The sequence below is a fragment of the Eublepharis macularius genome, chromosome 6 (assembly GCF_028583425.1).
Source record: "Eublepharis macularius isolate TG4126 chromosome 6, MPM_Emac_v1.0, whole genome shotgun sequence".
NCBI classification, from domain to species: domain Eukaryota; kingdom Metazoa; phylum Chordata; class Lepidosauria; order Squamata; family Eublepharidae; genus Eublepharis; species Eublepharis macularius.
In genome coordinates, this window is record NC_072795.1 from 109,956,554 (window position 1) to 110,220,875 (window position 264,322).

A 264,322-nucleotide genomic window follows, 5' to 3' on the forward strand; every position below is an offset into this window, starting at 1 on the left:
CTTCTGTTCATGAAAGTGTTCTTTCCCTGAGTGGAAGAGCGCTTTTGGACCCAACCTTTAGCTTTTAAGCCACCATTAAAAGAACTGCATTTAAAGTTGAACTGTTGTAGCTGGGGTGCAACTAATGTTTAATAACTTACGTGTGTTCGGGTGATTGAATGCTTTGACCCAAAATGTACTTGGGTGTTTGCAGAGTAAAGTGCAACCATAACTCTCCTCTGTGTGTACAAAAGGCAGCACACTTCCTCCCTATTTTTAAAAAAAAAATCTGAATTTTTAGGAGACGAGGAATTTTTTTGGATGACTTCAGTGGTAAACAAGTGAAGAAGAGTTTGTGCAAGCAAGTTTTTGAAGTAGGCTTGTCTACTTCCATGGTTTCTGTGTTGTTATTAACAGACAGCCAGTCATAAATACTGGGCATAATATGCAGGAGGGAGGAATCTGTTATATTAAAAGGACCAGTGAAACACTTCGCTGATGGAATATCTAAATAGAACTTCCCCAATGAGACAAGTAGATGCCCCAGGCTGATTTGGCTATGGAAAACAGGATGGGGGAGCAGTGGCCCCTTTCTCTCTGTGTACCGTGGTCTCCATCTTAATTAGGCCCCAGGTGCTTGGAAATTGAATTCCCAGCTGGAACTCACTGCTGCTGATGTATGACTGGCTGAAGGTCAGGTCAGGGAACACAGACATAAGCTATCTTGACCCTGTGAGTAATTCTCTGAATGCATCTCTGAACCCTCAGCAGCTGCCTGCAAGTTTATGCTTTGGAAAGAAATGGGCGGGAAGGCACGACTTACTACTCTTGGGCAAGGGGAGGGGAGGAGGAGTTTTTGCAACCTAAATGCTTTTCTATACATTTCCAAATTGAGGCTCTGTGCAAGCCCAAAACCCACCTATGTGGGTTCACAAGAAAAACAGAAGCAAACTTGGTGGAAGTGATTTTGGGCACACTCCTATATTGGCTTGAAAATAATGGGTATAAATATGTCCAGACTGCAACTTCCATCATGGGAATGGTGGCATCTTTTATATAAGGAAAAAAACAACTGGGAAGCAATCCATAGAAAGCCTCTCTAGTTTGGCCCTTAAATCCTGTTTTAAGTGCTAGAGGTTTTTAAAAGTGTCATTTAGGTAGCCCTATAAGAAACCCAGCTGAAGCAATTTGGCTATATGCTTGTTCCTAGTGGAGTGCTTAGATAAGTATTATTGCGTAAAAGTTAAGGCTTGAGCCTTTGAAGATAGGTTGCAGTGCTATCCTAAGAGAGTTACACCTTTCGCAAGCCATTGACTTCGATGGACTTCGAAGGGTATCATTCCACTCAGTTGGACACTGTTAGAATTGCAACCTAAAATAAAATTTAGATGTTGATATATAGTTCACAAAGTGTATTTTTCTCTGCAGGCAATGGCAGTTTTACAGACAGAGTTTATTTGGAAGTAGACACCTTGCATTGCTGCAAAGACCTATGCTTCTGTGCTAAGCGTTGCCCTCCTGCGTTCAGTGAGTCCTCAACAGGCAGTCCAAACACTGAGATCTTAATATAATATTTAGCTGGCTGGGCATAGTGGTTAGAGTGTTAGATTAGATCCTAGAACAACCATGTTCAAATTTCTGTTCTACCGTGGAATAACAACAACATTTGATTTATATACCACCCTTCAGGACAACTTAAACACCCACTCAGAGTGGTTTACAAACTATGTTATTGTTATCCCCGTAACAATCACCCTATGAGGTGGGTGGGGCTGAGAGAGCTCCTAGAAGCTGTGACTGACCCAAGGTCACTCAGTTGGCTACAAGTGGAAGAGTGGGGAATCAAACTCAGCTCTCCAGATTAGAGTCCCACTGCTCTTACGCACGACACCAAACTGGCTCAATGGGTGGCTTTGGGTGACACTCTTTGGCCCACCCTACTTCACAGGGTTGTTGTGAAGATAAAATGAAGGGGCAAATGAAATGATAAGCCACTTTGGATCCCCACAATGATTGATTGATTTTGATTTGATTGATTGATTTAATTTGTAGTCCACTCTCCCCATGCATAGGCTCAGAGTGGATAACATCAATATTAAAATTTACATTAAAAATAACATTAAAATCATAGTCATTAGACATACAATTCAGTCATAAAATAACTCTGGATGGCAGCCCTAATTTACCCAGCCCATTCATTAAGAACATTCATTAAATTGTAAAGTCTGAAATCCTTAGGGTTCCTGTAATTTTTTTAACAATAAAGGGAAAAGATTTTAGCAGCAAATGGCAAGATATAACTGAACTGTGTATAGCCTTTGGGGCAAGGTTTGTAATATAAGTGAATTCTCACACTCTTTCATGCACAGTGTATTCTTTGGAATTTTTTGTTTTAGTTCCTTTCTTATTATTGTTTGACTTTGTTTTATGGTCAGTTGTAACTCCGTCTGTTGTGACCATCCTGAATTCATCATTATAAAGTTGATTTTTAAAGAATTGCTCAAGCTATGCAAGTTTGTTAAGTGAGTCAAACTATCTTGATATGCTGTGAAAAGAATTAATGCCAGTGGCACTGAATCCTTGGATTGTATTTTCAGTGAAAATAAATAATGGCTATAGTTGGGAGTCTGAAGTCAAGGAGAGGAAAAGTAAAACAATGGTGACCCCCCCCCCATCCCTTCTCATTTGCACTGTGGGCTTTGTTAAGCCTGCTGAATTCCACTACTCTGGCAATGTGAAAACTCTGGCTCACTGTTCCCTGGCTCTATCAATCTGAACCAACCTCATGTAGCCTGATTTCACACTTTACAATTGTACACTTGGGAAATGCAGCTGGTTGCCACACCTGGATCTACGTATTTCATGATGGATGTGTTTCCCATAGTCAAAACAAGAATATTTTTTTTGTTAATTTGGTGTGCACCTAAAAATATGGGAGCACCTTTAAGACTAACCAACTTTATTGTAGCATAAGCTTTCGAGGACCACGGTTCTCTTTGTCAGATACATGAAGGGTATGAAGAAACTGGCCAGAGTTTCTTCATACCCTTTGTGCATCAGATGAAGAGAGCTGTGGTTCTCGAAAGCTTATGCTACAATAAAGTTGGTTAGTCTTAAAGGTGTGACAGGACTCTCTACTATTTTGCAACTACAGACTAACACGGCTGACTCCTCTGGATCTAAAAATATGGGAGAGTTCTTCAAAAACTGAAACTGTCATGAGATTTGTCACGCATCAAAGTTGGATAAATGGGTCAAAGTGTGTTTAGTGTTAGGGTTTAAAAGGTTTTAAATGACAAGGTATTCTTTATGGACAGTCTCAAGAAAACAGCATGGGCATGAGAACTGAGAGTTTGGGAGGTGGAGCCCAAATTAAAGAGAGTGTGTGTGTCCTTCTGTCTGGCTCTTTCCTGTTTTTTGCAACGCCTAGGAATTCCGTTCTCTGACTGGTGCTTCAGGGGCAGGACTGGTTGCAGAAGGCCTGCTACTTATTGAATGGTGGTACCAGTTTTGGCCCTGGTGGTGAAGATTCCCTTCTTATCTGTGAATGGCACTTTTACACAATACAAGAGCTTCAAAATCAGGGCTGCAAGGATTGGTATTTATCCTTTATGCATCTGACAAAGAGAACAGTGGCTCTCAAAAGCTTATGCTACAGTAAAGGTTAGTCTTAAAGTGCTACTGGATTCTTTACTATCTTGCAACTACAGACTAACGCGGCTGACTCCTCTGGATCTATTTATATAGGGATTACATAGTGGATGATTATAAGCAGGAAATTGTTATTCCTTTTTAACTGATTTCTAAATGGACAGAATGGAATGAGGGTTTTAAAAAATCTTTTGCAACACCTGTAGGTACTGAATACCACATCTAGGGCCTTAATTGCGTGCATATAGAGCAAAAAGGTATGCTGTTTGCATGTGCTTAATAATCTACTGAGATGTGCACTTTCTTACAATTGCTTTATTGTATGAGTATCAAATTTGCGGAATTTTGCACTTCTGAAGCAAAGTAAAATGGTTAAAATAGTGACCTTGGGCCAGTCACATATTCTTAAGCTTAATCTACCATGCTCTACACCTAATCTACCTCACAAGGTTGTGAAACTAAAATGAAAGAGAGAAGAACCATTCCCTGTTAGGAAGAAAGGGATGGTATAAATGAAATACAAATAAACACAAAGGAAACTGTTAAATAAATTGTTATGTAGGCCACAGAAACCTAATTAAAGGATTCCATGTTTGAGCTGTTAGCAGAGTCTAATCATGTGGCATAGGAAGTGTGATTATAGGTGGTTGTGAACTGGTTCTGCTGGTTGGTGTGTGTGCAGGAATGAAAATAATAAATCATACACTTGGTTTATATTTAGAAAAGCAATAAGAGTTCTTTATTGTAGGAAAATCAAAAAGTCCAGTAGCACCTTTAAGACTAACCAACTTTATTGTCAGATGCATCTGACAAAGAGAATTGTGATTCTCGAAAGCTTATGCTACAATAAAGTTGGTTAGTCTTAAAGGTGCTACTGGACTCTTTTTAATTCTGCTACTACAGACTAACACAGCTAACTCCTCTGCTTTATTGTAGGGACTCCATACTTTAATAGGAAAGGAGAGACAGATCCTAACTACCTATCTATCCTAAGGATGGACATGGATGGCTGGACAAGGCCTGCATCCATGCTACCAAATGGAGGGAGAAGGAGATAGATGGTGCCTGGAACAATGCCAGGAAGAGAAGAAGTGAGAGGGAGGAAGTCAGGAGGAGGAAATCCTGAGAACAGCAATCTACATATCAAAGGACAGTCAGAGCAGTAAACAGTAAACAGAGTGCCCTGACTTCTCTCTCTTTCTAACTCTTTGGTTTGTCCCCCTCAGAAACCGGAGGAAAGGGACAGCGTTAAATCCTCCTTTTCCAACAAAACTTCGCCTGAAGCAGCCTGACAGGGAGGCTGATCATTGGTCTATCTAGCTCGCTATTTTGAAGCAGCAGCAGCTCTCCAAGGTCTCCGGCAGAGAAAGGCCTTTCACAGCATCTGCAGCTTGAAATCCTTGAACTGGAGATGTCTTGGATGGAGTCCAGGACTTCTCTTGTTCACAAGATGTGCCAGAACCTCTGCACTTGGCTTGGAACTCTAACAAGCGATGTTTTAATTTTATTCTCAAATTGCGTTAATAATTGTCCAAAATATACTGAGTGATAAGAGTTTTATTATAGCAGATTTAAAGTATAAAGTAAGTGGGCAGGAAAGGATTGTTTTGAATTATGCCATGTATTTGACTGCAAGAGGGTTCCTCCTTGCACTGAAAGACGAGGCATTTTGCATCAGTACCTGTCCCGATGCAGACTCGCACAGGCAGCAGGCAAGGGAAAACTCCCAAGTTGTCAGAGCAGGATAAATCACAGTTTCAGATGTGAGGGCGATCTGGCTGCGACATCTGTCAGAACAGAATAAATCAGAGTTCCAAGGCACCAATTAGGCAACACAGCTTCTAGTCCAAAGGGGTATTCCAGAAACAAGTCCACAATGACAGGCCAAGGTCAGAGACAAGAGAATCGGTTCCAAACACAGCAGCAAGGTCAATAATAATCAGACATGCTGCTTCCACACAGCCACTCCTTTCTCTGCTGCTTTTAAGCCTCACACTGCTCAGCCACCTGTGCTGCATCATGCACCTGCCAGCTGTCTCAGTCCTGCTCCTGCAAGCACTCATCACTGTTGATGCTGGGCCGGTGCTGTGCTGCTAGCCTGGCACTGTGCCTTCAGGCTTGGAGGGCTCTCCTAGCCCTCCTCTGATGGCGCACCCGAGGCTCTGGTGATGAAGGGGGAGAGCTGGCCTGCACCTGGCTCTCTGTTGCCAGCCCAGGGCTGGGAAGCTGAGGGACCGATGTGCTGGGACCTGGCTGTGGATCTATGTCTGAGCCTTCATAGCCTGCCTCCTCCTGCAGTGCCTCTGCCGCTGGCTGTGGATCTGGGTCAGGTTTGCCAGCTGCCTCTTCCTCAGAAGAGTCCTCTGAGTCTCTCTGCTCTGCTGGGCTGGGTTGGTCCATGACAATACCTTAGAAATTACAGTCTGATGCTGCATTCAAGGGCATATGAAAGAGATGCTCTTTGCAATTCTACTTGGTGAGCCAGCAGAGGGAAGTGGTGTGCCATGGTTCTCAGTTTCATTAACTGCATTTTTCAGTGGCAGGGGAGCTGTGAACATTTATGTTATGCCACTGAATTCCTAGAAAGTCAATCATCTTGGTTTTAGAGCAGGCGGTATATCTGTATTGTTTTCCTGTTAGAGAATGTAAATACAAGTCTTACTTACTTTTGACTTCTCAAATCAGAAGGAAACAAAGTTTTATGCACATATAGGCTGCTGCTGCTATGATGCATACACTAACAATCCTTGTGTAATAAAAAGCAGCAGCAACGCTATTTGCATTGCTTGTCCTTTACAAAAAGTTTGATACTCTCCTGGAGACTTGGTGAGATTCTTCAGCCCTACAGGCGTTAACTAGCTTAGCATGGTTTCTGTCCTTATCTTCATTTCAACTGAAGCATACGTAATTACATCTTGTCATGTATTTTGTGACCCTCAGACCTTGTGGTTTACAATTCTTTATGACCTCATATATAAATGTGTCCCAAAGTGAGAACTGAGCTTCTGCATCTGATGAAGTACACTGGAGGCCAGGAATAGTATGCTAGAATATATTTTTTTAAATGCTACGGTTGTTTCAACTGGATATATTCATTCCACTGTTTACACCACAGTGTTTTAAAAGCTGCTTAATGCCCAGCTCTATTTATTTACTTGAGAAAAATATGGCTTTGGTTGATCTCCATCTCCCAACAATGGTCTAAGAAGTTAATTTAATAAAATTGTATATACAGAAATGATTTTTTTAATTGTCCAAATCAGCATTCAGCAGCAGCAATGAAATGGATGATGTAATTAGATCAGGGCATAAGAAATATATGTTTGGAAAGGAGTAAAAATCTAATGGAAGCCAATCAATAACAACAAAGAGTTCTGGGTTCTGAAGGGAGGCAAAGCACTATGACTTTGAATTCTATCCTTAGCAGCTGTCTTCCATTGAATGCTGGGAATGGTGTTCACGTAGGCAAAATCCACTTTGTTGCCTAGTTTGACCTAGCCTATGCCAGCTGACCAAAAAATCACACACTCAGTGCATCCAAGATTGACTGAACATCTTGCTTACCACCAGGCCCCGTAATCACCAAAAGAGATGTATGCTGTGCCCCTTGCCAGCACCTTGAGATGCATAGATGGGTAGAGTGGTATACAGGGCTGATAGAGGTCTACACAAAACACTATCCAACTGAGGTCTATCCAAAACACTTAAATAGGGGGAGAGGCCAACAGCCAGTGAGTAATAGCCCACCGTTCCTATGGCTATACGTAGAGGTTGAGTGGGCTGGACAGGATTAGGAGGTACGAAAATACTTCCTAGCCTTTACAGTTCTGTTTTCGAGATCTGGAAAACAGCTCATAACGACAGGCTCATGCTATTATTCCAGCCTACATCCTGTTCTTAAAAAAAAATGCCTTCTTGAATTTTGCGTTTAATCGCTCCTGCATTCATTGTACATTCCAAATGTAGCATTTGTTTGAAAACAAAGAGTTTTTAATTGGAAGCCATTCTGTAGGAATAACCTACTTATTTAACCTCCTTATTAAAAAAATTAAAACAATACTGAATGAATGTATTTTTACTTGAACTGGTGCGTTCAAGTGCTGTGTTCATACCTGGTAAGGGAGCTAGACTTGTTGACCTACTTTACCACTTAGCTATCCCAAAATATTGCTCAGATAACTATTTTTGTAATATGTTTTACACCCCCATCCTATGCAAGTTTGTTTATTGAAGGGTAAGTCTCGCTGAGTTCAAATGGGACTTATTCCTGAGTGATCATTGCATCAGATTGCTGGCAGAGTCCGTTTATATAACCAGATAACTTTGAATATTTATGCACTTCCTGCTCTGTAATTAAGTCAACAACAGGTCAGTTTCATCAGGGGCAACTTCTGTTGCTGCTGGATGAGAATGGCAAACACAGACTTGTCTTCTAGGACTTGCAGTTCATTCACTCTAAGTTTATTGTGCCACGTCTCCAGACTGGAAATTTCTATTTTAGAAATCATGCAGTTAGGAATAGGGTCACAGGGAACGCTGTCCAGAGAAGGAGAGCCGTGTCTATGTAATACTGGAATTCAAGAGAGTTTATTACTTAATTACGCACTGAAGTCCATCTGGGATCAGATACACCTAACTAACTTCAAGATTGTGCCCAGAGTTAATACCTCTGTCTGTCTCCTTCAGGCTAGAAAACGCCTTCATAGTATTGTGAAATGAGTTTTGTTTCCCCATTTCTATGAGGCTGAATTTCTATGGCTAGGAGAAGGAGATAATTGTTTCTTTCTGACATCCAAAATGTCATCCCATGATTTGATCTGGATCCATGCCTTAGATGGCAGTTTCAGTTGGCTGCCCTAGACTAGCCCATTCACTCATTAAGCTAAGCTAGTTAACCCTGGTAATGGGTTGAGGTGTCTCAAGTTTGTTTATGATAGTTAACACTCACAGACTGGGTGTCCACACAGGGATTTTTCCCTGCAGGAAGCTGCTAAATTAAACAGGAGAGTCTACATGATATCATTTTCATTCTGAGGACTTTTCCCTTTAAACCTGATCTGCAAAAAAAATTCCTTTCATCCTGTTCTAAGGGTGGCTGTGGGCAAAGCATCCACTGGATGCTCCAACCTGCACCCACTATGAGTAGTGGGAGGAGTAGGGAGATTGAGCTAAGCCCCTTATGGCCTTTATATCTGCCGATACTGAATCACCTTTCCCAATACCAGGAAAACTGAATCCAGACAGTAAGGCATCACAATAATTGTGAAATTGGAAGGTCTCCAAAACCACTTGAATGTTGGAAATAATCAACGAATTCTCAATGTAGCCAGATCTGTGGATATTTAAATCCATAGACTGGAGCCATGAACAAAGAAGGCATATTTTTCTACAAACTCAAGAAAGCCCCAGGTTTTCAGAAAAATCTGAAATGGGGGGGTGGGGGACACAAATGTTGGGAGGTTAAAAAGAACCCAAAATAATACAAATGTTACCTACTCTTTTAAGAAACAGATGCCTTCTGCAGTGGATGTTACTAGGCAACCACAACAGTATTGCCAGTTGAAGCCTTGGTTTCTGTCAGTAAAAGGCAGGAGGAGGGCGCTTTCCAGGGCTGTTTTGGCCATTGAAGCCTTATCTGGGCCAAGACTGGCAGCAACTGCTGGTCAACTTGATATCATGTAATTTCCAAGACTCACCCCGGCCCAGTTACTTATTACTGTTCAACAGCAGCCACCACATGAAAGCCAATGTGCTGTAGTGGTTAGAGTTTCAGACTAGGATCTGGAAGACCCAGGCTCAAATTCCCACTCTGCCATGAAATCTTGCTGGGGCCACTCACCTGGGCCAGTCACACCCTCCTAGCCCAACCTACCTCACAGGGTTGTTGTGAACAGGACCGGCACGTCCATAGAGGAAGGTCCGGCAGCTGCCTCAAGCACTGAGGCACCAGAGGGGGTGCCAGAGGCGGGGCATGCGCTGCGGAGCTGGCGGCGGCAGCTCTGGAGGGCTGGGAAGCCACCCGTGTGCTGCCCTGGCCACCTACCACACCTGGCCCGCAGCTGCTGCAGCCTCCCAGCCCTCCTGGTCAGCTGCCCCAAGCTGCCGCCGCCGCCACCACCAGCACGCGCTCCTGACTAGAGATGGGCACGAACAGGGAAAAAACCCGAACATGATGTTTGTTGTTTGTCACCACCCACGAACAGGGACTCACGAACAACCACAAACATGGCCCTGTTCACGAACATGTTCATGGTTGGCTGTTTGTAGGGGCAAGCAGGCTCTCCTCCAGCCATCATCCAAGTCTAGATCCCTACTTCACCACTCCCAGAAACCTTACCTGAGCAGGCAGCAGGAAAGGTACCAATAATAAATAATAGCTTGGCCCCAGAGCCTGGCAGCAGCCCTGGAACTTGAAGGGGTAGATCCCTATCCCACCGCACACAAAGAAAATTCAAGCACTCTATCAAAATGCCAACAGCAACTGTCTCTCCACTGTTTGCAAAGTCAGAGCTGGGAGCCCCCCTGCTCTTTGCTCCCTTGTAACAATAACCCTGGGAAGTGCACATTGGAATTCATGAGAGAAGAAAGAAGAACTGGCTCCAGTCTTTTGTTAAGCTGATTTAGGGATCAGAGGATAGGCATGCAAACAAATAAGCAGAGTACATGTGGTGTCTCTTTGGCCAGAGCTTAGCTAGAACTTCCAAGCTTGTCCAGGATAAAGTATTAGTGTAGATCTGTATAAGGATTTTGAAAGTGCTGCAGTTGGCAACCCAGTTCTTTACGCGGGGAGATGATTCAGCTAACATGTACTTCAGATGCTCCTTGAAGGGAAACGGAGGGGACAGCATGGCTCTTGAACCTGATTTCCTTGGTCTCAGCATTTGCTGATAACAGGTCCTCAAAATAACAGCTGGGGGGCAGGAACGCACAGGCACTCCCTTATCGGCTGTGTTCAGGTCAAATGGATATGAAAACTGTTTAAACAGCAATATGTGAATCTTCAGGAGATATGCAGAGGAATTCACAGAACATATGAAAATGACACCTCTGCTTTTATGTTTTTCATGAACAGACCTGAAAGTTGTACCTATTAGAAAACCGCAAGCTCCAGCAAGACTATTAAAAGATACCATCTTAGTCTGATCTGCCTGGGTCCTGCAGAAACAGAGAGTTGCACAGAAGCAGCCAAGCCGGCCTTGCTGTGAGCCAGAGCAAGAACCCTGATTTTTGTGTGCCATTCAAGGGAAGCTGGGGGGGGAAGGTCCTATTTGATTTTCTCCCAAAGGGCTTTCAGGTGGCCCTGGCAACAGCACCGTGGAAACGTCTTCCAGAGTACAAACACGGCTTAGATGCAGAAACGATTTCTGTGCTTTTGCTCTCTCTTGGAACATGTGAAAATAACAGTAAAGTGAAGGTGGCTCTGAGCACGTGCTGAGAGCATTTTGCTCTCTATTGTATAGTCACACTTCATTTGTTTAGGAAATTAATATGCCCTTTCGACAGAGACACGCTTGAATTGGTTCACAAAGTAAAAAAATACAATAAAATCACAAAACAACAACATAAGAATTATCAATAACAAACCATTAAAAGGCCAGGGGCATAAAACAGGATTGCCCTGACCTGGCAATCAGTGGTGGGACATACTGGGCAAGGGCTTGCTAGTGGCATAATGAGGTTACTGGCGAAGTGCCTGGAAGAGCTGTCAGCACATTGCCAGGAAACAATGGAGATGTTCTATCCGTCCCCAAATGCTAGAGTGTCCCATGACAATGTGCTGATGTCACTTCCAGGTACACGGAATGATGTCAGTGTTGGATTTCCCCCACAGTTTCCCACCCATTTCCCCCCACCAACCGAGAGATGGCAGGAAGCACTTTTTTGGTGGCAGGGGATGCCTTGCCCCCCGTGGGAGGATGGCAGCTCTGGCATAAAAACAGCATAAAACAATATTCAGCATCTAAAAATTGTACTCCTAAAACAGTCTGTAAGCTGGGAGAAGACTATAAAAACAACCTGGGTGGCTACCCGAGAAAGGGCCTTCTCAGAGTCTTTCTACACAAGATACCTTACACAGGGATGCTCAAGTGTAGGGAGAAGCAATATTAGTGGGGAAGCGTAGTTTTAAAAGACAGAGCCGGCAGAGATCACTCCTCAGAGGGTTATTACAGTAAAACTGTTCTGTTATTTGAATAAAACATTTGGAATCAATTAACCTCTCAGCACGGGTTCTGCAGTGGGCATTGGTAAGGGAAGAAATGAGAGAGACAACACAACAGAGTTGGGTGAAATATTTTCATGTATTTATCCATTTAAAACATTTTATGCCACCTTTCCACTCTACTTAGGGTCTGCAAGGTGGTGAACAATAACAAACTTAAAATAAAGACATTTATATAAAATGATTAAAAATATTTTAAAAACATAAAAACACATACACAGAAAGGAGGGTCAGAGAATAAACACAAAACAAGAAAAGTATTCTCCCGCTGACAGAAGACAATTTTGTATTATGTATTATGTATGTATATGTTTGTTTATAGTTCATCTTCCTCAATGAAACTCAAGGTGGATTACACACAGTGCAAGTCAATATGATATAGGGAGACAGATGACTCTCCATGGGGAAGAATTTCCATAATTGTGGTGCCACAACTGAGAAGGCCCTTTCTCAGGTTTCCACTAGTGTTGCCAACTCTGGTTTGGGAAATTCCTGGAAATTTGGGGGGTGGAACTTGGGGAGGGAGGGTTTAGGGAGGGGAGGGACTTCACTGGGGCATAATGCCATGGAGGCCATTTTCTCCAGGGGAAGCAATCTCTGTAGCCTGGAGAGCAATCTAGGGCTCACCTGCTGGCTGGCAACCGTAATTGCCACCCACTTTGCTTCAGATGGCAAGAGTACCTGAAGTCGAGCTTCTGAGGGTGACTGCAGTGTTTGAGGAGGGTCATATAGGAGTAGATAGTCCTTAAGATATAAGCAGTCACAATTGTATTAATCATGCAGAAGATTTGGCATAGGAGGATAGGGATTTATGCCTTTTCTTGCCCAGCCTGACTTTTGGGAGATAGTTTATACTATCACAGTAAGATTGCCAGGCTGCATGCAGCTGGTAACTACTGGTGAAGGCAAAGACTGGCACACTGACATCATGCTGGCATGCTGACTTTACTTCTGGCAAAAACTGGAAACGACATCATCTAAGATTTGTAAAAAAAAAACAACTCTGTAGTTTTCTCCAGAAGTGATATTGCTCATTGGCACAATGCTGGTGTATGTTTTCCAATTTGCCACCATTTTTCCCCACTGGCCTTTCAGGTACCAGCAGACAAAATTGAGTTTTGTTGGGAGATCTCCTATAGCAGGAGACCTGGCAAGCCTATATCCCAGCCAACATCTGAGAATACCTGAGAGGCATGATCAGAGTTGGCTTTTTTTTTAATGGACCACAGGACACATGGTATCTCCCTAGGGCCTGCCATGACACCCCCCACACACACACACATTGCAGCTACATTAGAGTTACTGGAGCATAAATATCACTGGCTAATCTTAAAAGAGTGTGAAAGGGCTTAGTTCCCTTGGAGAAAACTTTTCCTTTGGAGGGTGAACTCTATAGCCTTACACCCTACTGAGGTACCCCGCCCCCTCAAACCCTGCCTTCTCCAGGTTCCATGCCCCAAATATCCAGGAATTTCCTAAGCCAGAGATAGCAACACTGGTTTCTGATTATTCTTGGAAAGGTGTGACATCACTTCTGGGTTTCCTGGAAGTGATGTCACACCACTGCTGATGGCCACCCCCTCATGTCACCAGACCCCCAGTTTCCCACTCCTATAAGGAGCCCAACAGGTTTATTTACATTTTACAACTTGGTCCTACAGGCTGTAACTGCGAGACCTCTAGCAGTCATTTTAAAAACAACACAGCTTCTTCTTTCCAGACACCACCAGGAGGCAGAGGACCTCTCCTCAAATCAATAACTCTTTCTTAACTAAGTACTACTGATCTCTCCACCTGGAAAAGTCAGGTGGAGAGATGGGACACACAGGCCAGGTTTGGGAATGGAGGAGAATTGTATTTCCCTCAGAGCATCGTTTCGATTAGCCCCGAGCCCTGGTGTTCTACTGCTCTCAGCATCCACCTAGGAGTCATGCTGGCCTGGGAACAAATAAACCACCCTTTCAGATTGGGCAACAATCTCAGCTCTCTGAGTCTGCATGGACCAAAGTGTCTGAACTTTGTCCTCCCTAATGGCGGTGACCTCATCCTGTTACCAAAGCAGTGTGTAAAGTCCAGAGAGGGGTGTAAACATGCCTTGCATTCAAAATAGCTCTGTCCTTATTGTCCTCTCAGTCTCTCTCTGCAGCTCTTCTTACCTTGACATTCTCAAGGCCCGGATTTGTTCGGTCTAATTTCAGGATGAAGTCAATAGCCAGGACATTGTTTCTGTGCTTGGCCTTGACAGTAGCCAAATGCTTTGAAGGGACACCACAAGAAAACACCGTTCATCCAGTGGTCCCGCCAGAGGAAGGCTCTTCTGATTGGGGAATAGGGGCCATCCGGGATGGCTTCGAAGCAGTGAATAGTTATTTCGATTCCTTCTTGGAGCTGCTAGGAGGAAAAAATGGAGTCTGCCAATATCGGTGTAGATACGGTAAGCTCATCTACTTTTCCTTTCAGTCAGGGCCAGCTCATATGATTGAAGCTCCTCAGGTAAACCAAAATGTTACTCCTTCTCTCTTGTGTCTTATGATGTGAGCTTTAAATGAAAATTGATACTATGTGAGGTAGTTATTCTGGACTAAGTACTACTGATCAATAACTAATGTTTTAAATACTCATTTCGATACACAGTGGTTAAATCTACCTTTTGGGCACACCACGTGGGTCCCAAATTCAGTTTGCAAAGCTCAGCTGAGCACCAAAATGGAAATGTTCAACTTTTTTTATTATTAATTTTTATTTCAATGAATAAACTCAAACACATAAGACATAAACTACAATAATACAATAATCTAAACCATACCTCTACAATCATCCACTACTACAGCCATCAATAACCATCAGGGGTCATTTTGTAGAAAAAGAGCTGGAGGAACTCATTAGCATAACTCATTAGCATATGCCAAAGCTCTTGCCATCACCGGAAGTGTGTCATTAGTATAACTGATTTACATATGCCACACATCCTGACACCACTTATTCTGGCTGTTTTGGACCCAATCCTGGCCATTCAGGGCCGAAATTGGGCCCAAAATGGCAAAAGGGGGCTGAAAATGGCTGAAAAAGGGCCCAAAATGGTCAGAATCAGGCCACTAATGAGCGGGAGAGTGATCCACCACCCGTCAGAGGCCCGATCCAGGCCGTTTTGGCCCCAATCCAGGCCAAAATGGGCCCAAAATGGTCAAGAGTCAGGTGGGCAGGGGTCACCTGACATGTGACCTCTTTGGGGAACTGCCAGAACTGTGTTCCTGTGCATTCCCCCTCAAAATGAGCCCTGATAATCATAAAGATTATACATAAAACCTAAAGACATCATCTGGCTCATGTAACAACAACAACAAGGAAACGGTCAACTTAACCCATTGATTAAATAGATAAGGATGGGGCGATACAAAGACACCAGCAGTGCAGGAGCATCATCCAGCCAATGAGCTACCAAATTGTTCCTCCTCCCAAATTGCAAACAAAGGCTCCCCCTCCCCAGCAACACTGATGTCGGCCCTCCTGGAATGTTGGTACTCCGGAAATCTGTCTGGCCTGTCTCTGTGGTTAGGCCATCTCTGCTTCCAATGCACTCTGCAATTTCAGGAGGCCCAGCCTGAATGAAACCAATGGCAGCAATTCGGGGGTTGCACATATAGTTTAACCAAGCAGGAGTCCAATGGAGATTGAAAGTTTATTCTAGCATAAGATATCATTAGTCAAAAGTCACTTTCTCAGAGGCACGATGCACACATCCATTAGATGTATATACATAACAGAAGGGGGGCAGATTTTACAGAGAGAGAGAGGTCCTATCTCTGGATAATGACTCAGGCACACAGTTTTCGATGAACAAAGTTGGTACTATGATCTCTGATTATTTATTTAGGGAAAGAGGGACTGATTCACAGAATTCCCTTCTGAAACCCTCCAGAGATATAACCTGGTCGTGCTGGCCTCTTAATCAGCGGAGCAAAGACATTCAGCAGCTCCCTGGATAAATAACTAAATTGTAGCCATTAACCCTTTCTTGCTGTGTTTACTATTTGACCTGGATGAGACTGTGAAAGAAAGGAAATGCAGCAAATTCTTTAGGCCCCAAATATTTTCTCCATTTTTTTTTCAGACTTATGACTATGCATTTTGTTTTCATGATGCTTCAGACGGTCAATTAATTCCTGAAATTGATACTAATGGATTCCCAAGGAGCCATTAATCAGCTTTTTGCTCATTTTCAGATTGGTTGCTGGTTATTTGCCTTGACTCTCTTTTGCAAGTTCCAACAGCTTTGCAGCTTTCAAACACTCACAAACTTAAATTTTTATTACCACAAATACAAACTATTACATGTCATTCAGAGCTAATTCACGTGTTGACTTTTAAAGCATGTAACAAAAAAAAATCAATGAAGCAAACCTGTGTATGGAAACCATCTCTATTATACATCCGGAGGTGTTGCATCAAAATGAAAAAGAAGCCCAGTTAGTCCTTAAGAACTAACAAAATGTATTCCAGCATGAGCTTTCATGAATCAGAGCTCACTTCACCACATGTAAGGAGATAACATCCCTAGGAGGTATATTTATAGCCAAAGTCACAAATGACAGAAAGATGGATGTGGGGAGTTCATGTTACAAAGGGAGCCCCATTCACTGTGAGCTCTGAGGCACAAAAGCTTATGTTGGAATAAATTTTGTTAGCATCTCAGGTGCCACTGGACTCCTGTTTGAGCTATATTATACAAACACATTCGGCAGAGAGCCAGGATTGTCTATATCTGCTTGTATAATTAGGCACAGGTGAACAGTGTGTAGCTTCTTAGAATAAAGAGCAATCTAAAGGTGATAGGACATTTGCCAGCAGAAGTGTGGGTTATGGGTAAACTTTGTATGGCATGGCCCTTGGTACTGACACAGGGGCCAGGTCACCTTGTTCCTCACATATCCCTGGAATGCTGACAGTGAATGTGGCAACTGGAAGAGCTTCTAACTATACTGCAAGGTCTTCAGCAGTCTCGTAAGCTATTGGACATTAATGTAGCCCCTCCAACCGCCATTCTGCCCCTTGTGCTGGCTAGATCTTCATACACAGTAGAATGAGGTAGTAGACATGATGCAATAGGCTGTTCCACAAGATAACAGCTGGGGGATGTTATTTTTAGATGCTCCCCATGTTTAAAAAGAATCCTTCCTGCACAGAGAAAACTAGCACTTTTATCCCTGCTATGCCAGTTTTCTTCAGGATGGAAGCTATTTTTATGAAGGGATTACTTTAAAATGGTACATTAATCCCCTATTTGAAGTCTATCCAACCACTTTAGGCATTCTGTAGCATCCGTAGATGAAACCTGTAAGGGTCTGAATCAGAGGGTGAATATTAGGGTTGTGCAAAATGAAACAAAAGAGCCAGGAATACATCTAGAATTGACTGTTTTGTTTAGTTAAAAGTGGCAATTTGGGAAACCGAATTATAATGGCACCTTCCCACTGAAAGGTTTGTGTGTTTCATTTTGCTTTTTACTGTGCGGCAGCTGTGGTGGTGGCAGCAGACAGGCAGGTACTGGGTTGGCATCGTCTTGTTTTTTCCCTCAGCAGCATGCACCAATTGGATCCCATGGGAAAGAGCCCTTACATTATTAACTCCATTGAGGCGAAGGGGGAATGTGTGCAGTGTGCAGTGTACCTGACTGCATCATTTTCTGCTGCTACTCGGGCAATCTGTTGACAGGAAGGGAGAGTGTGTGCATGAGTGTGTCTCTTTTGTCAGCACTGCCTGGGCTATGGCATTGTCTCTTTAGTGCTTGCCAATCGGTTCCTAATAGCATGACCTTTCCGCACCCGCTGGCTTCGAACACATTCCTTTAATTTAACTCCATTGGACAGAAGGTGCACCTTGGTGCATTTTTTTAGTTGCTACTAGGGCAACAGCATGGTCTCCATGCCGATCAAGTCTTAGCAGCTCAGCCCCCTCCCCGTCTATCGACTTCAGAGTAGAGGAAAAGAAGAACCTATAAAGGCAATTGACATAGTTGACTCGGCATGATCCCTCCTTGTTCCTGATGAATCTGCAGTTGACAATGTGGTCTGGAGCCCACAAGCTGGAGCCTTCGCTTTCAGGTATGTCTACTCCCCCCACCCCCAGTTACTTTCCCTTTTTATTTCTTTTCTTTTTGGAAAAGGGGAGGGTTTAAGTTAGGGAAAGCTCAGGAGGAGGGAAAGGAATTCCCCCACAACTCTCCTCCCCCAGTTCAAATCAACTGGCCCGTCTGCCACCACAACACTCTCCTCATAGGAGTGAGAGGAGGCTGGAGGGCCACCTGGCCCACTGCTCTCCACTGTGTTGTCTGCCAGATCCCCTGAAGAGCTGGAGCCCAACTCCCCCAATGGGTCGAGCAGATGAGGCCATGCTGCTCCAACACCGGGGAGGGGAGGGTCTGAATTATTCCCAATCCTCACGTGTTTGTAGAATGGAAGAAATCAGATATTGTGCCATTCAAGGGGGTAATGGCAGCATGGCCTAGGCCAAAGTCCATGCTACTCTTCCATCTGATTAACATTTGTACCTGGAGAAGCAATACTGAGTGATCTGTGGGCATGCAAGGGGGAGATTTTATAGTATTGTTGAGTTGCATGCTTGCCATAAGGAGGATGGTTTTGCTGATGGATTTCCTGGTTTAGGAGGAAGAATAAGCATGCAACCACAGTCTAGTGTTATGTGTATGTGTGTGTTTGTGCGTGGGCCTTGGACTAACATCTTATGTTGCCCAGCAGGCCAGACACTGAAAGACAGATTGGGTGCATAGTTTGGGTTTGACCGCCACAGTTGAATCCAATTCCTGTGTTGAGCTGGAGTGCATGGGGGCGGTGGCAGCTTAAGCTTTAGGTCTGAGTAGTTTACAGATAGGTGTGTCTGTCTGTCTTACTTGTAAGAGTGTGCACTGGAGCCCTTTTTCATTGCTTTTCCTGTGAAGTTGTCCTTCGGAGGACTCACTTTGAACCAAACGGGTCTGCTAGGTGGTACTATGGTACCCTAACAACGCAGTTCAGCCCAGGAGAGATCAGATTCCCATAGGGTCCTGTCTACTGACAGTTCAATCCCAAGGGAATCTGCCCCACTTCCTATAGGAGTGGTGGAGCCACTGCTGTCAATGTCACTGTCTGCCTGCAAGGCAGGGCCACTTCTCCCTAAGGAGAGCTACTTGTTCTCATCCTTGTCATCTTGGGGCTCCGGTTGTGCTGGGTGCAAGACAGGGAGGTACACATTAGGAAAAGTGCAACATAAACTTCCAACACAATTTGTTTTCATACAGGCAGTCAGAAAAGCTGTCTGTCTGCCACAAAGGCTCATGTTATTCAGCAAAGGCTCATGGTCTGTGACTTCGGCTGTAGCTTCGGCTTCAATTTCACTTCTTCTCCTTCATTGTTCAGCTCAGAGTTTCTCTACACAAGACATCTTACACAGGGACGCGCAAGTGCAAGGAAATACAATGTCAGCCAGGAAGCGTAGTTTAAAAAGTCAGAGCTGGCGGTGATCGCTCCTGAGAGTTTGTTAATTTCCCTGAAGGCTCTGTCAATTTCACCTCTCTACAAGGGTAGTTTAAAAAGACAGCAGAGATTGCTCCTCAGAGGATTTGTTAATTTCACTTTTGCCTCTGGAAGGCTCTGTCAATTTTACCTCCCCTTCCCTGAGGCAAAGATGAAATTAACTAACCCTCTGAGGAGTGATCTCTGCCGGCTCTGTCTTTTTAAACTACACTTCCCAACTAACATTGCGTCTCCCTACACTTGTGCGTTCCGTGTAAGATGTCTTGTGTAGAGAGACTCTCAGGGTTAATCGTTTTAGTCAGAAAAGAGAGACTTGGGCAACGTGCCCAGTCTCCCACTTTTATTGGTAAAAAATAGAGAAACATCCCATTAAGAAAACCAAAGGAACCCACCCCTGCTCCCCATCTCACTGTTTTAGAAAGGAGAAAGAATCATTGGTGTAGCGGGCAATAAGTGAAAGATAACATTAATTTTGCGTTTGAGTAGAACCTTGTTGGATCAATGGTTTTTTTTATTAGGAGAATGGACTAATGGTTGGTAATGATGCATTTTCGGTTAAGCGCCAATAAAGAGTAATTTCCTTAACCTCCATCCTTGAGAAGAACAGTGTGTGCATGTGCAGCTGCCCAACACTTGCCTTGACGCCTTTCCCCAAGCATTCTTTGGGGTCCATAAACACTGAACCCCATTGTTTTGCATGTGCTCAAACTCGGTGGGTGGATGATTTGGAACGAGGATTGTGTTCCATGTGATTTTGGTGCTGTTAAGTGCAAAAACAGCTGCCCTAAAGAGCCTGCAGGCCCTCATTGCAAAGAATGAGGGTTAACACTCATGTTAACGGAAAAAACAAATGGATTAGATCCAAACTGGCTAAGCGATCTGAGTTATCATATCAAGCTGTGAGGCAAATTCTTTTAGACATCAACACCAGACCAGAAACCCAGGAAAAAGTCTTCTCACCACTTGATAGGACACCATATTTTATTTTACTTCATTTATACTGGCAGCTGTGACGTCACTTTGTGACGTCATCACGCAGGGCGGACATGCCGCCAGCGGAGTGGCGGCAGCACCGGAGGCTGGGAGGCCGCCCGCGCCACTCGCCTGCCTGGCTGAGGGGGCAGCCAGATTGCCGTGCACTCCCTGTCCTGCGGGGCAGGCGAATGGCGCGGGCGGCCTCCCAGCCCTCCATACCATTCGCCTGCCCAGCTGAGAGGGCGGCCAGCTTGCCATGCACTCCCTGTCCTGCTGGTCAGGCGAATGGTGCGAGTGGCCGCTCAGCCGCCCGCACTGCCACCGGCGCACTCCCAGCAGCTGGCAGCTGTGCCCAGCACCCCCTCTTTGGTGGCACCAGGGGCAGACTACCTCCCCCTGCCCCCCTCGATCCGGCCCTGGGTTGGGTTGAGACTGTGACTGGCCCAACGACACCCACCAAGCTTCTGTAGCAGAGTAGGGATTTCAAACTTGGATCTACTGGATCCTACTCTGACATTCCAATCACTACACCACACTGTCTGTCTTGAATGAATACTGATACGAGTTACCACTTGATAAATAATTCCCTGTAGTAACTTCCTGTCTGGGAGAGAACTTGCTTACTGGTTCAGAGGTTTCTTATATCAAAGACCAAACACTCTTTCTGTGTGACTGATTAGCCTTGCCTGTCAAAAAGCTTGTGATCGCAAGAAAAATGGCTGCTCTTTCAGTGGCTAGGAGCCAGCAGAAATGTAGCAGGGGGAGATAAATTCCCTTGTAATAAGAGGAGAGGCTTGTTCTACCAGCAGACAAACGTACTTTTGAAAGATGAGGTGAAAGTGGGCTGGGAGCACAGCCCGTCAGAGTCCGAGGCTGTTAGGAAATTCAGTGAGATATTGAGGGCTACCTTACTGCTGCATTTCCCTGTTCATGTCTTGGGGCTGGTTCTGATGCAAGCATGCACCATATGTGGGTAAGAAGCAGATTGTAGTCACCTGCCTGTTGCAAGTAGTAATCCATTCTTGGCTACCTCACTTGTATTTTTTAAAAAAAGCCCATAGGCTTAAGTCATGCAGTAGATATCAAGATATTATAAAGGATATCCATTGTCAGGTGTTAGTCTATGTGCACTGTAATTTTTGGATGACAGTCCTGTGCGAATGTAATGCTCTTGCACAGGCCTGGGAGATAAACAGCATGAGCTGGGTTCAATTCCACTCTCTCACTCCATGTAGAAGGTAAATTCATCAGAATCAAGCTTTACTTTAAAGAAAATGCTTTGTAATTAAACCAGCACACTAGTGATCCTGGTGTCCACTTGCTTCTTGGGAATAAAATATGAGCAGTTTCGACTGCAACAGAAAAGAATTTCAGGTCCCTACTAGCTGACTAGCTAGCAAAGCCCTGAGCTCACCCCAGGCAGGCATGTCACACATTATGTGCCCTTAACTTGGTTATCGACACAGACTTTGTTATAGTTGCTTAAACATGACAAGGATTTTCCATGTTGTTTTCAGCGGTGTTGCAAATGCAGAAGCATATGCATTAGTGATGGAGCTTCCACACATGACAGTTTTCTACGTACTTTCATCCACCACCCTCAACTTCTCCTTTCTGCATGTGTTCTAAAGCGACTTTGTATTCGTTGTTGGGGGTGTGGTTGCCACGGTTGCTGTGGTGATTCATCGCCCTCTTTTTGTTCTTTTCTTCAAACATGCCCTATAACACTCCCTCTGCATAGCGCTCCCTTTGTGCCTTTCATTTCCTTTACCTCATATACAGAAATATCAGTGCACAGTGGCATTAGAAAATACCGGTTGTATAACATTCAATTTACTGTCTAATTTAGAATCTGTATAACTTTGATATTATGTACTTACTTTACTTTAATTTCTTTGCTTTGATAAAATTTTTAATTTAAAAAAAGAAAAGAAAATACTGGTTGTGCAGTGAATTCCTGCGATGTTTCTTTGCCTCATTGTGCACTTCTGCTACAACTCTATTAAAATCAAAATAGACTGTTATAGCATCATAGTATATAGCATATAGCATCAGTTACCATTTTTTAGAAACAGTCCTCACAAAGCTCTCCAGTAATGAAGAGGTGGGGAAATGTTGGAAAAATGGCACTCATGAAGGGATGATAGCAGGAAAATGGTGCCTTTGTAGGGCAGGAAAGTGTACCCTAGACATGGGCACGGACCAGGAAGAAACCACAGAACTTTTCATGGATCTGCCCCTGTTCGTGGACTGGTTCATTGGTCCGTGGTCCATCACTTCTGGGGGCCCTAGGACCGCTCCCTTCACACTTAAAGATGCCAAACTCACAGCGAGTCTTCAGCAGGCTCTCCTCCAGCCACCCTCCAAGTTTGGCCAGGATTGCATTTCGGAGGTCCGAGCCCTAGCCCAACACCACATAATCAAATAAGAATTGAAATGGGGGGGGGTAATGAAACAGAAGAGTGAGCCCTCAAGGAGACCAATAAGCTTAGTTCCAGAGCCTGACTGCAGCCCTGAGACTGGGTTGGGGAAGAGCCCTAGCCCACAATCAAATAAGAAGAAAAAGGGGGGGGAATGAAACAGAAGAGTGAGCCCTCAAGGAGCCCAATAAGCTTGTAGCCAGAGTCTTACTGCAGCTCTGAGACTGGGTTGGGGAAAGCCCTATGCTAGCCCACCACCCCACAAGCAAATAAGAATTGAAAGGGAAATAAAATTAAACAGAAGAGTGAGCCCTCAGCCAAGGAAACCCAATAAGCTTGCTCCCAGAGCCTTGCTGCAGCACAAGTCCCAAGCCTCCCTCTCACGCAATCCATAAAAACTCCCTCAACAAGCAGTTCCTCCCTCAGTAACTGCTGGCCGGAAAGTGAAACCATGGCTCAGTGATGGGTGTTGTATATACTGCTTGCTCTCGTAGAGAATAATGGGAGCTTTCTGGTTGGCAGCTGGAGCTGCCGATCAAGGTTTTCAGGGCTAAGATTGGTGTGTTCCAAAGGCAGCAGAAGGTCTGCAGGTAACTCCACTATGTTGCCTAGGAAATTGATTGCTCAGCACCAGGATGTCTGGATTTACGGACCAATGGACTGGCCCAAAAGTTGTTGTGAAAAATGCACATCCCATGACCCGCCTGTTCATGAACGCTGAACTGGGCCAGTCCATGTCAAATTTTGGTCTGTTTTTTGGTCCATGCCCACATCTAATGCACACTATTCTTTCCACGTGGCGTATTAACATGCTTGGGCCATATTCTTTTCAAAAAAAGTTGGAGTATAGCATGTCTGGAAAAGAAAACCTGGAAACAGTACATGGTGTGGAAACTCTGCCCCCCCCCCCAAGTGCTCAAGTTTAGAAGCCAAGTGGGAAAATATCTTCAAGTGGCTCTGGGCTTCACCTGCCTCTTTCTTGGGAAACTGAAACCAAACCTCTTTTCTCCAAAGCAAAGAATTTCTCTCCTGTGGCAGCCATCTTGTGATCCTGTCCTCTGCCTTCTCTCAAAATACCAAAGTGCACATGGGCTCAACAAGGTTAGGGAGGCATGAGATAAAATGGTAACCAAAAAAGAGGCTTGGGAAGGGATGGGGGAAATGATCATCTGACACATAAACATGGGGAAGCAGATTCTGGAGGTCTGCAAAGTCAGGTCTCCCCATTTAGATGCTATAAATGTTACCAGCTGTGGCAGTTGCTAGCAAAGGAGTTCCACATGCAAAAGCAGGAGTCTGCCTTCATATCACTTCTTGGTTGAGAACATCTGGATGACAGCAGCAAGAGTATTATACGCAGCAAAATGGAAAACAGATATATGTCCTGATGTGTTAGAGTGGATAGATAAGATTTATGACTATGCATCAATGGCCAAATCAACTTATCTACATAATAGACCAATAGTCGCATTTTTGGAAAAATGGAAGGATTTCTTTTACTTAGGCAGAAATTGACATTAATTAAGGTAACTTAGTATAAAGATAAGAAGCTAAAAATTAGGGAAATGGTTAATCAAAAAAGCTGATAGTATAAATATAAGTAACCGGGGGGAGGGGGGAGAGCCATTATACAACTACATTTAGTTATGACAAATTTTGAATGTATTTTCTATTAGTTCAATGTAATTTTAAAAACACTGCTTGGATAAATCTTAAACTAATTCCAAATGTACTGTTTATATAAGCGTGTATAAGTCTCAATTCAATTTCAAATGAAGTGTTTGTGTGATCTTTTATTATACACAATCTATTTTCATACCTTTTCTTTTAAATAAAATTTCTATAATTTTTTTTAAGTGAAGTTGGAGGGCACTCTAGGATTTGGCAAAATCTCTATGGTATAACCTAGAGCACCCCCCCAGTGTAATGATGCCAAGTCCAGTTTTTGCTGGAAGTGACATTGCACACTGGTATGATTCCAGCACACCTGTCCTTGCTCCCAAGATGTTCTCAGGGGTTCCAGGATGTGGCTTAGTAATTCTAGCAGAATGTCTCCCCTCTTCTATTTTTAACTTTATTCATCTGAAAACGATTTTTTATATTAACGAAAGTGCGCTGAAGTTCTAAGGAGAGTCACATATTGATCCAAGTGCATGCTTCATTGATGAAAGATATGCAAGGAAATGAACTCTGCCTTGAGATGATGTTCTTTGTTTCTTAATAAACATTTTGTCCTGATTGCTAGTCTTTCCTTGGTAGGATTTGAATCTCAACTAGAAAAGACCAGGGCTTTTTTTCTGGGAAAAGAGGTGGTGGAACTCAGTGGGTTGCCGTTGGAGAAAATGGTCACATGGCTGGTGGCCCCGCCCCCTGATCTCCAGACAGAGGGGAGTTTAGATTGCCCTCTGCGTTGCTGTGCGGAGGGCAATCTAAACTCCCCTCTGTCTGGAGATCAGGGGGCGGGGCCACCAGCCATGTGACCGTTTTCAAAAGGTTCCAGAACTCTGTTCCACCACATTCCAACTGAAAAAAAGCCCTGGAAAAGACTATCCAGAATCCATGATAAAGAAACTCCATTTCACAAATAATTGACAAAAGCTTAACCTATTGACACAACCCTATCAAAAATTAGATGACTGATCTCTGAGTTTCAGCGCATATCCTACTAGCTGTATAGTTTCATTTTAAAATGTCTCTGCTTCACAAATAGGGATGAAAGCTAGTTTTATTAACATGAGGCAATTAGCTGTTTTAATCCAAATAATAAAGTCAATTTCTAACAGTCACTGGAATTTCCCCTCTCCTGGCTTTCCATTCATGCAGTACTTCACCAGAGTTCTCAAAAGCTACAGTGGCCAAGCAAAAAATAAAATGTTCTTTGACCTTTTGTTCCCACCAGTGAGTGTAGAATGTCATTTCTTTCTGCAAATATGTTGTATTTTATGGCTTGGATGCTAAGCAAGTTCTCCCCCCGCCTCTCACTGAATCCTTCCATGCCTCATGAAATCATACTCTAGGCCTAAATTGTTTATATGTAAGTAAAACTTGTTGATTTTCTTCACGAGTGGCTGGGCTCAGTTCTTTGAGTTCTCATTATAACATGGTATTTGATATTTGATACATGACTGCTTCTGGAATTTCATATGTAATGTCTGAAAAAAACGTGATCAACAGAGATCTCCTCCTCTGGAGGAAATGAGAGTTTTGGAGGGTGGAATCTACAGCACCACGTGCCCACTAACCTCCCTCCCCTCCCCAAACTCTGTTCTCCAGGCACTGCCCTCGAATCTTCCCAAACTTTTCAAGCAGCAGTTGCCAACCCTCTGAGCTGTGTCCTAGTAGCTCCCCCATCCATCCTGCCTTAACACCTCTAAAGGGCTCAGATTTGAGGGTAGGAGGGTAGGAGACCCGCCTTCAAAATAGGTTTTCAAATTTTAGATCTCAGATTTATGCATTCAAAACATGAATGGTAGATTTAAAATCATGTCTGATTATTTCAGTTCCGAACTTCCCGTCCAGAGTAATAAAGAGGTTTTCTTCACAATGTTATCATATCAGTTTTGGCCTCATACTGGTTTATCCCGTCTTCCACATGTTCTCTTGAACCATCAGTTTTTGCCTTGCTTTTCCTGTTTTTTCTGGGGCCACTTTTACCCCAATTTTTTCCCCTAAAACTCAGGTTTGAGTAGCATTTCTTCACATATGTAATGTTTTCTGCACTTTTATTGGATCCTAACACTTCCCACCCACTTTCCACTGACTGGACCATGGCTGTGGGACATCCGCACCCTGTGCCTTGCCTTGCTAAGGAGGAGTTTTTATACTTTGTGTTGGCATAATTTCAGGTATTATGTTTAAAAAAACACTTTCCTGATAGAGATATAGCTCTATTTTTGCTATAACAAGGGACAGGAGCACCATTGCTCTTCCTCTATGCCTGCAGCAGTTGATGCTGTTTCTTTCTCTGCCCTGAACATTTTTTTGCTGCAGCCATTTGCTTCCTTGCAGTTTCAGAGGGCACCGAAGCACTCATTGTTCTTTCTGGCCACTCAGGCTTCCTCTTTGCCTTTGTGCTTGGATTTCTTGATATGCCCTGACCTCCCCACAGAAAGAAGGATTCCTCCTCTTGCCTTCAAGCAAGTCTTCTGTTTTTATTTTTAAAAAACTGCTTCCCGAAAGTGATACATCTCTATGAGACATGCCTCTGCCTTATATCCAGTGTCTCTCATTTACTTTGTTTCTTTTTCATGAGTCTTTGATATTTTATGGGTTTAGGGGGCAGTATTCATTTTCACTTTCAATTCTGGTGGGTACTGCCACAAAGCAGCCCCGTGGTGGCCTCGCTTTATTGTTCTTAGCCTGCTAGAGACATTTACAAGACTGAACATTGTGTCGTTGGCTTGAAAGCAACTGACTAGATGGGGGAGCAATTGGCTCCTTTCTGTTTGCCTACCGTTGGTCAAAAGACAAACTTTTAAAAATCAGCATGTAGCCCCAAATGTCCAAATATTAGGGGGAGAACCTTTGAGCGGAGGGCATTTTTCTACAGGGACAATATGGTAATTCTCACACATGTGCATGCTTAGCCTTCTTCTAGTGGTATGTCAATGTATTGATATAGCACGTGCATAACAAAAAATAACAGAAAAAGAGGGGGTTGATGCTGTGATGTCACTGATGATGACAGCACCTTCACTGAAAAATCCTGATATTTAAGGCACATCTGTGAGAAAATAAACTGGCATAGCAATTGGTAAAATGTGGAGGGAGGGGAGATGTGCAGAACACCCACGTTCCATGTAATTCTGATGCTAGCGGAGTGACTGCTAAGAAAAGCAGGAGTAAGTCATATGAGCGGGAAACCCCTAAGACAGAGAACAAGGGTGTGATCTTGTGGGCATGGCTTTTATTCATATTTATGAGGACGTCCAGCCAAATTAATCTTTCTTGCTCTTTGGGAAACCACAGTCCAACCAAACAGTGTTCTCACTTGTTTTTCAGCAACTGCTTAAAGGGCTTTGTACAATTTTATTGTCTCCATGTTAAAATATTCACGTTACTTTTTTTCTTCTTTTGCTTGTGTTACAGGAAAGGCACCAATGCCCAGACCTGATTACAAAGCTCCAGAGCCCAATGGTTGCAGTTCCTATTTCCTGGGTCTCAAGGTACCCGAAAGTGTATGTACTGCTAACATCCACTATCCTGATGAAATAATTTACTAACCCAAACAAACCAGTAAGAAATCAGCCCTTGCATTTGTGGCCAGTTGCCAGGTTCTTTTTGTCCTCTGGCTTTTGGAAGGGGAGAGTGGAGCAGTCAATGTCTGCCTTGACAGCCACTCTTGCCATACTATTATGTGCAAGCTGTCTGCATGGATGTGCCAGAGGTGGCAGCTGGCCACGAATGGCAAGTCAAAGGCAATGTATCATCAGAAGGCTGTCCATTTCATTTACTATTTGATTGGCAAGTCACCAGAGCATTCAGCTCCCAACTGTTGGTGGCAATTGCAGCCAACACATAAATCCTCTTGATGAGAATTGCATTCAAGGGATGCAGGATACAAAGTACCAATGAGCTCAGCTGAAAGTGAGCAGTTCTCCTAGGGCTCTTCCACACAACAGTGGATGATTCCCTGCTGTGCACTCATTGCCATGAGTAACTTTACACGAGACATCTGACATGTGAAAAATTGTACTTTCCAACCTCTCTTTGTAATAACAATCCTCTCCTACCATTTGTTCCTTTGGAGGGGGGAGTTTGCATGTGGTTTGTATATGTATCTTAACGGAACTTGTTATGCATCTGATGAAGTGGGCTGTGGCTCACAATAGCTTATGCTCCCATGCATTTCCCTAGCCTTTAAAGTGACACAAGACCTTTTTGTCATTTTGGCTGCAGCTGGCTTATGTGGCCAGTCTCCTCTAGAATTTGGCTAGTTAAGGGATCTGGGAAAGACCCTTGCCTGAATCCTTAGAGATCTACTGCCAGGCTAAGGAGCAATAATTGGCTATTTGACCAACTTCCTATGTTGCAGCCAGCACTTCCAGAATGGAATTTTGTGTGCAGCATTTAGGATACAGAGCTGAAGATGCATGCCTGTTCTGGTCAAAAGTCCATCTTCCCTTTGCTTCCTCTGTACAGCTGGATCTGGGCATCCCAGCCATGACCAAATGCTGCAATCAGCTGGATGTCTGTTACGACACTTGCGGTGCCAATAAATATCGCTGCGATGCCAAGTTCCGCTGGTGTCTGCATGCCATTTGCTCTGACCTCAAGCGCAGCCTTGGCTTCGTCTCCAAAGTGGAAGGTGAGTTTTCCATTCAAGCAGATAATACACAGGTAAATACGTACAGGCGGGTATGGCCAACTTTCTAAGTGTTGGTGGCAGGGATACTCTCTAGGACCAGCTACTTATGGCTCAGTACAGATGTCATGTCTTGAGATCAGCCAAATTATTCTTTTCCAAATCTATTGGCTGATCTTTGTTAGACAGCGCTAACACAGATTATGCATTGGTTTCCAAATATTGTAATCAGAGCAGTGCTCACAGAATGGACTGTTCCCACCTCCCCTTACAGCTCTCTGCATCCCCTACTGAGGGGCCATCCTGCTCTCTTTGTTGGGAAAAATTCCAGTATGGAAGCAGACCAATCCTATATTATTAAATACAGAAAACATATCACAAACTGCGGCTTATTTGTTTTATGTGAACAAAAATGTTATTCACTTTCCAAAAAGTTCTACAGTTTGGGGTAGTTGGGAGCTGCAACTAAGTTGGGTCAAATATTTCTCTCACAGGCTTTCACTAATATAGATCTTCATGAGGAATCCATACATCTTAGTGCTCTTGTTCCCTATAGGAAATTAACCCAAGAAACACTCCTTTGAACTTCCCTCCTTTTAGGAAATGATGCCAACACACTCCTTTTAAAGAAAGCAAACCTGGTGAAGATAAAGGAGCTTGATTTTTTTTAAAAAAAATTCTTTTAAAATATTGTTATTTAAGAAAAAGCTTACTTTAATAGGCATCTCACACACAACATGTTCCTTTGAAATATGCAGCGGGGTTCAGCTTCTTTTGCCTGCATACCACTTAGGTTCAGCCTATGGCAATTAGATGGCTAAGGAGTTGCTAATTTACTTTCCAAGAGTAACAATGAAGATAAATGGAAAAATTCACACTTCAGTGCTGTAGATGCAGACTTTTTTGCAAATTCCCTCAAATGGTGTCTCCCATCATTGGCTTCCTGTCTCATTAGGATGATCAAACATGTGTAGATTTTAGTACTTATAATTGTACACAATCTAGTGGAAAGAGAGAAGACAGACAATAGCAACAGGCCTGGGTGGTTTATACTTTAAAAGCATCTGAATCAAGTTGCTCATCCATTCCCCAAGACCCTTTGTAATGACTACATTTCTGTCTCTGCTTCTTATAACAGGGGAGAAAAGGCTGGTTTCTGCCAAGTTTTGTACTAGGATAGTATCACTGGGGACCAGTTAACTAGCATCAAGGGCTGTCTTCTCAGTGCTCAGTCTACTATTATTTGCAATGGCTATTGTTGCAGAAATTCAGAAGGGCAAGCAAAGATTCGGCCACCTGTAAAGAAGAGGGTTCAGGGCAGTTTATGTAGGCTCTGGTATATGTTAGGAATGATCTTGAGTCTGATTAAGGAGTGAATGAAGAGAGTTTATTCAGGAACTACAAGTACAGCAGAAAGAAGTGAAACAGAATAGATACTAACTACCTCAATAAAAAGGGAGGAGGGATTTCCGGGAAGAACCAGGAAGCAGGAAGTAGTGTAAGAATACCAATTTGGAGACATGCAGGAAGGACTGAAGAGAGGAGGAAAGGATCCCGCTCTGCCATCTATCTAACTGTCAGACCCGCTGTCCCGTGCAGGTATTCTGTCTCTTCTGCCTTCTCTGTACACATTTCCAACAGCAGCAGCTCAAAGTCATTCCCCCCTCACCTTCTTACTGCTTCACTATCCCAGACCTTTGTAAGAATAGCGTGGCTTCATGAACTCTCCTGAGATGACTTACTCTCACTTGAATTTGGCCACCATTTTGGTTGCCTGGGTGACAGAACTCTGGCAAGAAGAAGGACTTCTAGACCGGGCATGTATGGCTTGCCCCACTATTCTTACAGAGGTCTAGGAGAGCAAAGAAGTAAGCAGAATTAGATGTGAGCAGCAGTTGGGCAGGTGGCAAGCAGCCGGGCTAGCTGGCAGGTTAACAGAAAGATGGTCGCAGGCAAGATGGGAAATTGCTGCCCTTCCAAATCTGCTACCTGAGGTGATTGCATCAGGTTGTCTATTGTACAGACGGTCTATTGTACAGCCGGGGGTCAGCATGGCTAACATATGATGGATATGTGAAAAAGTATACCACAGTTAACTGCATTCCACCCCCCGCATTTACCAAGGCTAGCAATATAATAAGGCAAATAAATGTTCACTTTCTCCATATGCTCTGTAGAGCTTTTGATTTGTGCCTTTAAATAGCAGGCACCTGCAACTTTCTCCCTACCAACATATACACAATACACATTATACTGCACATATACACACACTGTTGTATTCCATGTAAGGCTTCTGTTCAAAGAAAAAAAAATCCACAGGGGACAGATTGTGGTATAGTTGTTAGAGTGTCAGACTCAGGGCCAAGCTACAAGTGACGAATGACACTTGAACGGCAAGTGTATTTCTCCCTGTTCACTTGCCCTTCACTTAATCCACTTGCCATTCAAGTGTCATTTGTCACTTGTAGCTTGGCCCTAAGATCTTGGAGACCCATTTTCAAATCCCCGTTCTGCATGGACTTTGGACTGGCTGACTCACTGGCTGACTTTGGACCAGCTACTCCCAGCCTCACAAGGTGGTGATTGTGAGGATAACATGTAAGAGCAGAAATTGATATTGCAAGTTGCTTTGGAGAAACAAAGGGTAGAAATATCTAAATAAACAAATAATTGTTTGGGGGTATGCATAAAGTAACACTCCGGAGTGTGGCCTGTTTAAAGCATAGAGTGTATATTCATGCGGAGGAATATGTTTTTAAAACAAACAAATGTATAGCAGTAAACAAACCTAACAGGCACAGATTTTGCATGAACATCAAGTGAATACCAATGAGGGCCAAGCTACAAGTGACGAATGACACTTGAACGGCAAGTGAACAGACACACATGTATTCCTCCCTGTTCACTTGCGCTCCACTTGATCACTACATGCAAGTGGAGCACAAGTGAACAGGGAGGAATACTCGTGTGTCTGTTCATTTGCCGTTCAAGTGTCATTCGTGGAGCACAAGCGAACAGGGAGGAATACACGTGAGTCTGTTCACTTGCCATTCAAGTGTCATTCATCACTTGTAGCTTGGCCCTGAGAATGTTGCCGTTTCTTCGCTCACACCCACATGTGTTTTTCAGAATGAGAGCCAACAAAGCCTTTGGTGGAACATTTTGAAAGTGTTTGCTAGGAGGTTGACGTCATCACTTTCACACTTTTTGAAAAATAAACCTGCTCACAAATAAATCTTCTGTCCCCACAACTACCTGGGTGGGTGGCGTGGCAATACCTCCCTTTCACCAGTGGAATTATCCCTCCAGCTGCCATGAGCAGAGGTCATGATAATGTTAATTCATGGTAGTTAAATAGCAAATCAGATTCTGAAAATATCCAGTCTGAGATTTTTAAATGTTGTCATCTGGTTTTTAAATCTCTACGATTTAAAACTGCCTCTAGTTTTCCACCCAGTTGTGTGGGTGAAATACTTACACTTATTTTAAACTTAAAAAAAATGAAACCCATCCTTAATTCTCACCCATTTTCCTCTAGATACCCTGTTATATGCCAGCTGGGTGACCTTGGGTCAGTCACAGCTCTCTCAGAGCTCTCTCAGCCCCACGCATCTCACAGGGTAACTGCTGTGAGTATAATAATAACACACTTTGTAAACTGCTCTGAGCGTGGCATTAAGTTGACCTGAAGGGCAGTATATAAATCTGATGTTATTATTATTATTATATTAGGTTGTCTAGCAGATCCCTTTTTGAAAGAAACCCATCAGTGGCGTTTCTCAGGATACATACAGGTATCACCAAAAACGTGTTTTGGTTTAACTGTGGTTTTGCTCAACAAAAATGCATAGATGATGAAATGTTAGTAGCAAATCCAAGTTTGTATGTAAACCCTAGTTTATTGTTTGCCTCTCCAGAAGACAGCTGGAAGTTCCCTTGATTCTGCTAATCTGATAGGTTATTTTATTCATCTAATTGCTCAAAATTTTAATTAGCTGCTTTTGTATGTATTTTTCTAATGCCCGTTGGAATGTTTACATTTGGATGTCACAACTAACCAAAGTTTGATCCAGTTCGGCTCATTATTACATTGCCTGAATGCAGCTTCAGCGTCCCACTTTCCTTCCGTTTAATCTGATTACTTTTTTCGGGGTTGTCTTCTTTAAGTGTTCGCAGGTAGGGAATGGCCTCTCTTCCTCTAAGTGCCATGCAGATTAATGGCACTATATAGTTCATCATCATTTCCTCAACCCCTTTCCCAGATGCCTTCTAATATTCAATAAATGTCCTGATGGTTATAAATATTGGTGGGGAAGTGCAAAAGGAAGGAATAGGAAGGGGGGGCTGCTCTTCATGGATCATTGCAGGCAGGGCTAAAGCACAACGGAGAAAGCTCCCCCCCACCCCCGGCTTTACCAAGGGCAGAAGGTTTAAGGAGATTAGTCACAAGCCCATCATCACTCAGTAGGAGAGGGGAAATTGAGCTGTGCGGTTCCTGGGATAAGACCAATGAGCTGCCATGAAATATTGTACACATGTCCCATGACAACTGAAGTTGCAGCACATTTTTCACACCTGGCTTCCTTTGCCTTAGCAAGGCAAACAGCGATTTAACCTGCAATTCGGGCATCCAGCTTACCTCTTTCCACATTCTTCAGATTGTCTACTTTTTTATTTTTAAAGTGCCTCAGAAATGTTTATTGAATTAAATGTGCCACAACCAATTTGCCACAACCATTTTTTTTTAAAGTGGGGAAACTATGGCTGGGGGAGAGGAGGTGGCACCGCGAGTCTCTGCTTCAAACACACAGAACCAATTTCCCCAAAGCTCAATTCCGGACAGGAGACCAAAGATCTGAGCAAACTGTATCAAGTGCATTTCTGCACTGGTCTCAGCACTCACATTATGTATATTTGCATTTATCTTTAATGCAACAGTAATACTAATATTTAAAATACCCTGTGTCTGAAACTATTGCTGAGTGTATGGCCAAACTTGCATGACTGATGAATGATACTTAACATAAAATGACAATACTTTTAACACAAAGAAACCGTTTCTTTATCATCTGGGTGCATGGGTGGAGGTGCTGACAGAAAGGGCAATCCTCTCCTTGTGTTTCAGGCCATGTGTGACAATGACTCAACTGATCTCTCAGTCCAGCTTCCTGGCTCCGTACCCTGAGTTCCTATTACAATAAATGCTTGTACACTAGCCATGTAACAGTAGCACTCCCCGTTTCAAAAATGGGTATGTCTTTGCTCTGTATCAGTCACATTCCTACAGCTATTATAAGGTAAAGGTAGTCAGTCCCCTGTGCAAGCACCGAGTCATTACTGACCCATGGGGGGGACGTCACATCACAACATTTTCTTGGCAGACTTTTTACGGTGTGGTTTGCTATTGCCTTCCCCAGTCATCTACACTTTACCCCCCAGGAAACTGGGTACTCATTTTACCGACCTCGGAAGGATGGCAGGCTGAGTCGACCTTGAACCAGCTACCTGAACCCAGCTTCCGCAGGGATCGAACTCAGGTCGTGAGCAGAGCTTGGGCTGCAGTATTGCAGCTTACCACTCTGTGCCACGGGGCTCTTTTTTACAGCTATTATAAGGCACCCCAAATACTCGTAACATATAGTTTTTTTTCTTTACCATTTATCCTTGGATGTATCCTAGGAATTCTTTGAAGAGATGAAGCAAGAAATCTTGTTTCTGGGATGTCAAGGCTACATTTGATGTGTGGGGAATAAAAGAATAACCTTTCTCAGCTAATGAGCTGCTTTCTCTCTCGCACACGCATGATGTGCAAACATATGCTTGTCAATTGATATATTTAGAAATTTTCTATGCCACCTCTCCAAAGACATGCTTGAGCCAGCAAACAGTGTTAAAATGATAAAATCCTAAAAACAGTAACATACCCACATAACAATAATAAAAACAAGCCATTGACTTTAAAACACACACAATACAGTAGTGGAAGACTGGGTGGAGCAGGGACATGGGGAGTGGCTGTCAGTAATGATGTGACATCACTTCCAGAAAAACCCAGAAGTGATGTCATTCATCTCTTGGAATCATGAAAATTCTATGGTTGTACCATTTGTGACTGCCACCCATGTCCCTGCCCCACACGATCTCCCACTCGTTGCTAGGTTGGGCCTGGCAACCCTAGGTGCCAGCCATTTGGGGGTTGGCTGCACCACCCTGTGTCAGAATTCCAAAGGTTCCCACAGGATCAAAAAGATTGGGGACAACCTTGTCTCTAGAAAGACAAGCAGAACATAGAAAAAATATGCTAACACTCCTTTTCCTTTTGCTACAGCGTGTGAGTCAGTAGCTGATACAGTATTCAACACTGTCTGGACTCTGGGCTGCCGCCCCTTCATGAACAGCCAGAGAAGTGCCTGCATTTGTAATGAGGAGGAACGAGAAGAATTGTGAAATGAGTCCCCTAAGTTGCCTGGCATTGATGGCACTGGCTTCATGTGTCTCTTGCTCTGAAGAGCCTGAACATGGGCAAATTTGATAAACACATGGTTAGGGATGCAGATCACTGCAGCCAGCAAATGCATTAATTGCATTTTGTAGGGCAGGATTGATTGAGAAAAGGATGCTGAGCTGGATGCTACTGTGGGCTGATAGGTATTTCAGTGCTGTCTGATAACTTCCATCTCCTCCCCAGCGCATATAGACTTCATGGCAGCCCTCTATGAAAAGGGCTCTATGAAAAGGGTAAACATTTCAAATATGAGAATGGATAAAGAGACCACAGTGTGACCAGAGACAATTTCTGTAGCAAATATGTGTGCATCAGACCTCCTACCATCACAAGACAATAATGCCACTACAGCTTTTCAAGAGGTGCCAACCAAACCACTCATGTTTTCCTTACTTCTTCTAACCCTGCACTACAAGAGAAAAATGGTATTATCAGCCCTGGATCACAGATGCTCAGGAGCCCATTGGCTGAGGGAGTTCACCTGGGCAAAAAGAGGGAAAGAACAAAAGTACCATAATCCATGTTGGTTTTCGGAATTGCCATTCACTTTATTCCCATGAAGGTCTTACTCCACTATAAAAGAGACAACAGATATATCAGCTAAGAAAGAGGGAGGAAAAGAAACAAATGGGAAATGGAGGGGAAGAAAAGTTTGTAATGCAGGTGGCCGTAAAAACTACTTTTATTAAATAACATATATAATTCAAAACAACTCCAGAGGTTGCTGGAAACATTTTGGATGCTCTGTTCTAGCTATATAGAGTTACTGTTATTTTACAGCTTGAGGAGTTACACAGGTATATAGATTCTGATAATCCTTCTTCCAAGGTATAACTCTTATACCCCTCCAAATCATTTGTATCAAAAAGTTACTCATCCAGATCTCAAGGTCTGCAGACATTTTGCCTATTATCCTCTTACCTAAAAAATAATGGAATTCCATTCTGAAACAGAACCTGCTGCAAATCTCTGTTACCTGACTACTGATTATCTGAAAATCTTGAGGCTGCTTTTGTATTGCAGTAACATTTTATATGTTCCCAGCCATTTAGATGATAAGTACCTGGGAGTGTTGGACTCGATTCTTTTCTGTGCTCCCATAAGCAAAAGCACGTCTTTCTTTTTCCTTGTGAGTTTGCTAGGTCCCTAGTTGCCCTCTCGTGCTATTGTATTTTTAATCTCTCACAACCATTGTGCGTGATCCCCTTCCAAGGCCACAGCTAAGCAAACTAATGAGCAATAGAACAAAAAGGAGGCCACAAGATTAGCTCTGATCAGCAACATCACAATTCAGAGGACTTACATCAATATACATTTCTCAATCTGAAATACGTAGTTTTCAGCACTGTAACCAATCTCTCAACACCTATTTCCATGGGCTTTTTTCACGCAGGTGATATCAGATTGATGCACATAGCAGATTCCTCAAATCCTGATGCCAACAACTCTCAGAAGCAACTCCTCAGAGTGTGGTCCCCTTAAGTGCTGGATAATCCCAGCCAATACAAGAGGGAGGAAGAGTAAGGAAGCGATGCTAGGGACCACAATGCAAATGGTATTTAAACAGTTCTGGCGCAAGTTCTTTGAGCAGCGTAGATAAAGATAACCAAATTCAACACTGGTGAAATCCATACAATTTACGCAAGGAGAAATAGTGACAGTTAAACTTGAGTTATTTTTCTCAACTTCACTGGAATGGTGGTAAGTCAAATCTTTTGCAGGATGAAGTTAGCACAAGGTGATGTTTGGATTTTTGTGGGTTAATCTGGTGTTGTGAAGACTCACAATGTATGTCAGATTGCAAGTTTCTGTGCCACTAATTCACTTCTAATTTGGGAGATTTTCCAGGACATGATGACTTATGATCTGAACATATGTCTAACAAGTCTGGTTCAATGCCCCTTCATCCACTCCAAGGAAAAGAATAAACCTTACATTGATTTCAGTGCTTTGGAAAGATCAAACGTGCCACTTGGAAATTATTGGGTCAGGGCAGCAGGTATCCCCCTCCCCACTTTTATCCCATGTCAGTATAGCTTTTTGAGGGTAGAACTTGACTGGATTATCCGAATGTTTCAGGTGTCATTTATGTAAACAATTTCTAGCACATCAACACCATTTTGGTCCTGTGCATCAGCTGTGTCTATTAAGGGTGCTACAAAGATTCAATGCTATTTTTCAAGAAGCATTTAGATGCACATTATGGGTCTTTTCACATAGAGGTTCCCTTGTGGTTTGGGTGCCAACTGGTGACATTTTTGTCTCAGAGCTTCCTCATGCTTTTGCTTCCCATTTCCATGTTTTCCACCTAATTTCTTCTGTGCCTTCTCAAAGCACCTCTGATCCAATTTGAGAAAGCATGGAGGAATGACAAAGAAACCACATAAATACAACACATGGAAAACAAGAACATGAGGAAGTTTGGGGTGGGAATGCTGCAGGTCAGCCCCCAAACCACAGGAAAAGCTCCACGTGAAAAGACCCTGTATCTAATTTGGCCTCAGTAAAGCAGGTAATAAGTTGTCAATTAAAAAAAAACCAGTTCTTGCACAATATCTACTACTACTTGTTATCAAAGATACATAGGAGAAAACATCAGTGAGACAGTATGTTCGTAAGGTAGATCTACTCCTCCATGTCAATCCTTATGGGGCCGCCTGTCAGGATACGGTGAGCCACGTGACTGGCTTCGTCCTCTTCTGTCTCAGCCCATCTGCGCATTCGCCGGTGGCAGCCCTGGGCACAACGAGACCCCTCGTCCGTTACTCCGCACACAAGGACACGGCAGTGCAGGAACACTTCCTGAATACAGAAAGAGATGCATATGAAATCTTGCAGTGACCATACCCCTACAGCTGCTGCCCATAAAACCCAGCATGATTTTGTGTTCAGGGGCAGCTGCTTTGGTTTTTTTGCTCACCTTGTTGCCTTTACCCACAAATTTGAAGACTGGAACCTGGAAGTGCTTGGCAAGATGGTCCTTGGATGTGTACTGTTTCACAGAATCATCAGATACACAACTGAAATAAGCAGAGGAAAAAATGTTAATGGTTTTCACAGCTATGGGGGCAACATTCCAACATATTCCCACCAGAAGAGGGCAGGGAGCCTGCCTAATAACAGTATTAGTATCTGCGCCCATAACGCAGCATACTTCAAGGAGTGGGGGAGAGCAGGGGAGGCTAAGGGCATTGCCAGAAACACCAGGCAACCCAAAGAGTTGTCAGAATGCACACAGTCAGGGCTTTTTCCTGGTGGTATGCACCGGTATGCAGTACTGGCACCACATATCAGCACCTCTTTCGGCTGTTGGGCTTGGGCCCCCAAGGTGGGGAACATCCTGAGTCCCTGTGCCTCTTCCTTTGGTTTTTTGTTTTTAAAAAGCACTGCTTAAAGCTCATCTCCTTTTTTCCACCCAGTTCAGTGACTCTGTGGGGTTTGCTGACACAGAATGGCACAGTCAGGGGTATCCTCACATCACCTTTTTGCGCAGCAGACAGACATATGAAGGGCTGACTTAAGCATATACTAATGTCTTTTTTCTAAATATTCTTTGGAATTTTAGAACTGAAGAAACCACTTAGAATGTCACAGAAAAATGTCCCCTCCTGTCTCTTAACTATTCAAATATAATTATTGTGAAATGAAATTTCATTTGTCATTGTTTAGGTTGGAGGGTTCTTTTTTCATATTTCTTAGTTTGAAACATGAAAACTGGGTTGTCTCTTCAGGGTGTCAAAGATGCATTGAAAAAAGTATTGTGGCTTGTGAAGTGTCTGCAATACATCCCATTTTTTCTCTGATAAGCAAGTTTAGCAGGTTTCTGTAAAATTACAAAATCTGACCAGAGACAACAGGCAAAAGGAATACATGTTGTGCATACCACATGAACCAAAACCTCTCTCAAATCACCTTCAACTCACTTGCAAATGATTCAAGTCCCTTTTTTTTATATACCTCTGGGGTTTCTGGGCTTGGAATACCCAGAAAAAAATTATTCATAATTTTGCAGAGTTTTTATTTGGAGATCAACTCAAGCAGAGCCTGTGAGTTGCAAACCGCTTAGTAAAATGATATTGAAGCTACTAGAAGTAATTTGAAGGAACTAGACAGAGGGCTGCAAGCATGTTCCATCTATTAAGTTCAAGAGACTACTAAGGAAGGACACAAACAACAACTGAGGATTTTGTTGGCAAATGCTACAAATGCTTCAGCAATTTATCCTTTTGAAGAGAAAAATGAAGCATCTGTTTTCATGGTGAATTATTAAAAAACAGCACATTTCTTTCCAACTATCTGCTCGCAGGAATTTGGACTTTGAATGTTCTAAAAGATAATAGTACTAGATAGAGGGAAGGGAAAAGTCACAGAACTCAGGCAACTGTTATCTTACACTGGATATGAGTGTCTTGAATTTATGGACAGGGCATAAATAGCAAATTAGGAGTGAGCGTAGGTGTGTTCACTGGGCAGGATGAGAGAGAAAAGCGTACAGCCAGCGGGTCTGAACTTACTCCCCCAATAAATCTACTTCCCCCCCTCAATGTAATTGTTAAACTGTTCTTGGAACCTTATCTGAAAAGAGGGAACAGCGATAGTCTGCTTTACAAGATGGTTACGAAAGAATGGATGAGGTAGGGATCCTAAAGTACTTTGCATAGTTCTAAAATGATACTATTCATAATGAATTTTCAATTTTTTAACGTTCTATAAAATTCAGCTTCCTTAAGGCAAAACTAAGCTCAGTGCAGATAATACAGCGTAGATTCTGTACAACTATATGTGTGCGCTCATCCACAGAACTTTTGTAGAGATGTCCTATTTAAGGACTGTTATGTTAAATCCAGTGAAGAAATCTGAATTAGAGCATTATCAGCCATAGAACGAGTGGCTGGCAAGTTTGTAATTTGTGGCGAAGGGCGGGGGGCTCTTAAGGATAGCTACTCCTGGATCTAGCTGAGAGGCAGCAGATACAAAGATCTCTAGAGGAAAATTTATAAATGTATGAGTAATTCAGTGCCACCTATCTCAGTAGACAAGATAAGCGCCAGATGTGGCTGAATTGTTTATCATCAGGGTCCCCTTGAAGGCATGCCTCTTAATTGATTGCATAGGACGCAATTTAAAGACATTGTCTTTAATTGTTTGCAAGGAAAGTACCTGGTGTTTTAGGCCAATTAAACCAGAAGCCCCAGGGGGCAGTTTAGTTGATATAGTTTTAAGTATGAACCGGTTTCTTCTTTCTTTCCACCACTCCCATGGTATTATTTTCAAAAAGTTCTCTTGCTATAGTTGTCTAGCAATACTATGCCCCCCTGAGGGACGGATGCATAACCAGTAGTTTCAGATGTTCTTTCTGGTCCAGATGGCAGATAGGGATGTTTCTATGCAGCATGTTTCTGTGCTTGTAGAAAAGGTTCATCAAATGGATCTATGAACTCCGAAAACAAGCACAGCAGGAAAAGGCTAGGCTAGAAGGGCAGAGAGGTACAGTGGATAGGATCAAAGAAAGAGGACTTTCCGCTCTTATCCTGGAAGTTTTTCTAGGTAATGCATGTAAGGGCTGCTGCTCATATACAAGGGGGAAGCCTGGCTCCCAACAGCGGAGCAAACAAGTAAGCTGCTGTTTCTCTTCTGATCTTCTGCTCAGCTGTAAAGATCATTCCTAACCACATTTCCTCTGCCTCACAAATTTCAGTGCTGCAGCTAAATGCAGTTTCCTAAATCTCCTAAGCAGCTTGATAGCAGGTTTGTAATTCATTGAGATGAATACATCCTATTTTATTTATTATTTTATTTATTCAATTTTTGTACTGTTCCTCTTCAGTTAAGATTTCAAAGCAGTTAAAAACAGTACAAAAATGTAATATTGATAAAATCACAATAAAACAGCCTAATACAAATAATTAAAAAACACTCGAGTCCCAACCGCAGCCTATAAAACCCTGCGAATAACATAAAAATTGCAGGTAGATTAAAATGCACAGCAATTTGCTCTGCCTCCCAAAAGAATATTAAAGAGCAAAGGCATACTGGAATAGTTCTGTCTTACAGAGTTTCCGAAACATCATCAGGTCCTGCTGAGCACAAGCGCCTCCTGACAGTGCATTCCAAAAGGAGAGTGCCACAATTGTAATGGCCCTCTTTCTGGTGGAAGAAAGTCATGCTACCCCGGGCAGTGGCAAGGGAGATTCATAATGGGAGAGACGTACCCGAAGCTATGAGGATTGTAGACCATGAAGGGCTTTAAAGATGAGGACCAACACCTTGAATTGGATCCGGAGGCTAATTGGTAACCAGTGCAGCTGCTTCAAAATTGGTGTTATATGAGCTGACCATGGTGACTTGGTCAGCAACCTAGCAGCTGCATTCTGCACCAACTAAAATCTCCAGAGCATCTTCAAGGGTGGCCCTATGTAGAGTGTGTTGCAGTAGTCTAAACAAGAGGTGACTGTTGCACAGATCAGTGTAGCAAGGTCGGATTGAGATACTTATGGGGAAAGTTGTTGGCCCTGGTGAACCTGGAAAAATGTCGGTCTATCCACCATGGAAAGCTTAAAATCATGCCAAACCCCCAAATCTCCACGGAGCAAAAAGCTGGGCTCTGTTGAGTAATGGGAGTGACAAATTCCTCACAGTTGAAGTCCTTCCCAGCGACAGGACCTCAGTTTCAAAGGAGTTAACTTCAGCCAGCTACCCTCAAACACTCGACTACGGCATCCAGGCATTGGGCCAAGGAAGAGGTATCTACTTTTGGTGGCATCCAGCACCAAACCTCCTAACAAAATTCACTTGAGGGTGCATATATAAATTAAAAAGCATTGAGGACAAGATCGATTCCTGTGGGACCCCACAGTGTAGTTCCTGTTGGGATGAACCCTCATCTCCAATGACTACCCTCATTATTTTATTATTATTTATTATGTTTATATCCTACCCTCCCTGCAAGTGGGAGCATCCCTGGATCCTGGATATCCCTGGATATCCTGGATAAATTGGGCATCCCTGGAGGAAAGAGGCGAATCATTGTAAGGCAGTAGCTTCTACTTCCAGTGAGGCTAGGCAGTTAATGGGGACCAAAAGGTCAACTGTGTCAAATACTGCTGACAGATATAATAAGATCAGCAGCACAACCACCCTTATCTATCTGAAGCCGGATGTCATCAACCAGAGCTATTAAAGCAGTCTCAGTCCCAGACTGGAATAAGAGATGATATATCATTCAAAAAACCCTGAAGCTGACCAGTCACTGCCCTCTTAATGACCTTAACCAGGAAAGGCACATTCGACACTTTGAGTGGTAATTTTCCAGCTCCCCTTTATCCAAGGAAGGCTTTTTCAACAGAGGTCTCACTACCGCCTCCTTGAGGGAGCTAGGAAATTGTGAGGGAATACTTAATAATTGCTTGCAAGGGGCTTCCCAGCACATCACAGCAGGATTTAATTAGCCAAAAAGGGCAGAGGTCCACAGCTATCAGGGTTCTGTCAACATCTGATGGGGTAAGTCGACTGAGTCTAAGAATGGAATTGATTATCCCTATATATTGTGCCTCACCAGGAGGTCAATCAACAGACAGGTGCCAATTGTTTTCCCCTCCCATTTTTGTTTCATAATGTCATTCATTTTTATTTCATTTGTGATTTCTTCATTTTTTAAAATAATCTTTGTTTTCAGCATCATTAAGAATCATGCTGCTGTTGCCTCTTTTTCCTCAGCTGATCTCTCTCCCTCTTCCTTCCCTGGCCTCACTGAGGCTGTTTGTGCTGGCCAGTGAAAGAACCGGCAGGTAGAAGAATAATGAGGTACCCAGGGCCAGATCTAGGGTTCCCGGCGCCCGGGACAACCCAAGTCTGGCTGCCCTCGCGTGTGCGTGCATGTGCTCCTGGCGCTGCGTGATGACATCATGAAGTGATGTCATCCCGCAGGGCAGGCATGCTGCCAGTGGAGCGGCGGCAGCACCAGCGGCTGGGAGGCCGCCCGCGCCACTTGCCTGCCCGGCTGAGGGGGCAGCCAGCTTGCTGCGCGCTCCCTGCCCTGCTGGGCAAGCGAATGGTGCGGGTGGCTGCTCAGCCGCCCGCGCTGCCGCTGGCGTGCTCCCAGCGGCTGGCAGCTGTGCCCGGCACCCCCTCTTCAACGCCGCTGGGGGCAGACTACTCCTCCTGCCCCACCTTGATCTGGCCCTGCAGGTACCCTGAGGACCATGTTCCACGGGCTGCAACAAAGCTCACCTCAAAAACATCAGAAAAAACATGTTTTACAAAAGATGGTATTAGCAACATCATGAATAAGGTTTTCATAAGTGATAGTAAAGTGTAATTTGTACTGCACATTCAATTAGGATGATTTAGAACAAGACCACTCATTTCCCAGTGTCAGCTGCACCAGATCAAAAATTGGAGATTTGAGTGCCTTGACCCCTCCAAGTCAATCAAAAATCTCCAACAGAATACCAGCACAGCGGATTCAAGAGCTGGGTGGAGAAGGGTCAAGTAGAGAATTAAGGTCTATCTCATGAATAATTTTACAGAGATGAAAAGAAGATGGAGGGAAAGGAAAGTGTTGATTAAGGGCTATATTTCCACTCAAGACAGTTCACATTCTTCCAGACATACACAACTTGTGCTCCACAAAGCCAAATGAAACATGGCCACCTACCATAAATAACCTTGATAAACCAGCTGATTTAGCTGCATCATGGTGGCTAACCCAAGACCTTCTGGTGTCCTTTATGGCCTCTTCTCTGCACTGCAACCCAGGTACCACCCCACCATGACACGGGCGTGTGCAGAGCCGGGCAGGCAAAGAGCCACCACTGCTGCTGCTAGCCAGGCAGTGTGGACCCAGAAACATGCCTGCTGTCCCTTCCTCCAGCACTATCCCCAATCATGTGGCGCACCCACGGGGTGGTGCTGGGGCTGGTGGCACTGCCCTGCCCTGATCCAGCCCTAGTTGGGATCTGCCCTGAGCCTTTTTTAGCACCACCACCCTGCCCCAGTGCCCTAGGAACACCTACATCCAATGGACAGGCCAGGTCTGCTCATGGGAACTCCAGTAAATAAAAACCAGCCTTTAGGAGCTATCAATAGAGATGTATGTTCATTTCCAAACAATGGGACCCCCCCCCCAATCCTATCTTATTTGGACAATGAAAATGAATGTGAAAATCAACAAATGAATGGATGTCATTTGTGCATTTCTTGCTCTGCAGGTTGATGGACTTCCTTCCCTCTTCTGCCCACCCTTCTTTCTCTTTACCTGCCTGCAGTTGCTGTGCTGCAGAGTGGGGTTGCTGCTATCTGTAGCAATAGGCAGGCAGCCAGCCAATGGGTAAATGGGAGAGACTCCCTCTTTGTTCCCCCTGCCTCTGAATTGAAGGAAAAATTAAATTGGCTATAGGGCATAAGGTTATAGATTTTAAGTAACTCACTTCAGTATTATTAAACAGGAAATTGTATTGCCTGGAGTAACGGCTCTCCAAAAAGAATACGGTTAAATCAAAATAGCTAGATTTAAATTGTTCTACAGAATTTGGCCACATTCAGTCTCCTAAAAAGGGTCTTGTTTCTAACTATTAACCACTGGGGAACTTCTGAAATGTTATTTATTATAGATCTGACAGGTTTGGTCACTTTGGTTAACCATACTAATGCTGGCAATATAATATACATTAATGGTTTGAGTCCTGTTGTATCTAAAGTAGATTTTGTAGTGTTTAGATGCCCCCTACAGGACAAAAGCAGCAGAGGGGTTGCTGTACATATGCCCTGTGTGTGTGATGTGCTGTCAATCAATCGATCAATCGATTGATCAATCAATTAATTTTGATACAGAATCGGCTCTGGAGAGTAAAAGAAGGATAGAATAAAAAAAAAAGAACTAAGGATAGGAAGGGCACATACAGTGTGACAAGCACAGAACTGTGGGTACAGGTTGGAGGGGGGACAGAGAGATAATACCTTCCTCTGACAAGGAAGTAAGTTATTGAGGCTCAGTCAACTGCAGGTGGGAGCTTGTAATGATTACAACTTTTACTGCACTATTCCATCTTGTGCCAGAAAGTCTTCATGTCGATGACAATTAGGTACAGAGACAGAGACACATGATGAGGATGAGCTGTTGGGGAGTTGTCAACCCCCAACTACTGGAAAAAGAAGTGTGGGTGACCATTCTTTATTACTAGCCAAATGCCTCGTTATCTAATTAGTGATGTGCATTAATAGATGAACGAGATTCCCACTGTGCTGTCAAGTCACTTCTGACTTATGGCGACCCTATGAATGAATGTCCTATCATTAACAGACTTGCTCAGATCTTGCAAACAAGCCATCTCATTTTGGGTCTTCCCCTTTTCCTACTGCTTTCAGCTTTTCCTAGCATTATTGACTTTTCCAGAGAGTCTTGTCCTCTCATGATGCGACTAAAGTACAATAGCCTCAGTTTTGTCATTTTAGCTTCCAGGGAGAATTCAGGCTTGATTTAACTTAAAATTCACTTATTTGTCTTTTTGGCCATCCATGGTATCCACAAAACTCTCCTCCAGCACCATATATCAAATTAATCAATTTTCTTCCTATCAGTTTTCTTCACTGTCCAACTTTCACACCCTTACATGGTAATGGGGAATACCACAGTTTGGATTAAAGGATCTTTTCTAGGGCCCTCATCGTTGTTCTTCCAAGTCTCAGTCTTCTGATTTCTTGGTTGCACTCTCCCTTTTGGTTGATGATTGAGCCAAGGAATAGAAACATCTTTAACCATTTCAATTTCTTCATTGTCAACTTTAAAATTGTATAATTCCTCAGTATTCATTACTTTTGTCTTCTTGATGTTCAGCTGTAATCCTGCTTTGGCATTTTCTCCTTTAACCTTCAGCAGCAGTAATTTCAAGTCTTCATTATTTTCTGCTGGTAATGTGGTGCCATTTCCAGATCCCAAATTGTTAATATTCCTTCCATCAATTTTCATCCACCTTCTTCTAAACCCCATCCAGCTTTCCTTATGAAATGTTCTGCATGTAGGTTGAACAGACAGGGAGATAATATATATCCTTGTCTGACCCTTTGCCAATTGGAAGCCATTCTGTTTCCACATATTTGGTCCTAACAGTAGCCTCTTGTCCAGAGTTTAGGTTGCACATCAAAACAATCAGATGTTGTGGCATATACATTTTTTAAAAACACTATTCATAGATTTTTATGATCTACACAGTCAAAAGCTTTGCCTTAATCTATAAAACACCGTCCGGCTGATTTTCTTCTGAAATTCCCTGATATGCTCCATTAGCCATCATAGATTTGCAATGTGATTTCTAGCTCCTCTTACTTTTCCGAATCCAGCTTGTACACCTGGCACTGAAAATCTTCAGTATGTGCTCATAAGAAAACTGACTCAGTAAAAAGACTGTCCTAGAACTTCTTGCTAGAGAAGTAGGGAATGGGAAACTATCTATCTATCTATGTATCTTGCACAGGCCCAAACTCTTTCTGCTGCCTTAAACAGCTCAGCAATTTCTGTGGTGCTGATTCCCAAGCATGAAATGGCCTAAAGTAATGAAGAGGATAAAGGTTTGAAAGGAGCTCCCTGCTAAAGAAAATTCAGAGAATAAGGTGAAAGACAACCCATTTTTCAAGTGCAGGGGCGGCGATTTGAATCAGGACTGTAGTGTGTGGGAAGAAGGAATTTCTAAGCCCAATAGGGTCTTGCAGTGTTATTTGCTCCACATTTGCTTCACCTGTAGCCATAGAAGATTGTCTACCAGGGTAATTCAACTACTGAAATATGTAATAGTGCTAATTGGTTAAATGCATTCCAATGGTGGGTCACCAGCTCGCCAACATAGAAGGCCACATGGCTTTTATTATGAAAGCCAAATTAATTATCAACCACCATAAACAGCACGAGAGTAACCCTCCTGAAAATGCTGGTGTAAGTCACTCATTTGCTCACCCAATGGCTCCCCTTGGATCTTTTTTAATGAAGTGGATAGTTTTGCCTGGGTAGCTCTGACAGCTGGTGATTGTTGTGACTGGCAGCCTAGCATTTCCCTGCCTGCCAAAAGCCATTTTGCATTGGGAAGGAGTTGGCATTTCAAGAATCCTCCGTATTTCTGGTGACCCAAACAGCAATGACGACTGGCTTTTAAATATCAGAGAAATGAAGGGAACAGCCATGACACTTACCCATCTTGAATTAAGTAGTATTTCAAGATTTCATCAATCCTGGAAGTAGGGGTTGCAAAGCAGCTCTCCACCAATGTCTCAAGACCATTCACATGCACCAAGGGCTCAATCCCAAAAAACAAAGAATCTCGAAGTTTAAGGCTGGGGAGGGTATCCCTGTAGGGCTCTTCAAACTCTTTGTCTTTGAATATTTCAAGGGTGAACGGGAAGACACCCCGGTTGCGACCCATGATCTCCAGTGGTGAGTTCTTAGCATTGGGGACGTAGCCTTCTGAGATGGTGTACCAGCGAGGGTACTCACAAGTTACAGGGATCAACAGTTTGCCAGTGCGGACGATAATGTCACCATTACTGCCTGGGGTTTGCTTTGGCAACCCAGTTACCATATTGGTGGCAACAATTTTGTCATTTACTACCTGCATTATACAATGAGGAGGAAGAAAAAAGACATTGTGAATAGAGAGGGACAGAGAAAGCAAAAATACACATCAGGAGCTTGCCTGGGTAAAGAATTTTAATATTTTGAAACACAAATCACACAGTCTGGGCTACAACTAAAACCCCTGTGTGTGTGTGCACATGCATGCACTTACGTGTGAAAATGAAAGAGACAGGAGAACACAACTATCATAATGGAAATTGGCGTGTAGGACATAACACCAGAACAATGATCAGTATAACATTATCACTTCTAAAGCCTGGATATATGAAGTGACAAATTCTCACTTATTATGCACCAGTTATTAACTTCTAAGAGCCATTCCTGTATAATATGAATTCTGTTCCCTACCAATTTTATGATATACAGACTTCCATCTGCTTGAGAGTTCAGTTTTCCAACAGCCATCATTTGGAAAATGCAGCATCCTATCAGGACTCTAGCCACTGTCGTTTCCTGACCGCATCCACTTTCCTCTCAATTTCATTGCCCCCTATGCAGAAGGAAGGCTAGCTAAGTATGTTGTTGCTTAAATTGGCTCTTGCTTCAGCTGGTTTGGTCATGCAAATCTAACACTTACATTGGGCACAATGTTCAGCCACATCACCAATGGCATTCCTTCCCTATCTCTTCAGCATGAACAATAATCACACCCTAATCACAGTCATTCAAGTATGAAAACAGTCTTTGAAATGTGGACTGGGATTAACACCTGGCTACCATGCAACTAAAATGAAGCAGGACGAGGACAGTGAGGGGACCTTGCCAAGCAAACTCAAAACAGGCTTGCCTTAGGGGCAGGATCAGCATGGTCTACCCAGCTGGAGCATCTTCCCAATCCAATCCCTCCCCCCCTTGGAAGCCTGTAACTGCATCCTACAAAGGCCTTGATTAAACAAGGCTATTGCCTTCCAAGAAAAGGGAAGGAAGTCCAGTTCTTGAAGCTGCCAGAAGCCCTTATTTGGAACATGGCCCTTGCCCAACACAGCAGCTTCTCAACAGCCTGGTATCATATGATACCCTAGTCCTGCTCATATCTTCCCTTCTCCAGCATCCATCCCTAAGAATAGAAATTCAAACAATTAATGCAGTTATGTAGAGATTTATGGTAGGAGGAGCATTATGTATTCAAATCAGAGATCTAATAGGTTAATTAGTAATTATCTTACTCCAGGGAAACCTGGGAATTGTACTTTGGGAGACATGGGTACATTAGGGATGTCTGGGAGAAAAATTACAGCATTGTCAACATTGTACCACACTTTCTAGGATTCTTCAGATAAAGCCTCGATATAAACCCAGTTTAATTCTATTATATAGAGAGCCAGTTTGGTGTAGTGGTTAAGAGCGTGGGACTCTAATCTGGAGAGCTGAGTTTGATTCCCCACTCCTCCACTTGAAGACAGCTGGGTGACCTTGGGCTAGTCACAGTTCTCTGGAGCCCTCTCAGCCCCACCCACCTCACAGGGTGTTTTCTTGTGGGGATAATAATGACATACTTTGTAAACCACTCTGAGTAGGCATTAAGTTGTCCTGAAGGGCGGTATATAAATCGAATGTTGTTGTTGTTATTATTGTATATGCTATTGAGTGTATTTTTAATACTGCCATCCTAAGCAGAGTTACATCCTTCTAAGATCCTTGAACTTAATAGGCTTAAAAGGGTGTAACTCTGCTTAGGATAGCACTGTAAGCTATGTAAGGAGAGGTGCACATATGAGACATGGGGATGGATGGTGTTCAACAGATAGACATGTTCACAGCTGATAAGAAAAGCGAATGGTACATACATCTATGGTGGTACCACAGGCCTTCAGGGAGAACTTGATGTTGACATGAGTGCCATTGGATACTCCTTTGCAGGAACCATTGATGAGTGAGAGATCCATCCCTCCAACAAGATCCTTAGGGATGTTCACTTCTATGGAGGTAGATTTGCAGAGGACTGGAACTGCAAGAAAAAGAAAGTCTACCAAGTAAGTTGGAAATGTAAATGTAGAGCCTTAAGAGGAATGTCATAGCAGTAAGATGAGTCCTCCTTTGATGTCTGTACTTCTGTAGCTGAAGCTCTCTGTGTCCTATGGGGAACTTTGATCTGCCTGCCTATTAAAGGCTACAGTTATTTTGGTCAAGATTCAGTTCTGTTTATTCCCCAAAGAGCTGCCTGTGCTTACATTCCCACCCCTCAAGATGTGAACATACTCTGCTTTCAGTGTATTTCTGGGATCCAGCAGCTGTTTTAGCATTTTTAAAAAAATGATAATTCATAGTACTGGAGCTTTCTAAACTCCTAAACTGCTGCAAACCAAGGGCTTTTCAGATGGGAGGGCTCCATCCATGGCAGCAATTGTCTATAAAGTTTGCATAATATTGTCAAGAATTACAGGAGTTGTGCCATTTGCCCTTCTCTGCAGCAGAGACAAGCCCATTGCTTCCGTTAGGGGTGGGGGCTTGGATATTCAAAAGGATGGACTTTACAGTAAGTCATATATCACAATGTCATCCAATCCATGACACAGGTCAGGTGATAAGGACACTTTCCTGGGAGTAAGCCCCATTGACCAAAATGGGACTTACTTCTGAGTAGACTTGCTTAGGATTGCTCCCTCAGTCATCTGCCCCCTGCTGGAGGAGGCATAACTGTGCTTTTTGCTGGAACTGGGAAACCTGCTCTCCAGGAATGTGTAGTATTTATAGATGGTGGTGGTGAAGACAGCCACCAAGTCATAGTTGACTTATGGCGACCCCTGCTGGGGTTTTCATGGCAAGAGACTAACAGAGGTGGTTCGTTATTGCCTGCCCTTGCAACCCTGGTCTTCGTTGGAGGTCTCTCATCCAATTACTAACCAAGGCCGAACCTGCTTAGCTTCTAAAATTGACGAGATCAGGCTTGCTTGGGCAATCCAGATCATGGCACATTCTCCCAAATTTACTTTACAGCATGGCAGCACCATCCTGTTTCCCAGCAGTGGTATGTCTAATTTCATCTAAACTAAGCCTCTTAAACATTTGATGTTCAGCTAACCTGAAGTGCTATTTATATGGGGCATATTCTCCATGAGCTCCAATAAAATGCCAGGTCATGGTTTCAAATGGTGTAAAGAAGTCCCCTGGACCCCTATGGCCCCACATCCTCCTCCTTTCACAGACTCACAGAAGTCAATTAGTGACTTCTGATTTAGTGCAATCCATAGCTTGCCATTATAGTTAAACAGGCATGCTCTGGTTGACATTTCTCTTCAAGGCATTTTTGAGGTCACGGGACCCATGCAGAGGAACAGCTGTGTGGGTCAGTTCTCTGGACTAAGGAGGAGCAAGGAGATAAAATCGACCCCTTTCCTTAGCAGAGCTGTGACTGCAGAAGAGGAAGGAAGGATGCCCTTCCTCACTTCAGCCCCCACTCCAATCTGTGGATCTATTTTTTTCTTGAGATCCCACAATCCTGGGAGTAGGGTTGCCAGTCTCTAGGTTGGGGCTGGAGATCTCCTGAATTACAACTAATCTCCAGCCAACAGATATCAGTTCCCCAGGGAAAATGGCTGCTTTGGAAGGTTTGGTGTAGTGGTTAAGAGCAGCAGGACTCTAAACTGGAGAACCAGGTTTGATTCCCCACTCCTCCACTTGTAGCCAGCTGGGTAACCTTGGGTCAGTCACAGCTTCTCAGAGCTCTCACAGCCTCAGCCACCTCACTGTGGGGGTAATAATAACATATATTGTCGAAGGCTTTCACGGCCAGAGAACAATGGTTGTTGTGGATTTTCTGGGCTGTATAGCCGTGGTCTTGGCATTGTAGTTCCTGACTTTTCGCCAGCAGCTGTGACTGGCATCTTCAGAGGTGTAGCACCAAAAGACAGAGATCTCTCAGTGTCACGTGTTGGTGTCACTGAGAGAGATCTCTGTCTTTTGGTGCTACACCTCTGAAGATGCCAGCCACAGCTGCTGGCGAAACGTCAGGAACTACAATGCCAAGACCATGGCTATACAGCCCAGAAAATCCACAACAACCAATAATAACACACTTTGTAAACTGCTCTGAGAGGGTGTTAAGTTGTCCTGAAGGGCAGTGTATAAATTGAATGTTGTTTTTATACCCAGCTGAGCTACCTCCCCTCCCCAAACCCTCCCCTCTCTGGGCTCCACCCCCTATTCTCCAGATATTTCACAAACATGAGCTGGCAACCCTACCTGAGTGTGATCTTTCAGGGGTGGAAGGGGCAGCAGGAACACAGTGGAATGCAAGAAAACTCTGCATTCTCTGCACAGACTGGTAGAATACACATCAGTATGTTTAAACTAAAGTTATGTATTTTATTAACTACATGTTAAATGGTTTAAATTTTGATTTAAAATGGAGCTTTTTCACGTTCCTAGGAATGAATGGCAGGGACTATCCACTGAAGGTTTTCCCTTTATGTTTCACTGCAGAAGATTTCACTGGGGGTGGGGGTGGGGCTACTCTGTATCAGCGCCGGATCTAGGATTCCCAGTGCTCAGGGCAACCCTAGGCTGACCTCCTTGCGTGTGCACGCAGCACGCACGCGCTCCCTGCACTGCATGATGACGTCACTTTGGTGACGTCATCATGCAGGGCGGAACAGCGGAGGCAGCGTGCAGGGCTGGGAAGCCACCCGTGCCGTTCACCTCCTCGCAGGCAAATGGCGCAGGTGGGCTCGCAGCCCCCCGCGCTGCATTCGCCTGCCCCGCAGGACAGGGGGCGGCCGGCTTGCCGCGCCCCCCCCCCTGCCCTGCAGGGCAGGCAAAAGGCAGCACGGCCACACATGCCATTCGCCTGCCCCGCAGGACAGGGGGTGGCCAGCCACTCCCTGCCCTGCAGGGCAGGCAAATGGCGCAGGCGGCCCCACAGCCCCCTGTGCTGCCTTTTGCCTGCTCTGCAGGACAGGGGGTGCGCGGCAAGCTGGCCACCCCCTGTCCTGCGCGGCAGGTGATAGGCAGCATGGGGTATGCGAGGCTGCCCGCGCTGCTGCCTGTGCCCTCTGGCTGCTGGCAGCTGCTCTCGGTGCCCCCTCCCTGGTGGCGCCGGAGGCAGACTACCCCCCTGCCCCCCCTCGATCCAGCCCTGCTCTGCATCCATAGACAAGAACCCCCAATAGCAGTTCTCTATGGAATATCTAAAGTTCAGGATATTCGTGACGCTGATATTTTTCTATTTGTATGAGCAGCTCTGAAAGTTTTTCAGGCCCCTCTTCATCCTGATTCAGCTGCCTTCTAGCTAGAAGTTATTAACCAATTAGGAAGTTTCTTGCTGTCCAGTAAAAAAATCCCTTCCAACCAAGGGATGACGTTGGTTAGAACTTAGGTAAGAGAGCCTTTTGAGTTGTGGCCCTTCAGAATCAGCCACAATCATCTTATATCTAACCTTGTAGACCATGTACAGACAACACAAACCTTTTCTCTAAATTCGCTTTTAAAATGGAGCTGATAAGAGTTCTGCCTGCATAGTTTTGGAGACATTAACAGACAGAGGCCCATATGGGTTGTCATATTCTGAAAATGTTCTTGCTCAAAATAGGGGTCCCTGAGAAATTTCCCAATTCAAAAGTCCATTATAGAGACTGCAGTAGAAAAATTCACCATACAGTCTTTTCATATTTGCCCATTTAAATTCAATTAATGAGATTCTTTGCCACCATGACTATTCAGTGTAGACACATTTCAATGAAAAACAGCAGCATTAAAATCATATTTAGGGAATTTTCTGAAACTCAGTTTTTACTGAGTAACACATAATTTTCAAGCATGAGGGACAGATAGAATATAAACCATTTTTAGTGGAGAAAGGGCTATATTTATGAATAATTTTAACTAGGAAACATTTAACAGAAGTTCATTTCTCAAGATCATTCATAACTATGAAAACAGGTGCTGCCCAAATGAATGAATCAGACTCTGGAATCTGGGGAAAATATGTCCTTTGGTCATAATTTTCTTTTCTCCCCAAAGTACTGTTACTGTTTGAGTTTAAATCCTTTTAAAACCCATCTGTCTACTCTTGGTAATAGTCCTGGAAAGAAAACAACATGGTGGTATAAAATACTCCCCCCCCCCCCCGCCCAGCTTTAATATCCTTGGAATGTGTTTCTCTATTGACTTCACCAAAGGTGCTGTTTTGACAGAAGCAGAAAGTGAAGGCAAAACCCATTTCTTAGTTCCTGCTCTGGTAGATACACAAGAGAGAGAAGGGAATCAATGTCTATCAAATAACAAAGAACTAACCCAGAAAGAAGACAACAGTTCCTAGAGGCAATTGGAAATAATTTCCAGTGATGCAAGGCAGACAGAGAATATTGCATAAATGAATTGATCATCTCACAGCCCTAATTTTGGACATTTATTACATCGCTCAATGAACTCTTTGATGAATGAGGATGTCCAATGCTTTTCTGCTGTTTCGATCCCACCTTTTGGGCCTGTCTCTCATTAATCAAGTGAAGCAAGTGTGGGAAATAATGTCATTCCTCTTAAGTCAAATACAAATTTCAAAGGGGGAAAAATGACCAATACATTGTCCACTGACTTCTTCTCTCATGCATCCCCATACAGCTGAAGGCCAACTAAGCTGAGTATAAGAGGCAAAGAAGGCAGGCAAGTGTGGAGTGCTGACTCCGAGAGAGAGGCGGATTTAGCAGCCTTCACAAACATGCTCCTTTAGTACTTCAACAATGTAATTCTAAGCCCCATCTCTAAAGTGCTTAGAATGGTGACTAAGCCCTATACTCTGAAGATATGCCAGCAGTGAGAGGGAAATATGCCAGGGCTCAGTCCTGCTGCCGCTGCATCACTGTAACTCCAGTGCCAATGTAGAACTGGGGCAGCATCAGAGGTATGTCATGGGCAGAGCAAGGCTTAGTCAGCTCTTCAAGCTTTTCCAGCACATCTCCAGCACCAGGGCAATGTCCCACCTTTGAAAAGTCTGGCATATCTTAACAACAGCACAAGTGAAAAACTCGAGTTCCCTCCCATCTCCCACCCCACCCCCAAGCATCTGTGCAGCTCAGGAAGGATACCAAGTCTGCAGCCAAGCACAGTCCTCCTAAACATAATATAACCTCCAGCTAAGATGCCTCACAGAAGACAGGGCACATGGCATAGGCATATATCTCTTTGTCTCATGTCAGCCACACTGAGAATACACAGGGGGGACTTTGGTGATGACAATGGAAAGGGCTTTTTGCACAACCAGGGGTTGCGGAGCACAAACAGCAAAGGGAAAGAACAAGTATTATTGATACATTTGGCTACTACTGCTCTGCTCAGAATCTTTACAAGTATTCCATCTCAGGACACGGACACCAAAGGAGAGACCCTGGGGTTGTAAAGACAATGAACCCCACACAGGCAAACAAGGGAGGAGGGGTCCTTGCCTCAAAACAGGACTGCTGCTACTGTTTCTCCCTACCCCCCACCCCACCCCCAAGAACCTCCCTTCTGTATTATCTCACCAACCCTGCTGCTCACAACAGTTTCTACCAATAAGTATGTTTCAGATCAGTAGCCATGATGGGCTGCAGTAGTAGAACTGCAAGGTTTGAGTCCAGTAGCACTTTAAAGGCTATCAAGATTTTCAGGATGTAAGTTTTCAAGGGTCAAAACTCCCTTCATCAGATACAAAGAGGGCTTTGACTCTCGAATGTGTATATCCTGAACATTTTGTTGGTCTTTAAGGTGCTACTGGACTTGAATCTTATTGTTCTACCAGTCAAGATGTACAGTGTAGAAAAGGGATGTGGGCTGGCAATATAGTGGGTGTGATTTTATGCTGGTGTAACCTCCTTCCCTGTAAATGGGGGGCACCAGAAGTACCATGGCAGTGCAGAGTAACTACCAGCCATTCCCCTCCCATCTGTTTTACTCTGCTGTACAACCATGATGCCTATTGTAGGATTAGAGGCCCATGAAACAGCTGCAACAGACACTGTTCCACTGCAACTCCCAGCAAGGGGTGGGTAAGTATCACTCAGTGGTTAGGATATGTTCCTCAACAGGGCCAGACCACCATGGGTGAACCCCAGGGTTGCCAACTATGATTTGGGAAATTTATGGAGATTTTAGAGCGGTGATTGGGAAGGAGAAACTGGGGAAGCAGAAGGATCAGCTGCCTAGGGAGGTAGTGAGCTCCCCTTCACGGGCAGTTTTCAAGAAGAGGCTGGATGAATATTGGTCAGGGATGCTTTAGGCTCACCCTGCATTGGGCAGGGGGTTGGACTGGAAGGTCTGTATGGCCCCTTCCAACTCTGTAATTCTGTGAAGGAGCTCAGTGGAGATGTGATGCCATAGAGTCTGCTCTTGGAAGCTGCTTTTTCTCCGGGGAACTGATCTCTGTGTCCTGGAGATCAGTTGTAATTTCAGAGGAAATTCTAGGGCTGCACCTGGAGGCTGGCAACCCTAGAAGCCCTCAAGGTAGAGAGGACTCTGTGGCGCCCTCAAGAGTACCACCTGCAGGCCTTTGGAGCCCACTTATTCTTTGCTGATCCTGAGGAAACTTGCTCATTACTGTCCATATCTCTCTTTCGAGTCTTCACAGGGAGCCACCCAGCCTGGGAGAGGCCAGGAAGGACTTGATTCCCAGCCAGCGACAACTGTGTCTAGGACAAAGCCAAAGGCCTCAGTGACCAGTGCTGCAGGGTTGCCAAGTTTCTTGCGTTTCTGTCACACATTACCCTCTGCAGAGCAGGCACAGAAAACATCCCAGCAACACTGGCACATGGCATCAGTGATGCACCAGCGCTGGGATCCTAGGACTGTGCCACTCTGAACTTCATACATAGTGGAAACAGGCATGTATTTAAAGAGACCTGCCTGCTGCCGTCATGTCTATTTCGATCCCCCCCCCACTCTCTCCCCATTGTTTTAACACAATGGTTTTTTTTTACACCATATAGAGTCATTCCCTGCCCCCCAGCTGTGTTTTTCTTCCCCTACATTTTCCATCTTTGCTTTTCAGGAATTTACTAACTGATATGAACACCTTTGTGCCAGTTTGGCCTCCAACGAGATGGCTGTTATTGCAGAAATGAGCACATCATAAGAGTGTCTTCTAAAATGTAAACCATTCCTAAGAGGAAGCTGATCACTCAGCATGATATCCTGAATACTGCAGAAGAGAGAGAATATATTTACTACTAATTTGCAGAGCAGGAGGATTAACATGATTCATGCAGCCTGCTGGCACTGTTAACATGCATGTAATTAGAATTAATTTTAAAAGCTGTGTTTTGTTTATTCCGTTGGAAGCAGGGAGAGCATTTTATGTCTTCATACCTATACATTTTATTTGCTTTATTAAAAAAAAGAATGGCTGCTTCTTTCAGACGCTGTTCTCCCACAAGAAATCTCCCCATTCCTCTAGATGCTGTTGAAACACTGGCTGATTCCGCACACGTTGGATAATGCACTTTCAATGCACTTTATCAATCGTTTGAGGTGGATTTTTTGTTCCGCACAGAAAAAAATCCGTTCCAAATGATCTGTAAAGAGGATTGGAAGTGCATTATCCAACGTGTGCGGAATCACTCACTTTTGACCGCAGGGTTAATCCACCCGTTGGACAAATGGGATATTTGCCTCACACATCATCCCTGTAAAGGGAACGGCTGAGAATGAACTCACTAAATCCCTCTAACGGATGTGGGGCAGCTTCCTTCACAAGCAGAAGTAGTAAGGGAATGCAGAATTGTATGGTTGCCTTCCAAAATGGTGGGTAGAAGGGCCTTTCCCAGTGATATCATGAAGTAGGAGGAGAGCTGGATGGGGGAAGGGCACTCTGGAAGGGCAGCTAAGAAAACTGGAGAAGGAGAGGTAAGAAGATCTCAGCCAACGCGTGAAAAGGCTTAATCAGTGAATAAAAACCAGACTTTGGTAACCTAACCTTTCAGAAGAGTCTTCCCTAAAGCGTATACCAATTCTTATGAGCAGGGGAAACCAAAGGTGCATTTGCTCCATAGCAATATTATCCTGGACCCGCTGTAACGTACAGTCTGCCCCTACAGATCCTTATTATCCTACCTTGGCAAGTGTGGTTGTCGTCCGACAAAACAAGCCCCCGTGGACATTCACATTGGTAGGTATTCCCCACTGTGATACAAGCATGGCTACAGCCACCGTTATTGTTGTGACATCCGTCAATTTCTAGGACACAAAGTATGATCAGACACACACAAATAGCTTTCTTTCTAGTGAGTGGATCGACTGAGAATGAATCTGAGAAAATATATGCTCAAAAAACATCATATTTAAGGAGTGTTAATCGTGAGAGCCAGAAGGGGGTATTGACTGTTTAGCCATTGCTATGTATAACAAGTGACATCATAGCAATTTGCAAGTACAAATGGTATAAATTTTAAATTATTCTGTAACTTTCATGAGCAAAATTCTGTGCAAGGTTCTTTGGAATGAGTGGAAGAGCATGGTAGTGAATGAGTAAGCACTCTTCTGCTATTCTCTTATGCTCCACCACAGCACCTTTGCTTATCTAAACAGGGCCTTTCGCAGGTGCCACCTTGTAAACAGGCAAAATCAACAGTTGCCCATATATATACATCTGAAATCACTCTACTCACCAAGATATAAAGACAGATGGACTCACATTCTAGCTGTATCTGAAGAAGTGAGCTGTGACTCACGAAAGCTCATACCTTACCACAAATTTTGTTAGTCTTATAAGTGCTACTGGACTCTTGCTCTTTTCTACTGCTACAGACAGACAAACATGGCATTGGCTACCTATCTTGATCATACACTTTCAGTCTTCGTTGTTGCCCCCACCTTATGGAGCAGCTTTCCTGAAGAAGTCCGGAAAGCTTTCACTCTCCTGGTTTTCTGCAAGCTATACAAAACTGAATTAATCAGAAGGTCTTTTCTACACAGGTAATAGAACTAGGCTGTAAGAAAGTGGCTCAGAGAGATGCTCTGGTAAAGGGATAGGGACTGTAGACTATACTGCCATACTGTGTACCATCCGTTGTTGCAAATATGCTGGGTAGTTTCTGCATCATTTAATAGGTCATGTTAAATTGCTTATGTTTTGTTTCAGCACTGTTTCAGCTCTGTATCAGATTTCTGCTCATTTTCAAATGTCTGCAATACTCCATACCTCATTGTATTGTTTACTGAATGTCTCAGTTGTTGATCATACTGACTTACACGGTGTAATCTCAGTGAGAAAGGCAGACTATAAATAATGTGAATAAAATAAAACAATTAAACAGTTCAGAGAGGTTTGAACATGAGATCTTCACATTACAATGAGGAAGAACAAGCACAATGTGAGATATTGAAGTAATTTTTTAAAAAGTTTTCAATTGTAAAATATTGGAAATGTAGGGATGCTTCACAAGTTGTATTTTCAGGTGTACAGTTAAAATAGCATACAGGCACACCAAAATGTCAAGTGTGGATATGACAAATGTATTTCTACATACAGATCTGTTACCAGCTCTTTCACCAAGAGTTTATGGCTGAAACATTTTTTGCATGGGTTTTTTCCATTGGTTCTGGCCCCAATCCCCAGGATGGCAAATAGTGGATCCAAAAGTTGTTTCAGGTTGGGAAAATGACATGGGGGAGGTTGTCCTGTGGTAGTGATCTGAACTGGTTCTGCCCATTTACAATTAAGTTCCTGAGAGTTAAGTTCCAAATGCACATTTAGCCAACAGTCTGCATGTTGGCCATGTGGACTTGGTAAGATAGGATCTGGCCTTCCTTCAAAACATCTCTGTAAGTTTCACAGTGCAATCTTAAGAAGAGTTACTCCAGTCTAACCCAATTGATTTCAATAGTTTAGACTGGAGTGACTCTGTTTAGAATTGCACTGTCAGTTATTGACATACGTCCAGAAACAAGGTCAAGGAGAATGTAGCAGTTGTGATACATTTCTAGTGTTAACACCTCTGTTGTGAGGATAAAATGAAGGAAAGGAGAACGATATGAGCTGCTTTGGATGCCCATTGGGGAGAAAAGGTATGGTATAAATAAATGAAATAAAAAATAAATAACCAGTTCAACTGAAAGTCAATTTGAGGAGCCCTCAGTATATATTGAAAAACTTGATGAATGTCCATGTAAGATTTTCAAAATATCTCACTGTTTTAGATGAATGACCTCTCATTGATGCAAATGAGTTTTAAACTGGTGATCGTGTGCTACGCCTGAAAATTCTACTTTTCTGAGATCATAATGGCTTAATCCCATTACCGTCTCTTAAGATTTTGCAATTGTGCAATGGGTATTGGGGAGGCTCCAAAGTGAATTACTTCCTTCTTGAAGTGCCTCATAAACTCCATGACATATCAATAAATATGGAACCAACCAACCAGATTATATATTGTTTAATAAATTCCCTAGAAAGCATTGCACTCATGAAGAATGTCACCTATTACTTCAGACTTTAAAAAACATCTATATTGCAAACATAACCTTCCCATTTGCCGAAAAAGGAACAATTACTCTTCCTAATAAAACAAAGCAATGTGAATGGGTATCAGCCCTTTCCAAAAACGAAGAAACTGAGAATAAAACATATCAAGTTAATACTAGGTTAAGTAGGAATGAAGGTGCTTCTGATGGATGTGGGTGGGATGGGCATGTACATCTTTTCATATATGAAGAGCTACCTTCCTTCGTTATGGCAGTCCATTGAGAAACGGGTTAAGCATAAATGGAGGAAACACAAGTTAGAGCCTTTTTACACTTCACCAATACTGAATCCGGAAAAAAAAAATCACACAACTGAACTTCTCTAAGTTGTGAAGAGGTTTCTTCACCAAGCCCCTACGGAGAGAAAATGCAGAGGCTTCCTTCCTGTGACTTGTTTGGTAAAATCACTTGTACCCTTGCAATTCAGAGTTCTCAGACTAGGTGCAGTCACTTAGACGAGTTCATGTTAGAAAAATTGTTTGGAAACATGCTATCCACTATATCACTGCTCGACCCTTGACCATCCTGGCTTGTTATATATCCTGCCAAACAGGATTACCCAGGTAGATCCAGAAACTAGTGAATGCTTCATTAAAGGAGGAAGTAATGATAACCACTTTGAAGGGCAAGATTTGACACCAGTAGCACCTTAAAGACCAACAAGATTTCCAGGGTATAAGCTTTCGAGAGTGAAGTTTCCTTCATTGGATACAACTGCCTTGAAGGAAGCAGTTGTGAAATTCTTTCTGAATGTTGCTGTCCAAGGACTGAATGATTTCAATAACTATCTTCTGGAGGCATACAAACACACACACACTCCCATTTGGACAAGATAGATGAGACAGTTTATCTTGCCCCATTTCATTCCAACTTTGTCCAGTCTTGTTTGGGTGTTTAAACTGCTTTGGTCACTGTGATGGATGATCTTCATTGGGGAAAAGACAGGGGAAGTAAAACCCTGTTGGTTCTCTTGGACTTTGTAGCATCTTTCAATAATATTGAGCATAAAATCTTCAGGGACTGGTTGGTTGAAATGGTTGTGAGGGGCACTCTCCTTTCCTAGCTAGCTGAACAGGACCAAAAGGGAGAAGAATTGCTTGATTCCACATCACTTATGCTTGAGAACCCAACAGGGTTCCATCTTGTCTCTCCCCCATATTCTTTAATATCTACCTGGAACAGCTGGGAAAGTATGTGGATGACACCCAATGAAGAATTCTGAAGAGGTTGCAAGTTTGCTCATTGATTTGTGTTATTTTGGTTGGTCCAAATTAAAGGTATTAAATGGCTTTTTTTTAAACTTAGGACCCACCTGCAACCTCTGTGAGTCAGAATAGGCTAAACAGAAAATAACAGATCCAAGATCATCCAATATGCTTTGTGCTGGAATTTGAACCTGGGTCTTTACATCTAAGTCTGACACTCATATTGCAACACTATACTGGCTCTCGGTTGGTTAGCATCAACATGCAAATCAGATGTGTCATTTCATTCAGGTCTCATAAGTTAATTGCTTCCTTGCTCACCCTCACAGGTTTTTCCATCATTCCCCAGAACACGCCCAACTCCACATTCACAACGATAGGAATTTTTCAGGTTTATGCAGAACTCACTGCAGCCTCCATTATTGTGTTCACATTCATCTTCATCTGTAGAGAAACAAAGTCATAATTTATTCACAGACAGCTAATAACTAGGACCTGGTACATGTAAATCAACAGGCAACAGATATTTCTCTTGTGGTGCCCATAGCTATCTGTGACTACTATGAATAATAGAAGAATATCCAGGAGTTTGGCTCCAGTGACACAGGCCTGGTCTCATGGTATAAATCTCACGTACACACGTATAAACATAAACAAAATGAAGACTTATAGGAACCAGATTCCTGGGCCATCTGCAGGTGCATACTGAGATTAAAAGTTTTTGGCATAGCAGCATCTAGGTCATACTGAGTGCCTCTGAGCTCCAACCCTGCTGTTAGCTGAAATTGAACGTTCCATTTTGTTTAGCTGCCCGGATGACAATTTCTGTACTGTAATTATATTGGCCATATCTGTTTATTTCACAAAACACAGGGCAACCCTAAACAACAGACTATCATAACCTCCCAATTGATCCAGTGCTGAAATGGGAATGCAGGAAAGAACAGGGCAAACCAGGCAATAACCATCAAGAACAACTGTAATATACACTGTAAGCTATATAACTGTAATAAAAATACGTAAAAAGAACCATAAAGAAAAAGTTGAACAACAATTACTCTTTCCTGAATTTTGAAGGTAGGAAGGGGCAGGAATTGCCATCTGATAGTGTCTGTCTGATCAGTGTCCCACTGCAGACCCTACCCACTTCATTCCCCCCCCCCCTTCCCAGGGTTCCAGGAAAACTTAATTCCTTACATGTTTCCCAACCTCATTCTAAACTAACAATAGAAAAACATATGAACTAGATACTGTCACGCTCACCCCATTTCTCCAAGCAGTGAGAAGTTCCATGCGAAGGAGAGTGCTGGTGTCTTGTAGTGTCTTTGTAGTACTTTTTGCTTTGCTTATCAATATACAGGTAGAACATAGGTGGAGGTGGAGGAGACACAGAGGAACTCTACAAATAGACCCCACATCAAATCCCCAGAGAATGAGAGAGAGAGAGAGAGAGAGAGAGAGAGAGAGAGAGAGAGAGAGAGATGAAACCCACCCAGTGCTCCGATCCTTAAGCTTATTAGAATATAATTTATTGGAGGGAATAAGGACAAAGGCCTGAGTCATAACTGATGCGGGGAGAAGGCACTTCTGCTAGCAGAAAAGGAAGAGGACTTTTGATGATTCTTCCCTCCCACTGCAGACTCCCGCACCATTGCCCTCACTGTTCCCAAGGATCCAGCAACCACCAGAAGCATGACCGTGGAAGGCATACCAGACTGAATGGGTCGGGAAGGTTAGAAAGTTTATTTTCACAAGTGCTGCTCCACTCATACTAAAGAGGAGTCATACTATTGGATTTACTACCTCTGTTTACAGCTGCTCTATTTTCCTACAATTTTATTTCACCAAGGAACTCAGACTGGGGTAAATGATTCTGTTCTCCATTTTAGCCTCTCAACAGTCTTGTGAGTTAGTCAAAGCTCAGAGAGTGATGGCCCCAGGTCTCCCAATGAACTTAACAGCTGAGTGAGGATGTGAATGCAGGTGCCCCTGGTCATAGATTGGCTGTCAACTCACAATTAAGGAATGAAGCCAGACCTCCGAGAGGTTAAAAAGAAGAGAAGAGATGCTAGGCATTGGAGACTATTCTGATACGTAAGGCAGTACAAATCCTAATCATATAATCCATCATTAAGTTTAAGATTATGCAATAAATTTAGGAGTTTCAGAACCAGGAGTTAAGAATTAGGATTCAGCCAGGAAACTGTAAATTGAATAAAAACTTAATTGGTGTAGTATAGTGGTTAAGAGCACAGGACTCTAATCTGGAGAACCGGATTTGAATCCTCACTCCTCCACTTGAAGCCAGCTGGGTGAACTTGGCTCAGTCACAGCTCTTTCAGAACTCTCTCAGCCCCACCCACCTCACAGGGTGTTTTGTTGTGGGGATAATAATAACATACTTTGTAAACCGTGCTCAGTGGGTGTTAAGTCATCCTGAAGGGCGGTATATAAATCGAATGTTATTATTATTATTATTATTAATCCAGTGATATGACTGGAGAAAGAACTCTCTGATGATGATTCCCATCTTGTCTAGGTTGATGAGTCCCTCAATTAGAAAATAGGGAACCATGAAAGAAAAACTGCCTTTTCTTTTAAAAGGCCCAAATGATTGTACTTGAAAGAAATATGAAGTTATCTATCAGGACCTGTATTTGAAATACTGTAAGAACTGTGTATTTTCCATGGAGCAAATTATGCCCTTGTGGGGTCGTTTAGGTAGAGAAAAAGCACAGGTCAAAGACTGAAACCATATTCTTCCTGTGCTGCATTGAGTCTGAATTGAGGTCCCATACACTATGTAGCTACATAGGTAGCCATGTTGGCTGCAGTAAAACAGCAGGATTTTTGTCCATTGGCACCTTAGAGCCAGATAAGATTTCCAGAGCATAAACCTTTGAGGCCCTGACCTGGATAGCCCAGGTGAGCCTTCTCAGAAGCTAAGCAGGGTCAGCCTTGGTTAGTAATTGTGTGGGAGACCTCCAATGAAGACCAGAGTTGCAAAGGTAGGTACTGGCAAACCACCTCTGTCAGTCTCTGGGCCATGAAAGTCCCACAAGGGATTGCCATAAGTCAAACACCACCACCACCCCAAGCTTTTGAGAGTCAAAGCTCCCTTCAAAATCTTTTTTTCTACCTTGAAGCTCTAAGTAAGGATCATCTACAACAACAACAAAGTTTATTAGCCAGAGGCCATCACATTCTTGAAATCAATTCAAAATTACATGATTGCACATCAGCGAGACACATGCCATTTTAAAATAAATATTTAAAAGGTACATATTTCAACAAACTACCACCTTTAAAAATTTACTTATAAAATTGATCAGTCCTAAAAGCATAATTATTTGGAGGATCATCTATTTATCTGAGCCTTGAGGATAAAAACAGATGAGACCCAAGTTTTTACCTCCATTGTGGCAAGAGGCCCGTGTAACATTGATTCACAAAGAAGGAAATTACCCAGTGGTGCCTCAGTCATATAGATCTATCTTGTTATTAAATGTGGATTACAAATTGTTTCCCTCATCCCCTCCTTTCCAAAGATGCTTCTTTTTTAAAAAAGAAAATATAATGATGTTATAACTTCATAACATTGTTGCTATTGCATCCTGTTGGTTTGCCCCACTGATGCCAGGCTCTGCCTCCCAGCCCTGGGTCAGCCTGGGCAGGGCTCTCTGGTTGGATCATGTGTGTGTGTGTGGGGGTTGTAAATCATACACAAAAATGTCCACTCAGAGCACTGCTTTTGAGTATTGGAGAAATTTTTTTAAAACCGAGCATAATGGCGTTATAACATCATAAGAATAAAATGGCAGGGTTACTTTGTGTTGTGGTTACATGGATCTCTTTTAGGTTTTCAAAGTTTAGCGATCTATGCTTTTGTAGTTAAAAGTTCTGTGTTTGGGGTAACGCTGTGCCAACACTGCACATGTATCATGTTGGGGTTCCTTTTACTTTCATTTCCCCCCCACTGCTAAAGCCTTAATGCTGCATGCCTTTGTTTGTCATAATGTCATAACTTGATAGGGCATACTCAAAAATTTAAAAAGAGGTGGCGTTGCTGTGAGAGCACCAGTGACTCCAACAATGATGTCCACATCTCACCACATAATCCTCTTTATTTCATGGTGTGGACAAAAAAAAGACAGCTGCAGGATTAATCCACTGCTGGATTAAAAATGGCATGTGGAATGGTAGGTGGCCAAAATGAATCTGATCCTTGAGAGCAAACACTCAAAAAGAGAGGAGTAAATGACCTGTGCAGAAAAGACCAGAGATTTGGGAACCCACAGCTAGATTGCATTTCTTCCTTTTTAAGATGAAGAGATGGAATGACTCACAAGGGAAGGATCAGACAAGAGGTTATAAAATCTCTGGACACAGAGAATAAACTCTCTTAAGATCTGTTCCATTATTCCTGTTAAGCTTTGTCCATTTAACAAGAAGGATTAAGCCATAGACTCCATCTTGAGCACATGTTGCTGAACAAAGGGAAAGAATTTCCAACCTTGAAAATCAAAGTAACAGATTATTTCTGAACATTGTAATTACAAGATATGTGCCTGTCCTGAATTTAATTCCTTAAGACTATGTTGGTGGCAGTAGATATTCCCAGAGAGAAGTAAGTGGGAGAAAGGAAAAGTGGAGCCTCACCAACAGGAGACCTGGAATGGCTGTGAAGCTTTCCAAACGCCCAGCAGTACAGAAACATGGCTTGCTTGAGTGGTGTTTTGCCCCACTTACAAAAGCCGTTTGTCCAGATATTGGAACAGGATGAGCAGGCACACTGTAAGCAACAATGGCACTCTCATAGTGCAAACTGTGGGACCCTGAGAGCCAAGCTACAAGTGATGAATGACACTTGAACGGCAAGTGAACAGACTCGCATGTAGTCCTTCCTGTTCACTTGCGCTCCAAGTCTGTTCACTTGCTGTTCAAGTGTCATTCGTCACGTGTAGCATGGCCCTGATATAGTCAAATCTGGCACCTGAGGGTGGTACAGAAAGAAAGGAGGTAAAGGTCTCCAGAGTGAGGACTTAATGCTTCTGCAGTACCTCCTTTTTGCCAGCTATTAAGTCTGGGAGAAAGGCAAAGAGCAGGAAGAGAAGGGTTCAGTGTCACACATGAGGCTGACGGAGGCTGACTAGTGGGATTCCCTGGAAGAGCAAATGGTCCAGCAGGGCAACCAGTTGATCACTGTGTGAAACAGGATGCTGGACCACTGGTGTGATCCATCAGGGCGATTGGGTCCAAAATTCAGAAAACATAGTTTTTAAAGGTATCTTATGGGGTTGGACTAGGAGGTCTAAATGGCCCTAGAAAGGGGCCATGCAAAGGGGGGGGGGGCTGTGTGCCTTCAGTTTGAGAGGTTTATGCATTTCCTTTTGCTGACAGTAGGTGGAGTAAGAATAGCCCTGTTGTAAATCCTCACTATTTCCACAATCAATTAATTAAACTGGAGTACTTGGATTAAAGTCTATTGAGCTGATTAGTGGATTTTTGTCTCAGTAATTAAGTGTGGAGGGAGAAAGGTCACTGGCACTATAAGCTTCTGCCTTGCTTTCATTTTCACTAAAGAGCAACTTACAATTCAACACTGGGCAACATCAGGCTGTGAGAACTTTCAGAATCCATCCCAAGGCACAAGGGATAAAAGCTGCCATCCATGCTATATCATAACATTAGAATGTGAGATTCTGTTTCTCCTGGATCTGACTGTGTGAGGAAAGAGGTACAGGTGTAGCGCTCCCATTTACACACTGGCAGGTTGTACCTGTAGTTCTTAACCAAATTATACTCTCTGGCATCCACCGTGTCTTTCATGCATCGCTGTGTCCGAACCAGCAACTGGGATTCACTTGGAATTCAAGACAGCTATTAAATATACAGTTGCAGGCACTTTATCTATCAGCCCTTTAAAACTAGTTATGTTCAGCCATCCACTGGTTCAGCTCATGTTCTGCTTACCAGTCATGAGCAGAGAGTTTTGGTTGAACAGTGTGTCTATTCAAAGCACCTGAAGCCTAATTGGTGAGTTATATTCCACAGATTCATACAGTATACTACAGCACAATCAGTGGTATTTTATGCATACATGCCCCTCTGCCACGGTTTCCTTACAATCTGGAGATCATAGCCCCTTAAAGAGCTAAAAGGAGAGGAGTGGAATGAGAAGCTTAGATCTACCCTCTTTGCATGGTGGCTACAAGGGAATTGTCTAGATCAATGCTCTACCCTCAGCTAGCACACAGATTTCCCTAATTTCAGAGACAAGTCATGCGCCTATTGGGCATAACATTACTTGGATGCTCCTGTTTACTATGAGGGCTTCCCGCTGGCTATGCAGGGGGAAATCCCTGTGTGGAAGCAGCCAGAGAATCGTTTATTCAAAGATAAACAATCAAACATTTTCTTGTTTAACTGCATTAAACATCCCTGGTGCACAATTATGTTTCACAAATCAATTTACATGGATTTGATGGGACCTTTATGTGTTCTCTGATAACAGTGTTCTTTTTATCATTTCTGTTTTCCTACAGTTTTCTCCCTTCTAAACCCCTCCATCTTTTTTTCATACCTTTATGATCTGTTCCAGCTCTTATCTCTTCTAAAAAGGGCAAGCATATTTGTAGAAAGGTCTGCCAAACTGTGTAAGAACTGATAATGAGCAAGTAAAGAACTGAATTTTGAAATAGCTGGAGGGAAAGGAGAGGAAGAGTCCGCCAATAAATTGCTTGTTCCTTTTCTCCCCTGGCCTCGGTACTTCCCATTCTTCTTGCACTCCCTCAAGGTCCTTACCAAGGCAGGTCTGCCCGTCTGGTCCCAGCAATGTCCCTAAAGAGCACATACAGCCTCCCGGCTCCAAACATGAAGCCCCACAATCGATGCTGTCACAGATGTCATAGAAATCTGCAGAATGATAAAAATTGTTTGTTAAGACATAGCTTATCTATGGCTTCCATATTCTCAAGTTAAGGAACCAAGGGGCAAGATAATTCCTGCCAAAGTGGGAGGTGACTGAAACCATAGCATAGGTTGCTGAGAGAGGGGTTTTGAACCCTCCCCAAACCTGTGTCCCCCCCTCAGATCTACTCATCTAATATTGTTCCGCCCCCCCCCCCAGTTGTGCTCTTATACTGAAATAATCCCTGCTGGGAGACAAAGTGGCTGGGAAGAAACAAGTTTTGGAAGAAAAGTATAGGTGGGAGGCAAATTCATCCCCTCTTTCCTCTCCACCAGTGTTTCACCCTCTGCTTTGCAGGAATTCAGCAGCTGTAACATTCAGCACATCTTTGTAAGTAAATAACACTAAGATTAACAGGATTAGAAGTGGAGCGTTAGACTTTCATTACCTAAGAGCACATTCACACCAGATTATTTAATGCAAAGGCTGTCAACTAATTAAAGTATTTGTAGCTGAGTAATAATCTGTCTTTTAACTGATGCACTGATAGATTACATTTGAATTTAAGCCTCAGTATGTACTTTTTCCCAGACATACTAAAGGAAGGGCAAGATAATTAACAATTTAATAAAGCAGCAATGCCACTCATTAGCTTGGGTCCCACCTAGATATCTGCATGTTCAAGGAGGACAGGTGATGTTTGCTTACTCCCCATCCTATGGGAGACCCCCCCCAGCTATCCCTAATGGTCTCACCAGGAGCAGCAATTGGGGGGGGGTATTTGGTGAAGGAGGGATGAATTGGCAAAAATTGCACCCTCCACACCTATGGAAATTTAGGCAGGAAACATCCAAATATTAGGGAAAAAGTCATCTTCAATATTTTCTTCTGTACTCATTACAGTAAAAAATCCAGAAACAAAATAAGACTAAGCAAAAGACTGCAAGACTGCTTTCAGTTTGTTGTAGTGATTAAGAGTGGCAGGACTCTAACCTGGAGAACTAGGTTTGATTGCCCACTCCTCTGTTTGAAGCCAGTTGGGTGGCCTGGGGTCAGTCACACAGCTCTTTCACAGCTCTCTCAGCCCCACCCACCTCACAGGGTGATTGTTGTTGTGGGGATAATAATAACATACTTTCTAAATCACTCTGAGGGGCATCAAATTGTCCTGAAGGGCGGTATATAAATTGAATATTATTATTGTTGTTGTTATCCTATTCAATTAACAGTGCCAGTTAAAGGTTCTCAACAAGTAGCAGTTGTAAGAAAGACTCAACTCTGCCTGAAACGTTGGAGAGCTTGTGCCAATCAGAATAAACACTAAAGGGCCACACATGCCAACAAATACCTATCAGAACATGGTAGCTACTTACTGCAAGTTTTATTAGGGAGGAGCCATGGCTCAACAGAAGAGTATCTGGTTTGCGCATAGGAAGTCCCAGGTTCAATCTCTGACATCTCCAGTGGAAAGGAAGAGGTAACAGGTGATATAAAAGACCTCTACCTAAGACCTTGGAAAGCAGCTTCAGGTAGAGTAGGTAATAATGACTTTGATGGACCAGTGATCTGACTCACTGTGAGCTGCTTATTATGGTTAAGGTTAGGGGAAATGTAGAATCATAGAAAATTATACAAGCTAACTGAGCTCTGGGTCTAGATGGGAAGCTTCCTTTTGCCTAGTCCTGCAGGGTCAAGCGCTGATAGGGCCATAAAGTTTGCTGTTAGAAAGAAGAATATTAAGGTGGCTCCCCATCGAGACCCCCCCCCCTCTGAATTTGTTGGGCTTTACCTATGAATATTGAAAGGATCTAGTAGATTGCAACTTTTATCAGTTAGAGCAATATTGGAAGGTTAACACACACCCAATTTATCAAATTGACAAATTCAGTTCTTACTGTACTGCCATAACTGTATGTTTCTGTAATGTGGTACAGCTGTGCAATGTTTAATAAGACATTTTTATACCAAGACTTGTTGTATTTAATATTTCTGATGCATTATGATTAATTTCCTCACATTTTCTATCTGGGATGATTTCTCAGTTTCAGGAACAGATGAGCTTTGACAACCACTTGCAAAATGCTCTCCTCTCTGTGGCTATTAAAGATAGGGGTTCCTAATACTGTAAGGTTGGCCATCTCGGTGCTACTTAAACTCTATTGATTTGGTGTACTAGCACAGGCAAGCCCCTAATCTGCGCAACCTTGGTTTGATACAGGTTTTTTTTAGCAAGGAAGGAAAGAAATCAATAAATGTATCTTGCAAGGAAGGGAAAACCATTTCCCAAGGTCAGACATTTATAAAGGTGACATACAATTTGTGTCCGTTTTCTATTTGATAAAACCCTACATAGCTCCTTCTACTAACATAATATGTATTTATTTGCATTAAAAGAATTCAGTTCTCAGCCTCTGAGGCGAGTTATCAAGTTAAAAACATTTAAAACTTTTTTTCTTTTGAATGGTACTGTTGTTACATTTTTATTCTGCCTCTCTTGAAAATGGATCAGGACGCTGTACATGATCTCTTCACTCCCCCCAATTTTATATGCACAAGAACCCTATTAAGTAGGTTAGACTGAGAGATTGATTGGATGGATGGATTGGATTGGATGGCTGAACAGGGATTTGAGTTTGTGTCATCATGTACTATCATCATTATACTCCCACAGTCTTCTAACATGACCTTCACTTTTTAAAAAGTTTTGCCATGGAGCTATGATTACCAACCTCATCGTGGGGCCTGAAATTCTTCTGGATTTACAACTGATCTCCAAACTACATAGATCAGTTCTACTGGAGGAAAGGGCAGCTTTGGAAGGCAGAATGTATCATATATCAGAGAGTCTAGGCAAAATGGAAGTCATAGAGTGGCTAAAGAGGGTGGATACTCTAGGACTTCTGCTTCTCCTATGGTATACCACAGAGACTAGGAGAAACTGATTGACTGTCACAGGCCAGTGGTGATGGGACTGGTGTTGACTGGTGTCCTCCTATGTGTCTTCAGGGTAAATTTTTTTCCTTAATGCTAAGCAAAACTTGATGAAGGGTTTGAAAGGGTTTTTTTAGGTCAAGTAAAATATAACTGGCTGCTAACTAGTTATACTAGCTCAAATATTTAGGACCAAAGGATTAGTATGACATACAGAACACACACATTCAGTGGTGTCAGGTGGGAGGAAAAGGCAGGGGCAAATGATATGAGGCAGGAAATGTAAATTAAATTTGAATTTTGGTTGGTGGAAGTGACCTCATAGTAATGGGAGGCGCTGGAAGAGCTCACCTTTGATCCGGGTGTACCATCACAGGATGTGATATCACATCCCCACTGACGTCTCTCTCTTTCCAAACTCCAGCCTACCCAGGTCCCATCCCCAAATCTCCAGGCATTTGAAAGTAAGGATTTAACCATCTGGTCCTTTGGATCCAGGCCATGAGTTTTACCTAATCCAGCACTTGATGTTTCAGGTTTAGAAAATGTCTATGAGTTCTCTTTCTTTAAAGCTTCCCAAGTAAAGGAATCCTTAAAGTAAATGAAGCTTTAAAGTATGTGAAAAGGTTTAGTTTCTATCCCACCAGCTCAGCACATCTGCTTACAAAATCATAAATTATTTTTCTAAAACAGTCAAACCAGTTTAAAAGAATATGTTACTTTACCAGCTAAAAGAAAGCAGGTATAAGAACAGCCTCAGCAATGAGCCTAGGAGATCCAAAAGCTTTCCTAAAAAAGCACACCTTGGCTGCCATCCAACAACATCTAGAGGAGATTCCAACCCAAGGCTGCTTCCCTTGGCTAGAGGTTCATCCCGTTCCATCTTCCCCTAAGCAAAGGGACAGGGTGGCCAGGTCCCTATCCCCTCCCAATGGGATGGAGAGAGCTGGAGCCAATGTGATGACATCACAAAGTGATGTCATCGTGCCAGCAGTGGATGTGCTCCTGCACTTTGTGTGGGGCTAATTCAGCCCATTGGGGCCCCTACGAAGAGTGGGAACATGCCCGCTACGGGCATGATGACATCATTTGCACAAGTGATATCGTCATGCCCGCTGGGGGAGTGTGCCCACTGCACACTCATGCAGGAAGTTCCTTGCCTCTCAGGCTCATTCCCTATGTCTTTCCCCCCTGCTGGCCAGGTAAACGGTGGCAGGGGGCAGGGGCTGGGAGTGGGGAATCCCCTGCCCCCACTGGGGGATTGGTAGCCCTTCAAAGAGAAGAGATCCTCAAGCAAGGCTTCCCAAGCTGAAAGGAAGGCACTGTTTCCCAAAAGAAAAAAAATGACATTTCTCATTTATAAAGTATAAATACCAATTAGAAGCACAACAGGAAGCTATTAATTAGATTGCCAAGGGATGTGGTGCTGAATAGGGGGGAAGATGATGTGAAATTAATGAAGGCAGATTGAGCCCCCACTCCTGTTCCTAATAGCATGAGAAAATTCCCCACTGAGAGTTCACTTAGGCTTTCTCGTGAACTCAGCAATGGACTGCAGTCCTTTTCCACTCATGATGTCCAAAGCATCTTTCATCTTCTCACATCCAGTGTGTATGTGTGAATATTGATATGGGAAAGAAAATGGAGAAGAGCTGTATAAAAGCTGCATATATATTCTATTCGATTCTCTAGCCAGCTACTAGAGGGCTTTTTAAAAAAATTGGAATTGACATACAGTTATAATATTATACACGCTGGGGACTCACAAGGACTTCTGTGAGGCATCTCATTATCCTCCCCCACTATTTCCTCTGTAACTTCCCTTGCCTCTCCCCTTTTCCTGCCTCCTTCTCTTCTTCCCACTCTCATCTGTCAACCTACCCACCTATCCGCTCTCTGTCTGTAGGTTTCCCTCTTTCCCTCCCCTGGCAGCATCTCCCCAGCCCAGTCTGGCCAAGCTGTTTAGCAGCTGCTGCCACTTGTACTGTACAAGTCCCAGTTGTGTGGTGGCTGTTTCTAGTGCTGGGCTGGCCCTGGCCCTGTTGTATAATGGCTGCCCCCAGGCTGGGCACAGTTTCTTGGTGGCCACTATCAACCCTGGTCTGGGTCCAGTTGTGCAGTGGCTACCACTGAGCTCAATTGCTTGATGACCACCACCACTGGGCCAGACCAAGTGGTATGGGTAGTGAGACTGGTAGTCACTGCAGGGTGCAAGGAATATTACGGGAGGGTCTCTGGTGGTCACTGCTGAGTGCAAGGGACATGACAGGGGAGGAGGAAGGGACTAGGAATCCCAGGACCCTCGGTGGGGGTGGGGGATGCCCCGATCCCACACTCTACCCTCCACTACCACACATGGCCAGAAGGGGAAAAGGCAGGGGAATAGGCCTCCCAGGTACGCTCCCAGGGTGGCAAGATGACATCACTTCCCAAAGTGACATCATCACGCTGCCCTGGGAGCACTCCCATGCTTCACGTGCACACGAAGACAGCCCAAAAGGTGGTTCGCTGGTTCCCCCACTGCCACGAGGAGGGCAAGGGGACCTGGCAACTATAGAAAGGCCTCTTTCTGGGGCTGGTAGGAACATCAAGTTTGGATTGGGAAATTCCTGGATATTTGGGGGCACTGCCTGAGGAGAGTGGAATTTGGCAAGGTGAGAAAACTAAACAGGTATATGATCCCATAAAATTCACCTTCTGAAGCTGCCATTTCCTTCAGGGGAACTGATATCTGTAGTCTGGAAATAAGCTCTAATACCTGGAGAACTCCATGACCCATCTAGAGGTATCCAGGGCTGTTTAGGCTTTTGCTTTACAGAAAAAAATTGCTTTGACAGCTCAGCAATATTGTTGCAGTTGCCTAGCAAAATGATGACCGAGTGCTCAGCGGGTCATTCTGTTTTTAAAGCAACTGATGTTGTTTCAATTATTTTGAGTTTTTAAAACCCCGGTTTTTGTTTTTATTTTGTTTTGAGATTTCAGATTTTTCTGCTAACTTGGAACTTGCTTCAGGTTTGTAGAAAAATCCTCGCTATCTGTTTCAAGCTCCATTTTGCGGATCTATTAAGTGATGCTCTGTGACATGCTTTATACTTTGTAGATATATGATAATATCTCTCTCAAGTTCTCTGAATTCTCAGCTTTAATTTTTAAAACAGTATCCAGCCATTTCATTGCAAAGATATGCATTTCCCCTTATATGTGAATTGCAGCACACAATTTTGTAGGTGTGCGTTTTCATTTTGAAAAAATATGAGCACCAAAACAAGAACACTTCACCTCCTCATGTGCTTTACCCAAAGAAGTAGCAGTAAAATAACATAAGGTTAGATGTTAGCCACTTACGCCCACAGTAAACATGGTAGCAGACGTTGGGCTTTTTAAGTCGGTAGATGTAATAGCCTTCTGGGCATGCTTTGACATCGATTGTGGTGTTCCAGAGGCAGCAGTTTCCATTGAAGGTGGCACATCCTTGTCTTTGGACAATGCCATCTGATTCTTCAGGGTGGCTGCCATTCATCCAGATCGGGGCATGGGTACCACAGTGGTTTTCTGGGATGCAGAAGGTGGGCATAGCATCACCAGCCATCCCAGTAAAGCGATACCATTCCCCATCAACACCACTGTCACACTCAGGTTGGTCATAAGAGCTATTGAACTGATGTTCCGTGTTCCTCCATGGCTCATTCAGAGTGAGGTAGGCAGAGCAAGGGTCAAGAGCTGAAACATAGAAAGGACAGAAAACCAAGAGATAAACCTTGAAACAGAAGAGAAAGACCTGCAAAATGAAGATCAACAGCAAAAGACAATTTTCCAGTGGCTGCAGGCAGTTGTGGTTCATTCATCACAAGGTTTAGAGGCTGAAGCATGTTTTGTTAAGATGGCCTCTCTTCCATGGTCAGGCTCATTAGTAGAACTGATAATCATCTAGAACCAATTATGGAGCACATGCACTCAATCACCAAACATTTATTTACTGTACATAAAACCCATAAAAGGTATAATATATAAATGCACTTCCCTTTCCATAGGATTGAAACTACAGATGAATATTTCCTCATGACATGATCAAAATTTGTTCAGGACTCTAGGGGCTACATAAAATTACCTTCGACACTGGATTTGACCCCGAGCTGTCCATTCGTGGCTGAAGGAATAAAAATTACCTGCAAGTATTCAGAAATAATATGTGAAGTAAGAAAAACTTGGGATGGGTAGATTCAGACAAACATTCTGTTTCTTCGGAGGGTGGTGGTTAGATTATCTCAAAGGACGAGAGCAAAATGGAATCTATGGTTCCAGAAGTGTTTGTTGAAAGCATGAGGGCTACAGAGTTCAAAATGCACTCCAAAATCCATGGAGAGCCTTCTGTATGATGATTGCATTAGTCATTATGCAGGGGTTTAAAATTGTCATTTGAACTGTAGGCCATGATAGCTCAGTGGATGCTTATGTTATTTACATATGAATTTTGAAGTGTGGCATTAATCAACACTTCCAGATTCCCAGGTGATTTTTTGACCTGCTTTTGTTTAGTTCCCTCTCAGATTGCCACAGCTTGGTTCCTTCATTTATATATGTAAGTAGCAAAGTATGAATTAAATCTCAGCCTCTATTGGCTACCCTGCCATTTCATATCTGTTCAACGCTGCTCCAACTCCACTTTGGGGACCAGGGGTTCAGGCCAAAGTCAAGCCTTTCTCTCCTTTCTAGTTTAAACCCTCCGTTCTGATTTGGGAATGTACAGTTTTACTTAGCCTCTCCATCTAGCAGGACTTGCCGGTTCCTGAGATATGCTTAAATGCTGAATGTTAAGGTCTGCTGAAAAAAATCCTCCTACCAAACCAAACTACCAGATAAACCTTGTCTGTCAGCTGGACCAAGGGAAGTATAATCTTATACTAATAGCCAAGGGGCCCTGATCTACGGATACCTATGCCTGACAATCAGGGCCACTTACATATGAGTAACAGTCACTCTAGTTTCGCTGAAAAATCTAAAAATGTTGAAAATGTGTTGGGGGGGTAGTTCAAAAAAATATTCAAGAGCGCTGCACCTGCGCACATTCCTCAGTAGATACAACCCGCCAAAACCTTGTGCTGCAGAAAAAACATGGAGCATCATTCTGAGCCGTGATTAGCAACAGAAAAGCCTCTCTTAGCAGTCAACCCTCGAACAGAGCCACAGATGATGGACACTGAGAGCCAAGGTACAAGTGATGCCTGACACAGGTTGGACACTTGTCAGCTCCCCTCAAGTTTTGATGGGAAATGTAGGCATCCTGGTCTTGCAGCTGTAATGGAGAGCCAAGTTGTAAAACCAGAATGCCTACACTTCCCATCAAAACTTGAGGTAAGCTGACAAGTGTCCAACCTGTGTCAGGCATCACTTGTAGCTTGGCTCTCAGTAGCCTCTCCCCTTGCCCCTCACTCAAAACAGGCAGGAGCCGGCTGGTGAGGAAGCCTCTGGCGCGGCAGCCTTGGAGCAGGGAGCCTCTCTCTTACCCCCACCGACCCACCCTTACAGAGGACGGCCACTTACACTAGAAGAAGTATTTGCTTCAAACTTGGGGAATCCCTCAGATTTGCAGAAAAATCTGAAAAGTTTTTAACAATGGACGAGGAGTTTAAATCCCCTCTCAAACTAGGAGCGTTGTCTTCCATTGCACACACAAGGAACCTCAAGTCCACCTTCCTCACCGCGTGCAGCAGCCGTTGGAGGAGGGGGAGCCGCTGCTTGAGCTGGAAAGGTGGAGGAGGGCAGAAGCCGCCCACTGCCACCACCATCCCCCTCAGAGCAGCAAAGCGGACGTAATACTGAGAGTGGGGAGCAGAATGGGGAGCAAGCACTGCGGGGAGGCAGTTAGACGGAGCGCCGAGGATGGGGTGTGTGGGTGTGAGAGACGGTAGTCATTTTGGGATGCAGCAAGAAATGAGCTGGGTGGGTAAAAGACAGTTGTGTGTATATGATAAAATGGGCATGGGGGAGGGAGAAGGAGGAATATTAAGAGAGAGAAGAGACAAAAGGTGAGGGAAGGGTAAGGGGAAAGAGAGAGGAGGAAACAAAACGAGAGGGAATGGGATGGCCGCTTCCTCAATTTCCTTGCGGGTTCTTACTTGTACGTATATACTTGTCTACAGGGGTTATTTCGTAGAAAAAGAGCTGGAGGAACTCATTAGCATAGCTAATTAGCATAATCATTAGCATATGCCACACCCCCTGACATCACCTATCCTGGCTGTTTTGGACCCAATCCTGGCCATTCAGGGCTGAAAAGGGGCCCAAAATGGCCAGGATCAGGCCACTGCTGAGTGGGAGAGTGATCCACCACCTGTCAGAGGCCTGATCTGGGCTCTTTCGGCCCCAATCCAGGCTGAAATGGGCCCAAAATGGCTGAGAATCAGGTGGGTGGGGCCACCTAACATGTGACCTCTTTGAGGAACTGGTGGAACTGTGTTCCTGCATGTTCCCCCTTGAAATGAGCCCTGCTTGTCTAAGGATATGTTTACCTGTCAATCCTAACTGTATATTCTCACTTCTTGTTTCCCAGTGGATGTAAAATTTAAACTTAGAATTGCCTAGCCTTTTTGTTTGTACATGTTTGCAATTGTTCTCTGAGCCTTCTAGAGATCTTCATGGGTCCAGCCAACATGGCTGAATTTCTTGTTTCCTCTCTGCTGGAAAATGCATGACCTGACTCCATCTTTGAACCATGCCGTGAACAAAGAAAAAGACTGCAATGCATGTAACTGGGTTGGACTTAAAGCTTGCCACAGTCAAAAGTTTTTATTTCTAAACTTTGTTTAGCTTTCTTGCTTATGACCTTTTGGTGCCTCTGGTTTTCCTTCTATAATCCATTTTTATTTAGTATACTTTCACACAGTGCCAATGTTTAGCATTCTTGCCATGCTGTGAGGTTAATACAGGGACTCTTCTGTTTTTAACAGAAGGATCGAACACATGTTGTTGGAAGTCTTTAATATCCAAAGTACAAGGGGGAAACCCACAAGGACTTGCAGGGGGCATCTCGTTTCCTCTCCCCCACTATTTTCTCTTTCCCTTCTCTGAAAACTCCCATCACCTCTCCCCTTTTCCTGCTTCCTTCTTTTCTTCCCGCACGCTAGCCAGCCTCCTTTATCTGTCCCTGTGTCTTCAGCTTTCCCTCCCTGGCAGCTTGTCCCAGGAAAAATCTGGCCAGTTCCATGGGCTGTGTTGTGTGGTGCCAGCCAGGCTGGGCCTGGCTACATGGTGGGGAACTTGTAAGGACTTGCATGAAGCACCCCACGTTCCCTTGTTTTTCCCATCCCCCACCATTTCCTCTTACAGTTACCACCAGTCTCCAAGTAAGTACTGGAAACCTCCTGGAATTACAACTGATCTCCAGATGACAGAGATCAGTCCCCCTGAAGAAAATGACTGCTGTGGAGGGGACACTATTGCATTATACCCTGCTGAGTTCCTTCCTCTCCCAAATCCTATCCTCCCCAGGTTCCATGCCCAACTCACCAAGAATTTCTCAACTTGGAGTTGGCAACTCTACTGGCTGCCCACATATCCTCACCTTTCCTATTCTCTCCTTCCAACTCATCCACCAACATACCTTTAACTATAATTATTATCTATTCTAATATACCTCACCTTCCCAATGGGAAATCAAAGCAGTTTACATTGTTCTCCACTTCTCCATTTTATCCTTACAACAACCTTGTCAGGTAGGTTAGGCTGAGAGGATGTGGCTAGTCCATGGTCACCCAGTGAGCTTCCATGGCATAGTGGGGATTTGTACCTGGGCCTCCTAGAACCTAGTCAGGAGCTCTTATCACTATACCACATTGGATTTTGTATGGCTATTGCTGTTGAACAGTAGCAAGTAGCCAGAACTGGGTAAGTCATGCAAGTCACATGGAAGCCTTGTGGATGCTGGTGGTGCCAATGAGTCTTTCCTCAAAGGCCAAAAGGGCCCTGAAAACGGCCCTGTCATCCCCCCTGCCTTTTAGTCATAGAAACCAAGGTTTGAAGACTAGTAGTACTGTTGTGGTTGCCTAGTAACAACCATTGAAGGCATTCTTATCTTAAAGCTACAAGTGCTGCTTCTATTATTTTGGGGGGGGGGTGTTAATCTGCAATGGATTTTTTTTTTAGATTTCAAATTTTTCAGCTTTTCTCAAGTTTGTAGAAAAATCTGTCTTGGCTGTCTATGGCCCCAGTCTCTGGATTTAAGTATCTACAGATGGAGTCACATTGAGAATTAGATATATTGATTAAATATCTTCAGTCCCCCTAGTTAAAAAAACTAAAGTGGACACATTATCAAGGGTGAGTAGCTGTTTATGGGATTTTTCCAGGTTTGCCAATGGCATGACCCCCTTCCAGTCCAATGGCGAGGAGGTTGCCACTCAGTCTAGCCAACTCCTGCACAAGGAAGATGCTTCACCACTCACTGAGTCACGCATACTGTGGAGAAGGCCCTGCCTGCCCTGGCCATGAAGGCAACACCCCTCCTAGCCCAGCTCAGCTGAGTCATGTGCAGTGAGGCAACACCTGGCCTAGGCAACATGTGAAAAGGTGCTGCCAGCCATGATGGGATGAGGTTGGCCAGTTAGGCAAGGAGATGCCATGGTAACTCCTTTCTTCCAGCTGGCTGTTTCTCCTTCACTCCATTGGGCTGAGGGATGAGGTCCTTTTACAGGGCAGTTTTTTTCTCCTCTGCCCCTCACACATACTATAGTTTTTATAAATTTTGGATCCTTGGTTGTGTAAAGAGATAGGGTAGAAAATACAGGATTTGGGGCTGGAAAAATGAACTTTGCCTATTTCTAGAGGCTTGGTATTTCCAAAGGCTATTGTAACCTGCGACTATTTTGCAGCAAGCCAATTTTCTATATATTTGCTACAGTTGGGACAGTAGAGGCTCAGTTCACTCATTAAAAAAGGCCCCTAGAAATCTGAACCAGCCCTTAGACTCGGCTTTGATTCTAACAAGCTGTTTATGGTTTATCTTCATTCCTTCACTCGATTTCTGGTAGTGCATATTGTTTAGATGATTTCCAGTGGTTTCAAGCCTGGTTATGGGAATGAAATATCCTTGGTCACCCTGGTAGTTTTGTGGTGGTTTTGGCCGTACCTGAAAGGTGGGTTTCAGAAGGTGGTGCTGGGGGACTGCTGCTTGGACCTTGGCCACTAGTCGATGGGATCCTGCAAGACTCCATTTTGTCCTCATATTTTTCAACATCTACATGAAACCACTGGGTGAGATCAACAGGAGATTTGGGCTGGGTCACTAGTATACAGATGACAGCTCTATCTTGTGCCACCAGCAGACCACAAGGAGGCTGTGGAAATTTTAAACAGATGCCTGGAAGCAGTTTTAAACAGAATTTTAAACAGATGCCTGAAGGCCCTGCTTTAGATGTCCTGCCATCTGAGGCTAGATGAGTGGCAACCTGAGAAAGAGCCATCTTGAGCATGGCACCAAAATTATGGAATTATCTCCCAAAGGAGATTTGTCCATCTCACATGATCATTATCTTCCACCAGTGGGTGAAGATTATTCTATTTTGTCTGGCACTTAGTGAGCCTCCTCCTTGTCTGTTTTCAGTTGTCAGTTTTATACATATATGTGCTGTTTGTAAAAGTTGATTTTTAATTTCTTTCAATGTTTGCCATTTTGAGAGCTCTAATTGGGTGGAAAGGCAGCATTAAAAATGTTTCACACACACACCCTTTTCACCTGATGGCTCAATTATTATTTTTATTATAATGAAATGAGTTGTTTTCCCACTAAATTCTCACAGCAGTTCAGGACATAAAAAACTTATTTAAAAAAACAAATACAATATAAACTGATAATGAGAGAAATGCAGCAACACCAATAATTTAGTCACCAGGGAAAACTTGCACATGGCAGTTCTGGAGGGGTAGCCACAGTAGTTTGTGGCAGCACAATTAAACAGGAGTGCAGTAGCACCTTAAAAACCAACAATTTATTTCAGCACAAGTTTTCATATGTCAGAGCTCACTATCAGATGCATGGCATGTACATCCATAGTAGTTCTTAATGTAGGAGACATTGGATAAAATGAGATCTGACTCACAAACTCTTATGCTGAAATATTTTTTTTGTCTTTAAGAGGCCAATGGACTTCTAGTTTATCTTGCATATGGGAATGCTTTCACCAAGCAGTGGAAAGAAAATAAAAAGGTTACTTAATTAAGGATCATTCACGCACAATAGGAACAAAAACAGGTGAGTGCCGGGTTCCCCCCTTCCACTGGGAGGTTATGGAAACCTGGCAACTTTATAGTTAATGGATCTCCCTAGGCAGATAATTCTAGCATGTTGGTGCCACCATAAAAAAGACTCTAGTAAGTACCCTAACATTCAGCCTAATTTAACTCAGAGGGTGGTTATGGAGATAAATGGAGATGGGGAAATGTTGTAAGTCATTTTGGGTCCCCATTGGGAAGGAAACGGGGGTATAAATGAAGTAAACAGTCTGCTATGTGAGAAAAGAAGAAAGATATAACAAGGTGATTTCTTTTGGTATGAGATAGTTGAAAGTACTATGGATTTTTCTGGTGATACAGGAGTCATTTTTAAGGCAATATAGCCAGTAGATTTGTCATAATGCCAAAACTGGCTTGGTCCTTTCTGTGACACTCTCATAAATTCAGGTGTGGACTGGGAAAAGGCCCTGGAAAGAGATCCTGTGATGGACAAGAGGTTTGTCCTGCCCCTGAGAGGTAAAAGAGCAACTCAGGTGTTTCATCCCTAAACCTATGGAAATGCTGCTGTAGCATCCAGTCACCTTTCAGGGTAGGGGGAGTAGGGTGGAAAATTGGAGGGAAAAACAGCAACGGTTGGTTCTGCCTCCATGAGGTAGTTTTTCCTGGTAGTGTGGCAGAGTGGCTTAACTCTACCTCTGGGAGAGGACAGCGTATCCAGCTGCGAGGCCTGTCTCTGGTGATGAGCAGACAGGGCACCCTGTTGTCTGACTCTGGGGGAAGTGCAAGTTGGTGGGGTGGAATCTTGTGCATGTGTGAGGATCCAAAGTGAAGGTTAGGCAGTCAAAGCTTATTTGTACCTGCAAGGATTAAAGATAATTCAAGCCATACTCTGAAGCCATAAGTCACCTAAATTTATGTGGCCTAGCCAGTCTTTTCCTTTGATTGTTGGGAGACCTGTGTTGCTGAACTGTTCTTTAAAACCAACTTGTAAATAAATAAATCATCTCTGTTATTTGCATACAACTCCTACCTCAGTAATCTGGTTTCAAAACAAACCTGGTTCCCCAAATCATAAGTGGCTGTTTGGGTCACCTCGATTGGAAGAAAGGGACAGTTATATGATCCACATCTCAGTCTACCTCAGCCCTGCCACCCCAATGGATGGAAGGGGAAAGAATCAGCTGAAAACAAGGTGGTGTCATGGTTTCCTCCTTGCCTGTCCAGCCACCCCCATTCCGCTATGACTCACCCTTGTAGCACCTGTCACATGGACCAGGCAGTGCCCTCACCACACACAACTGAGCTGGGCAAGGCAGCACCTTCCCCACACTGGGTGCACATGCAACTTGGCCAGGCAGTGCCTCCCCTGCATCATGTGCAATTCAGCCAGTCTGGGCAGCACCCTAGTCACCACTGGGCTGGCCAGGGCTGGGAGTGGGGGCAAGCCATCAGTCCACCTGGAAAAGGCCTGTTTGTCATAATGTCTCATGTACCCCTGAATAAATAGGATGTAGCTAAAATTTATGAGACGGGTCTTCAAAGACAGCTCCCTCCCTTCTCTCTCTCTTTGACCACCTCTCCTCTTGGAACTCTTACACTGAAATTCTCCTAACTAAGGGACAGTGAAAGAATGTTGTGTGACATCTCATTTGTACTATGACCATTTCTTGATCTCTGGTCTCCTGCAGTGAGCATCATGCATATCTGCAAAGGACATCTTAGGGGACCTATCTCTAACAATTTAATAACACACTGAAAGGATTTTAAAAGGGAAACCACCAGAGAAAAAGGAATGTAATAAAAACATTTATTTCACCTTTCATATGGACTGCATGTCATCTTCCTTCAGCAGCTTCTGCAGTGAAAGTTTGCAGCTTAAATCTTTGCATATATTTAATACCTTATTAAGCACCAGTTAACCGTAGCTGGCTGTGCCCACCATTCAAATAGGATTTATGCTAATATTTTTTCTCACTAGGGCAAATTCATTACTTTTCAGTATCATTACAGTAAAATAGCCAATTGTTCTGATTAAGCACATAAAAACTAAGCCAAAAAATACCACCTCTTCCCTTTACAGATCTGATTTCCTTCTAGTTGCATCTGCCACGGGGTGCTATTATTATTTAACTTGAATTTTAGGAAGCGTGTGATGCCTAGACTATTTGAAAATGAAAATGTATTGCAATCTGATGAAAAAATAACCAACTGTGCCTGTTGATTGTTTATTGGTTGCTTCATTTGGCTGTGATTACTGAGGCTTTGTCTGCAATGCATATAACCTGCTGAACAAACTATATATGGCAGATCTGTGACTGATCTTCTGACCTGCTCCCCCCACCCCAAATGTACTTATTGATCTGGAACAACAGAGGTGGGGGAGAGAGGGGGTGATTTATCCCTTTCCTTCTGGCTGTTTTCTCCATTATCAGATTTCCTCAAACTGCTGGAGAAACCAGCCTGCTCAGTCCTCCCCCCTCCAGTGCTTAAAGAATCCTGGAGGGGCAGATTTTAGCAGCAGAATCTCCTAATTGCTCTGCCCCCAGACACAGTTCCTCACATTTCCCATGTTGTAAACAAAGGCATGAAAATGGAAGATTCATAAAATGTTCATAAAATTATGGAATATTAAGGGAAGAGGTTAATCTTGCTGGGGTTTGTCACTTTGAAGACATTGTGGAAGCTTCCATGCTGGGATGGCACAGCGTGTGTGAGAGTGTGTAAGAGAGGGGGAATTATTTAGCTTATATAGTATTAACTGGCACAATTGAACACATCACTGGTTTACTTACAGAAAATATCTGGCAAGTACCTGTGACATTTGCAAAATCTCAGACATCTTGGAAACCACAATAACTATTGGCTGTACTATCTGAGGAAAGAAAGACCATCTTTCCCAGGGGCAAGATACAGTGTAGTGAATGCTGGGAAAATGCAATTCCTTGAGTCTCTCGGCTCCATGGAACAAATAGGCAACAATATTGCATTTACTGTCCTACAAATGAGATTTTACTGCAAAGAAACCAAAGGGGTAGATTAAGTTATTTTCTATTCTGTCCCCCCCCCGCCCCAGCTTTTTCATCTACTTACCCACAGTATTCTCTTGTATAGGCTGTGCCTTGCTGTAGAGGATGACAGGCAAAACCAGGAATGGGAGAATTTCCATTGGCTTTTGCCCCAAGTACCTCAAAGCATCAAAAGAAACCCTTTCAGCGCACACCATGGTCTCAACTGGAGGCTCTCTCAGTTATCCTATCGAATGCTTGAGTTTTGAAGGAAGCTCCTTTAAAAAGTGTCTCTGCTATTGGAGTATTATCAGAGGAAGAGGCTGAAGGGGATACCAGACCCAGTTTAGCCTTGACCTGCCCACAGCAGTTCTGCCTTGGAGAGACCAGTGTCTTCTTTTTAATGCATTCATGCTGTTTTTAAACCTATCTTCCTGTTGTTTTGTTGCACAGTTGCCCTACAGTGACACTTCAGCTATCTTATCTGGAAAGGACCTTTAAAGCAAAGGAGTACATGGACATCCTGAGGAGATGGGGGCAGAAGGAAAAATGGCTCCAGACTATTATCTTTGTGTGTTTTCCTTCTATTTCCCTTTAATGAAGAAAGAACCACCAGAGAACTTAAAGGAAATAGCAGGGTGAGGGATGACAAACCCTCATTCCTAATTGTCCCAAATAGGGAAAATATCCAAATAGTGCATATCTTTGAGGAGAAGTATGTTTTTTTCTTTTTTAAGCTAAAGGGATTTCCGTTGTGCAGTTCTGTGTTTCGACTTCTGTGTTTTAACTGAGCTCTTTTGAAGCTTATGATCCAGTGATTTCACATACAGATTCAACAACTTCAGGTACAAGTATGTAAATGGTGTCAACGGGTTTGAGGAAGCTGCTTTTGTTTTTTTGCTACACACTGCTGCAGACTCATGAATATTAAGCAACCAGCAAAGGGCTGATACGGGCATGACAAGAAAAAACAGACCAATGTCCCCGTATATTGAACCAATAGTGAAAGTTCACAACTTATGCACCATTTATCTGCCTAAGAAATTAGGTGTCAATAATTATATAACAAAAATTATTTCCAAAAAGGAACAAAGGAGCCGAACAAACTAATTGGCTCCTCACAATACACTGGAGCCTACACAAGGATTCCTATTGTGATTGCTAAAGAAGTCCAGACCGGAGCTTTAAAATACACTGTGACTCCTGGTCATGAAAATGAAAAGAGTCCATATGATGATGGTGATATGTTGCCAAAGATGTGAATAGCCAGTAATTTTCCCAACAAGATTCCGGGTATCCTCCTGTTTCAAAGTTTCTTGATCACGGGAATTAACTGCAAAAAATCACATACATGATATGGCAATCTCTATATTCTCATAAACTATTGCATTCTTGCCCCCAAAGATACTCACTCCTTTACAGCTTGACAAAAGTTCCCGACCGCATTCCCTGCTTGGTCAACAGCTGTTAAGAAGTATCCTAATTACAGAGTATTTAAGGATCCTATGCTATGGAGTCTTAAAGCTCCCCAACTCCTCAGTCACAATAACCATATAGTCCTTATCCCATTAGCATGTGCAAACAGTTCAAACAAAGCCCTAGTAACCAATACCTGAATTGAGCCCTAATGGCCCTAAACAATTCAACTCAAAGGTCCAAAAGGCTTCTCTTCTCCTGAGTTCTTTATTTAGATCCTTAGATCTGTCTGTCTTAAGTACCGCCAGGACCAAATATCTAAATTCCCTTTCATTCCTGTGATGCTCAATGAAATGTGGCGTGAGGGGTGCTTCCCTCTGATCATTTCTAATATGAGAAATGTGTTTTTGAATGCGTATTTTGACAGGTCTACTGGTACTGCCAACGTAAATACATGGGCAAGTATATTCAATAATGTAGACCACCCCACTAGTGCTGCATGTGGAAAAATGTCTGAGGGAAATTTCCCTGCCTGAGGAGGTGACCTTGAAAATAGACCCTATAGCCGCCAAGTTGCATACATTGCATCTTCCACACCGGTGATATCCTACTGGTCTCTGAGTATCAGCCTCAATATTAACAAAGTGAGAATGAACCAACCTGTTTCTAAGGTTTGCCGTGAATAAGAGATAAGGACTATATGGTTATTGTGACTGAGGAGTTGGGGAGCTTTAAGACTTCATAGCATAGGATCCTTAAATACTCTGTAATTAGGATACTTGTTAACAGCTGTTGACCAAGCAGGGAATGCGGTCGGGAACTTTTGTCAAGCTGTAAAGGAGTGAGTATCTTTGGGGGCAAGAATGCAATAGTTTATGAGAATATAGAGATTGCCATATCATGTATGTGATTTTTTGCAGTTAATTCCCGTGATCAAGAAACTTTGAAACAGGAAGATACCCGGAATCCTGTTGGGAAAATTACTGGCTATTCACGTCTTTGGCACCATATCACCATCATCATATGGACTCTTTTCATTTTCATGACCAGGAGTCACAGTGTATTTTAAAGCTCCGGTCTGGACTTCTTTAGCAATTACAATAGGAATCATTGTGTAGTCTCCAGTGTATTGTGAGGAGCCAATTAGTTTGTTCGGCTCCTTTGTTCCTTTTTGGAAATATTTTTTGTTATATAATTATTGATGCCTAATTTCTTAGGCAGATAAATGGTGTATAAGTTGTGAACTTTTGCTATTGGTTCAATATATGGGGACATTGGTCTGTTTTTTCTACTCATGAATATTGGCTGTGATCACAACCCGCTGTTTTGCATGTCTCTGAAAATCCTCTCCATGTGAGTTTCTGTCAGGAACTGTGTCTCCAGTGGGGACTCTAGTTCCCTATACCACAAAGATTATTAGGCCTAGGAGGGAACTACAGGTAGTTCCAGCTGTCACATTCACCACATACCATCATATAATCCTCCTGGCCTAGGAAATCAGGCGACACGTGGAGGGCCAACCCAATGCCATTGGCTGATACAAAAGCCCCCAATTTGTTGCCTTCTTTTAGTCTGGTCAGCACAAGAAATGCCACCATTTCTAGGCTGTGCTGCTCCAGGAAGAAAGTATAGTACAAAACAAACTCCATCTTTTTTTTTTAAAGCAAAACTTGGGGCCCAAACAAGCATATATGTTGTGGAAGATTCATGAGTGGGCCTTCTGATACTACAGACTTCTATCTTTTATTTTCTGCCACAGAGCTAATAGTGGCTTTGGTGAGGTGATTTAGATCAGAGTTAAACATCAGTGTTGTTGCTCTGATCCAAGGAAATGTTGGAAATCTGATCCAGATTCCCTACATCACATCTGTTTCATTTCTAAGGAAGGAGGTCTGAAAAAAGACCTGAAGGAGATAGGGGAGTGGAAAGCGATAAATCAGGGTAAATGTATGCTTAGCTAATATACTAAAAAGCAGATTGAAAAGAGCTGGATGGATGACATTTTTTAAAAACGTTGTATACAAGTGGAAGGGAGATCACATAGCTAGTATATGGGGCAATTAAAATGTTGTTTCTTATATGGAGAGGCCAGAAACATTTTTGTCATGGCTCTCAAGTTAAGGTTATTCTCCATCCAGTCAAAGGGAACACAACATAGTAAAGGCTGTGATATGACAGATGAGTTTTTTTTTAAAAAAATGGAATTTTCACTGCTTAGCCATTAGCGACCATCAGCACCCCAGAAGATAAACTACAACCTAAGGAGGGCAACAGTACTACAAGTCATGGTAAGTTATGTGTTTTTCATACCCACTCAGTGGCTGATGTGTTCCTTGGTGTAGGATCAAATAAAAAGTGACAAATTTTGGCTGAATTTCCAGTTTGAAGTACAAACACACGTAATATGTTATTTCTTACCCATTTCCAGTTTCATTGCCTGCTCCAGCTGCTGTTTGCTAGCTGTCGTTATTCATTTTGTCTCTAGTTGCAGCGTTGCAGTTGATCAATGAGAAACCATTCTCTCCTTTGGCCTAGCAAATTGGTGCAACTTGAAAACCAGACAAGAACCTTCTAAATGAACCCAATTTAGTCTTCAGAACATCCTCTTTTCCTTTTAAGATAACAGCAACAAAGTTTGGGCTTTGTCACTGTCTTGAAACAACTTATTCCCCCATCCTTTCATTTTGTTCAACAGAATATCCAGCCTGGTGCAAAGAGGGAGGAGCTCTGGCTCCCTGGTAGGGCATTTGCTTGGCATAGATAGAGAAGGTCCCTGGTCCAGTCTCCAACATGTCAAATCAGAAGGATCAGATAGTTGGTGATTGGAAAGACCTCTGCCCGAGACACTGGAGAGCTATTGCCAGTTCTTGCTGGTCTGATTCAGGATAAGGTAGCTTCAAGAAAGTGACAGCTTGCACGACGTTTTGCAATTTTATTTTTGCTCGTCCTCATAAAAGGCATTATACAACTTTTGAGGGTCTGTGGACTTACTTGCAGCCTTTGTCACTGAGAACAAGAGATCAGTGATTTCTGACCAGTGCCTTGCTATTTTAAAGAATTAAAATGGACCTTGATTCAAACAGCAAGTGGGCATCAGGGAACACATCTGTGGGTGCTCATGGGTTCCATGTTGATGATCGCTGCTATAGAGGATTTGCACACACCACAATTTTACTTCCGGGCTTATGTTGTCATATAATCTTCTGTTTGCTTTCTAATATAAATAAGTCCTTGTGTCCATTTTTCTTCGTTTTAAAGAGAAACTGCTAACTTCAACAAAAGAGAAACTGTAGCTACTAAGGCTGTTGAGCCTGCAGAGATCTTTAAAAATGTATTAGGCACAAGGAATTATTTTTAAACTACGTGCTTTCATTATTTTTAAGAACTGGATCTTCTTAAGATGCAGTCTGATATAGTTGTGTCTTTCTCCAAGTAGAACTGGGGCAGGTGGTATCCTGGATCAAGATATGACAAAAAAAATTGCCCCCCCCCCTCCCATATAATGAAACCATCTTGTAGGAAAGCAGCATAAATACACAGCGCGTTCTAGTTCAATCCTAGGAGGTGACTCTTGGAGACCTGTTTCTGCTTACAGAATCATCCTTAAACAAAAAAGACTGCTTATAAGAACTCCCTCTCCCCCTTAGGTTTTTTTTTTTGCTCACTGCCTCAGAAGGGGTCTGTGTATTTCAGTTAGTGCTGGAGAGACATTTTACAGGCTGCCTAGCCTACCCAGTAAAAGGTAGAATACCCTTTTTTCTCCTTTGCCTCAGCAACTTATTTTTTGCACCCAGAAACCTCTAAACTAGTGGTCCTTGAATGTTTTGGTCTGATGACCATCAAGTCCAAATTTGCTTAGACTGGGAACCCAGTAAAATTTCTCTCTGGTAGAACATCCTCTTGGCATATAGAATCACTTTCACAGGCTTCACAACCCACTTTTAGGTCAGCACCCACAGGCTGGGAAACACGAAACGAATCCAGTTCAGTCTGCAGCACTTCCAGTTCCCCATTTTAAGCCAGCAGCTTCAGATTGGGGGCCATGCCGGGAAGCAACGAATTCTCTCCCCCTCCTCCACTTCTTTGTACTGAACACTGAGGGGAATGAACAACAGAGACCTTGAAGGTCTGCATATTGTTTTGTAATGAACATAGGGATTGGGGGTAGTTTTGGTTATCTGGTTCTAATAAATTGTTGTGCAATTTCTGTTTTATTTTCCAAAGAAAAGGTTGTATAAGCAAGTCCCTATTATATTTTCATATATATTCATCCATATGAAAGGAATTAGGCCACACCACCATTCCCAGTTTTGGAGGGAGGGGGGATTAGTGTTAAAGGCTCTGATGGAGGTATTGCTGTTTTTTTTGTCACCTTTCCGCAGAGCTCTGCATTTTAAAGGAAATGCGAGGTGAGGGTGGGGGTGGACCAGTCATGTTTATGCACAACTTCTCTTTGCATTTTATTTCAGGGACTGAATGTCAGGCCGGCTCAACTCCACACATAATCCTGCAGATAGCTAAGCCTGGGAAAGGGGACTGAGGTACAACAGTTAGATATGCTGTATCCATATAGAGTAAATAATCACAGCTCTAAGACCTTGTAATAGTCTTTCTGCTTGAATGCAAATCCACTGCAGATGCCTTAAAATCGATGAACTATAACAAAATCTCCTGGCACCAGATATCTTGAGATTACAGCCAAGAAACGAATCTTATCTCAAGAAAGCAGCCATGTAGAGAAAAAATTATCAGAGCAGGAATACAGCTATTGGCACCTTAATATATATATAACCTTGCTGTAAATAATCTCACAAGGAGTATTATGTTCACTTAGTTGCTAAAATAGGTTCCAGACTATACCACTTTAGATGACATTTGAGCTTCATATGAATTCTTTTATGCAAAAAAAAAAAAATCAATTAACTAGGGAAATTGTATGTTGGGGGGGGGAGTGGAGAAGTCGTCTCCTCCCCTAATTTTCTAATTTTCAATGGCGAAATAGTTTCAGGTGGGTACCTGTGTCGGTCTGTAGTAGAAGAGCAAGAGTTGGGTCAATTAGCACCTTAAAGACCAGCTAGAGTTCCATGGTATGAGCTTTCGAGAGTCAGAACTCCCTTACTCAGATACGAGGAAGGGGGGGTCCTTATAATAATCAAGGTACAGGGTGGGGGAATATTGTAAATTAAGAGTGTCAGGAAGCTAGTTACAATACATGTTGTAATTATCTTGATAGAACATGAATGCGACGTGCAGAAAATTAGCATTTCCATATTCAACCCAGGGGAATCCATCCTGCATGGCTATTGTCCATTCAGGTTCTATGATCTCCAGTGTATCCTTTTCTACCAGCTGAAAGGCTGGTTGCCAGCCCTCAATTGACAACCCCTGGGAGACTGGGACAGTGAAGACTCAATGGAAAGGGGTCCCATGACATCATTTCAAGCCACAAAATAAAGTGACATCACAGATTGTTCCATGACATGATTTCCCTGACACTTTTATGGTAAAAACCATAGTGTTTCAGGAAATCCTAGAGGTTGCCATGATGTGGTGACATCGCTTAGGCAACCAAAAACAACATTACAGGATGCCAATTCTAGCCCCCACATTTCCCCCCTTCCACTTGCCAGAGAGAGGGTGGGCAGCGGGAGGCAGAAATTACCCCATCACCAGCAGGAAAATAGAAATCTATCCAAACCCATGACTCATGCTCTACAGTAACTAATTTTGCTAGGAGAACTTTTTGAAAATGGATTGTGGTATTGTGGAGAAGTAAGTTCCATTGTTCCTCCCAGCCACTTAGTTTGTGAATTGCAAGGCAAGATACATCTCAGGTGGGGCTGGGGGGGAGGGAGGGGAGATTTGGCACAGGGAGACCAGAGTTTTAAACCTTCCATTTTGGTGCTACACATCACTTAACAATGATGTGACACACCCCTCTAGAACAAGATGAGATGAACAGGGCAGATGAGAGAGAGGTTCAGGAAAGACAGACTGGTAGGGAAGATTAAGGAGTCAGGCAGTAACAAAAGCTTTTGATAAATATATATAAATAAATATATTTGGGGGGCAAAGTGTGTTTGAAGGGGCTACTTCCATCTTACACGTACAAGGTATTAGGAAACTGCATCGTTTGGGGGTGGGGTGAAGTGCTTATCTTGGAGAAGCATTTGCCCCACGAACAATCATTGATAAGGCAAAGCTTGGAGGAACTCAAGTACCTCCTGCTTGGGGGAGAATTGTGAGGCTCCTCAGCTGTTTGTCTCCATGCCAGCTGAGGGGTGGTTCAGATGCATGAAAGGAACACCCGTCTAGAAATACAAGCAGTCAAGCATGTGGTCAGTCATCAGGCCCATATGTTTTGCCTTTCAGGTACATGTACAAGGAGCATAGCTTTATATATGTACAGTATAAAAAGTCACACATTACAACTATTACATGGTTTTCAGTGCAGGATCTTCCATATAGGATTCCTATATTATGGAGTAGCTTGAAGTCCTCTTGATTTGGTCTTGTGTGTAACTGGGGAGGTTCAGCCAGGTTTTACTTCTTCACTGTATATGTGTACACAGTTCCCATGCTGAAGCCTGAGAACTTATTGACCTCATATTTGCTCCCTTTCATCAAGCACAATGCAATTTCAACACACTGGTTCAAAAACTGAATAGTTATTTATTGTTCCAGAAGTACATTGCTCTTTTATACATATTTAATAAATGATACAGGATTGTACACATGTTCAGTATTTTATTTTTAAGGACTTTTCTCCATGCCCCCTCCCTCACCCCAAACACACACAAATGATTCTGCTTACAAGACTGTTCATTTTCTTCCTTTTAAAATGCTGCATACAAAGAGGATTGAACCGATCATTGTTTTTTAAAAAAAAGAACCAAAAGAGAAACAAAATCCAAAACAGAACTGAAAACGGGAGGGAAAAACAAGAGAGGAGGAAAAGTGCGGAGAGAAGAACACCTTGGAACATGCATCCATTCAGTCCGACATGCCATCGAGGGAGAGGCGGCGGCAACAATCCCGTCTTGTGTTTCCACATCTGCAAGGCACCTGGCGTCTGGTTTATATTTATTTTGTACACTTTAAAACATGGTTCTCCAGAAAGTGGGAGCCTCTCGCCTTGACACAGTGAGAAGTAGCAAACTGAAAGGAAACACCCGGCCCTTTCTGCCAATTAAGCTCAGATCCCTTCTCCAACCTCCATCCTGTCCTTGCTGGTGTTTATCAAACAGGATGGTAAGAGGCTGATTCTACTCAGTGCAGGATGCAAAACCCACATGGAACAAAATCAGCCGGTTAGTAAAGGTGGAGGGTGAGGAGAGCCATTTCCTTAATTGTTTAAATAAGAAAGGGGTTTGCTATCTGTCACCCCACAGAAACCCTGACCCTTAAAGCATCTGAGCATTCGTTTAAAGCTACTTAAAGAGGGCTTGAGAATCAGCATGGAATTCTTCATTTGTCTTCTGCTTCAGGCTTGTAACAAAGCCTTCAGGCCAGGCAATCTCACAGACACATAATTCATTCTGCTACACCAACATAAAATTTAATTTATCCTTGTTCTATACTGCTTTATTAGAAAGCCATGATTTTGAGCTAAGTACCCATTTTTTTAAAATTATCCCACACACCCCCTTTAAAAAAAAAACACACCCTTTTAATTTGGTAATCTAGGTTGCTACCAGATTTGGGATGGATAGGGTGGCGGGGTATGTGTGTGAGGACTTTGCTCCCATAAGACTGAGTAAGAAATTGTTTCATGCAACATCACCATTTATATCTAGAAGTAGATCCAGGGCAGTAGGATCTACTGAAGGTATTTAAGAAGAATGCAGTGTCAATTATCAAATGTTCTGAACAAGTTATTTAGTTTGTGGTTCTGATAAAACTGATCAATACTGTAATCATCTAGTAAAAGGAGGAAATCTGGCTGCCAGTATGTGAGCAGGGAGGGGAAACTCCTGATCTTCCTAAAATAAAAAGTGGTTTCACATTAATTTTATAAAAGACATCATAGGTCCAACCTAGAGTGCATGTTGATGAAGCCAATGAGGCCCAATCTGGAGCATACGTTAAATGAAGGCAGAGCTCTAGTTTGGATCACCAGCCACAGTTTCTTAAGATGGCTTGATTTTTTTCATTTTTTTTTTGGTGCACTATTGTTATTGGTGTTTTGAAATAGGTTTTTTTTTTTAAAAAAAGCTGAGCAGGCTGCTGGTGCATCATCAAGAGGCAGACACTGCAAAGCTGGAAATATAGGTCCCTCCTAGCATTCTGTTCATGGTAATGCCCAACTTTTAAATGCATTTTTTCATCCAGAAACAAAAAAACATTTGAATGTGACAATATTCGCCAAGCCCTTTGAAAAGACTTAACATCCCACAGTGCCTGATCTTGAACACAGTGCCCCCTCCCCAGCCAAGACCCTTGTTCTGTTTTTACTGTTTAAAAAGCCCTCTGCCCCCATGTGACCTCCCAGCTTCCACCTGCAAATGCTTTAATTGAAGAGGCGAGAGCTATGAACAGGTTTGCCATTTCTGCCAGGGATCAGAGGATCTCAGCTAGTCAGTCTTTAGCGCTGATTTGTCGAACAGGCAAATGCACCTGCAAGGGGTCTCGAAGCCTCTTAAGATCCAATTCTGCCTGGAAATTAAGAGAAACAGAGCCATGAGAGCCATCTTTCCGCTTCAAAGTTTTGTAATCACTTCACGCTGAAGCCCTAGCCAGTGAGAAATCTAAATCAAATTCCAAATGCAATACATTGGAACCAATGATTTTAAGAATATACACACTCAGGTGTACTCTAGGTACACTCAACTGAAGTAAAGAGTGTAATTAAGTACAGCATGGCGAGGAGGCACGAGCCCCCTCCCACAATCCAAAGTAGTTACTGTGCACCTAGGAATTGATCTGAGTACAGAACCTGTAGCACCTATCAGATGACCAGGACCTGTAATGCGCTGTTAAGCCCTGAGAATGAAAGGAACAGGGAGGATTAAGCCGTATTTCACAGGAAATTCATGCAACCTTTTCAGACATACAGAATTTGCATGAAACTCCATTGCATACCAAATTTCTGCCTGCGATGTGCTAGTCATGAAAAGCTTCTTTCACACATACTAGCAACAGAGGTATAAAGTTTGGTGTGTCACAGAAATCGGGTCAGGAGAAGGGATCCAATATGTGCAGATTTTTTAAAGTGGCTAGCATGAAACCAGACACATTACAACCCTTTTTTGTACATTCAAGAATTTTCAGCTTTAGGTATCCCCAAAGCACAACTGGGGCTGTGTCTTCCATACTAAACTCTCATGAGTGTAAACACCATTTCAACTCTCTGCTGGGATACTATCCAGACACAATGCCTTCAAATAATTCTTATGCTGTGGGAAAGCAAATTCATACTATAATCTTGTTGCTGAAAGTGCAACAATCAGTTACAAGCAGGAGAACATTATTTCCCCTCCCCCTCCCCAGCTGAGGAATAGCTTTTTTTTTTTTTACCTGAGCAATAGCATCCTTGAGCTGATTGTATTTTTCTAGGTCAAAACGTGTCTTTTTGGCTCCTTTATGGAAAAATAGTAAGTACTGCCTGTCTCTTGCATCTGGGTATACATACTCCTGTGGAATGCAAGAATGACTGAAGATAAACGAACAGGAAATGAATTAACAATTATTAAGTAATGCACGGGGGCTGGGAGGGAAAGGGGCCATTAGTTCCTGGCATGGACTAATGTAAGATGGATTACTGCCTCCATCACAGAACATCAAACCTGATCTATAGAGCAGACCTACGCAACAGGCTCTGGTAGTTTGTTGAACAGACCTTCATTTGGTCCATCTCCAGTGAAGTAATCACTGAACAGTAATCACCACTTCATAATCTTTGGTGCAAACTGAGGGGTTGAATTATGACAGCTTATTCACATCACACAAAACTACTTTGCCTCCTCTAAGATACAATGGCAAGCAAGTTTTGACAGCTTAGCCATCTGGAAAAGGGCAATCTTGCAGTGGCTCATTAGAGCCACAGTAGTCAAAAAATGAAACCTTTGGTTATGAAAAAATCTGCTCAGCTCAATTAGTACTCAGTAAGCCTTTGCAGGGGGCAGAGAAATGAAAGGCTTGAAGGCTAAGTCCATTCCATCTCCTACCAGAATTATTGCTTAGCCCACCAATACCAAGTACAGAGATCAAAACCTAATGTACAATGGTAGCTGTCAAAGAAATACAAGTTAACTGTACTGACGAGGTCCCACAACACACAAATGATGTAATGGTATATTGTATCATCACAAGCAATATGATCATGCAGAATCCAAGTTCATCTCACTACAGTATTCAGTACTGTATGGCTGCAATGTGCAGCCTACTTCATTATGGAAGCTAGCACTCCTCCTGCAACGCTCTTACACTAAGAAGTGATTTATAGCCTCTGAGCTGTTAAAAAAAAGGTAAAAGGCAGCGGAAGAAGCAGTGTCCATAGGTACAGAGACCTATGTAAAATTTATCCTCTAACCTGGTGATATAACCATAATCTTAAGACACTGATCCCAGAAAACTATTGAGATATCTTGAAAATGGATAATTTCATCATAACTGTGTGGGAAGCTACAGCTAAAAACTCTGGTTAAGAGAGGTTACGCGCAGGCCTCAAAAGAATAACATTCTGTTGTCTGTTGAAATTTACACTGCAGAAACCTAGACAACAAAGTGCTAAAATAACACACAATCACAGATGTCCCAGACAACCAACGTTTAGCCCTGATAACTCTGCTTTTCCAGGTAGCCGTTGCAGTCCAAAGCAGAAGCATGGAGGAAGTGGAAAGGAAGACACATCAACATAAACAGAAGAACTGATCACCGCTATATTTTAAGGGGATTTGTTTAGAACAGGAAACAGAGCATTGGACTTAACACGAACGTTCTTTTGACTTTAGAAGAGAATATTCTGAAATGTTTGGTGTGACGGACTGCAATTTTTAAAAGCTTAGAAGTGCTGCAAAAACAGCTGAAGGACTGTGAAGGGTTAATGCTTCACAGAAACAGAGAGCCTTGAGTGACAGGCTACTTCAAGGAATCAGATTGGGTAGCATGAGCTGGACAGTGAAAGGCTTCTGAATTGGATGCTGGGGAGAGGAGAGTCTGATTTCCGCCCTGGCTGAGAGGGGTCAAGTACTACTGACAGTTTCAAGATTCAGCCCTGACTGAGAGCAGCTGAACATCGACAGGAGAACTGGGGAAAGTTGGCAAGGAAGTTTGGGGAAGTAGGCAAAGATTCCCACTCAGGCCAAAGAAAGGGGATAGTTCTTCTAGTGAGAGGAGAATTTCCCTACCCAGTCAAACAGGGAGTTAGTTCTGAAGAGTAAGGAGATCACTCGTCTGGTGTGGTTAGAAACTGCCTTTGGAGATCCTAAGAGTAAGTTAAAAACTCAAGATGAGTATTGGTGTTTCAAAAGAAGGGGTTTGGGTACCAAAAGGGGGTACCAGCCTTCTGGAAACCAAAAAGAGTAAGAGAATAGTCAAATAAAATGTTCTAGAGTGTTTGGGAAAACACTGGAACAAAAGCCTCGATATAAAAGATTTAAGAAATTGTGAATTGCTTAAGAAACTCCCATTAGGCTGAAACATTAGACCTTAAGTCTGTGCATGCACTGACTTTGCCTCAGAGTTATCTATATTGAATTATCTCAGAAATTTTCAACCTTGATTTCATCGGAACTTTCCTGTCTAAGTTAAATAAAATATTCTGTTATTTTTGAATTTTAAAACACCTCTAGTACCATTTACGTTGTTTAAGTCAAAAGGCGGGGAAGCATCGTATTTGGGTACTCTCCTATCTACAATCCCTGGAGGTAGGAAGTAGACTGCTTATTTGGTCCCCAGTTTGGAAGGAAGTACTTGCCCATCTTCTGTTTGGAGACTTTTGTGGTGAACCAACTTTACTACTCTGTGTGCCTCTTCTCCCTTAGCTACTAATTAAGACACAAAGATGGCAAATCTCTGATTTACCAGGGAAACTGGTGAATCAACAGAATAAACAGAAACTGTGACACCACAGAATGGATCACAAAATAATATTGGCCAATACAGGAAAACATATTACTAATACCTGAGGGAAAAAAGAATAAAATAAGTGTGTAGATAGGCAAGCATTCAGAAGGTGGCCACAACATCCAACAAGACACCTGGAACAACCCTTCTACTAGAAAGGGTGAGTTCCAGAATGTCCTCCTCTATCTCAAGAGGAAGGAACCTTCATGGTAAGCCTAGTGCTCCATTTTCAATTAAGAAGGTTTTGGTTGTTAACCAACAATATACCCTCCAGAGAGGGACTGTCACCTGCCTGAGACAGCTGCTTGCCTCTGACAATTCATTTAGGAATCCACTACCCAAAAGCTACATCAGCTGAAGCAATAGCCTATGATGTGGTACTGAAAAAATCCTAATTCCGATGCCCACAATACAGCCTTACAGATGTTTGAAATGGAAGAATTATTGCTAAATGCTGTCAAGGAGGCCACATTCCAAACCCAGAGGGTCTTGAAGCCTTCAGGCACTCCTGGAGAAGAACATGCCATGGCTATGCTTTCTTGATCCATTTGAAGAGTTTCCACTTGAAGACCTTTCTCCACTTGACAACTGGGTGGAAGGCCCTGAAGAAGGGATCTGATTTCCTAAAAGATCTCATACTGTAAAAGGTAAAGGCAAATGCCCCTCTAAGGTCTAACACATGCCAGTTCCTTTCCCTTGACGGAAAAGGTTTCAGGAAAACAAATGTGTGGCAATCAGAATGAACCTTAGATGTAAAGGAAAGGTAGGGTCTGAACACCATCTTCTTTGTGAAAAATGCAGAGACCTTTAACAATAGCAGTGGCTTCCAGGATTGACAGTTGTCCGGCAAAAGTCACTGCCACTAAAGACAGGTCTTTTAGCAAGAAGAACTTGAATGATATTGCCCTCAGAGGTTCCAAAGGAGTTTACATTAAGGTCTGTGGTCAGTGCTACTGAAAACTCTCTGCTCTCAAGGAGGCTGAGATTTTTCTCCAGCCCATTACAGCAGACCTTCTACTTCTCTCTGCAGTCTGCTAGACTTTGTGGACACCCCGGCAACTGATATGTGCCTGTCATGGCTTGTCTGAATGCAAATGCTGATATAAAAGATCTTTTCTTGGAAATAAATGAATGTCAGCGGAATGGCCCAGAACTCCAAGAGACCTTCTGAAGCTCTCCAGTGATTCCATGTCCCCTAAACATGGCCCATTGAACTATGGACTCCCGGACAGATAAAGTGGTGGTGTTCGTGATCTGTAAGTCTGTCAATACCTAGACTGGTTTTATCTGAGGAGACAGTCCTCCACCTTTCACCACTTTGTTGAAGGTTCCAGTTCACAGACATTCTGGGGTGATGTCTGAGAGCAATAAATTTCAGGGAAAGCAGACAGGTTCCCTGGAGTTGGAGAGTGTGGGCTGTTGCCAAGGGAACAGTGTCCTGAACTAGATACTGTAAGATCAGCCTACTAGCCACCAAGAGGGATTGTCGGGAGGAGAGTACACAATCGTTTCAGCATATCTTCTTCTCAATTGAAAAGAAATGGTTCTTACATACACACACACATATATCTCTGTCTCTATATATTCAGATGCCAGTCACCAGATACAGAGCATAGATATATACAATCCCCTCTAAACCTGGTGAATGTCACCCAAATGCATGAACTAAAAACTAAAGTGCATTGCATCTGAGGTGAAATTAAAGTTCAGTCTTCATAAAGATCCAAGCACGGAAGTCATTGCTCAATATTGGCATCACCAAGCAATGAACATGCACATGTGAATCAGGTCAAAGGTTCTATGCTATATGGTTTGCAAGTAATAAGGAGGACAAATAATATTTAGGACAATGGTTTTCAGGAAAGGTAGAAAAACCACAAACAACAGTCTTACCTGGCGCGTTACTACGAAGTATGCATACATTGCCATGGCACTACCATATGTGATGAAGTAGGTGACAGGCTCCATAATGTCCCAAGAGTACTCCCACCAGGTAAGTCGGGCCAGAATCCCAAACTGAGTGGCCATGTAAGCCAGCCCACCCCACAGCACCCAGGTGGTCCTCTTTTCCGCTTTTCTGCAGATGTCCATCCTAACCTGAACAATAAAAAATGTCAGTGCTAGCATCGTGTACTGCTTTCATCACATGGTACTGAACGGTTTTTTGTTCTCGATAAAAAGGAAACAGGCTCATTAAGACGGGCGTTTTCAATACTGACATGATGAAACTGTGCTTATAATTTACTGAATGACCAACATTTGAAGTTTATATGCAGCTTCTGTTTTCTCTGTGCAACCATTGTTTTAGTGGCATACCACAGTGGTTACTTATGAGTAAGCTCCCTCACCTGTAATGGAAAACAGAAGGCTGGAATGTAGTTCTTCAGTAGTTCTTTAGCTGAGAATGGGCTCTGGTCTATTGCTAGACAGACTTTCCCCAGCCAAACGATCCATCCTAAGGTGCCATCCATCGCTTCCCTTCTACCTCAGCCACAGAACTGCTGCCTGGGAAGAGGTTCAGGTCTCCTGTTTCAAGCAACAGCCTGGACCAGTCCACAATCCTGCTATCAAAACAATATGCAATGTTCTTCAAACACTGCCAAGTCAGTGGGCCCGTCTCTTAAGGGGCTCACTTTCTAGCAACAACGCCCAGAAACAGAATACGGCAACTCCATCTAGAATGCGGTATATTTGCTGTATTTTGAATGCATTCTCTTGGCAGAGGGATATTATGTTGTATGTTTGAAAATGCAAGGATGATGGACAAGCAGAACTGGATAGCGACTCAGCTGAATTTTTTTCCTCTGCTGCTGCTATTTGATCAAAGAGCTTGGACAACATATGCACCTTGGGGCATTCTAATAGAGATCATCCCCAACACACTGAGTTAGATCATCCTCAAAGGAAACGGGTGCATATGAATACTACTGGGGAGGGAGTAAAGTTATATTACACATTTATCTAGAAATAAGATTAGCCTGGGAAATTCATTTCACACATGACTGTGTATTTCATCCCTTAACACAGCACCATGCGCTGAAAATGAATTTTCACTGACAAGAGTGGTGTATACGTTCGGTTCTAAATCCTACCACTAACAAGGCATTTTTGTAAATTGTATTCATTGTTAGTTTACAATCCAGTTTATGTCCATGCATCTATTTACTCACTTGTCAGAGTAAATCTGAATGTAACTCAATGAAATAGAGGTTCCAACCTTCTCCAGGGGAGCTAGCTGCTGCCTGAGATCTTCTAGCCGTCCAATTAGTTCCTTCTCTTTATTCAGCTGGTGTTCCTCAATACATAGTGTAGTGTACAGCTGTTGAACCAGTGTCTTTACATCATTCAGTGTGGTCGCATCTTCGTGGCTTAAAAGGTCTAAAGAAGCAGAAGGACTTTTTAGAGTTCCATCCCCTGAAGCAGCGCTCCTTCCAACCGCTTATCAGAACTCAAGTGGCAAGCCTGTTCCACACAGTTTACAGCACCAAGGGGGCTGGAGAGCTGCACTTTCACCCCCATTTTAAACTAAGGGATGCCAAAAGGTTCATGGGAGGACTTTTATCAAGTCCCTATGACCATGTTCTCTCAAGTTGCACAGAATTAAACACGGAGGTTAGTAATCTGCTTGTACTTGCATCCTCTGTGATTAAAAAAAAATGCACAAATAGTTTCAGTTCTAAATATTTAAGGAGGGTCAGTTTTCACCAACACCAGTTACAGAGACAGGAAGGCCACGGACAACACTTCTGTCTCCTAATGCCCACATTTCACTATTGGGCCATGCTACTCAGGCTCACGATGATTCTGGGGCCACCTCCCACACAACTCAAGAAGAGAGGGAAATGTAATAGGCCAACATGGGAAGCATTTAAGCTACCAGTGCCCAGTATTTGCTGTTGGTTATTTAAGATCAAGTGTTGTTTGGTTTAAATCAGCTTAGTGTAGCAGTACCTGAACTAATGCAGTTAAATGGAATAAAATGGAATAAAATATCCTAGTACAAAACAGAGGATGTACTTACAAGCCCAGCAAAGGAGTGGAGCTGGCTCTTATCTGATAATACAATAGTACATGCAACTTAATGCAACCCTATTGCTTCAATATTACAAAGTACATACACTTTTAAGTATTAGAAAGTAACAAAAATGTTACAGTTACGAAGATTAATATAAACTCTTTGTTGAGTTACTTCCTTAAAATGAGATTATTATACACATTTTGTCAAGACAACGCAAACTAAAATATATAGAACCTTGCATGCAGTAATTTGCAGCACACAATCTTCAGGCATAGCTTGCCTTTGTAAATTTCAGTGCAATCTACAAAACAAGCCAAGTTTGACAGACATCAGTTTAGCAGTTATACAACACTGGGCAATACTCAAGAGATGGAAACAGCACAACATTTGAGACACACTAATGCCTTCAAGCGCTAACATTCTAATTCACGATTTCAAAATAAACAGGAGTGTTTTGCGTACTTTAAATGAAAATGCTTCTCATTATTCGAGAGTCATTTTGCACTATTTTGAAATATTTAATAATGAAAAATGATGCAACTGGTACATTTGGTAGACAAAATAGTGTGATGTTGAGTTTTCTACTTCAGATCCTCAGCACTGCTGCTGTTCTCACAATACTTACAGTGGAACTCTATGAAATGATACTTCCGTCTAAGCCCACTGAAATCAAGAAGTATTGTAGACTGCAGTATCTCTGAATAGGATCACATTGTTAAAACACCCTTGGAAGAGAGCCAAAAATACCTCTTTGGTTCTTCTATCGGGTTGTCTGTCTACTTAAATATAGCCAATATATAAACCAAATTAAATTAATGGCTTTCATTTGTTCCAAGATAGCTTTAGACCACATCTACATAGATTGACAGGCACCAGTTCTTCAGTATGCATCTCATGCCTAAGGAATACAACTGCACATATCTCATAATCTCATACAGGATAGTGATTACATTTTGGAATTGTGCAAGAGCTGGTTAATTATATACAGCATGGTGTCATGATTTTTCTTAGAGTAAATATCCACCCTCACCTATTACTCAATTCTACTATAAATATCCATCTATTTCAGAAAACTGAGAAAATCACTAAGTTTTGATGGGCAAAGGACTAACAGTTTAATGAGTAAAACACCATTGATCTATTTCCACTTGTGCACTGGCATCTCCCAGGTTTGGAATCCAGAGCCTCTTTGATGCTTATATACTTATATTTTGGCTTTCCAGGCTCATTTCTAGGGCACTAAAAGATGACAGAAACCCTAAAGAACACAATGAGTTGGATCCAATAATCTGTGGGTGCAAGGACTGTGGATCTTTCCTGTGCTCCCCTCTGCCAGAGTCCCTTCTGACCTCAGGAAAGCTTATTCCTAGTGGTCAACTTCCCCAAGGTTAGACTGGACTGCTGGCAGTGGGGAGGGAACAGGGAAAGATCGGCAACCATCAGCACCTTCTGCTGACAGATCATGATCCAACCCAATGATAAATGTCCAGGTTAGTCTCAGAGTATAAAAGAAAGTACTCTCTAAAATAGATCCAAATACTCACAAGTACCACCATTTGCTTGCATATTTTAAGTTAACACAAGTGTTTGACTATCACTATCAATAGCATATATTTGACCAAGTCTAGTTAGATGGGATAATCTTTCCATGGCCAAAAGCTCACAAACCTTATCAACTTTGTCCCTTGCTGAAATGTGTCTATAAAGTGCTGAAACTTAGAAGGCACTCAAGCAGAAGCAGCTTCAGTTGTACAACTCAGACATTATGGAGGTAAGAGTAAAACGCACAGGAGACTGGAAAACTAGTAAAAGTGATCAGCTAAACCTTGACCTGGCCCAATTATCTCAATCGTTCTTCATTAAATCCTCATTTCAGTTATATACAAGGCAAGGTTTGCCTGCCTAGTGAAGTTCAAGACAGCTTAGAACAGTTTCTCTTCCCAAAAGTATTATTTACTTTTGGTTGTTTTAATGATCCCCCTTTCCATCATTTGTGGATAAAGGAGATGTACTGTGTCACTTCCAGGACCTACAATTAACAACTGCATGGGCACATTCCCAAACAGCACAACAGAACATTAAACAGTGTCCACCATTATAATGCTTTAGCTGCCATAGGCTCCAAGGCCAAATCAGGACATTGGATCTTTGGATTATGATAAATGAAATTGTCCATCATTATATTCCCTCTTTTGTTAGGTTTACACATCAGGCAATAGCATGAGCACATGGCTGACAGCACAGCTTCAGTGCTAGTTTCTGTATTTGCTCTATTGATCCAATGTGTGACTAGGGTTGTTTTTTTTTAAAATACAACTAAACTGATCCACATGCACTGGAGCTACCAGCAAGCAACCGAGCTGCCTTATGGTGTCAGCAACTTTTGCAATAAGCAGTCAGTTCATCATGACACCAATAAATCTATCATATACCCAATGATCTTTGTTCACTGCTGTTACTAAGTGGATATCCCCATAAGACATTCTTCTGCCAATATATCATATGTGAGAAGCTAGCAATTTATCACCAGGAATCCCTTCGACCAAACTGCTTACCATTTAGTCAATATGAAGCCTTTCTGACAGTTTTTTAAAAAGTGAAGAATGAGAAGTAGAAGTGAAATAGAGGGCAACAAGGAAGTATATATGGAAAGAGAAACTGTGATTGAAGTCCAGGGTGGGGGGAATGGGGTTATATAACTTTGCAAGGAACAATTCCTCTGCCCTCTGGAGATTCAGACATGCTGGTTGGATATATTCATATTTATTTCCTCATCACAAGAGACAGACAGCATGATCTGTGCAGAAGATGTATCATCAACTTTCCTTTCCATGCTAGATGAAATTATCTTTTTTAAAACTGCTAGATGGAGGGTCTTCCTGATAATGACTTCTGGAAATACATCCCAAGTGGTTACCTCTCTTTGGTGGACGAACATGGTAAGTCAAGTCATTAATTACTAGTTTGAAATCATCAAGGAGTAGAAGATCTATGCCTGTTGAAGAGGCTACTCGTGTGCCATCTGTAAAAAGAAAGTAATTATGTTTTATTAAGAACTGGGAATCTCTTTCTATAATTGACAGTAATGTAGCATTTCCAATGAAAATCAATGCACAGCCATATCTTTAGCTTAGTTTACTTACTTTGCTATTATAATATTAAAAAATCATGGGGCATGAAGTCTCCAGCCAATGCTCTCATATAATGCCCCACCAATTTGGATTTGTTTAGTGCAACATTCATTTTTAGGACAGCATTCAACAACTTGAACAGCTTAAATAAAATCTTCCCAGAATCTGAGCTGTCCATTTTGTACAGAGCATAATGGTTCAAAGTAGAAATCTGAACCAGTTCCACAGGATTTTTTTCCTGCAGATGGCTAGGGAACAGAAGTAAACTCTGCCTGAAGAAAGAGGTGGGGGTAAGGATTTTGTATCAGTATAACTACAGTTTTTTTAAAAAAGTTATTTTTTTCTTTAATTTTATGTTCCAAATTGCATTTTGAGATTAGACCAAAAGATCTGTCCCCCTTTTCTTTCATAAAACCTTTCATACCAACATGAAAATGTAGAATATCCTACATCTGACAATTTAAAAACCTCTTCCTAGCAAGGTATTAAGGATGCTAGAAGGATTGATAACCTCTAACTAAAGTAGACAATGACATCTACCCATCAAACTGGTTCGCAGACACCTAAAATTACCTCTGTGTGTCTTATTTCTTGTGAATGGCTATGTTAACTCTCTCCTTTCAGTCAGCGAGAGAGACAATCTTTTGGATCAGTTCAAACTAAGATTCCCATTGACCTGAATTCATAAGTTGGTTCTGTAGCTCAAAGTAGTGAACTAGTTGTGAGAAGCCAGAGGAGCTATTATTGTGTTCGGAATGGATGTGGTTGGACCATTCTGGCCAGTGTGCCTGAACTACTTCAGGTTGGGGAAGCACACATGGCTGAGACTATCCTGGAAGTTATCCAACTGCCAATGAAACTGCTAAGCACCTAGACTGGATTTATATCTTGCCATACTCACACCAGTGAGATGGATCTAGGACCATCTCTTCCAGTAACATATGGGAAAATTCTCTCTTCTTGGAGACAGCACTACCCTAGTTCCAATCCAATTTGCTCTGATGGAGAATATTTTATAAAAAATATTGAACAGGTGTCTTTGAGAGAAGTCTTAGTGGTCCTCAACCCACTATTCAAAAAGCTAACGTTGTGACAGGTCATGGCTCTCGAAAGGGTTTTGGATCCTTGGCTGGGTCATGACGGACAGCCCACCCAGGAATACAGAAAAATTGGGCTGGAAAGAACTCTACATACTCCCAGCAGTTGGACCCTCCATCACAGGGAGTTATACGCAAAAGGCAGCAGGTGAGGGAAGGCTAAAATTCTTTTCCTGCCTGTTGCACCTCTGTTTTAAAATCACTCCAAGCCACATGAACACATCACAGAAATTTGGTGCAGTCTACATTACTATATATAGTGAAGGTTGCGCCACATAATTAAGGAATTTCCATGCTATGTAGAAAATAATTTAAACAAGAAGACCCCAAAATGATATTAAAAGCCCTGAATGTAATCCATGAGTAAAGAATGTTGAGAGCAGTGAAAATCACTGGGGGCAGGAGGAGAGGAAAGGAAATTAAGCTGCTCAAGTACCTAAGAATTAGAGAATTTTAGAGGAGAAGATTTTGGGAGGTGGAAAAGGATTTCTAATTTGTTCTCTCCGAACAATTTATAACAAGGCCCACTTTGTTTTAACATGCTGCTTTCAAATCCAGTAAACCCCTTCAGTGGCGATCCTACTTGGCAATCACAGTTTGTGGTGAAAAGGTATGTAGAGTTCTTGCATTCTCCAGAAAGCGCAGTCGGTAATGTTACTGCTTAATGCTCTGAATGAATTTCTGTAGGTCTAATTGTAAGCAAACATCTGAAATGTATAGAACTCTTCTGTGGTAGAAGTGAAAGTTAACTATATTTTAGCTGTAGTAAGACTAAAAGCATTTCCTAATGCTTTAAATCAATTCAGGTACAAAGCAGTTCCAGACCAGAAAACATTTACTACTCCCAAAAAATTAACCAGTAAAGTTGTAGTGAAAAAAATCACTATAATCTGAGCTTTATCCTTCTATTCCATCTCCCCATTAGCACTCACTCACAAGATTAGTTCAATACTCTTAACTTGAGTGTACATGTTAAAATGAGAAATGACTTTGGTTTAATTTCATTAACATAAAGAATGGTGTCAGAATAACAATTAACTTTTAACAAATTAACTCTGCACTGAAGGTATTTGATTGTTTCAGCAATATTAAACAGCACCTGGTGAATAGATTGCGACCCGGTCGATTCCCCGGTCCTCTGCTTGTAACTGTCGTAAGAATACTCCAACGGAGTCTGAGATAGGCTTAAGTGTAAACTGGCAACGCTCACGGCGGGATGGAAGATTCACAGATATCACTGGTAACCCGTTTTGATAAACCACTGTTACATCTGGGCAGAAAGAAAGTAGTCAGCCAAGACAGATTCTATTCCATATATGCTGGTATTTAAAACAAATGAATATGAAGCATGAGTTTCTGAATTTATGAAACAGGAAGGATCCTAGCCTGCTTAGACTGTTGATTCCACCACATCCTCAACAGCGCCAAACTGGACTTAAGTACGAAATGTTGGCTTGGTTTCAGCAATATGTGAGAGTAAGCTTTTTTCATGTTATGATGGTTCCCCCTTTACGAGGCAGATTTTCCTGCCAAAATTCAAGTTTGTCTACTTTGGCTGAGGAGCACCAAGTAGTGTGTCTCTATTTGTGGTTTGAAAGTCTGTTTGTCCCACCCTGAGAAGCAGTTATAATTTTGGTTTTTACCCCAGCCCAGAAACTTGATGAGGGGAAAGCAGGAGCCTTCTTCCTCTGTGTTGGAAATGGCATTAGAGACTACATAATGTTCAAAAGAAATAACTTTATTGAACAGGCAGGGATGGAGTAAGTGTAGTCAGGGAATGAAAGTGCTGAGGTAGAATTTGTTTGATTGTATAGATTAACCTATGAGTAAATAGGCAAAATATTTTCCGTGAAGCTTAGTTTCTTACATTCATGGTTCTTAACATTGAGAGGTGTTTTACTTAATTCTTTAGTTACAGCAACAATGTTTCTTCACAGAAACACTGGACAACTCAGGTTCCTGGAGTTAGTTTAAAACTGTTTTCCCTTCCTGGGGTCCTCCTCAGAACCAAACCTCCTTTGGAAACTCGGCAGGAATTAATCTTTTTCGCCTAAGAAGATATAACCCTTCTTCACTTGGCTTGAAAGGGAGTCTCCACTTACTACCCAATCACTTTTGCCAAAAATATACCCTCAGTTCTATGGTGTCTGTGTCAAGCAGGCTTCAGCTTATGCTGACACTTGTACTAAGGATTCTTAACTAGAATTCTTCTTCAGGACAATGATGTTGCAATTAGGGCAAGATATTCCTTTTCCCTCACTCCAGAGGGGAACCTGTCTGACCTTCCCTGTCAGACACTCACACACACACTCTCTCTAAAAACAAAATCCTGTCAGCAACCAACTGTTAGCCTAAAGGCTGGTTCTCACTGGCCAATCAGAGAGGAGGGAGCAGCCTGTCAATCAAGTTGTCATTCCAGGCAATTGTTAACTCTTTCCCTTCCAGCTCTGCTTGCTGCACTTAGGAAACCTTCTTTAAAGTGCATTCTGTCACACATGTTGATATGATTAAGTTGATATAGTCACCAGTTTCAACAAAGTCTTGGGAGTAAGGGAAATTCTCTTCTCTCTGGAATTTGAAGACTGTCCTACCTGACTAGTTCTCAAAGAGAGATTTATTATTAGGCTGAATACTCTCCTATCTTCAGAGAGAAGGAAAAGATTTTTGCTCTCTCTCTCATACACACCCTCTCTAATGTGCGATCCACCACAAAAAACCTCATCCACTTTAACCACAAATGTCCCAAACTGTTGATGAAATGTATATTACTACAGCAAGTACTCCTATCTAGGTTTCCAGCATGTCAAACAGCTTTTTGTCTATATCACTAGTTATGGCAACTTCCTAGTAAATAGTTCTGGGGCTCATTTGGGGAACTAAAAGTTACAGATTGATAATTAAGGTTAGAAGCTGAAAAGCAAAGGCTGCCTTAATACACAAAATCATTAATCTATAAAGCACAAAGCAGGCAAAATAATTAGCATGAAAGATCTGATCTTTCCTTATCAAGAGATTCTTCTGTTTGTATTTTATGTTTTAGAATGACGCTACTTAAAATTCTTACATACCAAGGAAGGTAACTTCACCTTTTTTGTCTTTAGTAGGAAATCTCTTCCTTTTAGTGCCAAAACACATAGTGACTCCTCAGACCAAAAGCCAAGAACATTTCCACCATCTGGCTGAACAGCTGCAGTTTTAAAAAATCTGTGTACTAATCAAAGTATTAAGTTTCTAGAGGATTGTATGGTGACTTTATACTACAAATCTAGTGTGAAAGGACAGTTTGAGCCTCCAGACCATTTAAGCATTTTTGGTAGGATAATGGGCATATTGCATGAGCAAGCAGTGAAAGAGATTTCACATTTACCTTTATTAAATTTCTACTCCACCTTTCAATATCAGTGTTCCAAGGGGAATATAATTCTTAGTGGGCATCACCCTTAAGTCCTTTTATTTAAAATAATCACATTTTGTTGCCCTATGAAGGACCCAAGGCAGCTTAATAAAATATGACAATAAGCATTAACAGCCACATCATTATATCCCACAAAAAGCTGGCTGGCCATTGTGTGGATAATAAAAGCAAGAATGACAGAAGCAGGAATGCTGGGCTACAACCAGTATTTGCTTTGGTGACACTCCAAATACACAGAAAAACACAACTCTGTAGACTAACAGGATATAGACTAACTCTGTAGACCTCCTCCAAGAAAACACCCAATAAAAACTAATTAGACAATGAATGTTGGCAGTAGCTAAATGTCAGTTAAGTAATGTCAGAAAGTAGCATAGGCTTACAGAGAGAGATGTAGGAGAAAACAGTTGCGCCGAGGATGGAACAAAACAAGAACAACAAAATTGGTACTTCCTTTTTTTTTTTTACTGAATAAAACTACACTTCTTACCACTGTACCATTTTTGGTTCTTTTGAAACAGGCCCCATGGGTCCCAGGAGTTCTTACTGCTAAACTGAGCAGCTGATAGGCCTAAATTCTTCAAGCAGTGGTTCAGATAGACATATGGGCCTTGAATCTATTGTGCATATTCCTTTTTATTATGCTTACCTTTTTATCATATCAAATAAATATTTAATTATTTAAAAAGATTTGTAGGATCCAGGTCCATTTCAGTTGAATCCAGAAAAATGAAAACCATTGGGACTGCTGTAGAGCAGGTGTAATATGTTAACAACAGTTTGGTAGTCTGATCACAGCCTCACAGCTGTAGGCTGTGTCTTATATAGGAGGAAGCATTCTATGGCACAATCCAGATCTACACTATTTAAGATTTAAAAAAAAGATAAAGACAGAGGACAGCTTAGAGATATACAGAGTTTCTGCAAGAATGAATCTGACTGACCTTCAAATATAGGGGCTGTCCTTGAAAAGACAGCACTAAATTAGATTGTTAAAGTGAAGGTTTGGAAGTCACCAAAAACAAATAACTGTAAAAGATTCACAGAGAAAGAAAGAAAGAAGCGGGGGGGGGGCAACTGATATAAAAAAATGCAAACCCCACTGCACAAACCCCACTGTACTTCAATGCAGAAAGACCAACTTTTTTTCAACTTTTTGAATCAAGCTTTGTTTCCTTTCCACCTATACCTTAGTCTCATTAGTCTCATTATGGAAAATCTACTAGGTTTTCTCAAATTAAAACACAAAATAAAACTCTTGGAATTAAAAATTTTCATTAATTTCATTTTTGTACTTACCATCAGAGGGCACTACAGTACTGCAATAGACCACATTCATACTTTGCCACGGCAGAAGCCTTTGGTGCGCCTAGAAAGAAAGAAAAAACAGCAAGGCAAGATTTATTAATAAAACAGCAAATGCAGGGATATTTCAGGATACCAATCTAGCCACATCCTACTACCCACTGCAGGGGAGACAGCAAACCAGGAGAACTTTTTAAGAACTGTATCTCTTGCGGCCATCTGTCATTCAATATGGATATTCTTCATGAGCCAAATGTCACGCCTTAGAAATTCTTTCTCACCCAAAGTAAAAGGAAAAAGGAAATAATTTAGAAGTAATAAAATCTTTAAGCAGCACTTTAGGCAAGCAGTACTTTGGCCTAGGATGAAAAATTATCCACAAAGATTAAGTGAGGGGGGCATTAACAGGATGAAAAAGGATTTAGCTGGAAAACATATTTAGGAAAGAAGCACATTAGGATAATGAGCCACCAACACAGAGAAGTGCCGTATTCCTTTAGAATCCCAGCCAGTACAACTAACCGCACTGCTTAATGTGGTATGTTTCAGATAAGCAGTTTGCAGAAATAGAAAATTCCAGTGGGCTGAAAGATTAAGGACCTTAGAGAAAGCATAAAGAGGGGGTGGCTGTTAGAAGTTTTAATTAGTTCAACTTCCAGTTGGTCTCATATCAATTGCACAAATTCATTTCTGCCTTGAGTGGTTTATACTTGCAACCCACTTTTCTCCTAGAGACACCCAAAAGCTGCTAACATCATTTGATCATGGTGAATGAAGTCACAAGAAATTGAGTTTAAAATCCACTATGTTTTTATATCGCTTTCAGTTATCTATCTGGTAATGAATTTTTTAGTTTCATCCTTGGAAGGTACAACAATTACCTAATTGCATCTTTAGATTCCTAGAGAGGGAGCGTTTAGCAATCAAAACATTTAAGTGTCCATCTCCCAGTTCGTACATTCAGATGAAATCCCCTTTATGGTGTGCGTTGCCCATCTTATTGTTGCAGAATGCAAACTTAGCCATTGCTAAACCTTACTGTCAGCAACTAGCACCTAAATCTTCAAGAAAATTTTAAAAACTAACCAAATTGCTAGAAGTTTACAATTGCATGGTGATCTTAAACTCATTTATGTGGTAGTTAAGACTACTGATTTCAAAAAATGGTAATTTCCAAGCACTTTTTACATTTCTAATATTTAAATCCATAAATTGATGGAGCTCTATTGTTTCTTCAGAAACTCGTTAGAAGTATCAAAGATGTCTGCACAATACCAAACACATACTTCCATCTAACTTTTTCACCCTAGGAAGGTAAATCCTTTTCAGAGATTTTTAACCTCTGCTGAAGGAAAACTTAACGGGGAGAAAAGATGGGAAGAGAGAAATGGAGGGCATGGACTGTGAAATCTGCTTTAAGCTAGGCACTGTGCAACAAATATTTGGTCTTGCTTCATAAAGCACAGATTTATTTGGTTTTGGAATTATAGGCAAAAGTGACAATCTCTCATAGTTAACAGTTTCCTACAAGTCATAGTGGTTCCTATGCTTACAAGGCATAAAACACAAACTATCAGTGCTGTCATATCTGTATCCTAGGAACAACTAACAGGCATAAGAAGCATTAGCAGGAGCTATTTTTTCCTCAGTGGATCACCGGAGTTTCAAGCTTTCAGCAGGAAAACATTCAGCTCTAGCCACCATCACACATAAGACTACAGTACCAGTGTAGTGTTGATGTTCCTCCGTCAAATGACCATAGCTGTGAAGCATGAAAGGGTTCAATGTATCACACAGTTACCCTTATTCCTTGTGGATGAGCTACCTGGGCTACTGTCCCCAAACCTAGGCAGGCCTGGATTCTTTGGGTGGAAAAGATTTTAATTTAGAATATTTCTATACTTCCTCTTCAAAGTCCTGCTCAAGGCAACTTAGAATGAAAAACAGAAACATTAATATACAAGCCATTAAAACATTAACAGCATAAAAACTATCCATAAAACAGAAGCAGACTAATAAAATGCTGATAAGCTAAAACCCCTAATTAAAAGCCTTGGCAAAAAGATGGGTTTTAGCTTGGTGTCTAAAAGGAAGTAAAGTAGGCACCAGGCAAGTCTCAATGTGGAGGACCTCCCAAAGGCAAGGGGCCACCACAGAAAAAGCCCTGTCTCTATTTGCCACCCACCTCACCTCTGAAGGCAAGGCCACAGAAAGCAGAGCTTGGGAAGCAGATCTTAATTGGAGGGCTGGACAATATGGGAGGAGACAGTTCTTCAGGTACCCTGGCCCCAAGCTGTTCAGGCCTTAAAGGAAAGAACCAGCACTTTGAATTGTGTGTGGAAACAGATGTGTAACTGGTACAGATCTTTCAGCAGAGGAGTGTCACAACCCCGGTAACCAACCCCTGCATGGCTGCAGCATTTTGAACCAACTGAAGTTTTCAAAGGCAGCCCCATGTAGAGCATATTACAACAAACTCATTAGGAAGTGATCAAACTATGGATCACTGTGGCTAGATCACACTTTTCAAGGAATGGCCATAGCTGGTAAACTAGCAGTTCTTGGGGGGGGGGGGGAGAGACCACGATATCTTCTCTTCCTTTGTGGGTTTTGGTTGGCTAACAGTTGAGGGTGCTTTTCAGTGACGTGGTTTCTCTCTGTGTGTCATCATCATCTCAAAAACATGCCTTTGAAGTAATGTATTTGCAGTGGTGGCATGGGGAAGAAATATGAATACAGAAACCCACAACTATTAAGTTAAAGCCATATTCAAAAACATCTCCGCTGTCTTGATCAGAGCATTCTCAACTATGATTTCGGCCAGCCCAGGAGAACCAAAGTTGCCTATGGAGCTGGGAGAGGCAGACAGGCGCTGCCGAGGCAGATTCTTTAAGGAACAGCTTTTCATGACCTCAGTTGTTGTAAGAAGCTCTCACACACACCTTAAGTGTCTGCCTCTGCAGTGCCTCTCTCCCAGACCTAGCTCAGTAAACAAGCTTGGGCAAGCAGCTATGGAATAGGGCCCAGGCTCTTCCAATCTAGCTTTGACCAGAGGCAGCTTCATTTCCCTCCAACTCCACAGAGCCTATTTCCAGCTAGCCTTATCTAGACTGCAGCAAGCATGAAACATTTTCTTACAGATTTGTTTGCAATACTGATGTGCCCCCCACCCCACTCCATCCTGGAATTATTTTCATCCCCTGAAAAAGAAGTGGAATGGTTTTATGTTCACCTGAAAAGTAGTGGAATGGCATCCCTTAACTAAAAATGGTACTACCGACTCCCCCTTTTCAACTGCTTTGAACAAGTTACAGTTTGTGATCAGCACAAGCCTGTTAGACTAACATATTCTTCTCTGCAAAAGAATAAATTTCACCCACCCACCCACCCCTTGCAACAATTTTTTAAAATTTTGCTTCATCTGAGTAACACGCATTCTAAAACACCCAAATTCAACACTGAGTTATTACTTTATTTTCCTAAGATTTGAGTCCAGTGATACCTCAGAGACCAACAAGTGTTTCAGGGCATAAACTTCTGAGAGTCAAAGCTCCCTTCTTCAGAATGTTGCTGTTTTAAGGCAGATCAACATGGCTGTCCACTGAATTTATATTCCCCGTAACTGTCCTTGCCACACTCGCGCTTAAGACCCCTCCCTTGTCTGTCCCCTCTTGTCTGAAACTGCCTAACTTGACTGCTCTTCCTGCACCCTATAGCTCAGCAGATATTGTCTGACTAGCTCAAAGCTTCAACTCAGCTGCATACGTTTGCCTATAAGACCAGGGAGACAGGATCATTAATTCTCTCTCTGCCCAGCTTCATATATTCTGAAGCTACATTGAGGCTGTGGCACCTGCTTCACATAAAATGTTCATAAGAACAGAAAAAGGTATACTTTATCATGTGGTCAGCACACAGCTGTTGGTAACTAATGTTTGGCCACTTGCTGAATGGTATTTGAAAAGTCCTGGTTTTTAAAACAACAGTACAAGACAGTGTAACCTTGAAGCTGTGGCTGTCACACGTCTTTATTATCAGGTCAGTTCTTGAATTATGTTTTTCTCAATGGATCTGATGTGTACTTTTCTATGATGTAACAAATCTTATGTATCATCAGTAAGGCCAGACACTGGAGCAAGGGAAGTTTCTGCACCACTGTTTTTTAAGAAGCAAGATGGTGCATTATTTTGGCTGTGCTTTACATTCAAAGCACATTATACAGTTCTACTGCTCGGGCTAAGCAAGTAAGATATTCTGAGACCAAAATCCCAAGTGCATTATAAAGAGCGGAGAGTATGAATCAACCGTCTTGCATGGTCAGTTCATTCAGAAACCCAATATAAAGCACATTTAAAACTGCCTGATCTTTATACTTGCATACCAGTAGTGGAAGGGTTGGGGAAAAAATACACATGTGAATTTAGCATAAGCTACTTACGTGGGATATTCCCTGGAAAAAATATGCAAGCCACTCTGACCTATTTTGAGGAGGTGGAGTGTGAAAGATAACTTATTTATTACTGGCTCTATCTCAAAGAGTATTAAAAAAACTTACAAAAATCTAGTTTTCTTTACTAGCAACAAAAGGGGCACCTCCTCCATCCTTGGTATGGCAGAGCTAAACATAAGAGTGTAGGAACTGCTATGTCACATCACACTCAATGGTCCACGCCAGGGCTTTTTTTCTGGGAAAAGAGGTGGTGGAACTCAGTGGGTTACCCTCGGAGAAAATGGTCACATGGCTGGTGGCCCCGCCCCCTGATCTCCAGACAGGGGGGAGTTTAGATTGCCCTCAGCGCTGCTCAGTGGCGCGGAGGGCAATCTGAACTCCCCTCTGTCTGGAGATCAGGGGGCGGGGCCACCAGCCATGTGACCATTTTCAAGAGGTTCCGGAACTCCGTTCCACTGCGTTCCTGCTGAAAAAAAGCCCTGGTCCATGCAATTAGCATGACTCCCATTGTGGCCAAACAGAAGCACAGAAGCAGGGCAGGGAAAGTCTGCTTGCTTATCCTGGCATCTATCAATCATGCTGCTTCTTACTGTAGATGTTCTATTAAGTTGGAGAACAAAGCCAATTCACCACTATAATCATAAGTAAACACACACACACACAAAACCAGGGTCACTACATACTAAGGATGGGAATCTTAACTTGCATACACTTCGAACTGATTCTTTGGCTCTGCCTTAAGAAAGGACTGGGACAAACATGAGTGGCATGAGCTGCTGCTCATGGAAATAGACTGAAGGACAACCACAGCAAGGACACTTTTCTTGAGTCTTCTGGGCTTCTCTCACTCAATGTACTCTTTGGCCTCAAAACAATTACCTGATGCGGCGCAGTTTGATTTGACCGGCACATACTCCAAACTTAATAAAAATGTATTGAGTAACATATATACTTCATCCCTGAGGGTTGTACTAGATGACCTTCAAGTAAATTCCAGTCCTACAGTTTTGTGACCATGGAAGGTTTACAATACTGTTCCAGTGAGCATTTATGTTAAATGAGAGGAATCTTTGAATTCAACCACAGCGTCATATTTGTGAGCCATTGCTAATTGATATCAGATAAAAGAAATTAATAGTGCAGTGACTAAAAAACAGTGAGATAAATGAATTCACAACCCTTGAGTGCTTCTCCTTGCTCTCTCCCCACCCTTCAATGCCACACAAAAGCAGACTCCAGAATATGAAAGCATCAATCCTCTTCAGCCCGAAAGCCGCAGAGTGATTTTACATCCTGATCTAAAATGCTATCCAAGACTGCAGCAGAATAATGAAGTTCGGGACCCCATAAACTTCAGTGTTCATTCCAGATTCCATTGATTATGTTTCACAACCAATCATTCAATGATGTTTCACTAATATCCAGAACGTTCTGGCATTAGTCCAGGAAACAATACAGAATAATTACATCCAGGTTTGAATTGAAGGCATCTATTTACCTTTACAAATACCTAATGATGGAGGAACTGAAAGGAAGCAAAGAGGCCGATGAACAAATCCTGCCCCCAAAGAATAGATGCAAGTTTTGGAGTGTTCATTCTCCTTAACCTTCTAATCTCAGCTTCATGATAATAACAAATGACAAAAGCAACCTGCAGATCATGTTGGTGTCTAACGGCATGTATAGCCAAAGTTTCTCTTACCTGATCTCCCTCTAATCCCTTTACTCTCCCCTTCACAGGCTGAGGAGCACGGTGAAGTTGTACTGTTTACTCCACCACATAGTCAGGACAGGACGAGAAATATAATAGCAGGACATCTCTTATTACTGGATTTGTTACAGATAGGCAAGATCTCCGGACTGCAAACTAAATGGTACAACATTTCAGCTTATGTTCTGCCTTTCTTCATTGGTGCTACAAATTCATTGCTCCTCATCTCCCTCCCAAACATGAAATTTGAAAGTGTCATTGAGTATTTGATACAGGCTACCAATTACCATTGCAAATAGCATTGATTTATTTGCCATAATCTTTCCATATTGATCAAAGTCACACAGAGATCCTATACAGACATAATGGGTTGGCCTGGATACTACCAGAAAGGTATTATAGTATAAATTCCCCTTCCAAGCTCCTCAAAGTTGTGCATCAGGGAATCCCTTCTAAACAAAATGCTATGCGAGACAAAGGGGGCAACAATAAGGGAAAATCAGGCAAAATTCTGCCCTCCTCACTTTTGCATGAGTGTTGCAGGCCTAGGGATCCCATTCCCCCAGTGGGGCCAGGGGATCCCCCACTCCTACTTTTCTCCCCCTCTCCCCACCGCTTACCTGGCTGGCAGGGGGAAAGGCAGAGAATGGGCCTCTCGGGGCTGGTGTGACATCACCGATGTCATTTTGCCATCCTGAGAGTGCTCCTGCACTTTGCAGCAGACCATTTGGGGCAGAAATTGGTCGGCTGTGAAGTGCATGCGCACTCCCCCACTGGCGCAGGAACATGCATGAGAAGCAAACCAGGAGCAAGAAAAAGGTAAGTGCCAGGTCCCCCACCACTCGCCAGGAAGGTAAGGGGACCTGGCAACGCTAAGCCCCATATGTACCCCAGAGGATGCTTCGTTCAACAAATAAACAACTGTTGGTGGTCCCTGGCCCAAGGGAGGCCCACCTGGCCTCGATCAGAGCCAGGGCCTTTTCGGTCCTGGCACTGACCTGGTGGAACTCTCTGTCTGAGGAAACCAGGGCCCGGCGGGATTTGTTATCTTTCCACCGGGCCTGTAAGACAGAGATGTTCCGCCACGTATATGGTGGAGGCTCGGTTGGGCCCCCACTGGCCACACTAAAGATCTGTCCACCACCCTACATATGAGCCAGGGCTTGAAAAGCAGTATTTTATCATCGCCATCTGAAGAGAAGCTATACTGTATAAAGTTGTTTTACTGTCATTTGTATAATGTTTTATCTGTTTTTAACTATTATTTATGTAAATTGAAATGTACTCCACCCTGAGCCCACCTGGTGGGGAGGGCAGACTAAAAATCTAATATAATAAACAAACAAACAAATAAATAAGCAGGCCTCATAGCCAAGATTTGCTATATTCACACAACAGTAAAGGCAACAATTCTGCCCGATTCTCCCAACAATATTGTCCCCCCCATGCTGCACTGCATTCTGTTAATGGGGGTCTCCCAATCCACAGAAGCGTTATTTCAGGACATGCATGGGGAAAGGCTGCTTCACGAGCCTCTATCTGAGACAGTGCGGCAAAAACAATAAAGACAAACAAGAAGGAGGTAAGGAAAGGTTTGCTTCCACAAATGCCTTCTGCATGGATAGTGAGATACAACCCAATGCTTTAGCCGTGATGTGTTTTCCTTAACCACAGTTATGTCTGATACAGGACATCTAAACCGTGGTTAAGGCTAAGCTGCAAATCAGGATGTGAAGTCATGCTTTGGAATGAGGCTGCAAACCCCAGCTGACATTACTACAATTAAGTGTTAAATCTGCAGTGAGCAGACCACAGGTAGGACAGTTTCCCAGCCCCCCTGCAAAAAGGATGTCAAGAAGGTCTTTTTGAAATCTTCCTGAATGCAATGGCCAGGGACAGAGTTTAGGTTAAGAAATTAGATCAATTGTTTTACTGTATGATTGGAAACTTAACCAGGTCGCAGTAACAATGAAAAAGGATATCTGTAACAGGCAAATACATGCTGGCTACTTACAAGTAGGTTAGACTGCTGACCAACATTTATTAAAGACAGAATGGGTAACAGTCAAAGTGGTAGTATATTTTAATTTCTATTTATACACTATAATGGCAAAAAGTTGTATATACTCTTTTCCAAACTAGAATTCTTTTTTAAACTAGACAGATCTCTAGAATTGGATTAATTTCTCAACTTCACAGTAACAGATATTTCATGGGAATACTATATTACAAATCTTTAATTTCTTATTTTAGGTAAAGTCTACAACTTGGGCAGCTCATCAGCCGAATACTGATGATCTGGAGATGCTTGGCTCCTAAAGTTCACATGGGAAAATTCAAAAAGTTTCAATGGAAAATTAAAAAATATTTTGCAGCACAGTACCTGAAGTCCCTAAGAATGAATTCTGTCATGTCTGAGCTGAAGTAGAACCAATTAGCTGTTGATGGTTGAAAAGACAAATCTGGCTTCTGTCTCCACACTTGTGAAGTAAAAAAAATCAATTTTTGGCTCTGGCACATAAATACCTCAAAACCTGTTGGCCACAGTCCCGGTAACATTACAGGATTGCTGCAAGCTTTCCTAAAGCAGTCTCAATACCTCTGAGCAGGGCTTTTTTTCAGCTGGAACACGGTGGAACAGAGTTCCGGCACCTCTTGAAAATGGTCACATGGCCGGTGGCCCCACCCCCTGATATCCAGACAGAGAGGAGTTTAGATTGCCCTCCGTGCTGCTGGCCACCAGCCATGTGACCATTTTTGCCGAGGTTGATTTAAACTTTAAAAAACTCCCCCTTGTTCCAGCTGACCCAAAGTGACATCATTGTGCAGTCCTGAGTTCCACCACTGAGTTCCATCACCTCTTTTCCCAGAAAAAAAGCCCTGCCTCTGAGTGTCGAGCAGAGGGCTAAACTGCATGCCCTCTTTCAGTTAAGGTTCTTTTTCTTCTGCTTCCTCCCATGCCCCCTTTAGAAATCAGATGGTATGGCATCTTTTAACAAATAACGTAGAGGTTTTCAGAGAGGCAAATATGATAAGCAATGACTACTATGCCACATTCACATAAAGCAGCTGAAAAACCTGAAAGATTAACTTCAAGACAGTTTTCTTATACAGATATTCCCATTAAAAACTAGCATGTGATAGTCAACAAATGCCTGCACACGTGCCTTCTCTGTTGTGGACCACATGTTGTGGAATGGCTTGCCTTGTGGAATGGCCTGCCTGATGAAGTTAGGAGGGCTTCCACTCCCCTGGCTTTCCGCAAAAAGGGCGAAATAAAATGTAGACGCATTTTCTTCTTTTAACACTAAGCATATATGAGAGCCTTTGGGATTAATTTCTACCCGGAGTACTAGGACTGCAAATGTTTTAAGTTTTTAAACAATAGGGAGATAAGTTTTTAATTAAATACAGGCTTGAGGGTGAGCAGTAATGGGGCTGTCTGCCCAGTGCCTACTGATTCCATAAGAGCTTTTAACAAGTTCAAGAGCTCTTTAACCCACTAATCCACAAACGTCAACAGAGGATCTGTCAAAGTCTGCTGTTATCAGCTCCTCACTCTGAAGACTTGGGCAAATAGAAACTCAAAGCAGGTATGCACGACAGGAGAACTTTGACAGAACCCCTATTAAAGTTCACTCTTGGAAAATGATGGAGAGCCCTTTGCTCACAACAGACACCCAGAACATTACTATGGCAGCCTGAGGGAGAGAAAAAAGTTCACATGTGGTTCTGACTCAGCCCACAGTAACATTCTGGTCTTCACCCACCCTACACGAAAATCAGCTCCAGTGTATGGGTAATTATGATCCTTGTAGCCCCATTCCCTCGTTAGTGTGGACAGTCTGTATCCAGGGTATACTTAAATCTTCCTTTGTACATGCTTTGAGTAGTTCTTGAGTTATGTTCAATGCATACACAGATGAATGTGTTTTAAGCCCCACATTTTATCCAGGTACTGATCCCAGTTTTATTTTTCAAGAGCATGCATGTTTTTCTTATTAACAGATGTATGTATGTACATAGCATATGTTCACTGTAAGGTGTGAACAGGATCATGATCAAATGCATTATGCGACTCTATGGGAATGTAGACCAAAATTACAGTGGAATTTTTTTTAGCAGGTGCTTCAAAAGTAATCAGTTTAAGTGCCTAAAAGGACAGCTCTGTAGAAATGTATATTACTGCCAACACCAGGAGGTTAGTTGGAAAGCGATTTGCCTCTTCCTTTCCTCATGTGAGAGCTGAAGTATGAGATGGAAACTGGGATATGAAAAATCAGATGGGAAGCCCTGTTTTATTTTAATAGAATATGTAACTCACACAGAGTAAAAATATGAGAATCTTAAAACACAAAACAAATACTAGATCTGCCGTATTAAGTGGTCCTGTCAAAACTCATCCTTTGTGGGAGGGGGGAGGAGTTGCTAGTAAGGGGTTTGCTATCAGTTCCACATTCCTTAAATATAACAGTTTCAGGTTTGCAAGTTATTTCCCTGTCTGAAAAATTCCCCTGTGTTATCAAGAAAAACCAAAAAGAGGTTGCAATGGTCTTCCAGGAAAATCGAAGAACACAGGGGGAGTGGAAACTCCTCAAAAAAAGGGAATGTGCTATTTCTTTTCTTTGTGCTTATTGTTTACACAGTCATTTCATTTTTCTTAAAAAGTTATTCCCCCCCCCCCACTTCGTCTAGATGTACTGCCTGCACAGAGGCAGGCACATAGTATAGTATATCCTCATAGCAAAGTCACTCAGTCACAGAGCCCCTTCTATCCTGGTGGGGGCCTGTACTGTTGCCAATATGAACAGCACAGCATTCTCTTCTGGATTGTCTCAAACTGTATGATTGTTGCTTTACACACAGCAACTTACACAGATGAGAAAACAGACGTGCGACAAGGCCAAGATTGGAACCAGACTGTGAGAGTGACCTTCTCCAAGAGGAATGAACCTTAACTGAGTAGCTTTCATGAAGAATTTTTGAATCTTCGGTTAAAGTAGGGCTTGGAAAGACTTCTAAGGCCTTGGGGAACTACCACCAAGGTAGCCAGCACTAGGCTAGGAAAAACTATGGTCTGACTCATATCAACTTCATAGAACTTCCAAGCAGAGAAACCATCTGCCCCCGTTATTCTCGTGTATCAGCTGCCCTAAAACTGGACATACACATTCCTTTTCAGTTACCTCCAGAACTGAACGTGGCTCAGAGCATTTCCAGTTCCAGCACACCCATAAATCCTGTCTAGTTACTTAAGCAATGAAAAATCGTGGATTTTCTTATTTGTCATGACATCACAGTTTAACAGAATTACAGTTGGGAAGATTTATTGTGCTTGTCTTTTATATCACTTGTTTTCTTGAAAAGGGAAGACACTAATTTCTCTCTCTCAAAAGTAAATTCACTTATTCAGCAGTACAAAAATGGAAGATGATTCTCATTTCAGGTGAGTCAGACAGCTCAGAAAATTCTAGCGAGGGATGCCAAAACCGTAAGATACCTGACCTGAATATTAGGCTAACTATCCTAGTTAGAGGGGCCCCAGACAGGCACTGTTTATTGGATTCTGGGATGTTTAACATTATTTTAGTTTGATTATATTTTAAATGTGATTATTTTGCAACAAAAGGGAAAAAGCATATTGTATGAAATACAATTGATGAAACACACTCAAATATATTAGAAACCAAGCCTCATAATACAATATCAAATGAAGAGCATTTTGTGAGTGCAGTCCTTGGTCTGCAGCAACATTTCTATTATACCACGCAATAAAAGAGTTTTAGATAAAGCACTGGGAGCATTTCTATATTGGTTTCTGAATGTGTGGGTGTGTTTGATTATAAATATTGTACAACTGACCACTGAGGAAGGCCTTAGGGCCGAAATGTGTATGGTGTGTCTTTATGTTGGTCACTAGACTGTATCTGTATAGAAAATGTTTTAGCAATCCTTAGCATATGCATGTAGCCTGCCATTTAGGCCTTATATTTTAAACTGGTTTTTCACTTATATTTTGTGCATATTCATAATAAATACTTCCTTGGAATATATTTTACATTTTAGGTTGTAACTTGACCCCTCTATCTTTCCCCCCCCCCTGCTTGTTTGGGATGAGTTTGTGGGGGCTTCCCCCTTTACTTCTTTGGTGTGGCCTGCAATCCCTGACAGGATGGGCTTGATCTAAAAATGATCCTTTCAAAATATGCCAGTGCTTAGAGATAAGAATGGAGCAGCACCAGAACCACATTGATTTCAAGGCAGATTAGGGATAGTTACTTAAAGGGCATTTTCTGAGGGTCAAGGTGATCATCTTAATTCATCCTGTTAGAAATTTAGAACAAACACCCAGTTCTTTTGGACCATGTTACCTTAGAAAAGTTGAGATTGCTTTATCGTCCTTTGGCAATTATAGATTATAGAAATAAACTCAATTTATGAATATGGCAGAACTCAGCAAATCCCAGGTGTTTATTTTCAATAACAATTTCATTGTAGTTTGTTTTGGCAATTTTCACTGAAGTACAAAGTTAATTTATCATTTCACATCAGAATAATTTAAATGGTATGGCAAAATAAGCATGCACAGATTTCTTATCATTGCTTGTTGATACATAAACATTAATTTACACCATTTAATAGTGGCAGATGGATTAATTTCTTAACCAGTTCCTTTCTGTACTGGCTCCAATATCCAGTTTTTTTAAATCAGCTAAGACTGTAAGAAATTGGGGAGAAGTCAGGCTAAATTTAGAGGCTAGCTTTTTGTGGGGATAATGACAACTTAGGTTATCCTGGCTATTTATATTCTACAAACTTATAATATAGAATTAATAAAATTATAATAACAGTAAAGATACATTAGGATTAGGTTTTGGGGTAGCAGCAATTAGAAAATGAGTCCTGAAGTCTTAAAAGAGAGTCTGGCTCCTAAGTTTTTTGACCAGCTATTAGATGCAAAGAAAATTTGTCAAAGATTGGGCAAGAGTATTATTAATGAATACTACCTTTTAACAAAAGATACTTGTTATGATAAATGATAACATTGACATTGCGGACTTCTTTCTACCTTTGCTCTGTAATTGGTTGCCAGAGCTTCTGGCCAGAGCTCACAATACTACTGCAACAACAGAAATCTAAGAGGAAGATCTCTGAACACTGCAGATGTGCAAATATATTTAAAGCTACCAAAAAGAATCAGAGCCAAGCCAGAGTACAAATAGAACTCTTCAGTACAATCCCGTACTTTAATCCTGTTTGATAGGCATACTTCCTGTTAAATTAAAAATCAATTCAGAATTGTAAGAACAGAAGCTGTATAGAGAGTTGGGTTGAAATTTCAGGATGAATTGGAAGACTTTTCTGTAGTTTTCTAAACACATTTCCTCCCAATAGTATACTCCGTTTCTCTTAGGCCTGCCGATACTCCTCCCCCTCATAATATATATGTCTAGGATAGAAACATAGAATTGATTCTCATTGTACATAAATGATATATGGGGTCACCAGCAACCTAATGCATGACAGAAAGATTAGGAAATTATTTGATTTATACAGCTATATTTTCCGCCCAGAGTTGTTGCATGATAAAAATCAAGTATTATCTTAGAAAAAAAATGAAACTTTCTTTTTGCAGAATGTATTTCATTTTTGCTGCCATAGAAAGATGCTACTGTGCCTTCCAGAAGAGATTATTACTAATTAAAATGTCAAGCTGATAGTTCTAAAAAGCTACAGTGGGGCTTTTGTTATTGTGAGAAGATAAACAGCAGGAACAAGTTGTCAACATGTTGCAATTCATTGACTTGGAGAAAAAGGAATAATGTACTGTTGTTACAAGGTAGTCTTTAAGACACAATGTTGGAACTATTAATCTTGATATTTTGAAACCAAAAAAATCAAAGCAATTGAATTCTTCTATTATAGTCTGCAAGAGGTAATAATAGAGTTTACAGAACCTCGTGATAGATGGCTACTTCAGTGCGCACACACACCATCGCTTGGCTACTTCAACAGTCAGTCTTCAGCGCAATCCTGCTCCTACTTCACAGAGTTGAGCAAATGGGAGAAAAATCAGAACCCTCCCAATATGTGTTTCCCTGTGCCATTAACACTCTTCCCAAATCCATGTGAAATGCCAAAGAAATCCAATCTCGAGATCTTTACAGAATCAAAGAGATCAGATGATCAGACATTCAGACACAGCACAGAAGAGAGGATCCAGACACATTTTAACCATCTGGCTCCCAGTGGGCTGACTCATTGTAGCCACTGATCAGTTAGGGAGGGGCAGGTACAGATGTAGCAGAATGATGAGTTTGTTTGCTTCTGTAGCCCCATGCCTGTAGATAGCACAAGTCTGCGAACTCCTGTTGCTTGAAAACAGGCACCGCTAAAACTCATGCCACACAATTTACCACCAAAAACTATGAAAAACCATGAGCCAAACCCATCCTCAATGGATACTATTGCTACCCTTAACTCAGCACTTGGTCATGAACTAGTGAAAGAAACTGAGGTCTCTAAAGGCAGCTCCACAAATGACTCCACATCACATTTAAAGTGGAATCATCGCTATTTTCTATGAATTTACTCTTTACGTAAATGTTGTTAGCATATACAAAAAATGTATAGCTCTGTGCTCAGTGATCCAAATGGAAGGAGAAATGGGGCCAGTGGCCCAGGAAGTAAGAACAGGAAAACAACGTGTGCCTCGCCTTCCATACCCATTTAAGGTTGGGGTGGCTGGCTGGTGCAGCTGCGGTGTTGATTGATTGGAAGGAATAAATGCTGCTGGCTGCCCAGAAAAAATATCAGAAAAAAACCCTCCAAGTTGCCTTCTGCATGCCCTCCCTGGGGCTTTGATGATCGGCTGAGACAGTTCTGTGCTCTATTATTACATTGGAAGGAATACATGCGGTTGGTTGCTCGGGGGGAGATTTGTAAAAAAATCCCACAATAACCAAGAAGCACCTGTTTGTTGCGCTGAAGCGGCACAGTTGAAAGCACCTGAAGTTGAAAAATATCACGGAATGTTTGGAGGAGGAGTTCCCATGACTACCAAGCAGCCTGGAACAGGGTCTGTGTTCCAGAGAGACAGAAGGAAGGCTTGGAAACAGGTTTTCCCCCATGATTTTTATGGTTAGGGAATTTTATTACACACACTCCTAGTGACCAGAACACAACTCACTCAAGCAACTTGCTATCACACAACTCTTGCAAAGAGACTTCTACCAGAGAGCAGCTGTCATGAGGAAGAAAGGAGGGAAAGCTGGAAGGCAGTGTGGTGTAGCGGTTAGAGTGTTGGATGAGGATCTGGAAGACCCAGGTTCGAATCCCCACTCTGCCATGGAAGCTTGCTAGTTACCTTGGACCAGTCACTCACTCTCAACCTATTTTATATCAGAGGGTCATTGTGAGGATAAAATGGAGGAGAGAAGAATGATATAAGTTACTGGGGAGAAAGGTGGGGTATATATGAAGTAAATAAAGAAAGAAAGAACGACGGGGGGCAGATAAAAGAAAGGATTTTGGTCAATGGAAAGAAGGAAGTAGGGTGATATGGGGGCTGTCAGGAGGAGAAAAGAATGAAATAGTGAGGGGAATGGATACAGGAGAAAATGAAATGAGCCCCCACAAGTTCTTGAAGGTTTCTGCTTATACGGTCATAAAAATCACAGAAGAATCATCAATATTAAAGCAAGCCACAAGAGTGTATCACAACCTGAGTACTGAAAACGGAATATTTTACAAGAATTTAGTCTATTTGTTATCATAGAAAATGATGCCATTAAAAATGTGGGTCTCTGCAATTTTCACATTGGTGGCAATTCTGCTATCACAGCCAGAGGAATAATTAAGTACTGTTCTGCAGATGTTCTCCCTCCCCACTCCGCCCAAACACACTAGGCCTTTCCCTTTATCTCACCTAATTTCTTTTGTTTTTATACCATTCTCCTGAAGTTAAAGAAAAAAGACCTCATTATTGCAGGAAAGCTACAAAGGTCAGACAAGATTGCTCCAAGAGCAGCCACATAAAGCTTAAATGGGCACTGACTCATGTAGTGTGATTGGGCATAATTTTACAACCCGCAAAAGGCTCATACCAGCATACTCCTCCTCTTGCACAGCCTCCCAAAATACGTGGCAGCCTGATCTGAAGAAAAGCCTTCTAACTGTTTCTAACAAGACCAAAATATTTTGAAAACTGGAGTACAGAAAGGCAGGCATAGGAGTCCTTACAAATCCTTACAATGGCTTTTGATGAGGAAGGCATTTCTGGGGCACTCAAAAGCATCTGCCTATCTGCTGAAAGGTAGCTTAAGCTCTCTTTTCCACCTACAGATAGGGAACTGAAGTTGACAGTGACTCGGCCAAAGCCCCCCCACACACACACAGAAAAAAGGGTAAGCAGAACACGCAAGGCAATGCGCAGGAGATTTAAGAGAATCCAGAGGCAATAAAAACCCTCAGTATTTTTAGGGAACTTGCAACGAATCATCTTTACCTCAACTGCACTATCCTGCGATCATTTAGTCAAACTATTATCCATGGGACAAATGAACAGAGAAAAAAGTGCTTTTCTTAGTGGAGAAGAATAAATCAAGAGAGGGCTGAAGTCCTATTATTTCATTACTTCCTCTGTCTTATCATTCATCATCAAGCTCAATTTACTCATTCACACACAGAGAAATATACATCCATGTAATTTTCTCTCTACTTTTCAATGATTTGTTCATTCATTCACTCCTTCGCAACATGGCAAAGGCCATCAGTGAACTCTAAGTGCTGTAGCCTGTCTTACGTATTGATAAAAGTAGTATGAAAGTAAATTAAGGCAGAACTAAATGCATGTCATCCAATAATTTATTTTTCTCACAACTATTCAAAAGCACTTATTGTGTGACCAAGGCCCATAACCTGCCTGCTGCCCCCTAATCTACAACACACTGTTCAAAATCACTTAACAGTGTATAGTTTGCCCATTAATCCTTTAAACACCGTCATACTCACAATCATAGTAAAAAAAAAAAAAGGTTTTAAAAACACCATGATTTAAGGCATTTTACAAAGCCAATATCAGTTTTGCAAACCTTTTCTCTCCATGATTTTCAACATGCCATGCATTTGAACTGAAATATCATTTGGAAGAAGGTACTGTTTGTACTACCTATCAGAAGCCGAGTAAAAGATTGCTTGCAAGAACTGTTATACCTCTTGTTAGCTTTTTGATAAACAAAAGTTATTGGATACAAAAAATAATTCTCAAATACAAAGCAAAACATTCACCCTCACTAGATTTGTACTTGCTCTAGTAGTGACCAACAACTCAGAACATATGCAGAACAAATCGAGTTGCAAAATCAAGAAATTGTACAAAACAGGAATTTTAAAAAGTTTAATTAAAAGAACACTAGTTTCAGCAGTTGGCTACTTAAAAGTAAATCTGGGGTTTGCAGATATTCTGAGCAACAGCTATTCAAATAAGATAGGTTTTTTACATTTTACAGAGTTTCCCCTACTAATGAGCAATTTGCAGCTTGTTTCATAAAAACACACATCCATCTCAGTGTCTTGAAAAGCAAGGCAGCTAAACATTTGTCTACCATAAAATATTTACATAGCTGCACTGAAGCAGAAGCCAGAAAAGGAAAATTGGGGGGAGCTGCTTAATGAGGATTCCAGCCTAACCCAGTGCTGATGAAAAGCAAGAGAGAAAGGGGGACTTGGTGTGCTGTAGTAGCAAATGTGCATGAACGTTCCTTGTTCTTGGCTGCATGCCAGTTTAAAACTGAGAAGCTGCTTTTCAGCTGAAAAAGATGCTCTACCCAGGTAGAATCAAGTATTGCAATGACCAATGAGTCTTATCAAAGATGGAACAGCATTTATCCAATTGGCATGTCTGAGCCTGTATGTTTATAAGCACTGTCAATCACTTTCATAACTTAGCACATAACTGGAATGTGAGTGCACAAGCAGTACCATTTTGAGCAGTAAATGCCAATTGCTTCACTAGTAGTCTACAACTCTGCACAAAAGCTGTATGAACAATATTCTCAGCACAGTTCTGATTTCTCTGAAATGTCTGGCATCATATAATATAGAAACAGGACAATGGAAAAACAACAAAGTAGGATTTTCTCTTTTTAACAAAAGAAAAACCAGATTAGTACGAATTCATAAGGCTGCTGCTATTTTAGCCAAAGTGTATTTGTGATGAGTAGTCCTGGTGATACCACAGCAACACCAAGACCAGTGGTAAACTGATTTTGGAAAGGGGATTCGGAGATAGGAGTTACTAAGTTCAAAAAACAAATACTAAGACCACATTAGTTCATTCGTTTTGCTGTTGAACAGCTGTGCAAAAATAATTTGCAAAATAGTTCTTGCAACCTGTTTTCCCCAATGAATTCCATATTGAGCAGAAAACAGTAATCACCCATTTCAATGATTGTGGAACAAACCATAAACGGAACGCTGGACTTACCATGAAGGCTCTTTCTGCTCAAGGATGAGGACAACATCCTGATGTCTGAGTAGTCCCTTTGCCTACGTCACATCATGTAGGATAGGTGACAAGTAAAACAGGGTTGCAACTACCTGTAACTGTTGGATCATCAAGTATTCTTCTGTGCAGGCACACATGGGAACTGCAAAGAAGACATGACGATAAAGAGGCCCGGTTTGTGAGATCCGCTGACTGCAGCCTCTTCCTGCCTTGGGTGTGTGCAGATGCACGGCACAAGAAGGACTTATGAAGGAACAGACGGGTTCGACAGATAGTGGACCATTGCTTGTAAACTACTTCTTAACATAAAATACTACCTATTTTGGGTAGACATATGGAACATGGTGTCAGTGACTACATTCCCTAGTCTACCATCTCCATCTCTGGCTTTTTTGAGATCTTCCTCTGACGCTACAGATTACACTATAATCTTAACTGTTCATGGTCTTCACTGGGCCTGCTGGCAGCTTATTCTCAAGTGCTGCATTTTAACTCAAGTCACTACACCACTAGTCAAATCTTGCTTGTTTTATTACTAACACATTTGGCTTCAGTCTTTGTATTTCTGCCAAAAGAACTGTGGAGCCTGAGAAAATCCATGATCTCATTAAATCTCTCTACAAGCATTTTTCTGCCTGAAATGAACCTTGTGAGATTTGAAAGCTTGCATTTTTGCAAAGCTTGAATTTAGTTAATCTGACATAGAATTAAAAAAACTGGAAAGTTTCAAGTTTCCTCCCCTCTCCATCCATGTCTAGGTTTGTCTCCCCCCACCACAGTATAACGATATGAAAGATTTGTCAAATATTATTTTTATTTTAGGAAAAGATCCCAGCTTGCCAGATTTTTTTTCTCAAGTCTGAGACCTGTACACCAAGTCTATCAGCTTTTGCATAACAGCACCTCAGTTTTTATTTGTCCATTGTGCAAAGGTATGTGCTCAAACGTATTCATAAGACTGTTAGTACTAAAAAAAGACACTTTTTCCTATCTACTACTTAACAGTATCAAAACAAGCCAGAATATGTTAACAGGACATGTAAAAACATTTTTCCCTCACTCTTTCTAGCCCATCCCATTGCCTTTCTTGCAAGAACACTGAATTTATATGTTTTGCTGTAAAATTTTCTACTTAATTTCTCTTAGAAGAGTCAGAGTAGTGTAAGGGTTAAAATACTGAGCCATTCAATTCTTGCCTCTACACTCATCTTAAGCAGGCACTCTTTTAGCTACAGTCCATATTTATTTATTTGTTTGATTGACTAATTTATAGCACGCCCTCCCTGCGAATGGGCTCAGGGTGGGTTACAATAAAACAATACAATAATTTGGAATATGAGGATAATTAAACTGACCTGCCTTACTGTGATGTTGGAAGGACAACAAGGTCATGTTTGTGGAGCACTCTGAATAAAGGAAAGCACTACACAAATGCTGTTTATTAATGGGGCCCTTCTAGAACCTTCTATTTGCCCACGCCCTTCTCTTAGTTACTCATATACATTGGGTTCCTCCTCCTTTCAGAATCTGCAAACACACATTTCAGTTACTGTCTTATTCATTTCTATTTTGCCCACTGTTTTCTACTAAGAAAAAAATTCTGTACGTTTGCTTCTGATACACATTCATAACTTCTGGTAAAGTTTGGATGAAATAGTCTGATATTTATATAGACAATTCAGTGATGGACTAGGACCTGAGAGACCTGGGTTCAAACCCCTACCTTTGCTATAAAGCTCACCTGGTGACTTTGGAACAGTCATATTCTCTCAGGTGGTATGAGGATAAAATCAGAGAACCACACGGCTAAGTCCCCTGGAAGACAGATTAGATAACAATAGACAGCTGCATTTGTCTATTCAAATGTTCTTAAATTATCTTTGTCCTAAACAGTAACAGAAGCCACCTGGTTTTCAAAGTAGGTCCCATCCCTCCCAATGTCATGAACATGGGAAGAATTAACTCCATCACTGGACTTGGAGCACTAAAGAATCTATCTCAATTGATATAGCTAAATAAAATTGTGACATCATGATCACTGCCTTCCACTGAACAGAAACCAGAAAGTGTTATATTGGAAGCTATCCTTTATCAGTGTTTCCAGACATAAAGGAAAAGAAAGACACCCCTGGGATCTTCTCAAAGACTTGACCTCTATGAAAAGTAAAAGAACAACCTCTTTCAGGAACACAATCCTTTCTACTCAAGAAGCACTGCAGACTGTTAGAATTTTAATGTGTTCACATTAACGTGATGGCTCCTGACCAGCTAGTAATCTGTACTAACTTTCCAGGAAGTAAGATAGTTTACTTAACCTCACTATCACTCCAAACACAAGTAAGTATTTGAGAGAGCAACAAAAACCCTCTCACAGACCTGTGTTCTATAACAGGAACCTAAATAATAAGGTATTTTACAAAGATGTGCAGGCTCTGGTATGTTTATCAGGACAAACTCAGCCTTAAAATATCAGAGTGAAACATAGCTGAGTTATGCGGCTTGCTGTGCATCACACTTGCAGCTGTTTAGTCAGGTGTCACTAATGAGCCACTAAATATCTTTTATGCATGGAAGGAGACAATGCCCTTGCTATATTTGCTACAGTTCCCTCAACCCCACCTACAGAAGTCCTCTAATAAGGTAACATCCATGCAATATTGACAAGCTCTCTCTTGATGACAAGCCCTTTCTGGATAGCAGGAAAAAGACACTCTCCTTCTACCCAACCGGTGCTAGCTTCAGTGTGGAATTCATAGTGCAATGCCTTACCTAACATAGCAGATTGAGAGGGGGCAAGAAGGGGAACAGTAAGGCTTGTAGAATGATAGGATAACAAACGACACCTTGTTTAATATTTTGATCATGAATAGTACTTGGCCAGCTCTTCCTCTCTCAGTGTTTACAGCAATTAAGATTTCCTCTTAATCAAATCAATCTAAATTTGGGCAGTTCTGTGTCCCAATCTAGAGACTAATAGTGAAATCCATCCTAAGCAGAGTTACTCCAGTCTAAGCTAATTGTTTTCACTGGAGTAGACTGGAATAATTTTTCTTAGGATTTCACTGTAAAGCTTCAAGTGGATAGCCATGTTGGTCTGTAATAAAAGAGCAAGATTTGGGTCCAGCAGCACCTTAGAGACCAACTAGATTTCCAGGGTGTGAGCTTTTGAGAGTCAGAGCTCCCTTTGTCAGATATCCAAGGAAGCTTTGACTCTTGAAAGTTCATACCCTGGAAATCTAGTCAGACCCAAATCTTGCTCTGCTACTTAAGCTTCTAATTGTACAGAAGATCAATACACTAAGATGAAGAAAATTTGTTACATTGTGAGCCCTGCACAGTATGTTTTCTCAGTTTCTGAAACTGTCTTTCAGAATAGACTTGTTTAATTCTTCAATCCACATATGAGTTTAAAGGTTTTTCAGGAAGCTGAAGGAAAGTTCTAATAGCCTCTGGCCTGAGTCATAAACTATTAACACACTAGTTATTAAATGAAACTGCAGAAAAAGGCTAAACAGAGTGCTTTGGAGTATATACTGAAGCAGAGGTACTGGGGGTTGATATTTTCTGAGTCCTGATCATGAAACAGTCCTGATCTGGCCCCAACACTCACCTCCTCCAGCACAAATATATACTTAAATGACCTCAACCCCGCAGCCCACCTGTAAAAGATACACATGTGGATTTTTATATTCCTTCTCAGGCAAATCTCCTGAGATTGACTAGCAAAAGGCCTTTCACGTAAGGCTAGAGTCAATATTAAAAAGTAGCTTTGGAAGTCACCACTGAGAATTTCTGAGCTGAATAGCCTCATTATGTATAAACTCTCTCATACACATTATTGGCTCTTCTGGATTGCCCATACTCTGTGTTTGGTCATGTAGTAGTACAGTGCTCTTAAGTACTGTTAAGAAGTTAATCTCTGGGTAGTCAAAAGGATTCACTCAATTTTCTATACCTCTGAAATGTCAATGCATATTTGGAAACTTCCCCGTGGACAAGCCTATATTTTGCATCATCAGTAAAGTGCACGTGAAACTAAACTACTTCCGCTTCTTTGGAAACATCTTTCCTTTATAACTAATCGTCTTTCCTTTATAGCTAATCATTACCTTGCAAAAAAGTTATGTCTAGTCCTCTTGTGCTGCTCTGGTCTAGCAGCTTATTAAAGAGCCAGTGTGATGCACTGATTAGGAAATAGGAGATACAGGTTTGAATTCCCAATCTGCCACAGAACGTTGCTTGGTGATCTTGGACCAGTGGTATGTGCTCATCCTACCCTACCTCACAATGTTGTTGTGAGTACAAAATGGAGAAGAGGAGAATGATGTCAACTGCTTGGGGTGCCCATTGGGGAGAAAGGCAAGGTATAAATGATGTAATTAATAGGGACGATTGACCTCACCTGCCCTCAAGAGCATACCCAGACTGTGCACTCAGATGCCAACTTCTTCTCTGCATGATTCCTGAGTGGGTGGGATCATGCATATGACTAATTCAGGGAGAAGATATTGAAGGGAGAGAAGGTGGCACCAAAGCTTTAGAAGCCTAGGAAGCAAAAGTGCAAAGCAGTATTTTTTTAAATGCTCAGTGTTCACACACAAAATATCCAATTGTACTAAAACTGTTATTCTCCCTTCTTAAAACTATAAGCATGTTCAGCCCCACTGTACTTGCCAGTATGTTTTGAAATTTACATGTATTTTGGTACTTACGCAGGAAGTTTTTTCCAGCAGTGAACTTCAAAGACAACTGATGCCCAACTTCTCAGATTTAGAGTAAGGCCAGGAAAATTGAGAAGCTAGGAAAATGTACATCAGTATAGACAGCAACAGGCGGTATTTACAAGCTGTTCTTTAAACAAAGGTTGCATCCTTGACTTGGCCAGCAGGCCTGTACTTTCATTTGATCTCTCAGTTTGTGTCACATTTAGCACTATGATATGCCACAGAAAACCACATTAATAAACTGTCAGACCAGAAATAAAAAGATGGCACTGGCTTGAAAGTCACTACATTCAGCCTGGACTGATGCCAAAAAGCATCACACTTGACTGAAGAACCTGCTGTCCAGTGATAAAAGGTCTATTTGAGTTACAGAAGACTGCACTATCGCACCATGTATCATTTGGGTTTCTCTTTCCAAAACATACACAGCTATCGAACGGACACCATTCTCAGTAACATGGATCTCTTGAGGGTGGCTTGATAGCAGAGTGCAATTCCAGCTTTGAAGTATCAACATTTATAAATAAATAAATAAAATGTTTTTGCTTTTAAAAAACAGCAATTTTCAAAGTACATACAACTTGATGTACAAAGGAATAATTATAACTACATATTGCAAATGAAATGAAAAAGTGTCCTTTAAAAGGATTTGAAAGTTACATATTGCCAATTATGGCAATGTCCTCATTAATGTACAAATGGGTTCCAAGGCAGCACAGCAGGGGAAAAATTTAACTACAGTGAAAAAGAAATAAATCTTTAGTTGTTGGCACATGTGTCTAGTATTAACATGGGGTTACAAAAATATAGATAAGATTTCAGTTTTATTGTTAACAGTGTTAGGAATAACATTATTTCTAATATGACATCTGCTTATATTAAACAGTTGCCTAAGAAACCATCAGAAAGTAAATATGAGTTGGATGTATAAATCCAGCTCTCAGCTCATGTATGGATAACAGGTCTGCTTATATAATGATTATTCTAGGCCAGAAGCTTTTCAATAAAAATTCTAAGAGTGGAACTACAAGTGACAAAAGGCACAGGTTGGACACTTGTCAGCTTCCCTCAAGTTTTGATGGGAAATGTAGGCATCCTGGTCTTGCAGCTTGGCTCTCTGACTGCTGTCCAATGGACTTTTCAACTGTCACTTGTCCAACATTCCGTGAAGCTGCCTACATTTCCCATCAAAACTTGAGGGAAGCTGACAAGTGTCCAATCTGTGCCTTTTGTCACTTGTAGTTCCGCTCTAAGATCCTTATTTGAAGTACCTCGGTGTGTACCTAATGCTCTGCTCAGACTAGAGGCAGACCTGATAACACTAGAATCACAGGTTTGGTTGCAAACTATATGTTTCTGGTTGAAGTTAAACTTTCCTCCCTTTAGATTAACCTCATTAATCTTTACGGATAGCTTTCGCTCAAAGTGGTGGGTAGCAATAGAAGACAAACCCCAACGTTCAGGTTTCTCTAGTACAGCACTCCTACATCTGGGCTATCAAGAAGCCAATACAATAATCAAACAGACGCTGTGGGATATTTCCCTCCAATTGGATAGATCTTGAGTTCACCTTGTCCCAGTGGGGTGAGGGGGGGACTACAACCAAAATTTTGCTCTGCCCTCATATCTCCATACATTGGAATTCCCCAAACATCGTAGAGCCTTTACCCTTGCTCAACTTAATGTTCCCCCATCTGCCCTTCTGGAAGGAAGATATGCACACATTCCATATGAGAAACATCTCTGCCCATGCCATGTTGGCATGGTAGAAGCTACTGAGCATGTCCTCTTATATTGTCAGTTTTACCAGAACATTTGGAATGTATATATTACCCCACTTCTGTACAATTACCCTGGTAGATCAAATCAATTTTATATTTCACTCTTGCTTGGTGATTGTTATAATGAAATATCTTTTAAAGTAGCTAGATTTTGTGCGCTGGCATGCTTAATTAGGAAGAAGAATATGGTTTTATCTCAGCAATTTTAATTAAGAATCATATTTTATGTACAGTATATTTTTATATCTATGTCCTGAAGTTAATGTATATGTCTCGATGACTTTGATTTTGACTTCTGATCTTGGATCGTAACAATAAACTGATTCTGATTCTAAATCCAGCTGTCTGCCACAAGCAGTAGTACTGTGTGTAGTATTGTGTCCCAATACAGCTCACACTGACTAAGTGACTCTGGTACTGTTACCTTCCTTTTAGCAAAAATAGCTGGCGGAACACAGTTTAGGGTTATGCAGCAAGGGGCTTCCTGCCTGACACTAAAAAGAGCAGTTCCCCTTAAGGATTTCTGGGATCAAGGTATAGGACACCCAACTCTAACACTAGGGTTTTAGCACAACCCAAGGGGTTGGTAACAAGAAGGAACACTGGCCTCCACCACATCTTTCCTTAAAACTAATTCCTTTGCCTTAGTTATCACCATCAGGTGTGCGAGTGAGGGAGCGGGTACTCCCAGCAGCTGGGCTCTCAGAAGCACCCATGGGTCCTTATACGTGCTGTGTGAAGCCAAACAGTGGTTAAATTGTCAAACTAGGTTCTGGGAGACACAGGTTTGAATCCCTGCTCTGCCACTGAAGTTTGTGGGGTAAACCCTGGACCAGTCACACTCTTCCAACCTAAGCTGCCTCACAGGGATGTTAAGTGAATAAAAAGAAGGAGAGGAGAATGATGTAAGCCACTCTGAGTTCCCACTGGGGAGAATGGTAGGGTATAAATGAATAACTGAAAACTATCTAAAGCGATTATTTGTTTAATTTATCGCTTGAATATATGATGGAGAGCTAGGTCCTGATCATGCTCACTACAGTAAGATGTGAATCAGATATACATTAAATATAGTTGATACACAATCCTTCCTTTTTTGTTAGGGAGATGGGATAGATGGATGATTACAAGGTTTACCTATGCAACTTGTGCAGTGGGCAACTTATACTCTTTAGGTACAGTGTTACTACATAAAATGGATGTGCAAATCAATACTTCACACGCAATCACAGACAGAACCTAAGAGAACTTGTGCCATTAAGAAAGCAACAGAGAAGTAAACCTCCAGTAAGTTAAATCCAGGGCTTTCTCTCAATGGGTAAGAGATATCATTTTATCCATTTAAAAAACTGGGAGGATATGCTGGTTAAACATACAGCCTTCACCCAAAGATTAAAACTATAGGGTTAAATTTTAGGTAACAGGTGCAAGGCCTCTGAAACCAGCCGGTTCTCTAAATTTAGATTACAACTGCTAAGTATGATTTCTACTCACTGCTGCCCATATGCAACTGGATAGCTTAATTTACAAAAAGCACAAAAAAATGGGCATCTCTGGGGTTAAACCCCATCTTTCAAAAGTCAGTCAATATTTGGATTTATCCTAATAAACATCCCATCTGTAAATGGGCAGGTAGAAATTTTACATCTTAAAAGAAACCCAGCACCTAACCAGTGCAGTATAAACACAGCAGTGTGTTGTGAACTACAATTTACCCTTTTGTTTTAAAATGGCTAATGTTACCAATTGACAAATACATGACTGCAAATAAGACACCAGAAACAAGGAATAAACTAGCACCTACTACATACTAAGAAGTTTAGTATATCTTTAGCCAGCCGGCTGTTTTTTCTAGGGGAAAAAGCAGAAAGTACAACAGGAGACCAAGAAATATACTTACATTTATGCTAGCACTGAGCGGTGAATAACTTGGTAGTAACTCCACCAGATTAATCACTGGAGGGATAAAATGAATAATATAATAGTTTTAGAGTACCTTACGATGAAGATACATAGAATGAATGGGTTAAAGGTTAGTGAACAAGAGGAGAATTGGTTTAGAAGGATAGTGAGGTATTTAGAATCGTTTCAACAATTTGGGATGATTAGTCGGTTAATAGGAAATTGAGAAGTATATTTGATTGTAAGGTTATGTGGAATGATGTATAGGGCAATAGAGTTGTATTGGGAGTAACTGTGAATATGATACAATGTGGTATGGAATAATATTTATGTAGCTACCGCCTGGCTGTCCCTACACGGGTGTTGTGGTGACGGGTTTTTTTTCTTGGAATATAACAATAAAGAGTTTACAAAAAAAAAAAAAAGTAACTCCACCAGATTTTTTTCTCCTGCTCATGAATGGATGCTTTTGAAAAGGCAAAAGCGGTCAGCAACATATGCACCAGTTAATGTATCTCTTGAATAGCTATAATTTTAACTCTATATAAATTGCTGTGGAAAGTTAAGTAATCAAATTAAGGCCAAATTCAATGCCTCACATGGATGCAAATCACACTATTTACAAATCATAAACGGAATTTTAAAAACACTAAGCAAGCAGTACTTATTACTGGACTAACACCTGCTGCTGAAAGTATGCAAGCCTTTCAACTATACAGGAAATCAGGCAGAACAGAATTTCATTTCATTTCAAGCTGTACACACAGCAAAGTTATAACCGATGAAAGCACTGTATATCCTTTAAGACAGAGCAGATTTCACCTAACACCTCCACAGCACAGAGCACAAGCGCTCTGCAACCCCTAGACCAACAGACCTGTTAGTCTGTAGCACCAAAATCCAGCAGCACTTCAAAAAGTAAACCCTTCATTTCAGCACAGGCTTCCATGAGTCTGAGTTCACTTCATCAGATGCATGTTATATATTTCCAGAAGGCTGATGAATTTATATTGAATGCAACAACAGAAGGGGGGGGATTGCAAAGTGGACATCTTAAAACTAGATCCAATCAAACAGAATAATCTGTCTATTGAGAGTGGGTGAGCACTACTTCCAGCTGTTGATAAAGAAAGTAAGATTAATTAAATCTGATCTTGGAACATGAAGAAACTAACTGAATTAATTAACATCCATAAGGGGTGGGGTATGCAAGATATCAGCATCTATATTAAGTGAGAAATCCAAAAATTGGGGAGAGGGGAAGATCATAGTCAACTTCTTGATTAATTCATTTTCAATTTTCCCTTTGAAGTTCTACTGTAGGAGAATAGTGATGTTTGTAGCTTGTTGTAACATTTGAAAACAGCCTTAGAACTTAACACCCTTTCCCTGGCACCATGGGCTTGATCTGACTCTCCAGCCTCCTCGCTACCAGAAAATATTCTGCTTTTTAAAGGATGAATTACACACACTTAAGAAGACCATCACAGATTCTTAGCATAACATGTGACTTTGCTCTAAGTCACTCTTGAAAAAAAGTTCACGTGATTTGAAACAAACATTTTAAGTAAGCAAGAGAACATTTTCAAAGGACAGAACAACCAATGCTGATAAATAAAAGGCTTAGGGCATGATCTAAAGTTAAGCATTTTCAGTTCCACTGATTTCAGTTGGAGACTTAAGCACACGCTCTCTAACTGAAAGCAGTGGGACTTAATATTTCTAGCTTTTGTTTGCGCTCCTTCTACAGTACAGCACTACTTTGGTAACCTCAGGGGCTTTCTGTGGATAGAACAATATAGCATCAGTTCTTCAAGAATGCTGATTGCTTTAACAACGTAACCGAACAAGCCAACATTAACACTTAAAACCAAACTGGTTCTTCTGCATCAGAAAACAAAAGAATAAACAGCTTGCAGTGCTAGAGAAGGCCAGTTTACTGATATGTCATCTGAACAGGATCTCTTGCAGGTGCCAGCCTGCACATGGGCGAAATCAACAGCAGCCCACACACAGGCTTTCTCTGTGGTGGCCCCTACCCTGTGGAATGGCCTGCCTGAGGAGGTCAGGAGAGCCCCCACTCTCCTGGCTTTCCACAAACAATGCAAAACCGAATTATTCAAAAAGGCTTGTTATTCAGATAGGAGGGAAGTATTGTAGGGAGGGGGTCTCAGATGCTTTGCTAATGAGTTAGGGACCACAGACTTCACCTCTATGTTTCCTTGCATATTTTTATCAGTTGTTTTGAATATGTACTCCTATATACTACCTGTGCTTCATATTATCTAATGTCAGTCTTAGAACTGATTATGTTCTGTTTCAGCAATTCTTCAGCTCTGTATTGGATCCTTGCTAATGCTATGACTTTGTAAAATCTATTAACCAACAAAAGGGAACAACTTCCCAACACGTTCCAAATCAAAACCAAAGAGCGCGCAGGCTCAAGGAAGTTACAACAACATGCGTTTTATGCTGTACAGAATCACAAATTATATCGTACAGTCCCAAATTTACAATATGATAAAGCCCAAACAGTGAACTGTTGTACTACCAATCAAACATTCAATATAAAGTTTCCATTCAGTATAAGTTCTGCTGTTATGGGGTGAATTCACTATTAGCTATATACATGGCATGATCCTAAGCAAAGTGTCCAAGTTTAATATTATTAGCAGCCGAAAAGAATGTCCACGGCAAGGTTATAATCACGGCAGTTTGACAGTGTTAGCAGCCGGAAAGAATGTCCACGGCAAGAGTTATAATCACGGCGACGAGCTGCACCGGTATTTCTCACTTTTACTCGTTTCAACAAATTGTTCTTCTTCAGGCCGTTAGTTCTACAACAGATCATAATAAAATAAACAACCACAAAATACATTGCCAGCCGCAACTGTCAATTACAGATATGTATGGAAATTATATACTCACATCACCATCTATTAGCCACAAATCCATCTATTAACAACGGAAAATAATGTCATGTATCAAGTGCTCATGCGTACTCAACGCCAGCTGTTATACTATTCCCCTCAATTATCCAATCAGCTCTGTATTGGATCCTTGCTAATGCTATGACTTTGTAAAATCTATGACATTGTTTATGGAAATGTCCTTGACACTGTATGGAAATGTCCTTGATACTGATTGTACTAATCTCTCAAAATGTAATCCGCCTTGAGTATCTGTGAGAAAGGTGGACAATAAATAAATAAATAAATAGAGTACATTAAAATATTCTAATAATGCTACCTATTCATTCAGCCTCTAACTGATGCTAACAATGAGGGGGGAAGTGCTTCTGGGTTTTGGATAGGTTAAATGGCTATTCAAGTCACAGGAAATGTGGACTGAATAGAGACTATGAATGGTTATCTCGTTACCAAAAGTAACTGCCTTCAGGTATTCTACTCAGATTCTGCCGTGACATGCCCCCGCGCCCCACAACAGGCCTGTTTCGGGCCCACGGGAGGCGATTCAGCCCTTCGGCAAGCGCAGGATCGCACGCCAGGCCACTCTTTGACCCAGGTGATGACATCACTTCTCGGAAGTGACATCGTCACACACGCTGGGAGCATGCGCGAGAGAGAGGGGACACCAGACACTGTGGAGGGTGAGTGCCGGCTTCCCAGTCCCCCACCAGGGGACTATAGGGACCTGGCAACCCTAGGGTTACGCAAAGCGTGTTAAAAAGTCAGTTTCAAGGACATTTCAATAAACAGTGTAATAGGGTCTATAAATGCAAATTTGCAAAGATTTAACACCAGAACTCCAATTCATTGTTGAAGAAATGCTGAAACAGAATATAAGCAGTGAATACTATATCCCACACCATGTTTTTATGCAAACCCCTGCAGGAGCCCTGGCCTATGCTTTGGCCACTACTGTTTGCAACAAGGGCCTCATGATAACATTGCTACTTCTAGTCTTTTTTTTAACTATTAAACAACAGGCCTTGGATAGAGATCTATAAATAAATAAGCTGCAGGGAATCCCATTAATGTTTAGAACAGCATGATTTTCATCTTCAAAGTAATACCAATTCAGTGGGAGGTTTATATTTCAATCCAATGCCTACAACCACTTCCGCTACCACTGTAAGAAAATAAGCTACTCAAACATAGGGTGAGTGGGCTTGCATTCCGATTTCTGGTGAAGTCTCTTTCCAGGCATGACTCATTTCTCCTAGTTCATTCATACAGTTTTTGTTTTCACCAGAAAGCAGCGTACTCCTTCAGAAGGCTCTAAGTAATAATGGGTGAATACAGAAATTGTGTATTGCAGCGCAACTATAGGGGGAAAAATACAATGCTTTTTTAAGTGAGGGAGAATGATGGAAAATCTACTTGCAGAAGAGGAGCTGGTTTTTCCACTGTGTTGATTAGGAGGCACATTTCAGTGGGATTTAAATATACTGTTTACAGAAATGGCAAACACTGGCAATAATTGTACCCATAGAAAATATGTGCTTGGTGACAACAAGGAGGTGGAATACTCCCCTCTGAACACAGATTTCCCTGAGGTGGCACAGACTTAAGTAGTGTACAAGTCAGAAGATTTTTAAATACTAGTCTATATAAACCAGACTTAAAAGTACCAAACAAAAAGCACTGTTAAGGCTATAAAACTGCAGCAAGCCTAAACCTGTGCACCTTGGACCCTTCTCACAAAAATATAAAGAGGAAAGTAGGACAGAATTTCAGGTAACTGCATATCAGGAGAAATGGTACATAGCCAAACTCATCTGGACCTTGAATCATTGTCTTCACCATTTAAAGTTAGACTTCTAAGGAATAAAAACTGCCATTCAATATTGCATTTTGGCTCATTCCTACCTTCTCCCTGATGGCGTTGAGATTTGAAAAGACAGCAGTTATTGATTACTATGAGAGAAGGAAATGCAGTGACAATTTAAGTAATCGAATCTTATCATGCCCCCATTGACATCGGATTATGCAATTTTAGAACCTGAAATCCAAAGTCAAACTCATAAAGCAAGTGCACTAATCTAACCGCTTATATTCTGTGAACTTTACATACAGCATATGCCAGGCCTACTGAACAGTACTGAAAGTTTGTGCTATAGTGTGTTATACTGTAGATGTTTCAACACATCAAGAACACACAGAAGGCAACAGCCAGAGTGAATTTTTGAAGACAAAAACCAGGTAAGGAAAATAGTTAAGCACCTGCCCCTCTGCTGCTGTTTCATAAACATGCACATTATTAAGTATTGTGATTTCAGCTGGTGAGGATTTCAGCTCATAACATCTTTATTGAAGACCAGAAGCAGACAGCCAGCCAGGCTTAACAGGAGCAAATATATACACATAAACCACACCCCAGTGTCAACCAACAACCAATAGGCACATGAAACTAGAATCCTTGTTTTGTATTAACTTTATACAAAGTAATTTATTTACAGTGCTGTGATTTGACTTTATTGTACACTGCGGATTGGATGCAACCAGCAGGAAGACAGCCACTAGCAATGGGGACTTCAGGAGCCTTGGCTCAGACAGAAGCTAAGCCAGTACATAACAACAACAACAACATTCAACTGCCCTTCAGGACAACTTAATGCCCACTAAGAGCGGTTTACAAAGTATGTCATTATCCCTGCAACAAAACACCCTGTGAGGTGGGTGGGGTTGAGAGCTCCAGAGACCTGTGACTAGCCCAAGGTCACCCAGCTGGCTTCCAAGTGGAGGAGTGGGGAATCAAACCCGGCTCTCCAGATTAGAGTCCTGCGCTCTTAACTACTACACCAAACTAGCTCTCATAACACACATCATGATCCTAGGCCTGAGACTAGGGAGTAAAATAGCCCGTAAGGCCTCTAGATAGCCTTTCCCTTACACACAGGCCTTGTTGCCCAGTTTTCCTGGCATGCTCTAGGCCTCAAAACAAAGCCTGGTGAAAATGGAGGGAAAACAGGCACCAATCATTGTCAAACAGGCAGAGCTGTACTAGAAAGCATATAAGGCTGGGAAGATGTTCACTCCCTGAAACTGAGCAGTAGCAAGTCTGCTTTGGGAGGCAGGTGGTCTCTGGCCCCAAGGAGAGGCTGAGTCTGGCCTACTAGGATCAGGTATTGAGACAGGAATAGAAGCCAAGGAAGGCAGGTGAATAAGGGAGCTTTATAGTTTTCCAACAGCTTCTTTTCTGTGTGAATTCTGCCCAGTATTAATTCTGCCCATTTCTATTTATGTTATTTATAATCTGCCTTTGTCACTGAGACTCAAAGTGGATTACATAGTGTGAGTCAGTAGTACAGTCAATTACAAAGACATTTCAATAAACATGTAATAGGGCATACACATGCAAATTTGCAAAGATTTAAAACCAGCAGAAATCCAGTACAGAGCTGAAAATGCTGAAACAGAGCATAAGCAATTCTAGGATTGACATATTAAACAACATAGGAACAAGGCAGTAAGATCATGCTTACAGCAATAGTAGCAGGGTGGATTTGATTTAAATCAAACTGATTTAAATCACGATTTAAATCATGATTTAAATCACTAGTCATTAAGGCTTGATTTAAATCATAGTTTTCTACATAAAGACTAATTCTTGCTGGTATAACTTTAATATGCAAGTAGATGCCTGCCATACCGATAGGTAAAGGAACTTCATTAAAGTATTCCCAAACTGGGTCTCTTTTACGGCCTGCTGCCATTATAGTTTTTTTCCTCCAAGGAAAGAATGTGATAAACCTCAGGTCATACACACAAAAGATCCAAAGACTTGTGCAGTATTGTGCTCAAAAAGTTTCACTTTCATTTTGTACTGCTTGCCCCTCCCTCCTCACACTTAGTTTTTTCTTGTGCAGATCTATTCCACTCCAAACAATCAGAAAAATATTGTTTCTATTCACTGAACTTCTTGAAACTTAGCACTGGAGGGGTTGATTCTGTCTTCATAGGTTTGTAGAACAACAGGATTAAGGTCTTTTTCTCAACTCTGTTCATGTTATAACATTTTTGCTGTGAAGAAGAGGCATGTGATCTCTGCTGAGCTGACACAAATTCAGTTTTGAGAACTGCAAAGCCAAGCATCTGTGATAATATCTTGTAGGCAGAGAAACTGCCCAATAATGTTACAAAAACTTCTGGAAGAGCATGACATTGTGAATGGATTAATGGAATTTATTTACCAAAAAAATTAAACATATACAGCCTTATTCTACATAATTAAAAACTAATCTTTATTTCATGATGGAATAACCTTTGGATGGTAATATATTTTCCTCAAAAAGCATTTTATTTAAAAAAAATCCGATTTAAATCAAAAAAATCCGATTTTTAAAATTTTTTTAAAAAAATCATTGATTTTTATCCACCCTGAATAGTAGTAAAGTCTATAATAGTTACTCCTATCCTTTTACTGATGCATCTCTTTATCCTTTTACTGATGCATCTCTTTGAGACACCGTCTTATTTGAGTAAGAAGCCCTCTTGGATAATTCAGTTTTGCATAGTCTGCAGAAAGCCAGCCGAGTGGGAGTTTACCTAACCCCTTCAGGTAGGCCATTCCATAAAGAGGGGGAGCACCGCAGAGAATGGTCGCATATGGGCCACTGTTGATTTTACCCATGTGCAAGGTGGTACTTAGAGAAGTCCATGTTCAGATGAGCGAAGCTGCCCTGATGGAACATAGGGAGGGGACAGTCCCATAGATATGGTGGACCAAGACCGTGAAGATCTTTGTATACAATAGTTAATACCTTGGATTGAGCCTGGTAACTGATAGGTAGCCTATGAAGTGAGTGCAGAATGGGGGTAATATTCATGTTCCTCCTAGTCTCCGATAATTGCCAAGCTGCAGATTCTGCACCAACTGGAGTCTCTGAGTCTTAGACAGGAGGCCTATATATAGTGCATTACAGCAGTCAAGTCTCGATGTTACCATGTCATGGATCCAAGTGGCCAGATCAGTCATGCAGAGGTAGGGGGCCATCTTGCAGGCTAGAAAGCATTTTGTGGAAAGCATTCTTTGCAGCTGCCTTAACTTGCTTTTCTAGCAGTAGCACTGGACCCAGCATCCAGTCTGCGAGGATCAAACTCCATCAGCAGTGTGGAGTACATTGTTGTTTGAGATGTCTGCCTTCCTAATGAGCATTGCTTCCCTAACTGATCTCTTATTTCCTTCAGTGTTGTAATATTTATTCAATAAACTGTACAATAACTTTCTCATTCACTCTGCCTGGGTCTTTCACTCCTCATATCTGGCCATATATCAGGGCACATCATGACTAAAAAGGGAGTTACTGGTGCGGGGGCATAGAGAAGGTACTCTGAGAAGGTACTCAAATGAACCTTTGCATTCTCCCAGTCCATCAGTTGAGAAGCTGCTCCATTTGCACAAGGCACAAATTATTACACGTAATACTTTCCATGGTCAAAGATCCAGAGGAGTTAGCCGTGTTAGTCTGTAGTAGCAAAATGAAAAAGAATCCAGTAGCACCTTTAAGACTAACCAATTTTATTGTAGCATAAGCTTTCGAGAATCAAGTTCTCTTCGTCAGGTGCATGGTACATAAACTGGTACATGGTTTATGTACCATGCATCTGACGAAGAGAACTTGATTCTCGAAAGCTTATGCTACAATAAAATTGGTTAGTCTTAAAGGTGCTACTGGACTCTTTTTCATTTTACATGTAATACAAAACTGGCCTAAAGCAACGTCATACGTTTCATGAAGCACCCAGGACGACTGTGCCATATTTACAGATTACTGTAGCACATTTTAAATGGGGCTTCTCTTGAAAATAATCAGCTGATACAAATTCAGCACCCCATCTATTATCAGGGATCAGCTACCTAGACCCTAGTACTCCAATTCTACTTTCACTGGCTGCTTGTGTGTGTTTACCATTAACACCCTTCATGAACTGCGATCCCCATAAATAAAGTGCTCCTCCTGGTATCTTCCTGTGTGACAGCTTTGCTCTTCCCAGGGAGGTCTGTATCCCTTTTGTTTATGGTGCTCTCTGCAATGGCCCAGGCTTGGGTTTTCAGCAGTTGCCACATGCTTATCTAACAGATTCCCAGAATGCATCCCAGAGCTCCAAGACTCTAAAATGGAACTATTCTGGAGAGCTTTGGGGCCAGCATTTGTGTAGGCAAAGGGGAATGTTTCCCTGGCTGTAAGCAACATTTTTAAGAATGGTAATTTTGATGTATTTTAATGTGTTTTAGTGTTTAATGTTTTTAAATTTGTGAACAATTTTAATGTATTTTACATGTTGTTATCCACCTTGGGTCCTGAGCTGTCAACAGAAAGGTGGGCATAAGTATTTTAAATAAATACACTATTTAAACATGCGTAGGCTGTTGTTTCTAGAATTCAAAGCTGTATGGCATAAAATATATCAAAATATCACACTAATAAACACAGAGAGAAAACCAGAAACAAATTTAAACAATTTAGACCATCAGCAGACTTACTTGCCAAATTCCTGGTAGAACAAAAAAGTCCTGTTTACAGAAAAGTCTTTGGTCTTGCTTGCTATTGTTTTTCTCTGGCAACCAATCAGGAACATCAAAAACCCTGCTATTCTGCCCATAGATGGTGAATGGGGAAAGACTTTTTCAGGAATCTTAGCCATGAATCAAGAAGTAAACAAACAACAAAATTGGCATAACACAGACTATGTATGTACACACTGGCACACTGCTCAAACCCAATCAAGTGGGTACTCTGTACAAAGAGAAGTTTCTGTATTCCCTTCAAGGGCATTCCATGTACAATGAACTGTAGTAAGTCATGCCGAGGCATTATAGAAATGTGCATTAGGAAAGTCAGACCTGTCCAGACAGATGAAGCTCATGAATCAAATGGAGATACAAAAGCACTGTTTAGCAATGCCTACCTGTAAACAATACCATGTACTTTATCTGATCAGATAAAGAAAGCTTTGGCAATTATAGGTAAACCAGCCCCTTCTAAAACAATGGTATTCTTAACTAGCAGCATCTAGGTCTTCTGGATTTTATTCCAGTTTGTTCACCCTCATCAACTTGACCACAGAATCTAGGCAAGAAACTACAATGGTCTGCTCCATATATGGCATGCCAGGCTTTAAATAGGATAGATGCCAATACTTGAGTTTTATTAATAGCAAAAGTTATCCTCTAAGGGGAAAAAAACTTCTGTAATGAAAACAGAACAAAAGGACAAAGTAGGGGTTGGGGATATGAATTTCCATGTGCCGTCAATTTAAAGGCTAGTAAAAATGACAACTTTCAGATGTTCTGTATCTTAGGTACCTGTAACATACTTCCATTTAGCAGTAACACTCAAAGGGTATGCCAAAGAAACTTCCAGTTAGCCATTACTGCCTGATTTTCATCATATGTGCAATGATATCACAGAACAATGAATATGCACAAATTTGGTCACCAGATGACCGCTGGAGACAGCCCTCTCTTAGTGATAAATGTGATCCTGGTTGCCCAGCATAAAATTTTCCTCCCAAGTTGCCGAGAACTTGGGAGTAGAAGCAACGTCCCTCATTTTTTGCTGGGTTTTTTAGAAGGCAGATGCAATGGGACTTGTACTTCAGCCTTCAAGGGCCCAAGTTCAAGCACAGCCAATCTGCTTACCGCGACATATGCAGAGGACTTTGGGGCAGGAGCTTTTTACTATCCCTTTGGGCAGGTGGGGAAAAGCAGTGAAAGCCCCTCTTGATATTTCCTCAGTGCCTAGTGCAAAACGCTAAAAGATCAAATGAGCTCAATATGCGTGCCAAAGTATTCCTGGGGCTGGAGGAGACCATACATGGTGGCATAGAGGAAATAGGTTTTTGACCCCTATGTACTTTCTTCAGCTAGTCTCCCTACCCTACCTTCAGTTCATTGGATAACAAGACAGACTAGGAAACAGTAACGATCTACAAGGACCACACAGGCCTGCAAGTCATCTGTTTTGAAGTGCCCCTCAAAAGCAGGAAGGTCCACACATACTATGTACCACAAAAATATTTCATATACTAGCAGTGTGATCGTGGATAGTGTTCAAATATGCATTTATATCACTGCTAATGTTCTGCATAGTCTTGAGCGTTTTGAAAGGACAGACCACAGCCTTTCCCGCTGAACCATTCATCCAAAAGGGAAGTCCAAGGCTTCCAACACTTCATCTACTTGCTGGGGTAGCAATTTAAAGATGAAAATGTTGGCAGTACAGCATCATCACTCTTGCAATGTTTTTTCCAGTGGCTATATGCCAACGTATTTGCTGTGTTGACTGTAACACCATCCATCATACACACTGCTGTATAGTGAGAAGGTATCCCACAAAATGCTGAGAACTACCATCCATAGGGGTTTTCAAGAAAGAGAACGAGGACTGTGTGGTGGTGGTAAGCCATGCACTTCAAGTCCTCCAAAGCTTTCAAATCCAACTTAATAGGGTTCTATTGTTCTTCAGCAATTTAAAATGCACATACTTTTGTTCAGCTTGCACAGTTGTTTTACTTTGATGCATTAGTGAACATGTCACAAGTATATTCTGAATTCATGCCCTGTAACTACACTACCACAGAAGCATATCCTAGTGTGCTAGGGTTGCCAGTCCCCTGCTAGGGGTGGGGGATCCCCCGCTCCCACCCTCCACCCCCACCCATTTACCTGGCCGACAGGGGGAAAAGGTGGGGGAACGCGCCTTCCAGGGTGCACTCCCAGGTTCTGCAGTGCGCTCTCACACTCCACAGTGGGCTGATTTGGGCCCCAAACAGGCTGAATTGGGCCTGTTTGGGGCTGAAATTAGCCTGCTGCAAAGTGGGAACACTCTCAGGGGTGGCACGCAGCCCTGCGCAATGACATCACTTCCTGGAAGTGATATCATCATGCAGCCTGGGAACATGTCTACACAGGTGAATGCCAAGTCTCCCACCTCCCGCCTAGAGGGAGAGGGGACCTGGTAACCTAGAGTGTGCATACCAGGCAAAGTTTCAAACTCCAGTTCATAAACCACAGTACAGCCCTTTGGAAGTCTCTCGTCATATGATGGAAAGGAGGAAGCAGAAAGTAGCCAGGGGTAAGGTACTTCAATAGCAGTAGTGGTAAACCTTGTGTGACCAACGCCTGGTGAGATCTTCAAAGTTAGATGGGTATACAATAAGGTATCTAGCTCATCAAGGGACAGAAACTCAGCACTTTGCACTAGCCCTTGAACTTCACCCAAGACTATCAAGATTAACACACACACACCGCAAACAAAGTCCTGATAGAGTTGGCATTTAGACAATTAAATGGGCTCTACAAAACAAAGATTATTCCTAACTGGCAGTGTAAACGTGTCACAGTTTACATCCAATAATTTAGGTGTTGCTATCGCCAAGGTCACTCCAGATGATTATTATTTAATTGAAAGACACTGACCTTATCTCACATTCTTAGATTAGCCAACTTGTTGCAGCTTATTTCTTCTTAGTGTTTGCAATATTGCAAGTTCACGGTACTAGTTATTGTTCTGATCCATACTCGATCTAGTCCTAATAGAAATCATATTCCAAGCTACATGCAAAGATACCTGCTCCTTACCTTCATTGAAATCTCCTTTCTACAACTGAGGAAGGGGGTGTCAGGGAGGATTTGTAACTGCCCCATATCTTGATACTTATGCATAATTTATGAAATCAATTATGCCTGCTAATCACACGTGCAGTAGTATGCTAACATACCAACTTCCAGAATAAAACTATAGAACACCAAGTTTTCCACATCTAAGCAATTCACAAATGGTTCAGCAACTTTAAACATGTACACTTCTGGTTTAACTTAGGTAACAAAACTTGTTCACTATGGTAACCTATTACTGACTGAATTGTATACACACATCTCATTAAAGGAAATTTACTTACAGCATCAAAGGGGAAAAGAAGCATAACACAACACACACTTACTCTCAATCCCACAACAAAGAAATAACTTCATTACTATGGATTAAATAGTGAAAGTGAGGCTGCTGGCTGTGTACTTCTTACTGAAATTTCAGAAGGCTGCTGCATATATATTGTTTGGGAAGGGGGGAAATGCTTTATTCTTCAGAGACAATTCAGTCAAGAACATATAGGGATATGCACCGGTTTTGTACAAATGCCTTGCTTCTCATCTTACACAGTCATAATCCATTTGAACACCTCCTCAATCCAGAGCTGGACACCCACCCGCTTCCACAGTACGGCAGATTGTTACACCCAGGGTTTCTTATCATAGCACTAACAGTTTGTGATGTTTTTCTCCAAATAAAGCTTGTTTATGACAATTGCAGATAAAAGCAGCTGCTGATTAAAAGCTCCGTGCTTCAGCAGCCTTCTATCCTACCAAAACAAAAGCAGCTTTCAAAAGAGCACCAGTTACTTACATCCCACCCAACACACCTAAATTCTTGCTTGCAAAGACTGACTCAGGTTTAACAGTTAGTATGTAAACTTAATGTGTTGTATGAATTATACTGTTTTCGTTGTGCTGTTTTTAAATTCTGTAATCCAATTTAAGTATCAACAAGAAAGGTAGACTATAAATCAAGTAAAACATCAGAGAAATTTTCATTTGTGACCTAAATAACCTCAAGTTTATATGTAGATCTTCATATGCAGAATCTCACAGCAAGAAACTAGAAATAAACTTAATTACAGTATATATACAATAGTATAGAATGTGTGATAATCATCTATAAACTGAACATCAAATCCTGAAGTGAATTCTTCAAGTTTTAAAAGATGCATCTGATGACATCACATTAATTCAAATTCTGTATCACATCTGAAAGTCATGGGATGGAAACATAACTAGCCAGAAACTTGATGTGATGGACTGCAATTTTTAAAAGTTTAAGTGTTGTACAAAGAGCTGAAGGACTGTGAAGAGTTAATGCTTCACAGAAACAGAGAGCCTTGAGTGACAGGCCACTCCAAAGAATCTGATTGAGTAGCATTAGCTGAACAGAGAAAGACTTCTGAACTGGATGCAGGGGGAAAGGAGGGTCTGATTTCAGCCCTAGCTGAGAGGGGTCGAGTACTGACAGTTTCAAGATTCAGCCCTGACTGAGAGCACTTTAACACAGACAGGACAACTGGAAGAAAGTTGGCAAGGAAGTCTGGGACATAGGCGCGGACTCCCATTTGGGTCAAAGAAAGGGGATAAATCTTCTAGTGAGAGGAGAATTTCTCTACCCAGTCAAACAGGGAGTTAGCTCTGAAGAGTGAAGAGACCATTGAAACTGCCCTTGGAGATCTTAAAAGTCCATTAAAAACTCAAGATGAGTTTCAAGAGAAGGGATTTGGGTGCTGGAAGGAGAGTATCAGTGTTCTGAAAACCAAGAAGAGTAGGAGGATATTCAAAGGAAGTGTACTGGAGTGTTTGGGAAAACACTGGAACAAAAGCCTCTCAACATAAAGATTAAAATAACTGTGAGGAGCTTAAGAAACTCTCACTAGTCGGATTCGGTTTCATTTTCCCGGCCATGTCGGACGCTCCTCTCCACAGGTCCAGGAGGAAGTGCCCGAGCAGCCTGACCGGGTGGTTGACCTGCGAGGGTTAACCCCCAGGACTCCCAGTGAGGGGGCCAGGGTCCGGAGCACTGCGGGAAGAGCCCCCTGAAGTCGATGCAGGGGGTAAATTGCCCGTTTGCTCCAACGGAGGCTGGCAGACTTGCGCAGCACATCGCGTGCTGCCGGACCATGGAGAACGGCAACAAGCAGATTTAAGGTGAAAACCTGTAAGTAAGCGAATCTCTTCTGTTATTTCAAGCATATGTGAAGGATTGGTGGGAGTTGAAGCTAAGAAGGCTCGGATATCTTCCCCTTCATTGAGTTTTGAAACTTAGTTGGCGGACTCCCCCCCGCCTAAGATGGCGACGAAAAAGCAGAGCCCGGCTGTGAGCAAATCTGTCTCAGCTGCATTGCAGGGGAAAGGAGAGTCTCTTGAAGAGGTGGTTAAATGGTCGATCATTGAAGCTATGAAGCCCTTTGTTGATAAGCTAAATGAAATCGGTCAAAGGGTTGACACAATTGAGAAAGAAGTGAAAACCATTAAAGACGTAGCGTCTGGGACAGAGCAGTCTGCTTGGGAAAATGCAGCACTCATGAAAACTACAGACAAAGAAGTAAAGCTTTTGGAGAATTAACTGATAGGGCTACAAGTGAAGCGTGCTCAGACGGTATTGCGTCTTCAGAATGTAAAAGAGGAGGAAAATGAAAATTTAAAGGATTTGGTGTCGGAACTTTTGGCGTCATCCACAAAGGCAACTAAAGAAGAGTTAAAAAGCGATATTTTGGAAGTCCGCCGGACATCTTCAAAATATGCAACGAAGCGTCAGCTGCCTTGTGAGATTATTATTGACTTTTCATCTAAGAAGACTCAGGACACCATCTTATATAATTCGTATAATGTGGACTTGGACTTTCTGGGTAACAAGGTTAAGATATTGAAGGACGTTCCATTTCTAGCTCGGAAAAGAAGATTCAAATACAAAAGGTTTGCAGCTCTTCAGAGGAAGCGTGAAATAAAATACAAATGGTTATTTCCGGAAGGCATCTGTTTCAGTTATAAAGATCAAGCCTACAAGATAACATCAGACGCACAACTGAGGGACTTTGTATTTAATCATCAAGAGTTTCAGCAAGGAGAAAATCCAGAATCTGAAGCGGGGAGGGGGGAGGAGGCAGTGAGCGCAGCTACTATAGCTGTTCAGAGAGAGCTGCAACCGAGACGCGGGGGAGGGGGGGAGACCTGATCCTGACTGTAGTTTGTATTTTATAAGGTCTACCCATCTAATGGCATATTAGAAAGTTTAACTTTAAATAACTGTATTATGAAGGGAATGCAAGACTTGTAGTTGTAGTGTGTGTTTTTATATGTTGTTCCTTTCCTTTCCCCTTGTTCTCCCTTTTTCCCTTTTGTAGAAAATTTTTTTAAAAAAAACTCTCACTAGTCTGAAACATTAGACCTTAAGTCCACGCAAGTACTGATTTTACCTCATAGTTATCTATATTGAGTTTCCTCAGAAATTTTCAATCTGATTTCACCTGACCTTTCCACTCTATGTTAAATAAAATATTTGTTATATTTGAATTTAAAAATGCCTCTAATGCTAAGGGGGATGGGGTGAGCAACATAGTTGTCAAAACTCATTCATCATGTAGGACTGTGTTTGGAGTTGCCAGCTGGGTTTCTAATAGAAACTTTCAGGAAACAGGACTTGGTTATCCAAGAAAGAACTCATCAACTCTAAAGTTAGTTCCATCAGGAAAAGATTATCATCTTACAGAGGTAAGACATATCCAGAGGCTGGTCTCTTCCCCCATACTCACAACCAGAAATATGTTCAACAATTGGAGGCAAATGAAAATGAGATCCCTCTTACATGGTCAATAGGTGTGTGTTTGTGTGTGTTACGTGCCATCAAGTCACTTCCAACTAATAGCAACCCCATGAATGAAAGACCTCCAAAATGTCCTATCATTAACAGCCTTGCTTAGATATGCCAAACTGTCTTCAACTTTTCCTAGCCTTATTGACTTTTCCAGAAAGTCTTGTCTTCTCATAAGGTGACCAAAGTTATCATAGAATCACAGAGTTGGAAGAGGCCTCACAGACCATCTAGTCCAAACCTCTGCCCAATGCATTAACAGCCTAAGGCATCCCCAAGAAGTATTCATCCAGCCACTCCTTGAAGACTGCCAATGAGGGGGAACCCACCACAGCTATCAATAGACAGCCGATTCCACTGCTGAATTACTCTTAATGTGAAGTTTTTCCTAATCTCCAGCCAGGACCTTTCCTCCTGTAGTTTAAACCCATTGTTTTGAGAGTTATCCTTTGTTGCCAACAGGAACAGCTCCCTTCCTCCTCTAAGTGACAGCCTTTAAATACTTAAAGAGAGCCATCATGTCTCCTATCAACCTCCTCCAACTGAACATTCCCAGGTGCCTCAGTCTCTCCTCACAGGGCTTTGTCTCCAGGCCCCTAATCATCTTGGTTGCTGACCTCTGCACCTGTTCCAATTTGTCCACATCCTTTTTTAAATGAGGCCTCCAGCACTGCATAAAACACTCCAGGTGGGGCCTGACCAATGAGGTATATAGAGGGACAATGACATCCTGTGATTTGGATGTTATGCCTTTGTTGATACACCCCAAGACTGTGTTTGCCTTTTTTGCTGCTGCATCATCCTGACTGCTCATATTTAGCTTCCCATCCACCCGAATCTCAAGGTCTTGTTCCCACACACTGGTTCCCAGAAGTGTATCCATCATCCAGTATGCATACTTTGCATTTTTGTTACCCAGGTGGAGAACTTGACACTTATGCATGTTAAATTGTATCTTATTCAAATCAGCCCACTTTCCCAGTGTATTCAGATCTTGCTGAATTCTGCAAATTTAATGAGAAATCCCTTCACCATCCTCATCCAGATTATTTTTAAAAATATTGAAAAGCACTGTGCTCAGAACTGAGCCCTCTGGCACTCCACTGGACACCTCCCTCCAATCAGACATGATGCCTTTGACAACTACTCTTTGGATGCAGTCACGATCCTGTAAACCTGTCAGTTGATCACAGAAGGAGATGAGGTTGGTCTGGCAAGACCTGCTGGGGACAAATCCATGCTGACTTCCCCACATTACTATGTTGTCCATCAGATGTTTGCAGTCTGATGTCTTTTGTATCTGTTCCAGTATCTTCCCTGGGACAGAGGTCAGGCTGACTGGCCTGTTGTTCCCATAATCATCTTTATTCCCCTTCTTGAAGACAGGGAGGACATTTGCCCTCCTTCCAATCTTCTGGCACATCACCTGTCCTCCAAGAGGCCTGAAAGATGATCGACAAAGGGTCGGCAAGTTCTTTTGAAAGTTCTTTTAACCACTCTTGGGTGTGCCCCATCTGGCCCAGGGGATCTGTACACATCCAGTGCAGCTAGGTGCTTCTCCACAACTCTCCTGCCCATGTCAACCAGTCATACGTTGCCTACTAACATTTCTAGATGGGCCTGATCTCTCCTTCAGGGAGAAAACTGAGGCAAAGTAGACATTGAGCCTTTCTACCGTCTGTCAGAATTTCTCCCTTTTCACTCAGCAATGGGGTATCACCTTCTTCACTTTCTGTTTGCTCCTCACATATCTGAAGAACATCTTTTTGCTGTGGCGAGCCCCCCTGACCAGTCTCAGCTCATTCTAGCGTTGGCCTCTCTGACAGCTGCCCTACAGCGCCTAGCTACCCCTAGATACTCTTCTTTGGATGCATTTCCTTTCCTCTATTACTTTATCATCTTCTTCTTCCTCCTTAGCTCATCATAGAGCTCTCTGTTCATCCACATTGGCTTCTTAGATCCTCTACTATATTTCAGCCTTGCTGGGATGGTAATAGCTTGAGCCTGCAACAGCTCTTATTTTGGGAGAGCCCACCTTTCATTTGCTCCTTTCCCTTCCAGCATTCTTTTCCATGGAATAACTCTCATCTCTCTAAATTTATTATAGTTTGCCCTACTAAAATCTAACCTGCACATTTGGCTACAAAGTCTCTTGGTACCCCACAGCAAAAGGAATTCTAGGAAGACATGATTACTTTTCTCTAAGGTTTCCACCACCTTTACCCATCAATAGACTCTTTCTTGCTGGTTAACATCAAGTCCAGTATGGCTGAGCCCCTCATCACTTCCTCCACCATCTGAGAAAGGAAGTTGTCGGCCAGGCAGGTCAGGAAGTTGTGTGACCCTGGGAACATAGTAAAGTTCGTCCCCCGGCACACATCAGGGAAGTTAAAAGTCTCCCTAAGTACAAGGTCATGTTTCTAGGGATACCCCATTAAGCTGCTCACAGAGGGCAAAATCTACCTCATCTCCTTGGGCAGGTGGATCTGTAGCAAACCCTCCCTTCACCCAGATACTTTCCACTTGGTTGTCACTCTCCTCCTCCAGCATTTCCTGACAATCAAGCCCTTTCCTCATATACAGCACCACTCCCCCTCCACTACGACACTTCCTGTTCTTGTTGAATAATGCATACTACTGTATTCCAGTCATGGGAATCATCTCACCAAGTTTCTGTAATGCCTACTAAGTCATATTTTCCCCTCTGCATTAGTAGATCAAGTTCCTCCTTCTTTGGGCATTCGTATATAGGTACTGGAAGCCTTGCAACATTCCCCCTCTTTGATCTGGCCTTCCCAGGTCGGTCTCTGCTATTTGTTTTCCTTCTTCCCTAAAATTCCTATGCCGGTTGTCTTTGTTCCCCTGCAATGTCAATTTAAAGCCCTCCCAAGGAAACTCCCCAGGTCCTTTCCAAATACATTCTTCCCTTTCCTTGACAGGAGGAGTCTATTGCATGCAAGCAGGTCATCTTCAAGAAAATGTAGGCCATGGTCCCAGAATCCAAATCACTCCCTCTGGCACCATGAAAGCAGCCAGTGGTTCACCTCCATAATCTTCTGTTCCCATTGCATTCCTCTTCCTCAAACCAACAGGATTGAAAAGAATATCACCTGTGCCCACATTCCTTTCAGTTGCCTCCTGAGGACTTCATAATCAGCCCTAACAGGTTCAGTGGTGTTCATGGCTATATCATTTGTTCCTAAAAGGACCATCACAAATGGGTAATTGTCTGTTGGTTTGACTAGCTTGGCCATCCAGTCTGTGAGATCCTTGATCTTCACTCCTGGCAAACAACACACCACTTGGGACATGGGGGTCAGGCCTAGATACATGATGCTCCATACCCTCAGCAGAGAGTCACCAATCACCAAGCCTTTATTTTTCCTTCTAATGTTGTTTGTTTACAGCTCCATGGTGCCCCTATGTGTTCCTTCTAGTCCTTGTTGTTGTGCCAGTGAATCTGTCACGACAGGAAGAACCTGGCATCAATTTCTCAGCTCCAGTGGCACTGAGTGCAGTCTTGCTCTGCGCCTTCTGGCTTGTGCTGTCAATCTCTGAGGAGGTTCATTAGGAAAATGTTCTGATTTATTGTCCCTCCACCGCTCTACCCATCCCTTTGCAGGGCCTGAAGACTTTTGTAGATGAAATCTCCTTCTGTGATCTCTTGAAGGGTATCAATCTGCTCCCTCCAGGCTCTTCACTTTTTCTTCCAGTAACACTTGCACTTACGACAAATGAAGTCCTAATAACAATATTACAACCATTTAAATTTTATATTCTTGTACAAGTATCAAACTATCAGCAGTAAGATCCTCAAAATCTTCTTGCAAGGGGCTAGAACCCACTGCCCGAAGTCTAGGGTAAATCAAATTGGTCCTTCAGATTCTAAGAAAAACCTTCAGTTTTGTCACTGAGTCTTCCCAAATATGAGCTAGCATTTCATATAATTAGTATACTGACAATACAACTAATTACAAATGAGATCTAACCAATGAAGTCTAAAAGTATCCAATTAGTTGCCAATCATCTACACGTATTTACTTGCACTACTACCGGCACAGTCAGAAGGAAGGAACTCAGGCCCTCACAAGAAGAGAGAAACCTGCCTTACATCAAGTCAGACCATTGGTCTACTGAAGTCAAGATTGTCTATTCTGATTGGCAGCAACTTTCTACAGTCCCAGTAGAGGTCTTTCCTATCACCTACTACTTGGCCTTTTTAAATGGAGATGACGGGGAAGTGAACCCTAAACAATCTTCATGCCAAGCAGACCCTCTACCACTGAGCCACAGCCTATCCCCTCTGCAGAACAAATGTAGGAAAAGTTGTATAGGGCTGAATGCAATCCCTGAGCTTTATGTTACTTACCCCCAGTACAAAATCATTAATGCTAGGCAACACCCCTAGGAGGGGAGGGGAAAAGAGCTGTTGTAAGAGAGAGGCATTAATGATTTTATGCAAAGTCAGGCAAAATAACATATAAAAGCAATCATGAGCATTACAATAAAAAAATACTAGGTTATTTTAATTGAATAGGAAATACTCAGCTTTTCATTCAACTGCAGCAAGAAGTGTCACAAGAAAAATGCTAGCAAAAAGCTTGGGCGATCTTACATTCCAGACTCCATATAAATTTCTGAGTATTCAGTTAACACACTTGTTTCTGTAATTATCTGAAAGCAGAAAGCATCCCTGAACTGTGTTGTATGATTTTAAAAAAAAGAAAGTAAGCAGGAGCGGTAAGTCTATATTTATTTATTTAAAATATCCATATCCCCACCTTTCTCCCAGGCATGCAGGGACCTGAGGTTCTGGATCTGATCTCAGGTTGTGCCTGTCTACCAACTCATTTCTCCACTTTTTGTTCCTCCTTACAAAGGCTGGCGAGTCTTAAGCAAAATCAAGAAGTGTTCGGAGACAATCTGCGAATGGAAATAAAGTTGTAGCTTTCAGTCAGTACAGCCAGTCACCTTGCAGCAGCACCATGAAGGTTATTAGCAAAGCTCGAGCATTTGCACTGCCAGGATTCTCTGCATCCACTGCTGCTTGCTTTGCTGAGCGCATGGTGCATGAGAGACAGGGAGACACTCCAGCTGGATGGTGAAACCCTCTCTGCATGCTAACCAGGGAAGGGGCATTAGAAGGGTCGGAATCCCCGCTCCCTTGGCGCTAACGTAATTCCTTCCTCAATGCACACTGCAGTCATGCTGATGGATTTACAATACACGCAACCTATTTATTTTTTTAAAAAATGTTTCTTTCATCTTTCCTTAGGATGTCTGGGAATTACCTTTTGGTGCAGGGGACTCCCATGCTATAACGCAGAAACATAGGCAGTTAGGCAATCCTTTTTTGGTAAAACAGGTTTGGAACACGTCCAGTTTAGAATTATGCACATCTCTTCAAGTTTGAAATGACAGAATCTGTCCACCAATTTGAATGTTTGGCATTACCATTAATATTCACACTAGCTACACCTGGGTACTGGTTTTTTTTCCCCCGATATACAAAGATTATTTTGGAGAATGAGCCTTTGTATTTAAATGTTTTCTATGGCTGTTTCTAGACGTGCTATAAAATATGTGCATTTATATTTCAGCCTTTCAGCCGTACATACAGGAAGGCAAATTGGTTGTGTTTTTTGTTAGAAAAAAGGGTAATTGTATTATGATAATTTTTACACTCCCGACAGATATTCGAGGCATCCTGGGGCCTGTCTCTCTCAACTGCCTCCTTGGGGCTGCATGGGCAACCCATGTTTCAAAACACCCAACCAGCCAATCAGCACGGAGCTGGCCAGGTATATGCATGGGGAAAGGAGGCTTTGGCAGCCAGTGGACCTGAGGGATGCAGCCCCCCCACCCCAGCACTTGGCTTTTACCCAGCAATGAGGAGGAAGCTGGTGGAGAAGTGGAGAAATGAGAGATGAGCGGACATGGAAGAACCTGAGCCTAGGTGAGACCTTGCTGGAGTGGAGCACAGCTCCCATTCTCACGGGGAAAGGGGCAAGCAGCTGTCTCAGGAGAGGGTGCTGGTGAGCTGTCATTTTGAGCTTCACTGGCTCACGTGACTATCAGCTAAAAGTAACCAATAATCGAAAAGGAAAGTTGGCTTGGGCTGCTTTTGCCCCTCCCCCATTGTTACAAGTTTGTCTTGGAGCTCCCGCCCCCCCTTCAGATTCTGCATTAGGGGAGGAGGAAGGCAAGGTGTAGAAACAAGCAGGGCATGGTTGCAACCCCCGCCCCCCCCCATGGTCTGCAGGGAACACTCTCCTTTAAAAGGAAGGGCTGAGTGGCCATGCCTCTGCGGTAACTCTGCAGTTGAGGGCTTTTGATCAGGGATAGGTCCACACAAGCAACAGATATCTGCTGCCCACCCCTCTGGTTGTGTGCTTTGCTGTTCAACTTGGTCTAGCTCTCCCTTCTTTTCACCCTATCTTCTCTGTTTAAGATGCTTCCTGTTTGTGAGTAGTTTCCTGCCAACAAGGAGGCTGTGAATAAAATTTGATATGCAAAATGGGACTGACATCACACAGGGCAGGAAAGCCATGCAAAAAAAGTAAAGAAAGGGGGGAGGGAAGGAGAAGAGTGAGTGAGTGAGAGAGAGAGAGAGAGAGAGAGAGAGAGAGAGAGAGAGAGAGAGGATGAGAGAGAGACAAGGAATAAGTCAAAGGGGGAAGAACATCTTCCCAACTCACATTTAAACTGATAAAAACAGCTGATAAAAATGTGCTGAACTGAATGTTGCTGGCCTTTGGCAGTGCTGCTGGGCTTCCCTTTAATCTGCATGAGTTCATTTGGTGGCAGGCTTGATTCCTGGCCTTAATCGCCATTGGACTAGTTAACATGTCCTGGGTGTGTCTTCTCAATCGCTCGTGATGGCAGATTACCACTATTAAATTGCATATGGAAACATGCATGGGCAAAATTGTGCTAAGGTTCCCCTTATAATAAATAAACATGGCAAGGAGTAACTGGTTCAATTGTCTTTTGTTATGTGCCCTGCTTCTTCCTGCTTATATTCTTATGGTTAGCTATGGCTTTTCCCTTAATGATGCCTCTTATCTCCTATGTTTCCATTAGCACATTTTCAGGAGTAGCTGTGGCTCAGTAATAGTGTCTGCTTGGCATGCAGAGGATTGCAAGTTCAATCCCCAGCATCTCCAGATTTCTGATAAAGGGAGCTTTCTCCACTGAATACATTGCTCTACACATGGCAGAAACAGTTTCTGTTTTGCTAAGATGCAATGTATTCCCTGGTTTGTTCTATGATTTAATAGCTTCTCATCATTTGGGGGTGGGGGTTGTTGTTGTTGTTTGCTGGCTGCCTCTGTGATAGATACATACTAGTTGTCCTCAGAGGTTTGGGAGATTTTTCTCTAAAACACAGTAATCTGTTCTTTTGACTTTATGCGCATGTACTGCTCCCTCACTACAGAAGAAGCACCAGTGAAAAGACAGGTGAAAATGACTCACTATAAGTGCAGCTGGAGGGGTGGGTTCTCATCCTTTAAAGCTGGTGCTAGAATAAAAGCTAGCCAGTCTTTAAGGTTCCATAAGCCTCCTGGATATTTTGGAACACAGGAGGAGGAAATGCTCTGTAATCCTCTCCACCCATGCTTGGGTCATTTGTGAAGGACTGGAAGTGAAGGGAATTGACTTTGCAGGTGCTTGTGGAGCTACACCAAACTCTGTCAGATCACTGGCCCAGCTGGCCTCTAGGGTTACTGACAGCAGCAATTCACAATTGTTCTCTTATCTCTACGTAAATAGAGCTTCTGTAGCACAGCGGTTAGGTGGCTGGACTGCAAAACAGCACTCTGCCAGTTTGACCCTCTACTGCCATGGGTAAGCCATTCCTCTCAGCCCCAGCTCCCCAGCTGTATTATGGGATAATAATAACACTTTGTTCACCTCTCTGAGTATGGCACTAATCTGTCCAGAAGGGGGCATATAACCACACTGTTGTAGTTGTTGTTATTATAATACACTTTGAAGTGCAATGGCAGGTGTGGGCTGCAAGACCAATGATTCTGGTTGTACTTGTTGGTGCATTTTAGATGCTTCAGCTACCAATTGCTAAGCACACTCAGTCAGAAAATAGATGAGTTGAAAAATCAAAGCATTGTCTTAAAACATTCGGTTTAATCAACCCAACCTGTACACAAAATGGGTATGTTCAGTGTTTACCTTGGTATATCCTAGGGCAAAGCCTTATTTTTGGACCAGAAAAATGGTTATGAGGCCTTGGCATCATAGAAGCAATGCATGAGCCTGCATGTTTTTATTGAGGTCAAACTGAAACCTGGTAGTCCAGACCCCCCCCCCTTTGTGAATGATTGTAGTTTTAGATCTTCCTCCCCCTATGGGAAAGTGGTTGATCTGAAGCAAACCTGTACTGAATGGGAGACAAAATAATATAATGCAGGTGTACCAATTGTAGCCTACAAAATATAATAGTTACATTAAGCTTGGGATGTGAGGCTAAAAAGTTTAAGGAATTGATAAACTGTTGCAAGTTTTAAATACATTTGAAACCCTTCATCTTGAATGTGGGACTCAATGTATCTACTTAATCAAATTTTCTGTAATGGCTTGGCAATCCTCATGCTTAGTCTGGGTCATGCAGTTGGCATGCAAGTTTGTGCTGGTCTGTTTTCCCACTAACATCTCGTTCTCAGCCTGGTATGTAGCCCCCAAGACGATGGACTGTCATCGAGCAATGGAAGGCTGGTAAAGGATGGCTCCATCTACATGGACCCCTCCAAGTCCATAGTAGAGCCTGTACTCTCTAGAATCCTACAGCTCCTGGTGCCTACAGGCCCAGCTATTTGGGACAATTTTCACATTGGCATTTTATGGTGCCTTCTGTACAGAGAGCTGGTCAACAAGAACCCACAAGCCCTAAGTGCAAAAACCGTGATACAAAACAGATATATTTCTTTGTCACACTAGTTAACCTAATCCGGCTGTATTCAGGAGTCAGTGTAGAAAGGAACGTTTCAAGTTCAGTGCAAATAATGGTGAAAATGGTACACTTAGCAATGCCACGAAAATAACGGATTTGTAATATTTCTTTCCCCTGCTCATTTTTATTACTCTGTTTGTAATAAACAGTGAGATATATGTAATAAACAATGGGATATATGTCAATTGCCAAACATACAGCTTTTACACCAGCATGTTTGGCATTTTCATCTAGATTTACTACTGCATTATATTCCTCCTCCATCCCCATGAGAGGCTCCAGGCTGGTAAATATGGAGCATGAGGCAAAGTGTTGCATAGCATTATAGAGTGCATGGAAGAAAAGAGAAGCCTAAACATGATATATTCCCCCTACACTACAAATTCTTAAACCACAGTTTACACAAACCCCCTGAAATCCAGTTTCTGAATTCTCACAGTGAGCACTTTTTGTCAGTGCTCACAAATATCACTTGTAATTGGCAACATAAATATTATTCAAGCTGAATGAGTTTAACTACAAGTAGTTAATGCATTCCAGACACTGTTTATTCTATGACAACTGTGCCAAGACTACTATGCGATGAAAGTTTTAGGACAGAAAGATTCATTGAGCAGAAGCTAAATTTGAACATCCAGTGCCTGGGTTCAGATCCCAACTCCATCCTCAGGTGCCTCGTGCAAGTCACTTGCTCTCTCAGCCTTGGTTCCCCATCTGTGAAATCAATATGCACACTGAACACACCTCTCTGGATCTATTAAGAGAGGGCAAATAAAGAAAACTGTACAGCGACAGCTTGACTCCATGGAGAACTCTCTCACATCTTTTAAGATGCCACATTATTATTGTTTATTTATTGTTTATTTCAAGTCACAAATTTATCAGAAAATATTTTACAGAAGTCTGCTTGAATTGTGAAGTATGAATTCTATTCAGCTGCATCAGTATCATATTGTTTTTTCATTTTCAATGTGAAAAGTCTACCAAACAGTTCATCCGCTTCCTCCCCAAAAGGTATTTTATTCTTGTAGAAAGACTATCCATCCTCCCAAGGTTTTACAAATATCTTATCTGAAGTTTGTCAGCTTCTTTTGCTTAAGACGCTGATAATGCCAGATCAGCAGGTAAAAAGTAACTTATGAATGAGAAAACAGTAAAATAGCTTCAGTTATTTTACAGTGATTAACATTTTTTTTACTGTTCAAGCTAAAGGCAATGACATGGTCTATAAAACAGCCTGTTTCAAGATGTAAAGTGGTTATCTGCTGCAGTCTGTGAAGTGACCCAATCCTGTCTTCTATTCAGTACTGTGCCCCTAACCTGTTTAGTTATCGCTATTCTGGGAGGAAAAGGTTTTTTTATGGTTTATGTATTAATACCCACAGAACACCAATTTAGTCCTCTGTCACAGAGCCCAGACCGTTTATCTTTTCTCTGAAAATAGCCAAGTACCCATCATGATGGGAAGAAGGCGGTCTTGCAAATTACGGTGAATCTGGTTCTCCACAGAAACAGACCAGTGACCCTTAAATGCAGAAGGGCTTTTTTTCAGCTAGAACACAGCGGAATTGCATTCTGGCACCTCTTAAAAATACCCACGTGACTGGTGGGAATTTGGCCAATTCGGTCATTTTGGGCCCGTTTTGGCCTGAAATGGCCAAAATGGGCCCGAAGTTGCCCGGATCGGGCTGCTACCGGGCAGGGAATGGTTTCCCTGCCCAGCAGTGGCCCATTCCAGGGTAATTTAGGGCCAATCTGGGCCATTTGGAGCCCATTTCAGCCTGAAATGGCCAGGATCGGGCCACTGCCAGGTAGGGAAGGGTTCCCCTGCCTGGCAGCAGCCCGTTCCAATCTGATTCAGGCCCGAACAACCAGGATCAGGCTGCTGCGGGGTGAGGGAGGGTCCCCCCCATACGGCAGGAGGGTCCCCCCCCATACAGCAGCAGGCCGATCAGGGCCTGTTTTAGCCATTTTGGGCCCATTTTGGCCCAATTTGGGTCCCAAACAGCCAGGATTTGGCCACTGCCAGGTGAGGGAGGGTTCTCCCGTGCAGCAGTAGCCTGATCCAGGCCATTTGAGGCATGTTTTGGCCATTTTGATCCCAATTCAGAACCAAAACAGCAAGGATTATGTCGCCGCCACCAAGTGGAAGAGGGTTCCCCTGCCTGTCAGCAGCCCGATCTGGGCCAAAACAGGCCCGAAAAGGCCAGGATTGGGCCGCTGCCAGCCAGGGGAGGGTTCCCCCATGTGGCAGCGGTGCTTTCCAGGCTGATTTGGGCCCAAATCAGGCCCCCTGTGGAGTGCTTCCGGGGTGGCCATGGCCTATGTGATGATGTCACTTTCTGGAAGTGACTTCATCACACAGTCCCAGGAGCGCACACACGCACGCCCATGGTACCCAGTAAGTTCCACCACCTCTTTTCCCATAAAAAAAGTCCTGCAGAAAATGATCTCCAAAGCAACTGCCCAAGTGCTGAGTTGACTCCTCTCCACCCAGTAGTAATGAACTGTAGTCATTCACTTGTACAACAACACAGGAAATGCACTGGGGTGGGGGCTCAACTTGTCCACCATACAAGATGAGGGCTACTTCTGACCATCCAAGGGAACTAACATGAGTGTAATGCAGACCCTGTCAAGAGCAAGATGGAATGATGAGTCAGGCGCCATCCGCCTTGCCAGGCCCTGGTTACTCTTTCTTTGTGCAGCACCCACCTTTAAAACGTTCACTGCTCTTATCCTGAGCAAGCACGTGTGGGCTTTGTCTACTTTTACTTTTTTCAAAGAGATGAGAGAACAGATGAAGACTGGTGAGGCATGCTTGTTCGAGATGAGAGAGCAGCGTGTGGGCAAGGCCAGATCAAGCCAGGCTGGCTGAGAATGGGCAGCAGCTGCCTTAAAATGTCTCATTCCTTTCCCTTTCCTCTGAAGAGATGAGAGCCCCAACCAGTCCAGCTTGATCTGACCTTGCCCACACGTTACCCTCCCCCCCTAAGCAAGCATGCCTTGCCAGCCCCAGACTGTCCCATCACCTTTGTGAGAAAAGGAATAATGAATTGACGTCTGCACATGTGTGCCTGCTCAGCATGGCTTTTTAAAGGCTGGTGCCACACAAAGAGAGGAGAGCTGCATTTGGGGGCTGGCTTTGGCTGTAAAGCAAGAGGCAAGAAAGAAGGCCTAATCTGCAGATTTAAGCAGCCACAGATCGGGGCCACTTGGCTATTAGAATATACAAGTGGGGATCCGCAAGGACTTAAAGGGGGCACCTTATTTCCCCCTTCCCCACCATATCCTCTTTCCCTTCCCTGCACCCCATAGCATCTCCCCCCCCTTTTCTGCTTCCTTTTCTTTTTCTCACTCACCTTTGTCTGCCCCCATCTTTACCTCCCCCAGGGGCCTCTCTCTCTCTCATGGCCCAGTCGCAGGGTGGGCTGAACCAAACCCAGCTGTATGGTGGAGAACCTGCAAGGACTTGAGGGGGGGGTGCTTCACTTCCCTTGTATCCCCTTCTTCACACAGTTTCCCCTTTCCTTCCTCCTGCCAGCCTCCATGTGCTCACCTTTCCCTGTGTCCTCCTCTCCTTCAAACCTATCTTTTATCTGCCCTCATCTTCACCTATATTTCTTAATTTACTTCATTAATATCCCACCTTTCTCCACAATGGAGACCCAAAACAGTTTACATCATTCTCCTTGTCTCCATATTATCTTCGCAACAGCCTGCAGAGGTAGGTTGGGCTGAGTGTGTGTGACTGCATCAAAGTTGCCCAGTGAGCTTCCACAGTAAAGTTGTGGTTGGAGCCTGAGTTTCCCAGATCCTATGATGAAACTCTAACCACTAGACTGCACTGGCTTTTGGGGAGCAGGGGCTGCTGTTGAACAGTATCAAGCTGCTAGGTTTGGGTGAGTCATGCAAGTCATATGGTATCAAGTTGCCTGGTTGTTGATTCTGAGTCAGGTCCCATTAATATTCTCTCAAAGGCCCAAACCGCCCTGGAAAGGGCCTTGCTACCTTCCCCTGCCTTTTACTGACAGAAACCAAGCCTGAAATACTGACTTAAATGTCAGTTGCCTAGCAACAGCCACTGAGATTATGTGATTAAAGCTACAGGCACTTTTTTATCATTTTGGCTTTTAAAAAAAATCCCTCCAATGTATTTTTGGGTTTTTTTAGATTTTTCTGCAAATCTGAGGCATTTTTCAGGTGTGTAGGAAGATCTGCCATCCATTCATGTCTCCAGTCTGTGGATTTAATTATCCTCAGAGGAAGGCCACTGGTCTATTAGTGTATAAGATGATTCCAGACTGTAAACCACTGCAATTGGAAAAATTCAAGGGGGGAAATCCCCTGCCTTTTCTATCATGATATATCATCCAGGTTTATTTTAAGTATTTGCACAGATCTAAACATGAAGTAGCAGGCAACAGGAATTTGTAAGCTAACTAGTGAAGGCAAAGCTATAACAAATGGTTTTCAGGTCCACTGTTAAGGTCTTTAAAGGTTTCAATAGCTTTGCACTTTCCCTACTCAAGGGAAATAATGAATGAATTCACACCAGAAAAATAACAAAATGGTAATAGTGTAGTGATAGGTGAATTATGGTTTCTTGTAGCAGCTGCCATTAGTGAATTATGTCTCCTCCAAATACCCAGGTATTATATAATTTTAGAAACTGGAAGGTAGGTATTTGGCTGGTACTCTTAAAAAGAGCAGCTTTCAAGATGACCAAGTATAATAAAGCACAGTTAATTATGTTAAATCTTACCTCAGTTCCAAGCCACATTTTTTTTCCATTTCTGAAGAATTGCTATCAAGTCATTTTTGCCATATTTCAAAGGAAACAAGCATTACATGTTTGTTTATTATGTAAATTACCTTTCCAATTCAACTGCTGCAGTCAGATTTCACAAACCTGCACGACAAACACATGGCTTATATTTTAATGTTTATTTCAACCACAGCTTGTGTTATAATGAACGTCAAGTTTTTAAACACCCATGGAATTAAGCTACAATACATAGAAAGACAAGCTACAGAAGTAGATACTCCTCTTCTATACGTCATGGGGTTTTGGATGACACAGAAACAAATGACAAAGGCGCTAGCTTTCAGATGGAAATTGCTTGAGCAGTTTGAAAGTTGTATGCTAGAGCTCACAGTGGCACAGAAATTGATAAACAGAACTGCACAGAAGCACAGATGATATGGAGAGCAGAGAGAAAGATTATGCAATTTTGCAAGAAACCTTGATACTCTAAATATGCCTGGTAAACTACCATATGAAGTCTACTCCACATAAGGTTGCCAAGCTCCAGGTAAGGTCTGGGGGTCTCCTGGAATTACAACTGATCTCAAGAGATCAGTTGCTCTGGAAGGCATCACATCAGCACAGCACCCAAAAGAGAGAGAATAAGCATTTTTAAACAAAAGGGTTTTACTGAATTAACAAGAAGAAGCCAAATTGAATAACTGTTATGAGAGATTTTAAAACAGAAAACTGAAAGACCTTTCCCTAACAGCTATTTGTCCACAGGGAAAAACAAAAAGGAGAGAACCAAAGATATACAAGCCTGATCTCGAGGAGGGATTCCTTGGTGGTGGCAAAGCAGCATTGGATCTTGGAAACTGACCCGTGGGGAAAGGAAGTGCAGCAAAGCAAGCCTGAGTTGGGGTAACTGGAGGCATTCCAAACCAGTTACAAAAATTGGGGCTGATGGATAAATTTTTATACTTTTTAAACAGAAATGAGGAGGGGTAAGAGTGTTGACATTGGAATGATTTTTTTTTTTAAAAAAATCAATCTTCCCTGAGATGGGCAAGTTTGAAAAGGAAGTTCTGTGAATATTGTAAAGGGGAGTTTTCCTGGTTTGCATAGAAGTATCAAAAATGTTCCCTTGAGGAGATCTGAGGGGGGAAAAGAACTATGGCTGGTGACTGACATGGTTAGGAAAGGGCAGAAACCTTCCTGTTCAATCGTTAAAATATGACGGTAAGGGGAAACTGGCTTGTTCATTGCTTATTGTTTTGGAAATCTAGGTTGTTCATTAGGATCATATTATTCAGGGAGGAGATTCCAAGGTCCTTGGGTAAATGACCCTCAGTTGAATCCCTCTTGGGATGGGCCCTGCATGATTGATGAAGGATCTACCCTGTATTCCATTAAGCCATTTGATACTGGTTTAATGCAGATTCAATTTTTTATTTATAGGTCTGTGCTGAGACAAAATGGTGATCAAAATAGGGGTCCCCGTTAGGTGAGGATTTCAGGGTCATCAATGTACGCAAATTTAATTGCCCTGTGAAAAGAATCAAATACATGAGCCTTATCCTCTATCAATAATACAGTACATCTTTAGAAACAGATAAACACAGCATACTTCACCTTTACTTATTAGTTTTTAAGGGCAACAGAGACTTCAAAGTAACATTCTGAGAAGAGAACAGATCACCTTCCAAATCGAGGTAAAGCTGCATAATGCTATCAGAAGTCAGCACTCTAAAAAGGACCAAAATGCATTACTGAGCAATAAAAATGTGTAACTGTAAGTAGTTGGCTCTTCTAAGAATTGCCTTATTTTTATTCTGTTTTTTAAATGCAAGTTAGGAACAAAGATGACAAGGTTACTATATCATATAGTTAAATAACCAACAATCTGAAACAATTTACACAAGTATTGTCGAAGGCTTTCACGGCCGGAGAACTATGGTTGTTGTGGGTTTTCCGGGCTGTATTGCCGTGGTCTTGGCATTGTAGTTCCTGACGTTTCGCCAGCAGCTGTGGCTGGCATCTTCAGAGGTGTAGCACCAAAAGACAGAGATCTCTCAGTGTCACAGTGTCTCAGTGTCACACTGTGACACAGAGATCTCTGTCTTTTGGTGCTACACCTCTGAAGATGCCAGCCACAGCTGCTGGCGAAACGTCAGGAACTACAATGCCAAGACCATGGCAACACAGCCCGGAAAACCCACAACAACCACAATTTACACAAGGCACTACAAAGTTTATTTCTGCATGAATGAGACTTTCGAGTGCAATTTTGTGCTGACTATGCATACTAATAAGACACAGACTTTGTACAGTTTTCAATCCAAGTTAGACAAGACATTCTAGTAGGGGGTCTCTACTATAACAAAACTTTATTGGATAAACTCTTTTTCTTAAGTATTAGCTGCTTCCTGGCAAGCATGTGATTAGAAACAGATGAACTTTTACCCAAATCAATACTGCCTACAGAAACCTATACAAAACAGATTTCGTAACCAAATACTTGTTTTACTTACCTACACATGCTTCTTCTAAAATAATAGCAGGGTTAAGATTAATGGTTCAAATTAAGGAAGTAATTAAGCCTATAGAATCAAAACATGATTTATGTGAAACTTCTTGCAAGTATTATAGCAGTAACTCTACAATTCTCCCAACCACAAATGATACGAGTATTGGTTAAAGAACCGTAACTTATTACTGTGGTTTTATTGCAAAATTTGAAGAGCCAGTTCTCAGAGCCACTTAGCAGAAGGAAAGGGAAAAAAAGAAACTGGGTTGCGAACAGTAATATTCTGTAGCACATACATTTCTTGAACTACCTGTCTCACTGCACATTGTAACATATGATGGGGCTTAGCACATAAGGTATAGGATATGGATTTAGGGCAAAAATTTTGACTGTATTATCTTTCAGTTCTTCATGGCCACCCAACTAGATTGCAGCCCTGACCTGCAAGGCCCAGGCTAGCCTGATCTCATCAGATCTCAGAAGTTAAGCAGGGTCAGCCCTAGTTAGTACTCAGATGGGAGACCACCAAGGAAATCCAAGGTTGCTACAAAGAGGCAGGCGTTGGCAAGCCACCTCTGAACATTTCTTGCATTGAGAACTCTACATAGTCATTATAAGTCAGCTGCAGCTTAACAGCACTTTCTACCACTATATTGCAAAAATTGCTGATCGTACCAAATATTTTTATAATCTCAAGATCTATGTCCTTATGAAAGTTGTGGTTATTTTTTTACCTTTACTAGATGGAAAGAGAATTTGGATGACTTGTCCTTTTATACATGACACCTGTCCAAGTTCAAAAAAGTCCTCCTACTGCAATGGCAAAAGGTCCTGGTAACCTATAATTTCCCCAGCTCATTATAGATGAGATCCCAATGAAATATGAAACCGCTCTGTGTGTGTGTGTGTGTGTGTGTGTGTGTGTGTGTGTGTGTGTGTGTGTGTCTAAGTTTCCTCACATCTGACATAGAAATCTCCAAAAAAAAATTTGTAGCACTTCCCAATGCTACTTAAGCAGAAATAGAGAACCCTCATTTTATATTTAATTGTTTAAGGACAATGACTGTCTTTTGGTCAGGTACTTTAATAGGTCTGAACCTCATAATATTTATTTTAAAAACATTTGTATCCTTTCTGGCCAATTAGATCCTCCATATGGAAAAAAGGCTAAAGAGACAGTAAAATCAACTTAAAAGCAGTATATAAACAACAACTGAAAACAAAGTGTCAATAAGTAAATAAAATCTACCTGAATAGGCATTTCAAAAGTTCTTAAGATTGTCTGGTGGCCTCAAATCCACAACCTTTAGATAAAGGTACAGCTTACACGTTGATAGTACCTAGGATATACCTATCTATGGTGCTAGCACATCAACTTTGCATATAATGATGAGCAGACTTAAGATTTTGAAACCTAGTTTTGAGGTAAGTGGGGAGAAGTGAATTTTTTAAAAATACTAGTCATGTGAAACATGCCTAGATTCTGAATGGCTCCAGTCTAGCAAGTTATGTTTTATGTCAGGTGATGATAAAGAGGCTCATTTATCTTGGTTCTGGTAACAGACTCTTAACAAAACAAAGAGGCTTCTTAAAGAGAGAGTGACTGTTATGAAGGTCCCTAACACAAGCCCTCTCTATATCCAGTATAACTGAATAAACTTGTATGGCTTTTTGTACTTAATAAACTATTTAATATATAAAGTGCTCTGTGCTCTTACTACATTCTACATAAACAAACTTGCTCTCTACAGACTCTTCAAAAGGAGGCCATCTTCAGTTATCAACATGAAAATCATTTGGAATCCCTGATTATACTCAGGATATTTATCTCATGGCATATTTTCCAATTGATTATACACCCATAAAGTTTATAGGCAAGACTCTGCACAAAAAACTGCATTGTAAACTATGAATGGGATAAAATTGGTAGAGCTCTCAGATGAAGAAGTTTCTGTCTCTTGTTAAGCACAGCAATAGAAGAAAACCCCAAGGGATGCTATCACCACAACCTAGTTGTTGATGGGGGATTTAGGAGACACTTGGCTGAGTTTTGTTTCAAATAAAGCCCAAAGATGTTCTGTCTTCCGCTTTTGAAGCTATATATGATTGGTGCACAAACTAGTGTATTTTGCAAAAAAAAGTCAGTCTGTTGAGAACGATAGAACCACAACACTTGTACATTCCCCTATAGCACCTGAAAACTACTGGTTAAAAACTTCACTTCTTTTTGGTAAACAGAAGGCACGATGCACAGAGGGAAAATGTAGATACTAAGCAATTTTAAGGGCTGGACAGCAGAACAGCAACCCAATATGCCCGTCGTTAAGCAGCAAAAAACTAAGCGACTAGACTAGCTGAACAAACTTACAAAGGGGGATAAGATTAGAATTCAAATCTTCGGTGGATCTTGAATTAGTGACCTGAAGGATATCAAGCGGGGAATCAGCCTCTGTACCACCCTCTCTCTCGTGCAAAAGAAGAACTACAGTAAGACCAGAACAGCTAGCTTTCTAGCACCAGGAGGTTACAACAGCTCAGAGGATACTCCTCTGACCTCCTATTAAAAGCTTTTGAGTCAGGCTTGCTCACTTGCTGACTTGAGGAGCCTGCCTATAGGAAGTCAGCATCTTTTTCTTCATGTATTTTGCCTTTCCTGACTCAGCTACTCAGGAACTGGGTTTGCAGGAATGCCAAAGAGGCAGCAGTGTATTTCAACAACAAAACCATGCAATTTTAGACTTCTTCCAATTACATAAAGTTTATCAAAGCATGTGACCTCCCAAAAGCAAAATATAGCCAACTAGCCAAGTATTTTAGCCTGCAAGGTGCACATATATAAACTTTTCCAAGTGCCAGGCAGGCAGCAAAGGAACAGGAGTTGTATTTAACCCTGTAAACTGGCATATATGGGTTGTGGGCAGTGTTTGGCTAAATGACTTTTGAAGTCATACAGAAGTACTGCACCATTCAAGAAGTTTCTTTGGTATATAAAACCAGAAGAAAAATGCTATCATTGCTTACTAACATGTCCTAACGCATTCCTATAACATTAAACATTCATTGCCATATTCACAACCAGAGTTTTTTTTCTGGGAAAAGAGGTGGTAGAACTCAGTGGGTTGCCCTCAGAGAAAATGGTCACATGGCTGGTGGCCCCGCCCCCTGATCTCCAGACAGAGGGGAGTTTAGATTGCCCTTCATGCTGCTGAGCGGCGTGGGGGCCACCAGCCATGTGACCATTTTCAAGAGGTTCCGGAACTCTGTTCCCCCGCATTCCCCCTGAAAAAAAGCCCTGTTCACAACTAATCAAAGAATAGCTGGTGTTTGTCAATTCAGCCACAAAATACCTTTTTAATTCTATAAAACTGCAAAGAAACTAGGAAGTGAACTGGAAACCTCTCTCATTCAGAACTTACTCATGTTAAGTACCTATTTAAAAAGTTTGCATGCTCTTATCAGTAGTTTTGCTCACTCTGCTACTTTGCTCATTATAGGATAAAAGCAACAACTCTTGAATAAGCAACATCAGTGCTTAATTACAAATACCAGAAGTTAATCAGCAACATATTATGTTTGTACAGTAGGGCAAATACCTCCCCCTGAGAAATAAATGGGGGAAGATCTAAGCTTCCTCTCTCCATGCACCAATCTGAATTAGGCCAGTGCACAACTTCAGAACACACCTCCACCCAACCCAGGGATGTCTCTGGGGAAAACCTAACTTGCAGTCAAACCCTTTGGCTTGACAGTAATGGTAATTCTCATAATTTTGAATTCTCTCACAATAGTCTATTACTTGTTTATTCAGTTAAATAATTAAATGTAGGTTTAGCAGTTGGTTAAAAGGTTAACTGTAATAAGTATACCAGTTCTGTTCTCCAAGATAGTAATTTTAGCTGGAACAGATGAGCACTTACATATTAAGTCAGTATTTTCTAAACATAAGGGACAGATTCCTCACTCCTCCACTTGAAGCCAGCTGGGTGACCCTGGGTCAGTCACAGCTCTTCCAGAGTTCTCTCAGCCCCACCTACCCCACAGGGTGTTTGTTGTGAGGATAATAATAACATACTATGTAAACCGCTCTGAGTAGGTGTTAAGTTGCCCTGAAGGGCAGTACATAAATCGAATGATGTTGTTGTTGTTGTTATTCAGAAACACAACAGTGCTTCTGACTTTTAATCTAACCTTACAGTGAGTGGAGCCCACTTGCAGATGTGGGCCATTCAGATAAATATTAAAATTTTATTCATGTTAAGATCCCATCAGCATAGAACAAGCTACTGGAGTATGTTCAAGACACAGAAAAAGCAGAAGTATCCTAAAAGCAAAGCAGCCAAAAAAAAAAAGTTTGCATCCTTTATACCATCCATCCACAAACACTACTCTTAGGAACAATTTGATGCAAACAAGCAAGGTGAATTTGCTTCCTCATATCTAAACGAAACACACTGACAGTGTTTTATTGATAGGATTGAAGCCACTGCACCTGTATTTGTTTTAAAAGCTACATTAATATCAAAGACAAGATGGGAAGAGAAGTCATTGCTTGCCATTTGCAACCATTCTACTTCTACTATATTTTCTCCTAGAAATACATCACTCACAGAGTGCAATCCTAAGAGTTACTCCGGTCTAAACCCAATGAAATCAATGTGCTTAAACTGGAGTAACTCTTCTTAGGATTGCACAGACAGATCTGTTATGATCTCCAATGAGAAATTGGAAAAACAGAGAGATTTTGAGATCTCAGGCATTAGAAATTTTCATGCATATATTCTCCATAATCAATAATAAAGAAACAAACTAAAAATACAGGTTGCTAAGGCTGTTAGACATACGTAAATTTTAAGGGTATTGTCATTTGAACAGCTTTGGACAGGAGACAACAGAAGAAATTTACAGCTGAATGCCAGAGCTAATTCCTGTGAAGATTATGCAGAATATTTATGTGAATGCACCACAGTATGAGTAAGCAAAAATAGTAAATGTAAAACAGATTTTTTTGACTTCAGTTGTTATAGAATATACACTTCTTAGAGACAGATTTATCAATGCTTAAGAAATTAAGATGAAGCATATTAAATTCTCGAAACCAAGGCAATTTTACATATCTAATGCCAGCAAAGACACAAAACCAGAACAAAATTCAGTGAAACCACACTGCCCCCTCCTAATCCAAAGGGAGTTCTGGTGCTAAAGTTTCCCTTAAAAAGTTATTTTAAGGTCAAATGTGCCTAAGTTTAAATAGATGTTCTCCTTCTGATTACACTAGTTACACAACACAGCAAAACGGGCTAGCGGTGCAGTATGTTTCTTTTGAGTCACAAAACTCAATGGAATCCAGAAGCAAGGAGAGGGCAGAAGATTCTAAGCCTAATGTAACCACATAATGAGAAGCTACATTATTTAAATGTAAACATGGAACTAATTATGACATAACGTGAAAGTGAATTTCTCCAAGACAGAAAAGTATCAAATAGCTCTGCAGGTACTTCTGACAACCAAAATACATCCATTCTTTATTGTTGACTCATATGCAACATGAAGTTTTATTTACACCCTGTTTTTCCTTCCATTGGGAACCCAAAGCAGGTCACAACTAGAGGTGGGCACAATAAAAAAAAAAATTACCAACCAAGCTGATCGGGGATAGGCGCTGGCAACGACCCCAAATCACCGATCCACACCGATCATCTCCCGTTTCCGATCCGTGGATCGGATCGGGGAGGCCAAAGCGGAGGGGCGCCCTGCTGTTCCCAGCTATGTGGGAAGGTGGGTGGTGGCGGTGACTGCTGGGCCCAGCGGGCACGGGGAGGCGGCGACAAGCTGCCTCCCCTCAGGGAGGGGACGTTCACACACACACACACACACACACACACACACACACTTAGAGCAGAGAGGGGGAGTTTTTAACCCGGCGACAAGCCGCCTCCCCTCAGGGAGGGGACGTTCACACACACACACACAGAGCAAGGGGGGGATTTTTTAACCCATCCCTGCCTCTCCAAATAGAGAGAGACACCCCGTCAACATGTTTCAGCCAGCTTTTTAAAAAAAGCAGGGACAGAATCCTCCATTCCTCCCCACCCGATTTTAAAAGCGAGCAGCCAGTCTTCCAAAAGCATATTTTAAACACACACACACAGCCATGAATGAGGTTTTTCCACAAAATACAGTGTTTTAAAAACAGGTTAAAAACAGAGTGACAGATAGAAAAACAGCCATTCCTCCTACAAAGCCCCGTTTTTTTAAAAAGCAAGAAACGTTTGGAGTGCCCATGGCTACAGAACACCCCCTTCCCCCTCCCTCCCCTGGGTCTCTTCTCCCAACTGGTGAGTGCGTTGCTGCTCCATGGTTGGAAGGAAGCCCTGCTAATCAAGGAAAGCTGGGCTTCCATTTGGGTTTCCAGGGCGACAGAAGGAGGGCAAACACAGCTCAGGCATTCCCCTGGCTCTGTTGCCCCGGGAATAGATTACTGGCGCCTGATTGTCTGCATCCCCGATCAGATCCTGATGGCCCAAATCAAGCCCCGATGAAGCCCCCCCCCCCTGAACGCTGGATCGGTCACCGTGGACGGCACCGATCCCCCAGGTCCCGATCACACGAACGCCATTATCGTGGGTATTTTTCTATTGTAATGCCGTTCGTGCCCATCTCTAGTCACAACATTGTTCTCCCCTGCTCTCTTTTATCCACCAACAACCTTGTGAGGCAGGTTGGGCTGAGAGAGATTGACTAGCCCTAAGATCATCAGCAAGCTTCATGGCAAAGCAGCAATTTGAACCTGGATCTCCCCAGATCCTAGTCTAACCACACAAGCATTACACTGTAACCATAATTTATCAGCATATGAAAGCTGTTTCTTACAGTGCACACCTTTGTGTCTGTCTACTGAGTGCAATTTAAAAATAAAAACAAATGCCACATGCAGGTTCCCTCTCTCAGTCACTGAGATCTCACATTCAAATAAATGTAACATCTTCCAGTGTTAGTCCACTTACGCATATTTAAAGCCACGGGACATATAGCCACAATTACTCAGTGAAATGGCTTGCTGTAAGAAATTAAACACAATTATTTCTCAATTTCTACAATTCCAGGTAAAGTCAGTAACTTTTACTGACAAGTAAAAGGAATAGAGAAGAATTGGGAGAGGAAGCATTGTGATCCCAATACTCTCCACAGATTGAAACCAAGGTGAAATTCAGGGAACTGGGACCAAGAGAACAGGCCTTCTGTTAGTGCTAGGAACTATTATTGTAGAATGCCCCTCTGAACTTTGCTTCTATAAAGTTCACAATTACTTACATTCTTTGGGAAACTATTTTTTGTTTGACCTTCTGTATGTTCTCTCTCTAGCTATTTTAATTTTGCAGCTTTTCTGGCCATAGCTCACTTTTTCCATGAAGTCCAGGAAAACAAGAAGTAATAATGCCTTTTGCCAGCTTCTACTAGCAATTGAAGAAGAGAAGTTGAGATTAACCAAAAGCATTTCTCAGCACTTAGTGGTAACACAACATAAATTGTACATCCTCTATAGCTGTAATAATCGCTCATCACTGTATGATGAAGTTTTACTGGATTCAAAGACTGGACGAATTCTGCATCAGAATAAGCTAGCAATAACAGCACATATTTTAAGATTCATCATTCTGTGAATTTATTAGTAAGAGAAAAAAACAACAATTTTGTAAATGTTTATTATACAATGAATAGGCCAAACACATAACATAAGAGAAACAGGCCCCTATGTGATGGGCATTAATTCCCATGGGCAGCAAGAGAAAGTACTACAGACCACAAGCCGAAGTGCATTACATAACATCAACACTGCATCAACAACTGGTTAGAAACTTAAACAAACATACTTAACCTCACTTTTTAAAGTTTATGGCCTTATACTGGCATTCTTTCTATATTAATAAATAAAAATTCTGCATTGCACATTCCATGATCTCTTTGCTCATGGTATCTTGCTAGTGTCTTTGGTTGAATTATTGTTTGGCAACAGCAAGGGGTGTAGTAGAAGTTTTCCTGGTCAAGTCTGAGCACTCACATCATTGCAGACCTGAATGCAGAAAAAGTACCACAAAGCACTCCCTTTTTCAGTTTTTATAAGCTGAGCCCCAAAGAGGGAAGGGGAAAAAAGTCTTGCATTCAGTCACAAGGCTGACTTACGGTCAGCTCCTCCCAACAGGGATAAACCAGCATTGTTGGAATTAGAAGGAAGACCCTTGGATCAACTTTTCCTTTGTGCATTCTGCTATCTCAATAAATACAGTTCAATAGCATCTTCGGATTTTTTTTGTTTGTGTTTGGTTCTAATTCTGATTCCTAGAAACACACATCTCTTAACAAGTAAAACCAAATAGATTCCAATCTGGCTAATTTCCTCAGATCTTGGGAAAGATATTCCCTAAATACTATAAATTTCATATTAAAGCCTGATTCCCACCCCTAGCTTTCCACTGGAGATATATTAAAAAACCCTTATCTGCACAAATACATCAGGTTATCAGCAAGAACCATCTGAGTGTATTTCTCACCCAGTACCCTTGACAAGATAACAGCAATGAAACAATATATTGGCATCTGTTGATAGCCAGATTAAACCTTCAGTCAAGCTTTAAATTTCATGCTGAAACTCTACAGAGCCCAAGAAAAATAAGGCATGACTGACCCAACTTTGTTTCCTTGTGTATAATTCCAGACAGAAAGTGAAACTAAGGCAGCCATCCTGGATTCATCCGCATGATACTTTAGCTTGCTCAACTTTTTTAGGGACTGGATACGTTGAATGCGCACATGTACCCCATCTGTTTCCAAAACGTTAAAGAAGCTATGAGCTCTAACACATATCTCTGTTTCACATGGGGCTACAGGTAAGACAGACATAAACTAAAATAATATTACCTACAGATATTTATAAGCCTTGCTTATATATGGGGAAAATTGTCAAAAAGGTATTTCTTCAGATGTACTTATTCCCAACTCTGCCTCTTGTCAGAACGGCAAATGGTTCAACAGATTTAAGTTTTATCCCAGATGACATAGGCTCGTTTCAGATGCAACACTAAATTTTACTGTAGCATGGATGAAGAATTCATGCACACTCAACTCACTTCACATCTTCCTTCACTTTCTGGCTGTCAGCAAACCATAATTTTTTTGCATCAACTAGCATACCATGGTTTGCTGCCAGCTACGAAAAATGGACAGGCGTAAGGGGCGGAAGAAGCATGCAGCCTTAAGAGTTCTTCACGTTAACTATCACAAAATGTGTGAAACAGCAGTTGACAATCCTAGAAAATGCAGACACTTAAGCTAGAACCCCAATACCTTTCTATAAGCATTTTCAAGTAAAAAGATCCTTTACCACTCACCACAGGACCAAAGCCCAAATATATTATCCGTAAGGATAATAGACACTAATGTCTGTTTGTTAATGTCTATTAACAAACAAAATCTACCAACAGCTCACTATAATTGGCAGGAGAAGATGTCAAACACTATAAATGAAATATCATATACACCCAACATATACAAATATTATGTAAATGTCACAAGTATCAAGTAATCCTCCTGTTTTACTACAAAAGCTTTTTCAGATCTCTCTTCCATAACCAGTAGATTTTTTTTGATAACGCTGGAATTATCCTGACTTTCAACCAGTGAGATCACTGCAATTGTTAAAATTTGGAACTATTATACAAATACAGTTCCAACCAAACTGTTGGAGATGCACATGAGTAACTGCTTGGCTTGGTCCCAAATTCTTTCATGTGCGTGCGTGCGTGCATGCATATGTGTAAACTCCCCGTGTCTGACATCTCTAGGCAACTGTCAATACCTGCTGTCAGATATAAATTATCTGGTTTCATATATAAAAAGATGGTTACGCATATGTATCAAGCCATGCAGTTGAAAAGACTTAAGGGCACTCAAGAAGTTTTTCCCTATGAAACTGGACAAATTAACATATTAAAAAACCAGTTTCCTGAGGTGCCAGTTTCCTGACGTAACACTAATGATTTAAGATACTGAGGTACTAGTTTCCTGACGTAACACTAATGATTTAAGATACCGAGGTACTAGTTTCCTGACGTGACACTAATGATTTAAGATTTTCCATTTATTAGCAACTTAGGGCTACAAAACAAGTAACCTTGAGAGAAAAAGTGCTGGGCTGCCATAGCAGAAAATCACAACATAGTCTGTAAAGTATTTTATAAAGATTTAGGGTCCCCTTTAAGAAAAAAAGCTTACACATGCTCATTTCCCTTAGAATGTTACTGGCAGCGCAAGTGTAATAAAACGAGGCTCATAAATCCAACCATTCAATTAGTAAAATGTCAGTTTACTGGCAAATCGGTTGACCAAAAATATAGAAATGTCTATGTGCAGACAAATTAAGCTATTAATTTTCAGCTCTGAGTTCTTAAGAAGAAAGGTGGAATACTATTTTTAATTATTATAAAGGCAACTTCCTTACATTATCCCTGTGTAGAAATCCACATTTTTAAGTATAGAAAACCCAGAAAAATACAAAGCTAAATCATTTATTAAGAGTTAAGATATGACATTTACATAAACTACATTTATAAACCAATTTCTTATCCCGTGCTTTAAACAGAAACAGAGAAAGAAAAAGAAGCAGCAAGGTGGACTATTACAGAAATGTATGTGTATTATTGTAGGAGGAATTTCTTCTATGGCTCCCAAGTTATTGCTTGTGGGGTCCAGAGCCAGAAAAATTGGTCCAGCTGATATATTAAGTGGCAAATTTGTCATACTTTAAACACCACAGTCAATGTGTGATATGGGTTTTAACATGGAAAATTTTCCTGTTCAAATTTAAATAATTTATGTATTTAGGGTTAGAAAAAGAAGGCAGATATGCTATGTACAATCCTGGACCCTGTACAAGCACAGAGGTTTCTCCAAGTTTTGCGTCCCACATCTAGCCAATCTAACAAGATTAATTTGTAACTCAACAACCCTAATTACTAAGAGACTATATTTACCAATGTGGGGTGGAAATTTTTTCATAGAAACATATATCAGAAAATTTTCTTCCCCACATTACTGACCAAAATTAATACAGCCATTTTTGTCAGCTGATGCCACCATCCCTTCTTCAGCTTCATATAGGGAATGAAGCAAAACAACTGGGGAAAGATCTTTGCACTGCAACTTGCTGACAGAGTCCTGCATGTATGAAAACTGATAAAGCTAAATTTAAAAGAATTTAAGCTGATTAAAGTGACAAACAAGGCAACACTCGACTAGCTACAAGTTCAGCTCTACCCATAATTCCCAGTTCTAAGTTATCAGGAAAACAAGGTTGCACTGACCTGTGACTGTTGTTTATTGAGATCTTCTCCTTGGCCAGTAGTACGGAGCTAGCAGGATGATATCTGCCTTCTCCTGGTCAGAACTCTGCTGAAAACTGGAAGCAGGGGAAAGAGTAAAATAGGCCCTTGGGCCCCATATGGTTTCCTTCTGCCTCCTTCTCATCAAACTTGGACAGGAACCTCGGAAACGTCTTGTTTTTGGTTGATGCAAACAACCCATCACTGGCATCCCGAAATACTTGGTGATGTCTTGGAACACTTGGTTGATCAGAGTCCACTCCACTTGGCCCACATTAGCTTAACTAGTCGGCCTGAGTGTTTGCCTGAAGCCTCAGACAGGGAAGTTTTGTTCTTCTTCCCCGTAGACTCAGGACTCTGGATCTTTGAGGGGGAGGATATTTTCCATTGCTGCTCTGGACTGGCAAATAAGGAATTCTCCAAGGAAAATCCTTCTTTCGTGTTCTTTATCTTTGAATAGGTAGAGCTAGACTCTAGTGGCCCCCTGGATCACCATAACTATTCAAACTGGAGGGATCTATTTGGTCTGTTCCTGGAAGGTATACACAAATTTGCATAGAACTGCCTGGAGTGAGAGGAGGCATGACCTAACCAGTTTTGTTGCCTTCCCCCACTGAAAGAGAATGATGCTTACTTCTATCTGCAGAGTCCCATCTTGAATTCTATTTCATTATTATGATGGAATGTTCGCAGCCAGTTAGATTAATTAAAGGCCCAAGGTCATGACAGAGGATCCTGCTCCAGAGACACTTCCAAACGCAGCAAAGATGCAATACTAAGGGTATATGTAATCTATGAAAGCTGTCATTCACATTACTCTACATTTATAACATATATGCAAATAGGTGCTCCAAAAGCCAGTGCAAGCCAGGATGGGCTATTGCAATGCAAAGGAATACAGTAGGCTAAGAAGAACCTTCAGTAATATAATGGAAAGGGCAGGGGGTGGTTTTGTTCAGGGAGTAGGCTTTGGTAGAAGTATACAGCAGGTTAACCACCCAAGAGGATCCCTTTTTTATCTTTGAAATGTTGGAGGGAATGTATTGCCAGCAGCATTTAACAAAACAATGCCATCACCCAGCTCAAAGCATTTAATAAACTGCTATCAATAATATGGGTTTTCTGGGAAAGTTTGAATTGTAAAGTTTTCTGGAAAAATTTCCTATTCAAAGTTAAATAGTTTTTTTAAATGTTCACAAAAGGAGATGAATAAACCATGTACAAGCACTGGATTTGTCCATGCTTCATATCTCATACTTGACCTATCTAACATGACTGATCTGTAGCCAACAACTCTGACAACTATAAACAGGCTATATTTACTTAGGTAGGGTGGAAATTTTTCCACATAAAAAATGCAGCATCATAAAATTTTCTGGTTCGTGTTCTGCCCCACATCACTGATTGCTCTATATTTTAAGTAGGGCCTTTGACATATTTACACAGTGTAAGAAATGAGGCTAAAACTTTTTTGAAAAAAAACGGTAAGGGTTTCTCCCCCCTCCTCACCTTTATCGGAAATACTTCCCCAAGCATTTAAATCAATGCAGTTATCTAGAGAATCAGACTGCAGAACCAAGTCCTCTTTTACATCGTTTGAGTGTGTAGACAACATGTACTATTTATTACCTTTCAGAAACTTGGATTACTGTTTTTTTCATTTAAATGTTCCTATAAAATGGCTGCCTTATAATACCGTTAGGCTGCTTCGGCAAAGTGTTCACTTTTTTGAGTTTATGTAACATCTCTTAATGGCTGACTCCACTGAACCCTTTCCAATAATTATCAAAACTGAAAGTAAACAGTCCCTGGAGCAGAGGCGGCCCAAACATAGTTACACTGTAATGTCTGGACTGTCACTAAAAAAAAACCCGTTAATGTTAATTTCTAGCAAAAACTGCTGTTTTCATTGGTTTTATAGTCTTTTCCTATACAATATAATACAGAGAGACAGGTCCAACAACAAATAGGACAAATCAAGTTTTAAAATGAAAAGTAAAAGTGCAAATAACATCAATGTTATACATTTTATGAAGCCATAAATCTAATCTTGTAAATACAATAAAATACAGTTTCCGCAATACATTATCAGTTTCTCCTAGATGAGCATTGATAGTTTCCATTTTTAAAAGTGAATTGGTTTGGTTTAGACAGAATGCAAAACAATCACTCTAAACATAGTTTAATTAAACTAAACTATGTTCAGAGTGATTGTCTGAATGCAGATCACTCCTCTAATTATGGTTAGTTTGAGTCTGTTCAATCAGGACCTGAAGCAGCTGAAGTTGCTTTCTTAACCATAGTTAATCTAAACTATGACTTTGCATGATGTATGAACATGGACAACTTGGCTTAATACTAATTTGTTCCCTGGAGTTACCTTTGAACATTTGCTGGCTACAGAGACATCTGGGTAGAACAGAGGCGCTGAAATAGCCTAGGAAAACCAGCATTTGATTAACTGTCTGCAAGTCAAATTCTAATCTCAAACAAACCACAGTTAAAGCACACTGCAGCTCTACACTGTTTGAACCAAGCAACTGAAACATGGGCACAGCTCAGGTATAACATGAAATCATGGTTAATTAAACTAATCATCACTAACTGAATATCCTAACATGGGCAGCTATACTAATAGCTAGTTAGTGTCCATGAAACCAGGAAATGAAGGCAGGATCTAAATTTGGTCTATCGCCACAGTTACTCTTAAGTTTGTTTTCCCCTGCTGCACCACTTCTGCCCCAGGCAAGAGTGGCTTAATGGCTCTGCTTTAATTTCTTGTTTAATCTTTACAGCATTGCCTGTATGTAAGTCTGAAATTATTATGGTGCAAGATTTTGTTTCAGTAATCAAACTAACATTGGGGTCTCAGTCTACAATTTTATTTACAGTTAATATCTACAAACTTTTATGAATTGAAAGAAAACTGGTTTCTCTTGGGTGAAATGTTTGATAAGATCTGGAAAAATTTTAACAGACTTTAAAGAGATATTTTAGAGATTTAATAAGACATAAGAAGAAAGTGTAGGAATTGGGTATGCCTAATTCAAGCCGTAAAATCTAATGATAATACGACATTCTGGGCTATTCCTTATACGGTATGAGAGACTATGACAATATTCCCTTTTGAATTCACTCAGAAATTTGGGAGTCATATTTTAAGGGACTGTTTGCTAGAGGGTCTTCTATTTATGAGTCAGCTGAACTACATGGCATTTTCCCAGCTTGGCCAGAGATGACTCCTTCTCAAGCTGAAGGTTTGATCTATTGCTTCCATTCTCAGAAGGCCACTGGTGTAGATCTTATCCCAACTGAATTATTTAAATTAAATCCATCTTGGTGGGCAAAGATGCTTACCCTAATGTTTTCACAGATAAATGTGTCTGGGGTCATCCCAAAATCCTGGAGGCTTACTATAATAGTCTTAACGTTTAAAAAGGGTCAAAGCTTGGATCCAAGCTGCAATCAACCGATTAGCCTGCTATTGTGTTTAGACAAATTATATTCCTCATGTTTGTTGGGAATTTTAATTGATTGGCTTGAACAAGGTGAAATATTGGGTTATGAACAGATAGAGTTTAGGAGAAATCAGCTTTGGATCATTGTTTAGCGCTATATCATCTGATAGAAAAGCATTCATTTTTCAAATGGTTTCCTCTATGCAAGTTTTATTGATTTGAAAGGGAATTTTGATACCATTACTAGGAATAGACTCTGGGAAAAACTGTGGCATACCTTGATTGACCAAAGGCCGCTGTGGCTTATGCAGCAACTCTATGCAGATCTCACAGCATAGGTTCACTGTTGTTATGACAGTGAGTTGACTCAATCCTTTAACCTTTAATGGGTTTAAGCAAGGATGCCTGTCAAGGGTCAGAGCCTCCTTCCTTGCTCTCACCATCTTGAAGAAATGGCTCGGTCCAGCAAAGTGGGGGATAGCCAGAACAAACAAGGTGGAGAGTCAAGTGGAAAGCAGCCCGGAGGCAGAGGCAAGAGTGGAAGGGTTGACACCACCCCCTTCAGTTCATTTCCCCATCCTGCACCCTGACAGGGCAGGGCCAGGTGGGGAGGAGGCAGCTGCCTGAGAGGGACAGATCCTAGAGGAGGCGGGCATGGTGGCGACCACACCAGCTGCAACACAGAGCCAGAATGACGAAGCAGCACTCACGGTGGGGGGCTGATAGCATTCCGGAAGCAGGGGAAACCAGAAAGGGAGTAGGGTCCCCATTGGCTACCCTGAGGAGGGCCTTCATCCTGAGGAGGGACAGTTAAGACAGTACAGGGTGGGGTCACCCAAGAAGGATCTGCCTTTAAGTGGCCAGGGAGTGTTGGTCCAGGGAGGAAGAGGAAGAGCAAAGCCACAAGGGAGAACCAAAAAGGGAAGGCAGAGGGAGAAACTGGGTGAGCTCAACCTCCCTTTCTGCCCCATTCTGAGGCCTGCTAGACCCTCCCAGGCTGGAAAACGTACCCCAAGAAGAAGACACCATCCTGAACTCTGACCCTGTGGGAGCAGCGGTGAACAATGCCGTTTGGTCCTGGTTTTGTTTAATCTATACAGAATGATCGTTGGACATTTTTAAATTAGTCTTGTCATCAATGTTGCCTGTGCAATAGGAAGGGCGATACTGTGTGGTAACCAGAATGCACACAAAAAACCCACCCCACAGTAATGAGGTCTACAGACCCATACAATAATTATACAGTCACACAAATGTAACAAAATAAGCCAAACACTTTATATATATATATATATATATCCAAGTTCAGGCTGCTGTTCACAGCTGTTAAGTAAGCACTATAGAGAATGCACAAACCGAAAGTCGTCCCCTGACAGGGTGTAAACATCCCAAAAGCAACTTTTAAATGTTGTGGAAGGAATTCCTTTCTTCTTGTCTGCAGTGGTCTATGATAAAAACGTTCCTGAGACCAATTCCCCACCGGGAGAAACCGCAGCTGAGACGTCCAACCCTCAGGGAAGACCACAGACCACCCTGCGCTCAACAGGGCACAAGCTGAACTCCTGTTTCGTAATCTCTTTCTCAAGAGCGCAGTGCGATTGGTGGTTGTGCAGTTCTGCAAAGTTACATTCACTCCTCCAATTCCATATGGATCCCAATATTCTGGTTTTGCTCTATGCTGTCAATACTAGCCTTATGATCTCGGATGCAAGTTGGTCTTCAGAGAACCTTTAAAAAGTTTTCAGAATACTGCACTAAGGAAGGTCTGAGAATAAATTATCAGAAATCCAAAGTGGTTATTTTTTTTAAAAAAAAAATCCTATAGTGCAATTTTAGACACTGAATGGTGAAGGAATTCACCAAGGAAAGGAATTTTCATATTTGGGTATTCTATTTTCATCTAATTTGAAATGGAGACTAAATCAATCATTGATAAGAAATAAAGCATTAATTTGTGTTAGCAGCATATTAAACTGTTCAAGTTTTTAACCTAAAAGTTACTCCCGTTATCCTTTTAAGGAGTAGTCATAAGAATTGTGTTGGTTAATGAAAATACTGACTATATATGCTGTTCTCTTTTTTATAGAAATTGTTAAATATTTCCTGCTATGTAACTGATGTGGCATTCTGTTCTGAGGCAAGGGATTGGTTCCAACGTTTATTAGGTTACATTTAAGTAGTAGGGCTATTTGATGCTCTTCTTATAGGTCTGTTTGATTTAAGACTATGAGAAACTTCTGTCTGTTAACGTTTCTCTCAGTATTATTCAGTCATTAGATTTTCATGCCTCATTTGCTTTGGGGAGAAATCGTGTAAAATTAATTGACTAAAGTTCTGCTTTTAGAGCACGTCATGTCTATTCATCTCAGCTTTCTGGCATTCTTCCTCCTCCTTATATCTATTTGCTGACCTCTTCAGTCCTTCTAAGAGCTTTTTGCCTTGGCTAGACTTAATGCTCATTCTTTAGTAGTCATGAGGGGCAGGCTTTTGCATTTATCTTATTCAGAACAAATTTGTACTTGTTCCTTAGGTAAGATCGATACTATTGCAAATATTCTTTTGGGATGTCCTTTGTATGTTAATCTTAGGAGACGTTGTATTTCACCATGCTGGTCAGCTTGTTCTAATTCATATCCTTATGAGATACTTACATCTTTACTGGCTGATAAGAATCCAAAAAAGACCCTAGCAGTCACATTTTTAACTCCTGTCTATTGGGTAATAAATGATTACGAACAACTCTATCCTGCTCAAGATCATTGTATCATAGAGCTTTTATTGGATGAAAGGAAACCGGTTCTGCTTTTATCGTCTCTTACAATCAATTCTCCCTGCCCCTCCCATCTCTTCCTACTATTAAAGGAGCAGAAATGCTGACATGCTTCATCCTCACATGCAGCCATCAAAGGCAGCCTTGCATTTAACTACCCCAAGCAAAACAATGTCAGGGCAAGTCTAGAGTCAACTTCCCTCCAGAGTTGTATTGCTGCTGCCCCTGGGGTGCAAATGTGACTCTCCCAGCTTGCAGTAGGGCCAGTGACTCCCCCAGCCTGCAGTAAGGCCAGTCCTCCCTATCACATACCCCTGTGCTGCTGTGATACCCTGTGCTGAGCATCCAAAGGTTGCAGAGGCATTGATCCTAAAGTCTGGCAAGGACAGGATGGTAGGAGGATGCATGGGGCAGCAAAATGCCTTCAGCCATTCATGACAGGGTTGCTATCTGCCTAGAGAAAAACATATCCTGTTCCTTTAACTAAGATATAATGGGATCTTATTTACCTTAATGCCATGAAAAGCTTTAGCTGCCCATTTCAACACATTAAGCCTCTGTTAAAGGAACTGGCTCTTCTTTGCAAACCGCACCACCATCTTCCTACCTGGATATAATGGCTGATGGATCTTCATTCTATTTGTGTCCGACAAAGTGAGCTTTGACTCATAAAAGCTTATACCTTGGAATAATTCGCTGATACTTGGATAAGAACCTGTAGAGTGAGAAAGCTCTGAAAGTAGAATTTGTCAAGGCAAGCTAGGATTGAATAAGTCCATGAGATATATTCGTGTTTCATAGAATAACCACAGTTAAATTAAAACATGGTTACACATTATGTATGGTGTGATAGAAGAAGGCTTCCAAATTAACATTAACAATAATAACAACATTCAATTTATATATCGCCCTTCAGGAAGACTTAACACCCACTCAGAGTGGTTTACAAAGTGTCATTATTATCCCCACAACAAAACACCCTGTGAGGTGGGTGGGGTTGAGAGCTCCAGAGAACTGTGACTGACCCAAGATCACCCAGCTGGCTTCAAGTGGAGGAGTGGGGAATCAAACCCGGCTCTCCAGATTAGAGTCCCGCACTCTTAACCACAACACCAAACTGGCTTAATTGTAGTGGCTTAATTGTAAATACACTGGCTATCTTTACTAGCACTAAAAGCAGCAGTGTTGATGTCTGACCTTCAAAGTAGATTTCATTAGCTCCTCTGTCCATGGAGGAAGTGAGGAAAAATAGAGGCCACAAAGCAAAAGCAAAAACTAAGAGGGAGAAGAGCAAGCAACAGGAGAGCAGGCTTTATCTATCTAGCTGGAGTAGAGGTGAAATGACTTTTTAAAAGTAACATCAGAAGATCTCTAAATATATAAGGTTCTCCCCAGGAGATGGCAGGAAAAGATTGAAGATTTGATCTAGGCAACAACTGAGAAGACAAATCAGATGAAGGAAATATAGATTCACTGTTCACAAGATGCATCCCATTAACAGGTTCAAATTGTTTGTACTCAAATGCCCTCTCTTGTACTTCCATTCCCTAAAATAAAATTACATTATTTTTTCTTTTCAGCAAGCTAAAACTGCACTTCAGAACGAATACTTCTCAATAATTACAGCTTGCAAAGGTGATGCAGATGCCAATTTGAAAAAAATTAATGTGCCAAGGACTAATTATTGCTACTCAAAACCAGTGCAGCAAGCTAATACAACACAAAAATGAAGCCCCCCCAACATATAACCCTCTACTTGAATTCTTAAAAATTCAGCAGGGATTCTTCAGTAGCCTTTTATCTCAAAGTACCATTATTTGTTCACTCAGTTAGCAACACTGCAATGTTTTCCATGTAACATTTTTGTCTCTTTCTAGATCTGACTTGCAGCAATTTTTTCTCTCTCTCTATATATATAAAGACAAATGTCCTGACTGACTCATCAACACCCAGCCCAAACCCCTGGACCTAGAAACCTGAAATTTGAAGAGGATGTTCCTTTTGTGGTGTAGGGGTCACTAAGAAGGGATTTTAAGAAATTCGCCCCCTAAGGGGGTAAAAAGGGGTAAAATGTGTTTTCCCATAGGGATACAGCTTCCCTGTGTGGCTGGGAGGCTGCTCATCCCCCCCCCCCCCGGCCAACTGCCAACTCAGCCACTCTGCCCTGAGGTCATTTGCATATGTGGCCTTGATTGGTCATCATCCCAACATTCTAAACAGCAGGGAGGACACATGCAGTACTCATTGAACGTGTCCTGAGGTAAAAAATACACCTCCCCTCTAGGGTTGCAAATCTCCCTGTGGGGCATGGCTTTCCTGTGTGGCTGGTAGGCTGATGAGTCAGCTGTGGAACTCTGTTCTGAAGTGAAAATTAGGGATTTTAAATAAAACTCAGTATGGCAGGTGAGTTTTTTAATGTTCAAGGGGAGATGGTGCACGGCCTTTCTAGGGGTCATTTCAATGCGAACCTCTCACAAGAACCTGCCGAAGGGCCCACCACACCACCCCTCCCTCAGGCCAACTCCACCTCACTCTTCTTGCAGCCATCACCTCTTACTGCCCCCAAGAAGCCTCCTGGCAGACATTGTGCAAGACATAGCGATGCTAAAAGTAGGAAGCAACTTAGAGATGCGGCAAAGAAATATGTACATTGTAATCCTGCAGTGCACTGAGCAGCAGTGGGCAAGTACCAGCAAGTCCCAAGTCCAAAGGAAAGGTGACCATCCCTGCAGGCCTGGGCACAGTAGTGATGACCCTAGCAGACCTAACAAACACGATACACCCTGATATCGTCACTATCACAAAGAAGTCCATGGACGGGCTGTGCAAGTGTGCCACTCTGATCCCCAAGAAAGACAAGGCTGCCATCATTAAGGAAACACAACTCCCTCGAAGGGGCAAAAATGGAGTACGGATCTGTGGATTCAGTGGTGCCAATGGATGATGCGGTCCACTACCATGTGGAGTTCCTCAACATGCTCAACCCTCCCGGCTTTCAAGCCCACAAGCTTCTCCTCAAAGTGGGGGCAAACCACCAATGAGATCTACAAAGAGGTCCTTCAGTAGAAAAAAACCCAGTTGTACGTATTTTTTCACTTTATTTATTGCACTACAATCTTTTCCTTTTAAAAATCTCTTCAATAAATGTTACATTTAGAAATTCGCTTCATCAGTTATAGGCATCAACATGCTTCGCTTTATTCAAACACTTTTGTGAAGCTCGGGTACTATGCTATTATACCATAAAACCAACTCAAACCACCACCCTCCAACCAAAAAACGTTACACACCCATAAATATTATAACTGGATTTAAAGTAGTTAATACCATAGCGAAGTACGAGCATCAAGCTAGTTCTAAATAAAATTGCAGTTTCTATCCCTCTCAGTTCACCATTCATTCTTCTTCCCGTTTAGTTTCTTCTACTTTCTAACCATTTGTGAACCAACTATAAAATTAATACCTCCTGTTTGGGGTGGGCGAAGGGAGAGAAAGCTTTAAAGTTTCTCACTTTATTTTGTAATTATGCTATTACAAATCAAACAGCAAGAAAGAAAAAGACGAACAGTGACTTTGGCGGCCAATAAAGTAAAAAGTAGAACTTAAGGCCTCCAACCTCTCCTCTGAAACAAGAAGTGATAATTAATTAGTGATTCAAGGGAACAGGACTTAAGCTGAACACAAAGGATCAAAACAAAAACTGATGGAAGAAAAGGAACCTTTGTTGAAGGTGTTTGCAGTACCATCCTAAGAAGAGTTGCAGTCTTCTAAGTCCATTGAAGGGAACGGGTATGTAACTTCGTTTAATATAGCATCAATGGTGCCATCTGGAACCACTGTACAGTGGATCCCTCAGAACCACACAAAGGTTGTAGTGTGAAACCAGCAAAAGTTTCAGTTTAAAAAAAATATCCATGAGCAATGAGAAACCTGGAAACATAAAGCACAGTGGCACAAATGCTCAGTTAAAGGCGGCAGCAGTAAATATATAAAGCCACAACAAGTTTGTAAAGGCCACCTGCCAGAGCTCTAAGAGAAAAAGGTCATGGATGAGTCCTGTCCCTCCTGGATTGTGACAGCTGTGAGTAAGGAAAGACACCTGCCGTGTATGAGGCTATCCCATTATTCAGCAACCTAGACCTTCATACGTCCCTGGCAGCGTTCAAACTCTACAGATGGTGGAGCACAGTTCCTTACATAGATATTGTGCAGTGAGAGTATTAATTTTATCCCATGGACTGTTTGGAAGGAACTGTCAGGGGAAAGGGAGAGGCGACCCACGCCATCACACTAAACAATAGTTTAACTCTATATTTCTGATACTTCACTATTTTATTATACATGTGTATGTATTTTTAAGCAGCAATGCCATCTTTTAGAGATTACTGAACAAGACTGTTCAGTTGAAATGTGTTTTGTCTACATGATTTTTATCTATGTATCTTTTATCTATGTTTTTAATTTATATATGTCCTGTGTGTTCATTAAAGCAGAATTACTCTACTAGGATTATATATCTTTTCGTTGTAGATCTTATCTGTTCTTCAACCTTTTTTGGAAGTGCCAGGTAAACATACAAAACCAAACCTATTTCCAAACAATAAAACAGTATAAATCAGTAATCAAATATAAATGTAATAAAACCATAAAAATATTTAATGAGAAAAACCTTCTTCTAGTAAGCTGTAGCACATGAAGAGTCAAGAAGAGCCACTCAACTCCGAAGGGGCATTTGCTACTTATGGAATACAGAGACAGTGTTTGAGCAACACCATGAATCACAAAATGGTATGACACTAACTATATCATCTGAATATCCATGCAATCTGCTGCTGTTCGCTGTTGCTATATAGCTTGCATATTCATAGAAGGCATATTGCAAAGCCAGTAAAGTGGCATTCTTTAGATACTTGTGGTTTGGCTTTGTGCAAACATCCTGCCAGTACAAACTATGAGGGAATTCCTATGTTTATTCAGGGAGGTTCCAGTTAACAGACTCTACCATTCTACCCCCACTATTCCAATTACCATAGCTTTCTGACCAGAAGAGTAACTCAAGAGACTAGCTCTGGATAGGGCTATTACTTCCAACCAGCAAAGAATAAAGGATACAACATACCTCGCTACTCACAGAACTAAAGAAACACTGTCACTGAACATTACCATACATCTACAAGCTATTCAATGCAACAAATATCAGCACCAAGTTGACAAAACAGATTAAGGCCTCTCTTTAGTAATTCAGAAAGGCACAAGATCACTTTTTATTTCAAGAATAAAGTATACCCTATTTATTTATTTATTAGACTTACAGTCCGCTCTCCCCGCAGTGCAGACTCAGAGCGGATCACAACTCAGTTAAAACATAGTACAGTATGCAATAAATAACTATACAACTAGAACAATTAAAACTGGCAGCAAAATTCAAAGACAGACAGCGAATTACACAGTCCCGCATGATCACTGGGCCCACGGAGCCTAGTGCACAACAATGAACTAAAAACCAGGAGGGTTTATTTCCTCCCCCCTCAGTAGGGGACCGAGGGGAGGCCCGCCTGCCTCAAACACCAAAAGCCTGGCGAAACACCTCTGTCTTACAGGCCTGGCAGAATGCTAAAAGATCTCTCTGGGCCCAAGCTTTCTCAGACAGAGAATTCCACCAGGTTGGGGCCAGGACCTGATTCCAGAAAACAGACCAAAAAAGTCTAAGGTCATATTCTACAGTTTACACATAGAATGTGCCCTAGCCTGGACAGCTCAGGTGAGCCTGATCTCACCAGACCTCAAAAACGAAGCAGGATTTACCTTGGTTAGTAATCAGATGGGAACCCTCCAATGAAGACCAGGGTTGCAGAGGCAGGCAATGGCAAACCACCTATGTTAGTCTCTTGCCATGAGAACTCCTCCAGGGGTCGCCATAAGTCAGCTATGACTTAAGACCATTCTCCACCACCACACACATAGAATGTACTAGGCACAACAGAGTTCACAACACACTCTAATGTAAGATTATCACTTTCCTTTTTGCACCCTAACATGCTGTTGCCTCCATCAACTTTGAAGTGGTGCATCTTTCTTAAAGAGATTCTATAATGGCAAGCTATACAGCCTTTTACAGTAAGGAAGGCGTGTTCAGAGATGTGCTTAATTCCACACCTTTGCCCTCTCCATTTAATGGGGTGCATCTTCATTTAGTACTTTTATGTGATAAGTATGACAACATACTGACTAGACCATAGCTTCCTACCTGAATGAGCGTGCTACAGGTAGCCCAGGCACTATGATGGAAGTAGTGTGCTAGTTCTCTGCAGACTGGAATCTGAACTGATAACAGGACTAGATCTCGGAGAATGAGACGGGAGCAAGCCATTGGCCAAGTCGATGCCCAAGGCAAGTGTCTAACTAGGACAAACAAATATTCAAGTCTCTGAAATAGCAATACATAGCCAGATGTGCAAGAAGCTACTATGAGCTGGGCTCACAGTAAACAGTCTAGTCCAGAGATCTGTAAGAGCCAAGCTACAAGAGATGCCTAACGCAGGTTGGACATTTGTCAGCTTCCCTCAAGTTTTGATGGGAAATGTAGGCGTCCTGGTTTTACAGCTTGGCTCTCCATTACAGCTGCAAGACCAGGATGCCTACATTTCCCATCAAAACTTGAGGGAAGCTGACAAATGTCCAACCTGCGTTAGGCATCACTTGTAGCTTGGCTCTAAGATTTCCAAGGAAGCAACTGCTGTAAGGAATGGTGGAATGTGAGAACACCACATGGAAGTTGCTTTCTCATGAGATGTCAAGTTAGTCAGACTCCAAGGCCACCAGGCTGTTATAAATCCAGTGTAATGTTTTGCATGTAAATAAGTGCATTTTACTTCTGCCGGTTAATGTGAGGTTTTTAATAATGGTTACTGAGGGTTTAAATGCAGACCTCTGAGGAAAGGAGGGGGGACTGGATGGGTGAATGGAGTCTGCTGACTGGGTGGTAGCTATACCATAAGGGGGCTGACTGAACTGCCATTTTTAGCCAATGTGCTGAGAGAAAAGTGTTCATTCTGGCTAAGTCAGGCAAAATGTGTGTGAGCCTGGGTCAGTTTGTGTGTATCTCAGAGAGCAGTTATTATATCTAGGTCAGGCAAGCTGTGTGGAAAGGCCTGAATGAATCTGTGTATGAGAGAAGAGTTTATTCTGTTAACGAAGATTTGCGTGGAAAACTGTGTTTGTGACCTGATCTGTGAATATATCTTTAAGAAGATATAAATATTTCAAAAATATCAAGCTTATGAACGATTCTGAAACTCATAGCTTGGCAAGCTTATGAACGATTCTGAAACCAATATGCTTATCAATACTGTGCAATCATCATGCTTATGACTTACAAATAAATTCTAGTTTGGGTTAAGCAAAAAAGATCCCTTTTTTACCTCTCAAATACCCTCACATGCTGGCCATTCTATCATACTACCATCTATAACAAGTATTCCTATAATACTAGTTAAACTAAAGAGATTAAAGGCAAAAGCAAAAACCTTTTGGGAATACACACGTCACACAAACACCAATATATAGGTCACACAAACAAGGCAAAACACCAGAAGTGGTATTAGCAATAGAATTTAAACCCCAGAGAGAGGGTGTTCTCAAGGTTAAAAGCCTAGGTAAAATATAGCACCTGAAGCTGAAGTGCGTGGAATAAAAAGTGTTGGTTGTAACCAGGGCCCTCCTGAGGTAAAAGTTTAAGGTAACATGAGGAGCTGTAATTAAAGATCCAAGGCAAGGTTTTGAACAAAACAAAAAAAATTACCCTGCAGCAGCTGAGTGGGTGCAAAGTTAGGCTGGGCCTATATTATACTGCCTACATGGCAAGTAACAGTTCAACCTCCAACTCTTTCCACAGAGATACTCTCTCTGAGGTGCAGGAGATAAGTCACTGGAATTTGGCCGCAAGAAGTCTTGGTTAGGATGCCTTCTAACAGCCCAAGTATATCACTATTTGTTGACTTTTCCCCACTCTTCCTGTTCCAAGATGCTCAGACAATATAACAATGCACTTTTGCTTCTCTTTGGTGAATTAGTTGACAAACATACATGGATGGAGGGGGAGACAAAGCTGAGTTGGTTTCCAGTTCTTTATTTGCAGTTCCAAAATCCAAAAACAAATAGTGAGGAAAACTGACAAGCTCTACACCTCAAACAAAAATCTGGAAGAGCACATAACACATACATCCATGTTCAGAGACTCTGCTCTCCAAGTGGACCTATGCTGTGTCTTTCCCAAAGCCAGTTCTTTTGTTAGCTGATTCAAAGCAGGGTGCCCCCAGGATAAATGCACAGGGAGAAAAGGGAGGAAGCTGTATCCCAAAACAATATTTGGATTACCCCAAATCACACAGCCCTGCACTTCAGAGACTGTCCCCTACAAGAAGACATGAACTGGTGCCAATCCAAACACTGCTTCTGCAGGTAAGAGCTCCTGTTTGAGTTGCCTCCCAGAAGCTTATATTGGGAAGAGATGTGAATAAGGAAATGGAACGGCTACATGTCCTTTGTGCCCCAAAATGAAGCTTACTTCACCATATATCATACACTCCCAGTCAGGGGAATCTGTCCTCAGAACAGCACGTTCCTCAACTTACTAGTAACTTTATTTCTTGCTTTTTGCAAAACTTATCTTTAAAGCTGTTAGATTTTCATTTTTAAAAACATTAATATTATATTTTGATCACTATATATTTTTTTTATTTTTATAATTTTTTATCTAGTATTACCTGGTTCTGCTTAATTCCTAGAGCTGTAAACTTTGAACAAATGCTACAGAGCCCCTTATCTATACCTGCTTTGATCCACAGTGTAGTAATTTACATGTCAGTAGCAAAATGGTTGTTTGAGCTTTTAGTTATCAGTACAGAACTAACAACATCAAGAGGCTTGACATCAAACAAGGATGAGTTTGTCTTTATTTTTTTTAATTCCTCATAAAGTCAAAGAAAATAATCAGAATTTTTCTTACATATACATTTGAATAAAAAGAAAATTTATTTATTTCATATATACCCCCACCTTTCTTCCCCAATGATGACCCAAAGTTCTGTACACCATTCTCCTCCTTTCCATTTTGTCCGTACAGCAACCCTGTGAGATACATTACACTAGGGTTGCCAACTCCAGATTAGGAAATTCCTAGAGATTTGGGGGGTGGAGTCAGGGGAGGGTGAGGCTTGGGGAGGGGAGGGAACTCAGCAGGATATAATGTCTTGGTGCTGGAAGGAAGGCAGTGGGAGGGCTTCTGGTGTCCTGGCCTCACTGACAGTCCTTTAGATGGCACTGGATTTCTAGCCACTGTGTGTGACAGAATGTTGGACTGGATGGGCCACTGGCCTGATCCAACATGGCTTTGCTTATGTTCTTATGTTCTTAATGTCATAGAATCGACTCTCCAAAGCAGGCACTTTCTCCAGGGGAACTGATCTCTGTCATCTGGAAATCAGTTGTAATTCTAGGAGATCTCTGGGCCCCACCTGGAGATTGGAAAACCTATGAGAATGTGTGACTGGCCCAAGGTCACCCAGCAAGATTCCACTGCAGAGTGAGGATTTGAACCTGGTTCTCCCACATGGTGTTCCCACACTCTAGCCACTGCACCACACTGGCTCCTAATAATATATTAACAGTTAGATATTGGGTTAGCAACATGCTTAATGCTATGCATTGTGTTGTATATATATCAGAAGAGGTACAGTTGTGTGCTAATGTGCAGACAGTTTTAAAGGGGGATTAGACAGACTCATGGAGGATAGGTCTATCAGCAGCTGCTAGCCATGGTGACTAGAGGGAACCTCCACATTCAGAGGCAGTCAACCTCTGAATAACAGGAGGCAACACTGGAGGAAAGCCTTGCCCTCTATTTTCTGTTGTTGGCAAGAATAACTAGTTGGCCTCTGTGTGAGACAGGATACTGAACTAGATGGGCCACTGGTGTGACCCTGCGGGGCTCTTTTTATCTTCTTTGTTGGGACATCTGGTACCATTCTAGATGTTTCCTAGGTGGGTTGTGTGCCTGCCTTCTTTGGATTGGCACTAGCACAAATCCCTTGTAGAGGACAGTCTCTGTACTGCAGGGCTGTGTGATTTGGGGTAATCCAAATATTGTTTTGGGGTGCGGAGGGCATGAAGCTGTTCCAGTTTCTTACTCACATCCCTTCTCAATACAAGCTTCTGGGAGGCAGTCAAAATAGGAGCTCTCAGCTCCAGAAGCAGTGCTTGGATTGGCACCAGCACATGTTTTCTTGTAGAGTTGTCACTGGAGTGCAGAGCTGTGTGATTTGGGGTAATTCAAATATTGTTTTGGAGTGCAGCTTCTCTCTCCTGCCTGTACATTTCTCCTGCAGGCAGCCCACTTTGGAGCAGCTTGCACAAGAACTGGGCTTTGGTGCTGGAAGAATCACAGGTCCACTGAGAGGACAGGATCTCCTGACTGTGAGTGTATGATATGTGGTGGAGCAAACCTCATTTTGGAGCGCAAAGGGCATGTAGCTGTTCCAGTTCCTTATTCACATCTCTTCCCAATACAAATTTCTGGAAGGCAGCCTGAATGGGAGCTCTAAGCTCCAAAACCAGTGTATGGCACCATGTCTTCTTGTAGGTGACAGTCCCTGGAGTGCAAGGCTTTGTGTTTAGGAGTAATCCAAAGATTGTTTGGGGGTGCAGCTCCCCCCTTTCAGCCTGTGCTGCTTTCTGAGGCCATGCTGTGCTGTACAGTAACTAATGAGGTGTAACAACAAAACTGTATTTTGCTTAGAATGACAAAATACTTCAGCCAGTCCTGTTTCCGGCAGTTCAACCGTGGCTTGCTTAAGGCCACCTGATGAATTTGCCAAGGTGAACTCTAAAGTAGGGATCTCCTAGCTCATCAGTCTAGCTACAGTAAAGGGAAGGAGGGATCAATTCTGTTTCAACCCACATGCCATTTCAAGATGCAGACTGAGTAAGTGAGTTAATGATTCCTTACCAAAAAAGATCTGCGCTTGAAAAACTACGTCTGAGAAAACTAGGGGGAAGGGAGGCATCTGAGGTTTGTTATTTCATTTTGTAAAGTTCAATTATTTATTAATAAATAGGTGGCGATCTTCTCCCTTTCTATATGTGAGACTCCTACAGCCTAATACGATACACTTCCGGGGGGGTGGGATCCCACTGTCACTTGATTTTGCTGACTAATGAAGTCATGGTCATAATACAACTAAAATAACAAGAAAAACATATGTACAACAAAATCAAAATTCTCACATAGTTAATCTGCAATCATTATTAATTGCTGCAACATAACAGTAATCTGCCAGAAAAGATTATGGTTCAATTTGGCAAGAAAAGTTAAAAATAGATATTAATGGTTCCTGTCAGTTGGACTCCAAGCCCATTCTCATTACGGCTGATGTCCTAATGAAGAGCTACTTTATCACTCCAGCTATTTAGCTGGCTTTTATCTGCAGTAATTGGGCAAACGGTCTTGATGGAAAAAATACATCTTCTTAAAACGTTAATTGGCTCCCTAGTCCACACCCATACGCAAGGATAACTTGAAAGGTTCAATCTAAATTTGATTTATTCTATGTGACTCTTTCAGCTACGCAAATTAAAAATAGGTTGGCAGGATTTTTCCAATCTACTTTACTATTTATAATCTGATTATTTCCAAAACATGAAAAATCCATTGATTTGCATTATGAGTTAATGGCACAGATCATTTACATTTTTTGCCTGAAGCAGAGCTATATGGGAGGCATTGCATGGTAATGCTTTGGCCTCCCTTGCTGGAAAAAATTGACACCTCTGCATCATTACAATTCAGATTTTCAGAGGGCAGAATCCCTGTACACTACAGATCTGGCACACTGATAATACCCTCCATCCAGAAAGGGAATGAATAAGTACTACCCATAAGCAGACACAAGCTCACATTAGGGGGCTTCCTCAAGTTTTAATGTCTGTTTTGGATGTACTTATTTTAATTACCTTTTCACCTTTGAATATTAGCTTGTGGCCCTGAACAAGCGGCATCAAAAGAACCAGAACCCCACCTGTGACAATTTTTAACTAATCACCAGTTTGAACTTTTTACCACGTGCCAGTTAATATTTATTTATTATTATTTATTTAATTCAATTTGTATTCCACCTTCCCACAGCCTGCAGGCTAAGGGCAGATCACAATACTGCATATGCATGCACATTTTGAGTACACCATTATGAGTCCATGGTATCTAGTGAAATAACAGCACACATTCATTTTAATCAGTATCTATTTGTGTGTTCCAAATATTATTTTAAAGGTTCAATTAATATGCTTATGAGTAGGGCACTAGCTACAGAATGCAGTGTTCTCTTTGATGCAATTGGTGTACCCAATAACCTGGCAAAATAAGCAATGTCAATGGAACTAGACTGTCCTATTAAAATATACTGTCCTATTGCTGTTTTTTTGGAAGTGAAAGGCCCTGTTCATCAATGTGAATCCCATAAGAGGCCAAAGCAGGACACAGGGATAATCAGGCTGCTCTTCTAAGTATGCATCTATACAGCCAAAACTTTCTTACTATAGAATGGTACCCTTTAGAATTTTGATTGAAAGAATAGATGAAAAACTCCTTTCAGTTCCTTAGGACGACTCCATTTGTAGAAGAACCTCCATGCAATTATAGCTTCCTTCTATCTATTGAACAAATTACCTACTTTGATTTAACATGGGAAAAGGCTGTCAGTAACAGGCTGCAACAAGTGTTTTACTTGTCATGTAGTTTTGCCTGTGGTAGCCATTACTAAACTAAATTCTTCTATGAATCTGACGAAAGATTGACTGGGTACCAACGCTAACCAGAAGTTAGCTTTTGACAACAGTAGTCACACATACACCTCAATGATACAATAAGAACTTGATAATGTGCACATTCTATAAAAAATGTAGTTCAAAAATGGCAAATCACAGATCAAAGCAGACAAGGTTACCATGGTGGTAGAAAGTACCATCAAGTCATAGCTGACTTATGGTGACCCCTGTTGAGATTTTCATGGCATGAGACTAACAGAAAGTCTTTGTTGGAGGTCCCCCATCCAATTACTAACGAAGGCAAACCCTGTTTAGCTTCTGAGATCCAGTGGGTTATTCAGGTCAGGGCAAGGTTATCATAATAGAACCCTAAAGAGTAAAAATAAAAAATGGTTTCTAGACATTTCCTATATGGATAGAGCTCTAAAGTAAGTTAACCAATCTCTCATGTTAATCTTCATTAAGAACTATATGGACTCAAACTGTTGCTTAACTGAGACAGGCAGAGACTTTCTGGTTGTATGAAGATTTAAAGATAAGGTCTGGGCAGCCGACAAATCCACTCAACCCTTCCAGTATCATGTGCAACTGTGAAAACCCTGATTAAATCTGGGTTACTAGAGTGAGTCTAGGATTATACAAGGCACAATTATAACTTCAATGGCCAATCAAAGAAACATAGCATAGGTATCTATGAACCATCCCATGTCTGACTTCCAAAAATGTGACTCAGTGTTATATCTCTATTAAGACATTACTAATACCTGAATCGCCTGCAATCCACAAATCAATATTGTTAACTGGAGTCCAATTAATGATACTAGCTAGCTTCTAGACTCATATCACTTACACGGCAAGCACCTGAAAAAGGAGCATACACACCACAGCTTCATATGAATAGATGTTTGATCTAATAAACTGTAACATGAATAGAATCATGATTACAGAGCATAAGATCCACCTGTTATTCTAACTACTCATGTTCATACTGGACCAGTATTTGGAGATGCCTCCCCCAACAATTATACTGGATAAGTCCATCTTCCTCCACCACCTCCACAATACCAACTCTTACCACCTTCTTTATGGGGGATTTATTTGGAAGCATGATTTTGCTTACTGTGCAAACCAAATTGTAAGTAAAAAAAATTCACTTACGTAAAACAAACAGGCAAAGTGCAGTTATACTGCTTAGCAGCTCAAGCACGATTTATACGTTGCAATCATTAGTCCAGTCAAAGAAACTCTCACAAAAAGCCTGAATGACCAGTGTTAGGATATCAAGCAGGTCTTTAATCCAATCCCTAGGATCAAACCCTGGGAAAGCTGATCTCTTCTCAGGAAGAAGGGCAATACTACCAGCAAAGTGCTTAACCGTTTGCTCTGTCACCCTGTGCTACAGGAATTTTTTTCTAAAATTTGATGGCCTAATAAAACTAGGAAGATGAGTACAGTGTGCTGCATGAGCAGGGTGACATGGTAGACATGGAGGCAGGTTTTCTAACTCAGGAGAGAAGGGCTTTAAAAGATCTGTAGCCCGTTTTGTGTTGGTGTTCACTGGATCAGGAGTAACAGAAATAGGAAGTGGTTTGTCTCTGTATCCCAAGACTGTTTCCCAAACGTTCACTCATCCCAAGTACCCTTTAGGATATTGAGCGAATCTCAAGATTTAGATAAAATGTTTCTTTTCTACATGTCAGGGATTATCTCCTTCCTTGCTCTGCATTATATATTCTAGGCCCTTTTCGCATTTTACGGTTTAAACTGCCATTTATGAGCATTCCCCGTGATCACAATGGCTTGGGCATGGTACCCCCACATTCCACACTGTCTGAGACAGTTTCAGTTTGGCATCTTGTTTTTCATTTTAGATGGGCTTTGAAGCCTCAGTGCAGTTTCGGGCTTTTGGGGCTTTGCAATTCAGATTACACTATTTTTAAAAAATTTTGAGCATGCGTAGTAACACTGCAGTGTTGGAACACATCCCTCGCCTGTATCTGCTGATTGGGCTGTCCATGCCCACTGGACAGGCAATTGGTGGCAGAGTTCTGGGGGAAAACATGTACTTTTTTGGCTTGTTTCACTCTCATTTATTTTTTTTTAGAACTAAGCCAGGAAAGGGTTAAAATGCTGCTGCTTCATCCCCTCTCAGCACTTTCCCTGCCACTTTGTTTCCAAAGGGCAGAGCAAAACACTTGGGTTTTTTTCTCTTTGGTAAAGCCAGGAGAAATATGCAGTAACGTTATGATGTTACAATGTTACGATGTCACAACCTTACAACACATTCTTGCAGTTGGGGGGAAAAGTGTGTGCATACTCCAAGGGAGGAAGGGAAAAGCAGCCATTTAACCCTTTCTTGGCTTTTAAAGACTACAGGGAATAAGCAGCAACGTTAGGAATCATTCCTAGTTTTTGGGGGGGGGGAGAATACTTGCATGCCCAGGAGGAAGAAAGCCAGCAGCGAAGCAGCCTTATGACTCTTACTTTTCTTTACTGATAAAAATGGTGGAAAAGGAATTCAGAGAGTTGAGGAGGGTGGGAGTGGTTAATTCCACACAGACCAATTAGCTCCCGGTGAAAAGGAGGGCGGGGAGAGAAGTAGAAGGGGAGTATAGAGTTCACACTGATATTAAATTGGACCAGATGCAACTTGGAAGCTGCTTCAAAATAACATCGCTGTATGTCTGCATGGGAAGGAAATCGTGGACAAACATGGGTACTGCATCCCGTGACTACCTTGCAAGTGTGAAACTCCTGCAAACATGGGAAGCAGAAACACTTAAAGTCCCAGTGCAAAAAAGACCCTACTTTAGTACAATAAAGATTTTTCTTTAAGATTCAGTTGTGCTCACCCAGATGTAGAAAATGCCCCACATGTTCCCCCTGAGCATAACAACCAACATATATTCAACAACTTGGAGATGACCCCCCCAAAAAAGTTTAAGAATAGCAATCCCAGCAATTTAGTAGGCATGGTTTTCTATTATTTTCCTTTGGCATATTTGTAATACTTGCAGACTAAACTTTTATATTGAAGGTTATATAAAGTGGCTATACACTATTTCATGTCCGATGAGCAATTGAATTATTATTATTTTTAGGATTAAGAGATAGGGTGTATTGAGTTTTGTTGCTTAATGGATTTATTCATTATTATTTTGTTGTTTGGAAAATTTGAAAATGTTGAATAAAAATATATTTTTAAAAAAGTTGAGCCAACAATCCTTTCCAAACGTAACACTTTATTGAATTTTCATGTCATTTGTAGTGTTTTTCATTTCTGTGAGCTGCTTTGGGACCCACTGGAAAAGTGGGATTAAAAATACAAACAAATAACCCTCCAATAAAACAGGCAAGTCACATCAGCTGCAATAATTCCTTATATTAAAGTTCCTTCTTGAACAATTCCTGTCAAGTAGCCTTTGAAATATCAATTATCCTTCAGTAGGAGACAGAATACATCAAAAATATGCCAAGATAGCAAAAGAACCCTAGCATTAAGATGAATGGTTAACGAAACAAGCTGTCTAAATACAGGACGTTAATTCGCATCACAAAAACATTCAACTGAAAGCATCAGCATAATTGTTTTCATAAAGTGGCCAGGTGTACCACTGCTTTCTTTTAGGCCCAAAGCAGACACGATGAAGATTTCAGATCTCCAGCAGTCTAAAAAAGGTAAATTACACGTGCACACAGTTGCAATTTAGGCAAAGGCATGAAGGAGAGGGGTGTTTAACCCTTCAAATCCAAGTGACTTTTGCTAATCAAAACTATGTTGTGCTGATCAAAGCTGTTAGTATGATGCTTCTATCATATTAAAGAACACATCTCCCCACCCCCTTTAATACACTCACAGCAACATAGGGATGCACAGGTTCAGTTAATTAAACTAAGTGGGGGTTGAAGGGTTAAATCCTATTTCTCCTCCCCATATGGCTCTGATGCAAATCAGAATTAAAAGGACATACACAAACTTGTCTTTACCAGAGATCTGCAATCTTTGTCATGGTTGTTCTGGCCTTTTGATACAGCAGTTGATGATAACCTTATATTCATGATCTCAAAGTGAAAATTATCTCAAAAACAGGCCAAACAAAGTAAGCAACAGTACAAATTGGTTTTCCCACCAATATAAGCAACACAGGATAATGGTTTGACATAACCCTGGTTTGCACATGCCATGGAATGAAGTGGCAGAAAACAAAAGAGGTAAAATGGACTATGCTGCATGCAGCTGTAGGTGAAGAAGGTCACACTTTTAATGCTTCTGCATCTAAATCTTTTTAAATTAAAAAACAGTACATCAGAAAAAAGTTCTAGTCTAGTTTTTCACATACTATACTAATTTACCTCTTACAGGCAATTATTAATTATGGGAACTTTGAAAAAGTGTAGTCCCTCATATGCAGATGTACATGGTGCTATACCACATCAGCACCCGTTCAGCTGCATAAGGAGACACAGGCCATATAGCATACAGGACAACTTACATAAGAATACTACTCCTGGAAAATCCATCTTAAGTGATTTAAATGCATTATCAAGTGGTATAAAGGCCAATTTCAATCCCAGGAATGAAACAAAGGCATCCTATTCATTCATACTTGAACATTAGAAGATGCTTCACACATCATTTCCCTTACATTGACTCAATCAAAACAAATTAAGTGTGCATGCTTTCTTCAGGAAAGAAGTGCTTAATTTGTTTTGAGTAGATAGGCCAGGAACTTGATCCACATAGGCTGAGGAGATGCACACGCACGCGCGCACACACACACCCTAGGGACTTGTCCCCTCACCCAGTGATTGGCAGGAAATGGCAAGCCCCCCCGAGGTTCCCCATCACTGGCAGGCACCCAGGGAAGACGCGCTGTACGTGCGCTCCCTGGGGGCCAATTTGGATTTGGGTGCCAGCCATGGGAGGATTCTCATGCTTCATTTGGGGCCGATTTGGTCCCCAAATGGGCTGAACTGGCCCCATGCAGAGCGTGGGAGTGCTCGCACAGCCAACACACTGATGTCACTTCCAGAAGTGATATCGCTGCGTCAGACCTGGGGTGCGAAGAAGGACCACGTGCCCGACATGACATAAGTGCCAGGTTCCCTACTCTCCGGCAAGAGGAGGACCTGGCAACCCTAACACACGCACGTGCATGCATGTGCACGCACACACAAAGAGTTTCAAGTGTTTTCTACTTTACCCAGGCTTTATCTAAAGAATACCTTCCCTTGGGGATTTGAATCCCACTGCTAACACCACTTGTGACATTTTGGCCCCTTTGCTTCCTTCCTTCCTCAGTATTCCCAAAAGGTTTTCAATGCCACTGCCCTTCCAAAAGAGCTTGGACACCCTTTGTCAATCACCTTCCAGGCCTCTTGGAGGACAAGTAATGTGCTGGAAAACCAGAGGAGGGCAAATGTCTTCCCAGTCTTCAAGAAAGGGAATAAGGATGATCCTGGGAACTACGGGACAGTTAGCCTGACCTCTGTCCTAGGGAAGATACTGGAACAGATATCAAAGGCATCAGTCTGCAAGTATCTGACAGACAACATGGCGATGAAGGGAAATTTGTCCCCAACAGGTCTTGCCAGACCAACCTCATCTCCTTCTATGATTAAGTGACAAGCTTACTGGATTGCAGGAATGCTGTTGATGTAGTTTCGCTGGATTTCAATAAAGTTTTTGACAAGGTTTCTTGTGATGTTCTGATGGGTAAACTGGTGGACTGTAGACTGAAGTGTAAGATGGTTAGCTAGATAGGGAAATGGCTGGATAACCACACCCAAGAAGTAGTTGTCAATGGCATCATGTCTGATTGGAGGGAGGCATCCAGTGGAGAGCCACAGGGCTCAGTTCTGCGTCCAGTGCTTTTCAATGTTTTTATAAATGATCTGGACGAGGGTGTGAAGGGATTCCTCATTAAATCTGCAGATGACACCAAACTAGGAGGAGTAGCAAACACCCTTGAAGACAGGGAGAAAATTCATGAGATCTGAACACACTGGGAAAGTGGGCAGATTTGAATAAGATGCAATTTAAGTGCCAGGTTCTTCACTCGGGTAACAAAAATGCAAGCATGCATACTGGATGAGAGATACACTTCTGGATAGCAGTGTGTAGGAACAAGATCTTTGGATTCAGGTGGATGAGAAGCTAAATATGAGCAGTCAGTGTAATGCAGCAATAAAAAAGGCAAGCACAGTCCTGGGGTTCATCAACAAAGACATAACAACCAAGGCCGTCGTCACACGGGCGTTTATTCCGTCAAATTTCCATTATGTGGCGCTATTGTTCCTATCGGCGCCATGACGCAATCTTTTGTCAAATACCGTCTCCTCCCGCTTCGAGTTGTTCACACTGTAGCGCTCTGTGCTGTCATTTTGAACGGGCACAGAAAAAACTCCTCCCCCCTTTTTTAAAAATTTTTTTTCCGCTTTATTGCGTTATAACGACATTACATCGTTATAACCAAACGTTAGCCCAACCCCAAAAGAGCAGGATAGGTTGGCCAAGTTTTCCCGCCCTGGAAGCAGCTTGAACATTGGCTAAGATTGTTTTTCTTCCTAATTTGAACATCCATAAATATACTCTTGTTCTGAGAAAAACCCCTGTCTGACGTGATCCCCATCGCCGAAGACTCAACCATGGCTTCACCGAGTGAACTTGTAGTTCTGGTGGCCCAACTGGTTGTTTTGATGGTTCAGAGCACGTTCACTCTGTGCCATGCACACCTGCGATCCCTCCGTCGGAGGCAAAGGGCAGCGGAAAGCCTTTTTCGGTCTATGCTGCTCGAGCAGCATAGAAAGAACACTCTTTCATTGCTTTGTATTTTTATAATATTATGACGTTATAGCGATATAAGGATGTTTTTTTTTTAAAAAAAAAGGAGCTCGCTGCAGGAGAGCGCGAAAGGGCGTCTGGGATAACGGGTCAAGATAAGAAAGGGAAAATTCCGTCATTATGGGATAGAAATCGATGCCGGATGGTCACACGGAAGCAGATTATAGCGCGAAAATTGAGACCAGAGGAGAAATCTCAGACTCGCAACAGTGCCAGAATAAGGTGGGAATTTTGCGGTAGATTGCGCAATTTTCGCGCTAATTTTAAGCCCGTGTGACGACGGCCCAAATCACAGGTTATCACTGGCCCACTATATACTGTGTTGGTCAGGCCCCACCTGGAGTACTGTGTGCAGTTCTGTAGGCCTCATTTCAAAAAAGGATATGGACAAATTGGAATAGGTAGAGAAGAGAGCAACCAAGATCATCAGGGGCCTGGAGACCAAGCCTGATGAGGAAATAATGAAGGATCTAGTAATGTTCAGTTTGGAGAAGAGGAGGCTGATAAGAAACAACCTCTTCCCCTTCCCCCAAGATCCTGGAGGAAAACCAGAGCAAGGGCATGTTAGACCAGCAGCAGAAACAGATCCCTCTGCTTTCGCTGCAGCTGGAGCTTTGCCAACGTGGTGGCTTTCTCTAGAGCAGCTCCCCAGGGGCGCCCTGGGAGAGAGTAGCAGCTGCTCGCCCCCGAACGGAGCCTGAAGCTGGCAGGCAGCGAGCAGTAGCAGAAGGAACTGCTGAGGCTGCCACTGCTGCTACTCCACCATCTGTTCTTAAAAATGGAGAAGGGAAACAGAGAGGGGAAGGAGCCTCCAACTACACTTCCCAGGTAAACTTGCACGGACCCACCACGTGTAATGCGTCACTTCTAGCTTTGCTCATAGACAGAATGAATACTTTCCCTCAGCCTTCTGACAAAAAACTGCAGTTCACTTCACCCCCTAGGGCACATCTACTGTCCAATCCCAGCACCCTTCACTTACCCTTCCAACTCCCCTCCTCCTTTCCTCAGAGGCCTGCAATTTAAAATACAGCAACAAATATTTAAATTAAATTAAAATACAGCAACAAGGTAAATTTCTGAAAAGGCCCTCTCTCACTCATTTGCATTTATCAAAAACATTTTACACAAACATTTTTAGGCTTTTCCTTTGCCCTATGTGCATAAAAGCTGAAGTGCTGCAACTTTTCAAATCATGGTGTACAAGGACAATTACCAAAGCTGTGCCAGTGCAGGAACTGTACCAAGGATACTAATGCTTTTGACTGGGAAGTGTTGATAATATAAAAAATTAAGACTACTTGCCACAGGATAAAATTTACCTATAAATACAATTCTCATGATGAAGTAAATTAGAAATCACTGTCACAGACTAGTAAAATAGATTTGAAGGTAGCATTAAATTATTAAAGAAGGAAAAAGTCAAGTAGACTGAGAAATTAATTATTGCTTATTGAACATTGGATTACAAAATATTTAGCATCTCTGCAACTGTATCTATTTCTTATATTAACACTTTAATATTTTTTTCAAATTAATAATATTAGTTCAGTAGAACAGGGACAGTCTTAACAGAACTTTAGTTCTTGGATTTCCTCAAGACAGCATGTCTTATTACTCTTAACATTTTGAGTAGTACATGAGAGTCTAGAGTAATATACTCTTAACCTGCATACAATTAGACTTTTAGTTTTAATCATTTTTCCACAATTTTTAAAAGCATGAGGGCTTGCACAGTACATGAGTACTGGCAAAAATCAAACCTACATACTAACTGTCCAGGTAAGTTGAATGTCACTGTTTGCTGTAATCTTCTGAAACATACAAGGCACAATTTTCTTCAAAACAACCCCCCCCCCCTTTTGAAGCTGAAAAATCCCATTTTAAAAAGGTTATTTGGGGTGCCCCTTGCATCTGGCTGCAATTCTGATGGGACACAGTCCAAGGTATTCTGAACACAAACAATTAAGTGAGCGATTGAGGGTCAATGCAATTGACACAATATTCATCAAGATGTAGCTACACTGATCTGAGTGCTTGTGACAGTACACTGCTCATTTCATAATTTCAGGAACAGGAGAGCACCTGTTAAGCATGACAATTTCACTATTATTATTTCTTAACCATTCGATCCATTCAATGGATAAATTCAAAGACTTGATAATTTCATACATGGACTATCAAATACATATATTGGAAAAGTTCTCTCAGTCAAGATTGTTAAAATATTTGCTCTTTAAGGGTGGACCTTCACCTGCCAACATCACTACTGAAAAAGAACTGGTGTCGCATTACTGGTACTATTTCAACTAATTCATGACACTGCTGACTAGCGAAACAGCCAGATCTGACTGTTTTTGACACACTCACAGCAGATACTAATTACTACTGGCGTACAAGAACTGTATGGCTTTTCAAAGCAATGTGTCTCGAAGCCAAATCCACTGTGAGCAATTAAATGCACCAATACCATCCTCCAATATCTGCCCTCTGATAGCAAGTGTGAGTCTGAACTGTAAGCATAGACAGATTAAGGAGATAATATGCAATTCTTGCCTTTATATTTACTACCACATTTGCTACTCTTTCCTTTGCTCTCTAGACTGAAACCATGTGAGAAACCACTGAAACTAAAAAAAACTGGTAAACGTTTCAGCAAAAGACCTATGAGTGGGATGATCAGAAGTGTTAAGCAATTTTGATGTAGACATCAACTATAATGTTTTAAATGAAAGGGTGTTATTTACAATTCTGAGGTAAGTCCCTATGAATAGATCTGAACTACTAGATCTCAGATTCCATTTTCTTGCTTGCTTTCCCCCCTTTACATCCAGTGCTAGATGTACTAGATAACTAAACGTTATTGAAAAGTGGCCCACCAGATACCATATGAGATAACCATTAATACATGGAAGTACTTTGAACATACAAAAGCACTACTATGCCCGCTGATGTTTTGCACTGACAAATGGACTTTCCATGGATTTACAAAATAGTAAAGAGTCCAGTAGCACCTTTAAGACTAACCAACTTTATCTGATGAAGAGAGCTGTGGCTCACAAAAGCTTATGCTACAATAAAGTTGGTTAGTCTTAAGGTGCTACTGGACTCTACTATTTTGCTACTACAGACTAACACGGCTAACTCCTTTGGATCTGTGACCATGGATTTACAACAACCTTTAGTTCTGAATAAATAAATGCCTGATTTTCCAAAGCACTATACTAATGCTGGCCTGGATCCTGAGTGCAGCACAAGTCTGTGGAGCTAGGTTTAATCATTTATGTAGATTCTATGCAGCATTTTGGGAAATGAGTGATAGATTTCTCCTAAGTAGCAGAATTTCATGCTTTTCTTAGTATCACTCAAGGAAGATAGTTCTCAGTGCACAAACTTTTCAACACTGAAATCACAACTAGCAGAAAGGTTTGGGAATTTCTGTTACAATTTTCTTCACAAAATATTATTACACTCCGGATCAATCTATGTAAGTAGAGTGTCTCTTACCCCAACCCTCAATAAACTCTTTCATAAGTAACAGACCATTAGTTCAACAATGTTGCCTGAACACATTAACTGCCTTACACTGAATCAGTCATTTATCCATCTAATCCAGTATCATTCATTCTGCCTGGCAGTAGCTCTCCAAGATGCCAGAGACACCATCCCAGCTTTTCTACCAGGGATTCTTTAATAGAAGTGATCATGAACAGAAGGGAGCTTATTCACTCAACATATGGTCCACACCTGAATTATGCTACTTCCTGGTGACACTGTATGCAATGACTACATTTTATACAAAAACCTTTCTACAGGTAAGCCATGTTAGGTTAAGAAATATCCAAATTAGGTTTCAATTCCCATTCTCTTCTATTACTTCTCTATCTCTAAAATAGATTCTCACATTCAGTTGCTGAACAGTGGTGTTCCATACCTCCTAATGCAAGAATGACAAATTCTTCTTGACTAAAGTTCATTAAAAAAATAAGCTGAGACATTGCTAAGCCAAGCCTTCTGTTATATCATTAAATTTCACGTACAATTAAGTTAATGACATTTGTAGCCTCAATCCAAAGTGGCAACATTCTCTAAGAAAGCAAGCAAGCACGGAGAGTATTCAAACTTTACTGTATAGCTTAGCTTTCATTTCTCTTCTTTCAACTTCAGCCTCTGAAGGTTTTCCTAAACATCATTCCTTCTGCTGCTTCAGCATTTTTAGACGATGCATAACACTAGCTCAGACTGAGAATGCGCCAATCAGTGCTGCAGTTTTCTCTCTGGCACGCTAGTACAACAGCTTATCAGTAGGAAGCAACGTTCATCTATGCTAATTCTTTAATTCAGAGATAGATTTTTCAATACTAATTTGTATCAATATTGCCCGGTTATAAAAGCTTCTTTACAAAAATACAAACAGGCTTTAAACAATTTAATCCTTGCCTTCCCAGCACCCAAATTATAAATTTATGAGAACATTTCAGATGAAAAAGAGCAAAAATGATTCATACAATCCAATGAAGTAAAACTCCACCTACAGAGGGTTTATAATACAAATATAGTGTGACACCAAAGATTTCCCATGTTAACTTTTACAACAAGCAACTTCCCTTATAAAAAGTTATTTATGCATGCACATGCTACCACAAATTGCACTAGACAGGCATGGTAAAAAAATTCTGGTCCCATTGAGGGAAGTCAAAAGGGTTTCTTCAGCCATGCTAGATGATATTTGTACATCAAACAGAACAACACAGACATTTTTGTAGGACAAGATCTGCATTTCTGATTTAAAGAAAGCAATCACAAGATCTATGCAATCGCAAGAGAGGCTAAGAAACTCACACTTTTGTGTATTAGCATTATTTCTAAAGAAGATGATGTCTATATAATCTTATTCAAAGACATTAAGGCAAAACTGCAGCATGATTCTGTGTATATTATGATATATTTCACATTACTTGCTTTACATTTGCAATTTGACTCCAATTGTCTAAACGCCCAGAACAAGGTAAAATAATGAGTGCACATTCATTCACTGTTTCACTGACTATATCTCAGTGTCGGTCTTACCTTCGGATTTATAACTACATACCTTTTGGCAGGCTCTCCCATACTGACTTGAAGTGCAAATCTCAAGAAATAAAGCCCACTCTACCCCCCTGCTCCTCACTGTTTCTTAAAAGCCCACACCATCATTAAGAGGAATCAACTCATTATCCATTTATAACATTCCTTTCTGCGTAGGTGCTTAGCTAAGCTAGGGACTGAACCTACAAGAAAGCAAAAAAGTGACTGAGAAATAAGCAGAATAGAGCAGAGTTTCCCAATCTGTGGGTCAAGACCGAGAATTAGGTCTCAAAGCCTCTGAAAGGGGGTCTCAGGGCAGGCCTCTCTAATGGCCACTCCCACCCTTCACAATGGTTTCTTTCTTTTCTCTTCCTCCATGTCAGTTTCTCACATTCTCACTCCCCCCACCTTTAGCAACAATAATGAGGGAGGGAGAAGCCATATGGCAACTAGTAACTTTATAGGTATATATGTATTCCTATGTAGAAAAATATTTCAGCAGGAAAATCATTATGTGCAAAGTGGCTCCTATAAGAACCAACTTCAGGGCTTGATTTGAGGCAAGGCTTTGACTTGTGTTTCAGAAACTAAGACCTGACCCTGGAAGCAATGACTTCTATGTCATACGTTAGTTGGGTAAAATGTGTCCTGATAGTTATTGGCGAGAGTTTCCTAGAACCTTAAAGAGGATTAGAGGGAGTAATGGAGATGAAGAGGGTGGTCAAAGACTGGCGTGTAGCCCTCATACGCAAAGGCTGTGTACTTCAGAATGCCACCTGCCTAGGGTTCATAATAGGATGTGATGCTTGTTGGTTTGTAGATAAAGGAATGCTGGACCAGATGGGTGTCAAGGTCATACTTCGCCTGGGATGCCAGAAAACTTTGGGCCGACCCTGAATGAGTCATTGTACCAAGTAAATTTAGACTTGTGGGTCACCATATTCAAAAGGCTGAGAACCACCAGAGTAGAGCACCTTCAACTCCCCAATAGAACAATAAGGAGCAAAACAAAACAAAAAAAAGAACAAGAAAGTACATTAGGAATGTCATACTTGGCATGAGAAAGTAAATTTGACAATATTATGATCAAGAAATTAATTTGTCAAAGTGTAATGAAATTAGCGGGAAAACTGCTGATCGAAAGTGTTCCCAGGGAAACACTCTTTACTTCATCCTCCACATTTCCCTTTGCAATTGGAAATGATACAACTGACAAACTACATGAGGCTGCTGAACATGTGCTTTGGCTTTCATTTTTTTGTTTGTCTCTATTTCAAGCCGCTAAAAGGTTCTAATTTTACATGCCACAAAAGTAAGGATTCTCACTTCCTCCGATGCACAGTATTTTCCCATCTCTACTACAGTGCAAATAAGAACTGTATACAAGAAACCATGGATATACTTGAAGACTGCCCCTGGCCAGTCTGGCCATGTCCAATCCCAGGCACATCTCTTTGCACTCCTGAACCAGAAAAGGGCTCATTCTTGGGGTGAGTAAACACAAGTCGCCTGGCGGAGCCACTTGGACTGGAAAAACAATGGAAGTGCTTAAGGGCCCAAAGTTAAGACAGCTTGATTTGGTTAACGATTAGCAAATTGTTTCTTGTGGTCTTCTTAGGTCAAGGATTGACTTGAAGACTATGAACATTTTACATCTGTGTATATGCTTTAGGGAAGAGGTTTTCTACTGTAATCCTACAGCACCATCACATCGGTTTTTAACAACATTTGAACAACATACCAATTATTCTGTGTCCATTTTAGAGCTCACTCAAGAAGAACATAATACTCATAATTCCTCTTTAAAATCTTGCTGCACAACAAAACATCTGCTATTTTAATATTTATGCAGCAGAATTTCAGTCCTGCATCAGTACTGGATATGCCTGTCATATCAAGACTTCTTAAAACTGCAGAACCTGCCCCATGAAGCAAATGAACAAGTAGGCATGAACAAATTAATTCCTTGAAAATAACCTAATATAGGACAAGAGAAAGTTATAGAACAGCATGTTGTCACTTGCAGCTCCTGTCAAAACAACTCCAAGGGAAATAATCTTGAACTTGCTAAGAGACAACACCATCTTCCCCGCCCCCAACCTAGCAGCATGGGCAGTTCCTTATCACCAACAACATGCCATGTAACACAAGCAGGGACAAGAACCTACAGCAAACTCAGATGCCAATTTTCTTCCCATACTCACGTGAACAACACTGTCAAGGGACCCAACACTATCACGCCTAAGAAGATTGCGCTTGGAAATGCAAATATGTCAGATAAATGCTGGAAATGTAAAAAGCATGAAGGATCATTGTATCATATGTGGTGGACTTGTGAGGTAGCTAAGCAATACTGGGGAGAAATAATTAAAATAATTAATGAGGTTTTGCAAACCCAAATAAATAAGAACCCAGAATTGCTGCTACTGAACTTGGGAATGGAAGATGTTCCAATGCAGTATAGAACATTGTTATTCTACATGACCACAGCAGCAAGACTTTTGTACGCGCAGAAATGGAAAGTGCAAGAAATACCAACTATAGAAGATTGGATTTACAAATTGTTGTACATGGCAGAAATGGACAAAATGACAAGAAAATTGAAAGATCTTGATCCAGGAGAATACATTGCAGATTGGGGGAAACTGAAACAATATCTAGAAAAAAAATGGGATGTTAAAGGAGGACTGTGGCAGTTTGAGAACTATTAATTTGTGATTTTGTAAAGGGGAGAGAGGAGTAACTTTACCATTAATGGGGAAATTTAGTTATTAATTAATCTAAGCTAATATTATTATTAAGAAGATTGTATTAAAAATAGACAGGTTAAACAGGTATAGAATGGATATATTAGAGAATCTGAGATATAGAAGAATTTGAACATGCTTAGAATAAGGGATATAATATATACAAGATTTAGAAGAATATAGTTAAAAATAATTTAAACAATAAGATGGGTTAAGGGTTGGAAAGCTGTTGGAAGTCTATAAGGAGGGGGGAAAGGGTGGGGGCTGCTATAATTCAGGTAATATGGGGAATTGATGTAAAATTTATGTACTCACCAATAAAAATTTCTTTTTAAAAAAAAGGGACCCAACACTATCAGCTATACCAGTAGTGAGTCAGTCCTCTCTGACCAAATAGTTACTGTCACATACCAACAAAAAAACATTTGGTCAAATCTCAAGCCTCAATACAAAAGAAATAAATCTGACAAAAAATGCAGTATTCAGAACAGCTGGAGAACATCTCAGTGTCCCAAGATACTCTCTTGCTAACCTGAACATTACTATTATTCATACCTGAGGACCTTAAAGGGAGATTCCTATGGAGAAAATTACATTTTACTGAAAGTTCAATTATTTATCTGGTTTACAATAAAGACAGGCAAATTCACTCACTATAAACATTAAGCTAATTTACCATAGCTAGGAAATACTGTTATCACCAATTACTGCTAATGGGAATAATCACTTTTTATCTTGTAAACTCTTTAAGTTTTCAACATAAGTGTTGCAGCCTTTTGCATTTCACTGGCTTTTGACCCCGCTGTTTTCCTTTATTTCCTCCTTTATGCTCAGACATTTGTCTATTAACTAAAGGAACATTTCATGCATTTGATGAAGTGGGCTCTAGTTCACAGACTTTTATCCCATAATAAACCTGTTAGACTAAAAGGTGCCAGATGGCTCCTTTCTGATTTATGGGATGGTTTTAGGATGCTAAGAGATGACTTAGGAAGAAGAATCATCAATGGCTGCAACAAGAAGTTTCACCAACGCAACAGCAGATTAATATAGAACTCCAAAACTGAGTACATATGAAAGTTCAAATAATGAAATAGATGGTATAGCAGAGCATAAAACTGAGTGGAATTCCATAACTATCAATGGCTTAACTTACATCGCAGCTGCTTATCAGACATCACCAAAAAAAATCACATCCCATAGCAACCACTCTGACTGCTACTAACCAAAGGGACAAAATACAGATGCATTCACACACACACCAGTTCTGACAATATTAACTTTTCCTGACTGATCGCTAGGGAATTTTACATATGCCAAGGCATGAAGATGGGAAGCAGGACCCCATTTCTGTCAAGTCTGCTAGTATCTCATACCAATCTCACCTGTTTTGTCACAGCAAGCTTTAAATTGGCCTTCTCACAGACAATACCCTAAACAGAAACAGAATAGTAATAATCTAAATATACCATATTTATGGAGCAGCAGCTTCACTCAGAATTGACATATAGCTTCTTATTGTTAACAAGAAAAATTGCCTAGAAATTTAAATACTCAGAGCAAGCTCATGCACAATTAATTATATTGTATAATCAGAAGACCAGTCTATTTTGAAAGAACCCTGCTGTTATACACAAAAGGTTTTCACATGTCAAACTCACTATATCTTTTACCTGTTTGTTAGTACCACACGAAAGGTCTTATAACTTTAACAACTATGAATCTTATTCCAGCCCCAAATCACTAACCATATATCTATTTCATAAACTATATGCTATTAAAAAGCCCATGGTTTATCACTAGCTATATACTTCCCACTTTTTTCTATAGTAATTTTTTTAGCTGCCAACCACTTCTTAAGAGCACCAGCTTTATTCATGCTACTCCACTCATTTTAAATGTTCTGTGTTCTCTCTCAGAGAGCCATGGCAAACTTAATTAATGTCAGAGGATTCTGTTATTTTAAAATCATGAGGCCTTACACAAACTTTGAGAGAAACAAGTATATCTTTTTCTTCCTTCAGTTTTTTCAAAACCTTAACCAACTGCAAAAATCACTGCTCTGCTTCTATACAGCCGTATATCAGCAGTATGCCTAACACTGCATAGGTACCATTACTGGTGTAATTATAGTATCAGAATCCACACTGAGTCCAAACTGGTGGTAAACTGTGTGGTCCATTCATGCCTCTTTCATGCCAAACACTTTCTGTTCTGGAACAAGTTAACCCCACGGCAGCATAATAATCATAGAGCGAAACACAGCTTTATAAACACTTTTCCCTTGTTACTCCAGGAGCATCACCCAAATACAGTGAAGTTATCCAAAGTATTGTAACACTGAATCATCCAGAATAAGTTATTGACATCTCAGGGGTTCTAAATTTTAGTGTTTTTTTTATTTTATTACCTTTCAACGTACATAGCAGTCCCCACAGAATGTTTTGACAACAGCATGCTCGCACAGCCATGCTGCAGGGCACAATAGCTTAGCTCATAAGATCCAGAGACACTTTCCTTAAGGGACTGCCTTTTAACTTGTTTGCATGTTACAGCAATCAACGATGCTTACATTTCCATTTGCAGTATCTTCTTATATAATCACTCCTGGTCAACACAGATTAAGCAAAATATTTCAAGATGACAAATAAAAAATGGTATTAAGAACAGATAAGTGGCCCTCTGGTATTTAGTAAGTTAAATGTAGATGCAATCAGAGACTGCCAGCATTTACTGAGCAGTGTTAAATGTAGTAGCTAGTAGAAAAATAGAGACTTCTTATTATGCGCTTTGCCCAATGCAAAGCATTGTTTCAGATACTGAGCAGCACAACTAGAATGATCAAATACCAACAGCTTGATAAAACCTCAAGTATCTTTGTGCTTCCAGCAAATATTCTCTAGATCAAAGAAGGAAAAATTCTGATCAGCTAGTCAGCCAGGTGTTCATTCAGTCCCAAGCATGGCAGTTGCCTAATGCTTAGCTTTACAGTGATGCTCTTCATTTAATTATTATTAAGAATTCATTTAATTATTACTACACTTTCCCTTTACATCTTTCATTTACAAAAACATTCACTTTAAAATAAACTTGCTGATGACTTTTTACGCACTTTCGTCACTTTGTCCACCAGTAAGCAAAGGTCTAGTCCCAGCAAATGCAGGGGCAGGACAAAGGGACTGGGATAAGGCAGGCAACACCAGTCAGAGACCAGCGATGCAGGGGAAAGGTAGCTCTAGAGCAGGTGGCATCCCCCATGAGCTCCTTTTCTCCTACAACCCCAGGAGTCCCCACTAGCTTGTACAATTTATCGTGCAACCCTTCCATGATCCCAAAGATAATCAAGTACACAGACAGTACTAACCACTTCCATACCTAATGGCTAGAATTGGCAATTCTCATTTCATACCTCGATAGCCAATGGAGGAGGGAAAGAGGAAGAACTCTCACTGGAACAATCTTTACCTCATTCCATAGAGTGAGAAATGAAACAGCAGGGACATGAACAAGGGTGTCTGTGTGCTCACCCACAAGCCGATGGGGGGTTTTTTGCCATGGGAGAGGAGAAGAGGGTTAAAATTTGGCCTGGGAGGGCTGATCTCAGGATGTTACCAAATAAGAAACGTCTTGTAGAGAAACGGGAAACCTGAATAAGACTGAAGGGTTTGCCAAGGCAGACTAATTGCTTTTGATGACTGACACACAGCAAGTGGTGGCAAAGGGCAAAAATAAAAGTCACATCACAGAGTACATCCAATTCACAAATCAGTGTAAAGTTTTATTCTTTCTTCTTCTTCCGGACACATAGGGCTGTTCCAAAGGACATTAATTTTACCTTTAAAAAGTTCTCATTTGTAATTTTTACCTTTCTAGTTTGTGCATGAAGTAGCATACACTTATTTCTGTATCAAAGCTTACCATTGCATGTATATACTAGATAATTAGTATGATGAAGAAAGGTGGTATCGGTTCAGAAATAACCTTTAAAAGTTCACAAAATAGACAGAACAGTTATACTCAGTCAGCAACTCTGTAACAAGTACATACAAACAAAATACAAAACGGCTGAAAGTGTGCTATCAAACTTTTGAACTGTACACATTTAAAATGTATGTGGTTCAAAAGTTGTGACCAGACATTCCATTTATTGATTTGTCATTTTTTACGTGTTTTGCAATACAAATTGTCCATATTATTGTTCTGCCAGTTTGCCTATATTACTGGTGAATGTTTTTAAAGTTGCCAGAGCAAAAAAAACAAAACAAATGATCTCAATGTACATGCCTCAATGTACTGCCTCCTACAGAGAAGTTGTACCCAAGTACCAAAATCTCCAATATGCAGCTAAAAAGTAAACTGTTTACTTGAAAAACAGTACACTGTAGGTCAAACCATGGTCCCTGTAACTGAAATGTTAACAAAGACACATAGCACAGTCCAGACAACTATATCAAAATGTGTATATAGGACCTATTTCTATCAAGCAGCTTCCTCACATCAGACTCCTCTTTCACATATAAGTTTAAATGGAGAACAGTTCTACATAATCATCTGAACATTTTATCAGCTCTTGGACTGGGCTGTTTATAGTTATTGTATTCACAGTTATTTTACCACCAACTCAAAAATATTGCTATACTCTCCAATTCATCCACTAGGAGGTGACAGTTCCCTAGCAAACAGGAACTCTCACTAGCCACGACACATCTGTTGAGCTCTTGTCATAGACCTATTGACTGAGTTAACTGTTAGCTACACAGCCAGAGTTTGAGGGCACATCTGCCTGCAGATTCATCTTTAGACCCAATTCTGCACCAAGCTAGAATTGTGAGAAAGTTCATGCACATACAAGAGCGTGAAGAGGAAGCATAAGAGAACCACATGCCACTCCCACTCAAAATATAGTTTAATCTACAGTAGAACTGCAGATGTGATAAAACAGTGCAGAAAAACACAGCACTACTGCAGTACATGCAGATATCAGAGGCACTAAAGGTGAAACTCTGGATAAAACCCAGTTCCTATACAGATGCTTCCTCACAGGCATATTGCTACAGCAGCACTTTGACCAAATGGGTTCTTCATCTCATAATCAGCTGGAACAAACTCATTTTTGTGCTGTATAAATACACTGATGAGAGCTCCAAAGAAGGGCCATGCATGCTGAGGAGAAAACTGCACATGCACAGCCACGGCTGTTTGCCGTTGCCTGGAAACAAAATAAATAAGTGAAGCTCATTGGCATCATTTCTCTCTCCTTTTCACTATAATACTGGAAGAATAAAGCTCATATTCATGAACAGAACAACAGCATACTTATGTGGCAGTGACCTACACCTTTCACAAGGCCAAACCCAAACATGCTTACTAGAGTACGTTTGGTATCTAAATTCAGTGTATACATAGGAAGGAGAGATCCAAAACCTACTCTATCATCCTAATTTCTCCAACCCAAGAGCAAACAAGTCAAGCAGAAGAGGCTATTTCACATGGCAGCATGGAGAAAAGATGTGTGGACAAGCCATCCAACTTTGGCAAGTCTATATAACATATCAGACCAGATCAACTCTAGCGGTCAGAGAAAATTCTGACCTTGTATAACCCAACAAACCATTGGAAGGTGCCTTCTACTGCATACCCAAGATGACTGATCCATGAAAGTTAATATAACCTTGAAACAAAATGAACTGAAAAAGCAATTGCCTTTTTTTTAAAAAAAATGACAAGATATTCTTGAATATGACTGTGACAGGGAATATAAACACAAAAGACAGCATGAAAATATAACCATCTATACTTTTACCTACTGTATGTCACTTCATGTATCAACAGAACATAATACTTAAGCCATGTTCCTCAATTATAACTTTACTGCTAACAGTACAGCATGGTTACAAAGCTTATGCAGTGGCTGGCAACAATTAGCCTCATATAAAAGTGTTGATAATAATAAGTCTCATCATCTTTGGCAATAATACACTGGCAGTGCAATCCTGCACAGAGTTACTCCAGTCTAAGTCCACAATGGGCTTATACCAGAGTAACAACTATATATATGTCACTGTAACCCTCCTCTTCCAAATGGTCTTAAACTGTTATCATTCGCTTCAGTCAACTAAAGTTTTCTACCAGATTGTGAAAAGCTATGAACAAAACATAGAGGATTTGAACAAGATTGATTTTGATCAGATGACGTTTTCAAATGTTTGATTATGAGCAGCAGAAATGGTTAAAATAACAAGTATAAGTTAAAAATATCTAGTCCCTTGGAAAAGGTGTCTGGCAGACTGTAAATTTTACATCTTCTCCAGCTGGAAATTACAAGGATTGCTTTATATAAACAAGTCTTCAATTCATGCTATGTCAACTTGAAATTTCATTTCTGCACAGTAGTCTCACATACTGTGTCACATGAAAAAGATCCCAATGGAGGAAAAAAGCAAACAGAAGCATCACAGTAGACAACTTATTCTGGCATTTAGTTACATGTAGTTTTCAACATTCAGAAGGAAGACACGTTTTTAAATTAGCAAGATAATATATTTTAAAGTTAGTGTTTTGGTAACAGAAGTTTGAAAAATATACCGTGGGCCTTTCATCCTTTTGGCCTTCTACCGGAGATATTACTACAGCTTCTGTTTAATCAACTTGACCTGCTCGCCTTAATGAAACATTGACAGCACCTTTAGACCACAGATGACAAGCCAAGAACTTGAATAGACTGGGGAGAATTATTTAGGGAAGTTTTAGGGGTAAGAGCACACCTTTTACCCCTAAGAGCACATTAACAATGTACAAGAGACTAGGAAAGGATGTATACTTAAGTATGATTCACTGTGTAATGAACATCCAGAAAGTAAGGAAGAGGAATTTAACTAGGAAGACAAAACTAATACAAACTGCAGCAATTGTGAACAAACAACAAGCAGTTAATACACTCATGTGAACACACCCCTACATAACTGAATTATTGGTTTTAACTCTGAACTCTGTGGTACCATAGGGAGCATGAACTTTTAGACAACCTGGCCATTCATTCTTGCCTTGACTAATGGCTCACTCATTAAGGCATACCAAAGCACATTTATAGGTTACAACTTAAAACATCAAACAAGAAAAACTTAGCAGGGAGAAGTGCAGCACACAGATCTGCATTCAGCCCAACCTGGCTGCATTGATTCTGCTTCTAACAAATAACTTTACCTGGAGAGGGGGTGGGAAATAGACTGTACTTCTCCCAACTCTGAGAAATCCTTGGCTGGAATTCAGTAACAATATGGATCTAAGGGTAGGAACCCTGTGCCATTTCTCTGCTCCTTCTTTTTTCCTTTAAGTAAACGCATTGAAGGGAGAACAAGGGAAATGACAAGAGTGGCATCTTTCCCTCCCTTTTTGTTTTAGCTCCAGGAATATGGGGAAATTCGGCTAAAACGCTCCTCGGCGGGCCAGCTGGCCCCCACCCACCCACCCCCTGCCATCTGTCAGTCAGTCAAGTTCAGAGGGACCCACGCGAGGGCTGCCGGTGCGCTGCTGAGAGCGAGAGGAATGCAGCACCGGCGCGAGAGGCAAGGAAGGGCTCCTTCTCCAAGTCACTGCAGCAGCAGCAGCATCTCCCTCCTCCGCCTCTTTTCCCCGCACGCCGCAGCGGCGGCACCTCTCGCCTTCTGCCGCTACCGCTCTCTTCTCTCAGCCCAGCCGCCTTACGCGTTGCTCTGCCGGAGGCGCCGGTGCCCAGGAGGAGGCAAGGGAGCCCAACGGGCAAGGGGAGGCGGAAGGCGGCCGGGAAAAGAGGAAGGGGGTCGCCCTTGTCCCAGGCGGGCGGTCCCTCAGCTGGCGGGGCGGACTCTGGGCGAGGACGGGGCTGGGCTCCCTGCCGGAGGAGAGGGAGGGAGGGAGGGAGAGGGCGGCACCAGCAGGCACGTCCCGCGCCCAAACCCCGCTGCTCCAGCGCCTCAGCCCGGCCGCTGACGGGTCTCTTCTGAAGGGCAGCCGCCTAGCCGCGCCCGCGCCCCAGCCTCAGCACCACCTGCTGGCGCCCGCGCCTGTCCCGGCTCCGGCCTCCGCCCGCGGGGGGACTCACCGTCCTGTGTCGCTGCTGCTGCTGCTGGCGGTGCCTGCCCAGCGCTGGGAAGCAGCCGGCGGCTGTCAGCGCCGCCGCCCCTCCTCCGCCGCCGGGAGCCCGGGAGAGGAGGAGGAGCAGCAGCGATCTGCCCGCGGTGGCCGCCATCTCTCGACTGGAAGCCGCCCCACTCTCCGGCAGGCAGCGCTGCGGGGTTGCTGGAAGGGGGCGGGGAAGAGTCTCCCCTCCCCCGCCCCTTTCCCCCTCCCCCGCGCGCGCGCCAGCCGGCCAGCCAATCGCGCGGCCCTCCCCGCTGAAGGGCGCGGGCCTCGCGTGTCAGTCCCAGGCCGAGCCCGCCGCCTCCGCCGCCACCAATCGCCGGGGCGCAGCGAGGAAGGAGGGCGGGGCGAGAACGGTTAGAAGGCTGTCAGTCAAGGAGGGGGCGGACTGGTTTGTTAAGCGACAGCCGCGGTTCAGGTAAGGGCGGGCCGTTATAGTTTGGAATGGGATTGGCAGTTGGGCTGCCTGCATGGATTTAGTCAGCCCTTCCAGTTAGGAAGTGGCAGGTGCTAGATAAGAAGCTACACCTGTTAAACTTCTGCTGAAGGCTCTGCAGGCCTAATATCAACTGTTCCTTGAAAGGCAAGAAAAATATGTGGAGGAGAAAGATGTGCCTGTGGCAACAAGATTTATTGACAGTTGTCATCGGTGTTATAGGGGGGGGGCGGGATTATTCCCTCCAGGTAGTGGGCTTTTCATACAACTAGTTGCAGACTGAGGCACTAAGCACAGACAATTGGTGTTTTAGATGGTGTATGCAGTGACTTTTCAGGGTAATGCCAATTTCACTTAAGATTAGGCACTGAATGGTAAGGGGAACCTGAACAAAGACATCTGGCTGCAGCAATTAGGCTTGCGGAATATCCCCTTTCGAAGGGTTTAGAAACTGCTGATAGAGGATGGGTGAAAGAGGAACATCAAAGTGTGTTGGATTTGAACTTTGGTTTGAATTTTAGCTCAGTCATGGACTTGCTGCCCAGGGTAAGCCGCTATCTTTCAGTTTATGTTCCTGACTGTATTATATAGGGCAATAATAATGACTCAGCCAGGGTTATTATTGTACACATTAATGCCCCACAGAAATAATGCTATCTAAATAGAGTCTAGGATAATGTAAAGCTAAATAATGCATAACACATTGATGCTGGATACCTCCAGCAATATTCTGCCAACACTAGGAAAATCCTCAGAATCTTCCCTTTTTTTCTTGAAATCTCTGAGGGGTTTAGTTGATTTGTTTTCCCAGATACATTGAAAAGCATCAGTCTAGCTAGCAACAGTGTTAAAATATCAAAGTCAACTCCTAGAATAAAATCAAAACTTTTTAAAAACAGTGTAACTATCATAAATCCATAACAGTAACAAGTTCCAACAAAATATCACAAATGTGAAACCTTTCCCCAAATGTTCATCCAGATAATATGACTTCCTAAAACTAAAAAGGAGGTTAGGGATTGACAACTTTCTCTTGGGAGCAAGTTCCATACTGAGGCCTGTTGGTGAGAGATTCTTCCCACAGCCAGTCTCTGATTTGTATACGTTTGTATAGTCCATTAGATGTTTCATGACCTGTTGCCCTCTGGTAGCACAGTGATGAAACTGCCTTTCAAAAAGGGCTGGGTTAATATTGTTCTCACTTTCTGAAATTTGCCCTTCTCTTTCAACTTCCCCTGGGATGGTCCCCAGCCCTGGGCTGCCAGGGAAGTGACGGGACCAGGGATCCACCAGATGGCTTTGCCCCATGGAGTGGCTCGGCCCCCAAACACAGTGGGGATCTGTCAATCTTGTGGGGGCCCCTTCCATATGTCACCTCTATCCCTCCCGGCCCCCTTCACATGTTGGTGCCGTAAACAGGATGGAACCTCCCCCTGCCTGTGTGCAGGGGGAAGACTGTTGACACCCTTCTGCGCCACTGGGGCCTGAGACGATAGGCAGATGGCTGTCGTGTCCACAGTGTGGGGGTGATCCATGGGGAGGCCAGTCCCTAAGCCATATGCATACGTGCACCAGGGGGAAACCCCTCATACCTGGGGGACGTTCCCGAGGATTTGGCTATCATGAGATTCTTCTCTTCACCAGTGAAAGTGAGGGTCTGGACAGATGGCTGCCTGTCATTCCCCCATCCCAACTGGGACCATTAACCCAGGGAATATTCCACATGGAATACCAGTCCAGGGAAGAGGGAGCATGCATGTGGTGGTGCCAGCTCTCTGACAATATTTTCAGGGTTAACAGTCTCACTTAGACCGGCCCAGCTAGCCCAAAGGCTGCTGGAGTGGGATGAGCCACCCACTCCCAACCTCCATGCCCACCATCTCTGGGGGGCCTTTTGTGTCATGTCAAGTGGCCCTTCCACCCTGGTGCTAGGATGCCAGCCAGCAGCTGCAGGAGGTCGCAAGGTGGTTGCAGCAGCCACCTCAAGATGAACTGAGGCTCCTGTGAGCACCTCCCTGGCAGGGCACGACCAAGAGCATTTCTCATCAGGACGGCCCCTCATCTGCGTAGAGAGATCTTTGTGGCAGCAGGAGAGTCAGGGGCAAGGAGCAGACCACCCCTTCACACCCACATGGGTGTAGCTGGGCCGGGAAGTCCAGCTCAGTCCAGCAGGGCGAATTATACTGGCACGGGACTGCAGGTGCCATGGCCAGGGCATGGTCCCCACATGGCGAGGGTCCAGCTACCTGGGCTGTGTGGGGCAGCTAGGAGCCCCCAGAAGAACCAGGGGGCTGTATGCCTGTGACCTGCCCAGACAGTTGTGGGGCTCGCCACCCCGGAACCAGTGCTCTCCACAATGGACAGCCTCCCCTCAGCCGACTTCCTCAATGCAGTCGGCATGACCATGAGGGCATGTGGTGCCCAGCTGGGGGCAGAGGTGTTGATGGGTGGTGGGATCGTGACCTGTGCATGGTTACATCTTTGCTTGCCACTCATGCACCTGTCATGGGGCGGCATGGATATTGAAGGATGCTGGTGGGGTTGTCAGGGGAATGGTGGGGTCTGCTCTCCCAGCTGCAGCCATGACACACCTTGACAGGCTCTGCTGCCAGCATAGCTCTCCGAAAAAGTCCTTAGAGAGTGGAAGAGTGGTGCCGCAGGTACACGGGTGCTGGTGGCATGGCCAGCCTCAGGATTCCACTTTGAGTGACCTTGGGCCAGTCACTCTCCCTCAGGTACATCTTGTGTGTGATAAGCTACCCTTCCTCAAAGGATTGTTGTCAGGATAAAATGGGGAACCATAGATGCCACCTTAAGTTCCTTATAAATATGCTAGATATCTAACAGGACCTCCCTTCTTACCTCATGCCTGGGGAGACATAATAAGAACAACATTTTATGATGTATTGTCGAAGGCTTCCATGGCCGGAGCACGATGGTTGTTGTGGATTTTCCGGGCTGTATAGCCGTGGTCTTGGCATTGTAGTTCCTGACGTTTTGCCAGCAGCTGTGACTGGCATCTTCAGAGGTGTAGTACCAAAAGACAGAGATCTTTCAGTGTCACAGTGTCTCACAAAATTTGATGATGATGATGATGATGATGATTTTATTGTATTTATCTTGTTTCACTTTGTGAGCTGTCTTGACCAGGTCTCTGGAAAGGCTTTTCAAAATAAAATACTGAATAAATATCCCTTCTGTTCAAGTCATGTCGGGATAATGGGTGTTCAGGATGTAGTCACTTCCGTAAATCCAGTTTGGAACGTTGGAGAGCCTCCGTCAGGATATCAGGAAACTACCTTGTTGGTCCATCAAGATCAGTATTGTCTACTCAGGCTGGCAGCTGCTCTCCAACATCTTTCGCATCACCTACAACCGGATTTTTTCAACTGGAGATAATAGAAATTGAACCTGGGACCTTCTGCATGCTAAGCAGATGCTCTAATACTGAGTCACAGCACATCCCAGGGAATACAATCCACCCAGATCTTGGTTGGAATGGAAAGAAGGCAACATATGCTTCAAGATCCTATCCCAATCTGAAACATCTTGCTTTTTTCTCCAGAGGGGAATCCACACTATAGCTGTCAGGTCAGATAAACACAACTATGCTGTAGGGGAAAGCAGAACTAATGTTCAAATGTTCATATTAGTGCAAAGCCTTAACACACCCCTTCCCTATGCCAGTTCCTTCAGTTCATTTTGAAATGTTTCTCAGGAATCGTGGCAGCAATATGAATGTGCTGGAACCTGACCACCTAGTAAGAAACAGCTACAACAGCCACTGTGAGGGAAGCATCTCTGCAAATTAAACTAAATCTCTATTAAAGACACAAAATTCTGATGTAAGCTGCCTGTGATGGATGTACGTGTTGGTAAGCTTCATCATGAGCGTCTAAGGATGCTAGCTGTATATTTAAGATAGATTAGTACCATCTTGGCTGGGTGAGTGATTGCAGCATTTGATATGCAATATAGGGTTGTGAAGGTGGGATCATCATGTGCATGGAAGTAACAGAGGATCACAATCCAATTCTCATAAAAAGGAATTGCAGGAATACCGCAAGCAATCTGCAGATACTTTCACAAGAGCTCCTGTTCTCAGTCTTCAGAGGAACAGGTACTGTTTTACTAGAACTGCTCCTCCAATTATATCCAAATATCCAGGCAGACTCAATGACTTTTTTACTTCCCTTCATCTTGTTGACCCTTTTTTAACGAAACTACCCTTAAGATAGCAAGCTTCTGTGCACTGGTGTGTTCAACAAGGAAGCAGCTGGTCTAGTATTTTAATAATTTTATCATAACCACTAATTTTATGACTCCTGCATAGAACGCTTTATCCATTATTTTATTTTTATGTATTATGTACTGTTGCTTTTTGGTAATGTTTAGCTGATCATGGATTGTAATAAACTATGAGGATGAGGATGTTCGAATTGCATGGGCTGCCAGCTGTGCAGAAGGGTAGGGATTGTGAAGAGCTGAGACCATTTCTAGACTTCTGGCAGTAAGCTGGACTTGTAACGCTGTGCTGTACAGCACGCTGCTGTGAAATATAGAGCAACACTACAGCCTCCAAGCAAAAGCTGCACACAGGCATTGGCATCAGGCCATAGTAAAGGATGCAGATACAGTGCCATCACTGAAACAAGTGGAAGGGAGATGCTCTAGTATATTTTTGCCATGCGGGGACATGATTCGGACAGTGGCAGCTCAGAGTGATGAAGATGCACCATTTGGCCCTTGGATGCTATTTGTCCCTTGTGAAAGCTTGATGCTGCAAGCTAGCTATAAAGATGCAAATCAGTGCTATCAGAGGAACTCTTGACTTAATCATATCATTTGCCATTTGACACATGAAATGAGGCACCCGTTTGCTAAATCAAGTGGCTCATAGGGCAGTGAGCAAAGACTGCAAGCTGTTTTTAAAGGCGTCTGGAAACTTGAATGGATGTAGCATAGAGACTACGGCTGCAATCCTTTCATAAAATATTAAATGTGTTTTCGAATCATCATATAATTGCATTGAAAAGAATTAAGACAGCCCCTCAATACAAATTGTATAAACATTCTCCATTAATATAATAGGTCATGAGATGTTCAGCAAAACCACAGGAAGAGAAATGATATCATACATGCCAACATAATATTCCAAAAAAGAAGAGAAGGTTTTATCAAGATAATTACTATACACTTATTTTTAAAAATTTCTCAGTTTATCAATATGTAATGGTCTAAGATTCAGTTAACCTAATACTCAGAGAAAGATCATTTTTCTGATGTTTACAAATAAAACTTCTAGTTACTAAAAAGACCATCCAATTCTCATATCTCTAGAAATTTTTTTTAAAAGCACACTTAGTGAGCCCCATGTTAAATCAATTTAACTTAATATTAAGTAAAAATTGGATCACGGTATTTTTATTTAAGATGTTTTAATATGTCTTCATTGGGAAAAAGGACCCAAGACAGGAGTGCTTATGGAAATCAAGGCTATAAGAGTGTCTTCGGAAATTCTTCCAAGTACAGTGGATAGGACACAACCATCATTGTAGGCATAAAACCAGTTAGATTGGATGACTGCATTATAAGCTCATGGAGCATCATCACCAGTTTTTTCCTCCAGTTGGTGAAAACTGAACAACAACTGATATCTTGCATCCATATAGCTAGTTGAGTTCTAATTAAGGTAGATCTGTCTGTCCTATACTACCAAAGGAATGGCAGTGTGGCTTAACAATTATAGATATCCTTTAATGGGCCTTGAGGGTTAAGAAATGGGTTTGTTCAAGATCCCATCAGAGCTCAGAAGAGATGGATTTCTGATTAGCTGAATGGATGGAGCAGTGGATGGGGGAGAGGTGAAAGGCAGAGAGAGAGAGAAAAGAAATCACAGTTTTGATGCTGAAGAAGTCAGAGAAGCAGCAAGTAACTTCTGTGAGTTGGCTGAAGTACCTTGAGGGGTACAGGATCTCTCTATCTGGGATCTGAAGTGGCGTAGCAGATCTGCTGCCTTGTGCTCTGTCTGTATATTGTAAATAAAGTAAATACTCCAAAAATGTCATAAGCCTTCAGAGCTCTCTTCCAAAGGGAAGCAATCCTATTTATTTATGTAGTACATTTTTATTCCACCCATCCTCCAAAGGGTAATTTGGGTAATTCTATGTCATTCACTCTTTCGGCATTTTATCCATACCAATAACCCTGTGAGGTGGGTGAAGCTGAGAGAAAAGAGCAAGTGACTGGCCCAAGGTCACCAAGGAAGCTTCCATGACAGAGTAAGGATTTGAATCTGGGTCTCCTAGATCCTTGTCCAATGCTCTAACCACTACAATGCTATAACCACTACAGCACACTTTTTAACACTTGAGGTAGTGGGACATATAATAATACAATGTAATAATATTTTACCTTCCATTAAGATAGTTTCACATAGGTAGCTGTGTTGGTCTGCAGTAGAAGAGCAGGATTTGAGCTCAGTAGCACCTTGGAGACCGAGATGATGGGGGTGGGGGCGGTATAAGCTTTCGAGAGTCAAAGTTCCCTTTTTCAGATACAGATAGGAGTGGAATCAAAAAGAGTCCAGTAGCACCTTTAAGACTAACCAATTTTATTTTAGCATAAGCTTTCGAGAATCAAGTTCTCTTCGTCAGATGCCTGATCTGTATCAGGCATCTGACGAAGAGAACTTGATTCTCGAAAGCTTATGCTAAAATAAAATTGGTTAGTCTTAAAGGTGCTACTGGACTCTTTTTGATTTTGCTACCACAGACTAACACGGCTAACTTCTCTGCAGATAGGAGTGGAGATCCCTGAGCCTTCATATCTCAGCCAGTTTATACCCCGAAAATCTTGTTGGTCTCTAAGGTGCCACTGGACTCAAATTCTAATATTTAACCTTAGAAGTGATATCTCACTAGGAATTAACATGATATGTGCAGGATAAATGGATGATATAAAGTGTACAGAAATTACTTGAAAGGTTATTTAGTTGGCTTACTTTTCTTAGAAGGGATTTTCCTTCTTATGTTGTGTACATGCTTTTTAATTCATTAAAAGGTGCAATCTGGAAACGAGAGTATCCATTTTATTTTTGGAAATCACCCTAGAGACTGATGCATTAAAGTAATTAATTTTTTAAAAGAAATTGTTTTAAGAAATGTACAAGGCGTTCTTATGTGTGCTAAGCATTTAGATCTCTCCTACCCCCGCCCTTGCTTTAATGAAAAGTGCAAGGTGATTGGTTTCCTGATTAGAATGAATTTTGCATGCTGAATTTACAGTAAAATAGTAGCTCTTCTCACTGCCTTCTTTTATAGGATGCAAAGAACTGGATCATGATCATATCTGCTGCAGGCAGTTTTTAAGTGTTTGGGAGTCTGCCATATTTTTGGACAGTTCTACATACCATTTCTTTTTCACCCGACTTGATAACATTCCTATGCCCACTTGATGGCATATTTTGCACTGCATGCTAATGTTTTCTTATGTAACAGCATTCTGCGATACCTTGCGCCTAGTTGCATGTGTGTTGATATACTTACTGGATATTTGTTGCACCATAATCTATTCCTGAGCCAACTTCAGCGTAACTTACCTGGTTCTTGAGAAGCTGAGAATCAGGTGGACCAATGTGAATGCAGTTTAGAGTCAGACAGAACAGGTCTCCTAGTTATTCAGACCAGTGAGCAAGCCTCTACAGGCTCCAAGCAGTATCACCATCAGAGCGCTCTCAGGGGCAATTATAGAATGTATAGTAAAAAAATAATCAGCAAATGCATTTATTTATTTATTTATTCATTTATTCATTTGTTACATTTCTAGACCGCCCTCCCTGTTGGACGGGCTCAGGGCGGTGTAACAACATACAATTTATGACATAGAGTTTAAAACAATAAAAACATTGTAAATAAACATTTAAAAACATTATCCATGTGCAATAAAATCTCTCAGATGGCAGATATAAGTATGTGTCACACTTTATGAGCTTCTGCATGGGTGGTGGACGGTCTTCATGGGTATGGCCGGCAAGAGGACAGCCTAGCCCCCACCAAATGCCTGGCGGAACATCTCTGTCTTGCAGGCCCGACAGAAAGGTAACAAATCCCGCCGAGCCCATGTCTCCTCAGACAGAGAGTTCCACCAGGTCAGAGCCAGGACTGAAAAGGCCCTGGCTCTGGTAGAGCCAGATGGACCTCTACCAGTTCATTTACATGAACTGAAGTGCAATCATATAATACACATCCCTCCTTTTGTAAACCGCGAACAGTACTGCTTGCTGCTGTAGCTTCTTTGAACAGAGGTGAAAGTGACACTCGAGCTTGGGATCTTCTGCCTTATAGGCCGAACATAAAACTAAGGCTCTGGCTGGGGAAATTCTTGGAGATTTGGTGACAATAGTGTGAATCCAGCCATACCCCAGTCTTTGTATGTTGAAAATTCAGGTCCGGCCGAACAATACCTTTTAAAAGGTATTTCAACTACACACAGATCTCGTACCTGGATTGCAGTTTAAGGTTTGAAAGTGACTTGCAAGAGCATTCGTAGTCTTTCATAATAGAACAAGAGACGCAATGCTTTCTCTTCACCCTTATATTTCACATCATTTGTGATGATGCCTCAAGAGCGCCTGTCTCTCTTACCAGCTCACCAGTTGGTTCTACAGATGAATGACTGTTGTTATAATTAATTTTATAGGCTTATGGACTAGGCATGCATGCTAGAAACAGAAATCCCTTTGCTTAAAAACAAAACTGGTGCAACTATCCTTGGTTGACAATATTGCTACAGTTACTATGAGAAATAACCTAGAAAATAATCACAGCAAATATTCTTACTGCTTATTACAAATTTAACTGGAATGTATCCAAAAGCCGGCTTTTGGGCCTTGCTAAATCCTGCACCCTGAGAAATCTGTAACAGCACCCTTGTTTCCAATCCTTACCAATATTTTATTTTAATACAACTCACTTCTAAGTGATAACCTGATCAAAAGCTCACTTACTTGGAAGTAAAGTTTCCATTAGGATTAATAGAGAACTTCCAAGAAATATATTAGAATCAAGTTAGAATTGGTTAGGTGGTTAAGATGCTGACTAAATAATGATGAATATTTTCAAAAGCCCTATCCTGAGGGCTGAAATTTAAGGGTTGAAATTTAGGCCAAAAGCTGAAAACTACATTTTGGTGAGAGAAACTTTGTTCTGTGATGCAGAAAACTGTATCCATAGGCACAGGAGGGAGTAAATTGAATCAAGCCTAAAATATCCTTATTCTTCCTATGGGAAAATGAGAAGGGAGGCCAAAGGACACAGCTGTGAACACGACTTAGCTGAAGAAGTGACACCAAATGAGTCAAATCTGTAAGACTCTAGATAAAAGCACTCAATAGATCCCTAGTCGCTCTCAGAAATAAGGAATCAAGTGTGAAAATATTCATTCTTCAAGAAAAAAAATCATTACCTCAGACTTTTATCTTCTATTTCTGCTGGTTTTCTGACTGACAGTTTGCCTGACTACAGTAACAGGGAATGAAATTAGGCGGACATGCAGTATATACACTGAATTCTTGCTTATAAATACAAGAACATTTATTTAAATGTATTGAGAAAAATCAGTAAAGAGTATGGTGAGGCACCTCAGGGAGTTGCTGTAGGGCCAGCAGTGCCAGCAAGTCAGTCAAAAGCAGATTGCCACAGACCACGAGTGGATCACCATGGACCAGAATGAAGGGGAAAACATAATGAGGGAAAGGCTGAAAGAATCTAAAAGGATCTCTCCCAGTATCAGCCAACGTGGCATAGTGATTAAAGTGTTGAATCAGAATCTGGGAGGCCCAGGTTCAAATCCCCACTCTGCCATGGAAGCTCATGGCACGACCTTGGGCCAGCCACATCCCTTCAGGCTATCCTACCTCACCGGGTTGTTGTGAGGATGAAATGGAGGAGATGAAAATGATCTAAGTGGCTTTGGGTACCAACTGGGGAGAACAGTGGTGTATAAATAAAGTAAATAAATAACAAGTGGCAGTTGGGCCTCAGCAGCTGAGGCAAAAGGAGGTCAGGACACCAGGAAATGTTGGGCTGAATAAACCTTTGCCATTAAGACCGTTTTAGCTCTGCCAGAGTGACTGCAGCAACTCTGAGACTTCTTCAGTGGCCTCTGGATCAAGTGAGACCCCAAATGAAGCTGAACTGGCAATACTGGATGAGGGCACACCTATATACAGGAATAAAAGACTGCAGGTTTTCTTGAATGATAAGGGACACGATATCATCAGGATGAGGACACTATACCCTCTAACACTATACACTGGACTGTATACTTGGGTAGTCTGTGATGAGGGTGGCATTTTGTCACCCAGTAGATCATCATATGCCTAGTACCAGGGTTATGCCTTCTGAAGACAAACTGAGGCAGGGGCACCACATGTAGTACCACTGCATTATTGCTAATCCTTTGATTAGTCAGGAGAGTGTATTTCCAACTGTGTCTTTCAGGTTTAAACAAAGCAGTGCATACAGAAGTTAAAATCTACAAGAGCAGCACATAATGTGCACCAATACACTACCAACCCCTATAATCTACACTTGGGCTCAAATTGATTACTCATCAACGTGAAACTATCCTGCATAATCAATGCCAAATCCTGCAGAGCAATGCAATTTCTGTCTTAGAACCTGCATGATTCATTTGAGTCGGCTAGCATGTTTCTCTGGCTTTGCTGGTTATTTGCTGGTTTTTGCTTTTGTATTTTTGGAATTTTTTATGTTTATAAGTCAATCATTGTAATGTTGTATAGTACTGAGTTGACACTACCTTGGAAGCTTGCACTGAAAAAGGAGTTAAAATTTTTCATAATAAATGTATCAGCATTGTGTGATCTCCTGCCCCTCATTTCTTGATCTGAGAAGTGAAGTATTCTTTTTGTAATAAAAGATTGTTTTGTTGTTTATAAAGTATTAAATAACCTTTTAGCACTGGTATTCAGAGGTTAACGGCCTCTGTATATGGAGGTTCCTTTTAGTCACCGTGGCTCGTGGCCATGATATATCCTCCATGAATCTGTCTCTAATCCTCTTTTAAAACCATCTATGATCACAGGCAGTGAATTCTACAATATAATTACTTGTTGACTGAAGAAGTTCTTCCTTTTGTTTGTCCATTCTGAATCTAATACCAATCAACTTCACTGGCTGTCCGCAAGTTCTAGATAGATTGAAGAATGTCTTTCTATCCACTTTCTCCACCCCTTGCATACGTTTATAAACCTCTATCACATTTTGTCTAGTATATTTCTGTTCATTTGCAGTAAACATGAGATTTTCATTCAGTTGTGTTTTAAATGCTGTATTCAAACCTCGCTTCTAATGTCTATGTTTAGAGTAGATTGTTTGCTGCTGCACAATTGATCTTAGGCTATACTGAATACCATTGATGCCTTTTCTTGCCTGCTGTTTTGGATATTTTAAAAATATGTAAACAGAGCAGATGGAAAAGAAGATTGACTTGTTTCAGCAATGGTTCAAAGTAGGAGAATGTAGACAGACAGTAAAATGTATTCATAGACATGGGACATTATTACAAAGTCACTTCTTTAGAGGATTGTATATTCCCTACTGAAACAAAATCCATGGGAACAGAATCAAGAGAAGGGTGATCCACATGTAGAAACTGTGCATGCAAAGATGCGTGGGGAGGATGCTTGAAAATCTGGACCCTTGCTATGCTGTCCCATGTAAACCATATGTTCCTTCTGCCAACCCATGCATGTCCCAAACTCACAGCATTACTCTCTAGAAAAAGTAAGAGGCCAAGATCAAGCTTTCTTGTCTGTACTATGAAGATGTTAATCAGCATCTTGTATATAAATTTAGTATGACATCTATCCAATTTACTAAAAGATAAGATTGTTAAAATACTATTCTCAGTGGGTGTTCAGGTGAGTTGAAAGGTGGTAATTGCAGATCAGAATTTAAATGCTGTTTGATCTTATTTTTAAATGAAGACTAAATTGCCAATTCCCTTTAATGACTGTCCCTTTGGAGAAATGCAAAGGTTATGCAGAAATTCAGCTGGTTTATCTAAAACATCCATAATTCTGAAAAATCTGCTCTAGTTTGTAGAACATTCACAAGTCTCTTCTATTTTTTTTAATTTGTAGGATTCCCTTTCTCATTTTCAAGTGTCAGTATTAGACATGGGCACAAACCAAAAAAATTTAACGAATCCGCGGTTCGTGGTTCAGTGCCAATGACGATCCCGAAGTCGCAAACTGCAACAGACATTTCCCGTTGCTGAACTGGTTCGTGGTTCACGGTTCGTGGTGCTCAGAACGGCCCCCATTGCACTTAGAGAGCCCATATTCACAGGTGCAGAGGAGTTAACCGTGTTAGTCTGTGGTAGCAAAATCAAAAAGAGTCCAGTAGCACCTTTAAGACTAACCAATTTTATTGTAGCATAAGCTTTCGAGAATCAAGTTCTCTTCGTCAGATGCATGGTACAGAAACTGGTCAAATATAGAAGAGGAGGGGGGAGAAGGGGAGGAGAGAGAAGATGCAGTTGGGGAGGAGAGAGAGGGATGGAACCAAAACATTCCTTTGCTAGTAAATGTAAACATCTCCTCTTGGTATGGAGATTAATTGGCTTGTGTGAGGCTTCAAAGGAGTTTGCCGTGTTGGTTTGTGGCAGCAAAACAACCAGACCATCCAATTCCAATGTAGTATAAGCCTTCGATAACCACAGCTCTCCCTGTCAGATGCATCTGACAAAGGCACAGGAAGTGTTTAGCAGGCTCTCCTCCAGCCAGTACCCAAGTTTGGCCAAGATTGCAATAGGGATCTTGGAGTTATACCCTTTCCAATCCGAGGCCCCCAGGAAACTCCCACAAAAATCCAAGCTCAATTATACTCTCTCTGTCTCTCTCCCCAAAGGCTAGCAAGTAGCAAGCAACAGCTCTCACACTCCACTGCTCGCTGAAAGTGAAAGCCAGCCTAGGAGCGCAGTGCTTTTTATAAGATGAGGTCCCATAGAGGAACGCAGGAGGTCTGTGTTTGCCCGTCAGAGCTGCCTATTAGGGTTTGCAGGGATGAGATTGGAGTGCCCGTGGCTACAGAACACACCCTCCCCCCTCTTTCCCCCGGGTGTCCTCTCCCAACTTGTAACCGCTTTGCAGCTCTATGGTTGGAAGGAAGACCTGCCGATCAAGGTAAGCTGGGCTTCGATTCGGGTTTCCAGGGTGACAGAAGGAGCACAGACAGAGTTCAGGCATTCCCTCGGCTCCATTTCCAGGGGAATTTATTGATGGCGCCTGACTGTCTGGCTTCCCGAACTGTGGCCAAACGCACTGAACCAGGATTCTTCCGAACGCTTGTTCGTTTGCCATGGACAATCACAAACTGCCGGGTCGCGATTGCGCAATAGCAAATTTCGTGGGTTTTTGAAGTTCGTAATATGGTTCGTGCCCACGTCTAGTCAGTATAATTGTGGGTTCTGTTCAATAATAAAATCCCATGTCACACTAGATACCTGAAATACCTCTTTATAAATCTTTACAAAGTTAGTAAGTTAGCTAGTATATCTATTGGTTGCTTTTCTCCCTAATGAGACCCAAAGTGGCATACAACAAATAAAAATGCAACGAGATACAAATTTAAATACACAATCTGCTCTTACCTTTTCAATTCTGAATGATCAGTTCAGTTCTGAAGCACAAATAATATGCCCACAAAAAAGTGAGAATGTATACAGAAAGATAACCCTTCCCTCCCAAACTATTATGCATTACAATTTTTGTCCCTTGGTTGCTAGGCATGCAAATAGATCTGAAATGAAGTGGGGGTTCTATTTTAATGTCTGCTACAGTCACAAAGCTACTGATGCTTCTCTGATACACCCCTTCCCATGCAATTCTTAGTGAAGGGATATGTGCAAATTCCCCAAACACCGTATCTCACCATTTCTACTCTTCAGACTGCAAAGGCAGTCAAACAGACTTGAAAAAGTATGAGACACTGTAAAGAAAACCTTTTTCCAGGATCAGACTGAAAGATGTGTCATGTAGAGAAGTGTGTTCTGTGTCGAAAGTCTGATAGATCTCTAACAAATTTTCTGAATTTCATTGTGAACATACAAAAGTAACACTGCTGTATACGCTCAAACGCACATACACACACACTGTTCCTTTCTCCCATCTGTCCACATTTTCATTCATTCTTGTATAGAATATTTTCTGCTGCTAATGCTGGCAAGGATGCAGTCTACAGTTTTTCCCTCTGCTTTAGATTATCATTATCTCGGCTGCTCTTGTCTTACAATAATGGCAGGAATTTTAAAGGAAAGCAGTGAACATTTCATAATGGGAGATTTTATGATAATTATCTCGCAGTGGAGTCTCAGATGGGTTAGACCACTAGTCTGCAGTTTACTGAAAATGCTAATTAATACAGCCCTTGGTTTAGCAACAATTTTTGTATATTACTGTTTCCTCAACATATAATTTGTCAACATGCTTGTTTGGCAACAGTCACTTCAATACTCCAGGTTTTTTTTTAAGCCTCTGGAAATTTCAGCTTAGTTCTGCTTCTAACACCTTCTTTGAGCCACTCAAAAGCAGGGGACCCTGTGCTTCAGCTACTTCTGAGGAATCCTGCAGTATGATGGTAATTATGGGAATTCAAAACTTTAAGTACTGTCCTATTTTCTAGTGGTACAGTAAACTGAATCCCTAGCTGATAGGGAATACGGTTCCCTATGTAGAAGGGCATAGCCAAATGAATCACACAGCAGGAAAAGAATTGGTAGAAAGCTGTGCATCAGAAGGGAGGATTGCCTCTGAAAACTTGGCATCTGTAACATACCACAACAGGGGTTCAAGAGTTTATTACAACAATGGAGTGCTAATTAAGATGGAATCTTATAAATGGAATACAAGGTCTTTTGCCACTAATTGAGTAGTAGTATGAATTAGAGCTAATTCTAACCAAGCACTATGTAATATTTGCATGAAGGCTATGTTCATGAGCTTCTTAAGTTCAATCTTTCCATTCACACACTCAGCCGGTCATTGTATGCTGCCCCCACCAAAAAGAAAGTGGGAGAAGAAGGGGACAGAGATGGGGGGGAAATGAAGTCATGCCAACAATGCAACATCACTTCCAGCAAAAAAATGGAAGTGACATCACCTCATTAGCATGATGTTCTAGGATCCCTCTAAAACTCTAAGGTCCAGAGCAAAGGTGCATGTATGCACACATGAGACAGGAGAAGAGGGTGAGAAAGGGTGCTGGTGCTGTCATTTTCTCATCAGAACAAAGATGTGCATGTAGTGTGAGTTTGCATCTTCTTCTCCTTTGCACTAAAGAGAGGAGAAAAGCTGCTGAGAAAGACAAGAAAGTGATCACAGCAGCTCTAGAGGAGAGGCAGAAAGTTACCTTTTGTTATTCAACGTCTCCTGTCTTAAGGGGCCACTGGTCTCCTGTTTTATTTTGCAGCTAGAGACTAACATGGCTACCCATCTGGAATTATCAGCAGGTACATACATGTTGTGCGCTGCTCTCCATGGAAACACCTTTTGCATAAGGTAGCAACAGTTTCTTTGTATAGACTTCTTCACGTGATATTCTGCCTCTGCAAATTTCTTCAGATCTTGGATATGGAGTGACACAGCCCAGCTGGATATAGTGATTTCATCCTTGCAATCCCCTTTTAGGCATATCATTATAATAACTGCTGTTGAGTTTTAGCTGTCTGAGGAGAACTTCTCTTCATCAGACATGGTGACTCCATTTACCTTTAAGGCATTCTCCCCAGTTAAAAAAAACCTGTGCCAACTTATAAAAATCATAATCTTTTTAGTTCATATGCAAGAACCACAGACGACCTTAGCTTGAGCAGAAGCAGTCCATTTCTACCTGACCCTATATAATAGGAAACCTAATGGCCAGGAGCTGTTCACTGCTCCCCTTCCCATCCTCCCCAGCCCAGAACTCATGCAGAGGCTTATGGCTGTCTTGCTTATTCCAACAGCAGGAGTGGACTGGGAAGTGAAAATGGCCCTGGAATGAGCCCAACTGAGCAGCGCATACAAGCCAGCACTTCAGGGGCTACTGAACTCAGTGGACTCAATCAGCATTGGACATCGGCTCATCCCAGAAAAGGGCAGCAGTGCAGGAAAAGAAAATTGGTGAGATGACACCAATTCCCAATGTAGGGTCTGAGCCAAGTGGCCCCTGAGGAGTTGGCAACGTTGCTGGGGCTTGGCCACCCACGGCCCCCCTAGGGTCGTGGCCCACCAGGAAATTTCCCTGTAAGGTAAATGGCCAATCTGCTCCTCTCCGACCGGGACAAATCTTGAAGTTATTCTGAACCTGAACGGTAAGAAGTGTGACTCTTTGCCTGCCCATTGATTTTCAATTGCCGTATCCCACAGAGAGGTGATCGGAAACACATTTCAACCTGTAAATTGCTTGTCTCCAAATCTGGGGGAAATTCTCAGAGATTGCACCCCTCATCTCAGGGATTGCACCTGCACACACGTTCTGGTAGGAGAAAGTCTGTTAGTTCTAGAGGGAATTTTTTTACTTACAGATCAGGCTTGGAGAAAAAGAAATAATTTATGCAGCCATGAGCTCAGTGCAGTGAGATAAGGCAGTTGTGGCAGCAGGGTTTGCTTCCCCTTGCCTGCACACTCTGCTTGGGTCCAAAATAAGTTGACCCCCCTCAGCTTTGTGCATCATTAGGTGGACTTGTTCATATTGAGCCTCCCACCACTGGCTTTTATTAACTTCAATTTACGAAGGGAACCAAGAGATCCTAGATCCTGACTCAGAAAGAGATCATCTGATCCTTTCATCCTCACTCTTCTCTCTTCTCTGTGTATGTTTGCTTACTTTTTACTGTATGGGGAAGACATAAGCCACTAATCCTCCCAAGGCATGTGGACTTTCACCCCGCTTTTGCCTCTTATCACTTCCCAGCACAGTTTTGCCATTTCCTGCCTAGTCTAAGCAGAGCTCTAGATAACAGAGTAGCCTGGGGAGAGGGGTGGGGAATGAGAAAGCCATTACGAGTCCATTGGTGCAGTTATGGGCAGAAACTCTTACTGTGCCTAAGATCTCCCGTTCAGTCCATTGCAATTTGCAGGAATATTAGCGAACTCCTCTAGTCAGATCAGGCATCTGCCCACAGAGTCACTCTCACTCCAGCTTCCCATCCCCCGTGCCTTGCTGTTCTGGGGAGAATGAAAAGTTAAAGCCAATGGGAGGCAAATGGAAACGAGGGCTTATCTGCATGTTCAACTTATTCCTGGTTTTCGATCCATGAGCACTGGGATCAGTTTGAGTATAGTTCTTCCACATATCTGCCCTCCCACTGCATTTTAACAGTTGTAGAGTCAGTTCATTTTCTTCTTTACATGTCTTAAATTATCAGGATTTTCAAGGGAGGGTGTTGTCATCATCAATGGCATCACTGGTGGTGTCACAGCACCTCTCCCCTTTTTTGATTTTAGCAAATCCTTAACCCCCACCCCCCACAAGATCCCCAGCTTTTGCATTTTTTAAAAAAAAAGTCAGTTTCATAACATTTAATGACCTAATGTTGTAATAATAGATGCAGCAGGTTTTATGAATCCTCTGCATTCATTTTAAGAAAAAGTAAGCCTCTAGTCCTTTCCATTGCAGAGGTATGCCCTTTTCCTTATATCTCCCCAATGGAAGGGGCTAGAGACTTACTTTTGTTTTAATAATGAAAGCTGGGGACTCAGAGAACCTGGGGGAGTATCCCATCATTAGGTTACATATTAGACCCTGAAGCTGAAGTCCTGGAGTCTGTGAACAATGTCATATTGTACAAGGAAGCAAAAAGACAACTGTGCTAGTTTCAATGAAGTGAGCATTTGGAGGAAATTGCTTAGAAATTCTAACGTGTGAGCAAGCCATCAGATCAGTGCTGTCTATCAGAAGAGAGACATTGGCTTGTTCATATCTAGCCTTCCCATTCAAAATTTTATGCCCACTTTTCAACAAATGTACCCAGTTCCTCTGCTCTTATGCAGTCATGGCCTGTTCCATCTGCTACAGTACATCGCCACAGAGGGAACAAGCCATGAATGCATGACAGCAGAGGTGGCATTGCGTGTGTAAATTTGAACAAAAGTAGTCCTACAGTTTTGAATGGGACTGTTTTATTACCAAATGTGTACGTGTAACACAATAAGAATGACATCCATTGATACTGATGAATTGCTTCCAGTTGTAGGAAATACTTGTATTTTTAGATATTGGTTAATATGAAGAGTATTCATCCCCTCCACCTCTTTTAAAAACCTTAATCGCTATCTGCTTTTATTCATTTCCTCTGCCTTTACCATCTGTTCTATGTCTCCCTGCTGGAAAAGAGAATAATAAGCAGGCCAAAATGATGAGTCATCTTTTTATATGTTGTCACCAAGTTCTCCAGGTCGTCGTCAGTCGCTCACTGATCAGGCTTCTCAATGTTCTGCTATTTGAGACAGTAAATATAACCTCCTTGGACAAGGACTGAGAATCATGGCAAGTGCCCTTTAATGTTACAATCTCTTAGTCTTTGAAAGTTGATCAGGTTTGTCAATTGGTGTCATGACTCCAAACAGTGAAAGAAAGGTTAAAGAAGTAGATCCAGAGGTAGTAAAGATAGGCATCCCTTATGCTTTGCTAGAGCCAAGGTTGCCGTATTTTTCTGGCTCTGCTCCTGAAATTTTAACTAGCAGTTTAACACAGGGAAATCTAGCAGGTGAAGTTTTCCCTTGCATGTAGATGCAGATGAAAAAAGTTCACCTGACTAATATCTATGTGTCAGGCTGCTGTTACATGCACAAGAGGAGATCCAGAGAAAAAAGTGGCAGCTCAACACCTTGAGAATAAGAGCCAAGCTACAAGTGACGTTTTTCACGTGGGGAACACTTGATTGTTTTCGCAAGTTTTCCTGGGAAATGAAGTCCGAGTGTCCTTCCCCTCTCTGTTAGAATCGCTGCCTGAAGAGCCAAAGAAAGCCGCCGCCGGCAGCATCTTTTGCAAATCGTTCCTCTAGCCGCAAGCCTGCTGGACAAGAGGGCTCCCAATGATTGTTTGGGGGCGGGCAGCTGTTACTTTCTCCCTGGGCGTCCTGCTCCCGGGGAGCTGCTCTGAAGAAAGCCGCCATGTCAGTGAAGCTCCAGCCGCAGCGGCAGCGGAAGAATCTGCTCCTGCTCTAACATGCTCTTCCCCTGCTCCTGAGCTCTGGGAGAAAAACTGGAATGAGGGCATGTTAGAGCAGCAGCAGATTCTTCCGCTATCACTGCGGCTGGAGCTTCACCGACATGGTTGCTTTCTCCAGAGCAGCTCCCTGGGAAGAGCAGCTGATCAGACTCCATTTTCCATGAATATCTGGGAGCTCTAGGCTTTTCTCAGGTCCTAACTTTGGAACATCTGGAGACCCAAAGACCAGTGGGCCAGAGATTAAGGACTCTACTGTCATGGTGCTGCAAGGAACTCTGTGTATGCTCTGAGGAACCTACTATAACCTAGGTAAAGTGTACTTAGCAGAGTTAGACCAACACTATTACTTATATTTGAGAGACGGTATGCTGTGTGATAGTGTGCTCTACCTTGTGTTTTGTATTATGTCCCCTTTCCTACACCTTTTGAATCTACCCACCAATTTGCCCTTTTTCTATAATAAACCTTCTTTCTATAAAGACATGTTTTGGCTTCCTTAGTACAATATGCTTATCTGGGATATTTCTCTGAATCTCTTCCTTACAAGCCAGATCACCTGGGTGCTACATAGTTGGCTATAAGGTATTTTCCAAGGTTTCTGCCCTGTTACTTTGTTATTTTGCTATGACTCAGCTGGAAGGGCATCTTCCTAGCAGATCAGTCTAGATGTTCTCAGGAGGAACTTGAGTGTTGGGAACCGATTACCAGTGTGCTTTCCAGGAAAAACTTGATCTAAGTGAGTTCCCAGCAAGGAAAGTTACTCCCCCCACTTCCTAACCAAAACAAGGGCCATACCTCAAGCTCAGGAACCTAGGCAATCAATATCTTAAGCAAGATGCCAAAGGCACTGATTCGCTGACAATTCGCTGGAGATCAGGGGGCGGGGCCACCAGCCATGTGACCATTTTCAAGAGGTTCCGGAACTCCGTTCCACTGCGTTCCTGCTGAAAAAAAGCTCTGCTGCCTGCCAATCAGAAAGGCTTTAAGTTATGAGCATACATAGTCTGTAGTAGTTCACTAGCATGCCAGAAGAAATACTCCTAAATATGTCTACTCAGAAGTAAACAAAATTTATTTATTGGGGCTTATTACATGGAAAGTGTTCTCAGGATTGCAACCTAAGATTCTGACACGGCAATCACAAACCTTTCAGTCCATGAAAGCCAGTGGATTTAGAAATGTGCGACTGCTCAGAATTTGTATTTTGAGATTCCCAGTCTGATGCCTAGAGTCTCTGATGCCTGTGCTGGAAAGAGTATTAGAAGCATATTTATGGGTCATATCCAAATAAGAACAGAGGGCAGACAGTTCAAAGACCAATTATTCAGAGTCTTATGTATTGCTGCAACAAAAGGAGTTTGGTTTAGACTTAAAGCGTGTTGCCTGTTAAGGTAGTTAATGGAAGGATCTCATAACTCAGAAGGAGCAGGCAATGAAATGGCAGAAGAAATCCACTGCTGATATGTGATAAGATTCAGACTGGAAAAAGTAATCTCAATGTTGTCTCCTTCTATTCAAGAAAAAAAAATGATTTTGGAGTGTTCATATATAGCTCAGTGGAAACCACAGTGCAATATTTTGCAATGATGAAAAAGGCAAACAGTTATGAACAGAGAAAAAAAATTATATAGGAAATAGGAACTTCCTCATGATTATACTGAGATGTTGCATACTCTGTGCAGTTCTGGCAACCTTGCCTTGAGAAAGAACAACAATTTAAAATAACTGCAATTGTTCCTACTAGGGTGGCCAGGGTTGAGAGTGGGGACATGGTGGGGGTGGGTACAATATTGCTATGTAATTCTTGTGGAAAACCTGAAAGTGACATATGGGTAGCTCTAGGAATCACTGGAAACTCTATAGTAAAATGAAAGAGGGCTTCAAATGGGAGACCTGCCCTCATAGCAGGGGGCCTCACAGCCTTGGTCTTTGAGCACTCTATGGAACAGATCCAAGGCTGCCTTTGTTTAATTTTGATTTGGTGATCATAGATTTTTTTTAAAAAATCTTGGCAGATTTCTGTCTGCCTCTTAATATACAGCTGCAGCTTATGTACACAGTACTGGGTTTGGGGAGGTTTTTTGCTTTCATAAAAACACATTTCCACAAAAATTTCTAGGCTCAGAACTAGAGAGAGAGAAATCCAATTCTTTTTCTTATACTTATTCTCCCTTTAAAAAAAAACCTTTTGCCCCAGGGTTTAAGCCCTGTGAAACCATTCATAGATATGCCAAGATGCTAATAAAAATTATCAAAGTAATTCGGTTGAATTTTGCTCAACAAAATTTTGACAGTTCATTATATTAAAAAAGTAAAAGATTTTTCGTCTGCACAATGCTTTAATGGATCATGCTTTATATATTTTAATGACACTTTTGGCCCTCTTTTATGGCATAAATCAAAGGAAACTAATGATGCTACTATTAGCTTTCCCTGTAAGGTTTTCTAAGTGCAGAAATGCTCACATGTCCCTACAGGAACAGATGGCATTATCCCTTTCTGGTTTTATTGTACTGCAAATACCCCTCCGCCACCTTGTCAAATTGTTTGCGTAGCAATGATTGTTCTGGAAAAGGAACAATGATGAAGCATCAGATGCATGATAAAATATATGGTTCCTTTTGAGATCATTCATTTCAGTACATACAAGGCAAGTGGTGAAAAGAAATACAAAGCTTCCTTTAAGAAGTAGGTTTCCAAAGATTGTCGGGATTTATCAAAGATATTTAATTTTTTTTTTTTTAAATGTAGCTAATGAGTCTTAACCCATGTAGTTATAATTAGAGTTGGTGGAATCCTAGGGGAAAACAGATTTGTGGATCATTAGGAGAGTTTTTAAAATTGCCATAATTTGCAGTGGATATTATTTGCAACAAATCATCCAACCTAGTTTTAATGATTTTTGGAAGATGGTAATCCTAATATTTTTTCTCTTTCCATTACATAATAAGTCTTTTCTTGCCATATTGCACAAAATAGCACAAAACTACATTCTACACCTCATTTATTTATTGTTGCAAAATGTACGTATAGTCAGCCAGTTGACCTTGGGACATACATGTCGAGATACTTGGGCTGCAGCCCAATTCCACTCTCTGGCTTGATTCACATTAGCAGCGCAGGAGGGGATAAAACTGTTCCAGGACTGTACTGAGACTGCAGGTGGAAGAGCACAGGGTCAAATGAGCTTTCAAGCGAGGAAAAAAATTCCTTTACACCCAGAAAAGAAGCAGGTGAAAGAGAAGGATAGACACCTTCTTGAATTTTCTGTGTAGAGGAAATATTTTAAAGCATTCAGTCATGTGCCCCACCCCACCCCGCCTACAACCTGACGGTCTACAGTCCAGGCAGGTTTACTTCTGCAATAACTGCACATCTATACAAATGAGCCAGTTCAGCTCAGCTTGAGATATTTCACTTGATTCCGCAGTGTGCATGTGTGTGCTTCTTCAGCCATTTCCCACACGCTCTACTTAGGGTAGACAATAACACAACAATATATGGCAATTGAATAGGGTTGCTGACCTCCTGGTAAGGCCTGGAGATCTCCTGGAATTAAAACTGATCTCCAGATTACAGAGATCTGTTCCCCTGAAGAAAAATGGCTGCTTTGGAGAGTAGACTCTATGGTATTATTCCTTACTGAGATTCCCCCCCCTCCCCCAAGTTCCTCCCCTCCCCAAATTCCACTGGCACCACCAACTAGGGGTGCCAGTCCCCCAAAGAGGAAAGGGGACTCCCTGCTCCCACCCTCCCATCCCCATCCCTGCTTACCTGGCCGGGGGGGGACACGCCTCGGGGTGTGTCAGGCTTGATTTGACTGGATTCAGGCCCTATTCAGGCCAAACTGGGCCACTGTGAGGCACAGGAGTGCTTCCATGCTCTGCAGCAGCCACATTTGGCCCAAATTGGGCCTGATTTGGGCTGAATCATTCCCAAATCAGGCCGAATTGGGCTGCTGTGTAGCACGGGAGCACTGCTGCTCTTTGCCGCAGCCCAATTTGGCCCAATTTGGCCCCCTGGGGAGCATGGGAGCACTCCCAGGGCAACCCGTGACCCGCACAATGACATCACTTCCCAGAAGCGATGTCATTATGCATGCTGGGAGTGCACGTGTGCTGCACGAATGCACAAAAAGCAAAAACAAAAGGTAGGAGCCAGGCCCCTAATCTCCAGGAAATTCCCATCTCTGAGTTAGCAACCCTACAATGAAAGGTGTGACAATTAGTCTCATAAAAATGCTATACCAGAGCCCAAGCACGGGGTCAGTCCACCATGCATTCCAACTAGATTAGTCAGTCTTCTGAGGCTCAAGTCTTGATACACAGCGAGCAGAGCCCGGGTGCAAAAAGGTGCTGAATTTGGGGCCTGAGCCGGGAGATGGAGCTTGGTGGCACCTAGTAGGTCAGAGGTGAATATGGCTATGCCTAGGTGCCTCATGGTTGGTACCTGAGAGTCATAGGAATGGAGAAATGAAAGTTTTCAAGGCAAGCAAAAAGCAGCCTTACAATGATGTTCTATTCTTTTCTCTGGAGAACTTAAGGAGATTAAAATTCCAAAACTTCCAGTGAAACCCGCAGCCTGGCATCTGGAGGGTAGGGACTGGGGAGGGGATTTAAAATTACAGCATTGGGAAAGCTGAATCCATGTGGAGTCTCTGAACTGTATTGGAAGCAAGAGAATGTTTTGGAAACCCCTGAGGTCATTGAGCTGTGGGAGGGGCAAGAACAGTTGTAGGAATCAACTGCCAGGAAGGAGAAAAAGAGGCTGGGAGGCACTCGGATGGCGAAAGAAAAAATAGCACTTTGTGCAGCAAAATAAGGTGGTAGAGGTCTGAGGCGGTAGTATGGACTTAACCACTTCAGACTGCAAGGCAGGAAAAGTTCCACTGTCTTAATAGTCCCTTGGAAGTACAAACAAAAAACTGGTGCAGCATGTCAAGCTGGAGCCTTTTCCCTGATTGGGTAATATTTTATTTGCAGGGAATTTTTATCCAGAAGGGCATTAATAGTGTGTCCCTTCCTCCATGGTCTGAAGTGGTACAGCAGCAGCCCGTTCTGCAGAATTCTACTTCTTAATTCAGTTACATGTATAGAATAGGTCTCATCTTCAGCTCCATCCTCGAAACCACATACCACTTCCTTCACCCTGGAACAGCCTGTACTTTTGTGTTATCCACAGCAGAAATCAGAAAGTATTTACTATTACCTTTAGTCCCACTGGAGTCTACTATCCTTCACTCTCTGACCTCTGTCTTGGTACAAGAATCTTGGACAACAAAGCAGGCAACCGTAACTGTCAGATCATTCTTACCCTTTACAAGCACTCTAGAAATACCTACAGTGGAAACAGCCTGCAATCGCCAAGGAACTAAACCATCAGGGAGATGAAGCAGAGATTTAATTTCTACTCTAGAGAGGAAACACCAGCGGATGTAAGAAGCGTGAACAGTTGCGTGTTCCTCTCTGTGGGCCTGCCTTGAACTGGGATTTGGGCCCCACTCTTGAGGAAGCGGGATACTGTTTGAATGGATTGCCTTTAATTCTATATTTCTTCTTTTAAGAATCACCTTGGGAGCTGATGTCACTGTATATTTTGTAACTCTGTATCCAAGTACAGAATACATTCATATCTCGTCATGCCTATAAAACTGAAGGTGGTCTTCTTTAATGTCCTTTGAGGCAGGAGCTGGAAATGGTTAAGTCCAAGTCTACAGATGCAACATCTGTTGGTATCAAAGTATGGCCCTGCAGCATTAAGAGTTTCAGAGTCTCCCTTACTCCTGGAAAGTCTCATTGAATCAATTTAGAAAACCCAAATCTACAGTATTTGTTTAATTTGTCAGTTAATAAATAATGATATGGAGAGTCTCAGGAATGAATGGAATAAGGAGTTAGATCGCCCTGTTTTGTCAAAGCAATTAACATGGTCTTTTAACATTCTACCTGTTGTTTTTAGGAATCTTAAGCTGAAACTTATTCAGCAAAAAAAATGTGTTTAGGATATATTAGGATATATTGGATGCCACAGTATCTTTTGAGTTAAGGCAGGGCCGGCGCCACCATTGAGGCGGTGAAGTGGGTGCCGGAGGGGGTGCCAGGGGCGGAGGTGCGTGCCACAGAGCTGGCATGCCTGGCCCACGGCTGCTGCTGCAGCCAGCCAGCCCCATGCTGCTGCCGCCGCTGCCACACACCCCCCATCCGGGTACAGCAGCCACGGGCCAGGCACGGCAGGCAACCTTCTCATGCTGCCCCAGCCACCCACCGGCCAATGGGCCCAGCTTTGCCACATGATGATGTCATCACGTGATGACATCATCACGGAGCCCGGGGCTCGCGCACACAAGAGAGTGACCGCAGGCGCCAGAAACCCTGGCACCAGCAGCGAGTTAAGGACTAAGTAAAGTGTCTAATTGATGACATCATAAGTTACAGGACGCAACTCTTAAACGTAGGGATTAGGACTGTCTAGTTATTCGGTCTTTTGGGAAGGAAGTCATTACTCATATTAAGTTTGTGCTTCATTGATTTTTGAGGATGCTTATGTACTTTTAAACTGTTTGCTTGTTTCTTCGAAGTTAAACAGTGCTCAATGAATACAGACCCTCTGTGTCTTTACTGTAGCCAAAACTTATATAACAACACCTTTGTATTTGAGGGCAGGAATGTGCAATAGGCCATCTGAGTTACGATTTTATGATATGATTTTAATTGTATTTATATAATTATGTATTTTATGAATGTTGTACCCCGTCCTGAGCCCACTTGTGGGGAGGGCAGGCTAAATACCAAATAAAGTAAAGTAAATAAATGTCCACTTACCATAATTCAATTCTTTGAATGTATGGCATATAGATGACAATTGCATATGCACTCATGTTCAGGTATTTGGAAAACTTTTATAGATGCTTATGTGTAGACCTGTCTCTATTGCTGTCATATTTTAATTTCTATTTTGTATGAGGTTTGCTTTAATTTTTAAAATTAAAACAGTTTTTAAGTATTTTAAGTATTTTCAAGTATTTTAAAGAGACATTCACTCTTTAAAAAGATTCTACTTGTTTATGGAGAGTCCGCATCATGTAGTGGGAGACCAAATCCCCACTATGAGTCTCTCCACACAATACTTTTGACATGTTCTTCATGGGCCAGGAGACTCAATGTTAGCCGGGAAGGGTAGTTTTAAATTGCAGAACCAGCAGAGATTGCACAGGAGGGGATGGATTCTCTCACAGCCCTCTGCTGCCTCTGGCATCTCACCTTCCAGAGCCTTTGCCCTGCCGAGGCTTAGTTAATTCAAAGTTAAGCAGTGACGGCAGCAGGGCAGCTCTGGAAGGGGAGACAGTCTGGCATGCCAGAGGCGGCAGAGGGTTATGAGAGAATCCGTCCCCTCCGGAGTGATCTCTGCCGGTTCTCTTTTTCAAAACTACGCTTCCTAGATAATATTGTGTCCCCCAACACTTGATGGACACGACGTGACCCAGCGTCTCATGTAGAGAGACTTTATGCCATAGTAGCTAACCGGGTTACCTTGGGCCAGCCATTCTCCACCTAACGTATAGGGTTGTTACCACTGCTTCAGCAAATGCCAGATTTTGAGAGTGATGCCTGGGGAGGATGTGACATTACTTCTGAGTGACACTCTAAGAATGCTCCATGATCTCTATTAAAGGCCATAGAGACATAGGGAAATTCCTAGAGCATCTCTGTGGAGGCCGTTTTCTGGCCATTTTTCTCCCACTCTTCAATTTCTCAAGGGTGGGGGATTGGAGCTCTGTGCGAGGGTTTACCCACCATGGGCAGGAAAATGGTAAGCCTAGTAATCTATCTCACAGTCACAGCATTGTTGCTGTGAGGATAAATGAAGGCAGGAAGAATTAATGTTGTAGGTGGCTTTGGGTCACCACTGGAGAGAAAATTAAGGTATGAAAAAAAGAAAAAACCAACATTTACTGAATGCTATATACAGAAGATTTTCAGAATTGACAAGAAGCATTTGCATTTTTTTCTCTGTTGTAATTCCGGGACATCTCTCTAGCCACCAGCTGGAGGCTGGCAACCCTAGCTGGGCCTTTGTATTTGGTTTTTATATTTAAATCTTGTTCGCCAACTAAGTCACATCAACAAATCCGGACTGTGGCAACAATACTAACTACACAATCCAAGCAGTGCAGCTTCTAAAGGTTTCTTCCAGGGCACTGGCATATCCACATTCCAGGAATCAGTATCCAAATTTTCTGGAAGGATCGTCATTATCATTTATTATTCATAAAAGTGCCTAAGATATATGAGGCATTACACAAGAATAAAATGAAATGGACCATGCCTGCAAGTTCATAATCCAAAAACTGAGACATTGTCAATAGGGTCATTTGATAGAACTGTCAACAAAAATAGAACCAGGCTCCCCAATACATTTGCTGTAGTCAGACCAGTGTTACTTGAGTACTCAGCAGCAACAGGAGAAAGGTTGATCATGCTCACAGAGGGTCCAGAAGGAAGAGTTGAAGATCTGAGAAATAAATATATATTATAAATATGAAAATGCAGCATATATGATATCACTGTATATATAGTATGTATCATGATAGCACTGCACATTTTAGAAAGTTATATTTCACTTATAGTTTTAATACTCTTACTCAGGGCTTTTTTTCAGCTGGAATGCGGTGGAACGGAGTTTTGGAACCTCTTGAAAATGGACACATGGCTGGTGGCCCTGCCCCCTGATCTCCAGACAGAGGGGAGTTAAGATTGCCCTCCATGTCGTGGTGCGGAGGGCAATCTAAACTCCCCTCTGTCTGGAGATCAAGGGGCAGGGCCACCAGCCATGTGACCATTTTTGCTGAGGGTGATTTAAACTTTTAAAAACTCCCCCTTGTTCCAGCTGACCCAAAGTGACGTCACTGGCCCTGGGAGCGTGCGTGCACTTTCCGGGCACACTGAGTTCCACCACCTCTTTTCCCAGAAAAAAGCCCTGCCCTTACTTATAAAGGTTTCTGTCAGGTCCAGTGTATATTTGAACTGTACTGACTCCATTTTCTAATGTTTCTAGTGTCTAAGTGCTTTCCCCGCAGGTGCACCAGTTCCCAGGCAGCTTTCCCACCGGAGGAGACTGTTTTGTCTAATACCGTTCCACCAGGCATTGGCCTTGACGGAGAGCAGCTTCCCAAGACTGAAAGATGTTGTTTTGAGAACTGTGGGGGGAGGCTGATGCAGATGGGAACTGTTACTCTGTACCTCATGCTTTGCCCTTCATTGGTAACAATGACTGTGTACCATCCTGAGTCTCCTATTCAGGACAGTGGACTATAATGGACCTTTTCTGCAGTAAAGTTTCCTTATTCAATCAATGGACTCTTGTTTGCTTTTGAAAGGGAACCTGTAGGAAGAGCCTTATCTAGCCACAAGCTGACATTTTGTTACCAATCATGCCTGAGTCGGGCCCAGCGGAATCCAAGGGAGTCCCGGACAAGGATCCCTTGTTTGATCCGTATGCGTCCCCCGACAGTCGAACAGCGCAACCCCAAGAATCTCAAGAACAGGTGTCGGTCGGGGCCGGAGCTTCGACTTCTACACCGCCTCTCATCGACCTCGGCAGTGAGGGGACCAGGCCGACGGCAGCCGCTCTCCCCTTGATCTCGTTACCCACCCCGTCGGAGTGGGGAGCCAGACCCCGAGAAACGCGAGAGTGCCGGGCCGGAGGACTACATCCTAGAGTTTCGATGGACGGACGCCGAAGCCTAGGGACTGTCCCTGAGCTGGATAGCAGCCAACCGTGGCTGTTTTGGAACAGGACGACCGAACAGACGGACGGGAATACATCCCGCCGCGGCGCCCTGAGTTGGGATTATTCGGAACTTGCTCCATGGAAAGAGCCAACGGAAGTTCCTGAACAAAGTTGGGTGCAGATGCAAAGTCGCACCCATGCTGTAGATTCCGGCATCTCGGCAGTGACGGGTCTAGCCAAAGGAATTCTAGCAGCGAGATCGAGAGTCGATCAAGGAGATCCTCCGCCTTGGGGGCCGTGTTCCCCGGTGAGTACAACCGAGGGAGGTTCCGCTACGGAGCAACCGGGTCCAAGCCGAATGCAACAGTTGGAAGCTAGACTGATTGATATGGAGGAAAGTTTGGCTCATGCCATTCACCTAATCTCAGCGATGGGGGCAGAAGAGAGGCTTTCACCTGAAGAAATGGCTGTACAAATAGCCACCCTCCAAAGCGTTATGTCCTATCCAGTGGAGGACGTTGGAGAACCGGGGGAAACGCCCGAGGAACCCCCTAGGTTAGACGAAATTCCGCCTAGAGGGGATACTCCAGCTGAGGCACCCGGAGAGACTCCAACGGAAACCCCTAAATCGGACGGGGATACACCTTCCGAGGAGACTCCAGCTGAGCTGCCTGGAGAGGGGGAAGAAGGGCCAACCCGTCCAACCGAGACGACGGTGATACCCCCTCCTGCTTCTCCAACGACGGTTCGGCCGACTCAGACGGAAGAGCCTCCGGCTCCTCCTGGGGAGGAATTGCCGCAACAACCGCGAGAAGCAGTCCCCATTCAACTAGCCCCGAGGGACGGCCTACCGGCACCTCAAGATCAGCCTCTGCTTCCCAGGATCACGACGCCGGGAGGGGCAAGCCCGCGCGGCCCACCACCCATCAGACCTTCGCCGCTGCGGCCCCTTCCGCTTCGACCGCAATTAACCCCGTTGCAGCAACCGATACGTTTGCCACTTGATCAACCCGTGTTACCACCTCCGAACCAACCGGTAGGACCTACACCACTACGACCCCACCAACCCACCCCTCAGCGGCCAGTCCTTACTCAACCGCAACGGCCTCCTCCACCTCAACCGCTACTGCCAGCACCTCCGGTATTGCCACCACCAGCCCGACCAAGATTGCAGCCGCCTGCCAGACCACGGCTGCAGCCACCGGCCCAGCCGAGGGCACCACCGCCGGCCCAGCCGAGGGCGCCACCGCCAGCCCAGCCGAGGCCGCCACCCCCGGCTCAGCCGGTGATGCCGCCGCCAGCGCAACCAGCGCCGCTACCCCAACCGGGTCCCCCCGTACCACAAATGCCATTAATGCTTCCGATGGACTTCTACCCAGCACCGGCTCCGAGGCAAGACCTCCCGATGGGCTGGGTGAAACTGGAAGCTACTTTTGATGGGGATCCCTCCAAACTGGGATTTTTCCTAGTGCAAGTCGTGCAATTCTTCAACCGGTGGGGACACCTCTTCGGCAGCGAGGCCAGTCAAATTGAACATCTCGGCTCCCGCTTACAAGGCAAAGCAGCGGACTGGTATGTAGGACTATACAATATCGGGGCCCCGGAACTCAATACTCTCCAGGGGTTGGTGGATGCTATTCGAGCACAATATGAAGACCCCTTAGAGGAAACCAGGGCCCGAACAGAATTGCAAGCCATTAAACAGGGCAGCATGTCGGCGAGAGACTATATCACGAAATTCCGACAATTGGCTGCCAAATGCCCTAGGTGTGAGGAGTCCACCAAAATCATTCTGTTCAAGCAAGGGCTTAACCCGAGACTTCTGGATAGAGCCCTTATGCAGGACAATCCCCCTACGTTGTTAGGTTGGATCCAACTGGCATGCGAAGTTGAGAATCGCATTTTGGAAGTCCGTTTGGTTGAACAACAACAACAAACGGGACAAAGAAAACCCTTGACTTTACAGAAGGGAGGACGGGGAGCTGGGTATGCCACCCGTGGAGCGAGAGATGCTAGATGGCAACAAGGGCTGTGTTTGCAATGCGGACAAGCCGGTCACTTTGCAGCACAATGCCCCTACCGGCCTGTGCAAAGACCTCCGCTTCAACTACGGCGTCCAACCCTTGCTCCATTTCCTACTCTCCAACGCCCGATTCCCGCGCCACGCGCGAACAGAGGCCGCGGCGCGTCTCAAAGGCCCGCCTCAGAGAGAGGACTGGAAGCGGAAGAAGTTATGGAATACGACCCCGCTTCCCCAAACGCAGAAGTCAATCCAGAAAGCCCCCAGTCGGGAAACGAGATGGATCTGTCGTAAAAGGGCCCAAACGACAGATCCGCCCCAAGCCCGTCCCTGCACGGGACCGGCCACCTGGGTCCATCTTATTCATGCCAGTGACTTTACTTAACCCGGAGAGGAAGATGCACATCCGAGTGCAAGCCCTCATCGATTTGGGTTGCTCGAGAGATATTATCGCCCCGGCCCTAGTCAACGGACTAGTTCTACCAAGTCGTGAATTGCAAAACCCAGTGATTTTTGAACAAATGGATGGCACCAATATGAACCCTGTTACCACTGAAACCATCCCAATAATCACCGGCATGGGCCAACACTGGGAGAAAAGGTCTTTTGTCATCAGCGCCACTGCCAAATACCCGTTAATTTTAGGCAGCAAGTGGCTATGTGATCACAATCCCTACATAAATTGGGCAGAGGGGTGCATCACCTTCACTCACTCCAACTGTAAAAACCATCGCTGGAACCAAAACTGGGGTAGTGATCCAACTCACACCGAGAAGGCACTTCTCACCCAAGAAGAAATAAACCAAATTCCCGAACCGTACTGGCCCTTTCTGAATGCCTTCTCCGAAGAAGAAGCTGACACTCTACCCCCACACCGACGAACTGATTGCGCGGTGGAAATCGTACCTGGAGCCTCATTGCCCAAAGGACGACTCTACCCCATGAGTCTCCATGAACGAGAGGAGCTCCGAAAATTCATTGACACCAATCTTCAAAGAGGGTTCATCCGTCCAGCCAATAGCCCCCATGCCGCTCCGGTACTCTTCGTGAAGAAAAAAGATGGGGGACTTCGACTGTGCACGGACTTTAGAGGACTTAATGCTGTGTCTACCAACAACGCCTATCCCATCCCACTCATCCGAGATCTTCTCAACGTCGTGGCCCAAGGTAAGATCTTTACAAAATTAGACTTAAAAGATGCTTACTTCCATGTCCGTATCAAGGCAGGGGATGAGTGGAAAACCGCATTTAATACACCCCTCGGACAGTATGAATATTTAGTTATGCCCTTTGGATTGGCGGGAGCCCCGTCGGTATTCATGTCCATGATAAATGAAGTTCTACACGACTTCCTCTATAAAGGTGTAGTGGTGTACCTTGATGATGTTTTAATTTATTCAGACTCGGAAGAGGAACACGTTCAAATGGTGCAAAAAGTCCTGTCCACTTTGATGAACAATAAACTTCCCATTAAGCTGTCCAAATGTGAATTCCACAAAACGGAGCTCACTTACCTTGGGTACTGTATCTCCCAAGAGGGGTTAAAAATGGATCCAGCCAAAATACAAGCGATCCAAGAATGGCAAACTCCCACCACCCGCAAAGACGTGCAGTCCTTCCTGGGCTTTGCCAACTTCTATAGAGACTTTATAGCAAACTTTGCTCAAATCACGCTCCCCTTAACCGAATTGTTAAGGACAAAAAATAAAGGGGACCAGGCTAAAAAACCCTCCTCCAAAATACAGTGGACATCCGATTGCCAAATTGCTTTCGAATGCCTAAAAGAACAATTTGTAACGGAACCCATCCTCTGCCACCCCAACGAAAATTACCCTTTCATAGTGCAAGTCGACGCCAGCGATACGGCGATAGGAGGGGTATTGTTGCAGAAGGGGGAGGATGGGAAACTACGGCCTTGTGCATTCCTGTCAAGAAAATTTTCAGAAGCAGAAAGGAATTGGAATGTGTGGGAGAAGGAAGCTTTTGCAGTGAAAGCGGCCCTCACTAACTGGAGACATTGGCTGGAGGGGGCGCGATATCCCTTCGAGGTCTGGACAGATCATAAAAATTTAGAGGCCCTTCGCAGCCCTCGCAGACTGAACGCCAAACAATTGCGATGGGCGGAATTCTTTTCCAAATTTAACTTCACTTTGAATTACCTCCTGGGCAAAACTAACTTTCTTGCAGACGCCCTATCGCGCATGCCCCAATACAAGAGCAAACGGGAGGAGACTGTGGACACGGTCTTCTCCCCTACGCAATTGGGAGGCGTGGTAACTACACGCAGCCGCGCAAAACAGCCCCTCCCGCATAACCAGGAGTGGAAATCGAAACTTAAAGCTGAAGTGGAAAAGGAGGGGGGTAGAGCGCCTAAAAGCAAACTGGCTCAATCCCCACAGGGGGACTGGCTAGCTGGAAGCAAATTTTATGTCCCAGACAGCCTCCGGCGAGAGGTATTACAACGATGTCACGATGCCCCCACTGCGGGTCATTATGGGTATCTGAAAACGTTGCATCTAATACAACGGCAATTCTGGTGGCCGGGCATGCGCAAAGACATTTCCCAATACGTTAGCTCCTGCCCCATTTGTCTCAGCGCCAAAACCCGGAAAGGGAAACCTCCAGGCCTCCTACAACCATTAGAGACGCCTGACAGACCGTGGGAAATAATATCTATGGACTTTATCACTGATTTACCCCTTTCAAAAGGACACAATTGCATTTTAGTCGTGGTAGATCTGTTCTCCAAACAAGCTCATTTTATTCCATGTACTGCTATACCCACTGCTCGAAAACTGGCAGATTTATTCTTAAAACACATCGTAAAATTACATTCTTTTCCGTCCAAGGTGATTTCGGATCGCGGCGGACAGTTCGTTGCCAACTTCTGGCGGGAGCTTTTGCGAATGTTGAATATTGAACAGGGAATCAGTTCAAGCCACCACCCACAAACCGACGGACAATCCGAAAAAACTAATCAAATTTTAGAACAATTCCTTCGTTGCTACATTAATTTCCAACAAGATAATTGGGTGGACCTTCTTCCTTTAGCTGAGTTCTCATACAACAACAGTGTGCATGCTTCCACTGGGGAGGCCCCTTTCAAAATTGTATATGGAGCTCACTTCAATCCCTTCCCGTTGGACGCTCCCCCCCGCCATTCCTCTAATTTGCCCGATGTATCTTCTTGGTGGGGGGAGGCCAAGCAGCAATGGACTCTCATTAAAAAACACCTCGAGAAAGCCAAAATGGATTACAAAAAGTACGCAGATCGCCATCGTGTGGCCGAATGGGATTTACAACCTGGAGATCATGTTTATATTTCCACCAAAAACCTGAAATTAGCTCAAACGAGCCACAAACTAGCATTAAAGTTCCTTGGGCCTTTCCCTGTCCGCAAAGTAATTAATAAAGTGACTGTTGCTGTAAATCTACCCAAGAACTTGCGCCACGTTCATGATACATTTCATGTCAGTCTCCTTAAAAGAGCACCCACCGACGACAAGTGGCACATCAAAGCTCCACCCATTCCTACTTTGATAGACGACCAAGTACACTACGAAGTGCAACAAATTTTGGACTCTAAGATCAAAAGGAATCAGCTTTTTTACCTCATTAGGTGGAAGGACTTTGATTCTGGTTATGATGAATGGGTGAACTCTGTACATGTACATGCTCCTAGATTAACCAAAGCTTTTCATACTCGTTACCCATATAAGCCAGGGGGGGATCTATTTTAAGGGGGGCAGGATGTCAGGTCCAGTGTATATTTGAACTGTACTGACTCCATTTTCTAATGTTTCTAGTGTCTAAGTGCTTTCCCCGCAGGTGCACCAGTTCCCAGGCAGCTTTCCCACCGGAGGAGACTGTTTTGTCTAATACCGTTCCACCAGGCATTGGCCTTGACGGAGAGCAGCTTCCCAAGACTGAAAGATGTTGTTTTGAGAACTGTGGGGGGAGGCTGATGCAGATGGGAACTGTTACTCTGTACCTCATGCTTTGCCCTTCATTGGTAACAATGACTGTGTACCATCCTGAGTCTCCTATTCAGGACAGTGGACTATAATGGACCTTTTCTGCAGTAAAGTTTCCTTATTCAATCAATGGACTCTTGTTTGCTTTTGAAAGGGAACCTGTAGGAAGAGCCTTATCTAGCCACAAGCTGACAGGTTTCTACTACTACTAGAATGGTTTACTTGTATTTTTTAAAAAATGGTTTCATATTATTTTACTAAGTTGATGGTACTCATATTATGAAACCTGTCTATTTTATAGTGTATATAGAAATAAACCATATTTCACATTAATCCTATATATAAATAAGCCTGTATATAAATAAGCCTGATTCTGTTTAACTCTGAACATATTTTAAACGTTCTCAAATGAATTCTTCATCCTCAGACACTCTATTCATTCTCTGATTTGGTCTAAAGGCACTTAATATGGCCACCTTATTGAATGTAAACAGGGTTGGGTCTGGTTGGTGTGCAGGTGACAAACCACTGGAACCCAATGTGTTGCCTTAAGTTTCTTAAAGGAAATGGAAATGTCATAAATAAATATACTACTTCTTATAAATCAACCCGTAAAAATCTGATAGTGATTGAAGAGAACAAAGGGCAGGTTTCCTGGAGATAAATTTTTGCTAAAATGAATGAATGAATGAATGAATGAATGGAAAGCTCTCTTTCCCACATGCACATTTAGAGAAGATGTAAAGAAAATGGGCAGAATTTTTTTAAAAATGAGACACATGACAAATTAGCTCAGTGCTGACCTTTATGTATAATTGGTACTGCATTTTTCTATGTACTGAATTCCAACCTTACCTGTAATCACAGTAGCCTAGTGAAATAGGCTGAGAGAGAACAACTGATCATCCAGCAGAGACGTGAACTTTGTTTTCTACTGCCAAATTTATGTCACGGATGCAACAGTCCTGTTCCAGTTTTATTTTCCCGTTTAGAGTCAACTGTCCAGCTGCAGCATCCCTCCAAGGGTTTTGTGTGTGTTTTTAAACCACAGACCATTTGAGCAGAGCATCGCTTTAGCTATGCATCATTACCTTTGAAACACATGACTGGTTATTGGTAGGAGGAAGGGTGGGTTCCATGACTTGTGGGAACAGGGTAAAACAGCCAGAGAAAGAGCAAAGCACTTGACCCAAAAGCTGCCATTGAACAGATGCCTCTCTACTGGCCCATTGTTTGCAAAGGAGAACATGACATTTATATTCCTAAAGGCTTTTTTAAAAAAATAAAAAGCCAACTAACAAACTGAACTACTGACTGTTTTTCACTATCAAAGAAAGAAATCTTTAGCTCTTTTCCTAAATGTCTGTGTACAGATAGTGAAGGAACACACCCACCAAGTGGAGCCGTACCAATGATATGCGCTCTGTTAAAGAGACAAGACATTTTTCTCCAGCCCAATTGGCAACCATGTTTGACTTCAAAGAGCTGACTTCAGTACGCTTCAGCTTGAGGCAGTGTTATTTACCTCAATCCATTCTTTGACTTCCCCTCTAAGCCATTAATGTTTTGCCACCAACCCAATGTTTGAAAATAGAGCTGTTCTGTTTTATTTATTTGAGATGCAGGATTTTGGATTGAGGTAATGGTATGATAGTGAGTGTGTAGATTCATTGGGAAGATGAAAGCACTTGCTAAACTCCAGAGCCTCCTGCTGTGAGGTGAGGGTATCTGCTCAGCATAGACTCGCATGGGATGGTCCAAACACAATCCCCTCTGCTGATCAGGTACATGAGAACTTTTGCTGATTCTGAGGAAAAGAAAACCTCCATCTTTGTGGAAAAAATGATTTAAAATCCAAGCACCATTTCAGAGACCAGGGTTCACTTATCCATAAGAAACATACTCAGTTCTTCTTTTGCATTTGTTACTAGCTTCCTGATTTGTCTAGGTATTTTCCAAAGCCTCAGGGAATTCAGGTATACAGCTCTCTGAGAAGATCTAGTTTACAAAGAAGAAGGCTATAAATTGTGTTTGTGCTGACTCTTCTGACCTCTTAAATGCCACACTGCTAGGATGGTGACACATTAATACTCTGAGTGTCTGTAACTTACCTTGCCCTGCAGCTGGCAACCTTCAAACCTCAACATTTGCCTCAGATTAGCAGCTCCTCCTGAGCTTCACTTTGCCTCATGGGAAAAAATGGGGCAAAACTTTTATTCTGGAACACTTATAACCATTTATGCCAATGCATTCCGAATGCTGCAAGACAACTTCTCTCCCCGTCACAGAAACCATCCACTATACCATTAGTATCAGACAACATTCTAAAACAGTGCATGAAGAGCAAGTTACCTGTTTCAAGGGTTCAAAGCTGAACCTGAGCACGCATGCATGAAAACGCACACATAATGCCAAAAGCAATGAATGGGCTTCTGGAGACATCATTTGCATCTGACAGGAGTAAATAAATGCATAGTCTCAGTTTTTAAAGACTTGATTGTGTTTCCTCTCTTCTCTGCTTGTGTTTAATTCTTGAAGTCTTTCTAATGTAAACTGAAATCATGTCAACCCTGATCCATTTAGTAGGGGCATCTGCAATTAATTCTATGATTCTGGAGCTTTATCCTCTTAGCCGGTGATCCATAAAATGGCTCTCATGAGTGCAACGGTGCCCACCAATATATACCTTGATGCTCACTTCTTCCCCAAAGCAAGAGCTATTCCTGACTTTCTTCCACCTCTCTGTAGCAACTGTTGCCTCAGAGCCCACAAGAGGTGTCACCGTCACCATTGAGTATAAGGAGCACATATTTCAAAAGCAGCTTCCTCTTTCATAAAAGGATACTTGGCTTGGAACCTCCCAATGTTTCGTGATTGATCCCAACTCCTGTGACAGACATTTTGTGGCAGTGACCTCTACTAGTTCTCAGATTTCCAAAAATACCCGCAGGTGCAACAGTGTTGGCAATCTGTGCTCTAATTACAGAGCCTCATTGCATTAAAACAACTTAAGAAGAGACGGAGCTTGTACTTTCAGAAAATACTTTATTCTTTCTTTGCTTCCTTGTACATTTTGTTCAAGTGCTGCAACCAGAGCCAAAGAGAATTAACCAGGATCCAAGGCAATGCATAGTCTTGGGGCCCTGCATTCCCCCACCCAATGCTGCCAGTATATAACATAGTATATTTAAATACATTACATGCTAATAAATAAATATATGATATAGTTTAGTATGTGTTATTTAATGATTATAAATTAATTAATGACAATGAATGCCATTTGCTACAAGGAAATTTGATTCGGTAAGCCACTGCCCTGGAGGTCAAAGGTGAAAGATCAGATTAGTACAGCCTTGTTTGTCTACAACCAACACAATGGGAGCCCTCAACCTTGTGCAGATGGGGCTGCCAGGTGTCCTGCTACAGAGGCCTCCCACTAGCAGCCCTTGTTGCCCACTGCCATACCAAGTGGTGGCAGGAGGGAAAAAAAGTAGGATGTACTGTGATGTCACCCTGGAGAAAACCCAGAAATGACATTGGGTAGTTCTAGGAGTATCTGGAAATCCAATGGTTTTACCAGAGGGTTTCTGGTGATTCCTAGAACTACCCAATGTTGCTTCTGAGTTTTCCTGGAAGTGACATCATAGCACAGATAACACAGCCACCCCATGTCTCACCAGGAATACTCTGACAACCCTATGTGCAGACCTAGGGCAATTTGCCCCCTTTACCCTTGTCTGGGTCTCCCAGGCTCCAGAGCAACTACCTCAACCCAGGGAGCAGTGAGACATTGGAGGTGTAACTGGATGGGAACCTTGCTTCACAGAAAAGAAGTGGGATGGAAGCTGTGGCTGCCCAGGCCAATGCTTCCAGTCCCTCGAGGCCACCAAGCCTCAACGTAGAGGCAAGGAAAGTCCATCTTCCCCATGGGGCACTCACCCAGGGGTGGGGATCAGAGGCAATAGCAGAGTCAGCAGCAATGCATCAGGGGCAGGCAAAGGCAGCTTCCCCAAGCTCCCCTACACAGTCAGAGGCCAGCAGCATTGAACCAGAGGTGACATGGCTGGGAATTTCCTCAGTTGAGCAGGCAACAAGGCCCCAACCTTCTCTGTCAGGCTGAGCACCTTCCTGCCAGAGGTCCAGCTGGGAGGTGTGGGAGCTGGGGAGGAAGAAACTGGGTGTGACCTGGGAGAGAGCTGACAGCCACAGCCCAAAGACAAGAGGAGGAACCAGGTGGAGCAATCCACTCCCTCGCCTGTTCTGAGGCCCTGCAAAATCCTTCCAGTGCAGGGATGACCAGAGGGCACCAAGGTTACAGCTGCCCATAGCCTCTCTTTCCCACACCCATGGCTGCCACTGTGCATAAAGAGCTTTTTATGGACTGGAAGGAAATGAGGACAATGGTGCACTGAAAGCATGTTCAGGACTGTTATCTCTCCCTGGGAAGATAACAGGGGAAGATATCTCTCCTGGGAAGGAGAGATATCTATGAGAAGGGCTACTGAGAGGAGGGTACAGGCAGACAAAATTCCAGGGCTCCTGGACACCCTGAAGGGTTTTATGCTTCTGTCATGGGCTAGGCTAGCTCAAGCAGAGTAGTCCAAGTCCAGTCCACAGTAGATACACTAGTTCAAAGCCAGGGGAGAGTTCAGAATCCAAAAGCC

At 42.2% G+C, this 264,322-nt stretch overlaps 3 protein-coding genes across 6 annotated transcripts; 1 reads left to right on the forward strand and 2 right to left on the reverse strand.

Moving 5' to 3' along the window:
- Positions 1–13,936: 13,936 nt before the first annotated feature.
- On the forward strand, positions 13,937–36,296 carry PLA2G12B (phospholipase A2 group XIIB). Of its 2 annotated transcripts, none has more exons than XM_054982523.1 (4): positions 13,937–14,285; positions 27,864–27,952; positions 28,917–29,082; positions 35,408–36,296. In XM_054982523.1, the coding sequence occupies exons 1-4, from the start codon at positions 14,051–14,053 to the stop codon at positions 35,524–35,526; spliced, it is 609 nt and encodes a 202-aa protein (XP_054838498.1). In that variant the 5' UTR covers positions 13,937–14,050; the 3' UTR covers positions 35,527–36,296. The 2 variants fall into 2 exon arrangements, with proteins under 2 accessions (XP_054838498.1, XP_054838499.1); XM_054982524.1 differs by having other exon boundaries at positions 27,864–27,940.
- A 1,841-nt stretch (positions 36,297–38,137) lies between these two features.
- Positions 38,138–85,274, reverse strand: OIT3 (oncoprotein induced transcript 3). Its single transcript, XM_054982522.1, has 9 exons — positions 84,999–85,274; positions 75,027–75,401; positions 68,645–68,755; positions 62,162–62,284; positions 58,227–58,349; positions 49,994–50,154; positions 47,765–48,180; positions 38,505–38,604; positions 38,138–38,386 (listed from the first exon to the last, which is right to left on the reverse strand). Exons 1-9 carry the CDS (start codon positions 85,129–85,131, stop codon positions 38,210–38,212), a joined length of 1,719 nt encoding a protein of 572 aa, XP_054838497.1. The 5' UTR covers positions 85,132–85,274; the 3' UTR covers positions 38,138–38,209.
- Positions 85,275–92,981: 7,707 nt separating this feature from the next.
- Positions 92,982–224,424, reverse strand: MCU (mitochondrial calcium uniporter). Of its 3 annotated transcripts, none has more exons than XM_054983046.1 (8): positions 224,224–224,424; positions 111,356–111,425; positions 107,741–107,911; positions 105,331–105,435; positions 101,613–101,773; positions 100,289–100,492; positions 95,846–95,962; positions 92,982–94,984 (listed from the first exon to the last, which is right to left on the reverse strand). In XM_054983046.1, the coding sequence occupies exons 1-8, from the start codon at positions 224,368–224,370 to the stop codon at positions 94,907–94,909; spliced, it is 1,053 nt and encodes a 350-aa protein (XP_054839021.1). In that variant the 5' UTR covers positions 224,371–224,424; the 3' UTR covers positions 92,982–94,906. The 3 variants fall into 3 exon arrangements, with proteins under 3 accessions (XP_054839021.1, XP_054839022.1, XP_054839023.1); XM_054983047.1 differs by lacking the exon at positions 224,224–224,424 and adding an exon at positions 159,600–159,662; XM_054983048.1 differs by lacking the exon at positions 92,982–94,984 and having other exon boundaries at positions 95,874–95,962; positions 101,566–101,773.
- Between the last annotated feature and the right edge of the window lie 39,898 nt (positions 224,425–264,322).

What these genes read in the sequence shown, in the direction of transcription:
- PLA2G12B (XM_054982523.1), top strand. Translation starts at nt 14,051, where the DNA reads ATGAAGTCAATAGCCAGGACATTGTTTCTGTGCTTGGCCTTGACAGTA. An exon ending in CCAATATCGGTGTAGATACG is followed by an intron (nt 14,286 to 27,863) that starts GTAAGCTCATCT and finishes CTTGTGTTACAG; the next exon opens with GAAAGGCACCAATGCCCAGA. An exon ending in CTTCGTCTCCAAAGTGGAAG is followed by an intron (nt 29,083 to 35,407) that starts GTGAGTTTTCCA and finishes CTTTTGCTACAG; the next exon opens with CGTGTGAGTCAGTAGCTGAT.
- OIT3 (XM_054982522.1), bottom strand. Translation starts at nt 85,131, where the DNA reads ATGGTGTGCGCTGAAAGGGTTTCTTTTGATGCTTTGAGGTACTTGGGG. An exon ending in CTACCATGTTTACTGTGGGC is followed by an intron (nt 68,756 to 75,026) that starts GTAAGTGGCTAA and finishes ATCATTCTGCAG; the next exon opens with ATTTCTATGACATCTGTGAC. An exon ending in TGATGGAAAAACCTGTGAGG is followed by an intron (nt 58,350 to 62,161) that starts GTGAGCAAGGAA and finishes TTTGTGTCCTAG; the next exon opens with AAATTGACGGATGTCACAAC.
- MCU (XM_054983046.1), bottom strand. Translation starts at nt 224,370, where the DNA reads ATGGCGGCCACCGCGGGCAGATCGCTGCTGCTCCTCCTCCTCTCCCGG. An exon ending in GGTCGCAATCTATTCACCAG is followed by an intron (nt 105,436 to 107,740) that starts GTGCTGTTTAAT and finishes TTCTTTTTACAG; the next exon opens with ATGGCACACGAGTAGCCTCT. An exon ending in AGCTAGCTCCCCTGGAGAAG is followed by an intron (nt 100,493 to 101,612) that starts GTTGGAACCTCT and finishes TTTATTGTTCAG; the next exon opens with GTTAGGATGGACATCTGCAG.